General features: G+C 38.5%; 2 protein-coding genes across 12 annotated transcripts in view; both read right to left on the minus strand.

Annotated features, from left to right (window-relative positions):
• The window catches only part of Nckx30C (solute carrier family 24 member Nckx30C), a 277,663-nt gene extending 266,935 nt beyond the window's left edge, over nucleotides 1-10,728 (minus strand). For all 6 annotated transcript variants that reach the window (XM_083130711.1, XM_083130708.1, XM_083130710.1 and 3 more), the window contains exon 1: nucleotides 9,773-10,728. In XM_083130711.1, the coding sequence (XP_082986837.1) occupies nucleotides 9,773-10,564 (792 nt within the window). In that variant the 5' untranslated portion in view covers nucleotides 10,565-10,728. The remainder of the gene's footprint in view (nucleotides 1-9,772) is intronic.
• A 46,458-nt stretch (nucleotides 10,729-57,186) lies between these two features.
• On the minus strand, nucleotides 57,187-218,998 carry Mef2 (myocyte enhancer factor 2). 6 transcript variants are annotated; one of them, XM_083130712.1, is made up of 12 exons: nucleotides 218,918-218,998; nucleotides 193,278-193,322; nucleotides 161,333-161,410; nucleotides 157,795-157,832; nucleotides 96,791-96,953; nucleotides 89,465-89,668; nucleotides 78,815-78,973; nucleotides 77,460-77,607; nucleotides 74,224-74,435; nucleotides 71,584-71,786; nucleotides 68,186-68,340; nucleotides 57,187-61,704 (listed from the first exon to the last, which is right to left on the minus strand). In XM_083130712.1, exons 5-12 carry the CDS (start codon nucleotides 96,842-96,844, stop codon nucleotides 61,592-61,594), a joined length of 1,248 nt encoding a protein of 415 aa, XP_082986838.1. In that variant the 5' UTR covers nucleotides 96,845-96,953; nucleotides 157,795-157,832; nucleotides 161,333-161,410; nucleotides 193,278-193,322; nucleotides 218,918-218,998; the 3' UTR covers nucleotides 57,187-61,591. The 6 variants fall into 6 exon arrangements, with proteins under 6 accessions (XP_082986838.1, XP_082986843.1, XP_082986839.1 ...); XM_083130717.1 differs by having other exon boundaries at nucleotides 68,182-68,340; XM_083130713.1 differs by lacking the exon at nucleotides 218,918-218,998 and adding an exon at nucleotides 218,463-218,533.
• Nucleotides 218,999-243,793: the final 24,795 nt, after the last annotated feature.

Raw genomic sequence — 243,793 nt, forward strand, 5'->3', positions numbered from 1 at the left:
AGCCTATCTATGCATAAAGTGGAGTTTAAAATTAACTGAACTCACTCGCCTTTCTCCTGCTTCGTTTTATTAGTTTCGTCTTACTCTCTAGGAGAAGTGGCAACTATGTCGTCTTGTAATCAAGGGATCCCGGGTTCGATCTCCGGTAGCAAAATATTGTACAATTCTTCGGGTCCCATTTAAAACTGTACGTCCAATCCCGATTAGCCCATCTCTGCATAAAGTGCACTCCCACGGGAAAAAAAATACTTTCACTTTCTGTTTTTCTCTCTACACACTCATATACAGAGTGAGACTTCTATGCAGGGTCATTTTATACGTGGTTTCTAAACATTAATATATATATTTTTTAAGATTATACACCGATTCCTACATTGGAATATATGCAGATGAATTCGTCCTGGATATTCAATAAACATGAGAAGATGATGTCACATGAGGTGGTAAGTGGTACTTAACATTCTGAATAATAATACTGTTTACAGTTAGATGGTATTAATTTAATTACGTTAACATACGTTTAATTATGATTCGAATGTGGAAAGGAACAATCAAAGAGTGACGTTTTGTTTAACTTTATGAAAAGCTTCATCCAACCTACGTCACACATGATATTATCGCTCCTGTTACTCACATTCGTACCACAAATAATATAAACTTGTTCACGAAGCAGGTAATCTCTCGCGGTTTCATACGTACGTCGTTAGTAGCGCCGAAATTATACAGTATTGTCAGATGTATAAATTATACAGCAGTACTAAATTCTATGATTGTACAAGCTGTGGCATTACAGTGGACTATTGAGAAACTGACAGTATGTACTGTACCAAACTTATTAATATGAAATGCTTGAAATTTTATGTGTTGTTGATATTATTGTGTAAAAAGACCTAAAAATAGGAATAAATTTCATGAAACCTTCACGTTTCGTCATTGACACATTAAGTGATTGCACAATAAGTGTGTATATATATTTAATCCACTAGGAGAATGAAGCGCGTTCATGAAATGTAATAACGGAGCATTGGCAGCGGTAACTTTTGAATTAAACAGCGGTTCCATCAAAATAATTACAATTGTATATTTTGGGTCAATTGCATGTTTTATTCTGAAGGCGTAATGATGCCCGAAACGTCATATTTTACTTAGCTTTTCTGCCACTTTTGGCTAATCGCGAAGATGAAAATGAGTGATGATATGATGAAGGGACACTCACAAAGAACACCCATGCCTAGGCCGGGATTCGAACCCGGGATCTCTAGCATCGTAGAGCGCTGTGGTAACAACTCCGTTACGGACGTCGGGAAACCTACTTTGAGTTTCTCGTTTAGGTAAATTGAAAATAATACTAGTTTCCAAACAGTAAGACACTGTTGTCAATCTAGCATACTAGAAGGAAACTATACATTCAATAATGGCATTTTGTTAAAATTTGGATGTGTCAAAGGATTAATTTTTCGTTCATTTTTCTTTCTATGTTTAAACTGTGATATTAAAGCTGTTAGACCGAACGTTATATTAGTTCACAGTTAGCACGACCCAAAGATAATCTGCAGTGTAGCGATATTCATTTCATCGTTTCGCAATAATTATAGCAAAACAAGTAAACATTAATATGTTCATTATATCTTGTACTAAGCACCATAATGTATTATCATCTAACTATAATGCAACCCAGACCTAGCCTGTCACTAACGAGTAGAAGGTGTCATTTTTACTTTGTCGTGCGCAATGACTTAATGGTGGTAAATTAATGTATCAATGGAATCTGAAACGACAATGTCGCAATATATACAATGGAATGCGTAAGTATTACCAAGCAAATTGTCCAACAGCACATTCATGCACTTTTATTTTTTCGAATGCGAATTTCAAAAATTGAAACAAAATGCTAAGTAAGCCATTGTCAACCTCTGCAACAGCATACATGAAAATGTATTCCTTAAAAACACATAGAATGCAAGAGGAAAATAAATGAAAAAAAGCAGTGGCCAATTTGCCGAGCAATACTTGTGCATCCCACTGCACGTGCATGAAGCACCTACTATGTCTAGTGAAAATCAGACATGTAACACCATGACAAAAATTGTCCTATGTCTTCAGTGTTAAATATAGTGTTTTCGTGTAATATGTTTCCTTGTATTGGTCGTAAGGTATTCAAGTTCGATTAACAGGAGAGAGAGAAAGAGAGAGAGAGAGAGAGAGAGAAAGAATAAGCGCGGTGTAACTGCTCTCGTGCCCATGGAAATGACGGCTATTCAGTTGATTAAAAATCACTTCATTTGCTCGTAATGGCATTATCAGTTTCATTTCCAACGCTTGTTTGCTAGCAACAATGATTTGGTTGCATCAACGACAATGAATGTAGCTCGTAAGAAGGCTTGGAACGTTTTTGATTCGTAAGGCAAATGAGTATCAGCCTTTGTTATCGGTAGATTATGTGGATATTATGAACGTAGATGCAGGAAGAAACCGCAACGTAAGATTACCGCAGCTCTTAGGGCTTCCTAGGCTAGAAAAACTGGATGTAGTAATGGTACAGACGATGAAGCGATCAAACCGATTACGATAGGATCACAAAGAAGCATTTACGCCTTGCGGGAATCTAACAGGGGACACGTGCCTTCGTGTCAACAAAGGTGGTTTAAAATTTGAAAATTTCCGCCGTAATTTTAATAAAAATTGTATCATAGGTGATGATCTCTTTAAGATTACTATGTAGGTTTTAACAAACAATCTGTAATCATAAGTTATAATAAACTGCATATGCTTTACTAGCACAGTTAAATTATGATATATTATATAGCCTATAGTATAAAATTATTTCAATTTTTATTTCTTCTTTGTGAATACCAAGGTATAATTTGTATATATTTTAGTTTTGTAAATTAAATATTTAAGTGTGTAGTTTATTTTTCTAAGGCAAAACCTATTGCTGTCACCTCGTTACTTAAATTTATTGAGGAGGTGAATGAAACAATCAAGATTTTCATAAAAAATTAAAGTTTTATATCAGATATGTAAAATATCGGTTATCGGTAATATGTTGGTACTTCATCAGCATTGCTAAAAATTAGGCTACATGTCAGTCCATCCCTAATAAATAATATAAATTAAGGACAACCCCAAAACTATTTCGTAACACCACCACTGTACATTCCGTAGGTACGAGTATTCAAATAGCTTTCACCGTTTATTCTGTTAGGTTTGCCATGTCGCGTGTTCGATTCCTGGTTGAAAATCATTGCGAAGTGGTTAGTATCCCACCTTAAACTGTACGTTTAATAGCGATGAGCCGTATCTGAGGATGTCGTGGACTGGACTAAAAACTATGGTTGGATCTGTTGAAAAGTGTATATTTTTGTTCCTCCTGCGACGCTTTCATACATCAAGGTTAACCGTGAAGGTGAGTACGAATATTTGATTACTTTTGTTATTTAGCGTCGCGTTTCTGACACTTTTGTTTATGCGCGACGATGACGATGATGAAATTGATGAAGGGGCTCTCACAGAGAATATCCATGCCCTTTGAACCCAAGACCCTTGTTCTGTGCTAACCACGGAGGTCGTCGCGAAGGTGAGCACGAAGTATTAAGTTAGGATGGAAAGACAAACACTTGTACAATATTCGCTAGTCGAACACCGAACCCCAGATTGAGTAGCACGTTACGCTAACAAATACCTAGCAGAGGCCCGCTCATGATTCTGCGTTGACGAGCCAATGCAGAAAAGGGCAGATGTAACGGCCAGTGCAATCGTAGTGTTCCAACATAACAGTTGAAAGAAGACGATAAAGATGACGGAAAGTATTGATTAAGGACTAAAAGTTATCACTTCTTTTCTGCGCCTCTAGGAACGTGACTGCTAGACGTCTACTCCGAACATTTTCCTGAAGACTTGGCTTGTCTCAAAAGCGATTGAGGTGATTGATACGTGGAACTTTCGTAGGAGTTCTCCGTTTCACAGGGTAACATAAATCGTCGAAAAGGACGAAAATTCTATGAATATTTAGTTTCCCGCGAGGGAGAGATAGTACGTTACAATATCGCCCCCGCCGAAAAGTTGACCTGCTAGTCGAGACATCCAATATAACGTCACGGTAATGGCTGGTTTGAGTCCCAAGAAAACCGGTATTCCCTTAGATCTTTCGAATTGGATACTTTTCTTACTATAAAATTTATTTTACCGGTTACTTCTTTCAATATGATTCGAGAAAGAATAACGCTCCTGAAATACAGGTAATTATTATGGGATAGCGTTGAAAAGGAAGAAAAGATCTGCGGGAAATGCACGCAATTAATAATTTACTTTTTCGCTTCAAGTAAATTTTGTTGCATTTAAATGGTACTGACAAAACCATTAGCTTCTTTTAAACTCCGGGCTTCTCCCATGGCTTTGTGTAACTCTGACACCTTGTGATTATGTAGTCCCTGGTCTGATTCCGGCGGAGACACATTACCACTTAAACTGTAGGTCCAGTCCTGATTAGCCTCTCTGAGCAGAAGAAAACTCCAACAGCTCTGTGAGATCCACGGCCTGGATTTTTTTTTCACTGGTGAAGACTAACTTTTCTATATTTCCTGCAACAGTAATGAACAAAAATTTTGGTTCAAGCCTTCCCGATAACCTAGTGGTAACGTCAAGGGGTCCCGGGTTCGATATCCGGTGGAGGAACAGTGGTTATGATCCCACTTTAAACTGTAGCTTCAGTCCCGGTTAATCTATGTGTGTATAAAGCGACTTAAAGCTTAAAATTATGGTTCGTTAAAAAATTGTTACAAAATTTTAATCTTCATATACACACAGTAGATACACACATTTGTTTTTAGTAAATGATTTGCGTGATGTAATGCTTTATGAGTAAGAATTGCTTCGAATTTTCTTGCCTCTACGGTTCATATTTAATCATATGATGTACGTAATCATGGTAATCTAATGAAAATTAATTTGCACTCTAGATGGTAATCAGTAAAAAAGACCCCGTTCGCAGTTATAGCTTATTAATAATAATATTATTATTATTTATTTAAATAACTCCAAAGTAACTCCAAAGGCAAATACATTTTAAAGGAGGGTTAATTCTAGCTGAAAAAGAGCAACTGTGAGTTACTTCTTGAGCAGAGTAACTTTAGAAACTAACTTTCCAAGTACTGATGAAAATTAGGTAAAATGTAGCAGTGACTACTAACCTCCCCCATTCGAGACTCCTGGGTACGCCACTGTCCACAACGTGAGGGGAACGTTCTTTCCGAAATTGCAGCGGACGACCAAACTGACAAATGGCTGCACGAAGATGGATGTTTTGGTCTAGAGACGGGTTTAACAGTCTTTTCCGCACCGAAAACTTATTGACAGAAAATTTAATTGACAGGTTTTAACTGACCGGCATCCTTCTTGCAAAACAACAGCCTTCGGAAGATAGGGAACAGTCGAGTGGTTTTGTAAAATGGACCGCAAGCACATTGCTCACCCAAGCTTGCAACAAGCAAGACTCCAAACTGAGGGCAATCACAGGTCATAATGCCTTTTCCATCTTCTTCTTTTTTTATATAAAAAAATAAGAGTTATTTTTATGACGTCTGCAGCAATTACGAAGCCTGTTAGACGCCAGTCAAGGTCCGTGAAAGACGATAGAATTGTCGGCGTCCCTTTCATTTACCAGTCTGGTGAAGATGACCACAGCGTAATTGTAAAAAATTGCTTACGTAATATATTCTTTGCTTCAAAAGATAGAATCGTCATATTCTAGAATTGGCCTATCCTAAAATTTTACGGTTTTCCAATTTCATAGGTTATATAGTGGATCAGTGGTCCTAAACCCTCCATGAACCCTCAAGGGTTGGAAGAAACTGTACGACCTATCCTTACTTCTCTCGAAGAATCGAGAAAATTTATTGTCAGTTATTATTGTAAATAACTGATAATAACAGAAAGCTTCATGATAAAAAAATCACATTTCCAGATAATCAATAGACTAAGTACATTTCGTATGCCTTAATGTCGATATAATGATGCTTGTAAGCACTCGCGTACGCAGGACTTTTTCGAAGCGGACTGGAATGACAAAGAAGGATATTACATAGCTGCGTTCTAGGAGGCGGGAACCACAATAAAATATATTTCGTAATTAAAAGTTGTTCAGATAAAAATGGTAAGGAGGGATTTGCATTTACCACTGTCGTTTTTCCCGAGTTCTTTTACTGCTTTTATTTGAAATTTCTGATTATCTCAAAATTCCAAGGGGAGTGTATCCCCATCAGTCCCCCCCCCCCGGTATCCAGTGCTTGTAAGTGAAATGAAGTATCATCCTTCTCATTAAAGTAATATTACGTCATTATTCAGCGCTGAGTTTTATTGTTATTGTTATTATGAAATTATGAGCAATTCAGTAAAATACCCTTGTTGAAAAACTTTAAATAAATATAGGTATATGTGATGCACTTTACATCTCCAAATACCTCAGGGTAACATACTTGAACGGAGTTCGTGATAATAATTCTTAACATAGTCTACTTATTCACTGAGCAGTGCATTTTATTCATGAAAAGTACGTTTGATATCTAACCAGAAATAACGAAGCATCTAAAACATAATTTCTCATGTGTGTATGAGATAGATGAAACTACCAATAAATTGAAATACGTACAGTAGAATAGGTAAGACAAGAAACTCCTCGCGGACTCACGCCCAAGCCATACGTAGGGGAAGGACGCACAGAAGCAGGGTTGGCAGTGCATACGGGTCAAATGTCTACGCAGAACAAGAACACAAGAAAACTAAGCAAGAAGATCTGAGTGGTATGGTGGTAAACATACAACTGAATGACCGCGTTCTGCTAAGATGGAATCAATTTTGAACATCTTCAAACGGGGTTTGTTAATTTTCACCAAGGAATACAATTCTGGTTTGAACATGTGTGCGTCAAAGGGGGTGTTGTTTTGAAAGAGCCACTGAATGAATCATGTCTTTTCGGGAGGAGGAAGAAGGCGCAGGATTTATTTGTACGTTATGGCATGAGGCGTTGTCAACAACAACAGTGTTTCGTGTCAAATTTGGGATAAACTTCTCCCGGACCCTGTGGCTGAGTGGTTAGCACATCGCGCTGCGACGCCAAGGATCTCGGGTTCGAATCCCGCTCGGTCATGGTTGTTTGTAAATGTCCATTCATCAATTTCATAATTTCATCACTCATCCCCATCTTCGTAAATTAGCCAAGAGCCCCGTCCGTAAGGTGAAATTCGTGCACAACACGCCTAACAACACACTTATCGAACTCGTCTATATGACTTTTGATTTTTCGGCGAGGTCGTGTTCTATGGGGCGTATGAAAGTGTTTCTTCAACGTAGTGCATGCTTTACTTTCTATTAGTACAATTCTTCTCACACTGATGAATGAAACACCACATGCGCGAGCCACCCTCCTTTGCAACTGGTTTTCGGACATACGAACTCCCACCTCGTGTTTCATAAATGCATTGACATTATATACAATTTCTCGCCCTTGACTGTGGATTACTTTCCGTCCACAGAGTTTACTTGCTTTCTCTGAACTGCAAGCTTCCATGCTAGCAAGTACGCTGCACACAAAACAAACACACACTTTAAATGAAGACAGGCAAGTCGATCGCATTGTTTCTCGGTGCTCACACAACATTAAGACGTTCGGCAACCCTGCCTGTGTGCACGATAGGGGAAGTTCGCGCATGCGCTTGCCGCGTTTCCGACCCAGCACATCGGTGGGAGAGTTTCTTGTCTCACCTCTTGTACTGTACTTGCCCCCTTCCGTTCTTTTTATGAAAGAAGAGAGAAAACAACTTCTTCGGTTATAAGTGGTGCCAGAATTACCAGCCTATTAAGCTTTTCGAAGGGTCTTTTCAAAGTAATCATCTATCCAGCGTTCGACCTAAAAAAAGTGGTTCGTTAACTGCATCGATCCACGTCAAAGATATCTAGCGATAAATGTTTTGCAGAAAAGCATTCATATCATCTATCATCTCTCATTCAGCAATAATTGATGAATTGCAATGCTTTTATGTTTCTCTGCAACGACAGTACAATCGCATCGTTAGCGGAACTAGTCCAAATTGTACTGGAATGTAGGGGGTGTTTGATTATTGGCAATTTCCGCTTTCTCGGCGCGAGGACTGTTAGTGCTTCAGTAGGTGACTCTTGTACTGTGACGTCAATTTCACCTCGAGTGTCGTCACACTTCCTTGACTTCAGCAAGCAGGATGTTCAGTCTTCCTAAGGAAACGAATTTTGTCACTCGAGACAAGAATCAACTCAACGCGTACTGTTGCCACCCTGAGTTTTTCAGAACCAAATATGGTCATTTTGCACAAGGAAGTTAAATCGTGGATAATTGTGTATTATTTTAACAAGCGTTCAGTTTTATAAAGTTCAGATTGTGGGGGTGAGTGGCATCTATATGAGTGGAAAGATTCGACTGTAAAGTGACGTATTTGTAGCTTGCTAACTTTCTCAAGACTTAGTAAATAACAAGCACAAATTTCGAGTTAACTGAATCACTAATCAGCGCAAGGGGCCAAGCACTTTCACTGCCAAAAAAATAGTATTTCAAAACGCAAAGACGCTGTTCAGGCACATCAGAAAAATCACGGACTGATGTGTTGTGTTGCACATTTGTTACTTTGGGCCACTTATACTTCTCCTAATTTTAACACTAGTTTAACAAACATTAACAGCTATTTAACATCTGAGTTTCGAACGTAGGATGAAAGATTTTGCAGTACTTAAAAATTATTTCTTGCTCAAATTTTAGGTGAAATGTAGTTTAATTCCTTTATCGGTAGTTGGCAACACTGTTGATACGGGAAATCCACTGACGGAAGAATACGAATTGAGATATTCTTCTTTTTTTACATACTATACTTTACGTGCAAAATGAATCTATGTGCCCATGAGGCACATTAGAATTTATACTTTTTTAAAAAATAGAACTTATTAACGGTTAAACATTAACTATAGGCTATATTAATGGAGTAAGCACTGTTCTCAAATCATGATCATCTATTCGTAAATGGTTTTGGTTAGCAGTCGGTGGTACTTGAAATAATGTCTATTATGAATTTTCAATTAACGAATGAAAAATATTTGTGTGCAGAAGGCGAGTAGATATTTTTATTCCCTGTGAAATCTATGCAAAGCTCTGCTTACCAGCGTACACTTATTGTACAATGGCAAATGTAACAAATGTTGCTACCGCTTGCTAAAACGATGAACGTCAGAATATGGCTCTATACTTAGAGTAGGTTTACAAATAATGACTGTGACCTACATTTCTCTGAACATGCATTCACATTAAAACACTATCACGGCCCTACATGAATTATGAGCAAGGTCGTTATAGAAAAGTTTTCGGAAGCATAACGTACAATGGCAAGGTAACACTTTTGTGTTTTGTAAAATAAGTGCCACCGACTACTGTGCAAAGAATTAGATTGATTCTTTATGTCAGTCACTACAGCATAAAAAAATGACGGTCGATATTACAAATTCACATGCGGCAACAACAATTCTACACGCACACACATGTATCTACCAGGTCTCTACGGCTCTATAGTGATACGATAACTATGATAGGCCTACTGTTTGCATATTTACAGCATAGTTAAGGAAGATTTTTGTTAATAAATAAGCAGATGTACAACGAACTTATTTTGTGAAACGGCTTGTTGAAAAGCAATCTGTACTTAATCTATGCTTAATTTCTTCTATTACTATGTGCAATTTATACGTAAGTATTACTCACCGATGGCATCAGTTGATCAGTGCTTCTTACTCGAGTCACTTTGTTTTTATACAAAATCCTTTTTACAAACCTCTCCACCGTTTGATTCCACTTCATGAAAGAAACATAACATAAGTAAATTGAGAACAGTACCAGGGCCTCGTACCAGTATATTTTGTTATCTTGGAAAAACAAGATTAGTGTGATGAGGCCAATGCTGTAGAATGTGCAATCGCGAAACAGTGGCCACCAGGTGAGGGTCAACACTGTTCTACTGAACAATGCACACATGCCGATCACAAACAATATATTGAAGACAGCGGAGCCAACAATGGTGCCGATACCGACATCGTCGAAGGAGATGAAGACACCGATGATGCTTGTGAAGAGCTCGGGAGCTGATCCACCTGCAGCCATGAACGTTGCGCCAGCAACATCATCAGCAATGTCCAACTTCTCAATGATGACATCCAGAGATGGAACAAAGAATTCGTCGCACACGATGGCCAGAGCGACAAACATGTACATGACGCCGAGAATATGTAAAACGACCGCACCTTGTCGCAACTGTTCCAATGTGAACAGATCTTTTGGGAAAAGCGGGTCCTTTTGATGGAAAGTTGCATTGTGAGACGTCTCGTTGCTGATCTCCAGGAGCCGTCGGCCCGTAGACGAAGCCGGGTTTCCTTGCAGGGGTATGTAATCCGCCGGTTGAGTTAGCAGCAATCCTAGAAGATAGGCTAAAGGCACCAGGGCCGTAATAACTAGCTGTCTAGTTCTATGACGGCCCACTCGGTACCTTAGCTGCTTCATTTTTGACCTCGGTTCAGGTCAAGTTAGGTCGGGGGACGTTCATTCCGGGTCTGCCTGGGTGCTCGCTGTTCTGCTCTCCAGCTTCGGTCGATACAGACTTTCTGCACTGCTTCCCACTGCGCAACTTACCTCGCGCAGTCAACGTCCCTGAACACAACCGCCCGTGAACAAGCGCACAGGGTACTGGCAGGTCGAAGCGAAGGAGGAAAAAAAAGTCGATTGTGACTTGTTTCGTAATGTTTAAGGAACGTTAACTTTTCTTCAGGAAGCATGCTTTCCGAGATAACTCCTTGCCCTTGCACTTCTGTTGTTTCTTGGTGCAAGCATGCCTAATGAGAATTCATTATATTCTACGCATTATGTTTTAGCGAAACAGTGCCGTAGCATTCGACCTTCAATTGTTTAATGTTTACTTCAGCGAGCTCTTTTTGGGTAAATTACGCAGATAAATCAACCGCTAACATAAATACACAAAACGATAACGCTATTGGCTTTCAAGGTTTGCAGGCGTGATTTCTCACGAAAGCCCTAAAATCAATATTTTTATCTTTCAGTAGCAGCAACCTCACGAACACAAGAGCAAGGCGACGTCACACGTCAAAGCATGTTTTCGATGGTATCAGATCACACGTCAGATAATTTTGCACCCCCTCACATGACTAGCAGAAAAACAATAGCACATTAAGAATGCATTCACTTCTCTTGCATCATTGGATTGATTTGGTGCTTTAAGTCCACTTTATGCACAGTAAGGCTAATTGGGACTGGACCTACAGTTTAAAGTGGGATCCGAACCACTATGTGCCTCCACCGGGTGTCGAACCCGGGACACCTTGATTACAAGGCGAAGACGCTACCACTGCGCTATCGGTTACAGCTATGAACCAGGCATTTAATTCGATTTCATTTGGTTTATTTTACTTCGCTTTTTGTGCCACTTTTGGCTAATTTGCGAAGATGCGGATGAGTTATGATATGACGAAATTGATGAATAGACACTCACAAACATCCAGGCCAGGATTCGAACCCGGGATCCCTAGAGTTGGCATTTCATTCGAGCTCACGATTAAGACAATAACTGTATTTCTTTGAATGATGAATTAATGAGACGAATGAGACTACAACCACAGGGACACTCCTTTCTTGAGCAGAATGATTCAAATTAGGAAATCTGATTTCAGGGTATGCTGTGTTAACCATCGACAGGCGGCGCCGAAAGTTTTGACTCGGTGGGCAGGAGCCGAATACTGATAAATTAGGGTGGGCAGATATAAAGTTTCAGTTTCGAAAACAAGTACTCTCTTGCCCTCTCCCGAACTCCTTTGTATTTCTTTCGCCTTTTCTCCTTGCTGTTGTAGGTCTTATTTATCCTTTCCACCATTTTCCTCTGCTTGTATCCCCCCTCTCTCTGTTTTAACACACACATGAGCGTGCACGGGTAACACAAGTATGCGACCAATTTGCTTCAGAGAAAGTAATTACATTTTCAGAAAGCTTACCATCAGCGATGACAGAAATGACATTTCGTTCCTTCTCATCACGTCAGGATTTTTTTTCTTTTTACGCTTTTTCAATTTCTAACGAAACCGCCTTTTTGCTAGTATAAGACAATTAGTTAGGATATATCTACTTAAGTAATTTGCAGTTAATTTCAATTTTGTTTTAAGAACCTTGGCATCCAACAATGGCCTGATATTGACTTTCAATAATGCCCTGATATTGGCTTACAACAATGTCCGAGTATTGCTGATACAACAATGTCTACCTATTGTTTCAAAATGCACGTGAAGAAAATCAAGGTTATTAGAAGTATAGGTTGGGCCAATCCGTTGTTTACTCGTGTGACGAAACGACGGTAAGAAGTGAATTTATCCATGAAATGAATTCCAAATCTATGCGCTAGTGTTGCACTATGCAGATAGGAAACCATGCCAGAAACTGAACACACGAAATCGAGTACACAAATGAACATTTCCACCCATTTACATTTTGTGGCTTCAGACAAATTGAAAATAAATATCGATAGGTACTTATTGTTATGCGGGACTGAATATTATTGATCGGAAAGGTTTTTTTTTTTTTTAAATCCCGACATTCGGGACGGGAAATATTCGCAATTTCTAGACTAGTCGGGAAATTTTCAGGACGGGAAATCTCCGAAATTTCCCGACGCTCTGGAAATCTCAAATTCTACACGCCATTTTCACCTTAAGTCATTGTCTTTGCATTTCTGGAATGAAAACTAACAATTTCCAATAAGTTCCAGACACTTGCAATGTAGAAAACGTCAAGAATTAATACCTACTGCTCGGGATCCAGAAAAGTAGGGAATTCATTTGCTGAAGTGTGTTGTTATGTTATTTTACGTTGTGATATTTCTTTAGTTTAGAGTGAGTGAGTGATTCTAAAATTCTGCGTGCATCACATAAGGACAAAACACAGGACAGCACATACACAGTCCTACGAGGATTATACTGGCCGTAGGTCCAGACACCAGAGCCTCGTTAGTCTGCAAAATGCAGTCCAGGGTTATCCCTTCCACATAGTTTACGCTTGACGATGAGGATGAACGATGATTTGATTAAATACATTTCACAGCAAAGACAAATTCACTGTGCCGTGTTTGTTTGTTTTTATTTTAACAAATGATGATACTTGCATTCCACTTATGTTTCTGACAAACTGTTAATTGTTATAAAACGTAAAATATATTCACATTCTCATCCGCTAATCATATATTTATGTCGTGCAAATAAGCAATAAATTTGATATTTCATAACTTGAACATTTGAAGCAATAATAGTATCATTCATTTGCATGTCAGAAGTTAAGTTTAAAATGATACAAGGCATATTTATTTAAACTCATCCTCATACCTATGTGGGAATTATGTAGAAATTAATGAAAATGAACAGTAGTATTAATCGTGACAATAGATAGCGTGAATAATTTCCGATATGAAGCCTCGCAGCAGTGGTAATCTGTGGCAGTGGTCCTTAACAATCATATGAAATATGAATTGGAAAAAGGTGGAGGAATTGTGCGCTCCTAAGGATAATTACTCATGGCCGGGCATGTAATGGAGTTAAACGAATTGTAAAGACACATAAATTTCGACTGGAATACACTCAATCCGTCAATACTTTTTTTCTTCACGGCAGAAATATAGTTTTCTTGATACATTAATTTAAAACAAAATTAAAGGCGTACAGCCAACTACAAATATTAATTCATTGATTTTCATTCACTTGATCATACAAGTACAAATCTCACTATGATATGGGATATGTCAATAATATTAATGTCTAATTTTGAATACAAGGAAATTAACCTATAGTCTAGTTATATCTATTAAATTAGTAAAAACAATAATACTTTAAGAAAGTTAAGAAGTAATGTAGTGTATTTTGTAATAATAAGAAAAAGTTTTAAAGTTAATGTTCCTTAATGGAAAATGTGACCCAAATAAACTTCTATAAAACAAATGTTACATAACAAGCTCTTTTCTGTGGTTCTAAATTTAGATGTATTTTTATTCTTGAAGATATAGATAATAGGCAAATAGTCCATCGCTATTTTCATTTTTTTTTGTTCTACATCCTGTGTTGTTTTAAATAATGGAAAGCAGATGTTGTCCTCTGTTAATTTCAATTTGAGATCACCAGATTGGAGAAACCAGACTGGAGGAAAATAGTGATGGGCAATTCGCCTACCATTTCTTTTGCCATTGGTGTACAATTTTCTCTCGCTTTTCCCTACATATTCACATAAAGCAATAAAAATACAAACTGCTAATTTTTCATTCTATTTTGGTTATTTATTAAACGGTACGTGTTTGTATTTATATTTGATAAATTCACATTGCACTTCCGGCCATTTAAGTCAATTGAGATGATAACGAAGTGATATAATAGATGAATGACCAATCACAGTTCCCCTTACTTATAAAAGCGACCACAACAAAAAGATCCTTCGTCGAAAAGTCCCCGCGCACCTTCCTCCTCTTCCGTTCAACTCGGGCTATAAGAGAGCATGCTCCACTCTCTCCCTCCCCTCCACACTGGAGTACGGAGCAGAGGAGTCGCGAGTCTGCGCAGGTTTCTTTGCTTGTGGTTCCACTATAATAGTATTATAAAATTGTACACTCGTCTCACTTAGTTCTCCGGCTGTTTGTCTCTTTATACATCATATTTGGAGAAGATACAATTCAATCTATAGTTGTAGGTACACTGTATGTAACACACCTCATTACTGACTTCCTTGACCCTGGATGTACAGGGTCAAGGAAAACAAAGAAATGAGCATAATTTTCTCTTCGGAGAAGATGTTGAACCTAAACCAAAAAGAACACAAATAATGAACTCGACAATGTAAATTGATGAGATTTAGTAAATCATTTGATGAAGTGAACTAATTCTGAGTGGACTAATCGCAAAGGACATAATCAGTTCAGATCCTATTACTTCTTCATGGTATGTGACGTAAAGTTCCCGCCCAACCGTTTGACGACGTTAGTGGCTATCGCATCTCCTTTTCCACAGCCTGTAGTACACATCCTCATCTAGACATTGTTCTTATTCTGGTGTTTAATATCTGCATGCTGCAACACTGTCGTTTTGTCATTTCACGTGACTTCACATTGAAGTGATGCATTCACTTGGCCACGTCATCGCACGCAAAAACTTCAACCGTTACCATGGTTTTGGGCCAGGGCTGAAGAAAATACTAATTTCTTCACTGGCGTTTGTTAGTTTCATTTGGGAAATGCTGCTCACTTGTTGAACTGTTTTTCTGTCTTGGATTTAACTGCTTTCAGGTGATCTATATGTGTTTGTGTGTGAGCTTATATGGGAGACCTAGTTTTGAGATTGTAGTGTGAATTGGTGCTGAAAAATGTCTCACCGAGCGTGTAGAAATCATCCCGACAGTTTCTGTTACACTTGTGGAAGTTATATGTTGCCAACACAGAGGAGAAATATTACTTCTTTCTACAAAAAGGCCTACTTGGCATATTTTGGTGTTCGTCTAGGCGATCAAGACAAAGCCTGGGCACCTCATTACATATGTAGTACATGTTCAGTGAACATGAATCAGTGGGTGAAAGGAAAACGCGCTTCACTGCAGTTTGGTTGTCCAATGGTGTGGTTGGAACCTCGAGATCACACAAGTGATTGTTACTTCTGTTGATGCAAGGCATAAACAAGAAGAACAAGAAATCCGTGAAATATCCCAATCTTATATCAGCCATCCGCCCCCTTACACACAGTGATGAACTGCCAATCCCTGCACCTACGCAGCTAGAGGATAACAGTGGTGAATCAGAAGAGACCTCTGAACACGAACATGATCCTTCATTTCAAACAAGTGGACCTTCTTCTCCTCGTCTGTTCACACAAGGTGAGTTAAACGATTTAGTTAGAGACCTGTATTTACCCAAAATTAGTGCTGAACTTCTTGGAACACGATTCAAAGAAAAGAATTTAGTTGCTCCGGGAACTACGTTTGCTTGGTACAGACATAGGGAAAATGAACTTGTACATTTTTTTCAAAGGTGGATAAACTGGTGTACTGCAATAACGGGGTAGGTTTGATTGAAGCCCTTGGAGTCTACTATAATGCTGCTGATTGGAGGTTATTTGTTGACAGTTCGGTGAGGAGCATGAAAGCAGGACTGCTTCATAACGGCAACTTGCTGCCCTCAATACCTCTGGGATATGCTACCTTCATTTGGTGCAAAGGTACATAAACCTTAATCTTAAAACTCAGCTAGCTTATCTACAGGGTAGGGTTCTTTGTAGACAACGAAACCAGACAGGATACCTTCCAATGGAGACGTTTAAACGAATATATTATTTAAACACAGGATACATGGAGTAAGAATATTTACATGATAAGCTACATTCTTTTATAATTTTCTCGTTTACAGTCAATTATCATCTCAATATTCTTTTTATTATTTATTTTCTTTATTTGGATATTCTTCTATTTGTACTTCCTTCGTAATGGGCAGATCTGGATCGGGACTTCCTTCTCAATGGACGGTCTGGATCTGGACTTCCTTATCAATATAGAGGATCTGGACTTCCCTCTTAATGGACGTTCTGGATCGGAACTTCCTTCTCAATGGACGGTCTGGATCTGGACTTCCTTCTCAATATGGAGGATCTGGACTTCCCTCTTAATGGACGTTCTGGATCTGGACTTCCTTCTTTTCTTCTTTGTGAACTTCCCTCTGGATTTCAATTTATTTAGGTTTTGACTATTTAACGAATTCCTTTATCCTTTTCCAACCTTTTTCTTTAAGCTTTGGGAATAATACTAATATCCTCCCTTGGGGCTGCAATTGGAACGCGCCACCACTAACTAGGTACAACAGAGTGTATACTTGGTGCAAACGATTGACACGCGCATCCAAGTAGGTGCTACGGTTAAACCGCGCAACCAAAAAGTGCTGTGGGGCGTCGATCAGAACGCGCTCGCCACTGATGTAAACAAAATTTCCCCTATGGGAATGGTAAATCAATCAGACAGATGCAACATCTGTTCAGACACAAACTTGTATCAGTGCTTTGATTTCCTTAATTTTCATATTAACTTACATGTGATTACTGATTTGATTTATAAAATATATATATTAATTTACTTCTTTCATATTTATTCTTTGTCTTCTTATAATATATTCTATTGTTTTTCATCTTTCCAATTTGTTTTGTTCTTATTTATAAAATTATTCACATATATTATGCCAATTCTTAACCTTGCACGCCTGGTGCTGCCATCTCTATTCGTCTTTGGCAAACTATTCACATTACTTGGTCCTATTGGGTACGTAACAGATATTCAGTAGTTTTGAAGGAAACGTACATAAATTTGAGGTTCATGCTGGAAAATATAAAGTACAACGAGCATAACTGGATTGTTTGCTCTGATTTAAAAGTGTTAACAATTGTTCTTGGTCAACAAACTGATTTTACTAAGTATCCCTGCTTTATGTGTTTCTGGGATAGCAGAGACCGAAATGAACACTGGACGAGAAGACACCGGCCAAAACGTACTGATCTTATACCAGGACAGAAAAATGTTGTGAGTGAATCTTTGATTCCTAGAGAAAAGCTGTCCTTCCTCCACTCCATATTAAGTTAGGCATCATGAAGCAATTCATAACAAGTCTAAGCCAGGAAAGCAATGTCCTTCAATATCTGAGGTCAAAGTTTCAAAATAAATCTGAAGCCAAAATTCAGGCAGGTGTATTTGATGGCCCACAGATACGCATTCTTATGAAAGACCAACATTTCCCTAACTACATGAATGAAGTGGAAAAATCAGCGTGGATGTCATTCAAAAGTGTATGTGAAAACTTTCTGGGCAACAAGAAATCAGAAAACTACGAACACATTGTTGACGAAATGCTACAAAACTTGAAATTGTTAGGCTGCAGAATGAGTGTTAAGTTGCATTTCTTGAATAGCCATATTGATTACTTCCCTGAGAATCTTGGTGCAAAAAGTGATGAGCAAGGTGAAAGATTCCACAAAGATATCAGAACCATGGAAACAAGATATCAAGGGCGGTGGAATGAGGCCATGATGGCTGATTACTGCTGGTGCCTCAAGAGAGATACTTCTGTCAATTGCAGTAGAAGCTCAGTGAAACGGCGCAAAATATCTTCTGTTTGATCTGTTAGGGTTCACTCACACTCTATGAACTTCTATTTATGGTGGTGCACTGACATCAATGACAAAACTTGTATAAAATATTAATTTCTATGACTTGTTATAATACTTCAGTTTCATTGAAAATACTCCAAACTTGATTAATGTACATTAATTTTAAAACGATATTACAAAAGAAAATGACGTGATAGGAGAAAACTGAAAGCAGATCTGAATTCAGCACACATAAGTTTATGTAAATCAGTTCTTACTTGCAGTGAAGAAGATAAAAGTTTCAAAATGCATACTTGTGTAATCTCTTCGTCAAATCTTCTGATTAAACTTTTCTCGATCCACTGCAATCTAGAAAAAAGTAGCGAAGGACTTGATGACGTCACCTGTTCTAAACCCGCTTGGCTATCTTTCCTTTGTCAATCTTGATATAATCTCCCTCTCACTTAAGTGATGCCCTTCAATTGCTCACTGTGTACTTAATCCTTTAAATTAAGAAGGAATTTAACATAGCCCATACTTTATTAGGTGATCGAGGGAGATCAGATTAATTGGTTTCTTTCTTCATGAAGATGAGGATGAAGTGGGACAATCACAATCACACATGGGTAAATCACAAAACCACAAAACAAGCTCCGCAGAGGATAGTACTGGTTGCGAGTCCAGAATCTCGTAAATGCAGTCCAGGGTTTACTACGTGGAAGAAAGGCTGACATTTGGGTGGCAGATTAGGGGTATATTGTTCAATTCATGGAACGATTAAGAAAAATATGGATCAAATTCTTTACAAATGCAAGAAACATGTATGAAACTAGCGCCGTCCCCAGGAGAGGAGCAAAACCTCGCGATTCATGGAGGGAACCAACTTCGAAGCAAAGCCATATGAAATGTAATTTTAGTGTTTTAGATTCGAAAAGCAAATTATGCCAAAATTACATTTACAGTTGCGCAATTTTCCATTATCCACTTTTATTTGCTACTGTTAACTTACTTTTCAGAACGAAATAACTCGTTTTTTCTTGCGATACAATGTTGCATTTCCCGTACATCATATATTCAAGGATGATGACAAAGTATGGTAAACACCGACAATAGTGAAGAAATATTTTTTCTCTATAATTCAATCGAATGATCTTGAATGTACAGCTTTAACAATATTATGAGTGTTTAACTGAAAGGACCACTGCTTCTTCGTCGAGGGTTAGTGAATGATTCTTTTACTTGGCTCACAGGAGTGTTCCGAATTAATACGTATATATTTAATTAATATCTTGTTAGGAAAGTTTCAAAGCACTTTTGTCCATTCTGCACTAAAATTTCCTGGCATAATAACGTAATTTTTACATAAGATAAGACTAAAAATAGTAAAAATAAAGAATTTTTTTCAAAATGAATGTCGAGATACTAGATATTAATCGATAGAAATATGCATACAGATTGAGGAAACAAATAATTCGTTTAAATATACTGCAGGAAGTAATTTAGACAAAAAAATATGAAATTTGATCATGGTAGCAATTCCTCTCTTGTTCACATCTTACCATCATACAAATGGGTTTCTCTTGTTCATAGCGCTTTGAAACTCGTGGAAATAGTTTGAATTACTGACAGTTACCAAACGAAGGAAATAAATCGTCCATTGCCCAAAACGCTTTGTTAAAGAAACTTGTCATGAATCCAAGTTCCTTTGCATACTATATGGAAGTAACGCGATGATGTTTTTATTTATTCATTTGTTCAGATATTTTTTTATCATATCATATCATGTTTTTGTACTCTCACCCCCGAAAAAGTGCACTTTGGCTGTAGATATTGCAGTGCAGTACTTCTAGCCACAGGAGTGTTAACTCGATCACTAGTCCTATGTTTCAAGTTTTAAGTAAGTAATACAATTATAAAGACAGGTATTGTCTGTCACCGTACTATATTACGATTCTCGTTAACTTACTTGGTAAACTACTGTAAATACAAAGACAGCGAAACTTCTTATAGGATGATATAATTTGTGAGCCTTTCTAGTATCGACAATATTCATAAGAAAAACATGCACGGAGTCAAGGCAAGAATATACTTTTATTTAAGCATTCGTACTTCCCAAAATACTTATTAATATTTAATGAATCTGTTCGGGTGGGCAATCGGGTGGGCAGAGGAAATTTTGGGTGGGCAAACCGTACCATGACTAATGCTACAATCACAGGTTTTTAGTTCTTGCCTTGCATTTAGATTCGGCTTTCTAACTTCAAAACCAGGTTAATGATTGATTTTGTTTATTTACTTCGCATTTCTGCCACTTTTGGTAATCGTGAAGATGAGGATGAGTGATGATATGATTGATGAAGTGATGCTCACGAAGAACACCCATGCCCAGGCCGGGATTCGAACCCGGGACCTCTGGAGTCGCAGCGCGGTACGTTAACCATTCCGACACGGAGGTCGGAACCAGATTAATGAATGTAAGTACCGGTATGTCCTTTCGTTATCATAAACCCATTTGAATCGTTGCAGTTGAGCTAGCCCTTGCAACCTTGCAAGGTATCATAGAAATGCTTTTATTAAGTGCTATTGTACCGTAGATAATTCCATTGGATGGATGAAACCATTCGAGAAAATCTGCCAAAAGGGACAGCTCAGGAATTAAATTCAATTTCAATTTTGAAAAGTCATAAATACTTACGAAACTTTACACAATTTTCTTTCTAATGATCAGTTTGTATGTAAGAAAAATCTCCACTACAGTGATGTTCCCAGTAAGGAAGAGGGGTTGTCGATTTATGTAGTCGGTGACACATCTTAGACCTTTTAATGTATCTGGAGTTCTTTTTCAGCAACCTTTGGGCAAATGGTCGATGGGTTTATAACTTATAACTACCGCCAACCCCTTTTGGGGGACCCAACAACTTCCCCAAATAAAACTAATGAACTCCCTTCTATGTGGGCGTCGCTGGTGGTGCAGTGGTCCTATTGCCTTGTAATCAAGTGGTCCTGGGTTCGATCCCGTGGAAGCATATTGCGCAGTGGTTCGGATCCCACTTTAAATTATCAATTCCGATTAGCCTAGCTGAGCATAAAGTGGACTTTAAAAAACAAACAAGCAAACTTTTGTACATTTACTATTAAAAAAAACGTAAACACACAGCATGGAAACAAAGATAGCGTTTCAAGCAATCGCAACAGTAAAATAAAATAGGCTTAAATACAATATGGAAAAGCCGCGAAAGTACTGTGTGGATTATGTCGACCGAAATATCAGGTTGCATGTCCCGTACGCACCATAGCTAAACTTTCCCGGGAATTTCTCGGATTAACCACCCCACCGTCCGCTGTAACGTAGAGGAAATTTCCCAGAAAATAGTTTCACTCAACAGCAACTAATTTCATTGCGCTTGACAACTTTGAAATCAGCAGGTGTAACCAACATGTAAGGAGACTTTCTGCAAATATTTATCTTATGCAGCTTCAAGGAGTGAAATAAAATGACAAAAAGTCTCTGCCAACCTTGCACCAGCATACATAAAAATCCATTCATTTAAAACACGTGTAATGCAAGAGATAAAATTAATGAAAATAGTCATGGATAATTTGCGGTACAATAGCTATGCATTCCACTCAACAACCTATAGCTGCGCCGTCCTTATATACGGCGAGGAGGCCGTCTCTATCTATGGCAGTGACCCTCTGTTGCCGCGTTTACCTACGAAGGCACTTGCGGTCAAACAACCAATTAGGGCTACTGCTTGGGCAAAAAGCGGGAACATTATAAATCCCCTCCCCAAAGCAGCCAGCAGGGAAACAGGATTTTTGTCAAAATAACCGTTCTGCGCTGTGATTGGACACCGGGACATACAACGACAGAGGAATAGTCCAAGTTACGTGTGTGATTATATACCCAACACACATGATGTTAGTTTCAAAATTTTTAGCAATGTTTGAATATCAACTGCTTTCTTATTTATAAGTACTCACAACATGTAGAATTCCATGCCCTACACTTTTCAGTTTTATATATCTTCTTATGAAAGATGATCCTGTAGGAAGCCCAAGACGAAGATGGAGGGATGACGTTCAGATGAACCTAAATGAAATCGGTAAGGATGGAAAACATTGGATTCACCTTGCTGCAGCCAAAAACCTTCGGGTTTGAGAGTTTGTTAGTATAGTATATCTTCTCGTTTTCATTGTTCGTAGGACTTGGCCCTCAAGGGCTGTTGCGCCACGGGTTATAATTATTATTCATTGCTCGTATGTTCCTGCGCCTTATTATCCTCGACATATAAATGAATATCCTATCTGTGAGATAAGTTAACACAACAAATGTGTATCAAACCGAGTTGAAAAACTAAATTAATTAAAAGTTAATGTTTCTGTTTCACTTTTCACACCTTTCCGACAAATAGCAAGATTCCCAAAAGCAAAGTTGCATATTCATCTTATCCTTGACCTGATAGCGGCATATTTATCTGAACATTACTTATAATTTAGAAGTTTGGTGTGAATAGACAAGAAGAGTGTGCTTGAATATTGCGGAACGCTTGATTTGGTTTTGCTTGAAATTTCGGACACTACAAAAAAATTATGCACATTTCATCATGAATAGATTCTCTCGGGCTATCGGCGAGATGAGTTCTGGAAAGGTTAAGCTCTCGAAAGCTTGGAAACATTTCCATGATTCGTTGCCAGGAAAGCTTCAAGACCTCTCGTCTAGTTTCTCTTGCTTTTCATACATATATTTATAAGGAATGCACTGAAATCGATGAATCGTTCTTAAATTATTGATTTATTTTGATGGATGGTGAGTTTGCATACGTCTGCTAATGGAATGTTCTCTATTCGTTCTATTAACGGATGGATCGGGTAATGCGCACAAACATATGAATCACACATATGTGGTCAGTCCTTATAGTGGCTCCGGGTAGGCTATCTAGAGACACCTGGTGTCAATTTCAGTGAAGAGGGCTAACGTAGTCAGTAGTGCTCGATTCAAATCCAAATTATTTTAAAAATTGTTCAATGACAAAAATGGTAATTGGGGGTAATTTTAAGGGGGATTCCATTTACGACTTGTTTTCTTTTCGAGTTTCTGCTGTTATTTGAAAATTTCGATTTTCTTACAATTTCGGAGGGTAGCCCCATCAATTCACCCCTGCATACGCCAATGACGAGAGGATGATAAAATTTCACTGACAGGAATGGGAGCTTACTTTTGTTGCCAGTTGGAATACTTGAGAGGTGGGTGTCCACCTGTTAATTCACACCCTTTCACACCATTTGAAATAAATGTTTACGAGCAGCCTGTGAGCGAAGCGTAAAGGTCTCTACTTTCAAATAAGTGCGCCGTTCTTGTTGTTGTTGCTTTAGTGTTATGATCGGACACGAAATTGACGTGTCCTTTGAAGCTCGTCGTCATAACATTTTATTTTTGGAGCGTTTCTCTCCCCCTTTCGGCGGTTTTCAATGGATCTCGAATCGCACTAATTGTCATCGGAACGAGTGTGCTTGCTACGCTTATGATTATGCTCCGATGCCCTCTGCAGGCCATGGAGCGAAACAACCCAGCTCTCACCTTTTTTGCTTTTACGTTACGGTAGCCAATCGGATGGACACGGCAGCTAATTCTGGTAGACGGCGGGATGATTTCGTTTCTATCCTCTCCTGATTGCATGTTAATCGTATCTATTTTGGCCTGCCATGAATATTTATATTCATTCATTGTTTTCTGCCTAATTGGCAGGTTTTTCACTGCAATCTCCAGCTTTCCCTGTTCTCTGCCTTACGCTTCGTAATAGCATACGACCCAGTTAATTTAATATCATCCATAAGCTGATATCTCTTTCTTCCACGGACTTTTCTTCCTTCAACCATTCCCTCCAAGGCATCTCTTAGCAGGCAGTTTCTTCTTAGACAGTGTCCTAACCAGTTTCTTTTCCTCTTCTTGATGGTCTCCAGTAGAGATCTTTTTTCACCAACTCTTTTCAGTACGGCTTCGTTTCTTACCTTGTCCGTCCATTTTACGCGCTCCATTTTTCGCCATGTCCACATTTCAAAAGCTTCGAGTCGTTTCTCTTCATTTCTTCTCAACGTCCAGGTTTCTGCACCATATAGTGCTACACTCCACACAAAACATTTCACTAATCTCTTCCTTAGACCTATGTCCATGGGTCCACAAAAAACATTTTTTCTTCTATCGAAAGCTTCTTTCGCTATTGCGATTCTCATTTTCACTTCTTGGTTGCAGCTCATGTCACTGCTTATAGTGCATCCGAGGTACTTGAAGCTATCCACTTGCTGGATTCTTTCACTGTTTGCTCTCACATTAATATTCCTTGGTTTCCGTCCTATAACCATTGCCTTTGTCTTCTTTACATTAATCTTCATTCCATACTGCTCACAGCTGCTGTTTAACTCTTCTAACATACTATTTATGGTTATTTCATCCTCAGCGAATAATGCCATGTCATCAGCAAATCTTATGCAGTTTATTCTTCTTCCTCCCAATTTGACACCTCCTGTACCCTGGAAACAAGTTTTCACTATATCTTCTAAATAGATATTAAACAAAGTAGGCGATAGGCAGCATCCTTGTCGTACTCCTCTTCCAATTTCACAGCCTTCTGTCATTTCATCTCCTGTTCTCACTTTAACTCGTTGATTCATGTATAAGTTGCTTAGAAGTCTTCTCTCTTTCCAATCTACACCAATTTTCTTCAGAATTTCTAAAAGTTTAACCCAATTCACTCTATCAAAGGCTTTCTCCAGGTCTACAAATACTACAAACACCTCCTTTCCTTTCTCTAAATATCTTTCCCCAATGGTCCTCAGTAAACCAATTGCATCCCTTGTACCTCTTCCTTTCCTGAAACCAAACTGTTCTTCCTCTAACTCGCCACTGACCTTCGAGTATAGGCGTCTGTTCAGAATTTTTAGAAGATTTTTTGCCGAGTGAGATATCAAGCTGATTGTCCTGTACTCAGAACATTTTCTGGCATTGCTTTTCTTCTGCAGAGGTATCAAAACAGTCTCCGTGAAATCTTGTGGCCAATCCCCTTTCTCATAGATTTCATTGCATAAGTGCAGTATTTCTCTTTTTCCATCTCCCAGGCATTTGATAAGTTCAACAGGAATTTCATCAGTGCCCGTTGCTTTCCCATTCCTCATTTCTTTGAGTGCTTGCTGAAATTCTTCATTCAGGATATAGTATCCTTTCTCATCATCAGGCACGTCATTTCGTAGAAACAGTAATTTCAATAATAATTTTTGCGATGCTTGCTTGAATTTCATTGGCATTATTGCGTGTCTATTTTCACCAGTACCTGCTCGATTCTTTATATTGTATCACAAGTGTTACTTAGCGTTATTGTTATTATCAAAAACAGTTACATTAAGGAACGGTATTTTCAAAATAGTAGTATTGTCTTGTGGTAGATACTCCAGAAAGTAAAAAAAAATATGGACAATAAAGTAAAGTATCAAAATTTTGGAATTAGATATACAACAACAACTAAAATACTAAAAGCAGTTATTATTTATGACACATATACCTAAACAATGTAATCTGTAAGTTTGTGCTTATAGTAATGTACTTGAAATTAAGGATGATCGTGTATGTTAAATGAAGTGAATATGATTTCACTGCAACGAAAAAATAAGTTTTAATGTTTTTTAAATTTTATTACGTCATTTATAGAAAACATAATTTAGTCCCAATACAAAAGTAATACAACTATATGATATAGAAGTTAGATGTGTTAAGATGATACTAAGATCTAAAAATACGAATTAAAAATACATAAAATATCACGAACACTTAATACACATTAGAAGTTCGAATAATGTATCCCATATAAAAAAATCCAATCTTTAATTTACACACATTTCTTTTGATCTCTTCAATAAAATCGTGGACAGTAGTTTAAAGAAATTATTAGCGTGCGATTACATAGTTCCTTTAATTTTTTTTAAAATTGTAGTTAGTTGGTTTCGTTAGTTAGTTAGAGTTTTTGCTTTAAGTCCATTTTATGCATAGATAGGCTAATCTGGACTGGACCTACAGTTTAAAGTAGGATCCTAACTACTATGTACACTCCTGTTCAGATAAAGTGGCATATTCTTCAACTGTCCAACAACATAAAGTGTGCCACAAGGCGAAGATGTTACCACTAACCCCCCCAGGAGGGCCTAAACTTGAAATTAATTGAAGTAACTGAAATAGTCCAGTTGTGTAATATTAATTTGCAAATTTACATTTCCATTCATAAGGATCTTTTAAAAATGTGGTCATGCTGTGATTAACTGAGGCAAGATTCTCGATTGTATGCATTGTTCCCATACTTGAGCTACGAGGTAGGTGATCGATATTTTAAGCGGTCGGGAGTCAATATAACTGCCCTACATTCATTCCATCAGAAGAGAAAACACGATTCATAGATTCACAAGCTTGCTTAGTCATTTAGGTCGATGGTGATGGAAACGCAAGGCGCGATTCATAGAGTTGGACCGTTAGGGACACAGACCTCCAGTTACCAGACCAAAAACGTGGACCTTTTAACATGGGTCAACAGGAGCGGCTTAAGATAAAATTTTCACCCGGGCGAAGTGGATTTTTGGCGCCTCCTACATTTCAACCTCCCCCCTCCTCTATTATCTACCCTGCTCCTCCTGCTTTCCACATTCCTCCAATAGCAACATGACCATGTTATATATTTACGGTTTTAATGACAAAAAATAGTCTTATTTTTTTTTTAACAAACACGTTTATTGTAGGTAAGTGTTTCATCAATACCTACATAATGATATAAAAATGACAGTAATCTCTTAGCTTAAATTGCTGGATGTTATGCAGCAGTAACTTTAATTATTCTCAACAATAAATCCAACTCTTTTTAAAACAAATAGCTAATCACCCGAGCATTCCACTTTAAACTGTATGTTCAGTCCCTATTAGCCTTTCTGTGCATAAAATGGACTTAAAAATAAACTCACACAAATAGCCGCGCTTATGTAATCAGAAATAAGGTTTTTGCACTAATCAAAACTTTGCCCCAGTTTGGGCCCTCCGAAGACTGCGCCCCAAGCAATCGACCGGCCCTTAAGCTGTCGCTTTGGGTAAACCAAAATTTTCAAGCCAGGTGATTCTAACATTTCGGGTGGTGTATCTTCATATTTCGACTTTTTTACAAGTAGCTTAAAGAGTGTACTTTTTCGGTATACTATCGATAAACCTCTCACAATTCCACACCACAAGTGAGTACAATCTATTTTCTCCTACTAAATCAGAAACGGAGACCGGGGAAAAACTAAATAATGTTTGCAACTGTACGGACAGTTGACAATATATATATTTTACTTTGTATACTGTTGATATAAAACTATCACGTTCGACAGACTAAACCAAGTAATCAAATTTTGTGAAGTTGCTTCAAGAAAGCATTTATCTCGATGTTATGAAAGTAACATTGTAACAACATAATGAAAATATTATAACTACTTAGTGTAATTACATCCATGCACTTCAAAACAGTCACATAGTTAATGAAAGTATCTTAGTACATCTTGACACTTGTAAATTGCATGCATTGGTCATTTTCTGTGTCCTATAAGTTAGCATTCACAGATTCAAGTGCACTGTTATTCTTCTTTTGCCATACTCTTATGTATATCTACTACTATACAGCATTATAATGAACTCTAAAATGTCGCAGGTACAAAACATAATGTAAAGTAGCAGAGATCCGCAATCGTTCACTGTGCAGGCTATTGGAAATTCGCATTTCTACAATCTTTTCATCATCCCGGCCTATACGCGAGCGAAAATGTGCGACATCAACCACAAACCCATGGTCACAGTCTGCAAATTAGGGGCAGTAATCTTTGTTAGAGGTCTGTGGTTAGGAATACTGAGCAGTCATTTGTTTACGAGAAATGATGATATACTTGATTTTGTTTAAGTTCGCTACAAAAAGAAACTCTTATGGGAAAAAAATGTTATACTCGTATATATAAAAAAAACGTCAACAATGAAGTGTATTGATTGATTATGTTTATTTTACTTCGCTTTTCTGCCACGTTTAGCTAATAGCGAAGATGAGTGATGATATGATGAAATTGATGAACGAACACTCACAAAGAACACCCATGCCCAGGTCGGGATTCGAATCCTGGACCCCTGGCGTCGGAGCGTGCTGTGCAAACAATTGCGATGAAGTGTATTAATGTGCGAAATCGGTAAATGATATTAAGAGGAAATTTGTAATATTCTTCTCGTGGTACTACTATTCAGCATAATTTGAGATGAAAAGTATTCTCATTGTGTTATGCGACGATCGTATCCGCCTATCGACTCCATTACATCATATAGGCTTACGCTACGCTTTGAGGTCAGTACCCTTAACACCAGATCGTGCTTCTGTAGACCTAGTAATCTCCAAACCTAACAAAAACAAATTTGGTCAGGAGTCGTTCTTTAACCTAGCAGCAGTAACCTGTAATTCACTCCCGACGAAGGTCAAATTCAGTGTCAAGAAAGAGCGGTTCTGCGGTTTTCTACGGTCACATGTCTATAAATCCTAAACTCACAGTAAATATTGTTTCATTGCTCTCTCTCCATACCCCCCACCCCACACACACACACACGTACACAAACACACAGTGCTTTTCTGGGGGAAGAAAGATTCCGGTATTAGTTTGTTGTGTTCATCATAAGATTGGTTTGGTGTTTTATGCACAGAAAGGCTAATTGGGACATGACCTACAGTTGAAAGTGGGATCCGAACCACTGTGTCATTCACCTCCACCGGGTATCCAACCCAGAACCCCTTGATTACAAGGCGACGACGTTACCACTATGCTATCTGGGAGGCTTTACCCTTAAGTTAAGAACGGCGGCGATGTACATATTCTCGATTAGCTGGTCTGTTTGTCCGTTCTAGTCAACTAACGAACCCAATCGATATCCACATCTCCAGCTTCGAGTTCTAAAACAAGAAAAAGAAATCTCGGTTGTAAGTCAACTTCCAGAAACGCATTGTGCGCGCTTCTTGAGTTGCGAGAACGATGGAGAAATAATTCACGTCCGTCAGAGTTTCCTTCGCCTGACATACTGTCGTGCCGAGAGGGCGTGCTGGTGGGAGAAGTTGGGGACGCAAATTACCATAGAAGATGCGATAACTTTTTACAAAGTCCCTGTGCATTGATGATTGACTTCTCGTGCTTAAGACCTTGTCAAGGCCAAACCCTTAACACGGTTACGAAAAGGGAAATAAAAGTTGGCGAAGCAGCGACCTCGCGACGTTGCGAAATAATGGGATCCCGTCACTAAATACGCATTACTCTCCCTGCCGCCTTTTCACATTTTCATCGGCGGTGTGGTGACGCTAGATTAGTTCAGGCAAAACACTAGCCCCGTCTAGTTCTCTGCACTTTTTGACACTAGGTGTTGTGCACACTGGCGTACACAGAGGGGGCTGATGGGGCTACAGTCCCCTCCGAAATTTTGAGAAAATCGACATTATCAAATAAAAGCAGTGAACTCGGCAAAAGCAAAGTAGTAAATCCATACCTCCCTTAAGATGAGCCCTCATTGTCATTTTTTATAGTGGAAAGTTCTAAAAATATGAAATATCATATTGTGTATTCTGCCCCACCTAGAAAGCAACTATGTACTATCCACCTTTACAATTCCCGCCCCTCCAGAAACAAAATACTGCGTACTGCAGTGGTTGTGCAGATATATCTCGGTGTCAGGCTGGTGCAAGGAAATGACGTTCAACCAAGTTCAGAAGATTCAATGCTTGGCTGTTTCTTTGCACGTTCATTTGATTGGTTAGCACGCACCACGCGACCATGCACTACACATTACACTGCTCCAGAACGTACCGCAAATGGCGCACACACCAAATACACTACTTGACACCAACGAAGTTAAAGAGTCGGTGTTGCACGTCAAATCTCCTGCATATGGCCTTGAACGGCTGAGCAGCACCAGCGAATCACAGACGTGCGGCGTTGCCGTGCTCTCTTTGACAAGGCGTTTCGCTGAACCACGCTGTCTCTTTCTCGTGTGAGATTTCGACATGGCACCGCTGCAGTTCGCTGCTATTGGCTATCGCATGCAGGAGATTTGACGCGCAAGTGCAGAGAGAGTCAAAAAGTTCAGCGAACCTAGACGGGGCTAATGTTGCAGCCACGCCGTACCGTGAATTGCAATTAAGCACCAGTTGACGATGATGTTCGGGAAACAAATGCTAACTTTCCTAATGTAAGATTTGTATTACGTCGTTCTTGTGCTTCTTTACGCTTATCGCGATGATGATAAATGGGGGATTAGATTAAAATGGTGAATAGATACAAAGGAATACACAGATGTCTAGGCAAAACCTCGAACCCCAAACATACAATGGCAACATCGTGTCTACACCAACCATTGCGCTTGGCCACCGAGGCACATTGTATTTCATAAGTACCCCTTGGATTTTATGGTTTTAACCTATTTTTCCCTTTGCAGGTACGTAACAAATAAGTTACGTCAGAGTTTCGTTAAAAAAATAATAATAACTGATAAAGTTTTATAGTGTCTAAAATAACCTATTCTACTTGTTAGAACCTATTGTACAGTGCAGGCCCGTACCCAGGGGAGGGGGCCAAGGGGGCCATGGCCCCCTCCTCGAGCAATGAAATATTTTGATGCAAACCTACAAAAATAACATGGATATTTTTTTTTAAAGATTTGCAAGAATTTAGATATTCTTCTTGTATAAATGAATGGGTTGTCTCTGGAGAGAGGCAGACTCCAGAAGTCTGCAGTCTACCATATTTAGTAATTTTAGTTTTATAACCATTTATGCGAAGCTACTAAATGTTCCAATTTGGTAGGGACCGTTCACATACTCCCTCTTTTGACTTTTTTCGAACTGCAGTCTTGATGAGAAAATGTCCTCGTTTTGTGGTTAATTCACATTCAGACATGTTCTTCATTATAAGGATAATTCCGTAGCATTGGTGGTCACATTCAGGGTACGAATTCCCATGGCGGAGGGGGATCTTCCACCCCTTCCCACCAACGATCTTGTTCTATTAAAATGTTTCCCCCATTAAAATTTACCGAGGGTAAGAGTTTGTGTTATAACAACAAAGATAAGCAATTGGTTTGGATTTCAAACATACTTTACTAAGAGTAACATCATAAACACATACAAAGAAGGAATAACAAAGAATGATGTCAAGCTGTGTGTGAATGTTGCATACATCTCTTGTTCTCTCTCTCCCTCTCTCGCTCTCTTTAGGGCTGGTAACAGCATGGGGTAAAACCGCACTTTTACAGTCATAGATAAGATTTTAAAATTATATCAAATTGGACTAGTAAGAAATGGAGCCGTAGCTGCGAAGGTGGTTGTAATTGTCACCCTAGGCCCCTGGAACGTAGAAATTAGACCGACCTGTTATCTCTCCTCCATTTCTCACTTCCTTTCGTCGGGAATAAAACATAGCACTTACATGTTAATTTAATAGGAAACTAATGTCTTCTTAAAGTTTCTCATTTTCTGTCCCTCCACCTAGTTATCTTTAATTTGCAATCGATTTTGCAGATGTGAACAATAACACACACTGCTTCAATGAAGATGGTGTGGGATGCACAACCGACTGTCTTTTCATTAGCCACATTTCTTGAGTGCTAAGTTTTCTTTTAATCATATTCAGCGGCGACGCCAAGGGTTCCGGGTTCGAATCCCGCTCGGGTTTAGTTGTTTGTGAATGTCCATTCATCAATTTCATCATTTCATCACTCATCCCCATCTTCGCAAATTAGCCAAGAGGCACAAAACGCGAAGTAAAATAAACAAAATCAATGAATCAATCAATCTGATTCAGCGGAAAAGAGTAGGCTAGCTAAGTACATAAAATTTCTACAATGTCTAAGTATGCCAGCTACATCTAGGTAGAGATGGGGGTTGCAAATTCGGTGCAGGGGGTGCGATAATCATTCTCGTCCTGGTCGCTGAAATCTTTAGCTACAAGTCTGATAAGGAGATATTTTCTCTCAAGAGACCATTAATAGATTTACACCATTATAAAAACATAACATAATAAAAGTATGAAAGTGTAATTATCATTTTTAATAAAAAGTAATAATTAAATAATATCTAACACTTATTAAAGACATTTCACATATCTTCTAATTTCTTGACATTTTGAACCAGTCGTTATAGGAATTAATTTGCTAGTTTATAAAGTAGCATATTAATTTGTTTATATATGTTTATAAATATAAATAAATAAATTAATCATATTATTTAATTATTTAATAATTGACACACACACACATATATATATATATATATATATGTGTGTGTGTGTGTGTGTGTGTGTGTGTGTGTGTAAGGTTTCGGGCTTGCCCCCCGCCTAAAAAAATCCTGGGTACGGGCCTGGTACAGTGCCTTTCACCGTCGAGTTGGCCGTTGAGCGGCGGCTAGCACATCGGACAGTGAGAGCACGTCTGCCGGCAAACTGGATGCATCATCCGCGTAAATGGAACCGCTAGCTATGTAATGAAATAAGGTCGTACAGTGGGATCCATGAGTATTACCGTGCAAATTGTCCATCACCGTGTTCGTGCACTTTATTTGACCCAATAAGAGCTTCAAGAATTAAAAGAAAACTCAAAACAAGATGTTGACAACTTCTGCACCAGCATACATAAAAATCCATTGCTTAAAAACACGTAGGATGTAAGAGAAAAATTAATCAAAATAGTCATGGACAATTTGCAGGGCAATACTCATGGATCCCACTGTACAATTCCATTGACAGTTACAATTAAAAAGAGCACGTACCTTGTTACAAGAGGTGTTGGAAATGATGTCCTCCTGCATCCACACATTTACGGTATTTTTTAAGGAAATTTTCACTAAAACGTATCGAATTTCTCTCCTGATGTTTTCTTTCAATTCTTCTAATGTATGGCTTCAGGTTTAAAAGTTTGGTAGCTCGCCACGCAGACGTTAAGCAAATGTATGTTTCTTGTGCAAGGCGCCGGAGGAATTCTTGAGGAGTATATTCCAATCGTGCTCCAACGTCGGTTAGTTTCTCCTCTGTAAGCACACGCCGTTTCACCCTTCGTTTCTTATCAAGAACAGACCCTGTTTCCCTAATTTGTTCACAAGCTTTCGAACACTATCTCAACACGCCTTCTAACTTCTCTGCAAGAATTCGTAATGACGTAAGAGCAGTAGATAAAAAAAATCGTTGTTTTAAACTGTACTCATAGCGTGACATTGTTAGAACTGCAGAAAAAGCACCAGTAATACGTAAACTAAAACCAAACAGTCTCAAACTCTTGTTAACAACTTAATACGTCACAAACACGTGCAAACTGGACACCTGCTACTGGATACTGAGGCGTCCAGTGTCAAGGTCAGCGTACAGCTGTGGGTCTAAATGCGGCAGATGCGCCCTCACTGCCAGGCACGCTAACTGCCGTTCCACGGCAAACTCGACCGTGAAAGACACGGTTAATGTAGGTTTATGTGCCTAAATCAAACATTTTTTTTTAGGTCTTTGTTGTGGAAAGACTCAAGGGAGACTTTGTATCAATATATTTAATGTTTAACATTATTTTTGTATCACAGAGGTATTTGCAACGTTTAGCAAATTCATGACGTGGTAGTCGTAACAAACAAACAAACAAAGGTTTAAATTGTAGTTTTTGAAAGTATCTATGAACATGAAAATGTTGTAATACTGAATACGTGCTATGATCAAGATAAGTTGAAGAGCATTCGCAAACTGTGATTTAGTGATATTTAAGCACAAAAACTTTCACTGGGCGTTACGTTACCAAATGCATTTCTCTCTCAAAGTGTTGCCAAAGTGGCGAAGTTAAACGTGAGACTAGAACATCAGGCTTCATCTTCGTTGAAGACTGAAGCTGACGTGTGAAATCCTCTTCATATTAAGCCCACATTAACCTTTTCCTTGCAGTGAAGAAGAATGTACATGGAGATGAGAAAGGGAAGGAGATTTTGAATTCACGGCCGGTTTCCATTCGAACAGAACATTTAACCTGACTGCTGTACATCTCAAGTTAAAAATTTAGAACTGATTTTGACTTGGAGAATCGATTATACCGAAAGACTATCTTGAGTGAAATAAGGAACGCTTTAAATAGGAACTAGAACCTGCAAAAATATTTATTTATTTATTTATTTATTTATCGAACTCAACAGGTACATACCAAATTACAGAGCCCATGTGAAGGATACATAGTGAAAACAATTACATATATATATATATATATATATATATATATATATATATATATATATATATATATATATATATATATATATATATATATACACACATACACAACTACATAAAATACATTAAAATTATTTCATATATATATATATATATATATATATATATATATATATATATACACACACACACACACTTGATCACATATTATTTCATTAGGAAATTATGTGTTTAAGCTTAGGTTATTGTGTTAATAGTGGCTTTACTGAGGTCCCTTAGGTTCATAGAAAAGATGTCAATGGTGTTATTCTTGAATAGCAATTTATTGTAACTGGTGCACATTCTCCACAATGGAGATTTCTTTTTAATTTCCGATCTAGCCTTCTTTATAAGAAAAACTTCGTTCTTCAGTCTAGTTTTCGACGACGGGATTCGAACATTTATCTGGCAGAGTAGATGTTCAGCATCTACTTCGTTATTTAACAACTTCCACAAGAATACTATTTCCTGTAACGTTCTTCTATGGCACAGCTTTGTAAACCGACTTTCATATATTAGGTTGTCGTAGTGTTCAAATGTGGGGTAAACTTTCTGAAATTTGTATTTTAAAAATCTTAGAAATCGTGATTGGGCTCTTTCAATTGCTTCACTGTACTTTGCTGTGTCTGTATTCCATATAACAGATGCATATTCGAGTTTTGGTCTTACATACGAATAATACAAAACTTTTAGTGTGTCTATACTCTTGAAATCCCTCCCCATTCTAAGAATGAACCCAAGGCTCTTGAACGCTTCACTAATTATTTGTTCTACGTGTTTATTAAAAGTAAGATTTGAATCAAAAATAACCCCTAAATCCTTGACTAAGAAATTTCTTGCTAGAGTATGGTTGTATATTTGATACTGAAATTCAACTGGGTTTTTCTTTCGAGTATTATGATACAAAATGGCATTTATTGATATTTAGTGTTAAATCATTGTTTATTGTCCACGTTTCTAAATTTGTAATATCATTTTGAAGTTGAACACTATCATCTTGTTTGCTTATTTTCCTGTAGAATTTCAGGTCATCTGCGAAAAGCAATTTGTGTGAATTTTCAAATGAATCAGGCAAATCGTTAATAAGTAACGTGAAAAGAAGTGGCCCAAGGTTAGACCCCTGGGGTACTCCAGAGGTGACTCTTATCTTTGAAGATGTGTGGCCTTTATACGTCACGTACTGCTTACGGTTCTGCAAATAGGAAGCGAACAATTGGCGCAGTGGTTCAGAAATATTGAAGCATGCTAATTTACTTAATAAGATATCGTGGTTAACCAAGTCGAATGCTTTGCAGAAGTCTGCATATATTGCGTCAACTTGACCTCCTTCGTCCAAGGTTGAACTTATAAAATTGGTAATATCGGAGAGATTGGTCAACACTGATCTACGTGATCTGTATTACTGTAATGCCTTTCGGGGGTGAGCCAATCTGATCAATGACGTGAAAGCGCGTGCGCACGCACGCACGCACCTAACCAGTGGCGGCTCTAGGGGGAGAGCCGCTGTGCCATGGCTCTATCCTCAGAAAATGAAAAAGCACTTGCTTCGCCAAAATATAGTTAAATTAATACATTTACGAACGAGGAGATCCGAATCTCGTAAGCGTTCGAGCTTACTGCCGCCTCAATTCCTGTGCCAAATCCCCAGCTGTTCTCTCACTTGCTCTGGGCCGGCATAGTCTGGCCGTTGCGCAGAGGCATGCGCGGAGGCATGAAAAAGTATCCGCAGGAAACGGTGATGGAGGTGATAGCTAAGTTGGTAGCCATAAGACAACCAGCCGTGCCCATTTTCGGCTGGCACGACGCGAGAGCTTTCGCATTGTGTTGACATTGCAAACTTCATAGAGAAGTGACTAATCCTGACCGATTTGTAATACTCGTTGGAGAAGTAATTCGCGAGAAAGATACTTTCCTGCCCACTTGGCAAGAACGAACGTAATATCTTCCCCAAATTTATATAACCATTTAGATTGATGCGGGTTGCAAATTATAAACAAAGCAAGGCGAGAATACCGTGTTCGACTCGGTGCCGCTAATTGTTGAGTGTTTTTCTTTATTGTGAAGTGAAAGTGTCCGATGATGTGTGAAAGGAAAGGTAGTCAGTGAAGATGAGTCACATTAGAGCATTATTACATACACCGTTTTCAAAGGTACTATACGATATTAAATTAAAAGTTAAATAACTTTGCCGTCCCACGCCAGATTTAAACATAAATTTAAGAAAAAGATAGAAAGTGGTAAAGGTGACAGGCGTCGAAATTTTAATAGTCGCATTCAGTTCCTAGAAACTCTGGCCGACCTCCGTGCACAGCATGCTACGACGCCAGGGATCACGGGTTCGAATCCCGGCCTGTGTGTTCCTTGTGAGTGTTTACTCATCCTTATCTTCGCGATTAGCCAAAAGTAGTTCAAATGCGAAGTAAAACTAACCAATCTTAGGAACTCTGAATTTTTGTCTGCAATTTTAGTAAACAAAGTTCCATTAATATTACCTCTTTTATTAGATTTCTATGACATATGCTAGCCAAAATTTTTCGTTGGCACTACCCATCATACTAGCTGCCAGCCGTCACTGAACCTACCTAACCTAAGATTTGTGAATTGTGAGTTCAAGTAACATTCGAGCACACACCCACGCATAACAGGTTGGGATCTTGCTCTATATTTACGTGGCTCTTCCATGTATTCATTTCGGCAATTTAATCAAGAACCGTACAGCATTATTCTAGAGAAGCTACTTTCCTCTGGTATTGGTTTAAGTTCACTGTGAGCTTAGATAGGTTATTGTGAACTAACAAAAAAAAATTAAAAGTGGGATTTGACCCACGCCCCTTCCCGCACTAACAATGAAATCCCGGAAACCTTGATCATACAAATATTAAAAATATATAGACTTGTGTATAAACACTATAAAGTAAAGAAACGCATATTCTTATGATTGATATATTTCAAAGAGGCTTCTTAATGTACGTACACGTTCTAGACAGTGCATTCAGGAATTGCTTGGTTAAATTTCACTTTAGCTTTGTTAACAAATTTACTATACGCATGCAGAAGAGCCGAATCAAAACTCTGCTCACTGTTTTCTTCGATTCCAAAGGCATCATCCACAGGGAATTCACTCCAGAGGGTCACACTGTGAACGCTGAGTATTACGTGGGTGTTTTGCATCGTCTACTGGCCAGGATTCGTAGGGTTCGGCCTAAATATCGGGAACAAGGCTCATGATCGCTGTTGTACGACAATGCACCCGTGCACAAGAGCAGGTTGGTACGCCAGTTTTTGGCCAAAAAAGGGATAGTGGAGCTCAATCACCCCCATATTCTCCAGATTTAGCTCCATGCGACTTCTGGCTGTTTCCAAAACTGAAATTGGCGTTGAAAGGAAGGCGTTTCGTCACCATTCCAGACATCCAAAAGGCCTCGACCGCGATTTTGGAGGCAATTCCGAAACAGGAGTACCAAGACTGCTTCACAAAGTTCTACGACCGCTTCAGTGCATGTATTGACTCACAAGGTGTCTATTTTGAATAAACGTTATTGTAAACTACGAGACCACAACGTCTTGTATTTCATTTCTCATTAGTCATCTTTCCCACTGGACGGACTGTGTATGTTGTATTCGTTTCTGTACTCCTGAGTTACGTTAATTTTTTACATACGAACCAACTATGTCAATGGCTCAGAACCCCCTAAAGGCTTACTTGTCTCCGCGCCTCCCCGCACTGCGGGGTGTTGCGGCTTGTAGATTCGGCACCGATTATGACACGATTTGGGGGTACGGGGAGCGCCATTGGCTTGGGTGGGGTGGTCACCCCTGCTCTTCAAGTTGGTTTGTTATCGTTTCGGTCACAAGCGCTACTCAAAATATTGTGGTACGATCGTTCATGCATGTAGTTACACAAACACACATTACTTTTGTTAAAGTATAATGTTAATAGTTTCTATTCTCACCTTTAAAAAGTGCAGGTAGGGCATACCGTTGCATACTGCCAGAAAGAAAAGGACTTTATGTTTGTGTGTGGTTCATTTCGAAGGCGTAGATCATGAAGTAACAATGTTTCAGTGTGGGGATACTAAGCAACATTTAGAATAGCTACAATATGTTATGCATGTTCCCAGTGGTCAGAAGTAGCGAGCTACTTGTAGCGTCGCTACTGTAGCTAGCTACAAAATTTGTAGCTGCAGCTGTAGCGACGCTACATTTTGAAAATTGTAGTTGTAGCGGTAGCGAAGCTACAAAATTCCTGTAGCTGTAGCGAAAATTTCGCTACAGCTACATTTTTCTTGGCATTTTGAGGTGAATTTTGAACGTGGCAACAGCGTCAGAAAAAAACGACAATAACCCTTAATTTTGCAGGAGGTTCATAAAGACAGTCTATTACATGGAGATACACATTATCTAGATTGTAGATTATAGATATCTGCGTAATTTATTAATTAATATCTGAAGAATTCAAGTATCCAGATAACTAACTGACATATATGAATATATTCCTGCTAACAGCTACGTTTTTTTTAGCTGCATCGCTATTTTGCCTTGTTTGCTGCACCACTGGAAAAAAGTGCCTCGTTTGCGTCACCCCCGGAACAAATCCTGTGGATATTCATGGTGTAAGAGACACCAAAATGTCATTAATTGCTGTGTAAGACACAACTTGCAGTGCAAAAACGAGCAATGGAATATCCACTGCACTGACAAGGGAATAGTGCCAGCAATAAATGGCTCGGTACGTTAACAGCATTGATCATCGTCAGTATGTAGGATATCACCAGCAATAAATTATTGTTACAAGAATGATAGAGTTTCTGGGATTACAATTATTTTCGCGATAGTATTTGTTCACAAATTTTAAAATTACAATACGTTTAAAACACTCAGGTTTATACGACAGTTTCCTCAATAATTTTATCATATTGCAAAAAGTATGTACGAGTTATTGACTTTCCTGCAGAAACGACAATTTTCTTTAGTTAATATACATAGTTTTCAAATTTATGTATTTTTCCTACTTTTGCGTCACTTTTCTGTAACTTTTGCTAATCATGACATCATCATCCTTCGCTGTTTCCTGCCTCTGGCTGGGTCGGCATAGAAGTCAAGCCTCTCCATTTTTTCCTGGTCTTTCACAACTCCTCTCTTTCTAAGGTGTTCCAATCTTGTCTCCTAACACTCTCCACTATCTGCTCTTTCCACCGACATCTTGGTCTCCCCCTTGGCCTTATTCCCACTCCTTGTGCATTGTAAGCTCTTACTGGCAGTCTTTCTGCATCCATCCTCTTCATGTGTCCGAACCATCTCATCTGTGCTTGATCTATTCTGTCCTGAAGCTTCACTACACCCACTGTCTGTCTGATCTCCTCATTTCTTATTCTATGCCGTCTAGTCTTCCTCAAAAGACTCCTTAGAAATTTAATCTCCACTGCCTGCATCTTTTCTTTGTCTCTCTATGTCATTGTCCAAGTCTCTGCTCCATACGCAATTATTGGCATATAGTATGTTACATATTACCTTCTTGCATTTCATAGGTACATCCCTATTCCATATTATTCTTCGAACGCTTTGATATAGTCCACCACCATTCATTTGTCCTCTTCTGTTTACCTCCACATCTATTCTTCCACTTCTCTCAATCATGACAATGAGGATAAATGGTTTATTTAATTATTCTCTTACCTATAGTCGCTTTCTGCCATTTTCGGCTAATTGTGAGAACGAGGATGATGAGCAGTGTGGGGAATGGAGGAGCAGGACCTCATCCTTCCAACTTGGCATCTTTCCTAGTTTTTGTTTTGAGTCCATTTTATGCATAGATAAGCTGATCGAGACTGGATCCGAACCACTATGTGCCTCCGCTGGGTATCAAACCTGGGGCCCTTTTGTAGTCAAAGGGCTCCAGGTACTTTTCATTCAAAATGCTGACTTCATATCAGTCTATAAAAAAATAAATATTTATTCTCAAGAAAAATATGTTGATGTGAACATAAATACGTAATCGTACCAAATTTTATTTGTGTATAGTTGTAATAATTAATTTGGGTAACACCCTAATTGCAATATTCATATATCAAATTTCAATTGATATGCCACTTGCATAGGTATGGTATTCTCAAAAAGTATTGTAAAAATAAGTAACTGAAGTAACATTGCTATCAAAATTATTGAATGACTGGGATTATGATAATAAATAACAGAATCTATTTACCAGTAGTAGGGGATTTTTTTAATACCCATATTATTGTTTTCATTTTTTTATGCAGAAGTAGCGCAAAAAGTAGCGAAGTAGCGAGTAGCGAACAGGAGTAGCGTAGCGAGCTACTTTTTGGTAAATGTAGCTGTAGCTGTAGCGAAGCTACATTTTGGAAGAGTAGCTGTAGCTGTAGCGAAGCTACTTTTAAAATGTAGCGTTCCGATCACTGCATGTTCCTACTTACTTAACACCAACAACTCGCCATGTCACGGTCTCTTCGTGTTGTTCATGAAAATGAAGACTTCGTCGTCGCAGGTAAATTCAACACTGACAACATTATCCCCGAATGTAAAGAGTGTCTTTCAATGTAGGTTATAGTACAGGGAGGTTATTTCAGTCGTTCACCGCGACAGCGCCGGCCGCCTAGCAGCCCCTTCATGCAACAGGTCCCGGCAAATTCCGTTACAGGAAGTCCGTAACATAAACAGCTTGTTTTGTAACGTTTCCACTTTTCACAATTACAGTTACAATTACAATTGAAATAAGCACGTACCTTGTCGCAAGGATGCTGGAAAAGGTGTCCTCACAAATACAAATATTTCTGGCATCTTATTTCTGACATCTAATCTTAGATTAGACATCGCTACTTTATTCTCAGTTGTCTCGACAGCGCCGGCAGCTTATCGGGGGAATTGTCAGCCGCGAGAGGGCGCTTCATACTGAACGTTTTCACGTAATTATCGTACATAAAAACTCTTTGTTCAAGACTATATTTGTTTAGCGGAATAACTAATGAATGAATAACAATTAACACACAATAAAGCACTAGGACTGAATAGCAGACCCAACTCAATAACACAGTATAAACAACACGCGTGCTGATAAACTCAGACAAAAGTGAACATAGCGCAGACTCACTACGTCTGGTAGCCGCCAGTGTTGCTAACCATTTTCCGGCAATGTCCCTACAGACGTAGTCAAAATCTCCCTACAACTTGCCAAATGCACCTACGCCAAGTAAAGCGACTTTAAAAAACAACACCTCATGAGCGTGCAAAACAGAAGATAAAATGTACACATTTACTTACCAAATCTTTCTCCTCGGTGCTTCCACAATTAATGAAGGAGCGAATTTACAATACAGGACACCTCCCCTTTTTTTGTAATATTTCTCATAATCACTAATTGAGGCCTCCAAATCACGAATTTGAAGGTAAAATTTGGGGTCACTTGTAGAAATTGCAAAATATGTGAAATTGAGTGGTTCGCGATCGGCACGATTGCTCATTATTTACCGGACGATTTTGTGTTTCCAATACTTAAAAAACGAAATATACATTCCTGATATTACTACGACCCCAAATTTTAACTATGTTTGCCTATCCTAACCTAACCTTACCGTGAATGGTTCGTGGGGCTATCCGTCAATGATATATTATTACAGTATTTTCTATAACACCAACTTGAAACGATGGCTTACTTTATTAAAAGAAGAACACACTTGTTTTATCAGTCTTGCTGTAAGCACTATTGCTGCATGCGTCTAAATGAGGAAGTGGTGATACAGGCGGCGCTTCATGCAAGAGGTGTAGAAGTCAATGCAAGTTCAGACTTGAATGTTACTGGATCGTGACGCCAAGATTAATGCGCCTTGAACAGTTTCCAAAACATTGGTGTCTAAACATGGGCAGACGGCACGTAAGTACACGTATACATATATACACACGCACAAATTATATAACCTACTGTGCAGGTTAAATGACAACGAACAACAAAATTTCAAATCTACTCACCACAGACACTCCAGTGGAAAATTCCATCACAAGGCAGTTTGTTTAATTTATTCAACAGAGATTACTCTCAATATAGCTATGTCTTCCCAAGCTGTTAATACACGATTCAAGGGTAGATCATAATTCAAAATTACTACTTATGCACTATGTTCGCTGTTATTAACAAGCATAGCAACTATTTCAAGCGACGAGCGGCAAAACGAAGCTCAACGTACTGAACCGAGCTAAACTGAAATTAGCGCAAAGAATTGTGGGTACTAATCGACTTCACAGTTGGTGGTTTGTGGGAAGAGGGTCCACTGGCTATTTTTAAAACGAATGTTGCATATTGTGTTTTCATTTTACAAGTTCTCATTTATCAAGGTAAATTAATATGCCTCCCTGGGCGGTGGCGGTAGATGCCGCTCCATTTCATCCCCCCCCCCGCCATTACGCAGCAACGGGAAATTGAAAATCAATATATTCCTAAGTAAAACATCAAAATATAAAATAAATAATGAGACTTCTTATGCTATTTCAATACTATTAAGCGCAAAAGAATATCTCGCTCGACCACAGTTTTCAATAGGCTTATTTTTTTCTTCTCTTCAAATTTTGCCGCCCTGGCCGGTGGCACAGTTCGCCCTCCCCTTCCGCCGGCCCTGCTATGAACTTGGTCACCCATCAAAGCATGGCAATTTTAACACAGCAAACAATATGCATCGCATTAAGCAGCAAAAATGACAGCCTCCTCTTCCTCCACCTAAATCCCATCTTTCGCAGCAAACGTCGCAAACTCTCTTGACTTCCCGCAAAATGTATGTCCGCCTGTAATTTGACATGCAATTTTTTCAATGTCGGCACTCCATTTTCACGCAGAGCGTAGTCGTATATGCGCCTACGGATAACGTTTTCATCGAAAGCGTCCACTGACGACTTGGTCGCTGGTCTTTGTCGTTCTTTCCCGGGAGTGTGGAATGATGTGGAGGGGCCTTCTGACATCTCAAGAGATTGTCTTTCGTTCATGATAGCCCTGATTGTTCGTTCAGGAACTCCAGTCGCAGCCGCTGCTCTCTTGCCAAAATGCTGTATTGGGATGCTAACACCTTCACTGGCTTCCTCCTTCATGAACTCGTGCATGTTGCTTAGAATTTCCCGAGCATGACTATGCAAGGTTTTTTATTTCAACTTTGACAGAACTGGAGGCATTATGGAATTTAACGGTCATTAACAAACACACACGCAATACACGCACACAACGTCAAACCGGTAAAATACTTAGTATTAAAATAAAAATATGGTGCTTCCAATCCAACACCACCACTCACGACCGGATCAAGAAAGTGTGGGGCGTTACCCCCACACCCCCTATACGCCTTCATGGCGTGGTGCTAAGCACAGGGGAGAACTTTACCTTTTTTTTTTTTTGCTTCCAATCCAACAAAACTCACCGTCATTTTACCTGCCTTTCCCCTTCCGTGACAGAAATAGTGCTTCATTATTACAGTTGGCAACACTAGTTACTAGCTAGCCAATGAACATGCAATGCATAAAAGAAGCAACCACTACGCCGTGCTATATTGCCACATTACCGTCCCTGCCGAACGATGTGAACCGCGATCTGGAGCACTATTCAATTGTTTTCAATGATGTTTGCGCGAGTGTGTCCAGGAATGGAATGACAATATGGCAACAATAGCGAAGGTTTTCGAGCAGGGTAGAACACGTGATACTAAGAGAGAGGGAGACGAAACGAAAATTGGTATCTACGCAACGGCAAATTTATGTGTACTCTACTACGGGAATTTTTAAGAAGTTCGAACTTTTTGAAACTGTCTTTGCCCTTCAGAAAGGAAGCCCGCCTTCTATGTTGATATGAGTCATGCCAGAGGTGATTTTTGGTCTCGGGGGTAGGTTGCATTCCTTTATTTGGCATCTCGCTTGGCTCTCTGTTGCGTAGGGTGCAGTATGTTCCATTTTCTCTGCTTTACTTTTGTCAGATGTTTTGTCGAGTGTATTCTGGAAAGAAAGTCCGTAACTTCTGGACTATCTAGAAACCACATCCAGGAATTGTACAGTCGTTGTCGCGTGCCTCCTGGAAAGGAAAGTATGCTCCTGTTCACCACCTCTGTTAGGAAACGCGAGGACAGCAGACTATAACTGAGGTGCTTATGTTCTGAAAGAAGTGAAAATATAGACACGTTCCATACCTCGTAAAATTCAATGTTAAATCTAACATGATTATTAATATTGGGTAATCATTAGCCCCTTCTCTTCACAGCATTTCCCATGAACCGTAGAAGAAATTGGCCAACTTCTTGCCAGTTCAGAGCCAGAGATGTCCAGCCTCCGGAGGCCAGGCCTCAGCCTCAGCCTCGGCCTCCAGAAGCCTTGTGAGGCTGAGGCCGTGTAACGCCGAGTTGGAGTTCGGAGGCTGATGCCGTGTGAGGCAGAAGTCAAATGGCCATCTCTGGAATGCCTATGTTAATGCAAATGCAAATGTTAATGCCTAATAATAACCTGTGGTGCAACAGCCCATTGATTGCCCGGGCCTACCTACAGACTGACGGTCGCACTCACCCGATGGCAGATCATCCAACCAGTTACGGAGTGACGTGTGGTTAGCACGAGTACGACAAACCCCCAGTTGTTGTAGGTTTTCATGACCGCTTAACGCTGCTCATTCGTAGTTCCCCAATTTCCTCATGATGGTGGGTGGCCACCGGTCTCATACACAGGCCGTAATCTCAGGAGAAAAGTTGTTACGCTTTCTCCAGGACACTGGAACCTGCGCACGTCGCCTAGCCGGAGCACAAAGCATGACGCGCCTATTGCCAAATTTAAAGTTGACATCTAGTCATGGCCGTGTGTAAGGGGAGAGTTTAATGTGTCCAAACCTTTCCCATTGGTTTAGTAAACATTTTACACTAATTGTATAATCAAATAAACATCTCAAAAGTGGTCAAAATACCATTGGTTGAAAAGGTTTTGAAAGTTATATTACACGGTGGCCACTCTAAGACCATGATAAAATTCAAATATGATCCCCGGTTTTCACGACTAATTTTCCAAAAAATTCAAGGGTAGAAAATATTTTTCTCTATTTCAACCTTACATATTACCGCCTCTCACCACACACACACACACACACACACACACACAAATATATTAACAATGTAAAGGGTCTATGTGATTCCAATGTGTCCAAAAATTCTAATTCAATTCAATTAAACGGTATATACATTTAATTTAAGGTGCAGAGTTTACATTTGCCATTTCACATACTCAGACTCGAAATACATCTACAAACGGAAGTCACAAATGTTACGGGATATACTTATCAAGGAAAAATTATTAATTGGGTAAGAATTTCAAACTTAAATTGACCTAATTAACTTCAATATATCTTATCTTGCAATAATCTTCCACCTACCCAGTGCCGGATCTACAAGCAGCAAAACCCCCGCAGTGCGGGGGGCGGAGACAAGTAAGCCTTTAGGGGGCCCTCAGCCATTGACATAGTAGAGGGTTCGCCATTAATTCGGCACATACAGGAGATGTACTACCAGGGTGTGATTTGCCCCCACCAACAAACATGGCCTCAAACCCCCCCCCACCACCAAAAATTTCCGGGGCGGGAGAGTTTTTGTTACAACAACAAAAGATAAGCAATTACTTTCAATTCCAAATATACGTTACTAAGAATTATATCGAAAACGCACACAAATTCGTGTAGTTGTGAGTGTTCAATGCTTTTTCTCTCTCAAGAGGTCATTAACAAATCTACATCAATACGCACAATAAAAGTAAAACAAGAAAATAATAACTTTGAAATCAAATTGATTTATATTAACATAAAGCACAAACTAAACAACAACTTACACATAATAAAACCATTTGATCTATTTCATAACTTATTAACATCTTTACCAGTTAGTAAAGGAATTAGTTAGCTGCTTTAAAATCTCTGATATGTATGAAAGTAACAAATTAATATAATAATAATAATAATAATATATTTTAATTGAGTAATTTATTTTTACTTTTAATAACACTACAAATATGTACATATATCCTATAATTTACACATATGTTTGTGGGGGAGTTAGTTTGTAGATGAAGAACTTTCTCCCACCCACCAGTTTTCAATGATTTCGCACCCTGTGTACTACGCAGATTTTCAGCGAAAAATGCAGGCTCGGCCAGGACTCATTCACTGAAAACCTGCATATTACACCTGTGTGTCGACGTCTATAGTGTTTCAAAGGCAACAGATCCCGTTGCAGTAGCACTTGTAGAGACTTCCACACAGGTAAAACAGCGCCAGCGAAAAATCAGGCAAAGCCAGGCTGGCTCGGTAGCTCAGGGTAGAGAAATGGCACGGTATGCCAGATACCCGGGTTTGAGCCTGCATTTTTCGATGAAAATCTGCGTATAGGGTTCGCGTATGTGAAAAATAAATATAGTTACTCTTAGGTACAGAAACGAATACAATGTATAGGTAAAAGTAAAGTCAATGCCGGATCTACAAGCCGCAAAACCCCACAGTGCTGAGACAATTAAGCCTTTAGGGGCCCTCAGCCATAAACATAGTAAAAGGTTCGTATATGCGTATGTAAAAAATAAACTTTGTTACTCAGGGGTACAGAAATGAATACAATATATGCAGGTAGAGTTACAGAAACGAATAAAATATATACAGGTAAAGTTCAAGTTCCCTGTGCATATAGCACCGTGCCGTGAAGGCACATTTAATGTATGTGGGGGTAGGGCTCAACATATTTTGGATGTCGGCCATCTAGGAGGTGATGTGATCAGCACCACGCTGTGGCCACCTTTACACCCCCCTCCCCATGTACCATTTGATTTGAGGGTGGGTGGGCCCTCAAGCTGCTTTCTGCGGGGACAAAGCCGGAATAATTCCGACCTTAATCACCCAGCCTGGGTTTCCCACGTGGCACTCAGACTAGAATCAAATCAAGCTAGAATTTCACGAGAAATGCAGTTGTGAAGGTTTCTTCAACCTATCTTTAATCAGGAAAATGTTATGACTTCATGATTGTAAGGAATGTATAATTTTCCAGGTGTGAGAAAACAGTCATGTATATATATCACATCACCCCCTTCCCATTTAAAAAAATTGAGTTGAATTCATCATGGTGGCCACCAATATTGCGGACGTCCACTTGGAACACACCAATGTGGTTCCCCCTAAGTCTAACATGTTCCTATCATAACCAATTGTACCCAGCCTAACTCTTTTACTTTTTATAGGGGGGTATTAAGGAACTTTTGAATCACCCTCTAGGGTCTAGACCTTTATATGGGGCTTTGTCAACATGAGATCAACAATTACATACACACTCTCTTATATATATATGCGTATGTGTATGTGGGGGGTGTCTATGTGTGAGGGTGAGTGTAAAGGTAGAAGGTAAAGAGGGCCTTTGGTAATATTTTGCAAGGGGGGGGGGGGGGCAAGATTTGTAGATCCGACACTGCACCTGTCAGATAATTTGTTCTGCAAAGGACACTACTAAAGTAAATGGATTGAGAGAATTCTGTTTCATTTTCCATGCAGCTTTCTTTTCCTTCCTCGATAAAAATAAAAGATAAACTCTGAAAAACTTGCCTTAGGGCTTTTATAAACATGTAGGCTATATATGGGATTTGGGTTATTAAAAGTTGCAATTTTTCACGTCTACAGAGAAAAATTCATGCATAATGCCTGGTGAGTGGTCACCCTGTATTAATATCACACACACACACACACACACACACACACATATATAAGTAGGTTTTTAAAAATAAAAGCTTATGCTAATAAAGTTAAATGTGAAATGTTGTTGTGGCTAATACAATGTAAACCTATAGAAAGCTAATATTTACATCCTAATTGTTTGGAGAGAAAATTTTATTGGCTATAATTTAAAATTGCTTACTATTAAATAAATAGTAATAATTAAATTTGAACTATTAAATTGTACCATCCTTCGACTGCAGTAAGATGAAACCCATCCAGTATTTCCGAATATATACGGCCAATTTTCCCTAAGACATTCAATTGATAATAAATCCTGTAAAACTTTGATAGCGTCCCAGCAGATTTCTTCATTTTTACACAAGAAACTACTTACCAAAATAAGTTTCTGTAGCATTTAGAAGTTCTAGTTGGTATTTTCTTTCATCGAGAAAAACCGATGTTCCGTATATGCTAAATTCAACGAAATGACTGCTAATGGAACCTAACCTAACCTCGTAGGCATACCTCATCCCCATGGATGGTTTTTGGGGCTACCCATGGATGTTTTTTGGGGCTATCCGTGGATGGTTTTTGGGACTACCCGTGGATGGTTTTTGGAGCTAACGTCAATGGTTTAATAATTACTCTTTATGTCAAAAATTAAACTTTTTTTCACCTCATCCCCGTGATGGTTCGTGGGGCTATCGTGAATTTTTGGGGCTAACGTCAATGGTTTTTGGGGGCTATCCATGGATGGTTTTTGGGGCTAACATCAATGGTTTTTGGAGCTAACGCCAATGGTTTAATAATTACTCTTTATGTCAAAAATTAAACTTTTTTTCACCTCATCCCCGTGATGGTTCGTGGGGCTAACGTCAATGGTATTTGGGGCTACCCATGGATGGTTTTTGGGGCTATCCGTGGATGGTTTTTGGGGCTACCCGTGGATGGTTTTTGGGGCTAACGTCAATGGTTTTTGGAGCTAACGCCAATGGTTTAATAATTACTCTTTATGTCAAAAATTAAACTTTTTTTTCGTGAAAAAAAGCAAAATAGCACCTTGAAGAATCTTTCGCAATGCAGAAAATGTAAGAACAAATGTTAAAAATGACCAAATAAATGAGTGAGAGGTGTTGGGACGCTATCGAAGTTTTACCATAAATCCTTCAGTAAATAGCAATCCCCTCTCATCGCCACCTAAAAGAAAGCTCCCCCAACTCCATTACTAATTAAACCTTGAATGGAAATGGGGGGTGAATGCTAAAAAAAAGGCCTAAAATGGACCAAAAGCATATTTTGAATTAAATACCATTATTTTTCACATCTGTGAATTCATGTAGAATTCCCAGTCTGTAGATACCCTGATAAGTTAATTCATGCACTTATTTTACCTCAAGTTTAGACTAAATTTATTGCTTTTTGGTTCCACTTGGTGTGCCTAGACTAAAAACCAAGTAACTGTGGTTTCCATGACACAAAAATGTCCACAGAAAGTAATGTAACTTGTTCATTCAATGGATGATAGATTCAACTTGACATCATCACGGAGTGCAGTTTGACCAAAAAAAAACAACAAAAAAACAGTTGAATATGCTTAAGTCCATTTGTTTCGTTTGCTATGGAGGAAAATATAGTTACCATGAAATTAAATGCAAGCGGCCACATAATATATAAGTATAGCAAAATGCCCTGTGCAGTTCTCAAATTTAATTTCAAGATAAGAACTCTGTGGAGTCATGACAAAATACTTGCTTAGGTGTCAATTAGATAGTTTTTGAAGTTTATGGGCCACTTGACGTCTTGAGTTATACTATCAGACTGTGGAAGACTAAGACTAGCTTGAGAGGACGAATCTACAGGGGAGGTACATGCAAGAAAGAACTCTGTAGGTTTCAGATCAGTATTTCATTGGTATGTGTTGTTTTATTTATGAAAACATCAGTATTTACTGCATTACAAGTTGTTACTTGGAAAGTGTGCCAAAATGTTTTGTTTGTCTTACCTGTTTTACCCTGTAAAATATACTCGGTATACACCTCCATTGCCTTTTCCAGTATTCAACTCATTATACGAGGGTGAATCAAATATGAACGAGCCTTGTGCGGAAAAACAAAATTTATTGAAGGAAACAGACACATTGCCACATCCTATTTTTCTACATAGTCTCCGCCCTTAGTGATACATTTTTCCCAATGTTGTGGTAGGTTCTTGATGCCGTTCTCGTAGAATGAAGCTGGGCGGGTAGCCAACCAGTTGCGCAAAAAGGTTTCCACCTGATCGTTGGTCGCAACTCGCTCGCTCTCAAGTGCTTCTTAGAGGGGTCTGAACAGGTGAAAATCACATGGTGAAATGTCTGGGCTGTACGGTGGATGCGAAAGCAGTTCCCGGTGCATTTCCACCAGTTTCTGCTGCGTAACACCTGCTGTATGGGGTCTGGCGTTGTCGTGGAGGAACAAGACCTGGCGGATGGGACAGCCTCGTCGTTTGCATCAATACTGCCCCTTAACTTGATCCAGGAGGCCGCAGTAGTAGGGTGCGTTGATGGTCCGACGTTCGTGTAAGAAATCCACCAGTAGGATCCCCCTCCAGTCCCAAAACACCGTGGCCAACACCTTCCCCGCAGACAAACCGAACTTTGGCCTTCACGGGGTTTCCTTCGCCTTTCCTCCTCCACTCCATGCTGGCACGCTTGGATGCTGGAGTGTAATGATGCACCCATGTCTCCTCACAGGTAACGATGCGATGCAAAAACGCTTCCCCTTCCACGTCAAAACGAGTGTGAAGCTGGCGAGCAATGCGAACTCGGTCATCTTTTTGAGCAACATTCAGCAGCTTGGGAACCCACCAAGCTGTGATGTTGCAGAAGCCCAAGTGCTTTGTGATGATTGATTGGACACTTCCATAGCTCACACCAAGTTCTGCCGCAATTTGCTTCACAGTGACTCGGCGATCCTGTTCGACAAGCTCACGAACACGAGCCATGTTGTCATTTGTTACACTGGTTCGAGGACGAAGGGGGTGCACTTCATTTGCAACACGTTAATGGCCTTGCTGGAATTCCTTACACCACACCTTCACTCTTGCCCACGAGAGGGTACCATTCTCAAAATGGGCCTGCAGTTTCCGGTAAATTTCGGCCGGTTTGACGTTTTCCTGGGTGAGGAACTTGATGATTATGCATTGCGCAACAGACACTGGCACACTGCTTACTCATCGTGAGAGCTACTAAACGAAGCATGTGACACGCCGGCTGTTCTGGTTCCTGACTCACGACAGCCCCACCTACCGGCCGCACATGCACAATCACACCCAGCTACCCATTCCGACGCTTAGCCAATCAAGGCTCGTTCATATTTGATTCACCCTCGTATCTTTAACAATGCTGGCAGTAAGAAGGTGAAATATTAGAATTCTTAGATTGAAGTGTACCTGCTCTTTGACAGCCATTTGTTTGAGTTTCTTTCAAGTCCAGTTTATGTCTCCACCCGGTATTGAACCTGGAACCCCTTAATGCATGGTGAATCAAAGAAAGGAGTGCCACAAGGGCTAATTAACAAGTAAAAATGAAAAGTCAACACTCAGGAAACGAACGTATAGAGAAAGAGGAGTTTATAATTGCAGCTGAGGTAGTAGGGACAATGATTGATGACAAGGACAATAGGACAGAAGTTAAACAAAGAATACATGATACATCAGGTTAGGAAAGAGAATTTAAGGGAAAAAGGCAACGAAGAAATGGTAGGTTGGAAGAGGGCAAGTGAGCATAGGAGTAGAAGGAAGATTATACTCCATGAGGCCTTAGAAAGATCGTTTCGCAGACTTGCAGTAGATGACAATATGGGGGTGTGCCTGCAAGAACCAATCAAGTCCGCGAATGAGCGAGCCTGGTTGGCACAGCTAGCTCGCTACACCCTTTCTCCCTCTTGTTACCTCGGCCTGTTTGTTCGGCTGAGGAGCAGACGCCACGAGAGTATCGGCAATAGTGTGCGAGCGACATCTGCTGTTAGCCCACGAAACGCTCTTTCTAAGGCCTCCTGCAGTATAATAATGTTAAACAATGGGTAAAAGAAAACAATGTATACTTAATTCGATCCGATAAGGAGAATAAAATGGTTGTGATGGATAAAGATGAGTACAAAAGAAAAATGGAAGAACGTTTTTGTTGTAAAGATTTTGAAATGGTAAAGGAAAATCCAATTAATAAAATCAAAATGAAAAATAAGAAAGGGATAGATACAAGTATAACCCTGGCAAGGTCTGTAAAAAAGAATATGATTGAAAATAGCAAGCAAGGAAGCATCCCAATGGCCTCTGGGATTCCCAAAACCCATAAAGAAAGAAACCCCTAAGGCCTATTATACCTATGTATTTGCACCCGGGATATGACTTAGCTAAAACTTTGGTAAAACAAATCAGTAGAGTGGGTGAAAAAATTGAATATAGCGTTAGGAACTCGTGGGAAGTTAAAAAAGAAATAGAGGAACTGGATATAACATCCAATGATAAAATCATGAGTTTTGACATTGTAAACCTGTACCAGAGTGTTCCTAGGGACAACGCAGCACATTGTTTACAAAGATGGTGAATGAACCAAGGCCTAGATGTTATAATTGCGTGGGAATATGTCAGATGGTTTCAACTTGTTACAGGATACAACTATTTCTGCTTTAACAGCAAAATATATATGTGTACATAAAGAGGGGCTAGCTATGGGGAACCCGGTTTCTGGGATTGTTTCCAGCATTTTCTTACATTACATTGAAAGAGTAGCTTTAGAACAACGAAAAGTGAGGTTAAATACTTCAGGAGATATGTCGATGACACACTGATAATCGGGGAGGAAAATGGTTTAGATAGGATGTTTGAAATTCTGGGGGAACAGAAAGAACGCATTAAGTTTACTAAGGAGGCAATGAAAAATGATGAAATTAACTTTTTGCACCTCAAGTTTGTTAAAACCGAAGAGGGAATTAGGATGGGGGTTTTCCATGAAGCACTAGCTGGGGATGTGTATATCAGGAAAGACTCCGAACACGCGGAAAGAACAAAAAATAATGTATTTTTTTAATTTTTACATTAGGGTGAGTAGACTATGCAATCGGAAGGAGGAACTCAAAAAAGAAGAGGAATGGATTATGAGGATAGACAAGAAGAATGGATATAGAGAAAATGAAATGAGAAGGATACAAAGGAGAGCTTATAAAATTTGTAAAAGGGTAAAAAGGGGGATTTTCAAGAAGGGAGGAAGTGTTGAAAGGGGAGGTGGAGAAGATGAAAACCAAAGGAAATACAGGGTTATTCAAAATGATGGATACACTTTCATTCATGTATATTTCCTTGAATATACATTGAATATGAATAATATACATAAAAGAGAGAGGGGAAGGTCTAAAGTTTCGAATACTACTGCTAGAGCGCAGTTGCGTAACCAACCACTTGAGTGCGCATGCTCGTGCCACCAAGCACTCTTCTGTTCAGTTCCGAGTAAGATGGCCACCGTGCAGCACAAGGTTTTCTGCATTCTTGAGTTTGGCAAAACTGAATCGGCAACACCAGTGCAGCGAGCATTGTCTTCGATTCGGCATAGAACCACCAATTAGGAGGAGCATATACCGTTGGTTTAACCAATTTCAGCAAACTGGATGTCACTGCAAAGGAAAAAGCACGGGCCGACCGCGTGTGTGAGAGGAGGATGAGAGACGAATTGAAGGCAGTTTTGTGCGCAATCCTAGAAAGTCAACTAATGCAGCTAGCAGAGAACTTGGAATACCTCAAGCAACTGTATGGCGAGTTTTGAGATGTCGTTTACTGTACAAACCATACCGCTTACAACTTGTACAGGCGCTTCTCGAGAGTGACAAACAAAAGCATATTGAATTTTGTGAGAACATGCTAGACAAAATGGAGAATGACACATTTCTCCCTCATGTAGTGTTCAGTGACGAAGTGACGTTTCACCTTAGCGGAAGAGTGAACAGGCACAATGTTCGTATATGGGGTGTGGAAAATCCCCATGCCACACTGCCACATGAGAGACTCACCAAGATGGGGCTCTGCCCCATTGGCACCATGCTGTTCGACGATTTCTGAATGAAGCTCTTCCTCACCGATGGATAGGTCGCATAGGAAATGAAGACCTGGCTCTTCTGTCGTGGCCCCTGAGATCTCCTGATCTCACACCATGTGACTTTTTCCTGTGGGGGTATGTCAAATAAGCCGTGCACGTACCACCTCTACCACAAACTCTGAGCGACCTGCAGAACCGTATCACAGCTGCAGTGAACTCAGTTAGACAAGAGATGCTTCTTCGTGTGTGGAATGAGTTCGGCTACCGCTTAGATGTTTGCCGAGCAGCAGGCGGCAGCCATATTGAACATCTGTAACCTCTTTTGTAAGTTTGTAAACTTTAGACCTTCCTCTCTCTCTTGTATGTATATTATTAATATGTAATGTACATTCAAGGAAATATACATGAATGAAAGTGTATCCATCATTTTGAATAACCCTGTATAAATACACAGGGATCCCATATTTTAAAGGTGTTCCAGAAAAAATCGAAAAAGTAGTAAAATAATATTAGGTGTGGAATGAGGGCCCCATGTAACATCGAAAAATACTTCACGGAATACAAAAGGGCAGGAATGGAAAGAGTTAAGGATGAACAAGTGAAGGTAGTATATAGAATTAGGTGTGTCTGTGATAAGGAATACACTGAACAAACTGGAAGTAGTATGAAGGTAAGGGGAAAGAACATGATACAGACATTAGTGAAGCAGTACCTAGAACTGGATTATCCGAGCAAATCATAGAAAATCAACACGAAATTAAGAAAAGAGAGGTTATTAGAAGGGAAAATAAAACCATTAATAGAAATGTATATGAGGCTGCCAATATTTGCAAGGAAAGAAATAAGAAACTTAATAGGAAAGTCTGGAATTTAGGTGACATTTGGATTAGTATGTTTAAAAGATGAGAAATAGGTAAAAATAAAAATAAAATAGGTTTCCAAGTTACACCGAAGGTCGTCCGCGCAGTCCAGGAAATACGAGATTTTGACCCGGAAATGACGAAACAGAGAGGGGAGGTAGTTAACTGGGAGGGAAATAGTCTGTGGCAGGTTCCTGCATTCTATAAGAAGGTAACAGCTGTTGGCCACATGGCCGTGTGAGGGACTGGAATTTTATAGTATATATTTATACTGATTTTATGTTTTAGTGGTTTTTTTTTAAAAGTAAGATGGTAAGGGATAAGGTCAATACATTTGAGCGAAGACAAGTTTTATCAAAATTTAATTTACCACTTCAACCTGCACCCTTTTCCTTGTTTGATACAACTTGACGTGGCATGGTGGTGATTCGTGCCTAAGGAAAGCCTGAAGAAGGGGATGGTAAGACCCCAGAAACGTCTCATTTTTCGACTGATGATACTCACTGGTCGTAAGTAATTTAGGTTTTTATATATTTTTTTATGTTTTTATTAATATAAAAATATTTTAACATTTGCTAAAAGTGAGTAATTCACACAATGCAAAATTTGAAGGAAATTGTTGCACTTTATGAACATATTATTGTGTTTTCATTATTACATGTAAAATATATCAGCAAAAAGTGTTATATAATATGTTGAGAAAATCTACATTTCAAACTCAAGTTTGTTAATAATAGTAAGAATGGATATATTATTTTATGATTCTAGTATGTTATACGTTCATATGTATGTAGTGATTGAGAGATTTGTTGTATTTTACTTCACTTTTCTGCCACTTTTGGCTAATCACAAAGATGACGATGAGTGATGATATGGTGAAATTGATGAAAGGACACTCCCAAAAAACACCCAGGTCCAGACCAGATTTCAAACCTGAGACCCCTGGCATTGTGACATGCTGTGCTAACCACTCTGCCACGGAGGCCAGATCCTATGTATTTAAGTGAACAATAAGGACAGAAGTGAATTATCATGTGTAGTTTTCAAGAAATGAAATGCTGCCACGTGGTGGTGGTAAAGCAGGTTCATCTTTCATTTCACATCTTCACATTATAGTTGTTTTAAATTACACTCAGAACACACACACACATTTATTCTGAAATAACAAGACTTATGTTTTATTATCTTTTCTTACCAGTTTATTAACAGGCCAGCCAACACACTGGACTTTTTTTTCATATTTTTTTTTCCTACACAATGCCTGACATGAAACAACAGAATTAATTGGCTCAGTTTACAACTACTCTAAACAAATGACCTTGCTAAGGCGAACACCAACCCAAAGAAGTAAAAGAATAAATAGATGTCAAACACATGGGGGGAGAAAAAAACAAGCAGCTACTACCCCCAACAGTCCAGGATGAATGTTATCTGGTTATGGCCGCTATAACACACAATGTTAACATACTTTCTCACATACATGCACAACAAACATGTCTGTACAAAACACTCACTAATATTTTTTTTTCACTCAACAATCATCCATTAAAATTTTCATTTTTCTGCATGAAGAAAAACAGTAAAGCTAGTAACATGAGTTTTTCTCTTATCATGTATGCAATTACAATTATGCAAGGTATAAGTTTGAAAAAATAGCATACATCACAATCAACCAATTGTATTTTCTCTTTTTAAAATGATATATCATCCATCAATCACACCTAAGGCAAAGAGTTTAGGATGCTAAGTTGTGCTGTTCTTTTCTCTTACTCTGTGTTAGAAGAATATATGAGCTAGGTGCATCTTTAAGTGATATGGCAATCCTATAATTTGAAATACAAAAACAGCACATCAGGAGTCAGTTTTTAACAGTTCCTAGATTCATTATGCAACACCACGTCTCCATGTTTAAATTTTGATTAAGCTATGAAAGTTGCCTATCTAACAAAGGCAGGTATCCAACGTAGTTCTACTTCTTCACTAAAAAAGCACATTGACGTGCTGACTCTGTACTAAAACACCGCCATTTTTTTAAAAAAAAACCTTTTCTCTCTCTCAAAACAAGTACTCTACGGAAGTGTATCGCATGTTAAAATTTAGGTGCTACTGCCTATGCTGTACTTCCACTATTATTATGCTGACCTGACAGTATAAAGAAGTAGTTGCTGCTGTTTTTTCATGGCTTCAAACCTTTTTACTTTGCCTAACAGGCCACTTCATAAACGTAAAGAAATTGTTCTTTCTCGTGAACTCCATAGTTTGGTGATGTTATCACAGCTTAACCTCCCTGACTGGAGCTCAAATATGATGGATGGAAAACTTGCACTTTGGCACTTCAGAGAAGTTCTCTGTATTTTTCTCTTTCATATATATATTTTTAAAATACATATATATATATATCTATGAACATATACATGTGATGCTTTCAAAATGTTACATATGTTTCTATACACTTTTACAACTAATATTGACTCAGTTACTCCAACATTTTTCAAACCTATTTCAAGTAGGGCTGGTCAACTATGTCCCTGTTAATACATCTAATTGACACTCATTTCAGATACATTTTTATGCCTGGAGAATAGGAGACCGACCTTGTTTCAACAAGATATGTACATAATTGAAAAACTGCTTTCAGCAACGTCAATTCTCACTGATGGCAGACAATGTTATTGAGCCTTTTATGAATATCAGTGTATCCATATAATATGCGAAGATACAAATGCAAGTGTGGAAAATTCATGTGGCAAGTAACAAACCTGTCATGTATTGAACTAGGCACATTGTAATTTATGGAAACACACAAAGAAAAACTGAGTTTTCTGTACATTTAACAGCAGAAAACATCAACATTCAGTTGCGCCTGAGGGAAAAAAATGTTGCTAATGCAAGTCACCATCTTCACAAATTAGAGAATATGATGCATGTTCTAATATTTTCTTGTATAAATGTGTTTCTGTTAAGTTTTAAAAATGCATATAAAAAATCAAGTGGAAACTAGAAATTCTGAGGCACTGAATTTACATAAACAGCAGTACAGTTGTGCCCATAAAATCACATCATTGTTAACACTACACACTGAATTCGAGATAATATTTTTTCTGTCATTTTACTCATCTACTTAAAACTTGCTAACACATTTACATCAGAATTTCTGTATTTGGCTGTCTTTTTTCAGTATCTTGTACAAAAATGTTTCCCTTAATTGGATAACTGATGTGCTATTATGGTGTTAAATGGCAGAAATATGGAACATGCTAACATACAATGTATGCTTTGTGTATGTGTGAATGTGCTTATATACACATACATGACAACACTGGGCTTTAAACTACACCTGTATTTTAAATCTACATGAAGTCACAGTAGAATATGTGTGTATAGAATCCTAATGTTACCGAAAGGAAAATATTGCTAACAGGTTTTGTGCACTGCATTTGATATAATTTGAATATTAGTTCTTGACTGCACAAGGGAATAAATAATTAATAAAATCTGTTCATAGAAACATGTTAAAAGTAGATAATGTGACTTAATTTAAAATTACATACTCTAAAGATAATGAGAAATGAAAATTGTGTTTTGTTCATTAAAATTTTTAAGAATGTTTCTGCAAGTGCTAAACAATACATTACACATATGCCCTTGTTAACTCCCATTATATGTTGCGATAAAATGTCAATAATTTTTACAAGTAAATTTACAAGGACATGTGAAAGATTCACTGTAATTAAAATGAATGCATTTCCATATTATGGAGAACTTTGTACACATACGCATTGTGTTCTACATAAAAGCAACATAAAGCATCCTTCGGAGAACTACTGTTTCATATTTGTGTTGATTTCCTTGCATCAACTATCTTGAACAAGGTGCCTAGCTACATTTGTAATTTTTCTTCATAATGTTTCCTAAGAAAAATACAAAGTTCATCTAAGCTTTTATCTGCAAGAAGAACTAATCAAAAATATATGTATCTCAAATTCCTTCCCTTTGCCCCACATAGCACAAAGTGGGTTGTCTTCATCTCATCCAACATCCTTAAATTTCACAATACTATTGAAACTTCACCAAATTACCATAAAAGCTTCCATATTATACACAACACCAGTGGAAATCTGATAACAGTTCTGTTTATTGTGGTTAAAGCAGTGAAAAAAGAAGGAAATCCTTGGTTCATAAGACACCTTTATACACAGAGAAATTTTCAAATAGTTTTAGGCACTCATATTAAGGCAATTCAAGTGGAAGAATATCATAATGGAATTTCTTTACCATCAGAAATACTTTGATTCTTGTGTGAAGTAAGTTGCGAGCAAATCTTGAATGTGATTATTGATTTACGAAGACTGTAATTTAATGAGATTTAATTACATGCTCTTTAGAAAATATTAACCTTCCTATGTACCCACTGTGTAAATGTAAAACTTCAGAAAATTCAATAGACTATGTAATATAGCATTTACAAGTTTGTAACTTCGATAAAATTCTGATATAAGTACAATACTTTAAAAAAAAAAACGAGCTTACATTTTAATAAACAACAGCAACCCTACCAGCTCTACTTGAAATTTGGTTTTGAATAAAAAAGCACCAAATATAGAGGAGAAAAACTGAGCCCAGAAACAATACAACAATACTGTGTTATTTAAATCCATGTTTTCTTACAGAAAAATATACATGATACTTACAAATGTATTTCTGTAACGCAACAACATTTGCCAGCCTGTTAGAAACATGTACTGTTATACAAACCATAAAATCAGTGAACATTACATAATGTAATACCATCTCCAGATTATAATGCCCACAGAACATAAACTATTTTTTATTTTTTTGTTGAGTAAATACAGGTATTTACAAGTAACAATCTGTAACGACTCTCATTAAACTGCAAGTTTTCACCTTCAGCATTTTTTTTCTCTTAACACGACTGCAAATGTCAACATTCAGAACACCACTCCCCTAGAACACAAACCGCTCCATATCCCATGTCCTGTATCTCTCTCTCTCTCTTTTATACTTTTATTATTTAGAAGGCAAGAAATTCAGCTACAAGAAGCAACAGGAACAAGTTAAGGGCATGACAACTCCATGCAACTACAGAAAGCTACCAAAGGGACCATGGTGTGAATAAGGGGAATGTACTCTTTGTTCTTTTTTTTTATCAAAATAGATTTCATCTGCTTTACAATTCTAAAAAGTGGTTCATGCAGCACTGCACACAACAAAGGAGTACAAAAGTGTCAAGTTTGTTTTTGTTTCTTTCTTTTAAAAAGTAATTAAGATAGATTTTCTCTCTTCTCTAAAAACTAATTTTCTTTTATCTACAAAACACATGCTCTGACTTGTAAGATCACGAGAACTATATATATATCAAGGTGCACTACACACACACACACACACACATTGGTTCAATCTCTGGAGAGAGATCAGAAATCAACAAGTTACAGCTCAAATTTGTGTTCTGGAAACAGGAACGAAGAAAAAAAGAGGTTTCTTTTTTATAACGGAATTCGACTGGTTACATTAAACCATAATTACATGTAGTCAATTGCAACTGGAACAGAAACTACAAAAAGAACAAAAACGTTAAGTACACAATCTCAAGTTAACAGAAGCACAATATAACACTAGGCAGGGTTTCATCATTTGTTCCCTAAAAATGGGAAGTAAAGTACCATTGTGGAAAGAAAAAACTCCCATTTTATGAAATGGTTAAATAATATCTACTATAATATTTTCCACTTATTGGTTTAAAAACTGTCCATCTTTTTTTGTTGTTGTTGTTGTTGTTGAATCACATTAAACAACCTCAAAGAAATCCATTGAAAAAATCTTCATGTCCAAATCTTATTGTACACATAGTATCCATGCTAGAATGTAATTATTCTCATACTGACTGTTAACTTGTGTATGTATTATTTTACAACAGGGTGTTTCAGCGTAACGAGCATTCTAGAGGTTCTTTAACTATCACCTTTGACTTTTTTCTTCCCAGAAACAAGTAGTTTCTGCACCTGAACAGCTCTGCTGCCTGATGTAAAGCACTCCCTTGAGATTTCAATCTCTCCTTTATTTGATTGTCTATAGCCAAGTGCAATGTGAGTACTTACACTACACTTCACAGCACGTCTTCCACTACTGTGTGTTTTTTTGATCTTAATTTGTGTTTGCTATGATAATAGTTATGGATTGTCAGCTTCGAGAACAAGACAACAACTTTTGGAGGCACTATTTGTAACCCTTGAAGTGTTATCAATGTGTATCACAATTTTGCACTTACACACGCACAACATTGTCCTGGGACTTTGAATCATTGGCTAATACAAAAAAACTCAGTCTATACTATATAGTGGATGTGGAAGTGTCTGTCTTCTTAATGGCTCCTCTATTTCTTTTATTTTAATGCGTACACTATTGTGTACTTTATTACTCTCACTACGATGCCCAACCTTCTGTTAACCTCGACCTTTTTTGTAGAGGCCCACTTTCATAGTCAGTACTGTGCCGAGGGTCTCCAGGTGATGCGTGATTTGTGGGAGTCACTGAACCTGAAAGTAGAAACATGTTGTTCACTACTTTGTTAAAGTTAGGCGATACTAATCTGGTCAAGGAATACTGAGAGAGATTCTTGGATATACTAAAACAAAACTGATGGTGCTTGGATATACTAAAATTAAACTCATGGTGCTTCGATATACTAAAACTATACTCATGGTGCTTGGATATACTAAAACTATACTCATGGTGCTTGGATATACTAAAATTAAACTCATGGTGCTTGGATATACTAAAATTAAACTCATGGTGCTTGGATATACTAAAATTAAACTCATGGTGCTTGGACATACTAAAACTAAACTCATGGTGCTTGGATATAATAAAATTAAACTCATGGTTCTTGGATATAATAAAATTAAACTCATGGTGCTTTGATACACTAAAACTAAACTCATGGTTCTTGGATATACTAAAACAAAACTCATGGTGCTTGGATATACTAAAATTAATCTCATGGTGCTTGGATATACTAAAACTAAACTCATGGTGCTTGGATATAATAAAATTAAACTCATGCTGCTTGGATATAATAAAATTAAACTCACGGTGCTTGGATATATTAAAACTAAATGCATGGTGCTTGGATATACTAAAATTAAACTCATGGTGCTTGGATATACTAAAATTAAACTCATAGTGCTTGGATATACTAAAACTAAACTCATGGTGCAACAGACAGCCCTCTAAGGGCCAAGACCTGCCAGAACAGCTTTTTCATTGAGTGACGTGTCATCTGTGCATCAAGCAACATCACCACTGTTTTTTGACTTTCGAAACCAGAGCCTGCCCGCTAGCTCCCCGATTGTTCTTACCATGCTGGGCCAATGTCAAAATTTGTGAGGCTCCCACTAGGAATCGAAACAGAGACCACTCACCATTGTGCTACGCAGGAGCCTCTTGGATATACATGGCAAGTTAAAAGTTTTGAAACATTACTGCATTACTTAATAAAATAAGGTACTCCACCTAAATGTGTGTCACACATAGATTTTTTTAATTGTGTAGTCAGTTTTGTTTGTATATTTTGTCACATTTTTATATTTTGCTTGATATCTGAGAATTAAGGAACACATCCTACAACTGGATTAAGAGTATACTTATTGCAAGAATATTAAAACAAGGGAGATTTTACAGGGTGTCATTTTAATGGCGCCCACGGACCACGGAAACGTATAGAGGACATCAAAACAAACAACTTTTCTCAGTAACATTTTTCTCGTTGGTGCATCGTTTCGGCGCTACAGTCGTTCAAAAAAGCCCGTTTTGCCGCCTGAATGCTGGCAACCACACACAACATTTGATTGCATTTGTGATGTCATATCCCGTCGTGAAGCGATGCATTCCAGGGTTGCCAGGAACACACATATTCTGTGAAAAATGACATAGCTACAATCAGCCACATTATGTACCGTAACACAAAACGAGAAAACACGTTCTGTAACCTAACAGGAAGTAAACAAACTATACGAAAAATGGTAGAAAGAAAATAGAATTCAAGTGGAAGTGGTCGTATCGAATTTTGTCTCAGCTTACATGTCAAATATTTGCAAATTTAGTTACCAAGTTGGCATCTACAATTTAGTCTATCCACTTCGTCCTTCTGATACTAGTTGTCTGTGACTCACTGAACAGATGACAAAATAGAAATAAAAGAACTCAAAATTCCAAAGGTAAGCAACACATGATATAATGTATATTCAGGACATTATGAAGCAAGTGACAAAAATGGTTGAAAATACAGGGGTATAAGTAGTAGTAATACAAGCTCTAAGACTACTATGTGTTTATCTATGTACCGGATGCACATGTAATAGTTTGCATCTGTGAACAGGGCAGTATATTCGGAACTGATTCATCATTAGATTGTTACTGTGGTTGTGCGTCTTTTAGTCGTAATGTAACAACGTGAACTTCGGATACTTCCGTTATCAGCACAAAAGTACCGCATGGCATCTGGACACAAACCTGTAGATATCAACCTTGCAAAGAGATTTGCAAATATTTGACATGTAGTTGGGCGTAAACAGCCACGCGTAAGCTGTAAGTCCAATAAAATTTATTGTTGTTGATATTTTAGATGTAGGCCGAGACAAAATCCGACATTGATATTTCATTTTGAATAAGTTTTTTACCATTTCTCATATCGTTGGTTCACTTCCCCCTTCCCCTGAGATGACTGCTGATCTGGCTGGTAGGCTATGATGTTCGGTCTGCTGGATGCGTTTCTCGCTTCGTTTTACAGTTAATAATGTGGTTGGTAGTTTGACATTTTTCACAAAATTTGTGTGTTCCTTGCAACCCTGCCGTGCGCTGTTTCGTCGCAGGATATGACGTCACAGGTATGATCACATGTTGTGTGTGGTTGCCAGCATCCAGGAGGCAAAACGGTCTTCTTTGAACGGCTGTAGCGTCGAATCGACGCACCAACGAGAAAAATGTTACTGGGAAAAGTTGTTTGTTTTGATGTCGTCTATACGAATCTGTGGTCCGTGGGCGCCATTAAAATGACACCCTGTATATTAATAAAAGTAATCCAGAATGAATAAAAAATTAGAAAAACCTGTGAATCAGAGGGATGTACGGGGTTATTAAAAAAAAACTCCCTGGTTTCGTGATTTTACTGTGTCTTATATCCACAAGTTTTTATTCGAATGGCCAAGCACACCCCTGGTTTGATATTTTGCCGTTAGGAGCGTGCAATGCAACACGGCAGCATCTGGAGAGGAGAAGGCACTCTGTGCCCTACAATTTTCATGAAACAAAGTCTGCTACAACCATGCAATGACAGTGGAGGGCTAAAAATTAGAAAGAGCCACCATCCATTTGTTATTGGTACAAACAATTTGTGGCTATAGGTTGTCTGTGAAAAAGAAAATCCACTGACCGACATAAATGTGAAACGATACTATGAACTGTGTATACAGAGCTTTCCAATGAAGATGAAGGAAATCAACAAATCTGGCAAGTTGAGAGCTTCAACTGTTTGAAGAATTGTCTGAAAACATCTACGAATTGATAGTTTTTATTGTATGTACGCATTGCTTGCATTGTAGAATTATTTTCCTGTAGTTTTCGGTTATTATTATTTAAAAAGATTGATGGGAAACATAGAGTTGAATGTCTGGCAAGCTTCGTTCATTGCAGAACAACACTGGAATAAATTAAATAATGAAAATGGTAAGATAGATCCAGTATGAAGTTTTCTTTTTCACAAATGGAGTAAGCCACCATCTTTAAAATTTAATGTAACAGAAAACATCAAGAGACTTTGTGAATTACTTTGAATTACCTGATGATATTTGGGATTCATAATTTTAAATAAAAAATAATGTGATCAAATTTTTTTTATCTGAAATAAAAATAAAACAGACTGCTTCTTTTCACAGTTAAGTTGCTATATTACAACAATGTAACATTGACAACATCCATTATATAAGGGATTCTTTTTGTTTAAAAAATTGCTAACCATTGTTATAACTGTATCTTTAGTCAAAATAAAAATAAATGTCTGATGAAGGGAGCATGTATTCTCCTGAAACATCACAACGAAAAACTGTTTTCTTATGATTGTAATAACCGTAAACTACAGGAAAAAAATCTACGAATGGAGCCATACTGCTGCATTATCTATCCCACTCTCTCCAGATGCCGTCATATTGCATTTCGCACTCCTAGCAGTGAAATGTGGAACCAGTGGTGTCCAGGACGATTCAAATGAAAACTTGTGGACATCAAACACAGACGTACACCCTTATAATGATGATATGCATCACAAGTTTCCCACAATAAAATCATGAAACCAGAGAGTTCTTTTTTTAATAACGCTCTACAATCAATGCAATTACAGAAACAACAGTATAGCATATGGCTTCCTACTATAAAAAGTCCCATCTAACAGACAAATTGAAGTTTCTGATGAGTTTCGAACAAATCCCAAAGAGTGGTATGAGGTCACTGCATGTACAACACAAATTCACCAACATGCTTTTTTATCAGGTTGTGGCTTACTCTGCCGTCTTCCTTCACATTACACATCTACATTCCTGAATTTTTCCTAATTTAACCTTTACAAGATGAGTGATACATATCTTTACCACCTCCACATGACACCAAATAATGCATCATTTCTTCAAAACTACACATGATATTTTAGTTCAGTCTTTTTTGTTCAGTTGTATACATATTTTTTCCCTACCATCATTATGGGATAGAACTTATAACTCTTGAACCACTTTTCTTTGATGATATATTTTACTTTTACATGCAATAATGAAAACAAAAGAACTTGTTCACAATGTGCGGCAATTAAGGGTCCAGCGGGAAATGTTCGATTTTCAAAATTACTCAAACACTATGTTTTTTCTAAAATTTTGCGTATCTTCTTTTTTTTTTTTTTTTTTTTCAGTTGTCTCTCATCATGCTTCCTTGTAAATTTGGTCCATCCAGCATCCATAAGGCCAACACTAGAAGCAACATTCCGGATTTTTTTCTCTAAGATGGAAACAATGCTTTTCTTTACACTGTTATCATTGACCCCCCCCCCCACCCCCACCTTTTCAAGAAGTATCAGCCTATTTTCAAAGCAACTTTGCATGTTTGTAGGAACGTACGACTGCTACACACTACATTTTTCGTTCACTTTGGTCTATTGTGATGGCCACAGGAGCATGTCGAATAATTTTTATTTTCTAAAATTTCAATTTTCTTCTTTCTGTATTTCACCTCCACTAAAAGCCTTTCATCCCAAAAAAAGAAAAAACAGATTTCATCTATTAGTTCTAGAGCTATGATTTTTTTTAAAATTTGCAGCAAGTTTGAAAAACATGCATGGAAGGTGGATGTCCATAAAATGTTAAAGTGTCTTTAAGAAAAAAGAAAAAGAACTTGGTCTGCAGGACAATAATGCTAACAGTGTAAGGGGTTTTTAACAGTAATGAATCTGAACGAGTTAAAAGTTCTGGGTGTGTCAGCAGGTATGTCCATTTTGCATCCTTCTTAGTATATGAGGAAAAATTCTCTTATCTAAAACCCTTGCCTTCAAATTTAAAAGGGGCTCACAGACAATGGAAGAGACCTGCTCTTCTCAAAAATCTAAAAACGTTTGTTGAAACACTGTCATTATGTCCCAACATGGATGATAAATTGTTGGAAATGCTAAAAGTGTACGAGGAAAGTAAAATCAGCACATTCGAGAAGACTGAACACTTAAATCATCATTACATGAAAGAGATGGTAGCATGGACAAATTTGTAAAATGATTTTCAAAATAATAGAATAGGGTGAAAGATTTCAGAATGGAAATTTGGCCAGCTAACAATCCAGAATTGTAGGTCTACTTCTGCATTGCAATTCAATTTCACTCCTTATGATTTTAAATTTTTCTACATATGCATGTTTGAACGTGAAGAAAAAAGGAAAAAAAAGGGGGCAACAGACATGCAGCAGGTTGTTTTGTTTACAATGAACTACATAGATTGAACACTTTAAGAAATAATTTATAAAAGTTTCGGTAAATTTCTTATATCGGACAAATGGATTTCTTCAAATTTACAGGGGAAATTACTTACCGAATGCAGTTTCTTTATAGTTGTGGAAGTTCGGGGAAGTGTTTTCTCACATTGTTCATTGAATTTTGCCGGTAACTCATCTATTTTTCGATATAAATGTGTGACCTAGCCCTTTAACCGCCATTTCGTTAAAAGGCGATTAAAGTGTACTTCGGTCTAACCGGGGAAGTCGATGCATGAAAGCTGTTGCATCCATTTCCTTCCAGCCGGATGTTGCCTGTGTGTGATGACGTAATCACAGTCAGTGCCGGTCAGTGTTTCCAAACACGTGTTTTTGTAACTGAAGAAGGTACATTTCCGCAAATGGTTTGTGGGGGTATGCAATTTTTTTCTAAACCAATTTTTAACTATTGTAACCTAAACGTGACCTAACCTAACCTTACCGGAAATGGTTCGTGGGGCTATGTATGAATGGTTCGTGGAGTTATGCGTCAATGGTTTGTGGGGCTATGTAGGTATTTTTGCCTGCAGGGGGGTGGAAACACTGCCTGCCCAGTACGGTAGTGAAACTGTGACCGCCATTTTGTTTGTTACTGAAGGCAAAAAGAAACGAAGAAAACTTACTCGATATGTCGCAAATAGAGCTTATTTCCGTGAAATAAGCGAAATGCCACCTTCAACAATGTTTCTCAATGCAAAACACGTAAGTATGAATATTCAAATTAAATGAACTAACAAATTTCAGCCGTTTGTCCAATATAAGAAATTTACCAAAGTTTTCTTGTAACATTTTGCATTATTTCTTCTCAAGAAAGTAGATTTTCAGTTCTATCAAGAAGGCATACCGGAAATATTTACAATATACACATTTGCTTTTACTGATAGTGTCTACTTAAATTGCTTTATAATAGTTATCACAAGCACCACTCAGCAAACTTATCAAACTGTTCAGAGCCTCACCTACCTGGTGTCGGAGTTAAGTGCCCTGTAGAATTTGGTCGCGGCAACTGGTTATTTCCATCTCTGGGTGGAGAAATTGGCTCACTTTTAATTTTTATTGGCAGTGGTGATGTAGAGGGCGGTGGGGTACTACTTGACACAGCTAAGTGAGGCAACCCACTGAAAAAAAAGGGAGGAAATATGTCACAAGTCAGTTTCCAGTAAGACATTACACACTTCTTCTGGCTTAGAAGTACAATTGCATTTTGAATGATTCTTATACCACAAAGTTGACTTTTTAAAAAAATTTAAAATCTTTATACATACAAAAACACATAAGAGCGGGAGTGGCAAAAACTTTGAAATATAGTCCATTGTAGGATAGGTTTAGTGGGTTAACAACGGGGAGGTCATCAGAACTTATTTTAGTTTTGTTACATTACAATAAACAAGTAAAGAATATAGAAGACACTGGATGTGCAGTGACTTAATTTTGGCAGTTTGCAAAAAGTGTTGGCAGTTCGATATAAAAAAAAATAAGACATCATTGTTCTCACACACTTCTTATATGTCCTAGTTGGTACTGTTCAAGATATTTCAAGTTTAAAATCAACAAGATGCTCAAAAAATATGCCTTTACCTAAAACCCATCACGTATCTGATATAGATGTTCCCATTTCTGAATCCTCTCAGGCCCCTTTGAAAGTTGACAGCTTATAAAAAAAGCATATTGTTGTGCGAGTGCATCAGAAAAATTACACATAATTTTACTGATCCAATATTTCTATCTTTTTTTAAATTTGAATTTAAAGGTACTATTCATAAGCTCCAGTTTTGGAAAATGAATTGAAATATGCAGTTCATTTTTCAAAGGCAACACCCATAGCAATTCGCTACTTGCATATGTTCTTCCAGGAACATTAGCAATTTCACAACAAATTGGTATTGATTATAATTTCATATTGGTACATAACTATTAAATACATAAGAACAGGCAAGCCTGGATGTAGACTATGCCATTGAAGTAGATACTTGACTAGAGCAACTTACTACAATACCATCTCATATTTTCATTTTCCAAGAGATCGAGTCAGGAGTAAGTCACTTCTTTCACTAATCTCATAGTTTTAAACCTGCTTTAATACCCTTCCATGGTATCAGTATCTGAAGGTGCAGGTTGGACTTTATTTACTGATACCAGCTGATACTTTTCTGGCATTTTGATCTTTCGTGGGAATGTTCCTAGGAACATTTTCATGGAGTCTAATCATCCTGGAAATTATGCAAAATTCACAGGAATTTTAATATTCTGTTGTAATTCTTGAATATTTTGAAACACAACTGGAGTGGAATCATCCTAATATTAATGAGTATTTTGAACAACTTTTAATTATTACAATTTTCAAGTAACGGTATCAGTGGTAATCTGTAAGTATGGGTATCAGTTCATAGCTGTATCGGCTCAGCCCTAACTGACGTAAATGAAAACTAAGGTCTACCAAGAAAGAAAGAAAAATGTTAATATATCCATCAAGGTAGGTATATAAGGTACGTGTTGGTTTCTTTATCATCATTTTTTATTTTTGCAACCAAATGATGATGTAAAAAGGTACAAATTCACATTACATTCAGAGGATAAGAGACTTCAACTGTCTGTTATGATCTCGAGAATATGAGGGTTGTCAAAATGTGCGCCATAACTAGAGGCACATATTTTTGGTAAATAAAAAAGCAACATTTTGGTACAAAAACAGAGTCAATTTCGGGTTCAAAAGCGGCAAATAAAATAAAATTTCGCTGTTATAGCGGTGAAAAAGCAGTATATAAAATGATATTTTGGTTTTTAAAATGTGAATATAATCCCAAATGATTTAAAACCTGCACTTACTACATAAAATAGACGTATCCCTTCTAATAGCACATTTATGTCGTTACCAGAATATTAAGTTCATTCCTGTATAAAGGGTTCCATTTTTGCTTCTTAAATATTTACAGCAGAATTAAACAATTTTCCATGAATTGCATAACTCTCAGGATAATTCTGACTTCTGAAAGTGTCGCGTCAGTAAATAAACTCTAAATTTCATGTTTAAGAGTCTATTTCGCATTTTGCAGATCATTTCGCATTATTTTGTGTCAAAACAAGGTGGGAAAATTAACTCACACCTTTCAGAAACATGAAAATTTAACATTACAGTGTGTTGTTTCACAATTCATGTTTTCGTCAAAAAAGAAATATGCATGGCTCTAGCCATAACTACAAAAAACAATGAAATTATCTTCTTGCATCAAGTGCTCCAGATAATGCATTATTAGAGGCACATATTTTTGGTAAATAAAAAAGCAAAATTTCGGTACAAAAACAGACTCAATTTCGGGTTCAAAAGCGGTAAATAAAATGAAATATCGGTGTTATAGCGGTGAAAAATTGGATGAAAAGTGGTATATAAAAAGACATTTTGGTTTTAAAATTGTGAATATAATCCTAAATTTGATTTAAAAACTACACTTATTCCACAGAATTAACATTTCACTTCTAATAGCACATTTATGTAGTTATAAGAGTATTAAGTTTATTTCTGTGTAAAGGAGTCCATTTTTGCTTCTCCAATATTAACAGCAGAATTAATCAATTTTCCGGGAATTGCATAACTCACAGGATACTTCAGACTTCAGAAAGTGTCGCGTCGGTATATAAATGGTAAATTTCGTGTTTAAGAGTTAATTTCGCTTTTTGCAGTTCATTTCGCATTATTTCGTGACAAAACATGGTCACAAAATGCATCTCACACCTTTCAAAAACATGAAAAATTAACACTACAATGAGTTTTTTCAAATTTCGTTTTTTCGTCAAAAACGAAATATGCATGCCCCTATGCATTATCATCTAATTGAATTCATGTAATTTAACCTAACACTACTATATTTACATTTTTTTTTATTTTCTGCCTTGTTCTGCTAATACTAACGTGAATAAATGATGATTACAAGAAACTGATGAGTGTACACCTCATGAGTGGAACACAAACCTGGAACTCTTGGTAACAAGTTCATGGGTCACTCAATGCACTTAGTCAAGGAGGGGATAAGGATAATTTATTTAGATGGGGAAAGGGACTATCTGTTCTATCATAATAATCTGAAAATTAGTTCGATTGGAGAACATGTAATATAGTATATAATATTGACAAAAAATGTCATAGCAGAGGATAAAGGCAGGTACACACGCATGTTCTAAATGCCAAAAATAGAAACACATGAAGTAAAACAAACAAATCTTGCCTTATATATATCATTATAACCTGCTTAGGAAGTAATAACAAATATTACCTACAACTAATTTCCTATCAAAAGAACTGAGACCAAAACAGAAAGATTTATACAGCATAATACTCTCATTCAGAGAGTAATCAAAACACATACCTTGTATGGCTGAGAGTGGCTGCTAATGGTCCTGGAGAACTCCAACTGTGGAGTGTACTTAGATTGGTTAAACTCAAATCCGTGCTTACAGAAAAGTCTTGTGCACCAAAGGAGCTTAATGAGGATGGATAACCAGCCATGCCTGGAATGGATGGCGTTTGGAGTGCCACAACTGGTGTGTTTAAAGCAGACGTCCGAGTTGGCTGAAAACACATATCCGAGAAACAAGTTATAAAAATCTGTTTCCTTACATAACTTATAACATACAATACACAGCAGTGCAAGACCCATGTAATAAAAATATGCGTAACTAATGTGAGAACCAGATGGACGTAACTGCAATTTATAAAATTTACAGGAGAGAGGAAATAATGTATTCTTACAAATATGTCTGACTCTCCAAAAATGAGTCTGTAAATTGGAGATTTGTGACTCCACCTTACTGCTAAAAATTAGATAAGGATACGAGATACTTCGAATTAACTCCAAATAGAGTTCTTGAGAGGAGATATGTTAAACAAAACCGAAAACCGCATTTTTGGAGTTACATTCGTCTGGTTGGTTAATTGATTTAGTTTATTTTACTTCGTGTTTTGTGCCTCTTGGCTAATTTGTGAAGATGGGAATGAGTGATGAAATGATGAAATTGATGAATGGACATTCACAAACAACCAAGTCCGAGCTGGATTCGAACCCCGGGACCCTTGGCATTGCAGCGCAATGTGCTAACCACTCGGCCACAGGGTCCGGCTACATTCGTCTGGTTCTCATGTGATGATATGTCCCTGTTTGTCAGTGAAATAGCCACTAATAACTTTAAAGCAGAAGTTACCACAATCTCAAGAAGAACTTATGCCCTGTGTGTATTAGAAATCTCCTTCTGAGGAAGGTATGCATGTGTCACAATGTTCTTTAAAGCAATGAATGCTTTCCTGCAGGAATTTTCATGCCAGATAATCTATGAAAACTGATATAAAAGAGATACTTGCACACTATTATATGCCAAATGTAAGATATTATGAGTGTTTTCATTTTTATTATTTTCTCCATTACATACACAATAGTGGTCATCATATTATAGAATCTGCTAGCATATAGCCAGTTGAAAACTGTGTTGTCATATGTCCATCTGTACTAACTTTTCAGGAAGTTCGGCATTAAGTGAACTCTGAATACACTACAAGATTTACGTAAACATTTCATTATTGTTGATAATTCACACCACTTGACATCAGAATCCTCATTTTGGAACGTGACACATTAACATGTATGGAACACGTCAACAACTCATGACAAAAAGTTTGATGGCAGTGGTCCGATGTTCGAATACGGCGAGTGTCCCTTAATCAATTTCATCATATCATCACTCATCCTCATCTTCGCAATTAGCCAAAAGTGGCAGAAATGCAAAGTAAAACAAAAGGATAAAGACAAAAAGTTGAGATATGACAAAAGAGCACTGAGCAGGCGATATGTTCAACTCATTTTCTCCGACACCTAATCCTCCTTCAGCCTACTCTCTCTTGTATAAAAAACTGTAATGTTTACAGTAAAACAATGTTATAAAAATAGAATAGAAAGTTATTTTTTATTTAACGGGTAAGTTTGGCTGCATGGGCCATTCATACAACACAAAAATGTCACAAAAATAAAAGAAAAAACTAGAAAGGAAACAAATCCTTAAAAATGATATGAAAAAAATATAGTGGAAAATGATGTAATGAAAAAACACTACAATACTCCAATACACCCAAAAATTAAATTATATAATAAAAACAAGCATGGAGACTTATTTTAATATTTATGAAAACTGTCAAAGAAACACTATAACATTTATAATTACACATAATAATTATTTGTTAGAATAGGGACAAGTCCAGTAAATTTTTCTGTAAGGTATATGAGCAAACATTGTTCATCAACAGTGCACACATTCCCTTTTTTCTTAAGTGGAGGTTTTGGACATTGGTCTTTTTAGGTGTAGTTTTACTTGACTTTCGAAATAAAACTGGCTTATTTATATTTCTTTATAATTATATTTAGTTATATAGTAACAACCACATCAATGATCAGGGGTAGAGAAATACAATGTGTACAGTTCCCACAATGCCTGAAAACTTTCACCTGGTTCCTGTAATTTTAAATTCAATTTTCTTTCTTTCAATACTTCAAGTTTGCTTACAGAAATTTCCATTGCGTTTCTTTTTTTATAGTGAGCACACCATATGTCTTTTTATGTTTGTGTTTTTCTGTATCACATGCATAATTAAATCAGATTAATAAACATGCCATTATAAATCTTTGATTCATTGCTAACCTAATTTTAAAATCTGCAGCAATATGGTAGTAGAGTGCATTACAATTTATTGTATAGTTATTAGTGATGTTAGTGGTAGAGCTTTCATTAGGAAGGCCACTCCGGCGCAAGAATTAATTACTTTTAATCACATTTCAAAATGTATAGCTTTCTCTTGGTTGGATTCATGGCTTTCTCAGCCCGTATTCGAGAAAAGAGGCTGGTGCCTGAATTATTTTTAGTTTCGTCTATACCTGACAATGATTATAATTATTATTTGTACTATTTAAGTTTTATCCATGTCCTGCTCCCCCTACATCAAACAAAAATTTCTGGCAGCTTACCTGATACGAGTGCTTTTCGCTTACTTCATCACCAGATGATAAACTGGAACCCTGTGGGGTTGGTATGACGACACGCAAATTGGATCGACCTGGGGAAGTTTGTTTCACATGTTGCAGCTTCCCTGAGAGGCCTGGACTTGGTCCAGGTGACGTGGAGCTTTGCAACGGTGATGATGAGCTTGGGTATCCATTGCTCATTTCCAACATACCACCTAAAAATGAAACCACCACTTATGAAACATGCTGAAATTTTTACTTCAAGCTTCTTTATGTCCTAAATTTTTACTTTCTACTTCATTTACACCTCCTAATACATACAATACTAATGTATACTGTATTGTGTTCAACTATTTATTGCATAAATATTAAAAGGAAAGAATGAAGAACATAAAATGCATTGACATTATGCACAGTGGCAAAAATAAGTTTTACAGGCCCACAATTCCAGATAAAAAATAATAACACTAATAAAACTCCCACAAATAAACTTCTATTTTTATTCAGGGTGTTACATCAAATGTATGTGAAGTACGAAGTGTGTGTTATTTTTATCTTATCATTTCATTTTAGTTTCACTGCTTACAGTGTGTGCCACAGACATTGTATGAGTGTATTGTAAGTACGGCAACGCATTTAACGACCTAAAAATGGCTAAAAAATGCATTTATAACCTAAAAATAGTAAAAAATTATCAAATTATTTTTTTTAAAAAAGAAAATCATTCCCCTATTATTGTATTCTTAGTACGTAATGAGTTACATTTGGAGAGCAATTTAATGGATGACCAGTCATGGTAACCTACAACAAAGACTGGGGGTTCTTCATGTTTAATTTAATATAGTACATATTATGTAATAATAAGAACCTCTCTTTATAATTTTGTGGGAGAGATGCTGGCAATCGATAGGTAGGTCCTGGCCTAACAGGCTGTTGTAGCATGGGTTTTTATTAATGTAATGGATGACAGTGTAAAATGTATAAATTTACTGTAACACATTCAGGAAGGGAGGTTAATGCTCTCTGTTAAGAACACTCAGAATAATGCAGAACTGGCAAACATATACAAGGCTCATTCAATATATAACTGGAAATATGTTGTAACAAATATTTATTACAATCACCAAAATAACTACAGTACTATGTTTCGACATAGTCCCCCCTAGTTCAATGCACCTACGCCAGGGCACTGACTTCACAGGTAAAAAATATTTTGGATGCGTGCGTAACTACTCATACACTGCTGACTGGACTTTGTCGTCATTCCAGAACCTCGATCCACTTAGTCCATCTTTCGGTGTGCCAAAGATGTGGAAATCAGAAGGTGCGAGGTCAGGCGAATATGAAGGGTGGGGTAAGCACTCCTTCAGGTCCTCGATGGTAGACAATGTGACATCGCATTGTCATGGAGCAAAAGCATAACAGTGGACACCAGACTACATCGTCTCTGCAGAATGGCTGGTTTCAGTTTCTTGCGCAAAAGGTTGGAGTATGTGGTACTGTTTACATTATGACCTCTGGGCATGCAATGTTCAAGAATTGGCCCCTTGTGGTCACAAAACAAAGTTAACATGACCTTTCCGGCAGTCCGTTGAGCATGCACCTTCTTGGGTCTGGGAGACGAAGGATGTCGCCATTCCATTGTTGTCCTCTTACGTTCTGGTTCATAGAAATGAACCCAACTTTCATCTCCAGTGACAATATGATGAAGAAATACCTCACCGTCAGCTTCAGAACGGCGCAAAAACTCCCTGCAAACATCAACACATCTCTCCATCATTTCCGGTGTCAAACGTTTCGGAACCCACCTCGCACACACTTTCCTGAACCTCAGTATGTCATGACTGATATGGTGGCTGATGCTACACTTATTTCCATCTGGGAAGCAATTTCACTGACAGTAATATGCCTGTAAGGGTGCTGCCATCTTGTGTAACTGTTTCCCAGTGTCACGTGCGCGAGGCAGGCGTGCCAGTTCCAGCTATGAATAGCTTACAGATGCCTTCACAAAATAACAAACATATAACAATCAAAGTCGTATTTTAGATTTTTTATACTACTTTTCCGGTTTTTTTATTGAACGCACCTAGTACAATTTAAAATCATTTTACAAAAAATAATTTTACCCTATATTGTTATTAGAAGCCCAAACTGCAGTGGCTTTTCACAATAAATCTGAAATAAATTAACAATAACACTTGGCAGACATTCTCAAATAAAAACGATCATCTATTGCCTGCTAGTGAAGATTGTACATGAAGAAGCTCCTATCTACTTCCTATGAAACAACTATTTAAATCATAGTCAGCAAAAGAAAGATTTTCAAGAAAGATAAACTTGATAAATATGGGTAGGAGGTATTGCTATAGATCTACATTATTTCCTGAAAATGTTGTTTGCTTATTGTGGACAAGCTTTAACAAGCAGAAATATTCAATAATGAAAAATTCACTTCATAAAAGAAAAATCTCAAAATATAATCAAAACTGTACTGCATTCCCCAAAACTATTAAAAATGCTCAAAATGAACTAAAAGATGACCTAAGCATACCATGAAAATGATTTTAAAAAATTGCCTGAACAAATTGCCCTTATTTAACCACTTATTTCACAATACACATATCCAGACAATCTTTTTTTTTAAAAAAAAAGAAAATGAAAACCCACTGCAATACACCACACCACATCATAATAACACCACTGTACCATTTGGAACTCGGGAAATTTCTGGAAACAGAAAACCCATATTGTCTTAAGATTTCTTAATATGAAACTATTGTGACATAACATGAGAGTATGTGGGGGGATACAATTTCATCTGCTTTTCCTGTTTTTTTTCTCACGTGTATAAAATTCTGACTAACATTTCAAACTATCTGAAGAAAGTTGAGACTACAATGAACTACATACCAAAAACTACTAACAAACAAAAATTGCTTTTATTAAACTTTGTAGACATGATCTTTATATTACCAATCTATAAGGAAAGAAATCAATACTACATTTTTCTCTTTACAGCAGCCAACACAAACATATAGTAGAACCTCCTTGATCTTACATTTTTCAGGAAACAAAGTTGAAAAAACTTAAAATATGGGAAAATGTAAAATCGAGGAAAACTTTATAGGATATTGCTGCATTGGGACCATCAGGATTGAATGTATATTGTGGGAACAAAAAAAATAGGGGATCCACTGTATTCGATTTACTTAAACTAATCAACTAGTGTAGAAACTAACCTGCATCTGTTTCTGAGGACGATGGACGTGGGCTTACGCTGGTATGCGGCATCTGTGGACTGGATTGCATTAATGCTGATGTATCACCATAACTACTGTTGACTGGCACACTGACAGGCAAGCTATAGTTAGCCTGGTTCATTGCAACCTGAAAAAAACAATTCTTTATCAATTTCATTGTCGTGTGTTATTATTTTACAATGATTATAATAATTATAAATGAAGCACACAATTTGATACAAAACCAAGCAACTTGTCACTTCCTACTCACCTCGTAAGTGGAAGCGAGGTCATTCCAAAGCAGACAGTTAGAAAAGAATACACAGATAGCTAATATTAAGTCATATCACCTCTTCACATTTCAGAGTACATTTAATTATTTTTAGCAATGAAATTTAACAACTATTAGTTCTTTTAAAACAGAATTAACACAGATAGTATTGTACCTTTCTTTCTTTGTATCACTTGTCTGCTCCTTTGATAAATCACAACAATAAGGGCATTGCTAAATGATCACCATTTTTCACATGCTCAGACAAGGACTTGAGTTTAGAAGGTTGAGTAGCCACATCATGAACAATCACTACACATGCTTACAGATGCTGCCACTACTCCTCAGGCTGCAGTTATGGGAGCAGCAACTAGATGGTGAGCATGCCATGATGACCTCAGATGCCAGTCATCTAGGTGTACCCAACTCGCAGTTGACTCTATATCACACTCTTTCTCGCTAGTACCTGAGTGTAGACTTGTTCTGTACTGAAAATCTCACTTTTTATTCCAATTTCGCAGACCTCTGGTCTTCCTGCTAAATGCCAACTATACAATGGAATGTTATATGTGCGTTCCCAGCAACTGCGTCAGTGCTTATACCCACTTGTACACCACATGCACATCATGGAGACAAACAGCTTGAGGATATGGAACTTTCCAAATCAAAAGATGTATAATTATTTAGCACATACAGGAGATGTCAAATGCAGGTTTGACCAGGAGTTGAGTCCTGGTCAAGCCTGCATTTGGTGCTAAAATTTCTACATGTCTACATGACTAACAATTTGAAAATGCATGCTGTAGACGCAAGATAGAATTCAAACATTAATAAGCAGGTTTTATGGAAATCTTGCCTTTATGTTTTTACCCTTCACTAGTAAAGGGCTGTAGATAACAAACTATTACATATGAATCTTTGTTACATTCATCCCAAAATTCAGCTCAGCCAGTCGTATGCATGGAACTGTTGAGTTGTTCCTGATAATGAAATATATGAATTTTTTGTATTGTGCTTATTTTAGATAGCTTTTCTTCATGAAAGTCTATAATTCATGTATCACTTCTATTAAAAAAGTACTTACTCTACTTCCGTTCAACTGATTACGCTGCATCATCATTTGGAATTCTTCATCTATCTTGCTGTATTTTGCCTCAGTCCTTGGCGTAAGACTATACTCTGTATCGGGCTCGGGACTTTCAGGGCTACAAGTGCCGTTTTTATGTTCCTTCTTGTTCAAAGCCTGTAAAATGATGCATAATGTAACTTTAATTTCCAGCACTTGCAAATTTTACACCATTCATAATTCTCTCTTGACTAACCCTCTGTTATGAACATGAGAGTACAGGTTTAACCCATTGATATTAATTGCGAGATTGCAACACTGTGAACTACACTGGACCTGAGTGCTTTGTGTAGCTCAACGTTCTTTCTATGGTCTAAGCACAACTGAGCAGTTCTTCTGCACTTCTAAGCCATGTAATATTACAATGCTAACATCAGTTGCATGCTTGGTGTACAGTTGTTCCCCACATGCCCAAATATGTAACAAGAAAATATTAATGCACAGAAAGTCAGAGCATGCTGCAGATTCCGATGTTATGTTGAAGTAGGTTAGTGAGGAAGGGGAGGACATGTAGCTATGCATTAGTGCCAAAAGTGAACATCAAAGAGACTCCATGACTGAAAGTGAACATGGCACTGCTTCAATTGTTACGTATTTAGGCACGTGGGGAATAACTGTACAGCAAGCATGCAATTGGCATTAATTTTATAATATTACAGTCACTTTGAAAGAGCAGAAATAAATTGCAGCTGATCGTAGAAGAAAGAGAGAGAAATAACATTTTGTAGGCATGATCAGTATTCATGATGTATTTCATACCTTAAAGATATTAAAGGGTTGAGGGACAGGTGTACACCTTGTGCCTATGCATATTACAGAAAATGACATGCCTAACAGAGGGTTAATGGCAAAATATTTTCATAAGCATGAACAAGCACATTTTTAATATATTAAGTATACCATTGAAAATAACTTAATGGCACTGCTAAATTTCACAGATTGCATGATAAGGAAATATGATTTTAGTAAATACCTTTAACTTACTTGTAAAAAATAACAATTCTGTGTTGCCAAACAAACCTGCTATTTTGTGAAAGATGAGGAAGCATCACAATATTGTTATTATACAAGGAAGTAAATACATATTATTATTATTATTATTACATAAGGACCAGGCACATATTTAGAAATCCGTTTCTGGGGGGGGGGTCCGAAGCAAGTGTCTCAATAATAATTATAATTATAATGTTTTAATTTAAATAATTGCATTAAATCAAATTAATACTAATTACAACATATAAATTAATATCGTATTATTATTACATGAATAAGTAAAGAGACTGTATAAGAACAAAGATATAACAGTGCATATTCATTATGTAGCTTACCTGTAGTTAAGATCGGAATAATTTATATAAAAACAAGTGCTCTGGCAATGAAATTAATGCTAAATACATGAAGAATTGAATATTTATGGAATAACAAAAACAATGTTAGATGCAGTCTGAGAAAAGTAAAAGTTTCTGATTAATATTTTATGCACATTATTATGAGTAGTAGTGTGTATAAATCATTGTAATGTCATTCAAAGCTGTATGATCCCAATATAATCCTTGACTTTCAATACGTTCATAGGAAATTAATAACCATCGATTATACAACAAATGCTGAACTAGCATATTTTCATTATTTACCTTTAGTACTTGATATGTCTTTCGGGTGAGAGGGGGGGAGTCCGGACCCCCTAAATATGTACTTGCTGTGCTTCAAAGCAGTATGATCTCAGTATAATCCTTGCCTTGCTCAGAGGAAATTAATTACCATCGATTATACAACAAATTCTAAACGAGAATATTTTCATTATTGAATTTAAGTACTTGGTAACCCTTTCGGGGGGGGTCCGGACCCCCTGGACCCCCCTAAATAAGTCCTTGATAAGGATTAACTTCTGTGTTGGTGCCATTAACATGCATAGACTTCTACTGACAAAAACAAGGAGATGATATTTTTTCTTCATAGTTAAGACTCCTCAAAACATCATCTATAATCCAGTTTGTATGCAACCACATGGGACAAAGTCATGGTTGCTACTGACATTTACTTTTCTTTCTGTCAGAAAATAACATTTTTAGGCAGTGGGGGTGATTGGGTTCCAAAACTAAGGGGGGGCAAGGACAGTTTACTTTCCCTTGGTAGATAAGGTTAAGCATAGTGCGGAGGCAAAAGTGGCCAAGAGGGGGGGGGGGGGGAGCGACTGCCACTGTCTTTAGGATATTATGGACAGACTATGCAATTCATGAAGGCAAGGGGATAGCCTTCTACTGTGGAAATGCTTCTGGACAAAATTATGAAACCTTCTTTAATGCCAAAGCATAAAACATGATATGGACCAAAAGTACAGCCAAGTGATACATGCAGCATATTAGTGTCAGTCAGTCAGTTACAATTGACCACTGACAAATTCCATTCGCCAGTGATACATGCTTGAGTATCACAATAGAAAGTAGACTTTCAGAGAAGTGTGTTGGTCAATGGTAACTGACTACGATGAAACTCAAGCACAAAAAACATCTTATCAGAGTCCTGACCTGCCATTTTGTAAAACCTGCCTCCTAGCAGCCAAATGTGTAACTATAGGACAGTGCCTATTATGAAAGGAAACTTTACGGGTGTCAACATCAACTGGTGTGGTTATAAATGCCAAATGTTTTATGATCTGCTCAGAAAAAATATATTGAAACCCCAGCAATAATCTTAATAACCCTGAATATAAATTATGGTGTCGAATCCCCATTAGTTTTCCTAGAGTTCAAAGATCCTAGCATAGCTTACAGTGGTGTGCCCAAGGGGAGAGTCATATTCCTTCTTTGGCTCAGTATTCTTAAAAAAAAAAAGCCAGAGGCAGGAAAAGATGGCCATGAGGACTGACTAAAAAGTATACGCAAACACCCCCCCCCCCTTTTCGAAAATCCTAGGCATGCACTGACGGTTTATGTCCAAGCATGTATCTAGAAGTATATTTTGGGGAAAGGGTCCGAACCAAGTGTCTCAGGAAATAATAATGTTTAAATTAAAATAATTATATTAAATAAATAAAATATGTTTATTAATATATTATTATTACATGAATATGTAAAAAGATGGTATAAGAACAGAGATGTAACAGTACATATTCTAGAGTGGTTAGCACATCATGCTACAATGCCAGGAGTCCTGGGTTCAAATCCTGGCTTGGGCATGGGTGTTTCTGAGTGTCCATTCATCAATTTCATCATATCATTATTCATGGCCATCTTCGCAAATTAGCCAAAAGTGGCACAAAAAGCGACGAAGTAAAATAAAGCAAATCAATCAATCAGTAGAGGAAAAGGTCTAAATATGCCCCCCCCCCTTTTATGTTGTCATTTCCAGAGGAAAAAAATTAATAGATCAAGCACCTGCCTTTAAAATGCATATCTATGAAATATATACTTAAATGTAATAGCATGCTAAAGTATAGAAGATCTCCACTTTTTTCTTTTAAAAAAAGCAATTTCCAAAAAATGGTAAAATGATGTATTTCAAAATTGTGGTCTAAATATGGGCTACTAGTGGCAATATCACAAAAAAACAATTAAAATAAAAAAAGTCAACTATCGCTAAAACATTATACAATTCATATTTATGAATAATCTTTTGTTTTGAAAATCACGCAGAATGGGAAAAATCGAAATTAAGAAAAACATCCAAATATTTTTTGAAAATGTGATCACAACATTAGACCTCATGTCATAGCCCATATTTAGACCATCACGCTATTTTTCTTCTTCAATTTATTTTCGCACTCTGTGGTACATATTTCACAAACAAATCATGTAATTATAAAAGCCCACATTTGTTTTATGTACCGCTAATATCATAACCTATACAAAGCAGATGAGAATTCAGAAAACGCTGGGTTCAAACAAACCTGCAAAAAGTTTCGGAGTTCGCAATTCTTTAACAGCGCCCAAGGCCGAAACTAACCACCACTTTCTCTTGTCAATTGGCGCCGCAAACTTTGTCCTTGACAGATAACCAGTTCCCATAGACTCTGCCAGGCTGCAGTACCAGAGAGCACTGATAACTCCAAAACCCATATTTAAACCTTCGCTCATATTTAGACCTTCTCCTCCACATACTCTAGTTTACCCTTAGTTAAAATTGGCATAATTTGTACAAAAACAAATGCCCTGGCAAATAAATTAATGTCAAATTGATGAAGAATCGAATATTTATTGAATAACAAAAAAGGACGTTAGATCCAAATGGCGAAAAGTAAACTTCCTTAATAATATTTTATGCATACTTTCATAAATAGTAGTGTGCAAGCAAAATCGTTGGTATTGTCCTTCAAAGTCGTATCATCCCAATATAATCCTTGCCTTCCAATAAGTTCAGAGGAAATTTATAACCCTCGATTATACAAGAAATACTAAACAAGTATATTTTCATTATGTAATTTTGGTACTTTCTAAGTCCATCTGGGGCTACGGACACCCTGCCCCCTAAATACGTCCATGCTAATTTCAACATCAAGGCAACATTTTAAAATTTATCACATAGGAAGACGAAAGCAAAATGCCCGCTGAGTGAAAGGAGGTTTGCAGGCTTTCACGTTAACTCTCCATTTTCTCCCACATCACAAAAAAGGGGCGGGTTTATGAAATCAAGCGTCCGTTACTTCAGGTGTCAAAGTTTGAAAATCCTCCCCCTCGACCCTCGCGCCTTATTCCCACGCAACTCGCTTCACCGGTCAATCGCGGGCGACGCGAGCGTCTGCGGAATGCGTTTCCGCGCGTCCACACACAAATCCGTGCCACAAAGTCACCACGTAGGAGTTCGCAGGGAAACAAGCGGAGGGTTACAAAAGCCTAAAAGGTCGCCCGCTCTCGCAAGTCAGTTTGATGTCACTGCTCGTTGTCAGGTGAGGCGATGCGAGCGCCGGGCGTGGGAAGGCCAACATCGACCGAGCTTCCTACCTTACGTCACTGCGGAGAAAGGTAATCTCCCTCCGCTGTTGTAATTTCCGACCACTTCGACGCGGACTACCACCTACCCCTCAATCTCGGAACAGATAACGCCACCACAGCGTTGCCAGTAGTGCCAGATTCACAATTATGACCGCCTGCCTACCAGAGGTCGCGACGGTACGCATACCACTAGTGGCACGTGCGAAGGTGACACATTATAACTGTAATAATGTAAATAAAGTCTGTTGATGCTAGAATTACGTTATATGACATTTGCCATTCAGCCAGCATTCAATTTCAAGTGGGATGCAGTCCTCCCCTGTCCCCCTTCCAGACGCCGATGACCGCTCCGCAAACCCTATTACTTTCTTCCTTCGTTCGTTTTTTAAGGACCACTGTTCCTTGTTAATTCGCATTGCCCGTGTAACACAGCTCTTCTTTCAAACTATATAAATTTCTGGAATACCGAAAAGGTGAAATGTCACGTTAAGACTCTACAAGCCCCCCCTAAAAAAAAGCACATGGAATACTGCAGGTGCTTCCCCCTGGACTAGATATAATATATGCCTACTTAAAAAAAAAGTTCGAATTCGGCAACATAAAATAATATTTAATATAAAATAATGTTATTATTGCGGATAAAATCTAAAATTTGATTTCGGACCATTACACTGACTACAGAAATATAGAATTTTTATCCCAGTAGGCATAATCAAAATCATTTCTTATGTCAAAGTGCATGGATTATAGAGTTTATTCTATTTTAAACAAGTATATTTTTCATTGCACTTTGCCAAGGAATTAGTCGATCCGACTCGATGAAGTGTTTTGACGCAATAAAATATACATTTCTTATTATAAGAGTTTATTGCGCATTACGTCGTGACCAATGGGGTTGAAAGTTTCACTTCAATGTTCCGACGATAACACAGTAACGACATCATGGGGGGGGGGGGGGTGGACGCAGAACGCGTATTTTCTAGAATTATGAAGAAAAAAAACAGGAAAAACATTTCGCCATGAACTATTCGCAAATAGTATCAGGGTTAAGATATAAAAGTGACAGAACTCTCGTGCATGTGAGGTCAACAAAATGCCAAAATGAAACTCTTTTCAGGATATAGTGGTCCCTGGCAACAGTCTCTTCCATACTAGTTGTACAGTCAACGGCAAAGATAATGGTAGGCAAATTGTGCACCACTATTTTCATTACTCTTCTATTCTACATCCTATGTTGTTTTAAGGAATGAAACTATGTTGGTTCGAAGCAGGCATTGTTCTCTGCTTATTGACGTCATTATTTCAATTCATTGTCATCACATTGTGCAATACAGACCGAATGAAAATGGTGGTGGACAATTCGTCTACTGTTTCTTTCGCCGTTGGGTGTACGTGTTTGCATTGTACGTTCATGGCTTCGTCTCCTTTCTACTGTTATTCCTGGCGAACCATTATTACACGGAAGAACGAGGGGTTAGGAAACGACGAAAACAGAGGCGGTTAATGGCAACTGGATTCGAATCCCAGCCAAAACGAGCATCTTGCAAAGCTTGCGTGTTCCCCGACAGAATCTCGTCTTCTTCACAAAGCCAAGGAGGCCAGCAACGCTGCTTCTGTTATCCGGCCACGCTCTTGCGTCAAACCAGCAGCATCACGCGAGTATGACGTATCGCAATCGCTCAGTTCCTTTTCTTCCTCTCGGAGAAGTAATCGCCGGAAAGCGAAGCTCGGATGTCTAATCTGGACTCGGTCTGCAATTACTGAAGCTTGAGGAGCCCGTCTCAAATTTCGGTTGTTTTCATTAGAGGAAAAGATTGTCTTTGTACGCCCTTGCTGCGCTCAAATTTCTGCAATTATACCACGGATTAAGGAAGGAAATAATGGACAGAGGATTCTAGGTTTCTTCCAAAGCGCAACCTATGGCCTTGCATGGCTATGCGTCAACCTGACGCCCTGCAACCTTTAGTTCTCCTGCACATTCTGGAGGAGTGTGCGTCAATGGTAACCAAAACGCCATAAAAAAAACCCAGAAGATTTCAAGCTTACCTGCCACTGTGCCGAATATTAAAATTTGAAGGAAGGTATGGATGAAGTTATTGTTCATTTATTGATTGCTTCATTTTACTTCGCATTTATGCCACTTTTGACAGAGATAACGATTAATGGTGATCAGATGAAATGGATGAAGGGACAATCACAAACATATACAGAACACACAACATGGGAGGATTATACTAGCTGTGAGTCCGGACGCCAGAGCCTCCCAAGTCTGCAGAATGCAGTCCAGGTTGAACTACGTGGAAGGAAGGTTAACATTCGGGTGTCTTGAGAAAGGATTACCCCATACACCCCTGGATGAATTTAAATGAATGCGTGCAGCTTCCACGTTTTTTAGCTTTCCTTTGCCTACTCAACATTAACTCGCGGTTAGCCAAAAGTGACTAGAAAAGCCAATGTCGTAAGAAAAATCCAAATGGCTGCGTTAGAACAAAGGTTACTTGCACCTCCTACGATGTACAACATACCTTACTTTCTGTTTCTAATTCACTCATATTACGTCGCTTTTCTACTATTTGGGTTAATCGGAACGATGAGGGTGGTCGAGAAACTAGGAAAAGGATGAAGGGACGAACACAATGATACCGCCAGATCGGCAACATCTCTCACTCAAACATGCCAGTAATTTAACAAGAAGGGTGGTGTAAAGCTTCCTCCTTTGAGACAGGTGCAACATTGCATTTTGTAGATCTCCAACGATAGGTACTCACTAAAAATATGCAACGGAGCCGCCACCAAAATGAGTGTAACACAACACCTAATTGAGTGTTAAAAGACCTCCGTACTTGGTGTGGTTTGACAGCGAATGGTGTAACAAGACACCAATGATGGTGCCAAACAAATCCAATTTCGCATTAACACTTTTGGTGGCAACACAATTGTAGATTTTTTAGAGTGCAAAAACAAAAATAAAGTCGCCTTGAAGGTACAAAACGAATAGTGAACCAAAGCTCCACACATTCTTCTTAGCAGCCGTTGACTGTGGCGGCGTGATGAAGAGGTTAATTGGTTTGTATTGAATTTTGTGCAATTGTTAAATTTTCCATTTTACTTATATCACTGATGGTGAACGTGGAAGAAGTGCTGATTTAATCAACAAAAATTCTATTCAGTGATGAAGCGGCCTTATACACATGTAGAAAAGGTCAATCGACATAATTGTAGCACTTGGGTAGACGAGAAATGAACAATCCTTTTTTGATAAGAACGAGACACACCGAAAGTGAACGTTTGGCTTGTCGCTTTCAACTTTACAAGAGACAATGATCGTCGTCATACGGAGAACTCATTCTTTGCGGCATATATTTTGAAATAAATATCGTCGCCAAAACTAGGAATCTGCTAAATCTTACTTGAGATAAAAACATTTTAATATCAATTTCCTGGGGGGAAAAACAGGTTTTACATTTGGATAAATGTTGCCATCCGTAAAATGTGTACCTACTTATGATTGTTAATTAGCTAGTATAGGAACCTATAGTGGGACCACAAGCAAAATCGCGCGGGTAGGCGAGGGGCAGAGCGGAGCAGGCTTCCCAGTGCGCCGAAATGCGGAAGATGCGCGAAGGGTTATGGCCGAAGGTTCTTTGTGGACACTCTATTCCAAGAAAAAAGTAGTCAGAAACTGTACTGGGTGAAAAAGTCAATCTATGCACATTCGTGTTTTTGGCATTGGTGTGACAATATATTTTTCATGTCTTAAACCTGTTTTCCGTAAATCCAATTATTATTCAAAATAATGACTTTTGAGACACCCTGTATGACATTTATATGTAATCAGATAGATATCCGTTTGGTACGTCTTGCAGAAGTGGCGCAGTAAAGTAAATTTGATTTAAGCAAATTTTTCAAATATCATACCAAAGTATCGATTTTGAACAAGTCTGCCCCATTCTCTTCTCCATGCCATCCCTAGGAGAAGGGACTAAAATGCACTTAATAAAACTTGAAAAAAAAATTATAATAATGCCGTAAGCAGGACAAAGTAAACATAACATTTTCTGTTCTAACGGAAGGAAAAATCTACTAGTATTATGTTCAGCACGACTTTTCGTCAACTTGCTAATAAGTTTACTACATGTGTACCGCCTAAGCCAATTCTCAAATCAAGTGTCGCGGTAGGTGGGCGGGCACATTCTGTTCCTTATCCTCGCAAGGGTGACATTTCCTATTGACGGGCGCGGAACAGGCCAAGGTGGAGACTGCACACGCAACCCGCCCCATGTCGTGGAGGCAAGCGGGAGACAATAGATTCCAGGCATGACACTTCCAGTGAAGTGGAGAACATACAACCTGATCATTATTTATTCCTTATCTCTCACGCTTTTGCGAGTACGTACATACCAAGGCCAGTCTAAATCTATGCACGGGCACGAGGTCATGTTCCCGACCAACGTTTAATTTTGCGCTACCTGTGACTATTTTTGGTGAAGAACTGCCCTAACACGCTCACCCCCTTTTTATTCCCTCGATTTGCATGGCTGGGTTATCTTATCAAGGAGTATCCAGTTGCAACAGTTAAAATTCGATTCCATCGTTTGCCACGCACTTTCGCAATGACGCAAGCAACTAGGCACGTTAAATATGACAAATTGCATGCGATGTCCAGTATGCATATGCAAGACCTTGGATAAAAGATAACCGCGCTTATTATATTGTAGGAACCTTATTCAAAATAGGTTCTCGTAAGAAAGGGCTTGCTATTTTTGCCGAGCTGTTAACATTTATAATTTGCGTGTTTGTGGAGAGACAACCCTTCCAAAAGGCACACAAATTCTTGTATCCACGATACACTTGCATTTGCTCAAACGAACATGCTGATTCCTGATGCTCTGGGTTCAAAAGAGCGCTTCACACATTGATGAATTGAAAATATTGATGATTTTAACGTACATAATAACCGGTCACGTTTAAAAAAGAGAGATTTACACAGTATTATTTTAATCTTCCTACTGACAACCTACGAATATTAGGATCTGAATGAAAAATAAGCATCGCGATGTTTGAACCGGAAAGTGGGGGGAGAAGAGGAACGAGTTTATTCAATAATTCAGACACCTGGGTCATATACTATGGTGGTTCAATAATGAATCGTCCTCGTCTACTTCCACATATCGCAGACATGATCTTTTCTGTATAATATGATATATATGATTGTACTAAAACTTACAAATTTGTAGCCCTGAATCTCGTTTTCTGCTACACAGATAAATGTGCGAGGAAGTAGCACATCATTCAAAAGAGTGAGCATGGAAGACAATGTCCAGGTTCGCACATCTAGCGTTGGAAAAACGCGACGACCAAGTGTGGCTACGAAATACGGTCCCATTCAGCCTTCCCTCCCCTGTTCTTGCACCAACGGACTTATTTGCTTCCTTCAAATCATTTCTTTGGGAAACTCGTTTCCTTACGACGACAGAGGGGTCCGAGGTTATGCATTGGTCAGGTATATCATAACACCTTGATCTTACCAAACTCAATTAAGCTAGAGAACAAATTCTCTCTTTCCTCTTTCTCTCACACACATACATACATTGCATGGCTAATATTGTCCCCAGTAATAGGGACCATTGTCATCGTGCGCACACTTCACTAAATGGTAAAAAACTATGAGACTTACCTCAATAATGTTTTTGTTCGTGAGCGATTCGTGAGGCTCGTTATATTCCGTATACTTAAGTAGCACCTTATCCATGTCCGTCGAAGCATACTGATAAAGTTTGTTCGAGCTGCTAAATATAATTAACGCTATTTCACAGTCGCACAGGACACTTAGTTCGTATGCCTTCTTCATCACGCCGAACTTGCGTTTATTAAACGTGACCTACAAAGAGAAAAATAAACATGATAAATACAAAGAAAAATATTTTAAAAACCTAAAATCTACATAATTAAAGATTCTTTGCACGACGGTCACAGATTCGGTCCTATTGTGGGCACATTGTGAGTGCCCCTTCATCAATTTCCTCATATCATTAATCTTAATGGTCGCGATTAGCCTAAAGAGGAAGAAAAGTAAAACAAAAATACAAGAGGAACAACCCAATATTGTATAAGGGTTCAAATTCTGTCTGAATTCAATCAATCAGTTTCCACAAATCGGCAATATATGATAATTTCATAATTTAAGCTACAAAGTGTAGGGCCATCCCGACTAAACGGTCTACACAAAAGTCAATATCGCCCAGTTTTTGCTCAATTCCAATTGACTACAATATTTCTTCGCTTTTAACGGTTGCAGGAAGTCTGTTGTAAAAAGAGGCGAGATTCAGACATGTCTTTACATCTTGCAGGATATGTTACAATATATATATTTTGTACTTGATCTCCCTGATGACGTACTGGAACGCTGTGTCTTGTAACCAAGAGGTCCTGGGTTAAATCCTCAGATAAATTGCACAGAGGTTCGGATTCCACTTTAAACTGTAGATCCAGCCCCGAATTGGCATGAGCATAAGCACTTTGTCGGTCCTGGTATAACTAACCGCTATGCGAAGTGGATACAAGCAAAAACTTGGGGATTGTGTTCGATAGACACTTAAATTGGGAGCCACAAGTCGAATTTATTGTGAAAAACTGTATGGGGAAACTTATCATTTAAAACATGCTCTGGACGCTAATGTTAAAGATCGTCTTATGCAATCACTTGTCCTATCCACGTTAGACTATTGCGCTCCAGTGTACAGTAATATATCCCAGGGCTTAAACTATAAACTTCAAAAAATTCAGAATTGTTGTATACGTTTCATATTTAACCTAAACAGAAAGGAACATGTATCCCCCTATTTAAAGAAACTTTCTTGGCTAAACATTAACAATAGAAGAAAATACTTAACACTCACCTTGATGCACAAAATACTTAAGAGTGGCTCCCCAAAATACTTATCCGATAAGATCTGTTCTCATAGAACATCAGCCGAACATAATATCCGCAACAAGCACAATCTAAAAATCCCCAAACATAAAACCGCCACATATAACAAGTCCATCATTGTTACAGGGATCAGGGAATGGAACAAACTGCCTGCACCATTGACTAACATTATTTGCCATCAAAGTTTTAAGAAAAATCTGAAGAACTTACTATTGTCCCAACAACTTAATTAACCTTCATATGTTAACAATTGCACCTGCACTTATACATCATATAATGCATACCTAACCTACCCCCCCCCCCCCGGCATACACATTGAACTACCGAAGACTTATTACTTATCTTTACTCAACAGTATATATACTAATCTATTCAATGTATTATTTTATCATTGTATAATCTTTATATTATCTTTATTGTATTATCATGATCATTATGTGTTTTTTTTCTTTCTTTTTGTTTTTATTCATTTATTGTATCTTTGACAAGGGTTGGTTGTAAGAACGGCCCATGAGGCTGAAACACGCCTGCTTAAATAAAGACCATTCTATTCTATTCTATTCTATTATCCGATTATACCATTTGTCTCTGTGTTATCAGTAGACACGGGAATTAGGAGCAAATGTCTACTTTATTCCTTTACGAAAAAATAAAAAAAATAGTTTTAGATGTTCACGATTCATACAAAGTTAACATACTGTGAGGATTTTATAGTGCCTAAATGCCCCGAGAGTCTGTTTTAGCCATTTTATATTAAAATTCGCTGTAATGATAATCTAATATTTTTGTACGGCCTTTCCCCTCCATGCAACTAGAATTGGCAGAATAACTGGTGCGTCCCCATCTCCCTCCCTCCCCTATACACAATGTTGAAGTAGTCAACACTGAAGCAGTAAGCGCGCCATAGGGAGGGGAGGGGCATCCCCGGCCGATCGGTGCGCCAACAAAAATGCAAAAATACATAAATAAATGTTCTTTTAGCCTAATTTGCATTTTTCTATGGTACTGAGAATTAAATATAACTGTACCCCCAGAAGCTCCTACCTCGTTACTATTTTTTTTAGGATCGTGACAACACTGGTCTCCGTTCATGTATTTACAGCCTACTTAAAAGATTTGTCTGAGCCGTTGTTTTGTGACGCAAACTAAGATTATACACAACAATTATGCCTGCAGATTAAGCGATACTTTTTTTAAGGAGACTCAATTTGATAAGGACGCGTAGGAACTTCACACTTCAAGAAGTGCTACTTATACACAGTTCAATGCAATAAGTAAACTGAAAATTTCAACTCAGGGATTCCAAATATTTCCGCTTGTAGTTTCATTATTTTGTTCTTAACATGAAAATCAACTCTAAATGTTTTATTGTTTGGTTGGTAGTAGTGGGTACTACTTTCCCTTCTGCAATCCTGAGACTAATTGCTGGCGAAAAAGGGAAGGGGGCGGCGCCGAGTTCTTGCACAGTGCGTGCTTTGCATTATTTTCCCTGTTCTTCCATCCTTAACGCAAGTACACTAACGACAACTTCCTTGTCTGCTAGGTGAAATATATTTCGATCAGAAAACTATAATTCATAAATTGCCACATGCAACATAAACTATTCTAGATCTTTCCTCAATTCTTTTATCTGGAAATCACGTTATAACTACGTAAAAATTCACGATTAAAAGTGTTCAGCATATTTTCATATTTACGAGTACAGATTCGCCGCCAAGTCCCCCATTTTTACATAGTGACGTTCATCTTTTGTCTGTTGTATGGCGCATTAGCAATGCACACTGGATTTGAGGCAGTTACTCGTGGCAATTAAGAAACACTGGAACTACAGCTAAGTTTACAATACATTAATATTTCTTGTCTTGTTCAACACTTTTTTTTTTACTATGGTGTTATCGTAAAGAAAAATCTCAATATTCGTGGAATCGTATAATCCAAAATCGTAGAATATATTATTTTCATTGTTCTTATGGAACATACGAACAGTTGAAATCTAATTCCAATACGTAAAAATATATTAGCTTTGTCAAGATGGCCATATTTTCCCCCTTGTTTTATATTTTGGATTAATAGTGTTCCTGAAATGCTGGAAAAGGTTTTCAGTAATATATATATATATATATATATATATATATATATATATATATATATATATATATATATATATATATATATCTGTTTGAAGACATGAACATCAGTGTTAGAATACAACTTCATTTAATCTATCAATTTTTATGCTTACGTAAGGATTAACTGAAGTTTAATCCAAGGGATAATTTGATACGTTTGAAGCCTGTTTTAGGTGCCTACACTGGTATTGTGTGTGTTTTAATCAACAAACTAGGGTGGACTCTTATATTTGTGTTTGACGCATCCTTGAAGCGTACCTTGCCCCCTTTAACTTCGGTTCGTTTTTCCTTTCTCGAGTGCTCCCTCTTCTATCGTTCCCGAGAATGCTACTCTGACCAGGTTCTTTTATTGGAGGGTGATGTGATGAAAATATCATATCATGGATCCTATCTGAATCGCCGTATATATGTTAATTCCCGTCACAAAACAAGTGCACTCGTCTCGCACTGGAACCAGTACTGACCAGTATGTGAAGGAACTACTATAAACGTGAACAGGTAATACTTCACGCAGGTTCAGCAATAACTAAGTTCTAGCCAAGGGGGAGGGGGGGGGGCTGGGGCAATATCTGGAAAAAGTTCGTGTAATTCGAATTGTGAAATTGTAGATATATTTTATTTCAAATAATATTGTTTTCTGTGATTTACAGGCAATAAGTTACAGCAATTAACTGCGATGTCCAACAAAATAACGAGAGAACGTTTACACCAGAGAGAATCATGGTGACTGTCGTAACTCGAGGTGTGCGGGACGGAAAAAAAATTGATCAGGGCGGGATTGAGAAGGGAAATTTTTATAATTGGGACGTTCGGGATGGGAACAATCAAAGTCGGAAAATTATTTCCCAAAGTTGGTATCTGACCTTGACAATTCACAGACCTTCATTTTGAATTACTTTTTTTTATGGTACCCATCCGAGCGTACAAACATGGATCAGATGTACTATGTGTTATATCAGTGAACCGTAAGAAAGTACAAGACTGAAAGGCAAGATATGAAATCCTGGGGGCGCCGCCCTTCGTGTCCAGGAAGATCGCTTAGCGAGAGTCGAAGTTAGACTCCAGCTGAAGCTTCTTCAAAATATCTACTGCCCTCAAGCTTTTGTGTAGCTTTGCTTGGCTCTCTCAGTAGGTGTCTGCTAGTCTGCGATAGAGTGACCTTACATTATAATTTTTCATAAATGACGATAGTCGTGTACTTGTGAAGGTATTGAAAATGTCACTACTGAAACGAAGCAAAATAACAATTAAAGGTATTTGTATTTTTTACTTCCCGCCCCTTACAATGTTGTGTTCGACGTTTTCTGCGACCAGGCGCCAAGCCTAGCACGAAAGTAAAAGTTGATTTTCGGTTGCAGAATTAAGTTAGAAGGAAACTGCAGTTACAAAAACTTTAAAATGATATTTTTAAAATAATAAACCAGCAAAAAATAGTGAAAAAAGAAAAAAATGTTTCCACTTCTTTGGAAAAGTACAAAACGTTCAGACAATAATGTGAATAAAAAAACATTCCTACGTCATTTGGTTACGAAGATATACGGTCGAAAGCAAGTGGGTGTCATTTTGTTATTTGGGGGTGGTGGGGAAGAAAGACGGAACTTTTGCTTGAATGTATATTACAGTAGTCCAATATCCTGCCAAACATCAGCTTTTCCTTATTCTTTTTGACATAGACTGCTTATTAATTGGTCAATTGCTGTACACTATAGACGATTACCTTAATTTTGCAAAATAATGCATGAACAGTATACATTTCTATAAAACTTAAGATGTTGTCTGCAACGTTTGTTTGAAACATTTGCTTTGTTTAAAAATATTAGCCAACGTTTTCAAATTTTATTTTTTCCCCATTATTCACACTACAAAAAAATCTGTAAACGGAAAACATTTACATGCGAGAAATTTTAACTGACAACATGAGTAATCCATTTTAAGAAATTCCAAGGTCCTACGATGCATCATTTTGCCAGATATTAGAGCGAAAGCAATTGGGTGCCATTTTGACCTTCAAGGGGCGGGGAGGGGAGAGCACAAAAGGGGGATAGGCGTGGACTGTGGGAATACATCTCTTACCATGGTCATCCTGCCAAAATTCCCCTAATTTTTTCTGACATTGGTCGATTTACTTCCCTTACTTTACTGGGCTATTTTGGCATCCTAAAATACTAGTTTTTTTGTTGCACACACATATACACAGAAAAATAATTAACTGACTTACTGATGCGTAATAGAAATATGAACACACTACTTCAAACATCTCATTTTCAAACGTGTGGGGAGACATCCTCGAGAAGCCAATTTTGGAGTATTCCAGAAATCACGTGGTCGCAACAGCTTGAAATACTCAAGATATACGGATACACGACCAAAAATCTACATCAGAAGCGTACGGGGTGTAGTCCACCTCACTTCAACGTAGTGCACCCCGGTAACTGCAATTTTGCAGGCTAACGAGGATTTGGCGTCTGGACTCGGCCAGTTCAGGGTGTCCAAAAAGTCATGCAAACGAGAATTTTAACGTACGTAACTTTTGTACAAAAAGTGACGGAGACATGAAACTCACATTGGGTATTAACTTTGTCTATGTGAATATTTTTTAAACAGTAAACAATAAAATCATGCTCTACATGAACGTTCAGTATGTGGAAAAAATTTACTAAGGTGCATAAAAGTTTTTGTACGAAGTAAAAATAAACATGGATAGAATACAGGTGTGGAGTCGTTTAGAAAACTGTGGGTAATTATCAAACTGATAAAAGAACGACAAATATTTAGAATTTTATGCATTACAGACGATTTAAGGGGTTAATTATGTCATTCATGAAACACAATTTTTTCGAAACTATGAGGTACTGTCAACATTGGTCGTACAAAGTCTCGGTTACGTAACTTTTTGGACACCCTGTATAATCATCCGTGGGGTTTGTGTTGTGTTGTCCATAAATGCTTCTGATTGCCCCTTCATCACCATCCATTCCCATCGCCATAATAATACAAGCAGGGCCGTATTTAGGATCTGTAGACCCCTTGGCTGAACCTACTGTGAGGGGCCCACCGGGAGGAAATTTAAAAAAAAAAATTAATTTAAAAAAATAACATATTGTAATTTTAAGTAACGGAATGTAACAAACAAGCAATTTTTACTTATATTTAACTCAAACACAGTACTCTCCCAAACAATCTGACTTAAAATGAAAGTGTCAAATAATCATAGTGGCTAATTGGTTTGCGCCTACACTTCATACCGTATCAATCCATAAGATTATATTTTATTTAAAGCCTCTCTGATGCTTCATGTTGACCAGGGCATTCACTTGTTTATCTCAGTTGTCTCAACCTCTGTGGTATGCAAATAATGCACAGTGTTGTGCTTTGCAAACTTCCTGATGTATTCAGGATATAGGAAGTTCCATCAGCCTATGGAGTCAGCTGTTTGCAATAGAGTTAGTAAAAATCACGATTCGGCATGGAGGAAGGTCTCCATAATACCTTCATAACTTAGTTGTCTTAAAATATTACTTTCAATGCTGAGCAAAGCCAAAACGTTCAGCCTGTCTTCTAACATGGAGGTTCGAAGCCTGTTCTTGATCAACTTCAATTTTGAAAATGACCTTTCTCCACTGCTGTTTGTGACCATAAGTGACAGGTACATTCTTAGAGCGACCTCGATATTCGGAAAACAATCTTTGACGTTTTTTCTAGGAGGAGTTTATACATCCACCTCTTCGACGTATTTTATGATTATACAGTATTAAAACAAAGACATTTTTTATTTTAGTCTATTCATTTTATTTTTATTTTTTTGTGGTGCGGGCCCATAGGCTGTAGGCTAGATAGCTGCGCATAAATGCGGCCCTGAAGCCAAAAGTGGAAGAAATGCGACGTTAAATAAACTAAAACAAACATACATTAGAAGAGTACGTTGGATTATCGAAACACTTACCTGTCGGTTACGTTCATCCGTTATTCGGGAGATCTGTATTTTCTTACGGCCCATCGTAGATCTCTTTTAAAGCAAATTGACCCGTATCTGTTAAACTTGTTCCTGGAGGGCAAAGAGGACGGGGGCAATCAGCGCGTTCGGTGCATTCGCGGAGGCAGCAAATCTAAAAAGAGAAAAACAAATGAAGGTAAATAACTGCGAAAATTCCAACATATCTCTAAATTATGCACTAAAAACGATGACTGACAGTTTCTGAACAATGAATACGACATCGTCCTGGGCCAATAGGAACAAACGGGGACACCCAAATGTCAATCTCTTCCACGTAACACAGGTGGACTGGATTGTTCCAGGCTAGCGAGGCTCTGGCGTCTGGATTCACAGTCAGTATAAATAGTCTGTGGGGCTCGTGTTGCGTCGTCCCTATATGTTTGTGATTGTCCCTTCATCCATCTAATCTTATCACCTCATCTTCGTGATTAGCCAAAAGAAAAGCGAAGTACAGTAAATTAAATAAGCAAACATCATACATGTAGGAGTAGAAAAAAGGCTAGACAGGCATTGTGACAGTTTAAGCATTCGATGCATATTATAAATCTAAAAAAAACTACTGTAAAATCTTATGATCTAGTTCATTTCAAAGCTCTGCTAAAATTCTAAATGAGAGAGTATAGAATATATATCACTGTAACAAATTCAAACTCAGCGAGCCAACAGCCTCTTGAAGGCTTAGACATGCCCAGTAGGTTTGCATTGGGTGACATGTGTTAGCGCATTTGAGTCTCATTGCAGATCTTACATGATTTTCTACACAGAGCCCGTTACTTCTTTTTCTCAGTACCCTCACGATGCTGACTCATACCCGAAATTTTCGGGCTCAACCAGGAATCGAACCCGGAACTGTTCTCAACAACGGCAGGAGCGCTAAGTTTTCACTTCAATAGCACGGGTTCATAAAGCATACATTCATTTCATGCAACTTTTATATGTAGAAAAGTACACGCACACAACACAAAATCTTACGTCATATTCCATTACAATTTCCGTGAAAACGCCACTGGTTAATTTATTTATTGTATTGGTTTATCTTACTTCACTTTTCTGACACTTTTGGTTACTCCTAAAGATGAGGATGAGTAATTATCTGACGAAATTGATGAAAGAACACTCACAAAGAACACCCATGCTCAGGCCGGAATTCGAACCCGGTACACATGGCGTTGTAGCGCTTATTATTTCATTTACGTCACACATTTGTACCATTAGGTTAACAGAGACGAGGTTGTGAGAGAATAATGGAAGAAAAGGATCAAGGAAATTCCGTGACTTCATTAAAGATACCATCTCACATTTACTCGGGAGTAACCGAGGAGGATTCGATTAAGCGACCTCCCGAATGCGAAAGCCACCGAAAAAAAAATCCTAAAATAAAACTATAAAAGGAAGAGAAAACTCTCTACATGTCGATGATAAGTCTGAAGTAACAAGCCTTCATGCGACGTAAGTCTACATTCAAGGGTGAAAGTATTTTGAAAGATGAACGAGATGTAGAAAGTTGGGAGGAAGGGCGAAGGTCAGGAAACTGATGGGAGCATAATTTTTAGTCAAAAAAGGGTCAACGTCTGAGAGCACTACATCCCCTATACATCCACCTCCCTTCAAAGAGAGCACGCGAATGTCGGCGAAATGATGGATCATGATTGAAAGGCAGTTCAAAGTTCGAACTGGTAGGGCTCGTGCGGGTCCTAGTATTTAAACAACGATAACCACCCGAAGACCACTCTACGCGTTCAAAGTGCGTTTACAAACATTCGCACGTGCTGCCGAAACAGCGTTAGGGTAAAGAAAATACAAGACTGTCTGGTCATATGTAGATATGTATTTTTAAGAATCAAACAGTTGAAGACCATAAGCAGTCTCATAGCATGCACATTTCTCAAAGAAGGACAAAGTACTCCGTTTCTTACTATGTGCACAAAAGTTAACTGGGACTTGAATACCAGATTTACGTGAGGATCAGAGCAAAAAGTATTGTTTCCCCTCTTTAAGGATCAACCCCGGAAACATCTTGTGGACATAGAAACACATATACATGTGTAATTCTTTGACCTGACGTGAAATTTAATACCATAAATTAAAACATCTTCCAACAGGCATTGAATTTGGATACTCAAAAAGAATCTTGGAGGTTAGTTTGATCAAGTATCAATCAAGTAATCAAGTATTATCGTTCTTGAAATCATTTGTAGTCGCATTTTTGGAAATTATTAGACATACAATAATCGCAGCAACCAAATTTCTTAGTTAATAAAATCCAATGAGCAAAAAAATAAATTACAATTTTGTATGAGCAATGGAGCATATATTACGTGTATTCTGATATATTATCTAAATCACGTCTTCATGGTATCAAATAAGATCAAATTAAAAAAGTGCTGTCATATTGGAAAATAAGCGCCTACATTAAATAAGAAGGAGTGTGTTTTAAATCCAATTTATTCCCAGATAAGCTAATCGGGACTTACAGTGTGCAAAGCACATTCAGTGACAGCAAAGGTAATTTAAGTCATGAAAATAATGTTTTTACGTTTTAAAGGGGGAGGGTGAGAAATTCCGTGAAACTCCTGAAAATTTCAAGGTAAAAAAAAATAGGCGACATTATTATTTTTTAAAAAAATGGTAGTTTAAGAAATAAAATTTTCAAATCACGTTTGAAATGCCACAATCCACATCGCAAGTGTTAATTCTAATTGAGACGCTATAATGCAAATAAACGGATGGTACATGAAAGGTAAAAGAAAATAGAAAGTCGGAAGAACATCTTCGCTTGAAACACTTTACGTCACCTGCAAATTAATTTCGAAGTCACATGTTCCCGTGCGTGCCTCGGGCATACGGGACGTACTTCCTGCGACTGTTGTGGCCAATCGATAGCATCGCCTCCTCACCGATCAGGAAACTGCGTTACGTCCGAGTTTCCATGGCGACTCAAAACGACATCGCGCTGGAGCTTCCAGGCGCTATGTCAACACGTTCATCCTCGTTTCCAACCAACAGCATACGTCAATGTCTCCTTCCCTACACAAGATTTCACCCAATCAACTCGGAATAATTAACTACATGAACCCAAACCACTCGAGGATATAGAGAGAGCCTCGGAAAAATTATAAAAGAAAGCAAAAATCTGCACCGAATGAACAAAAGAACGTTGCGTAATAAGAACCGGGGAAAAGTTCGATGAAACGGGGAAGTAAAAAAAAACATGTAAAGCATTAGTAAAAACTTACTTGTCAAATTCTGGTTCGGCATTGTACTTTATATATTTATAGAATTCTCAGAAAAAAATATAACTTGCGACAGTTTTACTCCGCACACACATGCTAACCAAGTAACACTAAGTGAGAAATTCCAGAAAAGTGTCAACCTTGATGGTCAAAATTATATATCAGTGACGAGCATGTGTTGTACATTGTTTTAAACAAGAATATATTTAGATTGCGAATATAATATACGTGTGTATCTAAACCCTAACATTTCTCTGTAAAAAATTACCTCTTCAAGTACTATTCCACTAACTTACATTCAGAAAATCGAGATTCATAGGTTGCCAATTGTGTCAGTCTATTACCTTCAAGTGTATTTTTACATAGTGTTGGCAGAATACATTTGAATAAAGACTATTGCTATTTAAGGAGACTACTACTAGTAAATTTCCTTAGTTATATTTCTTTCGTTACATGCTTCATGAATCATGCACAAAGAAATAAAATACAAATACAACTGCATCTAAAGTGGAATCTGGAACTGCTCAAGTGATAAAATGCATGCGTTTACGTTTTTCTGTCGCATCTTTATTAATATAAAAAACAACAGCAGGAATGAGTTCTGGATACAATAACATAAATATTTTTGTTTCTGCTCAAAAAGCAGATGATAGCTCGCTTGCCTAGAAAAGATAATCGGGATTGGGCCTTCGTTTTAGAGTGGGGATCCTATCACTGAAATATCAGCCCACTCTCACTGAACCCACTTCTTGCTTGCTTGCTGGATCAGTAAGTGACAAACAACTATGTTCTAAAACTTGATCATTATTCAGACTTATTGGTGTGTTTCTTATTTTTGCGTCGCTTTCCTGACGCTATTGGAAATTCGTAACGATGAGTTTGAGTGATGATTAGATTAAAGGAACACCCAAGGTCAGGCCAGAACTCGAACACTGAACCTTAGGTTGATAATACAGGAAGATATCCATAACACAAATTATTCAAAGTTTGTGCAGGGACATAATGCAGACCTCACGTAAGTAAGGAGTAAAAAGCATTCGTACACTTCCACATACATCTGCAGAACGTGCTCCCAGGACTAAAATACGCATTTACAGATCACCGTGCGTGTAGGTGCGTGTATGCATTATCGTTTTTTACCGCGCAGAATTTTTGGTTGAGAAAAAAATTGCGATGACCGAAGTAAATGAAGTGCACGTGTCTTGTTATCCCGATATTTGCACGCACGCAAAAAGTGAAACTTTAATGGGATAGGGAACGCTGAATCAATACGGACATATATATTTATGCTCACACACATGCAAGCACATGTAGACGGTTCAGTTCACTAGTCGATCGAACGCTGTCAATCATTTAAAACGTCGTTGTGATAGCTACAAGAGGGGGGAGGGAGCGTTTTCATTGAGTGAAATGATGCAATTAACAACTGAACAGATCAATGAGTTTTAGTCAAAACGTCGCGAGTTCTCCCTGGCAAAGGGTCGACCCTTTCAACACTGACGTTAGGAAGGTTGTCTGCACACAAGGATAAAAATCCTGCATTGAGATGTCATTCCTCGTCAGGACACTAATGATAACCCGTGCTAAGCTTAGCACCTGCGCTACATATGCTGCTTTGTCAATATATTGTTACCAGGGGAACTTGAATTGACGTTTCGTTCAGCTTTTGGATAACCGCACTTAAAAATTTTAATACTCTTTACTGAATTTGACAATTTTGACTAAATTTGTTGGTAACTGTAAGCAAACGTGCACGACTAGTAAGATAATTTGGTAATTTGGACAACCATGGGTAGGTCGGAATTCGAACCCAGGAGCTCTGTCGTCTCAGCGCGCTGTGAAAATCACACCGCCAGGAAGTAACTACTAAATACAGTAACCCTTTTTGTCATAGTAGTGTAAGGTGTGTCCTTAAAGGACTCGCAACCAGTATACTCCTCGGTGACGCTTGTGTTGTGTTCTATCCGTATGCGTTTGTGTTTGTCCCTTCATCCATCTCATCTTATAGCGATTCATCCTCATCGTCGCGGTTAGCCAAAAGTGGCAGAAAACGACGTGAAATAAACTTTATGTCATAGAAACATGCTATTCCTAAATACGCAACAAAAATTGATCGTCTCCGAAAATCGTACAACTACTCCATATAAATATTAGTTTACACAATCACTAATATATCGACAAGCATCGCAGCCAACCAAAGAACTATATTCCTATTTTAAAATACATTTTTTTTCCCAATGCAGCAAGCATATATTCTAATCGTTAACTTATCAGTGATTCGATTACATTTCCCTATTTTTATATGTACGAGTCATTCCATGCCAGATCAACACAGATATGTGCAATTTTCAACCTGACCATCTCCGATTTTCATGAAATTTGGGGAGTTGAAACTATGTAAAGTTGAACTTAGTAACTACGAAAAACGAAAAATGACGTTCTATTACAATCAAAACCTATCACTTCGTATCTTCAGCAAGCAGCAAGATTATTTCGTCCAACTTTGTTAAAAGTGGTTGTACGAATAATACAAGAAAATCGCACACCATAAACACAATGTAGTTGCTGCGTCACACCGAATATGTGGAGTCCTGCTTATTCCCTAAAACAGATTCTGCAACGTTTCCTACGAATTAAGCTTTTAATTGTTAATACTGGGTATCTACGTATATTGCCAGCGCGAGAATAAAATGAGCTAGGTTATGAATAATGCGACTTCAGGCTGCTACAGTTAAATCGTACAATGAAGAAGGGCGGATGTACATATTCCAACACTATACAAGTAATGTTGAAAGAACGAAAGAAAAAAACAACACAATATGGTAAGGTCATATCAGTGTCGAAGTTCCCCAGAAACCGTGTCACCCCTTTCAATTACATGATGTGCACCGCTCCTACTAATAAATGTCGAAGTCTGCATGTTCACCATCCGCTTCTATATATGCATTAGGAATGTACAATGCGGCAAATTTTTGGTCGGGCGAGGAAATTTTTAAAATCTTGACGTTCGGGACGGGAAATGTTCGAACTTTCCCGAATTCTACACACTATTTCCCCCTCAAGTGATTGGTTTTACACTTCCGGAATAAAAGCTAATTTTTTAATGACATTTATAATAGTGCGAAACATGGAGAATTAACCACTTTTAAACACAATCATTTGCAATTTCCAGACTGTTTGGGTTCCAGAATGTTGGGAAATGATTTCCTGAAGTCGTGATCGGGACGGGATTTTCCCCCCCGATCGGGACTCTTGGGATTCCGCACACCCTTGTGTGGAAGGAACTAACATCCCCTTTTCTGAGAAATTGAAATGGAAACAGCAAATTTAAGAAGAAATGTATTCAAGAAAAGTGTACATAGACTACACGCCGTAGTTGGTGTGGTCAGTACCACTCTTCGCTGGTGCAAGAGGGAAAGAGACGGAGAGAATAGCGATAATGAGGAGAGAGAGGTGGAGAAAATAGAAGAGGAGAGAGAAAGCGGAAGGGAGTTTCTCCTTTTCGCTGGAGAAAGAAATCAGGCTACAAGAGGATATCCGCGTAGTGGCGAATGCTGAAGACTTGTAATCAATAGGTACTAGGTTCGATTCCCGGTGGGGAAACATTATACGGTGTTTGGGATCTCCAGGTCTAGGCTCGATTCGGCAATCTGAGAATATGTTCAGTACCACTCTCCGATCACATTTTCGCCTTCTTGGGTAAGCATGTAAAAAGAGGCTGAGTGATCTCAGCACCGCTTGAGAAAGCTGAGAAACGATCTTAGGAGACAATTTTGGAGTCTATGCCTGCCAGAAAGTTTATCGGTTTATTCACAACATACATAAAATTAAAAAAAGTGAAGCTCTTACTTTCAGCACGTGTGTTTACTTACGAGAGATTTTACTTCGGGGATGACATTATCGAGAACCTTAATTGATTCAAAGCCTTTTATAATCCCTCGTCCAGTTACTTTAAAGACGTACAAAACGAAGAGAACAAATATGTACCTATTGGGCGAATTTTGCTTTAATTTTTTTTCTTAAAAAGAAAAATCCTCGCCCTTTGTTCTAGGGCAGTTCCGCTGACGCAACACAGGGTATCACGCGACCCACAGGAAGTGTCGTGATCGGGCCCCTGAAACTTCAGTCTTGCACGGACGGACTCCAAGGTTGCAAAACGTTGTATGCTACGAGATCGGCTAGGCAATTTCCATACAACTTCCAGAACTGCATAGGATGCTGCTATTGCAAAGGGAATAACCAGTTAGCAAGCACGCGTGATGAACGTCATCATTACTAAATGAATTATCGTGAAATGTCTATTCACAGGGCTCAATAAATCCTTCCAAGAGTACAAGAGTTTTGGATTCAATTGAAAAATACATATCCCTAGTTAATAGTTAATAGTAGCCATCTGAAACAATAATATAAATGTTATAACGTAAACACTTTACTAAGGACGGCTAATTTAGATGTGGATGTGTCCCTCGATCTCTACAGAATACAAGTTTGAGTTTTGCATATATAGGTTGATTTGGACTAAACCTACAGTTTAAAGTTTACCCGAACCACTCCACCGGGTATCGAACCCGGGACCCCTTGATTACAAGGCGATGGCGTTACCACTACGCCATCGGGGTGTCCCCCAGAGAATACGACTAATTTCAAAATGGAAGTTGGGGAAGCTCCCCTATAATGTCATTATTTTATTATGGATTTGCAGTGTTCGAGTTTAAGAAGAAAAGGGGAAACAGTAGTACTGCAATTACAAATCTTTGTGAAAAATAATAGGGAAAACATGGAAGTTATACTTGTATAAAATATTATTTCAACAACAGGGCGGTTCTCCGGCTATTCATAGGTGAACAGCGAATAGATACCTCACTGCTATTTTTACGGTAATGGTTTGATTTCATTTTATATCTACTGAGCCATTAACACTTAAAATATCAAAATGTGGAAAAATGCATTTCTGAAATCTACGTCACAAGTCCTCATTTTCTTCACTTCGAAGAGTGCATACGACTGACTATTCCTTTGAATCAGAAATCGCTGTTGGTAACGAGCAAGATAATTCCTAGAATATTCCCTGAAGTTTTGAGAGATTTCTGTTCGTACAGATATCAGTTCGAGCACAACTGTTAAATCAGTTCGAGCACAACTGTTATTAAAGTAACGATTTTGTCCTACAAAAAAAAAAAGGTCAAATTACATGTCTAAAGCCGTATAGTGTGTGTTGTGTACGTGATCCCAATACCTCGAATAAATGAATCCCCAATGTTTAAAATTACAACTGCGCTGGGCCTCAGCAGAGGAGAAGGGTTGAGGGAAACAAACAGGGAAATACTATACTGATTACAGTTTAAGTCACCACAGGCTCATTACATTAATATTCTGATAAAAGCCCACTAGAAGGAGATGCTGGATAATTTAGTACTTCATGAGAGAAGCAAGCCATAGTCGTCAGCACGTAACATTTCAAGGGCGGTATTTATCACATCTTAAAAGATCAATGCTTGCGCAGAAAAAAAACTTACTTTTAACGGCCGTTTTGTCTTGTGTGACAGGAGATATGCCAATTTCCTTTTCGTGATGCCCACTTAAGTAATCGTTTCCAGCCGACTTAAGGTCCAACTAATCTAGGAGGAAGCACGCAGCCAGCATCGAATTCCCCCCCTTTCTCAATCGAATTTCGATGCAGTTCTCTTTCGTAGCATTTTCGGTTGGGACAGTATTTTCGCAACACCTACAAGAAACCTCACAGAGCCACAACAAAATTAGTTCCAACGGCGAGGTTTAGCTGTGACTTCTGCGAAAAGAGATTTTCCACGCTTAACAAACTCGGTTGTTTCTGGAAAGAACAACTAAACATAGCTTGATCTCGCAGCCGCACCAAAATCATTTCCTTGCAAATCCTCAAAAGTAATGTGATTTTGTCTCGCAGAACAATTGAGAAAATTGTAAACGAAGTCTAAGTTCTGCCACTGCAATCTTATTTACATTACAAACATAAAAACTCGATCCAATCTACAATACACGATCCATCTCTTCGCTAAGTTTCAGGACCGATATTATTTGGAACTGGGCATACAGTTTTAAAGAAGTCCGAACCATTACGTATCTCCACGGGTATCGAATTGATGACAAGGCGACGACGTTACCACAACGCAATCGGGGCGGCATTTTTCAGAATCATGAATGGTCAACTGTTCACAAATGAACGCGTGCCAATTCGTGTCATAATTTCTTGCACACGAAACTAACAGGCTCGCCTTAGAATGGAGGTGATTTCTTAACAGACTACAAGGCGCTTTCTAGCATGGTAGTCAATGCTGTAGATTTTGAATCAATAGATACCAGGTTCGATTCCCGGTGAATTAACATTATACGGTGGTTCGTATCCTCAAGGTCAAGTCTAGATACGGCTATCTGAGCGTAAAGTGAACTTGAACAAGCCTTTTTAAATAGGCTACAAACTCTCTGTACTATAATTCATTAAATGATTCTCCCGGCATCTCATAATACTCTTCTTTTGTCGTCATACTTGTGATATGTGCATCTTTTGATGTCATTCTATATTGTTTATATCCTGATGTCAACGTTCATTACTATATATTCGCGATTTTTCAAAAACAACTATAAAAAGTATGAATATGTGAAGGTTAGTCCATTTGCGCGAAAAAACCAAGTGTCTGTGGACCTCTGAAAGTATTGGGGTAGGAACATAAAATGCAGTGAACCGAGCAATGACCAAAATTATCAACTTACTGGAAGCCAATACTACATTAATTGGCATGAATGCCTCTGTGATCACAATAAAATTGTCATTGATATTGCAGAACCTGCAACTGTAAATGATATATTCGATTATGGATATCCTAATTTGCGTGGCCGCGGTGGCTCAGTCGGTAACGCGTCTGACTACCATGCTCAAGGTCCCGAGTTCGATCCCCGGCCGGTGACTTTTCTAACGGTGGAAGCGGCCCCGGCGCCCACCCAGCGTCGAATAACATGGGTACCTGGGGGAAACCCTGGGGGGTAAAGGCGGTCAGGGGCGTGATGCTGATCACATCAGCCCCACTCACGACCGGATCAAGAAAGTGTGGGGCGTTCCCCCCACACCCCCTATACGCCTTCATGGCGTGGTGCTATGCACAGAAGAACACTTTACCTTTTTTTTACCTTTTATATCCTAATTTGCAGACTGGTCCCTAGCCCGTTAATCCTAATCAGTAACAATGGAAATGGATGGATTGTAGATATGTGTATCTCTAATCGAATCCAGGGAATGGAATGGATTGCGGGAATTGACACCTGGAATGATCTGGGAAGTTTCTTGCTCTTCGCTAGACCAAAAAGAATAATACGGTTTTTGTGAGAGAAGGGGAGTAAAAGTGAACAAGGAACGAATTAATGAAACCCAAACCTTGTAAATAATAACCGAAGTGCAAGGAAATTAAAGTCTTGTAAATAATAACCGAAGTGCAAGGAAATTAAAGTTTGCAGAGAGGTGGGATTTGTAATAACAGAAAAAGAGAATACATGCTTTGGGGGGAGAGGATCCATTCTAGTTATTTTATGTCGCTTTAAAATGCAGGATGTTCAAAAAGTTGCGCAACCATATGGGAAAACATTTCTTATTACATTTTTTACATTAAGTGCTGGAAGTGACTGCCATTTTGTTCTTCATACAAGTGGACACGACGAACCATGTTGTTCAAAACCCTTTTCAATGTTATCTGTGAGATGTTACCAACACAGCTACGAATATTGTCTTTCAATTCCGGAATACTGTACTAAACTGCTGGTGCGGATGTACTCTTTGTCACAATGAATATACGCTGTTGCAACGTATAGGCCATGGCTGCTCAGTTATTCAGAACCTATCACGTATATGTATTTATCGTTATAACGAAACAAGAACAATTCATGAGATTTCCCATAAGGTTGCGTCACTTTTTGAACACGCTGTATTTCTAAATTAATTACAACGATGAGGAATATATAACCAAGACACATCTGTGCCGTATTCTGAATTGGAACCCAAAGCCTCCCGGGACGTAAGACATTACTGCAAAAATTAATTATTATATCATACATAATATTACATCAAAGATCTACATAAATTTTCTCTGCTTTACCTAACAACCCATATCGAACAATACAAATGGCATAGAGGTAACGTCGTCGCCTTGTAATCAAGGGGTCCGGGTTCGATACACGGTGGAGGCCTACAGTGGTTCGAATCACACTTTAAACTGTAGGTCCAGCCCCGATTAGTCTATCTGTGCATAAAGTGGACTTAAAACAATAACTCAACTCGAACAATACATCATGAATTGTTGCACAAAATGGGATTATGATTTGGTTGTACCTGAAGAAAAAAACGTGCCAGCTGACCTACGTAAGTCACATCAAGTTGTCGACTGTCTGGGTACAACATTAATGTCGCTTACATCGTTCAGCATGGCACACGTATGAACAAGTTTCAACCATAAAATGATACAGCACCGGAGCAAATGTTGGATCCGATTTAACAGGGACTTGCAAGGTCACTGCCAAATGCTGCGGGTGATCCATTAGCTTAGCGAGTAAGTTTCGAGCTTCATTTCCTAGCCGATAGGTCGCATGTTAAAATTGCCAACTTGTAAATCACTCTCGGAAATCTAAAACTTTTCTTACGGTAGGCTCCTCGAGACATGAACTTCGGTGTAGCCAGAATACATCGATTTCCTCTAACTTCACGTGCACATTGCGCTACACGCTCGCCCATTCCTAAACTCACAATGGAGTATTTTTCTTTCAATTATGAGTCATTCACAGACTTCCCCTTCATGAAATGCAGCGGAAGTGTTTCACGAGTTGGTTCTTAAAGGCGATACTAATTCAGGGCCAAAAGAAGATTTGACAGATGTAAGAATTAACACGTTACTGCAGAAACTACAAGGAATCGTAAGGGTAATGTCAACATGAAAGGAACACAAGATGGAAGAGGATACAACAGACCAGGGGTAGAAAAAAAATAAAACTAATTCAGGCGCTAGCCCCTTTTTCTCAGAAGTCATGTATTGGGGGGGGGGGGGGTTGGACAAATATGGTCTAACAAAGCCATGGATCTTACTAAGATGAAGCTACACATTTTGAAATATGATCTTAAAACATTTAATTTATTAATTAATACGAGATTGGATTAAAAGTAATTAAATGTTACACCAAAGTGATATTCCTAAAGAAGGCTCAACTGGTAACAGCATGAATAACTATGCAATACATTCTAATAAATTGCCGACTCTACCATATCGCTGCAATTTTAAAATTCGGCTAGCAACAGTGAAAAAATGTATAATGGCATGTTTATTATTTTGATTTAATGATACACGTGATACAGAAAACACAGGAACATTAAAAAACACGTACTGTAGTCGTTGCTTAAAAAAAGGTAATGGAAATTTTCATATGCGAACTCAAAATATTAAAAAAGTATACTTTCTTAGTAATGAATTTGAAAATTCAGGCGCCCTGTATTTTTCTACCCCTGCAACAAATCAACTACAATCAGCTTGGCCGATACTGTTGAAAACATTGAGGGGACTCCCCCATGGCGCAGTGGTAGCGTCATTGCCTTGTAATCAAGGGGTCCCGGGTTCGATACCCGGTGGAGGCACAAGTGATTCGGATCACACTTTAAACTGTAGGTCCAGTCCCGATTAGCCTTACTGTGCATAAAGTGGACTTAAAACAGTAACTCAAAAATTGAAAACATTGAACAAAGTAGAGGGAAAAGCAGAGATTGCTAGGACATAAAAAGGAGTGGAGAAAATAGACTGAGGATGTCATGACACTGGAAAGAATGTAAGATGCTTGGTGGTGTTTTGGCTATTCGAACGCATCACAAGTTCTTATAAAAAGTAAAACATAGTTAACTTAAGCAAATGGATAACGGTCGAATCGCATACGTTGAAAAAATCCTGTCTAATGACTTGACAAGCAGAAATTAATGTTACCAATAGAAATATAACTATTACAACGTACATTACGTGTGTCTTGCTACAGCCTTTATCCTATACATATAACGTTTTACGAACAATGTTTAAATATAAAATAACTAGTTTAAATTATGTCTGGTTAGAATCTAAGCCGATCGAAAGAGATTCTGTGAAGTTTTCAAATAAAATCCACTGAAAAATTTCAAATTTCAGTTTATTTAATTAAACGTTGTACCGAAGCCTCAGCTTGGTTTGAAGTGGATGAATTCAAACAGAATTCATATAATGAATTACCTCCCTTAAAAAATACATACAATGAAAATACAGCACGTTTCTTTTTCTTTACAGTGAGCATTAAAGGCTAGCCTATCAATAGAAATAATAGCGTCAAAACAACAAGTCAACAAAAACTACTACATGTATCAATCTTGTTACATCATGCCTTTCTCTAAAAATAAAAGTGTACCGTAGGAACGATGGATACAAGATCCTATGGCGAAACAGGTAATAATTACTGCTTAGTTTGTGTGTTTTAAACAGGACACTTACTAAACTAAATTGAGACAATTTCATCTATGTAGTGTAAGCTTGTGGATATAATTGACGTGATAAACTCTTAATGTGAAGTAATATGAAAGATCTGCATGTGAGTAGTGACGAGATCTCTGAAACGAATGATTTTCATCCCCTTGATGATGTTCGGTTAAAGCCGTATTACGAAAAACAAACACTCTTCTCGTCTGTAATTTTGGCCCCACTGCCGATTTTACAATTGGACTGTAACCAAGGTGAAACAGCAAGGTCATACACTGTGCTGTGACCTGGTTCGGCAGCGCGGCAAAGTACGGGATCAATACAGAATCAAGGCCGTTGCGCGACCTGCGGCCAGGTACAGGTGGACCCACGGGGCCGCGCTAAACTACCACAAGACAGTCGCATCTTCCACATCACAATAAATCACTACGCTATAGAGAAAAGAGCGCAAACCAAAATATTTTTTCCAACTATATATTTACCTACTCCTGTCACGTGAATAGCACATCGTCACACACACACAAAAACCTTACGACACTTATCACCAATAAACACAATCCAAAATATTAAAACACATGCTTCTCCCACACAACACGCGTGTGTGCTCAAAATAGAGACTCGCTCAAAATAGCATCCTACCTGGACTGACCAGAATCTATAAAGAGCAGGGGGGACCTCAATGTAAGCAAGAAAAAGCCAGATGCTCTACACACTTCGCACACTGTCATCGATTGGTCGATAAAGAGGCGTGACGTCAACGGTTTCGTGGCCAATACCGTGCGAGATCCTTACATAATGGCAAGGGCAGGAAGATGGCATCCCGACGGTCCAAGCCGCGAGCATGGCCGAAGGGGGTCGAGATAACCCGAGCGACACAGACGAAAAACTTGCGTTTGGTTTTGTCAGCTGGCAAACAGCCGGCTGGCGTGTGCTCAGAGCCACAAGAAGGGGGAGATGCATGATGAGCATCCTGGGGTAGGTTTCCTAAACTCGAGCAACAATTAAGACGCCAGTAAAATTATATAGCCCCTCTACTTTAAGCTGTACTTGAAATAATAAAGCAGCCCATCTAGTGGTGAAATATTAATACAGGCTCTACTTAAAGGCGTTTGGCCACGTACATGCATCTTCTTATCAAATGTTATCTTCTCCTTCTGTGTATATAACTAGTAATGACATCCCTAAAAGGACTATCCCTTTGGCATTATGCAAAACATTGTAATGGTACGTAAACTTTTCGCCACTCTGTACGTTCGTTCACTTGCATTAGAGATGAGAGGCTAAGGAATCAAGCAACGAAACAGACAGCAACACTAGTATCTACAAAAATGAAGGGTGTCAGGAAATTGTGATGGAAAATTCGCATTCAATCTTTGCGGGCGACTGTATGACACTACCTTAGCAATCGTTTTCCCAATTGGTGAATTGGGAGATGAAAGAACAGTCTTTGGACTGCGCGGTCTCCTGATTTAACGCCATTTAGATATCTTCGCCTTGCGCTACATGAAGTTTTTAGAAGAACAGTTACAAATATCTGATAACATTGAGGAGTTAAGCTTAAAAAAAATAATCAAAATGCTTGTACATATATTTCGTAATATAGGTGATCAATTAAAAATCTGCAGGGATACAATGGTGGACATGTATCATACAATTAAAGTTTAGAGATAGGAAAGTAATGACAGTTACCTTTTGTTCTGTATGAAATGTTTTATTCCTCTTACTTTGAAATTAGCTTTAATTCAGCAAATAGAATTGGACCACAGGGACATTGTTTAAACATATACAGTACGTATTGAATATTTAGTACATGAAAGTCATTAGTGCATCTCTTACGATTTATTATTCAAAGAACTCCAATTTACACCTTCAGGAATATTTTATATGTGACAAAATGGAAGACTTTCGTTGGTTTAAGAGACGATAGACTGATCAAATGTGAGTGTTAAAATGCGAAGGAGATCTGAGGGCTGTGATGTGTAATGATACCAACTAACATCACATACGTGTCGGGTTACGCAGTGACGGGCAAAAATCAATTAAGTGGGGCGGGTTCAATTTTACAAGAATTCATTCTATCATCAAACTAGTGCAGATTTCAGGAAATTATCCAATCTCTGTTCTACCAAGCCGGGAACCGAATTCAAATCGTACACAGGACTATCCTATCCGATATACCACAGCAGCTAAAAGGTCAATACTTTTCACGGTAGAATAAGTTACTCCATCGAAGCCACTTATGATTAGAAGCCAAAATAAAGGATTTGGAAAATTGATTGATTGATAGGTTTCGTTTATTTTACTTTGCTTTTCTGCTACTTTTGTCTAATCGCGAAGATGAGGATGTGATGATGTGATTAAATCGATGAAGGGACACTCACAAAGAACAACCTTGCCCAGGCTTGGATTCGAACCCGGGACTCTTAAACTTTAATTGTACGATACATGAGCTAACCCCTTCGCCACGGAGTAACGCAGGATTTCAAAAATACGCTTATTCTCCATACAAGGTAGAGAAGGCGAGTATCGTGGATGGTATTACATAGTGCAGCATTGCGCATCAAATGCCACATTTCAAATCTTCAATAGCTCCAATAGTGCGGTATAGTACATTGCGTAACCTCTAAATACAGTATATCGACGTACTCACACGATGAACTCTTGATCATAATGGATTCTGATTCCCGTGCTTGGTCATGTTTCGTGCCTCTCCTGTCTACAGAGGGCGCTCTAGTGAATGCTGGCTAGCACGCAAGCCCAGCGAGCGGTCTATAAACAAATCAACATACTACGCATCTGCCTTGTTATTTATTAGACTATTTAACGTTCCAAGTTTCTACCCTGCTGCTAGCCATGGCTATCACGAGCCACGCGAGAAGATGTGAACCCATGACTGAAGTACACAGTTTCTAAGGGAAAACCATCTACTATCGGTCTTGCTCATCTTGCTCATCTCGATCAAGATTCCTAGTAGGTCATTAAAGAACGTACACACACACAACCAAAAATGTGTTGACACCGTTAAAGTGTATAAACTGCTTTCGGTGAATCAAAATACACAAAGAAATGCATCAACTGAAAAGATCAGACATGATATCTTCAAAGAAACCAATTGGTTCTGTGTGTATCTTCTAACGAAGGAGGACCCAGGTACGATTTCCGGTAGCGACATACATGGCTCAGATTACACTCTCAGAATAAAAGATTAGACCGTTTTGTGTTCGTCGCATCGGATTATAGAATATTAAAAGTACATCACATCCACTCAACCACAACCAATCCAGTCACAATATTTACAACAACCTGCCAGACTCTACAATCCTGCTTCTATTCAGTAGAGATCGACTTACATTCACATGTGATTCAAGAGTGTGCGTGTGCTAACTCCGTGGCATTCTTTGTGAGCATCCTTTCATCATCTTCACTCATCATCATCCTGGCGATTAGCCAAAAGTGGAAGAAAAGCGAAGGAAAATCAACTAAATCGTAATTCGACAAATGTATGTGTGAGTGAGTAGTGAGAGAGATCCAAGGCCTTCACTGGAGTCCCTTGACTACTGGGTCGGATTGGACTGAGTTGGTGTTTTAAGTCCACTTTATGCACAGAAAGGCTAATTAGGACTGGACCTACAGTTTAAAGTGGGATCCGAACCACTGTGTGCCTCCACCGGATATCGAACCCGGGACCTCTTGATTACAATGCGACGACGCTACCACTGCACCATCGGGGAGTGCACCACTGCACCCAGGACTACTGACCTCGGGACTGCTGAAGCAGACCTCAATGGTCGAGCATAACCTAGCTTGTGCACAGAAAAACCTTTCTTACGAATTAATCATAGGAGCTGGAAGGGGGGGGGGTATTTATAGCAGTATTCGCCACACCTTGTTTGAACAGACAAAGACCTGCGTTATCAATCCCTACGTTAGATTGCCATCTTTAACGATGGCGTGCTTGAAGAATTGCAACTATTTATTTCTCTCCCCCTCTCTCTTCCAATAGACAGAAGAAAGTAATGTTATTGATTGATCAGGGGGACATGTTGTGGCGTAACTGAATATTAGAAACATGCAAAAAGATCCCAATTTACATTTTCTCCAGTTCTGTAAGTCTCCAATGCATCCACCACTTGCCAATTACGCTCGCAATGTCTCCATTAGCGTTAGAAACCCCGTTATTGATCCAGTGCCTTCATTTTGTGGCTCTGAATTAGGTCTTTCAAATATGTGGATACTTTTTCAGTAGGATGGAGTAAGCAAAGTGAACAGATGAGTTGCGCTGAGGGGAGGAAAAAAAACAAAAAAAACATGAGGTCCGTAGGTAAAGAAACTACAGCGCTGGCTCGCCTTCTAGAGATGCCTATTCCATATTGCAAATCTCTGCAAGATTCATTCACAAATCGCCCGGTGACACGAAATGACTGATGCGTGGAAGGTTTACTTAAGTGAAGCCAATGTTACTTACCAAGTTAAAATGGGAACCCAGGAAACACACTTTGAACTATTAACTATTTACCTAGCTCTGAGAATGGCTGGATGACTTACTAGACTAAGTCTCAAACGTGGGCAGAATTGCACCTAGTCTTGTCTTTTGGACTTGCTAAACTTCCCTCACTTTCTCCTCATCTCCGAATCGTCTCCTAATATATTGTTATTGACAGCTCTATTATTTAAAAATCACAAGTAATGTATGTATAACTGATCTAGTTAGTATAACGGTTAGTATAATCTGGAAGTAATAAGTTCGAGCTCTTTGTTTATTGACTTGCTTTATTTTACTTCGCCTTTTGTGCCACTTTTGGCAAATTTGCGAAGATGGGGATGAGTGATAACATGATGAAAAGACACTCACAAATATTCGTGCCCAGGCCGGGATTCGAATCCAGGACCCCTGTCGTCGTAGCGCGATGTGCTAACCACTGCACCACGGGGGTCGGCTAAAGAACTCTTGGTTGTATATATTTGCTAGTTCCTTCTGTAGATGTTCTCATCCGAGGAAAATGTCGAGATGTACAGTCAGCGGCAATACCAATTAGACACCTGGATGCTTTAATACTCACTTCCTTGCATGACGTTATGTGTTGCCTAACTCCACTTAGGCGTACTTGCTATTGAATATTTGCTGCTGAAGTTCGTTCATCGGTGTACAGTTTGGCAACACACGTGCCATGCAGGGAAGCGAGTATTTCATGATCTAAGTATTTCGTTATTATTGTGGATGACTGTACCTTCAAACATGCTGGATCTGTATTATTCATAGTTGAAGTACTAATGCCAAAGTGCTCAAAGATCAATGAGACCAGGAAATATTAAATTAAATGAATAACCATTTGATTTGGCTTATTTTACTTCGCTTTTGGCTAATCGTGAAGATGAGGATGAATTGCGGTAAGATGAAATTGATGAAGGGACACTAAGAATACCGTCACAATCACAATGCTCAGGCCTGTATTCGAACCTGGGACCCCTAGCTTCGTAGGGCGCTGTGCTAACCACTCCGCCACGGAGATCGGCTTGTGAATCTTGAGAACGATGCATACCACATGGTCTAGGTGTCAGATTTCGCCATAAAGGTCTCCACAATAATGCATTTTCCAAATGCGCTAAAAAATAACTAAATTAACCAAGTTTGTAATGCGTTGCAAAAGAGCAATCAAGATCGAGTCTGGTATAAAAGATGTGCATTACAAGGTTCAAGAACTGACAGCTTCTCCTCAGTTGTTTGTACACTGAAAGTGAGTCATTAAATAGGAAGCAGTCCAAGTCCTCGTCCAGTTGTCTGTCCCCTGCTGTACAGGAGCATTTCTAATCCGTGCCAAACGCGCTGATTTATTTCGCCAGTACCGTAAACTGTCCTTGCTGGCAGAGCAACCATCGTTGGCTCCAAGATATGTACGACGTTGAGTGAGGTCACGAGGAACAAAGGAATTCGCAAGTTTTTGCTCTCTCGGAAAATATTTCGTCCACCGCTCATCAAAAGTATGAACCGGTGCCAACTCTATATGCGCCTCTGCAAAAAGGAGTGCACTTGGTGCGAAAGATGGTCTAAAGTAGGAGAAGAATAAATCACATTTAGGATTGAGCAATTGTTCTTAAGTTCACTTTATGAACAGATAGGCTAAACGGGACTGGCGCTACAGTGGCATTCAAACCACAATGTGCCTCCACCGTGTATCGAACCAGGGATCCCTGATTAAAAGGCGGCAACCTTACCACCATGGGGACGTCATAAATCAGTTTTCTTTTCCTAAGGCAGAGGTTCCCAAACTCTTTCGTTTCACGGCGCCCTTGGTGTGTCAAGATCTTTCCGCGGCGTCCAAGTCAGAATGTAGGCCTATCTAACACTTGCAACGCTCTCTTAGTGTGGTTAGGTTGCTTGCCTTTAGTGTGGTTAGGTTGCTTGCCTTAAGTTAAAAAAATAAACACATATTTCAAATTCAGAAACATTTTACATGTACAAAATAGTAAATATTATATTTGGAACAATCATATCATTGACTAACAAGTAAGTGTCACTTAAGTGAAAATATTGGGCACGCTTTGGGAACAGCTGTCCTAGGTAATATCTCCGAGACCGAGACAGTCTCGGACACCGCCTCCTCGATGGCGTAGTGTTAACGTCGTCGCCTGATAATCCAGGGATCAACGGTTCGATACCACCTGGATGCACACACAGGTTCGGATCTCACCTTAAAACTGTAGATGCAATCCCGATTAGCCTATCTGTGCAAAAAGTTGAAAAAATAACTTGAAATCGAGACGAGAACGAGACACACCTTTGCAAAATTGAAGAGACACGAGACTTGGTGTCCGTAACTCTTGGTCTGGTTCGAGACTGGTAAACTACAGTCTATGAAATTTGGGAATCAAAATTACTTTACTGTGTGACTTACTCAAGACATACCAAGCAGAAATTTATTCGATTATTTACAGTTAGTCCACATACTTTGCTTATCGTAATTGCAATAATCCATTTCTTACAACAGTGAACCTGTGCAGCGTGGTTCCATACATTCGAGGGTTCGTAGCGTCGAAACGAAAACAGCACATGGTAAAAAAAAATCGCACACGTGCATATATTGAATATATAGTAGTTGCGGGGACAATTCGGGACCTGCTAAATTGCATTTCGTGATACCAGAGCATCCTCCCCACCTCATCGTGCGGAGGGAAAAGGGGGGTGAAGCCTCAATGAAACTTGAAACCGATGCTTCTGCAAACCTGTTAGCCGATGATGACGTGAGCAAGCCTTTCAACCATTCTAAATGCTTAATAGAGCTTCCATCACAGTGACAGAAGAAAAGCGTCAACTTTCAAACTCTCATCATTATTACACAAGGGCCCTCCCCATGCCACACGAGAAAGGTAAACCGTTAATTGAAAACTGCTTTCAGCGGACAATCTTTCCCGAAGCAAAACCCATCAAAAACGCAGATTACTCCTTTTTTGTGATTGGTATGCCAATATAATTGATTGCAATATTAATTTATAATACCCGTCTTTGTTTAAGAACAAATCAATCTCTCCTCCAGTTTATTTATTTTCAATCTATTTTATTTACAAATAGTCGCATCGCATTCAGCCACTTGTGAAATTCAGAAATCTCGTTTTCAATTTTAGCAATATTGCATTTTAATCACTTTACTGCTATTCTATTTAGACATTTAAATAATATCAGGAAATGTTAAGTCATTCGTTTCCCCAGGAATACGTTTTGAACACTTAGGCTAATCGAGACTGGACATATAGTTTAAAGTGGGATCCGAACCACACGGACCCCTTGATAATAAGGCGATGATGTTATCATTAAACACTTAGTATGCAATAATATCTTGTATACACTATACATGCTAAACCATCCTCGACACACAAAGGGTCATTCTCTGTGCTTTAAGAACGGTCTATCGAGGTGTGCTCCATTAAAACTGTCAAAGAGTTTGATTTTGAAAAACTACGAATTTGTGTCTTTCCGTCACTGACAAGGAGCATTTTCCTTCTTATTTCGCCTCATGTTCACTAAGAAACCTGATCTTTAGCGTTTGTGGTTAGGAGCAAAAGTTCTACTCATTCAGACTTCCCTGGGTGGTTCTGACCAGATTTCAGTAAACGTAATTTTTTTTCTCTTTTAGAAGACAAGTGAGATTATTTTCATTATTGCACAAATCCCACAAAAAGAGTGGTTCATCCATAGAATTGATATTAATATTCTCCTGTTGAAAGATAATTGTCCTAATAATTATCACTGGATTAATAATTCCAGTTTCTTTTTTAGAAAAAGTAACAAAAAAACATATTTACACGCATAGAAAGGTGTTTATGAAGTAGTGAAGAGCCTATTTTATTGTGATGAGATTACCTGTAGCATCGCGATGACTAAAATATAAAATATACACAGAAGAAAAGCATTCATTTGAATTAACATTACGGTTAAGCTTTTTGGTAACCGAAAACAAACAAAAAATGTACCCATTACTAAATTTGGTAATTTTGATTGATTGATTTAGTTTATTTTACTTCGCGTTTTGTGCCTCTTGGCTAATTTGCGAAGATGGGGATGAGTGATGAAATGATGAAATTGATAATGGACATTCACAAACAACCAAGCCCGAGCGGGATTCGAACCCGAAATCCTTGGCGTCGCAGCGCGATGTGCTAACCACTCGGCCACAGGGTCCGGCTGGTAATTTTGACTAAACTTTTGTAACTATAGAATAAATGTGCACGATTATATATATATATATATATATATATATATATATATATATATATATATATATATAAAGCTTGGTTCTGGCGCTCATTTAAACAAACATTTGGTTACGAAAAAGTATTTTTATTTATTCCCACCAAACTTTTCCTTCTCTGTGTACTTATTTAATCATGCAAAACAGAAAAATATATATACATTTGTAGAAATGAAAATGGGTAAAGACTGAAAATAAGAAGGGATCATCTAGCGACAATTACAACAGTTACCAAATCTATGACTCAAATTAGATACCATAACATAATTTTAAAACCGACTCTTCCATATGGTAGCGAATGTTGGACTCTTCGTCAACATGATGAAACTAGAATAAATTGATGACAAATGAGATATTTGCTGTCTTTAAGTGGGGTACCCTCGCGGGCTACAGCCGGATTGCGCACACCTTTCCGGTTTTATCAGTGGTATCTGATAAGCCGTTGACAAGCTGTCACAATGTACAGCATTGCGCACAAAATATGAGACGATGTTGTCAGATGTAAAATGTTCTCAAGCCGTTCTCACTTCTGTTGTGATTGTTTGTGTGTGTGGAATTACACGTGTTTTTGCTGAAAGGGTAGCATTAGATAGGCATAGAGGATGAACCTGGTTGGTGAACTAGAATGTAATGGTCGGTGTATCTCCATATTTATACCGAAGGTTATGAGTCTCGATTGACAGAAGTATTTCTTGTGCAGTCATTACCCTAACCTAACCTAACTTTTGAGTTTGAGTAAATTCGTATGTAAATTGTATCTTGAAAACATCAATAGTGACTTACTGTATTATGTAAATTGGTATGAAAATTGTATCTTGACTAGCTACATTTACTGGTAATTTTTTTTTATTTAATCCTTAAGAGATTTACTATTTTATTTCTAATTTCTCTCTCTCTCTCTTCTTGTCTAAAGAAAAAACAGTTTTGCGCACAGACTTTAAAGCTATCAAAGTGGCAACGTTGGATCAAAATCTGTGCGCAAAACAGGTTAGTGAGATTTGTGCGCAATTCTGGATCTAAAGTGAGCGCAATTCGGTTGTGGCGGATCAAATTACAAGTGAAGAAATCCGAAATGAATGGAAGGTTGAAGCAGTGGTGGAAAAAAGTCAAAAATATCAGTTAAAGTGGAATCAACATGTTCTGAGGATGCCAGATAGCATTTTGTCTCGAAAATTATTAAATTACAGGGCAAAAGGAAAAATAAATTTAGGAACACCAGATGTAATTATCAATTTTTGTAGTCGCAGAACGGGCTTTGGTTACCTAGACTTGCAAGAGTAAGAAGAAATACAGCGTTTTATTGGACGGAGGAGTGAGAGAAATTTCCCCTTCTAGTTGTTAACTTTGACTCTTGGCTGGACATATAGATATCACAAAATAATGCTTTGAAAAATATGCAAGGGAAACCTATTCGAGGTTCTAGAAATCTGATATTATCGAGAGAAAACTAAATCCGCACGATGGAGTTTTCCGCACAGCTGAAAGCGTTTCCCACATTGCAAAAATATGCACACGTGTGCCGTTTCTAGAGATCGCTTCAATCTGAGCGACTGGAACACACAGTTTCGACAAAGTGGAATAACTAATTAACTCGCTAACTTTTTGATCTTCACCTCCCCACCCCCTTCCTCTTTATTTTCCCTCGGATGATAAATGTACCATACGACCGCACACGCTGTTGCCTGGCGAAGTGAGCATGCGAGAATGAGATACGCGTTAATTTCCCGTTCAACGCAAATAATATTCAAAGTGTCAAGGCTATCGCATGCGGCTTGAATATTTTTGCGAACATACAGATGTTTGCTTTCCAGGCGATATTTTAGTACGAGCACCGTAACTTACATCAGGAATAAACTTTAAACGGCGTGCGTGCGTCCTCCGAATGCATGTGGGAGACATTTTTACCTTTGCGACAATTACGACGACAGCCGTGACCTTTGACCTTTCTAAGCATACTTTTGAAAATTAGCATAATTGCTGCTGTATCTCGAGGTTTTCCCGATTATGAAGTTGGATGCGATAGGTCAAAACTGTAGTTCTGCATTTTCATAAATTTGTACCGTTGATAGCAGTGATTGCTTGATTGGCATAGTTCATTTTACTTAACTTTTCTGCCGCTTTTGGCTAATCGCCAAGGTGAGGATGAATGGTGATAAGTAGGGAGCGGAAGCTGATGAAATGTCATCTTTTTTCTGACATCTCTGACACGATGCCCATTAAATATACACAATATTACACTTCGTCTAGAACACAAAAAAGGTAATTTTAAAGTGCATTTTTTTGCATTTTTGGACACTTTTCAGGTTTAAGGTCATATTCCCCGATTTTCGGCATTTTCCGCAATATTCGGTGTATTGTTTCGTCATATTTTGTCACTTCTTTCATTTTGGTAATATTCTTGAGTCTTTTCACCAAGGAGAACATAGGCCTATATGGTATATCTCGCAGGATTGCAATTTACGAGCTTTTTTCATTAAATTGTTTAAAAATTATTCGGTTGTTTCCATTCGAAATCCTCGTTGATATTTTAATTGAATGTGCATGTGCTTTCATTTGGTGCCTTTTTTTTATTATTGAAAGCAAGATTGCATTTTGTTTAATTTCCTTTTCATTTCAATTTTTAATCTGAAACTAACAAATTTAATGGTCATTTTTGGCATTTTTTAGGTCATCAATTTTCGCTCCCTAGTGATAGAGAGATGAAGGAACAATCACAAACATATAGGAACGACACACCACGAGCCCCACAGAGGATTATATTGTCTGTGATTCCAAACGCCAGAGCCTCGCTAGTCTGCAAATTGCAGTCCAGGGTGTACTACGAGGAAGGCAGGTTGACCCTTGGGTATCTTTGTCAAGGATCAACCCTAACACCCTGTTGATAGCAGTGACTATTTCAATTCAATCTCGTTGATTGGATAAAGAAACTGCCGAGCTACGAGGGTGAGTCAAGTGACATCCTTGGGGAGATTTCACAATGAAACGACAAACGACACGTGTTGTGTGACATTTGAAAACAGACCAATCGACTGCAGGCTTGTGCAGCGTATGATGCTCGAACGGAGTCAATGTTACCTGTCGTTTGTCACTCTGGTGTGAAAGCTCCCATAATTAGATTTTGCTTTCCCCCCTCGTAGTTCCTTGTATGTAGGGATGCACAGGTTTGTAATATTGAATACCTCTAAGAAAATACTGCAGTCTTTCGGTTGAGCGTGAAGTCACTTTTGAGAAGTCTTATCAAACTCTCTCCTCCATTCGTAAACTTGCTGAAGTCTTAGACATGCGTAGCGATATTGAATATTGTTGAATATTCATTTGTCGAAAAAATTATATAGGTTTGAAGCTTCCAGGGGGCATTAAACGCCTATCTCCATTGCTGCAAGTTGCAGAAAACGTCATTTTGCAGATTACTTGATCAGCGCTGCAGCCTTAAATAACAGTTGATACCTCATATAAATCTGAGCTGTGCCCATTGTCGATCAATTTTTTATTAAACTTTAATGGTTTTCATTTGACTGATACTCGTATATTTGAGTTGGTCTCCGATTCAGAAACCATTGAACAATTTAAAAATGGCATTTCGACTAATTTCTGAAGACATAATATATTGTTACATACAGCTGACAACAAAGGAAAGCGGCAGTTCCTTGAAGATAGATAAATGATTTTACACTCAATGGAATCAGATCGTTGCTCTCTATTGGATTTATATGAAAATGAAGAAGGTCTGTAAGGCGACTTCTTGGATGGGGTGGGGTTATTGCAGAGTTCCCAACATTTCTCTTTCAGTGACACACCATCTGAACAACCGGTTTGTGACGACCCAACCGACATAGAAAAACAGATAATACTATTAGCTAGAAAGTATTTTTTTCTCTACAAGTGTTCTCCTAAAATTTCGCGACACACAGCAGCTGGGAAACACTGGGTTAGCGCTTCTCACATGCACGTAGTCTTCTCAATTGTGCTAATGATGGTATACCTACATTAAATATGGAGTCCAACATACCCAGCGCTCGAGGTGGAAATTCCTAGCCGGGAGGATGATTTGTCGAAATTGGGGGTAGGTGGGTGGTCCTTTTATGGATCAACATGGCGGGAGGCTCACGCAAGTTATCTTAGCTGGGAGATGTTTTACGCAAATTCTCCTAGCTAGGGGAAGAACATTCCGCGGCGTCCTCGTTTTACTTCGAGCACTGAAAACTTAGGGATCAATGAAGTGTGTTATCCACTAACTATGAATATTCACATCAGAAGTAGATATTTCCAATATTCACTCTGTGGTAAGGTCGTATGGGCTAAGTCACGCAACCATAGGGGATATAAAATTCCTTCAGTTGTGATCATCAATTTAGGACACTAACAACGCCTACCGAGAAAACAGTTACATATATATTGATATACAATAAATAATAAACAGCGATATATCTACATAAATCGTTTTCAACTATTCATTCAGTGTTTCAATACACATATAAAATTACCAGGCCCCTCAACGTGCACGGCAACAACAGATTACAGAGTGATTACAGTACATCGTGTTATGTTATCACATGATTGTGCCGCCATGTTTTGTTTTTTTCCTTTTTTAAGAATTGGAGGAATATTGAAATGAAGACGCTGTTTCGCTATAATGTTTCATTATCATATGAATACTCACGTAATTGGCTAACCCATTATAAATTAAACTCCGTATGATTAACCATAATTACAACAATTATGCGTGTGTGAATAATGATCCTCAAACTGCTCTATCAATCTAGAAAGAGACATAATAATGTTCCCCTGAATTATATGCCAAGCTGTAACTGTATCCCCGGCACACATTCTGTCATTTATCCTAATAGCTCGGCTTGATTTCAGTATTAAAATAAAATCTTACGTTCATTACAGGAACATGTTTCAAATTTCATTACAGAGTTATCTAAGAGTTATCCGAGTTTAGTTTTGAGTTTTTGTTTTAAGTCCACTTTATGCACATATAGCAGTGGTTCCCAAAGTGTGTACCGCGGCGTCCCAGGGCAAAATGTTCCAATATTTTCACTGAAATGACACTTACTTGTCCTACACATGGTTTTAGAATCATCGTATCAATTCAAATATGTGCTTCTTTAGGTAGAACTTTTTACAAATATAATGTTTCTAAATTTCAAATATGAGTTTATTTTTTAACTTAAGGAAAGCAACCTAACCACACTAACTGAGCGTTGCAACTGTTAGATAGGACTACATTCTGACTTGGAGTTTGGGAACTACTGACATATAGGCTGAACGGGACTGGGCATACAGTTTAAAGTGAGATCCGAACCGCTGAGCAATGTGGTAGCTTTTACTAAATTTCTTAATTTGGACTTAATATTTTGCTAACTCTAAACAAATGTGCACGATTACTAAAATAATTTGGTTCTAGTGAACAATCATTTGTTTGTCGCCTATATAAAGTTTATTTCAAACAAACTTCATTTTCTGTGTATCTAGCTGTGATCTGATACTTTATCTTTATACATTATGTACAACGGCTGATATAACGGAAATTGGGTTTAGCAACAGGTTCTCGAAAGACTACTAATAATATTGGGAATAAATTTGAATGTACATTGTATTTTGAAAGCATCTGAACAACAATTTCATGTGAAGTTCATACCTTCCGTTCCATGTCTCCTGTCATTCACCAGAGTGACAAAAAAAAAAGGTGATGTAACACATGTGAGAAAATGGAAAGCGCTCTGAGCCGACGTGGCACGTGTGAGCCGGGCTGATGAGATCTTGCGTCGGCCGGATTTCCGCCCAGGAGAGGGGATACTCACCCTCCCTCCCCATGGGGCTGCCTTCTCCCCCCTACTTTGGAGAATTGCCCACGCTCTCGACTCCAAGAACCTTGGAGCTCCGTCTCAACCTGATCCTGGCAGGCTGGGCCAAGTCACAAGACGAGACATCACCGCTTAGAGCTCGTTTACGCACGGAAGTCGAAAATTTTATTCGCCGTTCCTTCCCAAGTGCAAGTCGTTATGCAGCTTTGATCGGGTTGCTCATTCTCCAACTAGCAAATACTAAAAACCTGCGTAAAAGTTCGTCACGAAGTCTTCTACCTACGCATATACGCAGAAGTTGATAGGCACTGAACCTCTGCAAAGTAGAGTCCAACTAGAACGAATCCGGGAGGGATGTTAAAGAAACATTTTCAAAATGTTCTGTCGAAGAGCCGCAGTGGCTTTTGAATTTCTACAAATAGAGCTTGGAGATTTGAAAATATTTTCGAGCCTATATTATATTACAAATATCTAGAAAAGTCTATTGCATTCCCCCCCCCAAAAAAAATCTAATGAGTGCTCTAGCTCTAGAACTTTTAAACAAATCTTATTTCTGAAAATATTCACAATCAGCAACATTCTTTGAAAGAAGAATTGAGTTTATGTTTTAAGTCCACTTTATGTAAAGATAAGCTAATCGGACTGAACTAACAGTTTAAAGTGGAATCCGAACAACTATGTGCCTAAACCAGAACCGAACGCATGACCTTCTTGATTACAATGAGGGGAAGTTACCACTACGCCATCGGGGAGGCTCCTTCGAAAGAAATAACATTTCCGAGAAAGTTACAGATAAATCAAGCTGATCCTTACACTTTACACCTCGAAACCATGCAGTGGGAAAATTATAGTTTTAACTCATTAAACGCCTCTATCATTTCGCATTTTGCCGAATTTAAAGTCAACTTTATTCTAAGATAGGCAAATCGGGACTGGACCTGCAATTTCAAGTGGATCCAAATCTCTGTAATGTGCATCCACATAGGATTAAACCGAGGAACAAACTGGTTCGGATCCTACTTTAAACTTTAGGTCCAGTCCAGATTAGCCTTTCTGTGAATAAAGTGGACATATACACTTTGATTATATGGTTAATGTTAGCCACAAGGTTATTACCTACATATATGAAATAAAATAAAGTGTCCCAATATTCGCCTGGAGTTAAGTAAAACCACAGAATAACTTCATCACAATGGCCGGCCGTGAATTGTGAACGGCTATCTTGGTCACCTTAATGTTTGGTTTCTTGTAATCAATGACCAACAGTTGAGTAAATTCTGTTTTAAACGTTCGTCCTAATAAAGCAAAGAGGTTTCATAGCGGAGAGAACAGAGTGAAATTCCTCTTGTGTGAATGAATCTCAAAGCATCGATTGTTTCTACTTAATATTCCTCCCCTCAACCTACACGTAGTATTGATTGACTTTCTCGACGTTGTTCAAGGTTCGTACAGGTTGTCGCGATCGCTTTCCATGAAAATTACATGCTCTCTACACCCACTCGTATCGTTGGCACACCGACAATGGGGGAAGAAAAGTGTAAAAATACAACTTGATTCCCTTTCCCTGCGCCATTGGTTGGTACGGTTCTGGTTCTCTTGGTCATACCTTTGGCCGACGACAGGGCATACATATTTCTATTTTTTAGATTTTTTCCCTTCTTTTGAAAAACCGCTATGATATTCCAAAATCTGAAAAATTGCATCTGATTAGAATTCCTTCTAGAGCATTCACGTGAATCTTCGTGTCTTTTGCTATTTCAGTTGTCTAGATATTCTCAATAGATTCGTGGCTACTTAAGTCTATTAAACTATTGATAATATCTAGACAACAGCCAAAGCAGCAAACCACACGAAGATCGACATAAATGAACCGGTGAGACCAAGAAGAGAAAGATTCCACGTTTTGAACAAAATGGGCTGAATACTTTGAATACATATCAGAGCTAAAATAAAGGTTTTAAAAACAAACCACTTATGGAGTATTGTTACTATGGTTATGATGAATACGTTTGTAATTGTAAGTTTCTTCATCCGGCTTTTAGTTTTGGTTGCTATGAGGTTGTTTTTTTGATTTCCCGAAAGTAAGGTCGAGTGGAATCTTTCCCTTCTTGGTCTCACCGACTCAAATGCTCTAGAAGGAATTCTAAACTGAAGTAATTTTTCAGATCTTGTAATATCATAGCGATATTTCGATAGGAGAGGAAAATTTGAAAGAAAAAAAAACCTGCCCTGGAGTCGGCCCAAGTTCCAGCCAAAGTTGCTTTTCAAAAGTAACAGAGTTGCTTGACTTAGAAAATATGGTCAATTCAGAAGTATGTTACGTTTTCTGCTACAGAACATCCAACACGCACAACATCGTCTGTTTGCATTTTGATATTTTACGTCACTCTTTTACCACTTTTAGCTAATCGCGAAGATCAGGATGAGTGGTGATATGATGAAATTGATGAAGGAACACTCACAAAGAACACGCATGCCCAAGCCGAGATTCGAGCACGGGACTCCTAGCGTCGTAACACGCTGTGTTAACCATTCCGCCACGGAGGTCGGCTAATTATTTTGACCCCGAAAAACTGAGCACGTGCTAATCAAAACAATTTATGTCGCGTTAACTAGCATTTAGTAAGATTTCACTTGAAAATTTTAGATCTTCACAAACACGTCACACTTGTCTCTCGCAGTCAGGCGAACCGGATGATCGAGTTAGTTTTGTTGCGATAAGCACGTATTTGGCACGTCTATCGGTTTACCAAATTTTGTTTCTGTATAGCTCTTATACTTCCTGAAATATCAATAGTTGAACGGACTGACAGAAAGACAGACGGACACAACTCTCGGGTACATTTTTTCAGCTTAGTACCTTACAAGTAAGGGAAATAACTATTTGCAATTTCTAGTACTCTCGTGGCTATCCTGACATTTTCGTCATGCTCCGCCACTGCGCACAACAACATTAACAAAGGGTCAAGGGACCCTTATCAATACTCAAGTCTTAACTCAGGAAAATCAGCGATGTCGTGACTGCGCAACCGCTCAGAAAATTAGACCGGAAAAATCTTTCCTTAGCCCGACAAAACGCAAATGCATGGACACAACTTTTACGGGATTATTGCGTATGCATCCTCGTCCGCGGAATAAAATATGTGTTGGGTAAGTTTATAGCCGTTATCATTCACGAGATTATGTTGATGACGGCGTTTCATTAATCGATATTTTTCAACCCGTCGAAATGTCACTTATTGGTCACGTGACTTCTCAGTCTCACGAAACAGATTGGTGGATGTACGATCAACCCATTATTTCAATTTCTCAAGACAGGTGTTGGATATTTACAACATCCCTGTCAAGATAGGTAGAGTCAGGTTGTTTTCGTAATGTCTCCAGCTGACTGGTTAGCGAGCCTTTTCATAGTCAAGAGAGCGAGGATAGGTGCTTGACTGAAATGACGTTAGCGACTCGCTGGGATACACGTAAGTGATACCAGACTTCCGATGGTGAAGTTGCAAATGCTGTCACGAGACGGTCAGAAAATAAAATAATCGCATAATATTAGTGATTTTGTGTGTGACTGGTTTCCAGCAAGATTAAAGAGAACGTTGTTAGAATTTCAAGTTACTGGTTTTGTAAACGTTTCCTTTTCATTATGGTCATGGATGTTTTCTACTTGTAGGGACTATCTAGACGATAGCAATGGTGAAAGAGATGACCCTGCGCACTACATGAACTACACTATCCGATAAACCACGGACGTTGGTTCTTCAACGTGTATACGTTGATGCCTTCATAACTCTCCCACACATTATCTGAGAACTTACACTGTCCCTCACGAGCTTCATTTGTGTAGCAGCGTGCAGAAGTGTCAAACTCGTGTTACTTGCGTGCATGTTCGCTTCTCTTGAATCAACACCTTTATACCCTCTTCCTGGTCACCAACAAGTATTTATTGTCAAGTCTCATATCCGCTTGTACAGATATATTAACGCCACTTCCAAAGCGAGGTTCTTTAATCGAATTTCTTTCAACTATCGTTCAAAATCTCTTACTTCCCAACAACAAACCTTTGGGGGAATAAAAAAAAAAAAACTCCGCGTAGTTTAGCTTCTGGTGTTTACCTCCAGGGTTTCTAGAAGATGTGCTTCGCAAGGACCGTGACTTGATGAAAGGCACTCCTTGCCTGCTGCAGTAACGTTAGCTCTCCAGGGCACGCTTCCAACTTCTGCACCTGCTACTTCTCCTCGCTCAGTAAATCAGGGAATCCAGAACACCAAGTCTCCTACGAAGTAGGTACGTGTGTGGACCTAGCAACAAACTGATATGGCAACCCATTGTTTGTAACTACCTACAGTGATTTCACAAGCAAAAAGCCACTATTAAGTCTGGGATATTGATGCATTTTCAATTTTTGTTATGAAAGCTCAATTAAATGTTCATGGGTCTCGTAACAAAAGTAGCCAAACAAAGCACTCTCGATTGCGATTTTTTTTCATTTTTTAGGGTTTTCATGGTATTTTAGTTCATTTTAACAATTTTTGGAAACTTCTTGCCAGGGCGAAAGTTTTCAGAACAACTTTGGTTCCAGGAAATCTCGTAAATCCTTCCTTCTGGAACAAAGATACTTATTGAAAACAGGGATGAGTGACTTAGAAAATGTTCATGGGAAAGTGGGAAAGAAAGTAGCCAATATTTTTCTATTCTGAAAAAAAAAGTTCAACTGGAGAACTACCAGAGATTTTGCAAGCTAGTGGCATAGTTTATTTCAAATAGAGCATTTGTTGTGCTTTTTTAAGGCATTTTTATAGATTACTTTTTAGTATTTAATTTTGCATTAAAATTCTAAACCCGTCATTATTTTATGATGTAGCAGTTTTATCACGCAATTTAATGATTTCGTATAAATGCGAAGTTTCACCTGATTGTACACTTTTCTTCAGGTACAACGGTACATTCAGTACTATTAGAGAAAGTTTATACCACTTGACCTGACTGGAACGAACCTTGATATCACACATTTATATCCATTTTTCTATATATTATATAAATTGAATCAATTTGTTGCTAGGAGTTCACAGATTTTTCGAGAACGTAAATGTATTTTCAGTTTATAAAGTATAAAGCTGTCATAAACAAAGTAATAATCAAGTACCTCGATTTGTGTAGAGCTGCATATCCGTTCAATCATACACCACACTTGGGCTCCATTTATACATTTGAGTGTTGGAAAAACATGTGCTTACTTTTTCGGCCACATGAAAGCGCTTTCTCCCACACACGCGAATATGTTCTTACACGACATGATACTCAGAACTATGGAAAAGGTTGTTTTTTTTTTGTCTCAAGGTTCTTTTTCATTCTTCGACAAAGTAATATGCTCAACAAGTTGATATCCGCTGAAAACTCATCATTGAAAATTAAAACACATGTCCTCCGTTATACCAAAAAGATAAGAATCGTTTAGCATCTAACTGTGAAGGAAAGCCTAACATAAGCTGATATAAATTGCAGCAGTACGAAGAGCAGAACTGAGATGATGTGGAATAGGTGTGAGGGGCTTTTTACTTTGACACCGTTTTTGCTACGGCTCTTCTCTGTTTCAAGATCCAGTCCAGAAATCAACATACGTATATTTTATCCATTTGTGTTTTAATTATATTTGCAATAATCCCAACTGGGCCGGTATTTCAATCCTTTTATAATATTTAATATTAACTCGAGGTTACTAAGAAAATCGCAACCATGTCGCTACGAGGAAATCATACAATGTGATCCAAATCGATTTCTTCAATTATCTGCACTTCTCAAATAAATTACCTGCATGCTCCTTAAATTGAATCTCTCTTTTTCGTTCAGAAGTTCCATAAGTATTAGCTCTTGATTAAAAAAAGAAAGTTTTCAAACAATCAATACAAACAAAGCGAACAGAACGGCGAAATTTTACTTTTATGTAATTTTAATTATTTACTTTATAGAAATATATTTGCAGGCAATTGTTATAAACATTATCTACCTCTATGCATGATAAAATATTCAATTTTAAGAAAAGGTTGCGTCTCGTTTGGAAGCGCTATGCTAATTTAAAAGAAAAGGTTACATAACGTAACAAAATACAATATTTATGGATAAACATGACACAGTTTACATGAGGATTTTTTTTTAAATCATTACGTAAGTCACAATTATTAAACAATATATATTTCATCTGATTTTATCCTTTCAGAGAATCTGACATTCTGGTTTGCTTTCATAAATACGTTTCCGTGATACGTTCCCATTATTTCCATCGACATAAGTAAATGGACAACGAAAGAAAATAAATAAATCACAATTTAACTGTCGGTACACCCACATGAATATCCTGAACAAAGAAGGATTGTAAGCCAGAATTCTTTCCTTTCTTTTGTGTATGAATGCTTAGCCAAACTACGACCTGGATCTTCAATCATACGACTTTAGTCAAAGTATTGCGTGGGATAAGAAATCAGCAATTATATTTAACAAAGATGTATGATTACAATGAATTTTCCTTCTTACCAAAACGATTACGACTCGTCGGAGGTAAATTTTGCAAGTCTAAATAGTGCTTTCGTACGCGCAACCAGTCATGTTGGGTTATACAATTCAAAGGAATCCAGAGTGAGTCAGTCGTGGGGGGGGGGGGGAATTGCTACATAATTTTTGCCCTACAAGGAACAATTTAAATACAAATTCATTTTCGCTGTTATACACCACATACACGCACACAGACAGAAAATAAGATTTTTGAAGCAACATGCAAAACTAGAATTAATTGTTATCCGATTATTGCACCTCAAATTAGGCTGATGCTGACCGACTACAAATCGAATTATGACGGTGGAAATTTTAGTAAAAAGAGCTTAAGAATTCTGTTTAATTTCTTCAAAAAGACAAGACTCAAGAACGGACATATATTCGCAATAATTACATTCGGTAATTATAATCAGAAGCTTTTCTACAAGAAGACCGATGCCAGTAGAAAGTTTCAAATTCCCGTTCAGTTGAAAATTCAAATTGTCCTTGACAAGACATTCCTTATCCGAGTGGAGTGAAGGCAATGAATAGAATATTAATACAGAAATAGTTGAAAATAAACATGCTTGCAGTAAGGTTTATATTAACGGTGTATTTTTTTCTATTTCTATACTTTGCAATCTCCGATAGTTCTCTAGAGTAGTCTAATGTGTAGGCACGGTAGAACTCTCCAACGTTAGAGCATAGGAGGACAGAATTGATCTCGCATAAAGGATTCGAAGCCAGGTATTCTGGATTCATGTACAGGTTTAAGCATAGCTGTTCGTTCCATTCATTTTAATGGTTCCCTCACCATTATGAGAAGTGGGAAAGCGACAGGAAAGGATTCAAATGTCCACAGAGTTACTCAAGGAGTGAACAAGTTTGGCGCAGTTCTGAAATGTTACGAAAGGAAAGAGTTTGAGTTTTAAGTTCACTTTATGTACATATAGGATAATCGGGACTGGACCTACAGTTGGGCACAAGGGGGGAAAGAGAAGTGTAATCCAAAACAATTGAAGGTGGAAACTTCACCATACAACAAAAGCCGTCCTCTCGGGCGTGGATACAGAACAAGGTTCTCCCATAACTACCTCTTCGCAATTCGCTTCCCTCAACCAACAACACTCACACTACCACACTTATTCTTCATAACACGAGAATAATTCATTCACAGCAATATCACTCTCATGACTGATTTACTTATCAAAGATACAACACAAACATTTTTAAAAAGTTCCTAACAACAAACGAAAACACTTCAAACACTGTTCTTAAGAATCATCAATTCGTCCAAACAACCCCCAAAGAAAAGCGAATCGACGCACAAGCAGGTTGATCCGATCTAACGAACATGAACATGAAAAAACAAGGGCAAATTTAATGCATTTTTTATCTCTCTTCTCGTGTGTAATGTTAAGACGCTCTCGTCAAATCGAACTTCGAACGCCGATCAAAGATACTAACTCGCGATGCTAGCTCTAACTTTTCCTCTCGCTTTTTCAGCAAGGCACAATACGGGGCCAGAAGACTCATATCAACGCGCTAGTCGGCCAGCACCAGTCCCCACAAACTAAAATCAGAACCAGCATGCATTACACCCAAAGTTCCCAAAAATAATTGTCAGTTTGAAAATAAATCTATGCTATCCTGGGAAATGCTCTTACCTAGCCGCGAGAGAGTCCAGCGCGTTGAGGGCCGATACTCTCGGCTCCGCTCCAGCCCCCTCCCCATCAACAAAGCACGAAAAGTTCCGAAAACTTCCGATGATGCCCGAATGGGGATCGGGATTGGGAGGTTAACCCCTCCCCTTTCACGGAAGAAAAGCGAACGAAAAGAAGAGCTCAAAACTTTTATTTATTTTTTCTTCTCTTAAGCAATAAATTCCATTTCTGAATTATTGTTTAATGAACAACTGGAAATACAGTACGGGGTGAACACATACGCACGCACACAAAAGGACGAAGATCCAAAAATTATGATATATCAAAGTTATAAACAACCGAATCAACCCCATACTTCAATGTTTACATTAAAAAGGAGCATACACTGTGACGGGGAAATGTTAGTTATTAGTAAAGGGTCGAATAAGTGCGAGAGACAGGTAAAAAAATAGCACATCAAGATATTTGATTTCTCATAGGCGATTAAGCACAGTGCGATTACTCGTCGATAAGAGCAAAGGAGATAGAAAAGTTGATTTGCATGCGCAAGAACAAAAGAGCGACACGAACTTGCACGGAACACTGTGCTATTTCCATTTTCTTCAGTGTAAAAATCAAGCCTATAAAAGAATTTAAAACATTAAGTCACAACCTATTCAATACTGAATTGCTTTCATTTCTGCTCATCCAACCAAAGTTAGGCCGGCTTTAGACGAAAGCATTTCCTTTAACTTTTTTGCTAGCATAAATGTTATGAAAAAGCTTCCAAAAATCTTATAGCAGAGAGCACTTTACACGGAAGCATTTCATGTAACTTTTCGGCTAGCTTTTGGGATTACAATGTATAATACATACAGCACGAAAGGCACGACGAGTTACACAGTTTATGGTGAGTGCACGGTGTTTACAATTGAAAGAACTAAAATATTATTCCATACGTGTAGAGTAAAAGCTATAAAATATGTATTTAAGCACTGCCATTCTTTTGTGCCTAAAACCATTTCATACGAAACGTTATTTCTCTTGGTTGAATAGATATCGTCTTTTAAACATGTGAAATGATACATTGTTTACATCTCACGCGGCAACCATTACATCTGCACTTGTGACCTAGAGGTCGCTTCTGATTGGTTATGCTACGAAAAATGCTAAGGACGGGTTCTATACTTGAGAAATGCCATGAAATATGCCATGGCATCTGAAATGCCATAATATTTCTCACTTTACACGGTAGCATTTTGGTCATGGCATAAATGTTAAGGAAAATGCTTCCGTCTAAAGGGAGCGTTAGATTGGTGATCCAATGACAATCCTCCTGCAGTGCGTTATCTTTGGGAATAATGTTACTCTGTGTTGCGTAGTGTACTGATTCTCCTAATTACTTCAGTAATTTTATTGTTTAAAATAGCGATACAATAACATTTAAAAAAGAAATAAACTTGCAAAGTAAAAGTATGATGCAGAAACGACTAAACGCGAGAAATGATACCCTCATTCCAAATGTTCATTTGGTATCTTGGCATGGACAATATTTACAGTGACGTACTGCAAGCATATCAGCGGTTTTTAACCTTTCATTTAGCACGGACCTCCTTTGCGTATCTCTTTGTTCTTGAGAGGCCCCTAAGAGTTAACTCTGTACTAAAATGCATCAAATATTTATTTTAAGTTCATCATCATTGGTTTATTTACTATTTATTAAAAATATATTTATTTTAATAATATTAATATCGAACACGATGAATGATGACATAATATTACATTAATGAGGAGACTAGTGCTCTAATTTCACTGAAAAGTCTTATTATAACAAAACAACTACATACATTAACAACTCAAGAAAGCCGTCCTCTGTGGCGGAGCACAGCTCGCTGCGACGTCGGGGGACCTGGGCTCCAATCCCAGCCCCGATTTGGGTGTTCTTTGTGTCCTTCATCAATCTCATCATATCACATCATCTTCGCGATTAGTAAGTAAGTAAGTAAAAGAAACCAAATCAATCAGTCCGCACAAGTAAGTTGTCGCGAAAGGCACCAATACTTTCAGAGCCCTAATCGATATTTCCAAAAATTATTCTTCTTCAGTGAGCACAGAAAATCGGGATTTTTCCTTCATGATCTGAGTTTTATATTAACATATCTTGGATTATGAAAGTTTAAAAGTTCATAAATTTTCTTCTTCTCTCTTGGGAGACCGCGGCGGCACTTTGGGGGTCAGCGATCACAGGTTAAAAACTACTTAAGTGCATGGAGTGCTTGAAATTACTACAATACTTGATAAGTTTTATCTCGTTACAAAACTGGGGAAAATGAGATTTCTCTTCATTCAGTGAAAATTATCATGGATCAAACTTCAAAAAAGGAAAATTAAATAATAATATACTGCAATCAATTCAGAACTGTAGGTCCAAAGCTTTGCACAAGCGAGGCTTTTTCACTTACCTACAGTGAAAACCTTATTTCAAGGCCGCCCGTCGGACTTTACACCAGTTATGCGCTTAGCGCTGGCGTGACATGCTGATTGCGACCATGAAAGTTGTTTTGCTATCTCCCACTTCTTCAGAACTTTTCCTAACCTCGACCACTTACTTGTCATCATCCACCACTAAACACCTGAACGTCGTGACTATCTCCCTCGGCGCAGAAACTTTTATCCCGCCACGCCGACCGCTTGCGCCCGAGTGATAGGCAGCACGCACATCCAAATGAGTTGGCGTGTTGCAGCTGTTACAGGAGGAAAACTTAAATTCGCTGCTGTTGCACACAAATTTCGCTCGTGAAGAGATTTAATTGCGATCTCTCCATCAAACACACTATGCTCTTGATTATTCTAGTTGGATAATGTTAATTTTTAACAAAATAAATTCAAAACCTTTTGTTTACTTAATCAATCAATTACAAACGCTCAAATAGACTGGATATACAGTTGTAAAGTAGGTTTGATTGGTTTGGTTACTTCGGTTTTCTGCCACTTTCGCTTAATCGGGAAGATGAGGATGAGTGATGAGATAATGAAATTGATGAAAGGAAACTCAAAGAACACCCATGCCCACGCCGGGATTCAAACCCGTGACCTCTGGCGGCGTACCGCTAACCACTCCGCCGCGGAGCTCGGCAGTTTTGAAGTAGGATCCTGCCACTTTGCAAAATGCCTCCACCGGGAAGCAACAAGAAATCCTCGACCATTCTAACGTATAGTAGGTGAAATTACAACAAATAAAATTAATATTGAAACCCAATTTTGGAAATTTGACGAGAGTAGAGTCCAACAAACAGGCATCCAGGTATGCGATACGGCGAGTAATTTAATATTGAATACGTGCCTACACCAATACCTAATGCATTTTATTTGAACACTGAACAAACATGCATTTTTGTTAACGAGTTTATTTTTGCTGCAAATTTATACAGATCTCGTACACGCTTAAAACGAAACACAGAATCGTACTTCAGAAATAGATGTGAATTGAGTCAGAAAAGCGTCCCTGATGTGATGTGTTGTGTATTTCAAGATATTTACATTGCTTGCGTCGCCTTTACACCAGTGAGTGTCAATCAAACAAAACTATACTTGTATTGGTATATTTCATATTATACGCCGCCTTTCTTGTCACTGTGGCGGATAATCGCCACGATGAGAATGAATGATGATGACAAGAAATCCATAAAAGTAAACCATGTTCAGGCCGGGATTCAAAATCCGAAATATTCGGATTGAGTCGACACAACTCGTTAGCCGAAGCGCCGCGTAAAGGCGACGAGATTTCTTGTTCTTACGTCGCCATAGATCTTCTAAGTTAATCGCGACGATGAGAATGAATTGTGAATTGACAAAATGACCATAGTTTACCAAGAATTCAAACTAGGAATATTAGCGTTGTAGTGTGACATGTTCACCACGCTCCTATTGAGATGGTTGGAGGTCGTGAATATGGGAATGGGTGACGAATATGATGAATTAAACTAGAATACAGTGTAAACGGAAAGACACTTGAAACTTTTCTAGGATTTTAAGCAAGGACACTAGATTTCACAATGTATTGCGCTTACTGTTAAGATCACGGAGGCGTATGCATTTCCGAATGCTTCTAAACACAATTCTCTACATGTAAAATAAAGTGTTGATGTCCCATGGACACATTTTTATTTACTCGAGATGGATAGTAATTAAAAGTGTAAGGAGTTCTCTATTGTTTTTACAAGATAAACACAATTTACGCACTCTTATTTTATTATGTATGTTCGGTTCTGCTTCTTCTTCGACAAGTAGGACTTTGGACCAACCTTTTCATATTTCCATTCTGGTTCTCACAATTTCTAAAAAACAAATCACAAACCCATCGAAGTATTTTGCATATCCCAAGGAAAAAACAGATAAGTTACGAAATTGTAGAAATAAAATAGACGCCCTTTACTGTCATTACCAAAAGTTCTGAAATCTTGTTAACTCATCAGTGATAATTATATATATAACTTATTAGTGACCAAAGTCGCTCCTTCATACAGTATTTTTGACCAAGGTGCAGTTCGACCGACATTATTTGATTGTATTTAAGGAGAATTTTCTATTACTTCGAGCGTAACAAAAATATTGTCTTATTCTGTATGTCCTACATGCAATTATAAAAACAGTGTAAAGAAAACACAGTCAAAACTACGCTCACCGAAGCATGTTTGATAACCTGTATTTCTTTTCCATTATGTAACATTATGTAACCAGGCGACAGCTTGTTGGGTTCATTAAAGTAAATGAATAGTCTTCTAATTCTTCTCAGTGCAAGTGTAAACGTTCCTAATTAATTTAACTATACGTAAAAGTGTGTGTGTGTGTGCATAAAAATTGGGATATAAAGTAGACAGTACTGCTAAATTAGTTGAATATTCACGAACGCTTGCACTAACGCACACACATATGATCAAAAGGAATTAACCAGCAGTGCAGAACGTATAGAAAGCTCATACACATCCTCACAGAAAGTTTGGAATATTGTTATATTAGACACAACAAGTTTCTAATATTATTATATTAGCAATAGGTGCTAGGCACGGTGGCATATGTCGGCGAAAAGACGAGAACGTCCACCAGACAGATACCATGTGCTGTTGCATTCCAAGGCCGTGTCCATCATCTATTGTCTAACATAACAATATTCCAAACTTTTTGTGAGGAGCGTATTTTCAGGTTGTTTTTTTGCTGGCACGAGTGATTTTTAAATCTCTTAGAAATATTTTACCAATATTTTTTTTAAAAAAAAACTTCAATTGCGTATCCTAGCAGAAAGAAAAACTTCTACCAATAAAATAACTTGAAAAAGTTCTACCGACAAGAAAGTGAAGAAAAAGCCATTTCTACGTTAAAAATGACATATGGAAAGCCGTCTCCACATTCATTATGCAAACAAGAGAGCACGGGAGCAAACCTCCACCAGACGAAGTGATTTCGAGCGAAGGGGGAGAAAACTTCTTGTTCTAAAATTAGCCGCGCGCGCGTGTCCTAAGTCGTCCGCAAGACCTCAGGAGCCCCAGTATCCCATCACCGCTGCATCCACGGCGCTGCCTTTTATGGCGCGAGCATCGAACCTCCGTTGGGCCCTCCCCCGAGTTTTATCTCCAGCACACTCATCACCCACGGTCACTACCGCACCTCCACCGGGTAGAGCAGTATTGCCAGTCCTACGCTTTTAGTGGCAACGGCAGTAGGCACCTTTGCTACTGTTACGTCTCACCCTGTTGCATAGCTATTTCTTAGTAGGGTGCACCATGGCCATCAACAGTAAGAACATCTACATTCGATTTTGGTCTTTTTGTTGAAAATCTGGTTGAGTGCATTACCACTTACGCTATTTGCCCCTCCAGAATATACAGCGAACTTGGACTTGTTCCGGCGGCAATTTTCGAAAACCAGTACTAAGGAAGGATTATGACTTTTTTAAATACACAAAATTCTCCAGGATCATATAGAAGGAAATCCGGTATAGGCCTACATGGATATTCAATACGAAAAAATGTCTGATTTTTAAAAAAAGGGAAAAAATATTAACATAGGCCCTACATCTAACAAAGTCTCAAAGAAAGGGGGTGGAGGAAATACGTTCGCCGTTCTTTTGGGGGAGGGTTGAATATTGGTTTCAATTGTTGTTTTTTTGTGCATATTTCGAACAAATATTTTGTGATAAGAAATTTAGGCTTGAACACATAGGACTGAAAAGGTGTTTCACTCTCTTCGCCAGCTCGAAATAAAAATCCAAGGTGAAGGAGATGAGAAGCAGGTATCAGAGTTTGGTACGATACGAAACCAGAAGTATGTACGCCCAGTTTCGGTGTTTGATACTAAAACAAGGATACTGATTGGATATAATCAACTGATTGATGGGGGGGGGGGGGCATATGAGGTTCCATGAGCCCATTAATAGTATGCTGTGCATTAATATCTACTGTTAATTCTCATGGTCAGACAGACGAAACGATTTCAACTTTCCCTGTATACTTGGACGAATTTTAGACAAGCACCTTCACAAATTTTATCAGCAGATATGTCGAGATACCGATTTAACACTACGATGCCGCAGATGGCAAAATAGATTTGATTTTATGTTAAACTATATTTTCGTTCTAACTCCAGTAGTCCGTGGATGTCTAGTGCAAAAGAAAATTAAGAATGAACAAGTATACCTTATACCTAAGATACAAACGCAGATCTATTGTGCTAGTAACGAAGAAATATACGTTATCATCAAAATCCACTGCATGGTCAAACAGCCAAAGCTTCATAGGGTCGTGGTAGGGACTGGCTTTCGAATCAGAATTATCCGAATCCTGGCTACTTCATTACCCGATTACAGATCCTATGTCTGAATCTTCAAACAATCCTTTCTCTGTGTCTACATTTGCTCACTTCGAATGAGTTGTAATCTAACAATTTTTCTGCGACGAGATTGATGGTGAAAACCAGTAGACACAAACAGCGCCGTGCCGGGATGGGATTGGGTTAAACTTTCCATCAGCTTAACCAATTTACTGATAAATACTATTTCACTTTTAGGTACAGGTTCAACTCAAGATTGAAGTCCTGCACAGTAATACAGAATTTTAGTTCATTCACAGCGAAATTCTTCATTGGCTATAATGACTTGTTCATTTTTACGAAGCTTACAATGTCATTTTGCGATGTGGCGTATAAAATTCAAACTACTGAATCCTAAAACGATTCTTCGTCTCCAAAGTGACGATACTAGGTAGTCTGTTAACCGGCTAGAAGATTACGCATATTGGAAAAAGAACATCGCCGGTATAACTTTCCAGTAGGACGGTTACCAACTGTCAGTAACTTTAGAACCGTTGACTTTTGCAACACTGGTCCCCTAACCCTCGCTTCCCTTAGTTTTTGTGCTCTTTCGCTTTCCTCCCTTGCCTACAAAAACAACATCTAAGACACTCCTGAGCATCATCTGATAGCAGTCCATCGCGCTCCCACCTTTCCAGCTGTCGGGCCATAATTCCTCAGTCATTTGCATCTCAAGTACGCAACCCTTTTCCCGTGTGTTGGTATTTCGCTCCCCCTTTCCCGTTTCCTACGTCTTCCTGCCGATGGAAAGTTCCCGCCTGCCATTCGTCAGAGACAGTCTGCGAGGAATCTTCACGTGGCCCAAGGTGCGATTTGTGACGGACTGCTGCTCGACCGTCAGCTCAAAGGGAACTTACGCAGCTCATTCGCTCTGAAGCGGATGTGGTTAGACCATGCGTTCTCAAGTTTCGACATTAAATCAAATCGATTCTCACAATACAATTTGCAGAATATTAAAATGCATAGTTAATAGTGTATTCCTAACTACTAGTTTCGTGCCTACATATGGAGAACCCCTAAACAGGGCTCCCACTCAGTGAACTGGTACCCGAGGCTCGTTATCCTGCAAGATTTCAGTTTCCAACTTCACAAAGGTCCCAGCGCTCGTAGGCATCGTAATCAGGAACATAAGGCTTCAGCCGTTCACGTCATACAATGCATTTTGCTATTTTTCTGCCACTTCTGGCTAATCGCGACGATGACGATGTGTGATGCTTAGTTGAATTTCATAGGCACTCGCAAAGAACACATGCCCAGTCCGGGACTTGAGCCCGGAAACTTTGAGGGCGAGGTCGTAAGTTGACAATTTAACGCGTTCGGCCACCTAGCCGGCATCAACAACAGTTATACACTAAAATGTCCAGAGTAATGATAAAGGATGAGGCTGTAGTGGAACAATTAGCATACATGACAAAAAGCAGGACAAACCACATTTCGATAGAGCAATATTCTAGCTGTAGATCCAGGTGCCGGCCTCGTTAGTCTGCGGTTTCCACGGTACACTGCGTGGAATATTGCTCTTGGACGGATGACGAAACTGTCTGTCACTCTTAAGCTGATATTGTGTTATTAAAATGTTATTAAAATGTACTTTGTTATTAATGCAGCATGCATCTTTCTTTGTGTCATAATGATCATTTTCGATGAATGGCATTTTAAAATTGACCCAGATCTGCAGGTGCACAAAATACACAAAATTAAAGAAATAAGGCAAAACACCCAAAGCATAAAAGTATAGTGTTCACCTGTTTACCACACGTTACGAATGCTAAGGGGCGCAGACTGAATACAATAACTTCCTTATAAAATTAGTATCTATAAGCTAAAAAGGATTAATTCCTTCCATCCAAGATATGCTAGGTCTGATTCACAAAGGAGCAGATCTGAGTGGTTCAGATCCAACTTAGAACCCTGTTACTTACCTTTGTCAGAGGCTCATACAGATTAGGCCTATACTTAGGCAACTCCTTTACAAATTTTACAAGTGAATTCTGCTTGAATTTCGTAAGAACAAAACGAGAATGACAGAAATATGGAGGCAAGTTGCAAGTAGAGTACGGATAGAACACCTATCGATGAAATGTTGGCAATATTGCCGATATATGGATACGAAATTATCGGACGATTGTGTCGCCCCAGTCGAATCTGGTCATGCTTCTATTTCTAAAGCCGGAGCCCAACATCTGCGCGTTCTAGATTATACATACATGGAATTAATCTGCAGTTCTTAAGATAACAAAATTACTTATTATGTGATCTTTTTAGGCATTGAAAATATATTTTAGGAAGGTATGTAATTTACAAGTTTAATAACTTTATGTAAATATTGTAAAAGTCTAAATTGTATGATGTAATTATGGAAATCCATAGATACGTGTAAATATCGGCTAAGTTTCCTTGATATTTTGTAAACAACCATTCAGTATAAAAGAGAACAAGATTTCTGTATATTTGGGCTTTCTTACCCGATTGCTGGTATCACAAGTCTACCTCGTAGGGAGAACTGCCTGTGCCCTTGTCATGCGCTGCTTATGCTTGGGTCAGTTTCTCATAAACCTGCTGCTCACGCTCTGGGTTCTTGCGATACTAAGCAACCGTGAATAATCTTGGAAGGGTTGCCCGTTACAGATTTGTACTCAGATCTGCATCAGTCAACTTGAATCCAAGATTACCAGTGGATAAGTGTTATTGTATACTGTGCATAAAAGGATAATAAAACAAACTTTATTGGAAGAAAGTTCCATAACCTTTCATTTATAACTTAAGAAACGTATAAATCCGACACCAGTGACCAGTCAGGTCCTGCATTCTGTTTACCCTAAGATCTGAGAAGTCCGATCAGGGTAACATAGTAGTGACCATTCCAAGGCTCTAGAGGACCAGTGTAGGTGCGCGTCACGATTAATCGATTGATTGACTGAAATTAATGTTATGTGCGTCAGCACTTAGGCTATTTGCATCCATCACATTATACAGGGCAGAGTCCCTTATCATAACAAAAATCACACGTGTCTCTGGGGCTAAAACCTCTTTATTCATGTTAAAAGCTGAAGACTGTAAAGGAACACTCAGCACATATATGGACAGAGGACAGGACAACACACAAACCTACAGAGGATCATATTGCCGGAAAGGTCCAGACCCAGACCGTAGGACGCCAGAGCCTCGTTGGCCAGCAAGACTGCAGTTACCGGGTCGTACTACGTGGAAGAAAAGTTGACATTTGGGTGTCACCCCTTACACCCAGCCGATTAATAACTTTCATCCCAAACCTCCTGTCATTATAATTAATCTATTTGAACGCATCGGCCAGCGAAATGGAAAAAACTCGAACAAAACTGCGCAGTTTTAAGTTTCTCTCCGCCCAGCCAGGCAAAGGACTGCATGTCGTCAGAGCGTGGTTAAGTAGTTTGATATCTGCCTACAAGATGGCAGTGCATGCACCACTCCACGTGCGCCCACAAGTGTTTTGTAATCTTTCCAACGGCGGAGTGCTTCTCCCATCAGCTTCTGGCAAGCGAAATCTCCAACCGAAACATGCACACGCACTGATAATGCGAGCTCCTCCAACAGAACGACACCCAGATTGTCTATTTCTGAGCACAACAAACCCTGAGAACGAGAGATGTTGGTGCAACCAGAGTACAAGGCGTTTCTTGCCAGCAAGCTCCTAACACCTAAGTGTTTCTCTTGTTTTTCCAGCTCCTAATAAATACTTTAGACAAAGCTGTTTGCCCCTTACACAAAGGTATTGCCGTAAATTAAAACGACAGGTAACGCCGCACACCAAACTGGCAACGTCGCTAATACTACAATACACTTACCCTGTTTACACTCTTTTTTGGAATCACTTGTGAACGAGTTGCAGACGAATTTTATTGCCGAAGATAAAAAGCGAACCGTTATTTCAAGGACAAGTAAAATTGGGCATACAAAGAGGTAGTTCTATTCTCCGGCAATCTTCTCATGATATAGATAATTTAAGATAAACACAATCTTCTGAGGTAACGTAAGGCATGCTGGGGATATTGGAGCAGGGCTCGACACCATCTTATTGTCGGAAAGTGGAACTTCATTGAACTTCGACCTTCTTTACTTCCCCCAAATCACAGGTGTACAGATAAACGGTTCAGTGTCTTGGAAGTATCAGGTGAGGTATTCCACTGGATTAGAAATTCGGGTATCGACGCCTATTTTCGGGATACAGTAACTAATACGGGCTTTGATCGGCACAGCATAGTGACTTGGGCTAAAAAACTATAAATGTTGATACTCACATACACATGCGTGTGTAATATATATATATATATATATATATATATATATATATATATATATATATATATAAATGTATATGTGTATGTATGTTTGTGTGCGTATTTTTGTACACGCATATATATATATATATATATATATATATATATATATATATATATATATATATATATATATATATATATATATATATACAAACTGTTTGCATGTGTATGAGGAAAAGAAAGCAGTAAGCGGGAAAATTAGATTGCAATCTTAAAAAAAATATTTCTGTACATTGACTGCACGAGACAGAGAAAGAGTTAAATACCGAGACAAGACCGAGAACGAGACATTCCATAGGAGACTTGAGAGCGAGACAGGTTTTTCCCTTAAAGAGTTGAATGAGACAAGTGTCAAAACTCGTCTCATCTCGGTGCCATTCCTACATTTGCAAAAGTCTGTATTCCATATGATACTTGCGTGAGGTGAGACATATCCCACTTTCACCCCAGTTTTCACTATTCAAGAGTAACTATTTGGACATTGACCGTCAAGTTTACTTCCAAACCCCTTCTTTCTTTCCCTTTGATGACATCTTCAGGTGCATACCATTTAGGAAAAGCTTTAATAAATCACTATATTTTGCGTTGTTCAAATAAGAGCTCTCCAGCGGACGGTTGATTGATTGAATTGGTGTTTTAAGTCCCCTTTATGCACAGTATGGCTAATTGGGACTGGGCCTACAGTTTAAAGGGATCCGAACCACTATGTGCCCCCACCGGGTATCGAACCCGGGACCCCTTGATTACAAGGCGACAACGCTACCACTGCGCCATCGGGGAGGCTCTCCAGCGGACGGATTTCAGTGAATAAGAATTTGGCAATATATATATATATATTCAAATAACAATATCAACCATATATACTGGAAATCATTTAGTTCTATCGGGAACAGTTCAATTTTAAAAAAAAACGAAACGATAGTTCTAAAGCGCTGTCGTGTGCTCTTCGAACCTTCTTCCTAGCGAATATGCGACTAGCATTAATGCAGTCAGAACTACTGAAAAGCGCAAATGCAATGCCTCATCCATTATGCAAGAGTTAACAAGAAGAGGAGCGAGTTTAAGAAGACAAGTCACTTCGGGGCACAGAGATTTGATCACAAAATGTCTTTCGAATGGAGATCATATGAGGCAAACACAATGTCACAAATTTGTGTGGTTTGAAGATAACGCAGCAACATTTGTTTGACAATACTGACTTTATTATACTCTCTCCGGGATATGAGACCGGAGTTAAAAGGTCGAACTGTAGTCTTCTAATGCATTTCCATTTTGCTTTTTATTTAAATTAGTCTTCCAATTTGGTTCTTACGGAGTTTTCATCTGTGAAAATATTGAACCTATCGATCGAGCTACCTTACTGAGACAAGCTTCTGTAAATTGAATACAATAAAAGACAAGATCAAGAATTATCGGTTTCTTTCGAGACTTTGGTAGAACTAAAGGCACAGTGCTACTTAAAGTGAACTGAGTAGCCATCACAAAAAAAGTATTATCAATGCCTACAGTGACGATGTTTAAGAATAGAAGTAACTTGCTCATTTCGAATACAGAAAAAGAAGGGTAATGATGTTGATATTCTGATGTAAAATGGATTTTTCTGTATTCACTTTCAAATAAATAAATAAATGTAAATTATCCTTGATTTGGCAGGGATACATCGTTTTATTGACGGGTGATGGTGTGGGGAGGCCTCTGCATGACCTCCATTACTTTGCACCCTTGTTACCATCTGGTAACAGCACATCGGATTCGAATTCCGGCCTGGACGTTCTCTGTGAACGTTCATTAAATTCATCCTATTCTTTGGAAATCATCGTTGCGATTAGCCAAAAGCGACGCTAAACAACAAAAATCAAATGAAACCATCTGGCAACAGTAAAAACGACGTTACATTAAAAGTATAGAAACACTGATGTCGTGGTTGTTGACTTTGTTCAGATAGGCTAATCCGAGACCATATATGGTCGTGTGAGAACCACAGGGATCTAACTCCAATTTATCAAATTTACATGAGAGAGGAAATAATATGTCTGACTCTTAAAAAAGAGTCAGCAAATTCGAGATGACTCCACTTTTCTGCTAAGGATTAGAAGTGGAGATATGTCGATCTGACTCCAATTAGAGCTCTTCAGAGGAAATTATTTAAACAAAAAAAATTTATTCATGTTACGTTAGAGAAATTGAGAGCATAGAGCTTGGAAATCAGACTCAATTGATTTGTACACAGTCTTCAAGGAAAAAATAGGCATCGAAATGTTAAAAGACAGCTGCGAACAAAAAAGGTACTGATGCGTGAACTCATATCCGCATGTCCGGCCATGTACACTCCATTTACCGCAGCAACACGTTGTGTCACGTATTCACGTCCGCTGGGCACACTGGGAACAAGTACACAATGTTTAGGATCGTCACGGATGCCGACACGCCCCTTCTTAAACAAAATGCCGCATGCACGCGTGCGGTAACTCTTAAACATCTGGCCAACATTCGCCTGCTCAGTCGATCTTGAAGCGGAAAACTTGGGGAGAACCGGGTGGTGAGGCGAGACGCGTGCACTTGAGCTGTACCATCAACGCTGAAGAATGGTGGCCGTGGCATACTTAGAGGGGGGAGACGGTATCTCGTGTTACTTCATTGCCCAATGCGATTTTTTTCAAAATACCGAATGCACCTGCAGAGAACTGCATAACAATATTCGAACAGAGCAGCTGGGAAGAGAACTTAACTTACGTTGCATTGGGAAAATAAGTTCATAGAAGGGTTGGTACGGAGACCGACACAGCATCTGCAACATCGAGATCAGACGGGAATGGTAATCTTCTCGACCAAGATTTCACTGACTGTTAGACAGAAAAAGCTGATTTATTTGAATAAACAAAACACGTTTGCCTCCATGGCAGAGCGCTCAGCACGTCGCTCTACGACGCAGGGGTCCTGGTTCGAATCCTGACCTGGGCATAGGTGAGTGTCCTTTCGTCAATTTCACCATATCATCCCTCATCCTCATCTTCACGATTAGCCAAAAGTGGCAGAAATTGGAAGTAAAATCAATAATTCAACAAATTAAGTTTGTTAAGCTATTTGGTAATTATAAAGAAAAAATGGATAGCTTTTACTATATTTGGTAATTTTGACCAAATTTTTTGGTAACAAAACAAATGTGCAAGGTTACTAAAAGAATTTGGTTACGGTGAACAATCATTTGTTTGTAGACTATTTACAAAAATGTTAAATTACCAACAACTATCTTTTGGTTATTTCAAACGAATTTCTTTCTCGGTGTAGGGTGCTTTTGCTTCGTTGTGAAATCGGCCGAAGAAGCAAGGTGATGTGCAAGCTTCTAAAAGCTTATTAAACATCGAACTACTTTAAATGGGGCTCTCCATAAAACTGCTTCATTTACAAGACAATTGCCAAAAACATGACAACATTTTCTTGCGGTTCTTGATTTCGCTTTTTCCTTCGTAAATTTCAAAATATGTACTACAAAGCCATATATCTTTATTAATTAACTGTATTTGATCAGACACAGTATTTAACAGGTATGACAATCAAAATACGTGTAACGTGTTAGAAAAATAATACACTTTCTTGATTTACACACTTTTAAAAAGACTCGTGAACGAAAGCAAATAACACAAGAAAGAATTTAGTATTATTGCTGCAAATTGTCTAAGCAGACAATTAATCTTTGGACGGACAAGTGTACCTGTCATGAATCAAAATTGTAACCCGTACAAATTTGTCCAAAACTCATATTTTCCGTCTCCTAGCATTCCAAAAGGAACAAATGGTCGAACCAAGTAGGAGTTATACCATCCTTTTCATCCTTCTATCATGGGATATTGTCAATGTATATTGTTCCATGAAAGATTAAATATTTATTTCGTCTGGTGGTCATGTCCACAGCATTTGCTTTCGAACAATTGGTTCCGACATGCGAACATTTATCACAGCCTACTTGTAAAACTGTTCCGTAAATCACCACCTACACCAGTCTGCATACAAATACAAACAACTTCACATACTCCAAGCGCTGCATATACCGAACAATTCGTACAGAGCATACAGACAACCACAACATTCTCTCAAAGGGTTTCATGTGTTCAAAGTTTTGTCAGAAAAACTCCAACGGAACGCCATTACGTGGGGAAACTGCCAAAGAAAGCAGGAATGCACTAAAAGGTCACTGATACTAGAAATAAACAGCAAGCGTTCCAAGCACCTCAGTTCTGGCAAGCGTTGTCCAGATACCAGACTAAACACCCAGGACCAGATTTCCGTTAACTACAGCCAAGCAGCGAACGCAACCATAACACGTACGAATTAAGGAAGGAGCAGTAACACGCTTTGACCATAAAGACAATGAGAAGCATAGTTTAATAGAATAGAAAATAATTAAATAATATACACTAAGCTTTGTGAACCATGTCAAGCCCGTACCAGGTGGGGAGCAGTGCCTTGGAGCGGGTGCATGTGCAAAAAGGTACTCCACTCGAGAGGAAATTTGCTTAGATAAGGACCACAAAAAGAAAAAAGCAAGATATATATATGAAGTGTGTTAAAATTATTAAAAAAAAAAAACAATAAATAATAATCTGACATAACTTGGTCAATCAGTTATAACTAAAATTGTAGGGGTGCGGAAGAAGTGGCTCGCGATGTTGTTAGCCCTTGGCGTGAACTGTGCAGTGAAAAAAAATGAAAACACTCTAGAAAAGCATTTTTTTGTAATTAATCAAATCCAATTCAATCCAGTGTTTGAAACATTAAAACTTGCACATTCCAACGCCGTGTAATGAGTAGACGAACGCAAATTTCGCTTTTGACAGTTTGGTTTGGGTGGGTAAAGTCCACTTTATGCACAGTATTGCTAATCGGGACTGGACCTACAGTTTAAAGTGGGATCCGAACCACTATGTGCCTCCACCGGATATCGAGCCCGGGACCCCTTGATTACAAGACGACGACGTTAGCACTGCGCAATCGGGGAGGCCCAGGAAACACCGAATGTGAAATAATGTAATAATACTGTAATGTTATCTTTCTTCATGGTTTTCAAAGGTATGAGGTCCATTTTCCTACCATGTTTTGTCACAAAATGATGCGAAATGAACTGCAAAATGTGAAATAAGCCCTTAATCACAAAACTTAAGAGTTTAATTTTGACACAGCTTCAATGACTGAATTATTCTGAGAGTTTTGCAAAATCGTGTAAAATTTGATTATTTCTGCTGTCAAAATTTGAGACGCAAAAATAGACTCCCTTACACAGGAATAACCTTAACACTGTTAACTAAACGAGATAGGAAATGTTTATTTCGTGTAATAAGTATAATTTTAAAATCAAATTTTGGATTTCATTCATCATTTAAACAGTAAAATGCCATTTTACATTCCGGTCTTGATCCTGAAATGTAACCAGTTTTTGTACCAATCCTTTACTCACCATAAATATGTGGCTCTAGTAATGAGAAATCAGTATAATTGGGGGAAAATACGTAAGTACGGTGTACGTGGTATGGCCGACAAATAAATATATTATTGTTACAGAAAAAAAGACAATATTTAATAGCAAAGGAAAATTATACAAACATCATAACATCAAGTCATCAATCACCTCAACCCAACATCTGTGCTTTTAGACAAACAAGTCAAAAGTAAAATCAGTCTCCAAAACGGCCAAAACCAAATGTCACCAACCCTGAATTTCAAAGCGTAAAATTAACGATCAATGCTAATGATAACTGACGCATACTTAGAGAGCATTTCCAATGGGAAGAATCCATTACTACTAAATCCCGGTAGGAACGATATTTCCTGTTGCCTGGCCCATATAGGTTGTCATTCCAACTCGTCTACTTCCTCTGCTGTCACTTGTAGTAGAACCACTGAGTCTGCATTTGGAAGGTCTGCTGTGGTTCGTTGTTTTCAGGAAGTCTGTGCACTGAGTCTCATTCAGGGATGGATGCGTCATGTAAGTTTAGAGGAAACTATCAAAAGATCCCAAAGCTGACTTGATATTAAATGAACCAATAGTATGCAGACAGGAACGACTTGTGGGTTCAAACCCAGGAAATGCCATCAAAATAATATTAGAGGAGAAGGTCTAAATATGGGCGAAGGTTTAAATATGGGTTTTGGAGTTATCAGCGCTCCCGGGTGCTGCAGCCTGGCAGAGGCTATGGGAACTGGTTATCTGTCAAGGACAAAGGTTGCGGCGCCAATTTGCAAGAGAAAGTGGTGGTCAGTTTCGACCTTGGACGTTGTTATAGAATTGCGACCTCCGAAAACTTTTTCCAGTAATGTTTTAACTCAGCGTTTTCTGAATTCTCATCTGCTTTGTATAGGTTATGATATTAGCGGTACATAAAACAAATGTGGGCTTTTATAATGCCATGATTTGTTTGTGAAATATATACCACAAAGAGCTAAAATAAATTGAAGAAGAAAAATAGCGTGATGGTCTAAATATGGGCTATGACATGAGATCTAATGCTGAGATCACATTTTCAAAAAATATTTGGATGATTTTCTTAATTTCGATTTTTCCCATTCCGCGTGATTTTCAACAACTGTTTTTTTAATTGTAATTGCTTTTTGTGATATTGCCACTAGTAGCCCATATTTAGACAATTTTGAAATACATCATTTTACCATTTTTTGGAAATTGCTTTTTTTCTTTTTTAAAAAAATGGACACTTTCTATACTTTAGCATGCTATTACATTTAAGTATATATTTCATAGATATGCATTTTAAAGGCAGGTGCTTGATATATTACTCCCTCTGTCCCATAATTATAGTCCGGTATGCCAAAATGGTAACTTTTTATTTATGTTCGTTTGGATACTTGATCGGCCAATTTGTACTGATCACTGAGTAATAACGTTGTATGACTCATTCCCGTGTTTCATTTTCTTCTTCTGTATACACCAATGTCACAGTTTGCATATCGGGCAATTATTATCGGACAGCAAACAAAAGTGTACCGGACAATAATTATGGGACAGAGAGAGTAATTTTTTTACCTCCGAAAATGGCAAAATAAAAAGGGGGCCCATATTTAGACCTTTTCCTCCACTGAAAATAAGGCATCACATGTATGTACACTCTTTATGTCAAAATTAGTCCCGATTTATTTTCGGGGAGGGGCATGGTATTTGAAAGATTGTACGTCCTCCCATCAGGCCAAATTATACCTTGGAGCTTAAGTACCCTCAAGCTTATAAAGTTAAAATCGCATATGATTATAATGTTGTACAGATATTAGGGTATAGATCCATACACAAGGAATTTACAGATGCTACGAATGCAAAAGGTTTCGCAACTTTGCGAATGGAAGAACGTACAACTCAACATCCGATCCCAAAGACGGAAATTTGTATCACCTACGGCATGTGACGTCACACAAGGGAAAAATGTAGCAGCAACTCTTACTTCAAAATGCAGATGAGAAGCCATGAAGGACAACGAGATCTTACACACTTAGGAATGAAGGACCACCTGCAAAACATTTATGTTACAAAGGCAACAAAGAATATTGTTTCCGATACAATTTGCAATTTGAAATAAGAAATTTCATCTGAAGCTTTGATATTCTCAAATTCTGAACCACGAATGGTAAGCAGGGAAACTAGTGAAAATCTTAACGTTATATTTCACTCGTGGGAAAAAAAACACTACTTTTAAATTCCATGCATCGAAGTACAGGAGTGACAAAATAAGGCAATGAACCTTTTAACGTTTTCTTCACGGGGGAACTCACTATGTTTCCTCCAATTTGCGGATTTTAAAAACAATGAACTGTACCCTCCGTCTTGGAGTGGTTAGCGTAACTCGTTATGAAGACAAGAGGTCCTAGGTTCAAATCTTGAGTAAGGCATGAACGTGCAATTGTGTTTGTTCATTAGTCTATGTTTCATCCTCCTCGTCGCGATTAACCCAAGAGGTAGAAAGTGATACAAAGCGATCAAAATAGAAAGATATACTGATCAAGCCGCATGTGGCTCCTTGCAATATCTCGTTACAAATACCAACGGTGTTGCTGCTCGCTTGCGTGTTACGAAACCACTTGTTACGGAAATGAATATATCTCACTCCACATATTATAACGATTGCCAATATAGTAAATAAGTTCCTACTCTTGGCCATGCATGTGGATTCATTTCGTGTGGTGCGTAGAAGATTGCACGATGGCTCTTAACGATAATGAAATGCAACAAAATAGCAAAAGTTACTAACATAATAGAACAACAGGTTACGCATACATCTAAATGTTGGGCGCTACCGTAGCTTGGAACTATATTTTACAACAGACTTTTACTTAAATTCTCACAAATGGAGTAACTTAGTATGCTGCCAATGTAATGCAAAAGCAAGAGGAAGATATGTAGAACACCCCACCCCCCTCTCACCCGCTTTCTTTCATATTAGAAAGACGTAAACGCCGTCTCATAGTGTATTATAGTATGTTCCTTGATCAATAAAACAGCTTTGAAAACTCGGTAAGTCTAGAGGATTTCATATTAAATATTGCAGATTTCACATTTTGGTCACTGTAATTACATGAAAATTACAGATATAAAGCATTATACAATATTAGAATACCTTTATTAAAGAATATAATCCACTATTGTAGTGTGCAACATTTTAAATATCAAATTAAGGTAAGATACATAGAAGTACCATACCAGTTGTCAAATTACGAAAACTGATGTTTTATTTTCAAACAGATAATTTTTCGTCATTTCCGATTATTTTTATGTCATATACAATATACTCTTTATAACACACTATAACGACTTTGAAATATGACCAGCAAATTTGGTCATTTCTACATTCCTTCGACTTTTCTCGGATTACATGTAATGTGCAATTAAATGGAACATCAATATGAAAATGGTGGCACGTATAAAGACCAATTCGCGCCCAGTTGTGTCATTCTACTTTGCTTTTTCTACTTCTGTAGATGATAATGAGGAATTACGAAATAGATAACGGGACAAACACAATAGCGCCTACATGCCTCATCCAAGATTCGAACCTTAAATTCCCTGGCCTTATAACACGTTACGATACTATTCCGACAGAGAAAAAATACCTTACGAAACCCGATCTGAAAATGGTGACTGACACAGGAAGTTAAATAAGCTCAAATCTGCAAATAGTCATGTCTAAAATGTTTCGACAGGTACGACTAGGCTACGCCCCTGGGCCTGACAAATGGTCGATATTAATCAAATGAACCATCTGGGAAGCAAAGACGTCTGGAGATTGGAGACAACCACGTCATCTTAATATTTTGCTGTGGAGCTTTACTTCCACTTTCGCGCATCCTTATACCAATGTACACAAGAAATGGCTTAACGCATAAAACAAAAGATAGCATATTAAATCCTAGATTAAACAATATTAATGCAGTGCGTATCAGTACCATATCTTTCTCTGCCGCCTCCTCCGTCGTGCGCGGTACCGGTGCGCCACTGTGCAAGCGTAATCTCTTCATGCAGCATCACGGAGACGATGTACGTACGCATCTCCATGGCGCTAGCGTCAGCTGGTCGGACGCACTGGCGTAACAATTCGGAGCACTCAATTTTTCCAACCACCACCGATGGACATGTAACAGGGGAGACTGAGGACCACTCTGACACCTTCGCGCCGAAAACAAAAACAACACTGGAACACACTTCCCGTCACAATCGAAGTTTCAAAACGGATGTTACTATAACGCACGTCACACCATGCAGTGCACGCTCTTCACCATACTAATCACCACAAATGATGGTCCTATCCGTCTCAAAGCTAAAACACCACTAACTTCTGTAGCTGCCTCTTACACGTTTTATTTCAGTACTCACTCGTCCGTTCGAGTATTTTTGAACCAAGGGAGGTTAACATAGCACATCTCCCTGAAATATCCACCACGGGATGGGACCCCCCTCTTCAACATCCAAACTTACCAACGGTACCAAAAGGACCCGCGCCAGACAAGTTGGATACCAGAGCTATGTTTGTATACAAAACCCACGCCTCAGTCTCTCCCAGAAGTCCAAATTTTACCATCCCTCCGCAGACAATGAGGAAAATGCCGCCTATTAAAATAGCTCTGAGGTAGAGACCAAGCCGTGTGTATAACTTCTATATTTTTAATTTAGTGGGTATCGAGTGTAGGGGCGCGCGCTCGTGACCGAAATATCTGTCCGTAAAATTAGTCTGCACTCGAAAAAGATTGCCCCGTCGTCACAAAGAGCTAAAAATGCTGCCGTTCCAAAAACGGGGAGAATGTTCGCCACATGATAAATATACCTTTTCCCCCACTTCACAATCAGATGGGTTCTCTTTGGTTACCAACAGCTTGGATACGGGGAGCAGGCTGAGGCTAGGCATTCCGTGTCTTAATTAGATACGTATTCTTTTGTACGTAAGTGCATTCACCTTAAATCACGTCGATCGCAGTTCGGGAAGAAAGACGAAAGACAAACTCGACCAGCTTCCACCTCTATCTCCAACGTTTAACATATGCAAGTTGAAACTTCATATTAGGGCAAGAGCTTTTTATGGTTTTTCTCTAAAATGATTTCTTTCCTGCAATTCGATTTTATTTTTGATCTGTATTTAGCGTCACTTTTCTGCCACTTTAGGCTAGTCGCGAAGATGAGAATGGCATGGTGAAATTGATGAAGGGACACCCATGCGTAACATGAGATTCGAACATGGGGCCCCTGGAGTCGTAGCGGGCTGAGCTAACCACTCCGCCACGGAGGTCGGTTCCTGCAATTCGAAATGTATGTACTTGGTGCACATAAAAATAAACGAAAAGGAAAGAGTTTTTTTTTTTTTAAAAAAAAAAGTACATCATTGATTTTGTTTAAAGTTCACTTTATGCACAGTAAAGCTAACCGGGACTGAATCTACAGTTTAAAGTGGGCACCGAATAGAGAACCCGGGACCCCTTGATTACAAGACGACGACGATACCACTACGCCATCGGCCAGGCGAACTACATACATACAAACAAACACATATCTTATTTTACATATCATACGTCGCCCTTCTCCATATTGAGACCAATCGCGACAACGGGAATGATTTGCAATGAGGCAATCGCAAAGAACCGCTCTCAAACTGCCCGGGCTTCTTTTTTCTCTCTCTTGTTTATTCGTAAAAAGTGACGGATGCATGTAGTCGAAATACTGACACAACAATAAGGTACTGTTAAAATTAAAATGGGCATGCTTTCCAGAAGGAGTTGTTGACAGATGAAGGAAGAGCTCATGTATGCAATTGATAATGTATTTCCTACAGGCAATTTTTTTGTGTTTGACAATAGTGCCTATGGGGCCTCCCCGATGGCGCAGTGGTAGCGTCGTCGCCTTGTAATCAAGGGTTCTCGGGTTCGATACCCGGTGGAGGCACACAGTGGTTCGGATCCCACTTTAAACTGTAGGTCCAGTCCCGATTAGCCTGACTGTGCATAAAGTGGACTTAAAACACTAACTCAATCAATCAATCAATCAATAGTGCCTATGTGAGAGAAATTGCACGTGCATAGTTTTGACTAACTTTGGTACTGTGCTACGTTAGTGAGATTAGAACTACAGGGTGAGGCAAAAAAAGTTACAAGTCAAATGGCTACCACGATCGCCTGACCTAACAGCCCTAGATTTTTACTTGTGGAAAAAGGCCATCGGGTACTCTAAGAACATGAAGAACCAGCTCAAAGAAAGGATCACAGGCGGCATCTCCACAATCACCCCCTCCACATCAGAAGGCGTCTTAAGCAACCGAGATTAATGCATGCATTCAAGCACATGGTGCATATATTGAACATGTACTGTAACCATTGCATATCAATCATGTGTGTCTGTACGCGTGCATTTGTTTTCCTATGAAACCTGATTTTTGCCTCACCCAGTATAACACGATCTGTAATGTGTATAATAGGAGTAATCCTGGGTCTTTGTGTTGGAGTCTTGCTCTTGATACAGTCCAGTTCTTTTCTACGATTTTCCAAATTTTACAATAAAGATCTCATCCACACCTATAGGCTACATAACAAATATGTACTGCCGATTCAGCATACACTTTGCCGAGACAACTCTCTTCAAAGCACACTGTTATTACCGACACGGTGAAAACCTTCAAGCTGCACATCATTTTTGAAAACTGATTTCATGACCTTCGCTTTCATCCACTCGTTAGCATTCAAAGTCATACGCAGATACTGCTTACACCTGGCAGAGCAACGTCTCTGTTGCCTGGTATCATCTCCGCGAACGGTTGCCACGGCAACCAACAAGCGTTTCCGACGCTTACTGAATACTTGAATCGATGTGAGATATGACGTACAAAAGTTTGCCCCTTCCACCTGCAGAAAGATCGCGTTCATCTTTCACGGCACGTGGAGACGATAAGAGAAGCACGTGATAAGATGCGAAGCACACATCGAGTGTTATCAATAAGGGTGATTCCCAGGCACACAACTTCCAAGTTTCCTATCTCTTCTGAAGATGTCACTGCTTCAATCTGTCATCTGGAATGTGGCAACAGGTTGAGCTACCGTTCCGCATATCATTAGACACGTGACACCATGAGGTTTGTTAGAGAGCAGCGCAGCGTTCGAAACTGGAATTCCGGCATTTTCCTACCATTTAGGTGCCAAAGCTGTGAATTATAGCTTTGCAATAGTTTCATAACCATCTTTCCTCCATAAATTAGCATTCTCGGGGTGGGGGGTACATTTACTCTGACTTATATAGAATGAAATGGAAATTAAAGTATTTCAGAATAATAATCACCAGATGAGACTTCATTACTCAGAAAAACCGGTGTAAATATCTCTCCCAGTTTACATGTTATAATCAACCAAAATTAAGGTTGCGCGACTTTCGAAACACCCTGTAGTAAATGGCGATTATGCTTCGCCTCTTGACGCATAAAGGTATGCGATTGCTCCAGTAGCTCTAAAGCTAACAAACACCTATACTCTGTCCAGGGAATCTCTGGAGCAAGGAACGAAAACAAGTCTCTGCGCAAGTAGGGATCGATCAATGAACTCGTGATGGCAGCCTTTTGCAACAGCGCGGACCTCTTTGCTCCGTCCACTCGCTTTCTCCCTTTTTCAACCGTTATGAGCGACATTGCTACACAGATTACCAAGACAGAATGTAGTGGACATCAACTAAGAGAATATCATAGGCAACCCACGAGGTGGATTAATCCGCACTGCATTAACAATGTATTCACACTTTCAGTTGGATATGACTTTCATAAATACTTATGTTAAAAACATCTTGGAAGTAAACTTACCTAAACTAAGCTATCCTTAATGGATGCATGATGAGGATCTGGAAAAAAATATTCATGTTTAGAATTTAAGATATTTACAAAAAGGTTACGTTAATATTTTTTTTTAATTAAACACATCGAATTACTTCATTTCAGCACATAGAAAAATTGTGCACTCCTTCCTTACGTTACATCAACCTCACATGTTCCAATTCTTATTGTCCTACGGAAATTTCACAAATTAATATTATTTACCGACACTGAGGAATGGCCTATGGTTTAAAACATTAAAAAGAAAATAGAAGTTGATTCTTATATTCATACGATGGGGACGAGTAATTAAGTACTTAAATGATTTGAAGAACGGAACACAAAGTTCTAGCCGGGTTTCTATCTCGGAATCATGGATTGCTGACGCGTTACACTATCCACTACACCATGGAGGATTGATTAAATGCTGATTAGCTTCTGAGACTCAATATAACTACACAATACGGACACAAATTATGCACAATTAGTATGTATATTTTATTTTGGACGGAATCAGAAGAGAGCTGAAGAATATTATCCTGATAGGAACTTTGTCAGGTTGTGCATAAATTACTAGTGCCAATGAAGTTCAAAGGGCTGTCCAATATTCTAGCAGTAAGGTGCATTTGGAACTATGCCAGAGTTGGTAATATTCTCTCGAAAATGTACATATGTTCTTCCGATATCCAGAAGCTTTACATCTTTTTAGAATTCTTTCTTGGACAGTTGGGGAAAAATTCATGTAGTCTGTGTCTGCTGTTTATTCGCGATTAAAATTATCCAACATGACATCTGGTGAGACTTTTCGGAACTACTCTAAGTAGGATACTATGTTGTTGTTGAGTTGGTGTTTTAAGTCCACTTTATGCACAGTAAGGCTAATCGGGACTGGACCTACAGTTTAAAGTGGGATCCGAACCACTTGTGCCTCCACCGGGTATCGAACCCGGGACCCCTTGATTACAAGGCAATGACGCTACCACTGCGCCATGGGGGAGGCCCTGATACTATGTTGTTTTGAAACCGTTCAAAGCATGGAAAATGTTCCAAAGAGTAACGTCTATTGTTCAGTTTTTGGCTCTAAATCGTTTTGTGGGTCATGACAAGTGAAAAGTTTACATGTGTTTCCACCCCGTGGAATCAACAAAATGAAATTTGTAAATAAATCAGGGAAAACAGAATTGATTGTCAGAAGATTGGCATGGGGGATCGGGATAGCATTGAAATGCGGCAAGGAAATTACGAAGAATGCACGAGTCCAGTGGCGTGCCAAGGCGTTGGGGGGTTGGTGGGGGTTAACCCCCTCCCTTTTGTCCAGTATTCCTAAAAATAAGAACGTCAAAGGTAGGAAAATATGACAAAATAAGGGCTGACTACCAAGATAAAGTATACGTAACCCCTCCCTTTCAAAAATCCTGGGCACACCACTGCACGAGTCTGTTCACTTTATTTTCCGAAAGATGATTCTATTACTTCAAAATTAAAGTTTTAAATTTTTCTTTATGAATAAAACACTTTTTTTTTTCGAAAACAATGTATTATGCATGAAATTTTGGAACAGGTGCAAGTTGGTTAAGTGCGAAGATGAAAAAAGTTTGAGAATTAATTAACGTTTGTAATCATAAAGGCAACCAGAAAAATAAAATCGACATGCTAATGTCGCTGAAATGATGAAATTGTGAATTCTATTATTATTATTAAATCAGCTTGACTCTTGGAGGGAAAAACTGCAACGGTATGTTTACATTTTACTCCTGCCCAAGCTTTGCAAATACAGGTGAATTGCTTTATTTTCAAATTATTTCCGAGAGCTCCAGTTACAACCGAGGTGCAGATGAAACCGCACTGCTTTGAAGAACCGGTGGGTAAACATTAGTTTCGTCTGCGTTTTCCGTGTTATTTTTGCCTATCATCATTAAATGCTTCGTTTACAGCACAGCTTCACCTTCTTTATAGTTCCTGGAATACACATCGCATTCGCAACATTCAAAAATATCGCGAAATTTAAACGTTTCTTCCATACCAGCCATGACAACACACTGCCATTACGTACTACTACTGAATGTAAACAAAGATTTATCCTACATAGAGCGGCCATATTGGAAGCGACACTAGCGCTCAGGTGGTAATTTTAATAGCGAATTCTATGAGAGACAAGATTGCGTGATCCTTTGTTACTTTTGTAGAAGAGTAGAGGGGGAAAAAAGAGAGTGTGGCCCTTGAACCACCTCGCGAGCGCTCTGTGCACTATGGGTCTCACTTATCTCACAAGACTCTAGCAATCTTCGTGTTCTGACGTCCGCGAGGAAGGCCTTCGTTGTTAGGTTTGTTGGGTTTAGTTCTCTTACCCTAAATACACTGCAAATGCATTTATTTATGCTAAGAGAACTAAACTTAACCAAGTCCAACCTAACACCGAACAAATTTAGCCTAACACTGAAAGCGTTCCGTGCTGACGTCAGAGCACGAAGGTTGTTAGTCTTGTGCGATAAGTGAGAATTAGTTGCCCATCTACACAATGCACCTCAAGGCCTCCCTCTCTCCCAGCGATGTCAGTGTCTGTAATTACAATTATATATATTGTTTAAACACACATTAATCTATAAAATTTTATAATAGCAACAGCCCTTGAGGGACAAGGCCGACATACCGGCTGCCGGACTCTCTCCCACGTGCCTCAGCAGTGGTGGGTGATCGATCATCCAACCAGTTATGGAGTGACGTGTGGTCAGCACGACGAACCACCCCCCAGTCGTTGTTGTAGGTTTCCATGGCAGGATTACGTTACTCATTTGTAGCTCCCAATCCCCTCACGATGGTGGGTGGGCACCGGTCCATTACACTGGTTGAAGTCTCAGGAGCAAAGTTATTTAGCCTCCCCCATAGGGAACCCAAATCCAGACGCCTTAAACCGCACGGCTACGGTGCGGGACATAAAATTTTATGCGCAATATTATTCTATTTTTATGTTTTATCAATCTAAATGTTTCTCACGTAATTTTAAACTTTCAACGAAACCTGATTTTTTTACTTCTTCCCTCTCCAAGAGTGGACCTCTTTCTGTTTCTAAATGACTTCCTCGGCGTGCGCAAAGAAGATGTGGACGAAAGGAACATGGCAACTTGGACAGGACAGATGGTTAAAAACAGCTTGAGAAAAAACTTCCAATTTTGTAAAAATTTCCACAGTTAAATTCGTAACATTTCAGCGTAGTTTTGCATCCCAGACTTCAAAACAAACCATGTATCTAAAAAAATAATAATAAAAAATATACGTTTCACTATTACTATTTGAAGTAAAAGAGAAAAACTCATGTACCGAGACTCCAATCCTAAACTCTACTTTCGCAGCGCATTATTTACTCGTAACTGCTCATAAATCATCAGATAAAACCGGCAATGATATCAAACCATTAACACAATTTTAATCTCCAAATTTACGAATGTACTTATCGACTACACCAAATTACAGAAAAAATACTAATAAATTAGAATCCGGTCATGCAATGATTAAATAATGCATTCCTTACCTTTGTAATGTTGGTGTAAATTTTGTCTACCTGCTGAAGAAAGGCGATGTGCTACAGGTAACCAGGTATAGTGCCACACTGAAAAAAAAAAGATACACCAGTTTTAAAAGAACTGTCTACCACGCAAAAATTAACTATATACAAATATGATATACATGTTTAAAAATAAATGCATGTACATGCAATTGGCTGCTATCTGAATCATATTTCATATTTTATGGGGCTCAATGAAATGACGGATTACTACACAGAAACTGGCCAATCAACAGTTCTTATAACGCATGTATTTTGGAATTTACTAGTCTTTCGGTTTTCCGAATCACACAGTGCTTTTCGCGGTCAGGTCGTCCGTGGAGCGGGGGCCAGCACGCCGGGAAGTGAGAGCGCGTCTGCAGGCATTTAGACCCACAGCTGTCCACTGACCTTGGAACTAGACGTGTCAGTGCTTCAGTATCCAGACAGATGGTGTCCAGTTTGCACGTGTTTCTGAAGTGTTAAGGTGTTTAAAGTGTTTCAGATCGTTTTATTTTAGTTTACGTATTACTGGCGCTTTTCTGCAATGTAAAACAACTAATTTTTATGTACGACTCTTACGTCATTACGAATTCTTGAAGGGAAGTTAGAAGGCGTCTTGCAGCAGAATTCCCAGATTTTCCTCTTCCACACACAGACAGTGTTAGTGTTCGAAAACTTGGTAACACATTTAGGGAAGCAGAGCCTGTTCTTGATAAGAAGTGAAGCGTGAAACGGTGTGTGCTTACTGAGGAGAAAAAATAGACGACGTTGGAGCACGATTGGAATATACTCCTCAAAAATACCTCCGGCGTCTTCCACAAGAAACAGACATTTCCATGACGTCTGCGTGGCGAGCTATCAAGCTTTTAAACCTGAAGCCATATACGAGGTGCATTCAAATTCTAAGGTCTCATATTTTTCTTCTTCATTAATAGAAGCAGTTATAAACGTGAGAGTTGTTTGAAAAGCATCAATTCTTGAAGGTTGATGAGGCCAGATGACAGCACTATACGGCCCATAGGAAGCTAGTGGCGCTATCTAACGACGGACATGTTTTTGATACTGGAAATGACATCATTTACATCGAAAGAACAGCGTGTTATTATTAATTTTCTTCACCTGCAGCACCACCCATCGAAATTCATCTTAAATTGACTGAGACATGCTGTGGTGGTGTCATGGACGTGAGCAATGTGCGGTCGTGGGTCCGATAGTTCAAGGACTGTCGAACGTCGTATGAAAACAAACCAAAGGAGCCTCGCCCACAAACCAGCCGGCAGTTACTCCATTGCTGAGAAAATATATGTTTTGGGACAGCGAAGGCGTTATACTCACACATTGCTATGATGGGTACAAGCTATGAAACTGATTTGATGACCAAGTTGTTTCCAGCATTGCGAAAGAAACGGCCGGAAATGGCTGCAGCTGTGTTCTTTCATCAGGACAACGCACCTCCTCATCGGGCGGCCATTGTTCAGACGCTCTTCATGGAAAACAAATTTGAAGTGAATCACATGCTCCGTCTACACTCACCTGACCTCGCACCTAGCAAGTTTTGGCTCTTTCCAACGCTCAAGGACAGACTTCGTGGTCGCGCATTTTCCAGCCGTTCCCCTCTTGCATCAGCGATTATTCAGTATACAAAACAGACTTTTAAAAAAGCGTTTGCAGAGACCATGCTATCGTAACGTCAGCGTTATTGAAAATGTGTACGTCTAGACGGTGATTATGTTGAGAAAAGACGGCAGTTTCAGCTTTCTGAGGTGAGTATATTTTCCAAAATAAATTAGGAGACCTTAGAACTTGAATGCACCTCGTATTAAAAGAATTCAAAGAAAATATCAAGAGAGAAATTGAAGCAATTTCGGAAGAGGAACTGATACGTGTTAGTGAAAATTTCCTAAAAAGATGACGTAAATATGTGGGTGCAGGGCGACAACATTTCCAGCACCTCTTGTAACAAAGTACGTGCTCACTTTAATTGTAACTGCCAATGAAATTCTACGAGCTTATTTCATTACACAGCTATCGGTTCCAGTTACTCGGACGTTGCATCCAGTTTGCCAGAAGACGTGTTCTCTCTGTCCGGCGAGCTATGCACTGCCCCACGGACGACTTGACCGTGAAAAGCACTGTATATTTGTAGCTTAATTCCTTCTGAGATCTAGACACTCACAAAGAACACCCATTCCCAGGCCGGGATTCCAACCCGGAACCACTGGCATGGTAGAGCGTTGTGCTAACCACTCCGCCACGGAGGTCGGAAACAGTCTCGTTTGAATCTACAGCTTGACCCACTGTCGTCGAATTTTCAACCATAAGCGAGCGAAGCAATCAGCTGGGTACGGTGAAATCCTGCCCCTGTGTTGCCAAAAATTCGCAACGTTCTTCAACACATCGTCACCTTTATTCAGAACCAAGTGTTTGAACCTTCTTGAAGGGGAAAATCGTACACAGCAAAAGTAGAGACGTAATGTTGAACGTTGTAAAAGTGTTCGACAACGAAATAAACGAAGGAGGTTATACACGTAGCAACTCGGGCGCAATGGAAGAGATGGCGAGAGAAGAAAATAAATGACTGTCCACTTTAGTTGGTGAATTTGCCGGGGACATGACCTTCGCACAAGGGTACTTCTTCCTTGATTAGTACCATCAAAGTGTAGGATACAGTAGACCTCACTACAGGTCCTACACATTTCGAAATCTCTCCGAACCGGCCATTTAAAAAAGCTAGAAATAATCCATTGATGCACGTGAAACATAACCAGGTAGCAATTCTAAGATTCACGTACAGCAGGCAACGAAAATGGTTTAACAGGAACAAGGTGTCTACAAGTTACTTTCCCGTAATAGCTTGCTGCGTTTCCCTTAGACTAACTAATTTTGACTGATTTGCTTTATTTTACTTCGCTTTTTGAGACACTTGGCTAATTTGCGAAGATGGGGATGAGTGATGACACGATGAAATTGATGAATGGACACTCACAAATATCCATGCCCCGGCCGGGATTCAAACCCGGTACCCCTGGCGTCGCCATGCCCTTAGAAATTATGCAATCTGAGATTGAGTGTTTATTCAGCGTCGCGTTCGTGCCCCTTTGGCTAATCGCGACGATGGGGATGAGTGATGAAATTGATGAAGGGACACTCACAAAAACACCCATACCCAGAGCGGGATTCGAACCCGGGACCTTGACGTCGTAGCACGCTGTGATAACCACGCCACCAGAGGTCTGTAGCAGTAATAGCTTCTGCCTAATCGCACATTCGCACGTGCACACCCAAATAAATCTGTAATGCAAATCGTTATTATTATACTTTTTTATTGAACTCTATCTCCTTCGGAACATCAAGTGTTTCCACGCCGTCCACCAACAAAGATGGTGGAGAAGCCTGCGATCACTGATATCAACCCGCGTAGACCGAGCCGCGCTCGAGGCTTCAGGCTTGAACACAATGTTAGTTTCGCTCCCTATGACGCTGTTGCAGCAGTCGCGTAGAGGACGCTAATTGAGTCTTTTGGCTTGAGCGCCATGTGAGGGGAGGTTGCATCATTTAGGAAAGCCGTGAACGCAGCGATCGGTGTGCTAGCAAATGTAGTGTTGGAAACCCATTCAATTAGAGATCGTGTGATAAGAGTCGAGGCAACCCATACATCATTGCAAATTGAGGAATTTTTTTTAGAAAAGGATGGTATATTATCCCTCCGATTCTGTCCCAAGCATGACAGGGGAAGAAAATTGGGAAGGTGAGGTGGGCAACTGAAAGCGAGACGGGTGTTTGAAACATTCCTGATATTGCCTTTGCTTAGTGCATCTTGGCCAAAATAAACTGTCTCTGTCGCGCAGTAGCCGAATTATCAACGCGGAGGGAGCGTACATCAATCAGCCAGCTGTTTTGCATTGTGTGTGGCTGTTACAGAGTTGCAAAATTGTTTAGCGCTGTCAAAAGCTCGTACCTGTTTCAGTGCAAAGTGTTTGATTTCATGATGAATAGGGAAACTGTACATAGCGAAAGCAGAGACTTAATATTTAACGTTGTTGAATTTTTGGAGAGAAATTAGCTACAAAGCCTGTAGCAACTGCAGCAATATATGGATACGGCGGAAGGGCAGGAAAAAATCTGAAGTACGAAGCAGGGCAGTGTGAACTGAGCGAGTACTGTAATTTTCTTTAAGATTTATTATTCTCTTGATTTCGCTTGATTTGCTTGGTTCGATCAGTCTGTCATTAGAAATAAACAACAGAACAGCTAGATAGATTACTATTGATTTCCTCCATGTGGTAGTTGGATCGGCTTCTTTGGTGTACGCCAATGTTATTATTCTCCTTGTTCATTAATATCAGCGCAGCAGAGGAGGGAAATATTTTGCAAATCGACAATAGTATTGATATTGTAGATCGGTATTTCTATGATTTGAGTGATTTTGTCAGATTATCGATGCTGAATTACATATTGCACAATAACATCGCTCTTCTCGTGATTGGCTGGATTATTTCCGAAATATTTGAAATTTGTAAAAAAATCAGTGTTAAAAAAAATCATGAAATATAACTGTCATAGCCTCATTTTCAGTGAAATGTGATCAAAACTTGGGTTGCCAATATAGCTACTAGGCATCATTATGTACGGAAAAACGGGTGCGGGTATTTGACAAGGGTGGTGCAACACTTCTGGACGCGAGACTAAAAGTGCATACCCATATAGCCAGAACACGAGCCGCCACTGGATCCTGTATACGTTTACTGTCATCCAGGTGGTCCATTTATAAGGATGTTGGTTAAGATTCCTTTATAGATTATTACAACCATTTCTGCCACTGAGTATCAAAAACAGCTCCTCTTATCGGTATCGTTTATACTTGCCACTTACTTCATCACCACTTATCACCCGATAAAGTGTTGCTTTTCTTCTCAGATGAACACGAATATACGGAGTCCTCTGTTGAGTAATAATTTATGTGCAGCCAGTGTAAATAAAAGGTGCACCTAATGCAGCACTGTTCTGTCACTTCCCTTTTCCCACTTATCTCCAGCGGAACAATGTGGAGACTTTGATTAGTACATATCCCGTTGGCGTTTTCCTGCCGCATTCAAACTGTGTGTTATGTGCAACACAAGCTTCACATCTGCGACTCCGTGAAGAAAGCAGGGAGGCTGAAGATGCTGGTCTGGTCTCCATGCTGTTCCGGTAAAAGTAGTTCCCTGGCAATTCACACAATCTGGATTGGATCTTCTCCTCGCCAATTTCATCATCAAATATCACCATCGCAAGTAAACTTAGGGCAGGAAAGTATAAATAACTCATGCAAAGATAACGGATGAATATTTGAAATATCAATTTCAGGAACCGTACACTGAGATTATAAAATATATTAAAAATCCACAAACACACACATTACATATTAATCATTTCATGTGTGCCACTTCACACGAGGTGCTTCACTCTGTTCGTATGTCTTGGCAAACGGGTGCATTCGCGGGAATAGCGCACAAATTGAACATGTGCTGTACAAAATCCTCTTTATCAATTTCACACTCGTTAGGTCAAAAATAACCCCATCGTCGTCTGTCTGGAAACAATAAACCTAGCGTTACTTGATCCTCTTCCCATGTAATATATTGGACAGGAGTCCAATATGGCGCCCATGAAAATTATGTATGCAAAAAGACATCCGCCCCCTCTGGCAGGTAATTAGCAACTGGCATTTGGAAAAGCATACCTTACTTCGTTACGGAATGAGGGAGTCTTCCGAATTTTGACTCAACTTGTGTACTTACATATGAACCTTTACTCTCTGAAAATTGCTACTCATTTCAAATGCATACTCCAAATACAAAACAGAATGCCACGAAATTAACTACATATATCTAAACAACAGCAAATGCAATTAATGTGGATATTCTCTCGGATATTCTACGTGGAATATTTGGAATGGGGGAGTCGATCCTCGAAACGGGAGAGAATTTAGAAAAATCAGTCGAGACAGTCGACCATTGATTGATTTGGTCTTTTAAGTCCACTATGCACAGCAGTAAAGTTAATTGAGACTGGACCTGCAGTTTAAAGTGGGATATGAACCACTATGTGCCTCCTCAGGGTATCGAAACCGGGAACCCTTGATTACAAGGCGACGTCGCTACCACTGCGCCATCACAGACCATTCGACCATTAAGATATTCAAGAATTTATTGCTTTATTTATTGTTGACAGCAATAGAATCAATGATTTATGCGCATGAACAGGAGAAGATACATACAATGTGATTTATGCACATGAACAAGAGAAAATACATAAAAGTACACGACTACGAAAATCCACACGAGTCTTGATGTTTAACTCATTACCTGATGTTTAAAACTGCAGATGTCAGCATGTACTATGTTAGCACTTCGGTCGGTAGCGATTCATGTTATTAAATACATCACAATAAAATCAGATTTTTTATCAGTACTACGACGGGCACATTTCATATTATCAAATACATCACAATAAAATCAGATTTTTATCAGTACTACGACGGGCTACACAAACAACAGTGGCGAGCCGAGTGTGGCCCATGTTCCGTAGTTTTGGCGGCCCTGCTCTTTCATTCTCCCTATCTATCTTTCCATCTTTATCACACATTGAAATGTACGTGCGTGTGTCCACGATGATACGGACTATATCACTACCAAGGGATGGATTCAGGATTTGGATAATTCTGACTGATTTGATTGATTTATTTTACTTCACTTTGCCTGCCTCTTTTGCCTAATCGCGAAGATAAGGACGAATGATGATAAAATAAGGTAACCAGACGTCCCGTATTAGCCCCTTTTTTTTAGTATTTGTCCCGATGTTTTTGGAACGTAAAACGGGACCCAAAAATGTCCCTCATTGTGACAATGACTTATCGGCAAAAATTACTGCAACTTCTCTACTATTACTATGAACTATGGCATAGTAACATTCAGTCATTCACATCTGACCTCAGCGTGGTTTACATTAGAGGTCTACACCACACAGTTGCAGATATGTGGGAACATAAGAGGCGATTGATGTGTCGACTTTCGTCGCTCTGCGCGCTGGTAAGAAGAAACCGACGACAGGTCTGTTTTGAAAACCACTTAGCTAATATGTAGTGCTTTGCAGTAGATTGTTATCTTCCAACATTTGTGAAATTTATTCCTTTATATAAATGCCACCAACAATTCATAACTGCAAATGCATATGCTTTCGTTGAAAGGAATTCAGTGCAGTTGTGGTTCTGGTATTAATAAGATAAACTTGAATCACACGTGTAAACTTACACAAAATGTATTTGAAAAGAAAGATGTACTGAAGAAGATCCATTCATCGGCAAAATATCAATGAAGAACTCCACAGGACTGATTGGTTGGAGTGCACTGCATATTGACTTGGCTTGGCGTTTTTTTAAAGTCCTTTAAGTCCACTTTGTCCACAGTAAGGCTAATCGGGACTGGACCTACAGTTTTAAAGTGGAATCCGAACCACTATGTGCCTTCACCGGGTATCGAACCAGAGACCCATATCACCATATTATGAAAGTTATTTACACAGTAGTTATTTATTTAGTTACTTTTCCAACATAAGTATAAACATAATTGAAAACTGTTTCTTTCCGACTGCTCAGAACAAAAAAAGGAACTTTATTTTTTATTGCGAACCTACCCAGCATTCTGCGTAGGAGCAACTTCAAGGACACTCCAAGCATTTCTTAGGAGTTATCAGACAATTTATTTGCATAGGTTACTGCCCTATTTTCCGTATCACCTATCACATCTCTGTCTCGTGCGCCACTCCCCCTGGATGCTTCCCTTGGCTGGGAAGGATGTGCGAGAATTGCCCGGCTCTGTTGAGAAAATAACGAGCAGTTCACACAACGAACCTCTATTTCCGTGGTTAGTCAAGCTAAAAAGGTTAATAACTCGTTGTTTTTTTTTCCATTTAAGGGTATAAGGGTATGGTGAAACAATAAAAGAGGAACAAATTAGAACCAATTCGTAGGAAACACATTCCAATTTTCATGTTCGTTAGAAACAAGCTGAACCACAGGGGTCGGGCTACGTTAGAATTTTATATGGAAAAGCAACTGAAGAATTACAAAGCATTGCTCCGATTAGCGAAAAAGAGAGCTTTTTTCAATCTCCGTATGTTAATCGACTTAGGGATCTGTTTACAACTAAAGGGGTGGTCCGGACCCGCCTCCTGAAAGGTGAAAAAGAAAATTTAAAGCTTCTTTTGCTTGACAAAATTGTGGATGTTTCAACACCAAAATAAGCAAAACATATACCGTTTGTTGTATAATATGTAGTTTATTTCTGCAAAACTTACACGAAAATAGGATTCGCTTCAGATTAATCACTTTGTATTGGCATTGTACGAAAATTAATGCATAACAATCTGGGGTGTTACTTTTAATCAGTTGGAAATACCTTTTTGTTGTTCTAAATCTTGCATTTTTCTATTTATTCTTACATTATTTAATAAGAATAAGTGTACGAATAATAATAATTAATACTATTATAATTATTATTAACAAGTAAGTAAAAATTGATGTGAAAATATAGAAGTTAACAACATGATTCATTATGTAGCTTATTACTAAGACCGCTAAAATTTACATAAAAATCAAGTGTTCTACCAAAGAGACAATCTGACAGAATAAATAAAAACGGCAAGATTTATAGAGTACGAGAGAGATTGCTATTATTCCAGCTAATGAAAGTAAAGACCCTGGTTATTATTTTATGAATAATATTATGTAATAGTGATGATATATCTTGTTGTTTACCTTCGCGTCCGTCTTCTAAGTAGTATATGCATTAATAGGTTTTTTTTATTTTCTGGAATAATTATTAATTAATTGTGCATAATTTTCGTTGTCAATACAAAACTGATTCACATCAAACGGTAAACAAGTAGTTATTTTTTATTTATATTTCCTACATGGCAACTCTTTCGGAGAGGGGGGAGGGGTCCAGAGCTCTTGGATGTGGAACCCATTCTAAAAATGTAAATACGTCATTGGCAACCATGAATAGATTGATTGAGTTGGTGTTTTAAGTCCACTTTATGCACAGTAAGGCTAATCGGGACTGGACCTACAGTTTAAAGTGGGATCCGAACCACTTGTGCCTCCACCGGGTATCGAACCCGGGACCCCTTGATTACAAGGCGACGACGCTACCACTGCGCCATAGGGGAGGCCCACCATGAATAGAACAGAGAACCCTTGATTACAACGTGATTCACACTACGAGTGAAATGTATAAATGGATGGACGTGCAAAGACTGTCAAATCTACCATCTACCTAGGAGCACTGTTGCGCTGTTGAATTCAAGTATTTCCTACAATCACAGAATCGGCTGTTGAGAGGTAAGTGGGTTAAACTGTGGCACAAATCATGTTCAACCCTTTCGAATTCCATGAAGAAAAAGTACAAACACTGTTGTCTGATTGCACGGAAGAGAGTATCGAGTGCATTCAGGACTTCAGTACACATGAATAAATAAAACAGCGTAATTGCTATCACGTAAAGAAAGAAAAAAAAACCTCTAAAGGACCATTTAGAAAGGAAGATTTCCAGCCGACACATGTCAGTGTCTTCAAACGGAAAATTTTTAGTTTAATTAATAATTTGCGTTCTTTCAAAAGGCGTTCCTTCGAGTTCAACAAACCACTCCGTACTTGTGGCACATAAAGGACTGCGATAAGATCAAGAATGCAGTTCACACTAGGCCAAGACGTAATAAGCTCCGTGCTCCCTGCCTTCTCGTTACAGTGTGTAGAGCATGCACGGGCTGTAATTTTCAACATGAAACGCGCTTCCGAGTATTTCTTGGGCCGACTTGGTCGTTTGCCGGTCGAGGGAAAAAAATGGTTTATCACTGTAGAACAACAAAGCTTCAAGAACGCGTTATGGATGTATTTCGCATATGTAGACGGAATTTATAATTTCCCACTTATCTTCGCCAAGCAATAATTCACACTACAGCAGTGCTTCAAGTGGTTTCAGGCAATATCCGGAACGCCGACCACAAATTAATAGGCACGTCTAGTGCTGCTGCTACTAATAATAATAAGGGATTCTGGGTTCGAATCCCATTCATCAATTTCATCATATCATCATTAATCCTCATTTTCGCGATTGGCCAAAAGTGGCAGAAGTAAACCAAATCAACATACTACTACTACTACTACTATTATTATTAATAACAAGCCGCGGTGGCCTGGTCGAAAGAGCGTCTGCCACGCAGGAGACTCGGGTTCGATTCCCGGGGTTGGTGATCAAAGGTCGGAATTTCTCTGGCCTTGTCCCCGCATAAAGTGGCTCCGGGGCTTACCCAGCCTCAAATCAATGGGTACCTGGGGGCAACCTTGGGGGGGGGGGGTTAAGGCTTCCGGAGCGTGGTGTTGATCACCATCACATTCTAAATGTCCGTGATCGAGAATGAATGGAGCCTATCCCCACATCCCCCAAATGGCTCGGTGCTATGTGCACGGGAAACTTTACCTTACCTTACTACTAATAATAAATGTAATTATATTAAAATAAATATTATAATTATTATGAGTGTTTTTTGAAGAAATGTTTTGGTTCTCTTCAAGTTGGTTTCTTGTCATTATTTGTTATTGTGTTCTTGATAAGAAATGCTTTAAAATATCATGTGATATGTTCATAAATGATCATACATCCATGTAGACGCGCGCACACATACACACTTCTTTCGTTAAAAGAAAATGTTTTTAGTTTTCTTCTCACTTAAAAAAAGATGCCGGTACAGCGTAATGTCAGAAATAAAAGCACTGATTATTATTATCATTATTATTCCATACAAAGTAAATATATAAACACAAGATATACCACGTTTGCATTTCAGGAATTTAGGATCTCATTTACATCTTAAAACGAATAGAACTGACCGAAATATATTATTTTTTTCTAAATTGCTGGACGGGTCACCGACAGAAGATACTTTTTGTATAGTGTATTAAAAAATGAAATGGATGTCCAATGTCTCAGCAGGAACTGAGTTTCGGCTCACTTTGAAGCACTACAGTAAATGATCCAAGAGCAGCAAAAATGTGCCGAAGTCTAAGGACTTCTGAGAATAAGTGTGCATAACACAGTCTCACCTGCCAGCTTTATAAATATCCCAACACAAATAGTAAAAATACCACAAATATCCCCGCTAAACGCACCCGCAAGGCAACTCACCTAAAATATGTTTCTATTAATTCCACACTCCTTTCTACTAATAGAATAATGTCTGCCGCTCGACACACTACGAAATGGCAAACTATTTCCTTCTTGCCTCCCGTTAACCGAGTTGTGGGAAATTGAAGAATTCCCAGGCCACGGAAGAATCGACTTGTTTGCCACTGCGTTAGCCTAGGAAGGAAGGGTGAAATCTGCAAACCGGGCAGGACACAGTTGAGGACAAAGGGTGGTTGACCCAAAGAAAGGATTTCACTGCCCCTGGCGTGCGATGATGGACGCTACCCCATGAGCCAATAGCTAGGTTGTAACTTGTCACCTTGATGAGGAAAACTAATGCTGGTCGTTCTGCAATCAGGACAATCTCAAGATTCCACGCAAATTTGATCATGTTTAGTCCATTATCAAGTTTCACTTATATTTTCCAACCACGGTGAGAATTCCTTAGGCAGCAGCTGCATCGGCATAGCATTTCCATCAAAACATCGATGCTCACAGAAACACTTTCGTCCAGTCCGGAGCTTTTCACCCTTGCGTAAAATCTTAATCCCAACTCAGCAGGGATACTTGCGCCATGTTGGGGAAACACGCATACGGCAATTTGCTTTAGCTCAGTTTTATACAGGCGTGCGCGAATATGTACGGTGTTCACAATATGTTCTCATTACGACATGTGTATAAAATTCAAGCTTCATGACAAAAATTATTTCCAGCTGATGATAATTGACGTCTCTGATTATATTATTACGTCTTCATTTTATTATTTCTATTATTTATTAGTTCAGCACAGGATACATCTCTCAATTATCTTGAACATAATATACTAAGCATAGGAAAAAAAATATAAAATGAACATCTATTACACAATATATTTAAACTAATTTATGCACTTTTTGATGTATTCTTTTACTTCGGTGCACTGAATGAATGTGAATATGTCAAATCCTACAGTTTGAAATAGTTCGTTCTCAGTGTCCTGCATTGATTTCTGACTGCAGAATAGTTTTCGTTGTCTTGCAATGTGGCGGCCTACATCAAAGGTTATAGTTTGTAATAGTTTGACATTGACAGTCATGTTTTTTTCACGATTCCAATACAAAACGGATTAATCTCAATCAAATCATATTTTATTGCAAGTTCGGGAGAAATAAACTACATATTTTACAAAAAATGACATATATTGTGTTCATTTTAATACTGAAACATCCATTTTAATTTTATAAAAGAAAGCTCATATATCTCTTATACGCTTTATCCTCTTTTTTGAGAAGAGGAGCAGAACTCCCTGGACTCCCCTTTGAATACGGCACATTTGTAACCCGATCCCTAAGTCGATTATCAAGCTAGCAACAGCTTTTTAAAATTAATACATGTAACTCTTATGAAGAATAAAAAATCTCTCCAACTCAAGTACTATTCAGAGTAAAGGGGCATCCCGACGGTGTGGTAGCGTCGTCGCCTTGTAATCAAGGGGTACCGGGTTCGATACCCGATGGAGGCGCATTGCACCAGTCCCGATAAGCCTATCTATGCATAAAGTGGATTTAAACCGCACGCACGCACACAACAACGATAACGTTCGCATTGTATTATAGTGTTCCTCAAATAAGACAACAAGAATTGTTTCACGTAAAGAAATATCAAACGAACATTGTTAAGTTATCCTCAAAACGGTCCGTGTCAAGGTTCTAGATGAGAATCGTTAAGGTATGGCTCTCTTGTGTTCCTTTACGTCAGGGCATGAAATTTCAAGTTTGAAGTCAGTCGCCGGACTAAAATCTTTGGTCGCCACTATTTTACTGATAAATAATAAAAATATGAGCAATTATTAAAAAGAACATACCTTAGGCATTAATGTTTGTGTATCGCTGTCGTTCTACACTGAAGGTACCACTTATTAATCGCAGCTGCTGGGCCAAACACTGACAGAGGGGGTCCATTTACTGAAACTCAGAGCAAATCATCCGGTGTCTCAGTCTTCAGAGAGTTCCTGTAAGTAGTCTTAAGTCTGTTGTGACAGCTGAAACCTCTCTCACATGAGGCTGTGCTCACTGGTAGAACAGCACAAAATGTCAAAATCTGGAGCAAATTGTGGAATCTTGCTGAACACTCCTCACTGTGAATCTTCTCCAGCGTCTGATTCAAAGTCAGAGAAGAAAACAAAAGTCCACTCTGCTAACCGAACATCCACTTTCTCATTATAGAGGCTCGGGTTCAAGTACATGTAGAGCTACTGAAGAATATTTTCTTTGGGAGGCCAACCCAAGGTGTCGAAAACATGCAGACATGCAATCACATCTGTTGATATATGTAGATTGCAATCTTTCTGTGATGTACACCTTCACATTGTTAATTAAGTTTCCTCTAACATTTCCCTGAAATGGATACATGGTCCAAGAATTCTTGTTCGCTTGGTCCAACATTAGATTCCAGGTCAGCCAAAACTGAAATACAGTGTTCAAGTCTATTTTCAGAGATGAAATCAAAAGATTCTTATTTTGTAGTGGCACGCTTAAAGGGTTCAGTTTCCTGTAAAAATCCAAAAGGAAGTACAGAAGCTTAACAAATGTAAATTGCTTCAAAGTTTTCAGCAAACCCTTAGCTTTATCGCCATCATTGTCTTTTCCATGGGCCAGATGTTCAAGATGGGTCACAACAGTTTTCCATAATTGCAAGATATCTCTTACAGCACTTTCTTTGCTGGCTAACCAAATAATAGTGTGGATATCACTCGTTTTAGAATTTCTTCTCCTATAACTTCTGACGTTTCTCTCAAGAGGTAAAGTCTTTAGCAGAGTCATGATGAAACTGAAAAATATTCCTAATCACGGAATCAAATGCTCTACGATATTTAACTCCAACACAGCTAACTGCAAACTGTGTGCAAGGCAATGAATATTTATCATTTTATTACAAATAGCTTTCCTTTGCACAGCCAATCCTGATTTGTGCCCGATCATATTTGCTGCACCATCAGTACCCAAGCCTACAATGTAATACTCCCTCTGTCCGGTACACTTTTGTTTGTGGTCACAAAATACTTGTCCAATATTCAAACTGTGACACTTGTGTATACAGAAGAAGAAAATGAAACACGGGAATGAGTCATACAACGTTATTACTCAAGGATCAGTACAAATTGACCGATCAAGTATCCAAAAGAACATAAATAAAAAGTTAACATTTTTGCATACCGGACTATAATTATGGGACAGAGGGAGTACTTGTTTCAGTATTTATTTGAACCTATTGTCTTATCTAAATAATCAGTTAGAAGTGAAGTAACCAGCAGAAGTAGAGTTTGTGAGCTCTATTACTCCTAAAAGGTCATCTTCGATGTGACCATAATTTGCATCCAGGTATCGAACATACGTACACATTTGCATGCTCGACTGATGACTAGCTGTGGATCCATCCATCAGAAGGCTGATGTATATACTTTTCTTTATTTTCTCCACTACATCTAACTTCAAAGTTTCAGCTATGAAATGAATAAATTCTCTGCATTGCTTTTCATTGCCATACTTAGGTAGAACACTCACACTTAATTTTCCTGCCAAACACAGCAGATCTACAAAGTCCTTAAATGGGTTCTCATGTTTAGCTACATAGTATGCTACATTAAATAAATTTGTAAGATGGGGTCGGCGTTGAGTGGACACGGGGTTTTCAATCGGCTCGCTTTCCAAAACCATGTACGAACATTCGATTGAGATGTTCGGGCATGTTTGGCACACATTTGAAACAACAAAATTTTAGTCGCCAGCCCCAAACTTTTAGTCGCCAATGGCGACCTGGCGACCGGAAATTTCGCGCCCTGCTTTACGTCATATATGCCTCATCGCCGTGATTATCCTAGAGAATTACGAAGCTGCGAAAAATAACCGAATTACAAGAAAAAATACAACAAAGGAAATTGATTTCAGGATGGTATTTTTTTAAAAATGTCACACTATATTTGGTTATGATTCAACTTGCCATGTTGCAATCATTTATTACAAATTCTAGAAAAGTGAATCATAAAAAACCGAACACTAATAATAATTTTAAAAAATTACAAAATAGGTTCCAAAAATATGCTTAAAATACTTTCAGGAAATCTTTTATCACATATACTATTCTAAATTAAAATTTAATTTTAATTTAAAGCTTCGTCAATAATGTTACTTTTTGTTCAAATTCTAAAAATATACATTTATGTAGTCTTCATAAATTGTTTTTCTTGTTTTACTAACTTTTCAATATTTACTTTGATGCTGCATGATATAAAGCATAGATTTTCTGAACACTTCACTTGTGTGATTTCACGTCCTACACTAAGTTGGTATTATAAACAGTAAAAGTGATAACATACAGAACACCACTTAGATAATTCGATTTCGTTAACGTTAGTTCGGGGGGGGCGGAAAGGGGGGGCAGACTGCCTGACTGGAGAGGCGCCCCCTCTGGCGTCGTCACTGGTGTATGTTTGTCTCCACTTCTTGGACAACTGGGGCTCACAAAGTTATGACAAAAGTATAGTCGACGGGCTAGCTACGTTAACGACCGACTGGCTTTGAAGTCCACGGTCCACCATCTCCAACAATCACATTCAACGCAAAGTGTTGCCACACATCTACTCTACACATCTAATCTACGCCACCTTGCCACCTTGTCCCTCCGCGCACAAGAACCTTCCCACGGTCTCCACATTGAAGTTGCAAAGTACGGCAACAGCGTATCCGCAGTCATGTGACTTCAGACTCCACGTGGAGTAGACGAGCAGAATGACAGCTGCGCCCATTTGCTCAAGGACTCCACGTGTAGTAGACGAAAGAATGACAGCTGTGCCCAATGGCTGAAGGTTGAGTGTGATTGGACGAAAACAACTCGCCCGCTATTTATCCCCACCCACGTTTGTGGCGGCGGCTTTCTTTAGTTCTTTGACGTTAACGAAGTAAACGCGTGGACTATATCTATATTTTTCAATGTATACGGAACTTTGGAACTTAAATCCCACTTTCTTCTGCTGGAAATTGTGGGACAAAAACAAAAGTTCAATGTTATCAGCAGCAAGTAAATTACAATGAGACAGTATTAAGTAAAAACTGATTAGATACGATATCAGCCACAGTATCATCTTTTGCCACTTGCTGTTGCGTTACAAGGTCGCAGAGGCGTGTTCAGAAATATCGCGATTCATTTGTCCTGGTTGCAAAACATAATCCTTTAACAGTTTATATCAATTAAGGAATGAAATATACTTCAGTGTCTGTGCTCGGTGTTTGAAATTTAAGACTTTGGCGCCTAACCGAACATCAGGTGGCCATTTTTTGCGTCTATTCGATTCTAATGCTTATAAACACGATAGACAAGTTGCATGTTATCTTGACCTTTGGACTCTTGGATATTTGCCAGATTTTTTGTTACCATATTTTTAGTCAAACAATTCTGTGTGTCATTAGCTTCATCACGACTACGAGTATAAGTGAAATTCAAGATAAAGCAACAAGAAAGAAGATCTTGGCCTGGAATCGATTCCAGATCCCCTAACTTCGGAGCAGCATTTGTTTCCCCTGCACTGTCAGAACACAGATAATATAATTGGTCTGCCACACAATACGAGAATAAACTCCTTAACTAAATCAAAATCGAAGTTCAGGACAGAGCCCTACATATGTTTTACAATTGTGAAATATAAATGCATTACTTGAATAATAATACAAAGGAACATAAAAAGGTAATAGTTCTATTGTATGTTTGAGTGACCCGGCAAGAAATTTTATGTTGACTGCACATACACTCTCACACTCATGATACACATGGCAAACACAAACAAATACTAAAGTTCCACTCCGGTTTCTTTTGCACCGCTTTTCCTCGCCATTCCTTCGCTTTCCATAGGTACTTACTCATTTTTACCAGTGTTCCCATGTTGTTCTATGTCTGCCACTATCACTTCCCTCCGTGTTATGTTCCTCGCCCACCTTATATCTCTGATCACGCATAGCAGGGCATTCAAGAAGAGTGTGGACGACCGTTTGCCCTTCCCCACACAGTAGGCACACTGCTTCTCTGTTTCACGTTTCAATCTTACCCGTTTCCACCCTCCCAGCCTGAGCCAAGCTAGCCTTACTCTTTCCCACCACACTGACATATTTCTCCTTCGCCCGTTCCGGTACTCTTAGTTGTTCCCTTAGTGAGATCTTCCTTTGACGATCGGCTAATATTTCTTGTCTAGGTTTTTCATTCTTATCTGCTTCCACTCTCCCAGCCTGAGACAAGCTAGTGCTACTCTTTCATTCTTTCCCACTCAGTAACACTTTGCTTTCCCCAATTTTCGTACTCTTAATTGTCCCTAGTGAAGTTACGTTTGACAAACTGGTAATGCTTCTTGTCTGTAGCTTTTTCATTCTAACCTGTTTCCACCCTCTCAGCCTGAGCCAAGCTAGTCCTCCTCTTTCCTTCTTTCTCACCACAATGACATATTTTGCTTTACCCCATTCTCCAATTCTTAGTTGTTCCCTTAGCCAGGTATATCTACGTTTCACAGTCTAATATTTCTTGTCTGTCTACGTCTATTTGAAAAACGAGGTAAAATAACAGAAATAGAAAGGAAGATCAACAGCTTTATGATCGGAGAAGGTGAAGTTCTGCAAGCCATCTGCACATCAAGGGCAACGTTCAATTAATCGAAGTAAACTCTTTGGCTTCTCTGCGGCTTGCGCCGGGAGAAAATGGACCCACGAAAGTCACTGCAAAAAGGAAGGGAAAAGGATTGGTGCGCAAGAAGCGCCTACACCGTAAGCTCCACGGCAACAGTAGTCATGGAAACAACTCTCAAGAGCTAATCAGACGTCTGGATGCGAACACACACACACAAAAGACAATGGATCGAAAAAGCCAGAGGTACAGCTGCCAGAGTACAAGCTGAATTCTGCAGTTTGGCCACGTATCTGGTGTGCGGAAGCTCAGCTCTTGTTTACTAGGAACGCCTATTATTCCAGCAATATTTCTCTTTGATTCAAAGACGGTTCGCGGGGCGCTGAAAGTGTTTGGATGCCAAATTCGTTGAAGCGAAGATGTGCAGCGTGACCTTGAAATATAAGCCAGGATTTCCACAAATCTGGCATCATGAATGCCTTTGAGACATTTTTCGGAACACTGAGGATGTACACTTCAACTGCGGCCTCCCATCGCAAGCTACGGGAGATTGCCATCTAATGCCAATATTGTAGGGTTGCTGCTTGTCATGTAATGGATAAAATTACGTATAATTTCTTTAGCGCAAAAAAAATAACAAAAAATGTTGGGATAAGCAGCTCCAATGATGATGTAATTCCGATCAAGTTCTCCAGGAAAACGTTATTTTGAGCACATTTCATTGACAAAAAATATACTTCTAAATATTTAAAAACAGCAAAAAATCTTCCACTTTTTACTCAAATAGGTTAAGCAGGACTTGACCTACAGTTTAAAGTGGGATGCAAACATCTGCGCAATGTGCCCCACCGGGAATCGCAACCGGGACTTCCATATCGCAGGGTGTCGGGGGAAAAAACTATACGTGGGCATATCAATAACGTTAGATTCAAGGCATTGGAAGTCTGCATAAACAATGTGACCAACTGCGAATGTTTATGCTTTATGACCCGACGTGAACTTATATGAAATACAAAAAATGAACACCTAATGTACGCAAACATATTTATACAAATCCTAAGTATCAAGATTGAATCTCCAAAATATTACCATTAGGGAATTTGTGTGGTTTCTATTGTCATTTTCGAGGGATACTGGTAATCAAGGAGTCCCGGGTTCGATACCCGGTGGAGGCACATAGTGGTTCGGACCCCACTTTAAACTATAGGTCCAGTCCCAATTAGCCTTAATGTGCATAAAGTGGACTTAAAACACCAACTAAAATCAATCAATCGAGGGATACTGTTTATATATTCTTGTTATTCCTATTGTTAATAAGTATCTAGACAGTGCACGTTATTATTTATAATAATACAGTGGAGTCTGTGGTACCCCATACATATATTACACACAATAAAATGTGTAACAATTTTTTTCAACTTATATTTCAAAACACACACATACAAAGAGGATGTACTATTTTTTTAATGTTGATTGAGATGATGATGATGATGATGGATTTGATGCGTACATCAACAAACCAATGAACACACCACCCTTCGACATCAGGGCACATAGCTTTTGGAACGATTTCTATTGTAAAGCTGATTTCTTGTCTCTTGCTTCGAGAACAGAAGCTACATCTTCTCACCTGATGTTGTAAACAATGCCACTGACAGAGTTTTCTGGGAAGTCTAGACCAACAGTTCTCAAACTGTGGTACACGTACCCCCAGGGGTACATGAACGACTTAAAGGGGGTACGCGATCAGCTCGGAAGAGAAATGTCGAGAGTACCCACACCAGTAGCGTACGCAGGATTTCGTAAAGGGGGGGGGGGTTATTTCTAAAACTTTCTCAAAATTCACATTACCTTTGATTTATTATACTTTAATGAAATAATAATAATCACAATTAATTAATAATACTTATAGTTAATTAATTAGCTGAATTACTACTAATAATACTACTAATACCACTACTACTATTATGAGGTAGAGATCTACATAAATATACCATTTACGAAAACAATAGAAAGAAATTACTTTCTAATCATTCAATTTTTATCAAATCCTGGGAGCATTTTTTTGTTTTTTTGTTTTTTTGTCTGGTCAACGAGGTGAGACATTTTAAGGGTGAAGAAAATCCATAAAACAAGAAAATATATTAAAATAAATTGAAATAATTAAAGTATGGAACTCATCCAAGAAGATGTGGTGGTCTGGTCGGTAGAGCATCTGACAATCACGCGGGAGATCCGGATTCGATTCCCGAAATTGGTTGGAATTTTTCCGGCTTCTTCCCCGCATAAATGTCCCCGATAATTCACATCTGGATTGTCTCACTGTTCTTACCAACAAAACATTTTCCAATAGTTAAGCTTATTGTCGTTTGAATAATTGTCTAGTCAACAAGGTGAGACATTTTAAAGAGAGACATTCAAACGTGCTGCGGTAAATAATACAATGGGAAGGCAGATTGGTGACTGTATTCTTGTCCGCCTAGCCTTTGTCTATACATTAGCCTCTAACAACGAATCAAGAACTTTCTTTAGTTAATTCTCATTGTTCACACAAAAAAATACATGTTCGTTGAACACTGGCGTACGTAGAGGCATGGCCGATGGTTAGAGGCACATACTTTTGATAAATAAAAAAGCAAAATATCAGTATAAAAACAGAGTCAATTTCGGGTTCAAAAGCTGTAAATAAAATTAAATTTCGCTGTTATAGCGGTGAAAAAGCTGTATATAAAATTACATTTTGGTTTTAAATATGTGAAAATAATCTTAATTGATTTGAAAACTGCACTATTACACAAAATAAACATATCCCTTCTAATAGCACATTAAATCATTACCAGAATATTAAGTTTATTCCTGTATAGAGGAGTCCATTTTTGCTTTTCAAATATTTACAGCAAAATTAATCAATTTTCCGTGAATTGCATAACACACAGGATACTTCAGACTTCAAAAAGTGTCGCGTCGGTATATAAACGGTAAATTTCGTGTTTAAGAGTCTATTTCGCATTTTGCAGTTCATTTCGCATCATTTCGTGACAAAACAGGGTAGGAAAATGCACCTCACACCTTTCAGAAACCTTAAAAATTAACATTGCAATGTGTTATTTCAAATTTCGTTTTCTTTTTGTCAAAAACGAAATATGCATGCCTCTACCGATGATGCTACAGCCCCTACCAAAATTTTGAGAAAATCAGAATTTTCAAATAAAAATCAGTTAAGAACTTTAAAAAATCAAAATGTGTAAATACGAAACCTCTTTTAAAGTGAGTCCCGATTACCATTTTTGTCTTTGAATACAATTTTAATAGATTGAAAAGCTCCAAAAATACGAAATATTTTATTATGCATCCTGCCCTCCAAAACGAAGCCATGTGTTATCCACATTTACTATTCCGGTCCCTCTTCCCCCCCAAACTGCGTACGCCAGAGTATTGAAATACAAAACATTTTATTTCTCTTTTAAATCATAGTTACCCTCATATTTCACTTTCAAGAACTTGTGCTTATTTTCAAGGCATCACTCTGAAAGACGCGTGTGCTTGGAATGCTGTGCTTTTCTTCATGCTACATGGAAATAATAATTCAAATTATTATTATTATTATTATTATTAGTGGTAGTAGTAGTAGTAGTAGTAGATGTAGTAATAGTAATAGTATTGTCACAGATCTTTGACTGTGGTAAATTGGCCATTTAAATTTTTTTCCACAGCATTTTTCATAATATTTCACAAGCTCAAGGGGGGGGTTAAACCCCGTAACCCCCCCTTGCGTACGCCACTGACCCACACGATAACATTTTTGCCGAATTCGGATCCGAATCTCAGCTTGAAAGTTTCAAGTGCACAACCAGACATCAAGAAACTGTGTCAAGCTATGCAGGCACGACCTTCTCACTAGAAACTCTGAGCATTTACAATAAAAACTGCAAAATTGTGATTTGACAGTTTGTTTATAAACTTACTTTTGTTCTTTACTTTCTTTTAATAACTCTGGGGAAAAATATATAAAAATGGATGTCTTTTTATGTTCTTCTAAGAACACGTGTTTTTCAGATTTCTATTTTTGTAACTAATTATAAAGATCGTAAACACGTGTTTTTCAGATTTCTATTTTTGTAACTAATTATAAAGATCGTAGAGTCCAGCGCAGATAATTCTGCCGTGCAATGCGCGACAGAACTAAAGAAGCAGTGTTGCTAATGGAGCAGATAGAAAAATCGCTGCGGTGCGCCGATGCACAGCTGTTACGTACAACAATAAAATTAGAGAATTCAGGTCTATCTAACGTTGAGTTTTAAACGTCATGCATTATACCAGGACTAGGATTAATATGTACTAACAAGTGACTATGTATGTAGCTACATACATATGGACTAAAAATTCGCAAAATATGAACTAACACATAAGTAAAATTACCAAAAATGCTGCAAAGAAGACTTCTTCATACGATTCCTTATTTGAGTGATTTCAAACAAAATAAAAAAATATATATATTATTTTTCATTGCATTAATGCACTGGTGGCGTTCTAACTTTTCACTCCCAAAACCCGTATACACTGTTATGGAACTGCAACGGCAGATAATAACATGCCAACGTGTTAAACCGCTACAATTGCACCATAACACTCCTCCTGAAGCAGTATTATTATTTCCTCTCTGAGATCGGCGACAGTCGGTTGCCTTTGTTGTACATTTACAAAGGATGCCGGCTTCCACAACAATAACAAGTACATATACTGCCACTAGACGATAAGCTGCGCGGCTTTTTCTTTTGTTATGAACCAGGGCCGGCGCTAGTAATTTTGCCTCCCTGGGAGGTGGCGGCAGATGCCGCTCTATTTCGACCCCCCCTCCCCCCGGTCATTACGCAGCAACGGAAAATTGAAAATCAATATATTCCTAACTAAAACATCAAAATATAAAATAAATAATGAGACTTCTTATGCTATTTCAATACTATTCAGCGCAAAAGAATATCTCGCTCGATCACAGTTTTCAATAGGCTTATTTTTTTCTTCTCTTCAAATTTTGCCGCTCTGGGCGATGGGACGGTTCGCCCTCCCCTTCCGCCGGCCCTGCTATGAACTTGGTCACCCATCAAAGCATGGCAATTTTAACACAGAAAACAATATGTATCGCATTAAGCAGCAAAAATGACAGCCTCCTCTATGCAATTTCTACAAGAACACGTGCCGGAGCCAGAGTTGAAATGATGTTGGAACCACATAATTTATTTATTTTGAATAATTCCAAAATTATGAAATATGAACAATTTGTTGCTGCTGTTCGCTGCTCTCTTGCCAAAATGCTTTATTGGGATGCTAACACCATGACTGGCTTCCTCCTTCATGAACTCGTGCACGTTGCTTAGAATTTCCCGAGCTTGGCTATGCAAGGTTTTTGATTTCAACTTCGACAGAACTGGAGGCATTATGGAATTTAACGTTCATTAGCAAACACACACTTTTACATAAACACACGCAATACACGCACACAACGTCAAACCGGTCAAATACTTAGTATAAAATAAAAATATGGTGCTTCCAATCCAACAAAACTCACAGCCACTTTACCTGCCTTTTCCCCTTCCGTGACAGAAATAGTGCTTCATTATTACAGTTGGCAACACTAGTTACTAGCTAGCCAATGAACATGCACTGCATAAAAGAAGCAAGCACTACGCCGTGCTATATTGCCACATTAGCGTCCCTACCGAACGGTGGGAACCGCGAGCTGGAGAGCTATTCAATTGTTTTCAATGATGTTTGCGCGAGTGTGTCCAGGAATGGAATGACAATGTGGCAACAATAGCGAAGGTTTTCGAGCAGGGTAGAACACATGATGCTAAGAGAGAGGGAGACGAAACGAAAATTCGTTTCTACGCAACGGCAAATTTACGTGTGTGGCACTCTAAACATAGGAACACCCAATAAAATAATAAATATAGGATTCTAATGTTTACCATCTTTCCACACACAGCCCGAATGCCATTTTGCTCTATTGCTGATACCTCAGAAACACATACTATCAGAAACGCCCCTCCAATCAGGCAGCCAAACAAATTCCAAAAACCCACTATTCGGAGAAAACCTATGGTGGGGTTACATTAGACGTTTAGTTACGACTAAAGGGTACAATGAGAAAAAAGTTTGAGAACCGCTGGTCTAGACCGATAGTTTTTGACATAATGATGTAATCTCTTGGAATGGTGAGTATATATAAACGGGTTGATATATACGACTTGACCAAGCTGAAGGTAAGTTCCTTGCGAAATGATCATCGTGTGTTATTATAAAAAAAATTAAAAAAGGTAAAGTGCTCCCCTGTGCTTAGCACCACCCCATGAAGGCGTATATGGGGTGTGGGGGTGATGTGATCAGGGGTGAGTAGGGGTGATGTGATCAGCATCACGCCCCTGACCGCCTTTACCCCCCAGGGTTTCCCCCAGGTACCCATGTTATTATAACTAGAAACATTAATTGCAGGACTTGGTAGGTTGAATGTATTATCTTCATCACTTTCAGAGTAATGTACAGACTTCACTTCGCTATGATCACTGAGTGCATTAGGACTCTCAACAAAGCTCTTATATTATTTTGAAGTAATCCTCGCGGCATACTTTGCATTTTGCAAATAAACCTCCATGAGAAAACGTGCATGTGTTACAGTACAGCGTGTCCGAGAAGTCGCCGTACTCCTCCTTGCATGCATCCTGTTGCGACCGTGTTGAAAACATGCCGATATTCGGTTGCTTGGGAATTATTTCGTTTTAGTGGTTGACATCCCTGCTCTGAAGGTCACACATGGAACGCTCGCTCGATGTCAGTTATTGCGCCACTTCTTATGTAAGTGGACAAACAAAGTGCTGACTAACGGCTACGCTCTGTCCCGGGAATCTCTGGAGCAAGAAAACGAAAACAAGTCTCCGCGCAGTGACTAGAGAGGGCACGACCACTGAACACGTGAGGGAACGGGATTCCGTTGAAGGGGAAAGGCGGCTACAGCTACCAGCTGTTTGCATCCGCGTGTACTGCATCGCTCCGCCCACTCCCTTTTTCAGCTGTCATGCGCAGCCTTGATCCAGAGATTCCCGATATTCAGTATAGTGACTTGTGTGTGGGTGCACAAACGACAACGCACGGGACAAACGATGTATTGTAACGTAATGTAAAGTTCCCAACTATGTTATAATGTAAAAAAATAGATACATATGTTGTACCGTATTTCTTCGAATATAAGGCACACCTTTATTTCGTGTTCCGGATGTTAAACATTTAGGTGCGCCTTGGATTCGATGGTGTTTTGGATCCGAGTACATATATCACTTATCTTTACTCACTTTACTTTATACATATACACAAATATACCACGATATTCGCGTAATACATAATGGAGTATTTGCCAATTTCAATAGTGAAGTTTCTTCCTCGATATTTTACCGAAATACCGGTATTGATAAAAAATAAACACCCTTAACAGATATTTACTTATGGGAGTATTGTTAACAGTAAATGTAACAATGTAACAACAATGCACATTAATACATGTACTATACGGTATGATTCTAATAAAGTACCGGTATGTACAAATGCGCGACTTAAATTGAAAGGCTTTTTTTTTTTTTTGCCTCAAAAGCTGAAGCAAAAATTAAAGTGCGCCTTGGTGTCTGTTGTAGGGGTAATATGTGTTATGTATTATAATCTAAGTGTACGGGGAATTTTGATTATATCGGATGGAATTATCCAGGAACTAAACAGGCAATCATCACGTGACCACACAGAGAAAAGAAAGCGCGAACGTGCATGCAACTGCACCATTTACCAAAAAAAAAGCTCAATACTCAACAAGTGCGCTCGCAACTTTAACCAAATGAGGTTCTGGGGTACCCTGGGCACCAGGTATACTGTCTAGGATAATTGTTCAAGAAACTGAGGTTCAAGTGAAAATTCCGCACCACCTACGTAGGTCTCTACGTGAAAATGCCGGACTTCCCACAGAGCTGATGACCTCTGTAAGGTGGTAAAAGGAGAAAGTGATTGGGACAACGGACGAAATTCACGCTGAGATGTGTCACAGCCGTTACCTGGATTTCATTGTTGCACCTCGGTTTCCTTGCCCCGGCTTGCCACTTGACAATACCAAGCAAGGACAATATGAGCTAGAGGCTTCAAAACGGAAATACATGCAACTACGAGGCCATGTACTGCTATTACCGGGTGTCCAAAAAGTCACGCAACCGTACATTTTGTACAAAAAGCGATAGACATGAATGCACCTTGTACTGGGTATTAACTTTGTCTATGTGGATATTTTTAAACCAGAAAATGATTCTCTACATGAACGTTCAGCATGGAGGAAAAGTTACTAAATTTTTGTAGGAAGAAACACAGCTATGGAGTCGCTTGCAATAATTTTCGATGTGTATACCTCTGTGGGTATTTATCGAACTGATAAAAGAATGATAAATTTTTACGCATTTTATGCATTACAGACAATTTGAGGTTAATTATGGCATATTAATAAAACACAAGTTCTTTTTCGAAATTACGAGGTGTACTGGAAACATTTGTCGTGTCAGAGGGCATTACCAGATGTCGGGCATCTAGCTATGTTTTTCAATCAGATGAAAGAGTTGAAATATATCGTACAAAAAATATAATTTACGTACAACTGGCAACCTGATACGATAAATATCCATCAGAGAAATACTTTTGGCGGGTGGTGTTTGTCACTATTCGTAAATACTGGATCTCTGCTGCATGCTCCATAATCTTATTACAACGTGTTTTAGTGCATACAGTGTGACATGTACGTAGGTGTGGAGAAGTTGTTTTTTTTCATTGCGTAGACAGTAACAGCGCACTAATATATTATTTACCAGTTATGAACGTGCCAGTGGTAACCATGAGAAAATAGACACCAAATATTTATCTCCTGAAGACTACTGGGCGCCCGGCTGTCTGTGCTATATAGAGCTCGGAAGTTGATGAAATATATATATATATATATATATATATATATATATATACTACATACTTTATTTTAGCCTTGAAAACAATGCTAAATCTGATATCACTCGGTTTCCTATAAGTCAGAACCAGATAACGTTGTTTTTATTTAAGATTTTCCCGCCTTTTTTGGCTATTAAGACATTTTTCAGGGTTTTTGCCTTCTTTATTGTATTTTTCTTCATTTTTGAGGTTTATCTTTCTTCTCCCCTGTTGTTTCGTGAATTTTAGATGGTTTTGTTAGCATAATTCATGTATTTACATTTCCTGACATGGTCTTAATCGAAAATACGCTCAATAGAAATGCACAACATTATTTTTAACTGAAAGTTTGGCCATGGATTAAATATAATTAATTGTGGTACATTCATTTTTCCTCCAGTACTTAAAATAAACTTAGTGTGAAGCCTACTTTGAGGTTCCCTTGCTGGCCACTATAATCGCTTTAATCTTGGATTTTAGTCACAATAATAGAACAATTACAATCTGATATACGCGAAACACAACTTCATTTTCGGATGCTCACCGACTACTACTGTATCGTGCAAGGAGAAGGTGAACAACTTACACAGAAAACCCTTGAAGTAAAAATAAAGAAAACAACATTAGCAATTAATTGTTTTCTTCCTTTGCTTCAGTAGTTTAAAACACCAAATAACGGGTTTTGTCTAATTATTCGACTACTCTGTTGAAATTTATGAAAAATCAAGCTTTCATTTTAAGAGCCAAAATTATTTTTAGGTCATTTTTTAATAATTTTACGAGGTCATTCTGTAGGTCATTTTTGAGAATTTTTAGGTCATCAACTTCCGAGCTCTATAGTGATATACATTCGTAATGATCCACGAATAGACAAGCAGATTTTAATCTTGGTCCAGTTATTCCTACAGTCACTGAAAAAGTGTAAAATTGGAAGGAAAAAAACACCCATAACCCCCTCCCCCCTCCCTTTTGATTCCATATTAAAAAAATGCATATCAAAAGTAAAAGCCGTATCTTGAAAAAAAAACTGTATTAGCGACGTTGAAATTTCGGCACGCGAAGTTTCATGAAGTGCCCCACTATCCTTTCTCACACGTTTGGCACCTGCCCAGTCCCTGTCGCAAGATGAGCCAATATTTAGGACAACCACCTCTGCAGGATATGGCAACACGGGCATTCGATGACTGCAATGGAGCCACACTGCATCGTCAGCGCGAATACTTTCAGAAAAGCGCTACCTCCATTTTCTCAAGACTTCATTTTTTTCTTCCACGCTCATGATCCATCCACAGCTAAATTGTAACGAAGTGGCTTGTTATGTTTCCAGGTCGTGAGATAACAAGGCAAGACACCCTTACAATAAAAGGTTGAACTCGAACCAATCCGCATTCAGCGATAGCTATGATTGCTCCAATCAAATTTCGATGTGTATCTCCAGGTTGAGGAAGAAGATGGAGATGAAATGGAAATATTTAAACCGAGTGTCAGCAAGCCAAGATGTCTACAATTGTGTAAAAACAAAACTCCCAGACTTTTCCAAGCTTTCCAGACGAAGAACCAACATTTTTCAGACCAGGTGATTATGCAATTAATGTATTTAACCATGTGTGTAAGAAGGCCACTACATCTTAGCTAAACATCAAACTTAAAATTCCACTTTACCAAGTTTTTGAACATTCACTTTACATGTTAAAAGTAATGGAAGTAATAACTGGACGGAAATTGACTGTTGGATATGAGCTTTTACATAATACTTGCAAGTATTGACTAATTGTAAATAAAGAATTCATCATAACAATTATAGCATAAATAATACATAATTATGGTAAAATTTTGTAATACATGTAAAAATTCTAATATCAACCAAATACAATCCACAAAAAGAAACAAGAAGTGGTAAATGCCAATACACATTTACTGTAGTAATTTCTATTTGAAAATAGTTCAAAACATGGCCCCTTTTCCTTGAGTATGCAATTTCTACAATAACTATAGACAACATTCAATGTATCAAACTAAAGTATAGTTTGTTCACAACAAATTTAAAAGTTTTCCTTAGTCCAGAAACCTAATTCTAATGCCATGTTCCAGAAAAACAGCAAATTTCCCTGACAATTCCAGGAATCTTCCATAAGTAGTAAATTCCCTGAGTTTTTAAATATTCCAGGTTTTCCAGACTGGTAGACACCCTGAAACATTCGTCTCAGCATTTTTAAGAACTTGAAACCATAAAACAGCAAAAGGCCGGAGAAAATTGTTATTGAAAAACACTAACTTTCCAATAGTTTATATTCCTTTTGGACAGACATGTGAGGTAGTAATAAAAATCAACAGGGAATACACGATGTATTTGAAGCTAAGGTGTAAGTCGAAAAAATTTCAGTCCCTAAAAACGGCGATCTTCCCGGAGTGCACAGCAACGAAATAACGGCAAAGGTAAAAGCACGAAAAGATTAAAGGCAAAGAGGACGAAAACAAGCTTGAAAAGAGTTACGGATTAAGAGTTATGTAAATAACTGAACAGAATTTAACGAAAAGGCAATCTACAACACAGAAATACAGCGAAATAATTAAAAGTTATAGTTTTTCCATTCAAGTAATTCCTTTCGCGACTAGCATTTGTGTATTTGGGCAAGATTTTCCACTAAGGTAAATTACTGTCATACATATTCAACAATAATAAACATTAAACGTATTAGTGCAATTCAATTTGGGAAATTCCAACAGCAATTTTTAAAGTATGTCACTTCATTTCGCGCTTCCACACTGTCAGAAGTTACTGCATACAATATTCTACCGTTAAAATTAAGTCTGCCTGTTAACGGGACGCAACCGTTTTCTTATTCAAATTTGAATGGTTGATCATGCATAAAGATGGATAATGATTATAAATTGCAGTTGTGTGCACCCTAAATATGTTTTTTTTTTTAAATGGAATCATTAAAATTACACTATAGGTTAACTATGTAGTGGCCTTTAATACTTTAAAAGCAGTCATGGTCATTTTTTCGGTAGTAGGATGGCAGCGGAAACAGACGGCCTTACACTGTCATTTCTTCTGTCAACTCTTTACAGTGTATAACTCTGTAAACAAACTCAGAAAACCATTGTTGAAATAAATATCAGAAACCAATCCCTGCTGCCTTATCATACAATCAATCGCCGACCTGCGTGGAGGAGTGATTAGCAATACGACCCTAAAGGTATCGGGTTCGAATCCGAGCCTGGGCATTCTTTGCGAAAGTCCCTTCATCAATTTCAATATATCATCACTCATCTTCATCTTCGCGATTAGCCAAAAGTGGCAGAAATGCTGAGTATAAACAATCAATTTATCATACAATTGAGAACAAAGAACCATGTCTTATAAAATGATACGATTCTACGCACTGATCTACAAGATTCCCTGTGTGTATATATATACCCGAGTATTTGGGTTTGTTATTTAACATCGCGACTCTTTGGGTCGATTTCGACGATGCGAAGAAATGATGGTCAGATGAAATACAGGAACAAACATAATGAAACGCAAACGTCAGGTTCGGAATTCGAACGGTGAACCATCGGAAGCGAGGTCGTGAGTCAAGCACTCAACACGGTCGGCCATCAAGAACACCTAATCGGGCAACGTTACAATCACAAGGGCCTTGCCGCAAATCCTTTAACGCAAGGACGGGGAACTGGGATTACACAAAACGAGCAAACTTGACGTATTCACGCCTGCCCGAGTTTCGAACCAAGTGCACCCCGTGGGCCGGCTTCAGAAACTAACAGCATGGGATTTAGATTAAATTAAAACAGTCACTCATGAGTTCAAGTACTGAGCACAGAAATATCAAGTGTGCAATTTATTAAAGGACACCGCGAAGACCATCAGGTACGAACACGTGGCGAGCTTGTGCAAGAACTTTGCTTTATGGATCGCTTGCTGATATGATAGGAGACCTATGCGACGTTAAAAAAGACTGCACGTGAACAACACACCCACATGGATTTTATAGATTCTTACCTGTAAAACATGGAGTGTTATATTTTTGTTACTAGAAACGCCTTCGGAACAACTGTATTATAATTTTAGTTCTCAGGGAGGCGCAGTGTTTTTCTTTTTTTCCAGGAGGGACAAACAAGACATATGTTCTCCCAGAATACTGTTGCCCCCTCAAAAAACACCCATTCAGCCTGAAGTTGTCATGTTCCTGCAACGTCCTCTTGCAAAATTTTATTTTATTAGTGGCTAAAATGAAATTATATGCCTGAAATATATGATTTTATGTTGACCCCTTACACGCCCTCCCGGACATCCATGCACATACAACCGACAACTGTGAAAATCAACGTGTTATATAATTTATCCGTGTGTAATTGGCTCCCTTCTGACCAATCAGAAAGGCGAAGTAATAAAGTGTGCAGCAAATATAAATGTCAGGCAAATTGTCCCATCAGCGTGGTCATTAGCTTTATTTTATTCAATACGAGGTCGGGAATTGAGTGTCAAAATGGAGAGAATGGCTTCACAAAAATCAATACAATTTCTTCTTTCAAAAACACATCATATAAAAGAAAAGATTGATTGATTCGTTTATTTTACTTCGCTTTTCTGTCACTTTTCATTAATGGCGAAGATGAGGATGAATGATGATACGATGAAATGACAACACACATTGACAGGACACAACATATGCCCTGCAGAGGATTATACTGGCTGAGTGTCCAGATGCAAAAGTTCTGTCCACGGTGTACTGCGTGGAAGACAGGTTGGCATTTCGGTGCTTGCGGAAAAGATAATGAAAATATGTATGAAATGGAAAATGTGATGTGTCCACTATTACATTTAACGTTGGCTACACTATATATATGCGTATTAGCAGAAGTGTTATTTTATTTCTTCGTAATTTATCTTCAATTGTACTTTCCTTACACATTTGTATAAAGACACCAAGGACACACAACTGAATACTTCATAAAAAGAGAATTTCAATGTTTTCAACAACATTACATTACAAAATATTTACAAGCAACAATGTAACATCCCAGTAAAAGAAAGAAAAGAAAAATAGTGTCGCACTTACCTGAGTATTGGTTTGTACATTGTAAATATCCATGTTGCCGAACTCCTGTAAAAAAAAAAAAAAGATAAATTATTACAAATTAAAAAAAACAAGATTATCTAATTTGTTTAATTAATCTATTGCAACCTCACTTATTACTTACCAGAGTTCTTGGCAGTTACTCAAAAAGTAACGCACACAGATAAAAAGTTGGACCACGGGATGTGGTTGGTGAGTGTGGATATTCTACACCTTCAACACACTGTATGTTCACATCCCTGTCAGTCATGATGCATAAAACTGCCTTCCCTGATTTAAAATAAATATTTACTTTCAAAATGTAATGTGTTACAGAACTTTCATAATATCGGTAGCCCGATACTAACGCAATTGCCGAAAAAGCAACACGTTATTACGTTAATCAAACTCTGCAAAATACGTTTCCTCAAATTACGACCTCACTACCGAAGGTTTTGGATTTTAGTCCCGGTCTCGACAAGGGTGTTCATGTGCTTGTGTACTATATCAATGACATCTAATGATCATCCATCCTCATCGTGATGATTAACAAAAAGAATAGAAAAGATATTCAACTCACAACTCCACAGCCAGATCAGGGCCAAAGCTTCTCAAATTACTATTTGATTTGTGACACGTGGCCAGCGAAATGGATTCAATCGCCCAAGTTCTGTGGCTTTCTGAACCGTAGTGAGCTAATTCTTCTTTTCAAGTAGCTCCCCAATAGTCCTCACCGAAATTTTGGGAGCCCACACAAGCGATCCAATCCGAAACCGTGTGCACTAAATGCGAGAGTTTACCATCCCGCTACACGAGGCGGTAGAAAACCAGTTTGCGTTTGCATTTTTTTTATTTTACGTGGCTTTTGGCTAATCGCAACGATGGGGATGGCCGATTTGGTGAAATTTATGAAGGAACACTCGCAGAGAACACCCATGCCCGCGCTAGGCAGTGGTTTATCGGAATTTTTCATCTGAACCAAAATAACCAAAATTAGGACCTTTGGGGAAAATTTTAGGGGAGCGTTGGAGCTTCTGCCAAATGCTTAGCCTATCGCTCTTGCATTTGGTGCGAGTGGTTCCAGGTTCGATTCCCGGTGAAAGCCCACCAAAATTTCGGCGTTGGCCCAGTGTCGTGAAGACAATTGGGGAGTTACCTCAAAAGAAGCAGCAGCCTCCGGTCTCGAAAGCTAGAAAACAGCGGCGATGGGACTCGTTGCGCTGGCCACGCGTCACCCAATGATAACACCGACCTAGCCTATGGAATTTAGTTTAGTTGTAGTGGGGATGTGGATAAATCGCTGACGCCATGACTCGAGCCTGATGGCGAGATCGAAAGTCAACCACTTAACGCGCTCTGTCACCGAAACCGGCGACAGAAAATTATGTATATTTTTCACAGGAATTGGCTACACGTCACATTCAGAAGCAAGATAATCAAGTGACTGTAAGTCGTTTCATAATTCTATCCACGGCACTTAGTCCTAAAGCCTCAAAAGCCGACATGTTCCTCGAGATCAGCGAGTTTACTTTCAAGGTATCCTCCAAAGTGACCGCTGTATATCACACACGGGTCAAAACGATGAATTGCAAAGATACCGAACACGTCTGTTGTTAACGAAAGCACCGTACGACGTTACCGCAAGTGATTAATCCGATGCAGGAAACCCATCTATCTCGCTGTATCACCGGTCCATCGCTTGTTTGTGCTCCCGTGATATTCAAATAAGGCGACCCCCCACGGTAGCTTCGCGTGAGAGACTCTCATCTCCTCGGCGTCGTAAGGACACGCACATTGCCATTCTGATAATCATCTCAAGGAACCAACGTTGAAAGCCGGGCTGCTCTGGCGAAAAATCATCCACCTAGTTGACCTCAAACAACGTATCCTTCATCTACAAGATAAACATAGGCAGGTTGTGTTCTATTATCAACAACCATGCTTAGTGCCGAAAGATCTGCAACGTTGAATTATAAGCCAAATCTCACACGTACAGTGATATATGATCTAACACACCATAATAATGTAACTCCCCATCAGTAAAAAAAAAAAATTTTTAAATGCTGCCTCACGATGAACATTTCGGACTTTCTAAATATTGCTTTCCATTAAATCTATCTTGCTAAACATGTACAGATTAATATTACAACTATTAAAAATTGACAGTTTCGGCAACTAAACTGTTGGTTCACCCTACGTAATAGTGCGCGAATTTTCCATTATCATTTGACACCCATGCCCAGAGATTCGAACCCGTGACCCCTGGCGTGGTAAGGTGCTGTTCCAGCCAGTACGCCACAGAGGTTGACCAATTACCATTTTCGTTCAGTCGGTTTTCCACAATGTGATCATCATGGATTGAAAAAAGAACGTCACTATGAGGATGACATCTGCTTCCCGTCAACACAGGGGCAGTGCCAGGGGGGGGGGGGGGGTGCGAAGGGGAAAAATTAACTCTTACCGTGTCATATGTCGTAGTCACATTGAGCGCCCGAATGTTAGGTATTGTAGTGAGACCGCTGTTATTGTATACAATAGCCAAGCATTGAAAGAGAAGCTGCATATATTTGCGTGTACTGTTGGCTGACACTATAAAAATCAGAGGCCCTTGTCTATTCTTTCGTCATTATTGTTGTTAAGAACTGTTTATTCTTCTTTTTTTTTTTTAGTTTTAAGCGGCCTGTTTGTGTTTTTCGATATGCCTACAGCTCAGCGTGTTCTTTTCTTTGGCATTGTTGTTAAACGGTTTTATTGTCCGCCTACTTGTTGTTCCTCTTTTCTCCTGGAAAAAATATATTTCAGGTGCTTTCAAGAAATCACCAGTTCATGCTTGGGAAAATATTTAACGCGAGTTGTATCGTGACAGGTACTTTACCTGTTAGTACGTTCTAGATGTTCCACGTAACATGTATAGTAAAGTACAATTTCAGACTTTGTCGAGGAGCCCAAAGTTCGCGAAGAAATGTTACAGTTCGTTGATGGGAATAGTACAGCAGAAGGGGATTTTAACAAAGATGAAGTTTTCTTGCACTTCGTGTTTTATCCTGACACCGCAGCATCTGGGGCAGACGGAAGATAGCCAGTGGCGCAATCATAGGGGCATTACCCCTCCCCCCAACCTTGGTGGGGAATCAATTCTAGGGGTGGGCAAAGGTGCGCACATTGAAGTAAAAAAAAGCAAGGCTAGTTAGTATAATCTAAGAGTAGCAGGACAAAAGGATACTCAAGATGTTATAGTTTTAGTTTTCATGTATTTCTTTATTTTTTCTTCCAGACGGCCACGGACAACTGCCGGGGGGGGGGGGAGCAATTGCTATCCTGGATTTCAAATATTATGCAAAAAATATATATATTTCGTATTTTTTTTCGTAAATTCGTAAAGTTCAGAGCCGTAGCTAGGGGGCGGCGAACAATCTAAATTAAAACTTTTTAAAAGAGAGAATGCGGTGCCCTATTAAATTGTTTTCAGTTTCCTTTCCTTTTTTTTTTTTTTGCGACCGAAGCGAGTAATATTACTATTTTCTGTAATGCATTGTAAATTACCAGAGAGAGAAGTAAGACCAACTATGTACTTCAGACTGCTACTGCTAGGCAGTTTGCTCTTAAATGCATGAACAATTGTTTGCACTAACAGAGATTTATATCATTTTTGCTGTTGGTTTGTTATGAAGCAGTAATTGATTATGTAATGTAGTTAAATAATAATAATATGTTATATATATGTATTAAAGAAACTTGAATACGTACACAATTTAGTGGTAACATGTTGCATATAAGTATTTTGTTATTTCTTACGTCGCTCCATGTCACATGTGTGTAAAACATATGTTCTACATGAAAGTTATACATGTCATATGTACAAAAATAATTATAATCGTCATGCACTTTCAGTCTTTCAAAAATACAGTTTGTCTGCTTGTTTTCAATTAGTAGCTAATGTGAAATTGAACGTGTTGAAAAAATATTTGAAATCGTTTGTCCAACACAAATGCTTTAGCACCGACTTCTCCCATTTTTGAGTGATTTACGAGGATGATAACGTCTGCTGCTGCTACTTTATCCTGGTACTTGCCCCCCCCCCCACCACGACTAAAATTCGTGTTTGCGCCTCTGCTAAAACATGCATGCATATTTCTTTATATATGCTTTCTTTATTTTCAGCATCGCACCCCCTAAATTTTATACCGCACCCCCAGATGATTAATCCTGGCGCCACCACTGCGTCAACATAATGCCATTCCTCAAAACAATACAGAATGCAACATTAAAAAGAGCGAAAATAGCGATGGACAATTTGCCTATTATCTTTGCAGTTGGTTGTACAGTCACCGGCAATTCGGGTTGTAACAACCCTATTAACTTTCAATGTGACCGTTAGAACCTAGAAGTGTCCATGACTGTACATGTACATGAGACTACCATGCTATGTAGTGCTTCGAGATGGTAACGAGGCAGGTGTTTATAAATCGAGACGAGACGAGTCTCTGCCAAGTCTAGCTAGTCTCATGTACAGTCATGGACACTACTAGGTTCTAACGGTCACATTGAAAGTTAATGGGGTTGTTACAACCCGAATTGCCCGTGACTGTACAGCCAACTGCAAAGATAATAGACAAATTGTCCATCGCTATTGTATGCAGTGTTCTCGGCAATAACGATTACAAGAGGTTATTATGAAAATAAAGTTTCGGTTTCAGCGACAATATGCTTCATGTTACCACCCGATGGAGCTGTATATTTTCAAATAAGTTTCCTTAAAACTTAGGTCATCTCGAATATCTGCTGTTATAACACTAGAGACGAACAACAACACTATTTTACAATGCAAATGCGCGTGCACTTAGTGGGGCCAAATTTTTCATATTTCTGCTCACTGCCATAAGTAAAAATTGTGCACGAAATATGATTCCAACTTCACCAGCCCAAGTTCACACTGATTTCGCAAAACACGAACATGTAAACAAACACTGACCCCAGTTTCAGCGACCATAGTAAAATTCTATGATTACTTTTTATGTTTATTTTTATTTAGCACATTTTGGGGGGGGGGGTGTTAAGGACATGTTCAGTGCTCGAAGTAAACCGAATTTTCAAAAAGCATCCCTCTACCTGCTGCATTATCTTCATGTCGATCCATACACGCATCCCTCCAACTAAGAATTTCCAAGATAGACATATCTATATTGGTTTAAGTCAATAAAATGGAATGTAGAGTGACTAGTCATGTAAGGTTGATAGTGTATTTATCTTGGTAAAAACACTTAAAATAACTATATTATTTTGCATCCAGGTCACAATAATTTCTGGTGTCGCTTCTTCTGGTTGAGCTGGTTGAGCCACGGCAAAATTAATTTTTGGAGAGTGTACTTATTTGATCAGTTGTTATTAAAGTGTGTTTTCGAAATATTCACTTGAAGCAACAAGCCAGTCTGCCATGCAAATGACTCCATCTGGTCATCTGGTACAGGTACATAGATATTTATAGTCCTGGATACTGAATGTACAGTTTATTATTGAACTAAAAAATCTACACTACACACACATTTGCTTTAGTAACAAGGAAGAGTCCCGATACTCATTGCTGAAATCCAAACAATAGTGTAAGAATCAGAAAATTCTTGCAAATTTTACATGCTAGGAGTCAAGTGAAGAATGGAGAGGTGAAGGGAATCAAGGGTCCCAAATATATTCTTGTTGCTGCTGGGTCAGTTGCAGCAACTATAAATAACTTCTTACTTACTACCATATTATCAATGATTGTACTGAATGATACACTACTGCTGCATATGTAGTCATGGACAACTATGGGTTTTAACAATCTTGTTTCGATGGAATCATTACAACCCAGACTGATCCATGACTGTACATCCTCATATTAGAGACAGTGGGTTGATCTCCATCTGGTATGAATGTTGTTGTACCAAGCAATAAGGCATTTGTGTGTAAATATGCTAATACGACCATGAGAGGTTTGGTGATTTTTTCCATAAGAGGTACTGTGGCCAGATTTACATCACAAAAATAAAATTCATTCCTTTGGTTGACCTTTGGACATTAAATAAGCGAATTTTAAATATCGCTCTAATGAATACCAGTTGAGTTCATCACAAAGTTGACAGTCTAGGACACTTCGGGGTTGTAAAAACCTCATTGACTTTCAGTCGGATTGTTACAATTCAGAACTGTTCATAACTGTACATGTGGAGTTTCAATTTAGTACAGCAAAATATTGTTGTTGATTTGATATTTTAAGTCCACTTTATGCAAATCGGGACTGCATCTACAGTTTAAAGTGGGATCAGAACAACTATGTGCCTGCATACAGCAAAAGAGAGTAGTGACAACACAAAAATTGAAAAAACAAAATCACATACAGTGCAACAAATGTTCATTTTCAAGGAACACATTCTTTTTGTTATACTCAAATTTTATGCAAAATATTATCCTTACAACATTATTTATGAAATACTAATTATCTATGTTCTATTATCTTAATCTGAGGAACAAATTTTCAAACCAGGAAAATTATAGCTGCATATACTCTAACCTCTAGGTTTGTTTCCTGATGTGTAATAAGAGAGAGAACAGTTTTGAAGGTAAAATTACAAAGCCATGTGGTAACCTATAAAAATAATTTTTATTTGTTGAACTTATTCCATATTAACTTTAATGTCAAATGAAAGGGAAAGTGAAGATGACAGCCATTGCAAGTGTCACAACAAACACCTAAAATGTAATATTTCTTATACTTTCAGAAAGCAGGATTTGAAAAACATATGAAGAGGTCAACTCTCTCATGTCTGGGTTTGGCAAACTAAGTCAACATGAGCAGCCAAATTGCTGGCCTGATTGGTCCTTATGAGCACAACTCCACAGTATCACAAGCTGTCACAGCGAAATTTGAAGAGATGTCTTGGTCATGCATGAACTGGTCATGCATGAACTTAAAATATCAAAATCAAGTATGCTAGAGAATATGGATGGTTCAGATATTTTGTACATTGCTTTTCTGACTCTTTAAGCTAACCATGACAGTGAAGATAGATAAAAGATAAAATGTATGAAGGGACATTTACAAAGGACGCTCATGAATTTGCCATGACTCAACCACAAGATTGTTGATGACGAAAATGTGAATCTGTATCACTCAACACATTCAACCATCGAGGCAGGAAGAAATTTGGTAGACAGATAACTAAATTCAAATGATCCAGAATGAATGTTATGAAGCAGCAAATAATCCACACCATCAGATTATCCTGATAATCTCCATGGTGGATAACCTATATTTTTTATTATCCCAATTGAAAAGCAAGGTACAATAAAGCAAATCAATCAATCAAACCTCACTCCATACAGTAACTGGAAATTGAGGACATACACATTTTAATCTAAACTCTATATTGTCCCTGTGAGCAAAGCAGTCACTTTGTGAACAATGAATTAACACAAATGCTGTTCCCTCAGTTCTTTTCAAACAGTTAATACATAAAAACGTTTTCAAAAATTACATTGAAGCATTTAACTTGATTTTCTTTGTTTTTGCTCACCCATCTCTTACCTTTCATGAACTAGTTTCACTGTTTTTCATCCTCATGGAATAGCAAAAAAGAATGTGAAGACTATGAAAACGTACGATACAACATATAAAACTTTATGAAAATGCATAACACCAGCACATAAAATGTTGAAAGTTACTTCTATATTGTATACACAAGAAGAATTATGAAACAAAGATCGTAAGAACTTAAAGAAAAACTGGTATCAGCGAATGTGCTCTCATAAGTGGACATAATATAAAGAAAGAAGCTGAAATATGTGAAACTGAATAGATAACAAAGAATTAAGTCGAATGTAGGGAAAATAAAAGAATTTCAGTACAAGCTGAAAGTTGTGTAAAAAATACAAGGTACGTTTCACGTAGATTCCACGAGAAAAGAATTCTTTCGGATCGGTGAGCAGCCACTCATTGCACACTTATGTTATTGTTATCTTCGACAGCTGCTCTCTCTCTCTCTCTCTCTCCCTCTCTCTCTCTCTCTCTCTCTCTCTCTCTGCGTAACATGTTTGATTGCATGTAACGATTGTTACTTGATTGTTGCTCGCGGATTTGTTTTCAACTTATGCAATTGACGCGATTGCAGCTATCATGCTCCTTTGTTCTTCGACCTATCATTCACTAGTCAGTACTTGACTTGATATGATGTCGCGTCAGCGTGGGTTGTCTTCGCAGCAAATTTGGCAGTTTCTCAAGCAATCTGAGGAAGAAGGAGGGTTCTCGAGTGAAGATTCAGGAGGGACAGATCCAAAAATATTGTCTCATCCTCTTCCGATGAGGGATGAGGAGGCATTGGTGGGTGACCAATAAAATAGCATGGCCACTGAAACAACGGCAACATCATCTTCATACGATAGAGAATTGGTAACTGCTTGGTCTGGTGTAAGGAAGGCATGGTTGGGAAGAGACGGTTCGATTTGGGAGATCGTCACAAAGAATGTTTCCGTGGCTGGCACAAAAGCTGCCATGAATGTACTGAAAGAACAGGGTGGTTTTACAAGCTACACCAAAAGACGTATTTGTGAATGGGAGGTGTCACATGCTTTTCGCCTACTGTTTGATGAAGCCATGTTGCGTCTAATTCAGAGATGTACTACATGCTTAGAAGAAATGAATGGACCCTACCATTGGAGGAACTGGAAGCTGCAATCACTCTGATGTATCTGAGGGGTTTCACTGTGCAAGGGGAATATTACTTGAGGATTTGTAGTCGTAAAGCTGGCAAGTCAGCTTCTTCCGAAACACAATCGCATCAAGGAGCTACTCAAATACTTGCGTTTCGATGAAAAGACATCTCAAAAGGAAAGACTAAAGACCGACAAATTTGCAACTGCTGTCAGAAGTTCACAAAAATAAATTGTAGAGTGTGTGTAGACAGTAAGTAAAGTAAAGTGCTCACCTCTGCTTTGCACCATGCCATGAAGGTGTATAGAGGGTGTGGAGTTAGGGCACCACACTTTCTTGTTCACGGCCAAAGGCTGGGGTGATGTGATTAGCACCATGCCCCTGGCTGCCTTTACCTCCAGGTACCCCCTTTATACAATGCTAGGTGGGTGCCGGAGCCGCTTGAACAGGTGGAAAAGATCCCGGTTCTCTCTCGCCGGAGATCGACCCAGTCTCTCTCGCATGGTAGTCAGATGCCCTAACGACAGTGTAGTGTGCAAAAATAAAACTGAGTATAATCAATAAAATGAAATGTTTTTCTCTCTTCATGCTACAACATTCACTTCGAAATCCAATGAAAACCTTATGGTGGTCAAAATGACCACCCTCCGTTGTTCTAGGATGATTCATTTCCTCGTTGTTCTAGTGTTAAATGATTGCATGCCCACCTCTGGTTGGGGAAGTTTAGTGAGAGAGATGAGATACTTGAAAAGCCACAAATGAAGGCAGATCAATTGTGAATGACAGACCAATCAAAGTGTAAATTGTCCAGACGTGACCAAGATATTGTCTGTGACATGTGATCACCTATATGCAGTAAGAAAGTTCTGTAAACTGGACAATTTGTCTCAAAACAATGATAGGTCTCATCTCTCACTCTGTCCCAGCGGCACAAACTTGAGCCATTAGTGGTATGGACTGTTGTGATAGGCAAAACTGGATCCTGCCCAACCGAGTACAGAAGTTCATATCAGTAGTGTCACCCAAAGGCACCAGGAATATTACTATTTCAGCTGCTTTATATTGCTTTCCTGCCTCAATTCAATTTCGAGGATGAAGATGAACAGTGAAACGATGACTGTGAGATACGTTTATTCCACAACGGAGGCAGCAACATGAGGTGAGAAAGAGAATTTTTGGCAAGTCGTAAGTTCAGTATTTGTTTAGGTGAATTTGGTTGATACTATGCTACTGCTTTGTTTACGAAAGTTAAAAAGAAAATGGATACAACTGAACATTTGTGTGTGAATCCATTTGGGCTGAGATCGTATCAGAAGAATTTATAAATCATAAAATTAGCAGTGGGGCTTAGGTTCTTGGGTGAGGGGGCAGAACATGAACCGCAGGTTCCAGAAGGTTTTAAAAAAATGCACTTGACATGTACATTTTATTAAATTTGGATTTTGTGAGGGTCCGCTTTGCTCCCTGTCAAGTTACAACCATATGTGAAGCCACACATGTTGAAAGGAGACACAAAATGAAACCCCAGAAACTAGCTACAGTTCTAAGCAGCTGTTGTAGAGAAGTTCACAAACAAGTAACTGCATTTTAAGTAATGTTTTTACTAGCACATGTCAGCATTTATATTTCAGTGTGAGGGTGAAACACTGGTCATAGCTTACCATTTGTTAAAACCAGCATACGCAACTGTAGACTCTGCCTCATCCCCTGACATTTTCTCAACAGACTATCATCTTTTCAGGAGTATGGTAAACACTCTCCAACAGCATGGCATCAGTAACTAAAGGACTCCAGAAAAAAACATGTCTATATATATTTTATACAGTGTCTTTGTGCCTCTGTGTACACAGAGCAGCGGCTAGCTCATCGAGAAGTAAGAATGCATCTGCCGGCATTTATAGACACGTAGCTGTTGGCTGACTTGCCACTGGATGCGAGTGCTTCATTGTCCAGATAGCTGGTGACCAGTTTGCACATGTTTGTTAAGTTTTAAGATGTTAACAAATGTTTTAGATTGTTTTGTTTTAGTTTACATATCACTGGTGCTTTTCTGCAGCTAATAATGCCACGTAAAATTTAAAACAACAAATTATTATGTACGAGTCTTACGTCATTACGAATTCTTGTAGCGAAGTTAGGTGTTTTGCAGCCCACACAGAGAGAGTATTTGAATACTTGTGAACAAATTCAGGAAAACAGATAAGAATCGAAGGGTAAAACGGCATGTGCTTGCCGAGGAGAAATTAGACGACGTTAGAGCATAATTGGAACATAGTTCTCAGAAATCCATCCAGCACCTTGAACAAGAAACGAGCATCTCCATGTCATCTGCATGGCGAGCTACCAAGCTTTTAAACCTGAAACTATACATTAGAAGAATTGAAAGAAAATATCAAGAGAGTAATTGAAAATTTCATTAAAAAATGCCGTAAATGTGTGGAAGCAAGAGGACATCATTTCCAACACCTTTTGTAACAAGGTACGTGCTCATTTTAATTGTGACTTTTCATGTAATTGTACAAGCTTATTTCATTACATAGCTAGTGGTTCCACTTATGCAGATGTTGCATCCAGTTTGCCAGCTTTCTTAGCTGTCACTCTGCGGATACCGAGGCTAAGAAAGGCACTGTAGAAGTCAGCATTGTTGTAGGAAATGCACCTATGATTTCATTCTACAATGGCAGGTTGCCGTTCCATGTTAGGAAAACTACTTTGATGTGTATTAATGTGCAATTGAACTGACACCCTGTCTTTCCCCAAACTATGACATAAGAGAACTTTGCATTCAACCTGGTGATTAACTTAGACTACTCTACAATATTATGAACTTAGTTGAAAACAAGAAATAGCTGATTCAATAATAGGGGATATATTTATCATTTACAATGGAATTTATATTAACTAAACTCTCTAGACTTGAAGGTTTATGGCTGCAGCTACACAAGCCTTCCATCTGTCGCTACTCTGGCAAGATCAATCACAACTTTTTCATCATTGCCTGTTTTTTCAGGTTCATCTCAATTTAGATTAAGTATATATAATTTAACTGAGAAAGGTCTATTTTTCTGCTTTATAGGATGTTGATCAGCAAAGCTTAAAAAATATGTACTTATTTTTCGTGGATTGAAATGAAAGATCTCCCAAAGAGTAGCTCGATATATAGAGCGAGCACAAGGAAAAAAACCTTGGATGAGAAGTCCCCACGCAGTTTTCCCTTCTTCCGCTCAGCTAGGGCCATAAGGAAGCATGGTCCACTCTCCGCCTCCCCTCGTCACGGGAGTATGGTGCACAGGAGTCGTGGGTCTGCACAGGTTGTTTTGCTTGTGGTTCCACTATAACATAAATTTACTCAATTTGGCTATGAGCGAGTAACCAATATATATCTTGGAAAACTATACAGCTAACTATACCATAGCAGATGGCCATGCAGGCAGAGTGAAACACTGAGGGAGGCAGGCATATAATGTTGCCAGAATTCCTGGTGGACACACCTTTGAGCTTCAATACAAGGGACATGGATTAGCTGTAGCAGACATGTGAATCTCCACTTCGTAAGGACCTACAAATTCATTGGCCAGAACTCAGAACTTTAGTACATAGGTTTCTACATGTTATAGGATATCAGAATCAGTTTTTCCTTCTTCTTCTTCTAATTCTGCACTTTGTTCTCCTGGGGCAGATTTTTCCAACATGAGAGTGGGTTTTCTTTGGGCCATATAGCTGTTTACATAAACCTTTATATCTCGGAAACTATTACAGCTAGAGACCTTAAATAAAATTCACTTTGTAGCTATCTATTAAAGTCTGCTTTCTTTACTGCTAAAATTTAGATGGAATTAAGCCAGATTTTATTAATGAAGAGGTTTAATCACAGGGTAAAATTTTTCACACATAGACCTGCCTATAGGGTGTCTGCAAATAATAATAAAATGATTAGAAATACATCCCTGTATTCAGCATCAACTTAAACATGGGTGTTTTTGGAATTGTATGTTTTCAGTGTTAAATATCTCAGACGCATCCTCACAAAAAAACAATCTGTATTTAATTCACAGTGAAAATCTCAACTTTTAGACTCAACTTGACTGGTCAATATGGGGGGTACCACATGAGACTTTGAAACATTGTTTTTAATTTTTTCGGTGGCAAAGCTGTAAAATATATGAGGTTTATTACATTGAGAGTTATTATTTGTTTTAAGTCCAATTTATGCTCTTTAGGCTAATCAGGAGTGAGCCTACAGTTGGGATCCGCACCACTGTGCAATGTACCTAAATTGGGCACTGTATCTGGAACCCTTTCATTACAAGACATTACATGGACATTCGGAAAGGGGGGGACAAGGGGGGCCACGAACCTCCTGGAAAATGAAAGGCAACCAAAAATTATATATTTCACACATATAATTTCACTTCAGCCACAATAATGTGTGTTAATTATTGCATGAACATGATAAATTAACATTGAAGCAATGTTTTTGAGAGGACGACGCAATTATGGGGGAAAATGTGCCTTGTTTGGCCCCCCTGGAAAAAATCCTGTGAACGTCCATGCAAGACAACTGTGTTACCACTACACCACCAGGGAGGTAAGCATTTGGAGTAAAAATGAATAAATCTTCCCAGGAAAATAATTTTGTGTAAGGAGATAGAAGGTCGTGGAAAGCAGAATATTCAACATGTTTTGACAGGATGCGAACGGCACTGAACTGATTGTCACATCGAAAAAGGTGGAAGACAAAAACATTTGCAGTTGCAGCTAAGCTTGTGGCATTGTTGAGTTGCTGCCTAGTTTCTGCACCATTACGAGTATAAAACTGTCAATTGAACAAAGCATAATTTTGTTTTGAAGAAGTGGTCCTAATTATGTTGAAGTAAGGGGACAGTTCTACAAACATTTTCCAGGTATTCAATCACCAAGTTGAAGGGATGTGTACAATTAAACTGTTTGAACAGAGGCTCAGCACACAATTTACCAAGATCTCGCAGGCCAATATATATATATATATATATATATATATATATATATATATATATATATATATATATATATATATATATATATATATATATATATATATATATATATATATATATATATATATATATGACTACCGAAGAGAACTTACTTACATCTTATTTCAAAGGCATTGCAAGGTCTCCAAAAATCAGCAAAAACTGCTTTCAAGGAAATAGATATTTGGATAGAAGTCTTAGAAGAATGTTAAAAACATTAGAAATGAAACTTCAGAGGCCTGGATTACTACAAGCATTACAAGAGAACAATCTGACAGATGCTTAGAATTTTGTGAATTGTTTAGGTTTACAACAAAGTTGATCATAATTTTTATAAGAATAATAAATAGACATAAATGGTGTACTGGTGTGTCCAGGATCTTCAAGCAGTAGTTCAAGAGAAATAAAATGTTCCTGGTGTTTCAATCTTTGCAAGCATATGAACTGCTGGTGTGATTGACCTGTATTTCTTCAGGGTGCTGTGAATGCAGAAAATTTCAGGGATGTGTTGCATGAAGTGATTACTGAGGCACCAACTCATTTGGCAACAAGATGGTGCACTAACCCATTACTGATAAATTGTATGTGAATTCCTTAATGATCATTTCACTGAATATATAGGCAGGCATTCTACTACTGAGTGGCCTGCAAAGTCACCAGACCAGACACCTTGCGACTTTCCCATCTGGGGGATTATGAAGTACTGAGTATTTGACACCGTACAATTTCGATAATAGCCCAGAACAGAGTGATAAGATATGCCAACCTGTGGTCAAATGCTGTTTGAAATGTATGGAGAATAATGGTGGACACTTTGAACAGTGACATATTAATTTTTGTAAAGGTTTTATCAGTGGAGTAGCAACATATCGCGTGGCCTTGGATGATATTAGAATGCGAGGCTCCCATTCACATTCTTGAAATTGGAAATCTCAATGTTAATTGATACAAAATCTTCATTTATGTGTTCTATCAGACTACATGCTACCCTGAAGACGGAGGCAGATTCAGCCTTCGAAACGTAGGTAAATATCTTTAAAAAATAACAGTGGTTAAAAGTCCAAAAACTAGAATGAAAAATCTTCAGAGATATGTCACCAAAGTATCATATTTAAATAATAGTAACAAATTACTGCCGAAAATGATATTTAACAATTTCATTCACCCCTTAAAATATATTTTTCTGTCTTCCAGAAGCTGAAATCTAAAGCTGTAGGAAGGAAGAACTGCTTATATTACACATGTCCTCCTTGGGTTGAAAACAACGCAAGCATCTCACACTAGCTTCCTGGCAGTTGGAGGTGCTTTATTGTTAAAATATTAAAATTGGGAGTGAAAGGTGAAGAGAAAGAAGAAAAGACGAAGTGCTTTTTATTCAAGAAGACAGTAAATGAGTAAAAATATCCAAGGAAGTTAGCGTGAATTTTTGCGTAAATGTTTCACATCAGACATCATTTTTACTTTTTCTGATCCCTTTAAGTTGTATGTTACATCCCTTATTTGACATAGGGTGGGGTAGGGTAATTGTGAGAGACAAAAAATGGGGTAATTAAGAGACACCTCTTTGAAACATCGTAAACACTTTTATATACATTTTGAAATTGCACCACATGAAAGGTAATTTAGTCTAATTTTATGACTGATATTGTATAGTTAGATATGTGAACCAATTTGTAGCCAAAAAAAATAATGTGTAGGTTAAATGCATATTTGAGGGGGAAAAAAATTGTCAATGCCTCTAAAACTTTTCATAGTGTGGTTTTGGTTTGGTTTAAAAATGTAAAACTTGTATACCATCAGAAAGGTAAGTCTTTGTGGACTCCGAACACATTTGTGTTTGTAGAGTTGGGGTATAATATTTTGCAATTTACTGTCATAAACAGAAGGGGTAAATATGAGACAGTTTGTGGGGCAAATAAGAGACACTGTGAGGGAAAATATGAGACATGGTCAATGAGTACTAAATCTGACTGCTACAGGTATGACTTTTGTTTTTCAGGTAAACCATAGCAAGATGTAAAAATGCCGAGGGTTTATAAACGTAAAACTGCAGATGTTGAAAAATGCAAAAGACGCCATACTCAAAGATGGAGTATCCATTAGAAGTGCAGCAAAAACATTCGACATAGACAAAACCAAATTATCCAGAGTTCTATGTTGGGTTACAAGAAATGCTGGACAAAGGGGGAGAAAAACAGTGCTTAGTGAAGAACAACAACTTGCTAACAGTATAAAAACAATGGCAAAGTGGGGGTTTGGTATGTTGCCCAAAGAAATAAAGCATGTCGTTAAAGAATTTGTAGATCAAAATAGTATCAAAACACCATTTAAGGATGATATGCCAGGAAAGGACTGGTTCAAATCATTTTGTACCATCATAATCTTGTTACAAAAAAACCAGAGTGCTTAGAAAAAAACAGACAAATTGCTACTAGAAACCCATTTATAATAAATGGATTCTATGACGTATTAGAAGACAATCTTGACACCTTAGGACTAAAGAATGAACCCGACAAGATCTGAAATCTGGATGAAACAGGTTTCAATATGGACCCAATTCACACAAAAGTAGTGGCTGAGCGTGGTAAAGAAGTTCACAGAGTCATCCAGTCCTCTGGGAAGGAGAACACTACTGTCATGGTTTGCTGCTCTGCAAGTGGCCAGCCACTGCCACCTCTGATAATTTATCAAGGTGCACACCTTTGGTCAACTTGGAAAGGTGATCAGGACTATCCAGGAACATACTATTCAGCGAGTGAGAGAGGATGGATCACTACAGAAATTTTCAACCAGCACTTTGAACATTTTTGTACTGAGGTTACAGCAAGACCACTTCTTGTGATATTTGATGGTCACCTGACTCACTTAGACATCGCAACTTTAGAAAATGCTCAAAAGGAACAAATAACAATCATAAAATTGTCAACCCACATCACAGATTTGCTGCAGCCATTAGATCGGGCTTGTTTTGGTCCTCTGAAACACAGGTGGAACGAAAAAATTTTGCAATGGCAATGGGATAATCAGAGGAAGATTACCAAGTGTGAATTCAGCAACATTCTGGCAACCATTTGGAAAGATGGATTAAGCGTTGCAAACATCACATCAGGTTTCCGGGCAACTGGGATTTTTCCGTTGGATAGGTCAACATATCCAGTTCATCGTTTGGACCCTCTTCTGCTAGCACAGTATCAGAATCAACAAACCACTGCCACCAAAAATCGCCAGGATTCACATAGGCATACATCTGCAACTGTACCTCATCCTTCCCTGCACAGTTCAAATCCTGACAACTTTCCTGACCTGTTGCAAAACAGTCCTGACAGCTTACCAGGATGTTCCAATTCCCTGACGAACCAGGAAAACATCTCCCTAATAATCCCAATCCACCAGAAAATGATTCTGACAGATCACTGGATAAATCACAAAACAAAGAGTCATCTAACTATTCTGAAGTTCCTCATTCCAAGCAAGAGCTCAACTTTGAAACACTTCTGTTATGTAGTATTAAAACAACCCCAACAGGACCTGGACGCCAAATTGTAAAGAGGAGAAAAATTGATATGGAAGCTAAAGTGGTTACTTCACAATAATTTACAGATGCAATAAGAGAAAAGTTGCAAACACAGGGTACAAAGAAAGTGCAGAAAAAAACGTAAACATGTAGCTATGCCGAAAACGAAACACCGTCCTTCAGATGATAGCTCTACAGATGAAGAAACAATTCCTATTCTGGACGACAGTGACAGTGATATTGACCTGAAGACATTCCCTCAGAAATAACTGATCCCAGATCTACATTAATCAAGCCAGCTGATTTTGTTCTGGCAAAGTTTTATGGAGGAAAACGACAGTCAACAGTGTATAATTATGTGTGTGTTGTCCAATCAGTAGAAGATGATGTGCAAGTGATGGCACTACGTGCAGTTGATAGTGAAAAGACTGTGTTCAAAGTTTGTGAAAATGACATATCCACAATTTTGAAAGATGATACTGTGGGTATTCTCCCTAAGCCCAGTATTGAAACTACTGGGGGCAGAATTTGCTATCGGTTTAGTGGTGTGGTTGACGTTTTTGAACCAAAATAGATAGGCCTAGGCCCTAAAAGTTGGTTTGGTAGCGCTTAGTTTATATTTAGGTCCTGTACAGTAGTAGATCATAATGGCTAGTTTGGTTCGGTATCATGAAAAGACCGGAAGACTACACTGGTGAAGAAACATTTGTAATATATATATTGAGGTTCTTTTATATTTGTAATGGCTGTATGTTATCAAAACAACACGATTTTACATTTAGTTTCACGAGTTAGCCTTTGTACTTAAGCAACACATGTTATTATTATGGCCTATTAGAGTAATATTATGTGTGCAGTGACAGTGTTTGCCCATTCATTATTGTACATAACTTCCAATATATATGTCAGGAATACTCCACATATTATACAATTTTGAGAGATGATAGCTGGAAACATGTATTATTTTTATTTTAATTGCCATTTGTATTCAGTCTTACAGTATAGTACCTTTTGCAAAGAATATAACACTGTAAAAAACGTTGCATCTATCAGAAGCAAGAAAAAAAATCATCATATAATACATGGAACATAAATTGTAACGTAAATATATCATTCGAAGCACAATTTCCTGCTCTGTCTCTTCATTATCCACCCATCTCTCTCAGAGTTCATGCAGCTGAGATATTGAACTGTCTCTTATTTACCCCATGATTTCCCCAGATGGAGGGTAAATAAGAGAGACACTTTTTATTTTTTCCAACATCTGTTTGAAAATAACACTCATTCCGACTAAGCTTAATCTATCGGGTGTACTATAATTCAATTGCACATTTTTTTTTGGTTACATTTCATTGTCAAATAAACGAGTAATAGCAAAAGTTTTACAATTTGTCTCGCAATTACCCCACGTCACCCTATATAACGTTTAACTAGAATTTAAAGTCAGATAAAAACAGAATGTTGTAATTTTATTGGCCACAAAAATTAGCCTTTTAAATATTTCTTCTCACTTCTATTACACTTTTCGTATGAACCCCATGGGACGTGAGGCCCTTTCAGGTGTGAGGCCCCTTGCTATGCCAATGGGTTTATTATATGCATGTAGGTTAGGTTACCTCAGCAAAGAACTTCTGTATTCACTGTAAAAACTTATGCCATACACTGTATTTCATCTGTGCCTGTGGAAATGAACAATATGAACTGAACATAACTGTCACAGAAAGACTTTGCTAAACTAGCCAAAGACTTAACCTTGGTGTTCTGAATACAAATTAAAGAACACTTCTTAAGTTAAAGCTACAGCACTCAAGACTCTTCAGTTTTGATATAGCTGCTTCTAGATCTATTTCCCTCAAAGTTTTTGTGGTGAGACCACAACTTCAACATTTCCATCCTGAGATTTACATGGACTACCCTCCCCAGAAATGAAAATTTTACTATTTGGTCTAGGAATTAATTCGTGCACCTGGACAAGAGATGGTGTAACGAGCGTATCATCCCACAGTTCAGTGTATCCACACATGCGTTGAAAACTCCCGTCAGCGTGCATCGTTCGTAGTATAGGGCAGTTGATTGATGCGTCAACAACAGCATTTTGTAGTCAACTGAACATGGCACAGTTCGTGCCAGATAAAGTGTTTTTGCGGGGTGTTCTGCTTCATTACTTTAACATGCAGAAAAGTGCTACCGAAAGTCATCGTATTTTCGTGGAAGTGTATGGTGACCATGCGCTAGCTGAGCGAATGTGTCAGAAGTGGTTTGCACGGTTTAGAAGTGGTGATTTCGGCCTGGAAGACCAAGAGCAACCTGGACAGCCAAAAAAATTTGAAGACGAAGAATTGAGAGCATTGCTCGATCAGGATTCGTGTCAAACGCAGGAAGAACTTGCAGAAGCATTAGGCGTTGATCAAACAACAGTTTCCAAACGCCTCAAAGCCATGGGAATGATTCAAAAGATGTCACATTGGGTTCCACATGAATTGAAAGACAGAGACGTTGAAAGATGAAAAACCATTTGTGAATTCCTGCTTCAAAGACAAAAAAGAAAGGCATTTTTGCATCGCATTGTTACTGGCGATGAGAAGTGGATCCATTACGAGAACACGAAACGAAACAAGGCCTGGGTGAAGCCAGGTGAACCAGGTCCATCACAACCAAAACGAGATATTCACTGTGCAAAGGTTATGCTGTGCATATGGTGGGATATGAAAGGTGTGGTGTACTATGAGCTGCTGCAACCGGGTGAAACTATTAATGGAGAACGTTATCGACGGCAATTAATGTGTTTGAAGCAAGCTCTGGCCAGGAAACGACCAGAATGGGAGAACAGACATGATAAACTTATTTTTCAACATGATAACGCTCGCCCACATGTCGCAAAACCGGTCAAAACCTATTTAGAAAATGTCGGATGGGAAGTTTTACCCCACCCGCTGTATTCACCAGACGTTGCTCCTTCGGACTACTACTTGTTCGATTGCATGAATAACGATTTGATTGGACAGCGGTTCACTTCTTCAGAAGATATCGAAAAATGGGTCTCTGACTGGATCGCTTCAAAGGATGAGGACTTCTTTCGCCACGGAATCCGTAACTTGCCTGACAGATGGGCGAAAGTGGTGGCTAGCGATGGACAATATTTTTCTTAAGGTATTTATGTATTTTGTGTTTGAACTACAGCTTCAATGTGTGCGTAACAACCGCATGAATTAATTCCTAGACCAAATATATGCAGCAGATATAAGGTTTACTGGATACTTCTATTTGGTGATGTCAAGAATTTTGCTCATAAATACCTTTCCAGTAATACATGAATGAACATGTGCCCTTGAAATTAAATATTGATAAATACATTCTTACATAATCATAAAAAGTAATAGTTCGATTTACAACTAGGCTTGTTGAAGAATAAAAATGGATGGTGTAGCAGTAACGCTGTCGCATTGAAATCTATTGATCCTAGGTTCGATAATCGGTGCATAAAAACTGGAAATAAAGGAATCCTGGATAACAATATCATGCCATCTTCACATCAGCTACAGTGCTATAAAAAAGCACCTGAGGAGGTAAGAGGGGATGCAGCCAATATAACAATATCACATCACGTGCAAAATATATACTCATGATAAAATTTGGTCCTTGTGGGCTGGAGCCAGTGATGGCATCATAGTGTAGGGAGCGGGTGCCACAGTTCACAGCCAAACAAGTGCACGAAAGAGCCAGATTTGGCTCCAAAAAAGCAAAGCTGGCAACAGTACTCGGCAGCTGCGGCAGAGAGAATGACCTAGAGGAAATTGTCCCTCTCCCCCTTAAATATATTTTAATTTAGGATGGCCATTGGTGAAAATATGACTAATCTATTTCTAGTTCATACATGAAACAAGTAAAGCCCACACACCCACAGAGCTATATATTCTACAAAATGACCTTTTAGACTACTGGACTAGGTACCAAACAAAATACCTGCATCCTGACTCACTGGCTATGGCAACGAGATCTTGTTCTATTTTGCTAATAGCTTCTTGGCTTGATGCAGGCAGCAACCAATATTAATCCACTTCAAACATGCTGCAGCTATGCATGTTCCAATAAAACAGCCTATGAGGGCCAGTGCTTAGTTACTACTGGCCTCACTCCCACCAGAAGTGGGAGACCATCCAACCAGTTACGGGCTGACATGTAGGTTGTCTATGACCAGGTTACATTACTTATTTGTAGCTCCCCAAATTTCCCACGATGGTGGGTGGCCACCAGCCCCATGCGCAGGCTGAAATCTCAGGAAAAGTTGTTACTCTTCCCCAAGGAGACTCAAATCTGCATGTGTTCCGTAACCAGAGGCCAAAGCTTGCACCTTAGACGACACATCCACGGTGCAGGGCATGCACGCTCCAATATACAGCATAATTGGAAAATGCATAAACTAAATGTATCACTTGACAAATTAGCTGCTAATAACTAGGGAGCTCAATATTTCGGTGTTATTTTTCTTACTTTTCAGTGTCATTTTTCTCAGTTATTTTAGAATGCTTTTCTGCCACATATACGTAAAATTATACCTTCATTGTGCACTTAAAGTAGGATTTTACGTACTATTATAGTATAAGGGAAACACCTATAAATCATATATTTCGCACTTTTTTACATTGCTAACGTACTATTTTGGAATGCGGAACATTTCCTAAGGTGAAATAATGCATTTCTAACTAAGATAATGTCCATTTCTTACATTTCCGAGTACTTACTGTTACTTGTTATTTCGATTCTGTAAAACATTATGGCCGGCGACAGCGTACTGGTTCAGGGTGTGTTGTGCGAGTGTTTTGTCAATTTATGCAGTGTTGCAACCTCGTTCACCGGAAAATACCTACTTTCGTGCCCAGATTTAAAATTATGCTAATATGTTGCAAACCATTGACATTAACCACACAAACCATTGATGTTAGCCCCAAAAACCATTTTCCGTAAGGTTAGGTTAGGTTAAGCAAGCATAGTTAAAAAAAAAAAAAATTGAAAATACTCCACAAGGTGAAAACACGGCAAGGCTGAAACACTGACTATGGGGTTGCATTATCTTAACACACGGAACATTGTACTCTTGTGCAGAAAGCAAATGGCGGCAGCAGAAACAGCATGTCGGACAGAGATTTTCGCAGAAAACGACATGTTTTCGCATTAAAATGGATCAAAACTACATACATGAACTTCCACAACGCTACAGAAAATGATTTCCGTAAGTACTTTCTCCCGTAAATTTGAAGAAATTCGTTTCCCTTATACTATAATTACAGGATTTTAAATTGTTAGTTACTGTTCATACACTGGAAACCTGTTTTGAGGAAGTTATTTCCATTATTTCTCACGTGATTATACTAATGTTATGGCTTCTGCATAATGACAATGCACATTCAATATCTGCATCAAAAGAATGCAACTTTTCTTGGTAGTACAAATTGTTTCTCGAGCAACAAATAGCAATGTTACAGCTTCTGCGTGACAATTAAGTGCACACTTGATCTCCTCCGCAGGACCGCACCACTTTGCTCAGTAACACAAACAGTTTGTCGTGTTATACATGTGTAAATATGGTAAGTTTTATTTTTCTATGCCTAAAATACAAGAATGTTGTATTTTCACGGAACTCTTAGATTTTAAGGACAAAATGTGTTGAAATTTTGGAAAATAGCCACAATTTGCATTTTGTGCCAAATTCTCATTACCGTATTTTGTGATGTAAAAATGTGTTCAGAACATGTCACTGCACCTTTTTGTAGCAATTAACATTTTTTGGTGTTATCATAAAAAACCAAGGTCCCTATTAATAACTATTGACGAGAGTTCTGTATGTACAGAAGAAGTATCATAAAGTAGATAAATTACCACTGCACGGAGAAAATGGAATGTGCGAGAGAGAAGTATTGAGACTATAGAAGATTTGAAGACCTAATGGTAATATTATCTACTTACAGGGTAAGACTCTAGTTTACGTCCTTTTCCTAAGGAATACGTGTCATATATCGTTGGAAAGGTTATTTTATAAGGAATTCAACAAAGTAAATCCCAAGGCAAGGAAAAATTTCCTGGAGGAGAAAATCCAGAAAAACCGATGTTGTCCGGATATGCGTGATTGAACGTACTGAGGACATTTTTCGATGATGAAGTACATATTTAGGGGTGAAATGAGTGCTAATAGAACCTAACCTAACAGGCCTAACCTAACCTCATAGGCATACCTCGTTCCCGTGAATGGTTAATGACAGAAAGTGTAAAAAGAAAAACTTACTTACCCTACGGATGCCAGAGCGCCGGCTGTCTGCTAGCACGGTTTTGTAAATGGGCAAGAAGGAGTGCGCAAGAAAGACGTAAACGGGCAAGAAGGAGTGGGCATGAAGGACATAAACTAGAGTCTAGCCATTTACAGTTTTAAGAAAACAATATTACATAATATTAAGTAGTTGAATAAATTTGATTGATTGATTCTTATATTAAGGGCATAAGAGCACATAGGCTATTTTTCCCTGTAACACAATACAGTGATAAAACCCCTTAACTGAATCTGAAGACAGGGCCCTTACAGCAAAATAAAATGTCTCGTCAAAAAAACTTCTCACCTGATTTTTAAAACTATATGGTCTCCGAGGAAAAAATCTCCATGCCCTAGTTAAAAGCTGAGGCTGTAAAGAAATACTCAGCACAAATAAGGACAACACAATTCCACGGAGGATTATACTGTCCATCGGTCCAGATGCCACAGTTTTGTTGGCCTGCAAGTCTGCAGTTACCAAGGAAACGAGGTTGACTCTTGAGTGTCTTCTCAGGTTTGGCAAATATCAATCATCTCCCTCACAATTTTCTTTTTGCTTCAGTCCAAGAAATCTGACTATCTTTGATGTATACAAAAAAATAGAACGTAATGAAATAGAAATTGAAAAGGCTCAACAAACTAAGAGAAAACCTCAGTTTGTATTCTTCCATACTATTTTAAAATTCATAACATATATCCTCCCTCCCCCCACCACCACAAGTTCTATGCAGTTTCTGCAAGTTAAAAATTTCTGAAACAATTCAATAAAAAGTACAAAGTCAAGGTCAATAAATTACAAATTGACCGTGTCATGAGTCGACACACATGTGCAGATTTTTTTAAAGGAGGGGAGGGTACTGTTCTTTATAGAAATCGCCACGAAAAGTGTACAACTATTTTGCATACAGCCAGCCTTAGTTGTACTCATACAAAGATAATGACTTCAAGAACTGAGAATTTAATAAAAGTGGATCTGTTTTCTTCTTTACTTAAATGAAGATCCTAAAATTATCCATATACTTCCTCACTAAATATTTTGTGAATTGCAATACCATGTAACAAGCACCTTGAATTTTCTTAATGCACTATTGTTAAATTTTGACAAAAATGCAACTTTCAAAAAATCACCCACAAGGTGTACATTAGATACATCTGGTCGTGAATGCAGTGCACACATGCTCAAACGTGGGCCAAAAAAATAAAAAAAAATTGGAAATGAACTTTCAATGTAAAACCTTACATTTTTTCTTTTTATGTATCTCAACTTTGTATTTATAGCAAAGCGCCATTAAAAACTGCAGGTAACAAGCACCTGCCATTATACACGTTTATTTCTTCTTAAAATTTTATGTATCATTAAGTGAATCGTAAATTCTTGTATTTGTAACGTGCGCGAAAGAAAATTAATACCAGTTTAAATTATACTGTTGAAAAATATTGACAACATAATTTATTTTAACGTAGAAATTCACAACCAATTGATGTTATACATAACAAACCGGGTGGGTGGTTCGCACATGATTTCGCATCATTCTGCACTCAATGTAAACAAAATGGTAATGAACAATCTTCTCAAAACAGGTTGATACCGAATTTCCTACGTCCTTGAATATTCAGTATACATAAAATAAAAGGATGAATGATTACTAATAATAAGCATGAAAAGCAAACATACCATTCTCAAAAATAATCGGCACAATTTATGCACTTTCTGCGCGCTTTTCGGGCGCCAAATTGTTGAACTTGAGATGCCTCGCATGTATGTCACCTGCTCTTGACTTTACGCCTAGTTCAGGTCGTGAACAGTCAGGGTCAAACTAAATGCGGTACAAATGAACATAAAAGGTTCACCAAGAAGTCTATAATCCTGTCCATAAAGCTTACATATGAATTGTAACAATTACATTGTTTCTGTTCTTACTGTATTATTATGTTTATTTACTTATGCAGTCATTTATGTTAAATTATACTGACACTCCTGCCTCCATGTACGTATGTAGCCATGACTTCTATCTCATATCATGTCGCCTTCCCCAATACAAGTTTAATTCATTATTAAAACAAAATAAAGTAGTTCATAAAAAACATAACTTATGTACGGCATTTCCGTATGTCAATTTCTTAACTTACCTTGATATATTAAACTCACGCAGAAATAGTGCTTCACTAGTCACAACCAGAAACCACAGTTGCACTTCCTCTGACGTCATGGATGTTACGCACAGTAAGTAAAAACATATTTCTCTTAACCTATGAGATATATATTTATATTTGTAAATATCTTAGATTTAAGATTGAATATATGTGTGGCGTTAAAGAAGAATTTCAAACTGAACCTTAACATGCATTAGACTTCAATATGTTTCTCGTAGTGAAACCGTGCACTTCCCAGATGATGTCATTCTGACATCATTTTATTGCCAACCTTCGTAGCACAACCTCTGCGGCCTTGGTGGAACTGCTGCATTGCCACATTTCTGTCGTGGATTAAAGATGTTTCATATGTTCACTATGTTATAATTATCTAATCAAACCTTTATGTTCTAATTACTCTAAACAATATTTCCAGCATTGCAATAAAATTCGAGAGAGTGAATTGTGACAAACAAGCAAAATCAGTCTAATGATTACGGCAACAGTGTAATCGCTTGGCAACAACGTCGAACATTTAGTAATGAAATGACAGGCCGTAACTCTGCTGCACATGGCAGGTGAGAAAGCACGGCAGCAACATAAAAATCGAAAGAGCGGGTGGAATATAACAAGGAAAAAATAATGAACATTAATGTTTAGTTACATTGAGGCTTTTTCCCCAAAATATTGGCATTTGGTGTATCATCAGTGCTTGGCGAACAAAATATGTAAAGTGTCGTCCGCTATAAACTTTACATACCCAGGTGGTTCAAAATATGTTTTTCCGCCTTCGACGATTACATAAGTATCAACCAAGTTTACACGGTTCTCATGGCGTTTGCTCACTAAATAACCCCTATCATTAACTGGAAGAGAAGTAGAAAATGTTAAGCTGGCGAACTCATAAATTAGGTTGAACTGGTGATTTTTATGCAATAAGTGGACATTTATTTATTAAGTTCCATACACGTATATGCATGCACTTATTTGTGGGAGGATGAGTGCCAGAACACCCCCCCCAGCAAACAATAAAAACTACGTAAATAAATTATCTTAGCCCAAATGCCCATTTTTGTGTTATTTAGTGCTGTATTATTGAATGTTACTGACCTCCAGAAAAGATTTCCGCTCTCCTCTCCCTATTTTTTTTTTCTGGTGCCTTTCTTAAACCCCATACCATTGGCGGATTTAGCGGGAGTGACACAGGGACCCTCCCAAAATGGATGACTAACTATTATAAAGAGTATTGATACTATTATATTACATCAATTCTTTTCTAGACAGTGAAATAATAATTCAGATGAATTAGTCGGGACAGAGGCGCAACCACGAAGTTTTGTCTGGGGGTTAAGTAGAAGGATAAACATGTCAATAATAATAATAATAATGACATTAGTAGCAGTAGTAGTAGTAGTAGTATCAAATACATTCTTATCCTCGTAAATCACGCAAAAAAAAGTGGCAGGAGTCGCAGTGACCTGCACTGAGGAGTAGCTAGTCTAGCAGAGATAGATCAATCAATCTCACATCTCTAATTATTTTCAAATCAGAATATTTATTGTCTTGTTAAAGCCACAGTTCATATGCAACACTTTTTTCACGCGCTTCTCGTCACTCGGTGCGATCGGCAGGCAAAGCTGGCCTAGCTCGCTCTTCCTCCGCCTCACCAGTTCCAGGTAGAAACGGCCGCCCGAATGAAAAGGGAAGATTTCTGCCTCTACCTCCCTTGCCCCCCGCTGCAATGGTTGAAAGCCCGTGCTTTCAGGTCCCCCAGTTTATCTCCTATATGACAGATAGGGGATTGGTTTCCTTTCGATTCCTTTGTAAATCCTCTAAAAAACTGAGGGGAAAATTTTCTGCAGTACTTATGTTCTCTGTATTTACACAACATTTTACACGTTGTACAATAGGTATGTATAATATGGGATGTAGTTTTATTATTTATGAAATGGGAACGTGTTATGTGCAGACAATAATGTTATGCTTTCCTTCTTCTCTTTTTTTTTCAAATATGGAATATATAATGATTAAATTACAAATATGTGCTCAGACTCTCTCTCACTCTCGTTTTAGTAGTGTTTTATTTAAATATACTAATATCTTGGCCTCTAACAGTCATAAATACGGATGTATTTATTTGGACAAGAGAACGCGCGTTAATATTATTGTTAGTTTGGTTTATTTTACTTCGCTTTTCTACCACATTTGGTTATCGCGAAAATGAGGATGAATGATGAAATTGATGAAGGAACCTCATATGAACAATCCAGACCAGGATTCGAACCCGTTATGACTGCGCATTCTTGTTCCTATGTGTTGTACAGTGGGATCCATGAGTATTAGCTTGCAAATTGTCCATCACCATGTTCGTGCACTTCATTTGACCCAATAAGAGCTTCAAGAATTAAAACAAAACTCAAAACAAGCTGTGGACATGGACAACTTCTGCACCAGCATACATAAAAATCCGTTGCTTAAAAACCCATAGGATGTAAGAGGAAAATTAATGAAAATAGTCATGGGCAATTTGCACGGTAATACTCATGGATCCCACCCCACTGTACTCTGCAGTAAATAATGAAATAATTTGGAATGAAAAATGTATCTCAGAACTCAAAAAGCCAAATGAATATTATTGAAGAAACTACAAAAAAGTGGGTTTTGTTACCTGTTTTGTTTCTATGCATAAAGTGGACTTAAAACACCAAATCAACCAACCGTGGAGGAGTGGTTACCACAGCTCGCTACGACACCAGGAGTTCCGGGTTCGAACCCCGACCTGTTCATGGGTGTTCTTTGTGTTTGTCCCTTCATTAATTTATCGTATCACCTTCGCAATTAACCAAATGTGACAAAAAACCGACGCTAAGTAACAAAAATGAAATCAAATCATTGATTGGTTGCTTGATTTAGTTCATTTTACTTCGCTTTTCCGACACTTTTGGCTAATCGCGAATATGATATGCTAAAATTGATGAAGGGACACACACAAATAATATCCTTGGCCAAGCCGAGATTCGAACCCAGGATCTATGGCTTAGTAGTCAAATCAAGTCTTTTTTTATTTTCGAATGGGGGTGTGGGTTACGTGTACTTTTTTTTGTACTCATTCATCATTTTGCAATCTTTTCCTGTTATTGACATCATTCTTTTTTTTAGGAATATTGGGCCCTAAAGGGGGAGGGGTATGACCTACACCCCCCCCTTTTGAGCACGCCACTCATTGCTACCCCAAGTGTCGATGTCACCGCACGTCACTGAGGAGTCGGTGCTAAATCATTTGGGTTGGTACATTCTATATAACCTGTTTTTCTATATATTCTTTTTACCCATAGGCAAACTTTTATTCAAAAACATGCATTTTTTCCCCTGCCTATTGCCTATTTCATGCCCTGTGACACATTTGCGCTGTTAGAAAAGCACAGAAGCCTTATTGTCTGTTTCTGTTCTAAAATTAATTCTTTTTTCTACTTTTACCAAAAAATATTTCTATATTTGCGTGTCGTCTATCGAACGCTAGCTACAATTTTCATACCTGTATGGGAAACTCACGGTACAGGATATTGAGTGGTAAACAATATATCGTTTTATTAATATTCATTGATATTTCTCCGAATTTTGGACTAGACATTTTTCGTTTCGGAAGGAAGGGTTTCTTGGTTACATCAAGGTCAACTTTAGCATCACAATTTACTCCGTAGCCCAATGATAGCCGAATTCATTAAAAAATAAATCGAATCATTACAGCTCGAGCAATATTCCCACCCCAAATCTGTGTACCTCCAGACCCGGGCCTCTTGGATCTACACGGAAACATATACTGTAGTTGTGTTTGGGGTGAGTTTCGCTCTTCCGAGGCATCCAACGACAAGGCTACTCGGAATTTTCACCGTTTGGAGTGAATTTCTCGTCCCCGTCCTTCCCTATCTATAAATCAAGTCCTGATGCTAGGATAAGATCAGGTTTGTCACAAGTGCACCCAGAAATTTTCTATGAGAGGGATGGTGTTGAACTGATAGAAAGAAAATGTGAATAGAAAAATGAATCAAGGTGATTCTCTTTTACTTTTTTTTTGTTTTATACCTGAAAAATAATTCACACGGAGGGAGGTTCTGATTGATTGATTTGGTAATTTCAGTACACAATAGGGACATAAAGCCGTTAACTAAAACAAAATTGAAAACATGGTCTAAGAAGAAAATAAAATATTGCATTTTTTAAAACTTATCACTCATTCACTACTTAAGAAGACTAAAACTGAGGTCTAAAGCCTGAATCAAACGGAACTGGAAAACCAGTAGGAATGATCTAGTTGACGCTGGACTGGCTACCCATTTGCTAGTTTTCGCCTCACAAGGTACTTGTTACACCGTACTTGTCGATAGTATTTCGTTCCCATAATGGCGGCCGCGCGAGATGTAAACAACGTATCACTTCACACTTTTATAATACGATAACTATTCAACCGAGAGGAATATCGCTTCGTATTAAATGGTTTTAGGTAGAGAAGAACGGCGCTGATAAAATACATACTTTACAACGTTTACTATACACGTATGGAAGAATATTTTAGCTTTTTCAATTGTAAACATGCCTTTCGTGTTGTATGCACTCGGAAACCACAGACAAGAAAAGCTACTTTGCAAACTCACAGATTATCTTCACACGGACAAACTTTGCTCTGATTGGTTGTTCCAGAGAATCTAGTCGAAGAAAGTTAGTAGCAATTAGAACATGTTCTATTCAAAACCAGTCAAGCAATCAGTCAGGCGGCCATGATTTCTACCTAGAAAGTCAGTTCATCGCCAACTAGGGCATTCCAACTAGAAATCCAGTTCCGTGTGATAGGGGCTTAATATCTCCTTACCTAGTAACAAGATAAATCTGTAAAGGGGCACTCACCACACACAAGGATAAACATAGGACAATACGATCCCACAGAGGTTTTTGATGGTCATGGGTCCAGGCGCCAGAGCCTCGTTGTCCTGCAAAATTTGCCGTTGCCGGAGTGAACATCATAGAAGCGAGGTTCACTTTTAGGTTCAGAAGGTTACCCCTTACATCCTGAGGGAGGTTCTGAACGCACATAAATCGTTCCTAGGTTGCTATAACAAAGGAATGAATATGCAGTAAAAAGTAGAAAACTGAAATTATTTCTTTCAGCTAAAAATAAAAGACATGACTAAATAGAAACTTGCAGTGTTGTTTATGCGTCGGAACGGAGCGGAAACGTGTAGTGTTGTCGCCATTGAATGTCGTTCGGCTGCGTGCATGGACGTCCGCAGGATTTTTTTCCAGGGAGGGGCAAGGAAGGTATTTTTCCAGGGGGGGCAAGCAAGGCACATTTTTCCCAATAATAGTGTTGTTCCCTCAAAAAAAAACATTGCTTAAATTTGAACTAATCATACTCATGCAATAATTAACACATATTATTGTGGCTCAAATGAAATTATATGTATGAAATATATAATTTTCGGTTGACATTTCATGAAATAAGCGATGACAATTTCCAAGCTGGGTCGACCCCTCCTCCAACGCCCATGCAGGGCAGGGCTCGAACTCAGAACCTTTGGTGGGCAGATCGTTTGTCGACCACTTAACACGCTTTGCCACAGAGGCGGGTCAATGAGGTTTCATTTCTATAAAATGTGTTGCATTCAAAATACACGTTTAGTTGCTATTCTCCGCTATATGAGACATAAAGAGAGCGAGAGAGGGGGGGGGGGAGGAATAATTATGAAGATTTCACGGTCAGAGCACTCATGCACGCAAAATACACCCTTGCTTAGGAGAGCGATTCCGTAGACCTTGAAAAATTCACGGTTCGTCAAAGTGTTTACAATTAAAACTTACACGTGTGTCTGCTGATAAGATTGTGATTGTTCTTCATAGCACGAGAATTAATTTTCAAATATTATACGGTTATCAGAAAGGCTAATTCATTACCTTCATGCAAATTAATATGTTTATTTTACATGATTCGAAAATACGATTAGCGTTATACGTTTGTAAGAATGGCTAATTTCTTACCCTCTTGCTTTGATTGATTTGGTGTTTTAAGTCCACTTTATGCACGGTAAGGCTAATCGGAACTAGACCTACAATTTAAAGTGGGATCCGAACCACTATATGCCTCCAGCGGGTATCGAACCCGGGACCCCTTGATTACAAGGCGACGACGCTACCACTGCGCCATCGAGGAAGCCCGTTACGCTCATGAAAATTAGACTCTTTAGATTATTCGACTAGTTCAAAACTTTGGCAGTAGGCTATATAAAAGTCGTTAATTAATATAGAGGTTAATGCTTAATTGAACATTGGCATAATACTTTGAAAAAAATTCATTGAAGTAGCCGACCTCTCTGCTTATTACATCGCGCTACAACGTCAGGGGTTTCGGGTTCGAATCCTGGCCTGGACATAGGTATTCTTTGCGAGTGTCCCTTTATTAATTTCATCATATCATGACTCATCCTTATCTTCGCAATTAGTCAAAAGTGGCACAAAAGCGAAGTAAATTAAACCACAGCAATCAATCCATGGAAGTAGTTCTTGCAGGGGGTCGCAACTAAGCCAAATTGATTAAAATGATTAGTTTGAAACAAAGTTGCAGGACTCAAAATCTAAATTTTCACTTTTGTGTGTGTTTGTGGGGGGTATGTGCAGGTCTACCGTTCAGGGATATATTCTTTGATAAGCGCATTTTGACCTCCTTTGTCATACATATTGCTGCTTGACCTTTCTGAATAATTTTACATTGATTAGAATACCATGACATTTGTTTTCACGTCACAAATACTGTGCATCTGATCTTTGTCATCTGCGTAACAATGTTTGACTTAAGTCATCATATAACCTAATCATGAATAGTACTATTATTTAGATTGGTATTAGAGCTGCAAAACAACTAATAATTTTCTGCATCTTAGCGACAAAGGTTCTTTATCTGCATGCATTTACTTGGATATCATTCATGATCTACCTTACTTCTTTTTCGTAATTCAAGATTTTCATGTACCCCGGCTGCAAATCAACTCTGGATTTGAAACAACGTTAATATTTTTAAAATTTATTTTTTATGCGTCTGACTACCATGTGAGAGAGCCGGGTTCGATCCCCGGCGGGGAAGAACCGGAACTTTTTCAACCTGTTCAAGCGACTCCGGCGCTCACCCAGCGTCGTATAAAGTGGGTACCTGTAGGAAACTCTGTGGGATAAAGGCGGCCATGGCCACCAGCTCGGCCGAGATAAAGAAAGTGTGTGGCCCTAACCACACACCCCCTATACGCCTTCATGGCGTAGTGCAAAGCACAGGGGAGCACTTTACTTTACTTTACTTTTACGCGATAGTTAATAGCAGGGCTCAAAGGCACGAGAGAGAAAGCGAGGGGAAAGAACAAATGACTGAGCACTTTTCGCGAGTTTGCCCGGGGGCATTCTTATTTTGGTTAAGCTGTATCAGAATTATTATTATTTCCATTAGTTCACTCAGCATAGGGGAGTGTCGTCCAAAATGGTGACGGCGGTCAAATGGTGACGTTCGGTTTCTCACCGATTAATGCTGTTACCTGGAACGCAACGCAATACTACCATTCCTGGCCGTTTGTCAGTTTTAATCGAGTCGTGGACGCGACAACCAGACCTTTTTTCTAAGTTTTCGTTAAAAAAAGTTTCCGATTTTGCCTCTACACACTGTTGAGTCTTATCGAGCCACTTTTGAACATTCAATTGTGATAAGAACAGCATTGATTCTTCAAGTTTTAAGTTAGATTTTGACATTATACTTGATAGGTTATCTTAAATCTGTGTGAAGAGACACCATGTTTTCCAGCGTCTGTCACTGCCTGTTAAAACAGGGACGCTGACCAATATTTGAGTTTAAGTTTGTGTTTTAAGTCCACTTTATGCACAGTAAGGCTAATCGGGACTGGACCTACAGTTTAAAGTGGGATTCGAACCACTATGTGCCTCCACTGGGTATCGAGCCCGGGACCCCTTGATTACAAGGCGACGACGCTACCACTGCGCCATCGGGGTGGCCCTCCTTGATCAATATTGAAATGTGTTTTACCTACTAGGGTTATGCTTTAATTCTCAGATAAATCTGTGATATTGTGTTGTTTATTAAGTGTTTATTTGAATACAAGACATTATTTGTTAGTGTAGATGATTAAGAAACAAAAATGACAATAATACTTCCTGTCTTATAATATTATTGTATTTATCATGGCTAACTTGGCTTTTGTTCTTTCAAAAGAGTTTTTTGCAATAAAATTTTGAATTAGACCTCGAATTTATATTGTTTCATATGAGTATTCATTTTACCCAACCGGTTGTCCAAAACGGGGACATTGCATATTTTCCAGAAAAAATCCTTTTTTTGCCTCCCCTGTTTCTTTCACACAAATGACCGTGTTTCCTGATAATCTAGGACCTATTCAGAAAAGAAAAGGTTTGAAGCATTTTTCATTGTTAAATTTGCTTTTGGTAGGCCAAAATATGCTAGTGTCCCCATTTTGGACGACTCTCCCCTACAGGTTGACATCCTGATTTTAATTCGGTACAGTGTACAAGTTAGTAACGAAAAATAGTCGTGCTGGACGTTCACTCATCTCGTGAATCGAGTAGAAGAGTCTTCGCACGAATATTATAGTAGTACATGTAGTAATAGTAGTTCCTAGAAGTTATTATTGCACACTAATAATCATAACCATGACAATAATAGTTTATATTATTTTTATTATTTCTACTATTCAAGCTTTATCAATGGCCTGACCTCCGTACAAAAATTTCTGGCGACTCCAATTGCCTCTCGCATCAATGACTCAAGCTTCTTGTATACCGATCCTATGTTGACTGAGACTTTTCTGTCCTCATATTGTGTACTTTTCAGCCTTGCAGTTTGTACTACTTCTGAATCATCCTATATATATGTATATACACACACACATAGATAGAGAATCGGAGGAGATAGGGAGAAATAGATCGAAAAGAAGATAGAGGATAGGTAAGTTAGAAAGCAATAGAGACAAAGAAAGAAAGAGTTAGGAATGTAATAAGGAAATAGAGTAGGAAAGAAAGAAAAATAGTACTCCGTAGAAAGAGAAATAGATAAGAAAGAAAGAGATAGGGAGATCGATCGATATCGAAAGACAGAATGAGGAAACAAAGGAAAAATAAAAAGAGATATTTAAAGAGGAGGAAAGAAGATAGGAGCAAGAGTCATGGAATCTGAGCACACCTGAAACAAAATTGTCCACCTTTCGGCCCATCGAACAAAAGTCTCCGAAGACGTCAGAAGTGCGTGGAGTTCAAGGCCATCCGTTGCTGGGAAGAAATGCTAAGGCAACTAACGATTTGCAAGTGCATATATCCAACAGGCGAATTACATCCAAATACTACAACAATTATTCTCCGATGCGTTGAAGAAACTGCTTACGGAATCCTCGTTCCATATTGATTGCTGCAGGAGCCGTGCGTAGGTTGGCATAAGCTCTGGAGGACGCACGGTGTCGGCTTTCATCAGCTTGTTTCTATGGTGATAGCAATTCACCCTATTTATCAGCTTTGCATTTGCAAATTTCGACTGGATCTCTTCTTGCTTTTGCAAACATCTAAAGTGGCCGAGTCTCTTGAGAGGAGCAATATTGGAAGGTTCCAACGTCGACGCTGCTGCAACCTTTTCGCGCGGGTTTTTAATTAAGATAATTGAGGTGCAATGGAAGAGATTTTTTTAAAAAAGAGAGATTGAGCAGGAGTGGGATAGGGTATAAAATAGTGAAGGTCATCATTGGTGGCATACTGTCTATGTAAACACATACCGTATTGGTACTGCCATACACTGGAAGCGAGACTGGTATTTGAAGGGTTTAAGTTTGGCTTGAGTCTTTTTAAAGTCCACTTTTATGCACAAGTAGGCTAAATGGGACTGGGCCTACAGTTTAACCACTAGATGTTAGGATTGTTAAAGATCCAGGAATTTTAAATAAATTCAATTCCGGTCCAGAAGAGAAAATTAGCAAGCGTAAATGGATTCTGGACCGTAATGAACTTTTTTTTATCTGTAAGTAAAGTATTTCAATTCGGTCCAGGAACCTTTCTTCCAGATCAATTTAAATACGACCCAGGAACCTTTTTTCAATGAAACAGTAAGCAACTTGGACCGAATTCAAATTGCGCGAGAAAAAAATAAATTCCGGTCCTGCAGTGTGGAGCCCAATTGAACCCATTAGAATTTATGGGTTCGCGGACCCTTTAAAACCCTGCTACATGTCTCCACCGGATATTTGAAGGTGTGGACGAGGTATCCATCATTCAAGCCCGTAACGAGGATTAGACTAGGGGCGGGGCTGAAGCGTAGGGCGCCATGCATAGAGAGAAGCTTTCCAAAGTGCTTTTTTTAAGTCAGAGTAAGTAGGAACACACTGCTGGAACTTTCTGTTTCCCAATGTACTAGTAGTAGTACGTTTTAAAATACGTTATTCAGACATTAAGACATAACTAAAATATGGTTAAGTATGCAAACATTATAAATCAGAAATGCAAACTACGAATATTAAATATAACCTATATTTTTAATGAATTCCCCTTTGTTTCCTGATTTCAAACTTCTAGGATGTAAATGTCACGGATCATGGCATAAGAAGAAAATATCGATGGTTACACATAAAATGTTGGTGCTCGGTAGTGCGAGGGAAGAGGGCACAACCACAATCCTATCTAGGGCGCCAAAATATCCAGCTCCTGGACTGCCATCATTTGTGGATACTTGCAGAGGAAAACGTTGAAAATGTGGTGTCGCATAGATTTCGGAGGGAGGGAGAGGGTGCTCAAAGCCGAAATAAGTATTTTCAGATGGCCTCTACTTCAGTTACCATAGCTGCCAGTATTCTGTCTTTTTTAGTCTCTTTTTCTGACTTAATTTCTGTGTCTCTCTTCCTCTCACGCTCTTTCTTCCTTTTCCTTTCTAGCCACCTTGGTGGCCGAACGCCTTAAATTGCGGCTTGACTTTTCTTCACGATGCTGGGTAAACTGGGTCTCACTTATTGCACAACACTTGAGCAACCTTGTATTCTGACGTCACGGGAGAAAGCTTTTTGATTTTAGGCTAGGTGCCTACGTTGTCAGGTTAGGCTAGCTAGGCTTAGTTTTCTTAGCCTAAATAATAATTTCTCATTGTATTTATGCTAATGGACAGGCCTAACCTAACCTCGTAGGCATACCTCGTCTGACGTCAGAACACAAGGTAGCAAAACTGTTGTGCGGAGAGGAAGACCCGGGAAAACTCCGAAATTTTGAAGATCTATGGCGGAGTAGTTCACTATCACCGGCGTACGGAAGGGGAGAGATGATGAAGCTGCAGCCTCTTCCGAAGTTTTGAGAAAATCAAAATTTTCAAGTTTCCCCGATGGCGTAGTAGTAGCGTCGTCGCCTTGTAATCAAGGGACCTCGGGTTCAATACCCGATGGAGGCACGTAGTGTTTCGAAACCCACTTTTAACTGTAGGTCCAGTCCCGATTAGCTTTAAAGTAGACTAAAACACCAACTCAATCAAAATTTTCAGATGAAAGTGGCAAAGAGATCGGGAAAAACCAAAGTAGCAACTTACTTAGCACTTAAAATTACACCCGATGACCATTCTTGTCTTTGAAGATCTTTAATTACGAAATATTTTAAACTGTGTTCCTCCTCCGCAGAACGCAGCTATGAAAAATCCTTTCCAATTCCAGCATCCTCCGAAAGAAAGTTTTCGTAGCACAGTGCTCGCTATCCCTTGCTCCAGCCGGCCTCCGTGACGGAGTGGTTATCACGTTACGACGTCAGGTGTCCCGGATTCGAATCCCGGTCCGGGCATGGGTGTTCTTCGTGAGTGTCCCTTCATCAATTTCACCATATCATCCTCATCTTCGCGATTAGCTAAAATTGACAGAAAAACCAAGTAAAATAAACCAGATCAATCAATCAATCAACCTTACTCGCTATAGTTCTTCAAACGATTACTCTACCAATGTAAACTAGCCTCCATGTCCCACCCTTCAGGAAGCGAAACAAAGCATGGGCCTAAACCTTTCGTAACAAGCAAGCCAGCTTAATGGGCCTGCAGAAAAAGAAGGACTGAACAAAACGGCTCTGTGTTGTAACTTTCGTAAAGTTGAAGGACACATTGCAACCGCACATTATTCCGTGCTTGAGATCCCCCTCCATTGAAACCGTACATACTATGGGGGAGGGAGGGGGGGTTTGAGGAAGAGATGCACCCGCGGGGGTCAAGGGGCCACGTCTGCCTTATGGTTACGTAATTAATTGCCGATCTTAAGACACAAATTACCTAATGTGAACAATTTGAAGAAGTACCATCCAATCAGGCTCTTTCTTCTTCGTAACTGCTCTCGACAAAAGTTCTTCTTTTCGACCGAGGTTCCTTTGTACTTGAATGCAATGTAAAGTATTTTGCTTTTATATGACGTAGGTTCCCTAACGCCAACTCTTTGGGCCTTCCCGATGGCGTAGTGGTAACCTAGTCGCCTTGTAATCAACGGGCCCCGGTGCGATACCCAGTGCAGCCACATTGTGGTTCGGATCCCTCTTTAAATTGTAGGACCAGAGCCGATTAACCTATTTGTGCATAAAGTGTACTCAAACATGAAACAATCTGTTACTTCCATTTCAGACAAGACACACAGTGAGCAGAACCATTTAAGTATGTTGCCTAGTAATCAAGGGGTCCTGGTTCGACCGCGGCGGGACAGTGGTTCGGATCCGGGTTTAAACTGTAGCTCTAAGACTGATTATCTTATGTGTGCTAACACGATGATGTGTTATGAATTATAATCGTATTCTAATGAAAGTATTGGTAAGAATAACATGTTGGTAGCGTCATCGCCTTGTAATCAAGGGGTCCCGGGTTCGATACCAGATGGAGGCACATGGCACAGTGGTTCGGATCCCACTTTAAACCGTAGGTCCAGTCCCGATTAGCCGTAATGTGCATAAAGTGGACTTAAAAACACCAACTCAAACTCAAAGAATAATAACATGTGTATTCTACCGTTAGTTTATCCAGGAACGAATCACACTAAAATCTCAAGTACAACTCTATCTCTGGAATCTCTGGGACAAGCGAACGAAAACAAGTCTCTGTGCAAGTAGTGACGCGAGAGGGTTCGACTAATGAACGCGTGAGAGGGGAAGTGAGTGCATGGAGGGGAAAATGCGGCTCCCCATCCCCAGAGATGCTAGGGCAGGGCTCGAAAAATCCCTGTCGCCAGGTCGCCACGGCGACTAAAATTTTCAGCGTGGCGACTGTGATCTTTTGCTGTATTATGTACGAAATTTTGAAGATTCTTTATTCTTTATTTCCGTGGGCGAGGTTCAGCCTGAGGCTGTTCTGCCACCTAACCCGTGTCATGGAGTATGGCCAATATTTAAGCACATGTTGCTTGCGTCTGTTGACAAAATTTCGACCTGCTAGTGTTGCCATTTACGGAGGATATGTACCAAAAATGGCACTTGTTCACCACTCAACCCATAAAATCGTCAGTCAAAAGTCTATCAAATGCTGCACATGATCAATATTGGTCGAAAATGACAGATTGACATGGCATCCGACATCTAATTATAACCCTTTGATAATTTCTTACATATTATTCTCACTCAAAAATGCATTTCTGGAAAAATTTTAACACTGCCTTTCGCCAGTCATTAATTTATCTAATTTTCTGTGTGGCGTAAACTGATATTTTTTTAGCATTGAAAAATATCTCAATGGATGAGGCTTTATAATGCAGAAAACCCGGTGTAATTATCTCTTACGCTTTTCAAGATATACATTTTCAAAGTTTGGGTTGCGCGACTTTTGAAACACCGCAGTATGCGCAATTGCTAGTAGGCGCCTAGCTCTGAAGAAGATTTTTCGAGCACTGTGCTAGGGATATTACACCAGAGAGGCTAGGGATATTATGTTCTCCTGAAATATCTGAAAAGTCAACAAGCATATTTGGCACCAACGGAAAGATTCTCACAGTTTTCTAACAATTAATAAATGTCACATAAAATGTTAAAATGTGAACGATTTAGATTACTTTGAATTTTGAGACTGAGATTATCAGACAGAAAAAAAAGAGCGGCGTTGGCCTTCAAGAATGGCCCTCCACTGACCCTGTAACAAGGAAGGAAGTTGCACAGGAAGTAGATTGTGGCGTCAAGCGGAGACATATATCGTAATGACAATTTTGCATGGGTACTTTGACGTATTCCACTTCCTTGTCACTGCGTGGATAGGATTATTAAGCGCTAAAAAAATAAAACTGTCATATATATTTATATTTATAGAATCAATTGAACATTAATTACGCTGCCTCCGTAGAAAAGCTCATTTGACTCCGATTCCAGAGTTCTTTGGTTCGGTTCCTTCCTAGTTGGGAACCGAGACCATCATTTAAAAATTCAGATGAAACAAGTTAAATGTTCAAGTGTCTCGTCATGTTCGATACTTTAATTGATTGATTGATTAATTTCTTTGTATGGGCACATCAGCTCATAGGCTATTTTGCTCGTCACACAATATATAGGAAACTGAAACAAAACTGAGGATAGTGTCTTAAAAAGTATGTGTGTATATATATGTGTGTGGGGGGGGGGGGGTGTTAAAAAGATTCCTCACTCAATTTTTAAAACTTATACAGTCATAGATCCCTTAGCAAGATCTAGAACCAGTGGCGGTGATTGGGGAGAATGTGGGGTGCACAAATTTGAGTTACTTTCTCCCTCACATTATGCTAAACCTTACCTACAAAGGAAAAGTAAACTGTCCTTGCCCCCCTCCCCACCAGTTTTGGCACCCTGCCCTGTCAGTTTTGGAACCCGATCGCCGCCACTGACTAGAACTATAATATCTCCTGGGATGAAATCTCCATGTACGTAGTTAGAAGCTGTGGCTGTAAAGTGGCAGTCGGCACACACAAGAGTAAACACAGGACAATATTACCCCATGATCCCACACAAGATCTAACTGGCCGTGGATCCGGACGCTAGACCCTTGTTGCCCTGCAAGAAGCAGTTATCAGGGTATACTACGTGAAAATCAGGTTGACCTTTGGGTGCCTTCTCAGAAGGTCATACCTTACATTCTCTCGATACTTCAATAATGTAACCTAAATCAAAATTACTTTACACTGCGACGGCTCTGGTTCTAGACCGATTGATTGATTTGATTGATATGCTTTCGCTTTTTGCGCCACTTTTGGCTAATTTGCAAAGATGGGGATGAATGATGACATGATGAAATTGATGAATAGACACTCACAAACATCCATGCCCATGGCGGGATTCGAACCCGGGACCCCTGGCGTCGTAGCGCGATGTGCTAACCACTCCGACACGAGGTCCGGCAGTTCTCGACCGATAATGAGACAAGGAGCTGATACGGTATAATCTTTATGACATTTTACATTCAATAACCCTGAAAATGTTGATTTCCAATTTCTTACTCAAGTTTTTGATATAATTGACTGGGAGCGTTTATCTCGTTTTCAAGGCGATATCCGGGCCTCCCCGATGGCGCAGTGGTAGCGTCCTCGCCTTGTAATCAAGGGGTCCCGGGTTCGATACTGCGGTGGAGGCACATAGTGGTTCGGATACCACTTTAAACTGTAGGTCCAGTCCCGATTAGCCTTACTGTGCATAAAGTGGACTTAAAACACCACATCAATCCAATCAAGGCGATATCCCATCTGAGGATTCGATTTGATTTGCCGTTTTTTCAGACGGGGAAGCATTGACTTAATGAATTTATTATCTTAATAAATATCTAGATGTTTGCCAATGGCTCCACATAAAAATAGATTTACATTAATTTAAATTTCGTACCCTTTTCACATATATGTGTATTATGTATGCTTATAATTGGACTTTGATTGCTGGAAAAATCTGAGTTTTATATCAAATCGAACACATATCAACACTTACATTCTAAAATGAAACTAAAATGAAAAATTGAGATAATGAAAAATTAATATTTTGAGTTACATAACCATTCGTGTGGAAAAAGTACTAAGTTTATTTTCTCTGCTGGCGTGCATATGTTAAAAGTAATAATTGACACTTGTTAACACTAATACCATGTTTTAATTACTTGAGTGTTATTTATTTAAAAATTACATTACTAACTTATTATGTTAAACAAAAATCAACGTGTCCATGAAGAGGTGACTGGGTTCTCTGTAGGCCTGACCTGTCAAGAAACGTGAGAAAATATGACATTTCAAAAGTAAAATTTATTAATTAATTTTCGGCACGTCGATGCAGTAAATGAAAATATCAAAAATTGGTTGTCTAGAAACATCCTTTCTCAGTGATCATGTAAAATTTGAAAATTCAGTGACGATTGATTCTCGAGCTAATCATGACCACTGGCTTCACAAGGAAAATATCCTCATCGAGAAAGAATTACACACAGAGAGAGAAATAAAGTTAAAGAGAAAAGGGAGAGCGTGAGAGAGAGAGAGAAAAAAGGGAGAAAACGAGAGAGAGAGCGTATGTGATATGAAGTAGAGAAAGGGAGAGGAAGGGAGAAAGAGAAATATGTGAAAGAAGAAATGTAAAAATAAACAGGGAAAGAGAGAGAAACGCAGAGAAATAGATGAGAAAAAGAAAGAATAGGTAGATAGCTAAAGGAGCATAAAGAGAGAGAAAATTAGAAAGAAAAGAAAGATACAAAATATAGAAACATGGAAAGAAAGAGAGAGAACAGAGAAAGTGAGCAAACAGAAAGGTAGAAAAAGGAAGAGAGAGAATATAAGTAGATATGACCACCGAGACAGACATTCCTTCCAGCTTCAGCCATCCCGAAGGAAATACTCTAGTGACGTCACTGGTTAGTACTAGCTGTAACAATACTAATTTCACCAAATGAGCAATTATGGGTCTGCAGTACTTCTAACACAATCTTTTCCCCATCCAGTTGCATTGTTTCCTGGCACTGCTTATGAATGATGGTTTTCATTTCGTTGGTTTTTGTCAACACCACACTAACTGATGAAATGTGGAAACATGCATGGGTCGATAACCCCCGTCAACAGATTTATGTACCAATTCGTGATGAGGTAGATCATTAACCTTCTTTTTTCTTTTATCACGGCTATGAATGCCAGTGATACAGCGGAAGCTCTTCTGTTCTTTAAACTGGAGTATTGTTGGTTCCTTGACTCACTTAATATCTGATTTTAAAACGATGCATAAATGCAGTATATACACATCACTAGAGCCCGGAAGTTCAGGCATTTATTTTCGTTAAAATAGGCAGGCAAAAAGGCATTTATAATGTGGTAAATAGGCACTAAAAATGAAAAAAAAGGCAAAATAAACCGAAAAAAGGCACATTTAGAAGTCGCTTACTTTTATCTATAATTTCTGGCAAAATGTTAAAATCTAAATTGGGAAGAGCATTTCAATTTTATCCGTCTTGATTGCACATAACTACAAGGTGTTTTTTAAGTTCTAAACATTCATTGATAGTCGTCTGTCAGAGAGAATGTTTTTCATAATAGAAAATGATCTTTCTACTTCGACAGAAGTTATTGGAGCATACATAGAACAAGCTAATGTAGCTGGACTCATTTTGGTAACAGCATTTTCACCTTTTAGAATATCACAAATTGTTTTCAATTGTTTCAAGTCCTCATTTGCACTCACTACCCGTTAGCACTTTTCCGCAACAGCTCACCCCTTTTCTCCTGGCACTTCCATCATCTGCTGCATAGATTCCTCGAAGATTTTCATAGATGCTATAATTGTAATTGTCTCTGGCAATGCACCATAATGTGCAAAAGTAAACTTGAATAGCACAGGAGTTTTTTCACTTCACGAATTGAAGCCGCTTCATTTTCTGGAAGAGCATCGATCACCTCACTGATTTCTTTAAGGTTGTTAGCATAATATATAGCTGCTGATATCCAGGTTCCCTATCTCGTCAAGACTGGTTGCTGAGGTAAACTAAGCTCAATCGCAACTTCCTGAAATTTTCGGGTTCGAGAGGGAGATTTCAGAAATATTTTCTTTGTGTTCGAAATCAACCTGTCCACTTCAGCAGTCAATCATGCACAAGAAATGTTAACCGAAAGGCAATATCCTGACTCTGCATGAAATACTTTTTTCTCACACTTTTCTCCTTCAGCAATGTTGAAACATGCGTGAGTTCAATATTACTTAAATAAGGCGAAAATGATTCACATAATAAACGGAAGAAAAATAAATGCCAACAACGTTTTTTGGGAGAAAAATAATATATATACACATTTTTTTAAAAAAAATGTCAAATTTCATTGAAAAAGGCAAAAAAAGGCATTATAATTAAAAATAGGCAGTGGGGTCCCAAATAGGCAAAATAGGCAAAATGAAAAGGCTTCCAAAACATTCGAAACAACATAAGAAACGTATATCCGAAAAAAAATTATCAATATATGCAGTAGATAAAAAGAGGCATTTTGCCAAACTTCCGATCTCTATACATCACATATATACACAAGTATTTTATTAATCAGTTAATTTTAAGCGCACTTAGTGTTCAGAAAAAAGCCAGTACAACACGTTTACATGAGCCATGTGAAAGTGTATAACGTTATTCTAGAACAGTATTTAAATTATGAAAATAGCTACAAAGACACACACACACAACTTACAATATATATATACATAAATAATAAGTTTTATGAAGAAAATTGTACATCAACATGTTTATTTACTCCGTTTTACGCAATGAGAGCGTTGAGAATTGAAACAGAACGCCAAATACGAGGGTTACGACAAAAGTCATGGCAACCAATTATCTCCACGATAATGCGGGCCAGGCAAGAAATTTTAAAATATGCAGTGGAGACCCCGTCGCATGCAATGTATTGTGGCGCGACTAAATTACAGTGGCTGCCAAGACAATGAACTGAGGGAAGTGGGAAGTCAGTGACGCAGCGTGAACAGCGTTCTTATGTGAAAATAGCAGTTCTGCGTGGAAGGAATGCGATAGAATGTCACACTGAGCTTGTGGAAGCTTTAGGAAATGATGCTCTGCCATACCGAACTGTTGCGAGGTGGGCAGCAGCATTCGGGCGTGGAACAGAAGCAACTGCCGACATGCAACGTTCAGGACGATCTGTGACTGCGCGTATTTTGTCTTTTTCTCTATTCTGATACAGATCTCAATGTTGTCAACGTTCATACATTAAACGTTAGCGTATATCGTAACCTTCCAACCTTCCAAATGTCCCGCATTGCCATGAATTTTGGTGTAACCCTCGTATGTTGACAACCTCGTCTATACCAGTGCGTAAAAATCTATTCCATGAAAAACACGTAAAATTAATGAGAAAAATTAATAAAAATAGTCGTAAACAATCCAGTGTACACATCATCGGCGTACACAGGACAGAGGAAGATGGGGCTACAGCCCCTCCGGAACTTTTGAAAAAAATCAAAATTTTCAAATAAAAGCAGCAAAGAACTCGGGAAAAACCAAAGCGGTAACTGAAACCTCTTCTTGAAAAGACCCCCGATTGCAACCATTAAGACGAATGTTAAAAATGGTAATTATTAACAATTTTATAGTGTATCCCACCATCCCCTAGAACGCAACTATGTAATATCTACCTTTACATTTCCAGCTCCTCCGAAAAACAGATCCTGCGTACGCCTGTGGTACACATACTGCTGATCACTGTTGCCAACTTCGCTCTTTTGGAGCCAGATCTGGCTCTTTCGTGCACTCGTTTGACTGTGAACTGTGGCACCGACCCTCTGCCCCACCATGATGCAACCACTGGCTCCGGCTCATAAAGACCAATCTTTGCCATGAGTGTACATTTTGCACGTAACGTGATATTCATATATAGGCTGCGTCACCCACCCCCTTTTTCCTCCCCAGGTATTTTTATATATAGCGCTGTGGCCAAAATGAAGATGACAATATTATAACCGGAAATCCTTTATTTTCGATTTGAGCATCATTGGATTATTGAGATGGGTGATGCCGCCAAATCTAGGCGGTGAAAACTAAGAATATATTGTCATCACTTTAAAGCTAACGGTAATAGCAGTGCCCCCACCTCTCCGACACCTAAAATTACCCTAGGAGGCACTTTATGCAGCCTTCGTTAATCTAGCTCCTTGAAAGTCATCTAGCTCTATTAATGTGAAATGTAGCTCTTTTATGCACATCAGGTTTGGCAACAGTGCTCTCAACACTGTTGTTCTGCGAGTAACAAGCGGGTTAAAGAGTCTATGTGTTATCAAAGTCGCACGTGCTTGCTAATATATCACTGAGGTTTGCGTCAATGTGTCTAGTAAAATGATTAAATATGTTTTGTGGAATCTTGCATGCGACTAGTTTTCCGAGCTATCTCAAGGCAATGAATATTCCATTCATTCAAAGGTTCTGTAAGAAAGGAACAATAATGGCCGTGTTAACCGTATGCTTTTCGCACAGAGTCCAGATTGTCATGCTGAAAGATGGTGATGTAATAAGAATGAATCTGCTCAGAAAGCCATCAGATTGCATCTGGAACATGCTTGATATTTTCTGATGTCCACGTGGCAATCTGTTACGCGTAATAAGTAGAGGCATGCATATTTCGTTTTTGACGAAAACACGAAATGTTAAATAATCCATTGTAATGTTAATTTTTCATGTTTCTGAAAGGTGTGCATTTTCCTACCCTGTTTTGTCACGAAATAATGCGAAATAGACTCTTATACACGAAATTTAGAGTTTATTTACCGACGCAACACTTTCTGAAGTGTGAAGTTATGCAATTCACGGAAAATTGATTAATTCTGCTGAAAATATTTGAGAAGCAAAACTGGACCCCTTTATACGGGAATAAACTTAATACCCTGGTAACTACTTAAATGTGCTATTAGAAGGGATATGTTTATTTTGTGTAACAAGTGCAGTTCTTAAATCAAATTTAGGATTATATTCACAATTTTAAAACCAAAATGTAATTTTATATACCGCTTTTGATTCGTTTTTTCACCGCTATAACAAGGAAGTTTTCTCTTCTTCCCTACAAGCCAGCAAAACTGCATACACCATGTGAATGCGGGCGAGCTTATTTCAATTGTAATTGTAACTGTAATTGTGAAAAGTGGAAACATTACAAAACAAGCGGTTTCTGTTACGAACTTCCTGTAACGCAATTTGCCGGGATCTGTTGCATGAAGGGGCCGCCGAGCGGCCGACGCTCTCGCGGTAAACGACTGAAATAACCTCCCTGTAGAATCTGGCTGGACGGCCTCTAGAGAAGAGGATGGATGAACACAAGCAGTACACACGCCAAGGTGAAATAGATGGGTCGAAATAGCGGAACGAACATGCATGGTTTCCTCTACAAAAAATTAGAGTATCATAATTTAAATAAATTTCGGAGGCACCTGGAGTAGTTGATTAGTGCACCGGATTTGGAGTAAGATCGCAGGTCTGTCGTAGGTTCGATCTCCACAGGCAGTGAAAATAAAATAAATTTATTCACCTGAAGACAAGAGAAGAGGTGCTCTTTCGGAAACGTAATGGTAGAATAAGAATAGTTAAAATCACTAGGCAATGGATAAAGCCCTATTAACATTGCATGAATCCGTCTTCTAGGATTTGCATATTTTTGAAGTTTGGTTTGTTTGAGTTGGTGTTTTAAGTCCACTTTATGCACAGTAAGGCTAATCGGGACTGGACCTACGGTTTAAAGTGGGATCCGAACCACTGTGCCATGTGCCTCCACCGGGTATCGAACCCGGGACCCCTTGACTACAAGGCGACGACGCTACCACTGCGCCATCGGGGAGGCCCTGCATATTTTTGAAGTTGAAATAACCGTGACGGTCTTGATTCGCTGACTCACCCAATGAAAAAAGTAAGCATTAGGAGCGTTTTTTTTGTTTTAGGATATTTCGGGGCTCATGCCCAATAACCCCCTTTATATACGCTTTCAATAAATACAAAGAAGATAAAACCCAACAGAACAACATATTACAACTGCTGGTATCGGTAGTGCCCCGTGAAGCCCTCTTGCTCAACATCGCTCGAAACCCCCCCCCCCCCCCTTTTCCTTCAGGTAACTCCACCGGCCGCAAGAGGAGAGTACCGCCCCTTTTAGATATGGTTGTTTTAGAGGAAACGGATTTGTGCTTGCAGTTTGTGACGTTCCGGTGAGACATCAAGAAAACAACATAGAGAAAAAGCATATGGCAGTTGAGTACAGCACGATTTGCAGCGACAAACCAGGGTTCCAGAGTCAGCTGTGTAAGCGCGCCAACCAAGCCAAGGATGACGTCATACTTTGTCATACTTGAAGATCCAACTACGTCATATCACGCCATCAGATCTGTTCCTCGGGGGCAGAACGCCAGCCCAGCACCAAGCGAGACTGATTCATGGCTGAAACACGAACTTCTTCCGTTAACGTAATGGAATTCTCGCCTCTAAACAGGGTCCTTACAAATATTATATTTTTCGTTCATCAACCCCTTCAGGACTGGAAAGAACTTATTTTATTGGATAGCATTTTGCAATTACTGAAACACTGCTCTTAGTCTAGATCATTCATCAATATTATTTTTGTTTGTTCCTTTATATTTTTCTTCTTTATTTTGTTATTGTGTTTTTAGATTTTTTACGTTAATCGTAACGATAAGGCCTATTAGGAGAAATAGATGAGATCGTGAGTCGACAAGGACGTATTTAGAGGGGTGTCTAGTGTAGGGACCCGAACTCCCCCCGGAAGACTTACGAAATTCACTAACTAACTAACTAACTCTAGCCTTCTTAAACCCGAAGCCTGGACAAGATCAATCCAATCTTTTACATTCTTACGAAGTTTAAAATGAAATACACAATATACTTGTTTACTGTTGTATAACATGGAGTTGCTTCATTTCCGAAGAACGTAGAGAAAGGTAAGGTAAGTATCAGAATGCGATTATAGAGCTTTGCGTGCTTGAGAATATTTATGCATTTCACTACTAACAACAATAAGGCTAAAATTAATGATCAAGGACTTTACTTTCCATCACCTGGACTAAATGTTTATTTATTTATTTATTATTATTAATCACAACAGGCGAATGCCCAATTACAGTGTTCTACATTTCTTGCTTTGAGTTTGTAAATTTACAGTTTGATAAGAAATATTATTGTGCAGAAATGTAAATAAACATAAAACATGTCAGCGCTAAATTATATGTGTATACAACAGTTAACAAAGTGAGTTATAATAATACATGTTAATTGAAGAAAGTGGAATAAAATATCTAACTATTATTTACAAAAATAGCCTACATGAATACAAGATTTCAATTATTAAGTACAATGCACAACGTATTTATCTTTACACTCAGTATTTCAGATCTTTACCACCATGTACAATATATATAAGATACTAATATAATATATTATAAATTACATAAAATATGGAAATAAAATAAACACAGTATAAATCAAGGATAGAAGTTATTTACATTATAGAAATATATTAATTATGTGTGTAATAAATGACCTGTAAATAATTGACACACTAGAAAGTACGTACATATATGTAATTGAGTTTAAACTATGAAAGAAATATATATTTACAAAAATTGCGTTTATGTTTACATTGTTGACATTTATTCTTCCATTCCTTGAATATCTTTTTTGAATGTCCCAATAGGCATGCGAAATATATCTAATTTTGGTTCCCTTTCGGAACATCTGTTGTACAGTTCACACATTCTTTGGTATTTCCCGGGTTCGAATCCCGGTCGGGCTTGGTTGTTTGTGAATGTCCATTCATCAATTTCATCATTTCATCACTCATCCCCATCTTCGCAAATTAGCCAAGAGGCACAAAACGCGAAGTAAAATAAATTAAATCAATCAATCAATCAATCTTTGGTATTCAATAAATAATCAATCCATTTTAAACATTTTTGACAATAATTTCATCGGTAGGATAGTTGTTTTTATACAATGTCAATGACCTTAAGTTGACATCAGCTAGATAATGAATACGTGCTACGGTGCTGTTATATCTCTATTCTAATGGCAAATATTATAATTGGTAATTGATCTACAGTATTTTAGTTATGGTATTAGCCAACCTCCGTGCTGGAGTAATTATCATACCACGCTACGACCCCAGGAATCCCGAGTTCGAATTCTGGCCTGGGCATGTATGTTCTTTCTGGGTGTTCCTTTACCAATATCATCACTAATCCTCATCTTCGCGATTAGCCAAACGTGGAAGAAATGCGAAGTAAAATAAGCCAAAACAATCAATCAATCGCCATTGAATTCGTAACGAGTAGCCAAAATTGACAGAAAAGCTACGTAAAAAAAGGAGAAAAAAATACTGCAATGGTTAGGTGCTTGGAGTAGCCTGTGACTAAACCTTGTCCTCTGAAAAAAAAAAGTAAGGCCATGCCTGGTGCATTGCACGGTGCCATGATCTCGGAAATGGTGGAGGTGATGTGATCAGCACCACGCTCCGTCTGTCGTGGCTCTCTTTAAAAATATCATTGTTAACATTCAATGGGAACGTTGGGGGTTAAGGCAACCGAAGTGTGGTGCTCATAACTTCACCTCCAGTATGACCGAGATCGAGAATGTGTGGGACTAAACTCCACGCTCCATATCAACGAAGGCGCCGGAAAGAAAATGAGCGTTGAAACGGAAACATTTTCTAGGGGCAGATATGTTGAATATGCCCATAAATACCACACATAATATGTGCGAATTTTGGACTAAAAGAGCATTAACATATGCCATTTTTCTAGTTTGCTGGGGCGGTGCAGATCGATTGAGCTGCCCCCCCCCCCTTGCCCCCCGTGGTGCCATCACTTCCACCTACTAGCCTT

Source organism: Lepisma saccharinum, chromosome 11, assembly GCF_977018435.1.
Source record: "Lepisma saccharinum chromosome 11, izLepSacc3.1, whole genome shotgun sequence".
Lineage (NCBI taxonomy): Eukaryota > Metazoa > Arthropoda > Insecta > Zygentoma > Lepismatidae > Lepisma > Lepisma saccharinum.

Coding starts and splice junctions, on each gene's coding strand:
- Mef2 (XM_083130712.1), bottom strand. CDS start 96,844: ATGGGCCGTAAGAAAATACAGATCTCCCGAATAACGGATGAACGTAAC. Junction 71,787..74,223: donor GCGAAAAGCACTCGTATCAG/GTAAGCTGCCAG, acceptor ATGTGTTTTCAG/CCAACTCGGACGTCTGCTTT. Junction 68,341..71,583: donor GCCACTCTCAGCCATACAAG/GTATGTGTTTTG, acceptor CTTTTTTTTCAG/TGGGTTGCCTCACTTAGCTG.